The sequence below is a fragment of the Oncorhynchus keta genome, chromosome 1, assembly GCF_023373465.1.
Source record: "Oncorhynchus keta strain PuntledgeMale-10-30-2019 chromosome 1, Oket_V2, whole genome shotgun sequence".
Classification (NCBI taxonomy): Eukaryota; Metazoa; Chordata; class Actinopteri; order Salmoniformes; family Salmonidae; genus Oncorhynchus; species Oncorhynchus keta.
This window is the reverse complement of record NC_068421.1, coordinates 63,483,228-63,734,568: the sequence shown is the minus strand read 5'-3', so window position 1 is coordinate 63,734,568 and position 251,341 is coordinate 63,483,228. Positions and strand designations below refer to the sequence as shown.

Below are 251,341 nucleotides of genomic sequence, written 5' to 3'. Positions count from 1 at the left end.
TAAAAATTAACAGTAAACATTACACATACAGAAGTTTCAAAACAATAGACATTACAAATGTGATATTATATATATACAGTGTTGCAACGATGTACAAATGGTTAAGGGTACACAAGGGGAAATAAATAAGCATAAATATGGGTTATATTTACTTTGGTGTTTGTTCTTCACTGGTTGCCCTTTTCTTGCGGCAACAGGTCACAAATCTTGCTGCTGTGATGGCAGACTGTGGAATTTCACCCAGTAGATATGGGAGTTTATCCAAATTGGATTAGTTCTCAAATTCTTTGTGGATCTGTGTAATCTGCGGGAAATATGTCTCTCTAATATGGTCATTGGGCAGGAGGTTAGGAAGTGCAGCTCAATTTCCACCTCATTTTGTGGGCAGTGAGCACATAGCCTGTCTTCTCTTGAGCGATGTCTGCCTACGGGACCTTTCTCAATAGCACATAGTCTACATAGTCAAAGCTTTCCTTAAGTTTGGGTCAGTCACAGTGGTCAGGTATTCTGCCACTGTGTACTCTCTGTTTAGGGCCAAATAGCATTCTAGTTTGCTCTGTTTTTTTTGTTAATTCTTTCCAATGTGTCAAGTAATTATCTTTATGTTTTTTCATGATTTGGTTGGGTCTAATTGTGCTGCTGTCCTGGGGCTCTGTGGGGTTTGTTTGTCTCTCTCTCTCTCTCTCTCTCTGACTGAGACGCATCAGTGGCTGATCAGCCCTATAGTCACATTTTTTTGCTTAATGGAGCAGAAGAGTCCATTCACAGAGCATATTTCACATGCATGGATGTATTATTTTATGCTAAATAACACCAAATGTTGCCTTTAAAGGGACTTGCTGCTGTGGTTTTGATGTGCGTAGGAGTGTTTTTGTCTTTTCTCAGCTTTTATTTAAAAAAATGTCTCATGAGAAAACAGATCCTTCGCCACAAGATGATAGTACTACTCATACTGAAAGTCGTAGTGGTTAAGTGCATTGCCACATTTAACAAGCACCTTTTGAGCCAAAAGCAAACTAAGACTCATTTCCCACATTCTGCTGTACATGGTGTTCTATTCCATCAAGCTGGTTCTGTGGTTGACCAATATTCTAATCTAACTCATGCACATCTCACACGTCATGTTCAATAAAAAGTTTGTTGCCAAGGACTGTTTGCATGTCAATGCAGAAACAAAATAATTATAGACTATTCACAACATATTACAGATGATAATCCAGAGCTATCCATAATAAATAGTCTGCTATCCCATTTGATTGCATTTATTTGTCAAGACAAGATCATGACGTGCTAGGGAGGACTGTTGAGGTAGGCTAATGACAGGAGTCATGACTGATTGGTTTGGAGCTGAATGGTGAGAATGTAAGAATCTACTCTAACCTGAAAACAATACAGTGCCACTCTACCAGTGGCGATTTTAGCATGTAAATCTTGGTGGGAAAAAATTAAATAAGTGGGATGCATGCCGGCAAAGCCACTACACAACACAACACTAAACAATACATTAATTGCACTATAACGGTGACAAACGGTGCCAACAAACCGTTAGGGCCTACATAAAGCTGTCCCAACAGCAGTCCCAACACCTTACCACTGCTACACCTGGTTTTCACCGGAGCCTTGTCTGTCAGCGAAACAGTTCATTCAGCTTAATTTACTGCCTTTATAAACAAATGTGGTTTCTAATGACAATTGAGATGTATAAACTATGGCATAAGGGAATGACATGCAGATAAGAGACAATCTGTAATTTTGATTAAGACATTAATGAGCGAGCTAGGACAGACGTAGTCAATATAACTATTTGTTTAGCACTTTTGAAATGTGCAGCGACACAATTCAGAACATGAGTCATTCTTATACTGTTCTCCCTGTACACCAAGTCAGAACTGTAGGATAAATAAAGGGGGTATATGAGCAGACAATGAAAGCTCTTACAATATTTTATGATTACATTTCTCTAAAACAGGTTATAGGCTATATGTGCACCACCAAGTCAGAACAGTAGGCAAAATTAAGAGGGGTAAATAGACCAAATTATTAGGGTGAGGCACATGGGCTAGCAACATCTTACTACACAACATACTTGGTATTACTTTCTTAGCAACAGTATACATGTCATGTATTGTCATGTATTGTCATGTCTTGTCCCTGTGCTTTCTCTTCTCTTCGTTTCCCCCTGCTGGTCGTATTAGGTTACTTTCTCTCTCTCTCTCTCTCTCTCTCTCTCTCTATCGTTCCGTTCCTGCTCCCAGCTGTTCCTCATTCTCCTAACGACCTCGTTTACTCTCTCACACCTGTCCCCTCTTTTGCCCTCTGATTAAGTCTCTATTTCTCTCTCTGTTTCTGCTTCTGTCCTTGTCGGATTCTTGTTTGCTTTGCCCTTGTTCCGTCCTGTCGTATTCTGCCTCTTCATCAGATACTGCGTGTGAGCAGGTGTCTCTATCCTCTACGACCCGCGCCTACCCGAAGGGACCTGCAGTCTGTTGCCGCTAGCCCTGCAATTCTCCTCTACTACTAGAAGGGGGACTCTCCTGTAAAGATAGAGGATTTATGTTTTCCTGTTTGGACATCTCCTGTAAAGATTGAGGATTTATGTTTTCCCTGTTTGGACATTAAAAGACTCTGTTTCTGTTAAATCGCTTTTGGGTCCTCACTCACCTGCATAACAGAAGAATCCGACCAAGAATGGACCCAGCGACTTCGGATCCTCGCTACTCAGCCGTCGAGATCCAGGGAGCGATGCTAGGCAGACACGAGCAGGAATTGTCTGCTGCTCGACATGCCGTTGAGACCCTGGCCGCCCAAGTCTCCGACCTCTCAAAACATATTCACAATCTCCGCCTCGATCCACCAGCTACTTCCAGGGCTTCCGAGTCTCCGGAGCCCAGAATTAATAACCCACCGTGTTACTCTGGGCAGCCCACTGAATGCCGCTCTTTCCTCACCCAGTGTGATATTGTGTTCTCTCTCCAGCCCAACACGTACTCCAGGGGTACAGCTCGTATCGCCTACGTCATATCTCTCCTTACTGGACGGGCTCGTGAGTGGGGCACGGCAATCTGGGAGGCAAGGGCTGAGTGTACTAACCAGTATCAGAACTTTAAGGAGGAGATGATACGGGTTTTTGATCGTTCAGTTTTTGGGAAAGAAGCTTCCAGGGCCCTGTCTTCCCTATGTCAAGGTAATCGATCCATAACGGATTACTCTATAGAGTTTCGCACTCTTGCTGCCTCCAGTGACTGGAACGAGCCGGCGTTGCTCGCTCGTTTTCTGGAGGGTCTCCACGCGGAGGTAAAGGATGAGATTCTCTCCCGGGAGGTTCCTTCCAGCGTGGATTCTTTGATTGAACTCGCTATTCGCATAGAACGACGGGTAGATCTTCGTCACCGAGCTCGTGGAAGAGAGCTCGCGTTATCCGTTTCCCCCCTCTCCGCATCACTACCATCTTCCTCCACTGGCTCAGGTGCTGAGCCCATGCAGCTGGGGGGTATTCGCATCTCGACTAAGGAGAGGGAACGGAGAGTCACCAACCGCCTCTGTCTCTATTGCGGTTCCGCTGGTCATTTTGTCATTTCATGTCCAGTAAAAGCCAGAGCTCATCAGTAAGCGGAGGGCTACTGGTGAGCGCTACTACTCAGGTCTCTCCGTCAAGATCCTGTACTACCTTGTCGGTCCATCTACGCTGGACCGGTTCGGCAGCTTCCTGCAGTGCCTTGATAGACTCTGGGGCGGAGGGCTGTTTTATGGACGAAGCCTGGGCTCGGGAACATGACATTCCTCTCAGACAGTTAGGGGAGCCCACGGCCATGTTCGCCTTGGATGGTAGTCCTCTCCCCAGGATTCAGTGTGAAACGCTACCTTTAACCCTCACTGTCTCTGGTAATCATAGCGAAACCATTTCTTTTTTGATTTTTCGTTCACCTTTTACACCTGTTGGTTTGGGTCATCCCTGGCTAGTGTGTCATAATCCTTCTATTAATTGGTCTAGTAATTCTATCCTCTCCTGGAACGTTTCTTGTCATGTGAAATGTTTAATGTCTGCTATCCCTCCTGTTTCTTCTGCCCCCTCTTCACAGGAGGAGCCTGGTGATTTGACAGGGGTGCCGGAGGAATATCATGATCTGCGCACGGTCTTCAGTCGGTCCAGGGCCACCTCCCTTCCTCCTCACCGGTCGTATGATTGTAGTATTGATCTCCTTCCGGGTACCACTCCCCCCCGGGGTAGACTATACTCTCTGTCGGCTCCCGAACGTAAGGCTCTCGAAGATTATTTGTCTGTTGCTCTCGACGCCGGTACCGTAGTTCCTTCCTCCTCTCCCGCCGGAGTGGGGTTTTTTTTTTGTTAAGAAAAAGGACGGGACCCTGCGCCCCTGTGTGGATTATCGAGGGCTGAATGACATAACGGTTAAGAATCGTTATCCGCTTCCCCTTATGTCATCAGCCTTCAAGATCCTGCAGGGAGCCAGGTTTTTCACTAAGTTGGACCTTCGTAACGCTTACCATCTCGTGCGCAACAGGGAGGGGGACGAGTGGAAAACGGCGTTTAACACTCCGTTAGGGCACTTTGAATACCGGGTTCTGCCGTTCGGTCTCGCTAACGCTCCAGCTGTCTTTCAGGCATTAGTGAATGATGTACTGAGAGACATGCTGAACATCTTTGTTTTCGTTTACCTTGACGATATCCTGATTTTTTTTCACCGTCACTCCAGATTCATGTTCAGCATGTTCAACGTGTTCTCCAGCGCCTTTTAGAGAATTGTCTTTATGTGAAGGCTGAGAAGTGCGCTTTTCATGTCTCCTCCGTCACATTTCTCGGTTCTGTTATTTCCGCTGAAGGCATTCAGATGGATCCCGCTAAGGTCCAAGCTGTCAGCGATTGGCCCGTCCCTAAGTCACGTGTCGAGCTGCAGTGCTTTCTCGGTTTCGCGAATTTCTATCGTTGTTTCATTCGTAATTTCGGTCAGGTGGCAGCTCCTCTCACAGCCCTTACTTCTGTCAAGACGTGCTTTAAGTGGTCCGTTTCCGCCCAGGGAGCTTTTGATCTCCTCAAGAAGCGTTTTACATCCGCTCCTATCCTTGTTACACCTGACGTCACTAGACAGTTCATTGTCGAGGTTGACGCGTCAGAGGTGGGCGTGGGAGCCATTCTGTCCCAGCGCTCCCATTCTGACGATAAGGTCCACCCTTGCGCGTATTTTTCTCATCGCCTGTCGCCGTCGGAACGTAACTATGATGTGGGAAACCGCGAACTGCTCGCCATCCGCTTAGCCCTAGGCGAATGGCGACAGTGGTTGGAGGGGGCGACCGTTCCTTTTGTCGTTTGGACTGACCATAAGAACCTTGAGTACATCCGTTCTGCCAAACGACTCAATGCGCGTCAGGCTCGTTGGGCGCTGTTTTTCGCTCGTTTCGAGTTCGTTATTTCTTATCGTCCGGGTTCTAAGAACACCAAGCCTGATGCTTTATCCCGTCTCTTCAGTTCTTCTGTAGCCTCCACCGACCCCGAGCGGATTCTCCCTGAGGGGCGTGTTGTCGGGTTGACTGTCTGGGGAATTGAGAGGCAGGTAAAGCAAGCACTCACTCACACTCCGTCGCCGCGCGCTTGTCCTAGGAACCTTCTTTTCGTTCCCGTTTCTACTCGTCTGGCCGTTCTTCAGTGGGCTCACTCTGCCAAGTTAGCCGGCCACCCCGGCGTTCGGGGTACGCTTGCTTCTATTCGCCAGCGTTTTTGGTGGCCCACTCAGGAGCGTGACACGCGTCGTTTCGTGGCTGCTTGTTCGGACTGCGCGCAGACTAAGTCCGGTAACTCTCCTCCTGCCGGCCGTCTCAGACCGCTTTCCATTCCCTCTCGACCGTGGTCTCACATCGCCTTAGACTTTATTACCGGTCTGCCTTCGTCAGCGGGGAAGACTGTTATTCTAACGGTTGTCGATAGGTTCTCTAAGGCGGCTCATTTTATTCCCCTCGCTAAGCTTCCTTCTGCTAAAGAGACGGCACAAATCATCGTTGAGAATGTTTTCAGAATTCATGGCCTTCCGTCAGACGCCGTTTCGGACAGGGGTCCGCAATTCACGTCTCAATTTTGGAGGGAGTTTTGCCGTTTGATTGGGGCTTCCGTCAGTCTCTCTTCCGGTTTTCACCCCCAGTCTAACGGTCAAGCAGAACGGGCCAATCAGACTATTGGTCGCATCTTACGCAGTATTTACTTTCGAAACCCTGCGTCTTGGGCAGAACAGCTCCCCTGGGCAGAATACGCTCACAACTCGCTTCCTTCGTCTGCGACCGGGCTATCTCCTTTTCAGAGTAGCCTCGGGTACCAGCCTCCTCTGTTCTCGTCCCAGCTCGCCGAGTCCAGCGTCCCCTCCGCTCAGGCTTTTGTCCAACGTTGTGAGCGCACCTGGAAGAGGGTCAGGTCTGCACTTTGCCGTTATAGGGCGCAGACTGTGAGAGCCGCTAATAAGCGTAGGACTAAGAGTCCTAGGTATTGTTGCGGTCAGAGAGTATGGCTCTCCACTCGTAACCTTCCCCTTATGACAGCTTCTCGCAAATTGACCCCGTGGTTCATTGGTCCGTTCCGTATTTCTCAGGTCGTTAATCCTGTCGCAGTGCGACTTCTTCTTCCGTGACATCTTCGTCGCGTCCACCCGGTCTTCCATGTCTCCTGTGTCAAGCCTTTTCTTCGCGCCCCCGTTCGTCCCCCCCCGTCCTTGTCGAGGGCGCACCTATCTACAGGGTCCGGAAGATTATGGACATGCGTCCTCGGGGCCGTGGTCATCAGTACCTAGTCGATTGGGAGGGGTACGGTCCTGAGGAAAGGAGTTGGGTTCCATCTCGGGACGTGCTGGACCGTTCGCTGATCGATGATTTCCTCCGTTGCCGCCAGGTTTCCTCCTCGAGTGCGCCAGGAGGCGCTCGGTGAGTGGGGGGGTACTGTCATGTATTGTCATGTATTGTCATGTCTTGTCCCTGTGCTTTCTCTTCTCTTCGTTTCCCCCTGCTGGTCGTATTAGGTTACTTTCTCTCTCTCTCTCTCTCTCTCTCTCTATCGTTCCGTTCCTGCTCCCAGCTGTTCCTCATTCTCCTAACGACCTCGTTTACTCTCTCACACCTGTCCCCTCTTTTGCCCTCTGATTAAGTCTCTATTTCTCTCTCTGTTTCTGCTTCTGTCCTTGTCGGATTCTTGTTTGCTTTGCCCTTGTTCCGTCCTGTCGTATTCTGCCTCTTCATCAGATACTGCGTGTGAGCAGGTGTCTCTATCCTCTACGACCCGCGCCTACCCGAAGGGACCTGCAGTCTGTTGCCGCTAGCCCTGCAATTCTCCTCTACTACTAGAAGGGGGACTCTCCTGTAAAGATAGAGGATTTATGTTTTCCCTGTTTGGACATCTCCTGTAAAGATTGAGGATTTATGTTTTCCCTGTTTGGACATTAAAAGACTCTGTTTCTGTTAAATCGCTTTTGGGTCCTCACTCACCTGCATAACAATACATATATCCCTGGCATATTACATCATTTATGCAGCAGCATACAATACATTTTTTGGACTCACTTTGTTGTGCTGTGCTCATTTGAACAGGAAGTTGGCACGGCGGTCCTTTGTGGGAAACTTTTGTCATCAAAGTCTGGCATTCTTTCGATCTATGGTGCTTTCAAAACAACTGGGAACTCTGAAAAGGTTGAATCATGATGACGTCATTGATCTTCAGGTTGTAGCTCTAGAAAGAGGCTGGATTTACAATTTCGAGTTGGATGACCGTTCAAACCGTATTTTCCCAGTCGGAGCTCGTTTATTTCCGACTTCCCAGTTGTCTTGAACTCACTGAATCAAGTTTTCGCAGTTCCGAGTTAACAGTTGTTTTGAGTGCGGCACAAATCATGCTTCATTGACAGCATTGCCAATGTTGAATGTTTATCATTTTAAACTTGGAAAAGAGTGTGGTCAGATTCGGAACCACATAGCCACTCCACTGAATTGCAGGCTAGTGATTTGTTTGCCATGCTTGCAGTTATTCACTGTCACTGATTCCTTCCAAATCAATCATTGTTGAAATTGCGATTTCCTACTTATTGTGTAATGTTTATGTCCAATGGCCGATGAGCACCGATTGTAATGGCCAGGGTGTAGCAGGTGCAGAGGAGTCAGGCGCAGGACAGCAGAGATGAGTAATAAAAGTAACTTTACTCAAAATTACCAAATACATGTAGTAATACCAAGCCCACACAAATAGGACTGAAATACATAAAGCAAACACACACAAAAGCCATGGGGAAAACAAAGGGTTAAATAATGAACATGTAATTGGGGAATTGAAACCAGGTGCGTAAAACAATTGTAAAATGAAAAGTGGATCGGCGATGGCTAGAATGCCGGTCACCTCGACCGCCGAATGCCGCCCGAACAAAGGAGAGGGACCGACTTCGGCGGAAGTCATGACAGTACCAGCACGTTGACACCGACCTCGGGAACGACCCGGAGGACGAGGCTCAGGGCGATCCGGATGGAGATGGTGGAACTCCTGCAGCAACGAAGGGTCCAAAACGTCCTCCACCGGCACCCAGCATCTCTCCTCCGGACCGTACCCCTCCCACTCCACGAGGTACTGAAGGACCCACGCCCGACGCCTCGAGTCCAGTATGGCTCAAAGAGCATACACCGGGGCCCCCTCGATGACCAGAGGAGGCGGAGGAACCTCCCGCACCTCAGACTCCTGGAGCGGACCAGCCACCACTGGCCTGAGGAGAGACACATGGAACGAGGGGTTAATACAGTAATCTGGGGGAAGCTGTAACCTGTAGAACACCTCGTTCAGTCTCCTCAGGACTTTGAATGGCCCCACAAACCACGGGCCCAGCTTCCGGCAGGGCAGGCAGAGGGCAGGCAGAGGGGCAGGCTTCGGTTCGAGAGCCAGACCTGGTCTGAACACCGGGGCCTCACTGCGGTAGCGATCGGTGCTCGCCTTCTGATGCCTCACGGGCCGTTGCAGGTGCACATGAGCGGCGTCCCAGGTCTCCTCCGAGTGCTTACACCATTCGTCCACCGCAGGAGCCTCGTAGGTGCCAGAACCGGCTGATACCCCAGTACGCACTGGAAGGGAGAGAGGTTAATGGAGAAGTGGCAGAGCGAGTTTTGGGCCATGTCTTCCCAGGGGATGAACACCGCCCACTCCCCCGGCCGGTCCTGGCAATAAGACCGTAGAAACCTACCCACATCCTGGTTTACTCTCTCCACCTGTCCGTTACTCTCGGGGTGAAAACCCGAGGTAAGGCTGACCGAGACCCCCAGACATTCCATGAACGCCCTCCAGAGCCTTGACGTGAACTGAGGACCTCGATCAGACACTATATCCTCAGGCACCCTGTAGTGCCGGAAGATGTGTGTAAACATGGCCTCTGAAGTCTGTAGGGCCGTAGGGAGACCGGGCAAAGGAAGGCGGCAGGACTTAGAGAACCGATCCACAACAACCAGGATCGTGGTGTTACCCAGTGAGGGAGGAAGATCCGTGAGGAAATCCACCGATAGGTGCAACCACGGCCGTTGTGGAATGGGTAAGGGCTGTAACTTAGCTCTGGGCAGGAGGAAACATAAACCCTCACGTCCTTGGCCAAGGTGGACCACCAGTACTTCCCACTAAGACAACGCCCAATAGATCAAATGGTTGCGGACAGCAGACGGAACGTACAGACGCCCAGCTGGACACTGGGGAGGAGTGGGCTCTGTACTGAATGCCCGCTCGATGTCCTCGTCCAGCTCCCACACCACCCGTGCCACCAGGCAAGAGGCCGGAAGTATGTGAGTTTGATCCATGGACCGCTCCACTGTGTCATACATCCGGGACAGTGCATCTGCCTTAGCGTTCTGGGAACCTGGTCTGTAGGACAGGGTGAAAACAAAACGGGTAAAGAACACGGCCCACCTTGCCTGGCGAGGGTTCAGTCTCCTCGCCACCCGGATGTACTCCAGATTGCGGTGGTCAGTCCAGATGTGAAAAGGGTGCTTATCCCCCTCAAGCTCATGTCTCCACGCCTTCAGAGCCTTGACGACAGCCAATAGCTCCCGGTCCCCCACATCATAGTTTCTCTCCGCCGGGCTGAGCTTCTTTGAAAAGAAAGCACATGGGCGGAGCATTGGTGGCGTACCGGAGCGCTGAGAGAGCACGGCTCCTATCCCAGCCTCGGACGTGTCCACCTCCACTATGAACGCAAAAGATGAGCTGAGCCAGCACGGAAGCCGAGGCAAACAGAGCCTTCAGGTGACCAAAAGCCCTGTCCACCTCAGCCAACCACTGCAGTCGCACCGGTCCCCCCTTCAGCAGTGAGGTATGGGAGCCGCTACCTGGCCAAAGCCCCGGATAAAACTCTGGTAGTAGTTTGCAAACCCTAGAAATCGCTGCACTTCCTTTACCGTGGTGGGAGTCGGCCAATTACGCACGGCTGAAATGCGGTCACTCTCCATCTCCACCCCTGAAGTGGAAATGTGGTACCCTAGGAAGGAGACTGTTGGAAGAACAGACATTTTTTAGCCTTGATGTACAGGTCATGCTCCAAAAGTCGACCAAGCACCCTGCGCACCAGGGACACATGCTTGGCGCGTGTAGCGGAGTATATCAGAATGTCGTCGATATACACCACTACACCCTGCCCGTGCAGGTCCCGGGAAAATCTCTTCTACAAATGCCTAGAAGACTGATGGACCATTCATCAACCCATACGGCGTGACGAGGTACTCATAGTGCCCAGAGGTGGTACTAAATGCCGCCTTCCACTCGTCCCCGTCCTGGATACGCACCAGGTTGAAAGCACTCCTGAGATCCAATTTTGTGAAGAAGCGCGCCCCGCGCATTGACTCTATCGCACTGGCTATGAGAGGCAGCGGGTAGCTGTACCTCAGTGATTTGGTTGATACCTCGATAGTCAATGCACGGGCACAGACCTCCATCCTTCTTCTTCACAAAAAAGAAACTCGAAGAGGCAGGTGAAGTGGCGGGCCGAATGTACCCCTGCCCCAGGGATTCGACGAGCACTTTCGTGACCATCCCTTGAGAGCCCTCTGTTGCCACGAAATAGTGGGGTCATGACAGGCCAACCAGGGTATGCCCAGCACCACGGGAAACGCAGGAGAATCAATAAGGAAAAGACATTCTCTCCTCATGACCCTCCTGCGTAACCATGCCCAGTGGAGCGGTGGCCTCCCTAATTAGCCCTGACCCTAATGGTCGACTCTCTAGAGCGTGCACAGGGAAAGGGCACATCCACAGGAAAAATGGGGATCCCTAAACTATGAGCAAATGCTCCGTCAATAAAATTCCTAGCTGCGCCTGAATCTACGAGCGCCTTATGCTGGGAATGCGGAGAAAACTCAGGAAAATGTATCAACATTGACATGTGAGCAACAGGGGGCTCTGCGTGAGCCTGGTGCCGACTCACCTGGGGTGACACGAGAGTTCCCTGCCTGCTGTCTCGACTTCCAGAGGAACCTCCCCAGCACCGACCAGCAGTGTGCCCTCTGCGGCCACAGATGGTACAGGGAACGGCCCCTCCACCTGTCGCCCTAAGCGCAGCACCTCCCAGCTCCATGGGCGTCGGAGTGGTGGTGCTGGGGGATGGAACTGACAGGCCCCAATCCAGACGTCCACGGGTGATCAGCAGGTTATCCAGCCGGATGGACAGGTCCACCAGCTGGTCAAACGTCAGAGTGGTATCCCTGCAGGCCAAATCCCGACAGACATCCTCGTGCAGACTGCACCGGTAGTGATCGATCAGGGCCCTGTCGTTCCATCCCGTGCTGGCGGCCAGGTCCAGAAGTCCAATGTGAACTCCTGTGCGCTCCTCGTCCCCTGCCTCAAGTGTAACAGAAGTTCACCCGCCGCACTACCCTCAGGCGGTGGTCTCAGAGCATTTCGTATTATTCTGTACGTAAATCCAATACACTCCATTTAGTGTGGGAGAACGGGGACGAAAGTAATACTTTTAGTTTTTTTTCCTAATTACTCAGATATTTTTATTTTATTTTACCTTTATTTATACAGGTTTTTCTCATTGAAATAACATCTCTTTTCCAAGAGAGACCTGGTCCAATAGCAGCAGAGGGACAACATTTCAGACAAAACAACTTACATACACTAACACAACATTAAACAAACTTTAAACACACATACAGAACAACAAAATAATTTTACGTAAAAAACAATAAAGTCTTGACTAAAAACAGCTGTCCTAAAGACAATTACACTCTTCTATGATATATACATCGATCAAGTGTTTAAACTCCACCAACGAAACTAGATCATCAGTAACTAAAAGTAACTAAGTAACTAAAACTATTTCTACCATGACCTGTTCTAATTTTTGGTACTTTTAGAAGCAAATGAGAATGGGACCGTAATTGATATTTATTTACCAACCTGACTAAAAAATAACAGAGATAAAATTGCATTTTACCCAATATTGTCACGACTGTCGTAAGAACGGGACAGAGTGGATGTTGAGTTCCACATATTTAATTCAAAGAGAAACTTAAACAAAACTAAATATATCAATAAACGAACAACTAAACGTGACTACGTGGTGCACATGCACATACACAAAACAATATCCCACAAATGCAGGTGGGGAAAAAGCCTACCTAAATATGATCCCCAATTAGAGGCAACAATTACCAGCTGCCTCTAATTGGGAACCACACAAACCACCAACCTAGAAATCTATAAACTAGATTAACCCCCTTCCCAGCCACGCTCTGACCTAAACCGGCCATGGAGCTGGGTTGGACGCCGCACCTGGACTGGGCACCGGCGCCGAGGAAGGCTCTGGCCATGGAGCTGTGTTGGCCGCCATGCCTGGACTGGGCATTGGAGCAGAGGAAGGCTCCTGCCATGGAGTGGGACTGGACGCCGTGCCTGGACTTGGCACAGGCGCAGAGGAAGGCTCCTGCCATGGAGCGGGACTGGACGCCGTGCCTGGACTTGGCACCGGCGCAGAGGAAGGCTCCTGCCATGGAGCGGGACTGGACGCCGTGCCTGGACGCCGTGCCTGGACGCCATGCCTGGACGCCGTGCCTGGACTTGGCACCGGCGCAGAGGAAGGCTCCGGCCTTGGAGCGGGACTGGACGACATGCCTGGACTGGGCACCGGCCATGGAGCTGGACTGGACCGTGGACTGTCGCCGGAGGTTCCGGACCGGGAACCGTCACCGGAAGCTCTGGACCGGGAACCGTCGCCGGAAGCTCTGGACTGTGAATGCGCACTGAAGGCCTAGTGCGAGGAGCAGGCACAGGACATACCGGACTGGGAAGGCGCACTAGAGGCCTGTTGCGTGGAGTCGGCACAGGTGGCACCGGACTGGTGACACGCACTTCAGGGCAAGTGCGAGGAGCAGGCACAGGACGTACCGCACTGGGGAGGCGCACTGGAGGCCAGATGAGTGAAACCGGTGCAGATGGCACCGGACTGGTTTTCACGCTCTTCAGCATGCCTGTACGGCAGCATTCTCTTCGCTACCACCTCACTCCGGAATCTTTCATAAAATTCCTCCTCCGACTCCCAAACAGGCTCTGGCACTCTCTTCTGCTCGACCGCCAGGTCCATGTGCACCCCCCCAAAACATCTTGGGGTTTCTGTGGCCGTGGTCCCCGATGTCATCGCTGTCCTTCCATGCTCCTTGGCGACTCCCGCCAAGGAAGGGTCTCGTAACCTCTCATGTCCTCCCAAGTCTAAAACTTCCTTACCTCATTTTCACGCTGCTTGGTCCTTTGTTGGTGGGATATTCTGTCACGACTGTCGTAAGAACCGGACCAGGGTGCAGCGGATGTTGAGTTCCACATATTTAATTCAAAGAGAAACTTAAACAAAACAAAATATATCAATAAACGAACAACTAAACGTGACTACACAAAACACAAAACAATATTCCACAAATGCAGGTGGGGAAAAAGCCTACCTAAATATGATCCCCAATTAGAGGCAACGATTACCAGCTGCCTCTCATTGGGAACCACACAAACCACCAACCTAGAAATCTATAAACTAGATATCCCCCCCAGTCACGCTCTGACCTAAACACCATAGAGAACCGAGGGCTCTCTATGGTCAGGGCGTGACAAATATGGCCTTAGAAATCAGTGTATACCAGTGTTTAAGCCTACGCAAGGTCAATGACGACCAGCCAACGGCGCGGATTCAGTGAATTGAGATGCATCCAATGCACACAAAAAAACTGATATCTCTAGCTTAGTGGTTAGAGCGTTGGGCCAGTAACTGAAAGGTTGCTGGATCGACTTCCCGAGCTGACAAGGTAAAAATCTCTCATTCTGCCCCTGAGCAAGGCAGTTAACCCACTGTTCCCTGGGCTCTGTGGATGTTGGGCATCCCCCCGCACCTCTCTGATTCAGAGGGGTTGGGTTCATTACAGAAGACACATTTCAGTTGAATGCATTCAGTTGTACAACTGACTAGGTTTCCCCCTTTCCTTGAACCGCCAGAATATTTATTTTATGCTAATTCGATTTCAGCAGGGGCACGGACATCAACTCTAGCTGGGTATCCCTTTGGAGCCCAACATTACGTTGCTGAAAAATATGCCTACATTGGGCATGCCTATACATTTGGCAATTGAAGGCATCTAGGGCTTATGCTAACTTTGATTGTGTTCGATGAAAACGATAGGCCTTTGTATACGTTGTATGCAACATTATCGGCAAGTGACTTGATTGATACCTACTGTGCCAAAGCGATTTATAGTTGTTAATCTGAATATACATTGAAATCACCTGATGTAGGTAATTAAATAATTGAATAAATAATAAGAAAAACATGTTTATTTATTAGCCGAGTGGTTATAAGTATTTAGCCATGTCATGTGAAATAAGCCTCGTGAAATAATAAAAAGTGCAAGAGATAAAGCCTCCTGTTGCATGTAGGTTTAGATTATTTATGGATTGATCCTATCAAAACAGAAATATCAAAACATTATTTTAACAACTCCAAAGCAATTGCATGTGGCGCAGGAACCACTGACTCGCTGCATTAAAAAAAAAAAATCAACACCTGTTGGTAGCAGGTGGCAGGCAGGTAGCCAACGGATAAGAGAATTGGGCCAGAAACTGAAAGGTCGCCTGGTTCGAATTCCCAAGCAGACTACGTAAAATAAAAAATATATAATTCTGTTGATGTGCCCTTGACCAAGGTACTTAACCCTAATTGCTCCAGTAAGTCACTCTGGATAAGAGTGTCTGCTAAATTACTAAAATGCTAAATGAAAGAAATACTGGTAACTCTCAACTGGTTAGGACAGCTGATGAGGTGCCCATTTTGTATATGCTAGGAATTAAAATTCGTATTAGATTTATGTTACAAATTGGGAAAACGTATGATATGTTAAACATTTTCTAAACGTGTGATACAGTATGTTACAAATTTTAGCTAGGTGGCTAATGTTAGCTAGCTCGCTAATTTTAGCTAGGCTAAGGGTTAGCTAACATGCTAAGTAGTTGCAAAGTATCTAAAAAAATAGTAAGTAGTTGAAAATATGCTAATTAGCCCAAATAGTCTGTGATTTTATACGAACTCGCAGCCTTTAGGTTGCTAGCCGTTCACGTTATACGTCAACCCATCCACCCCGATCAAGCACTCTACTTTCGTTGTTGCCTTAAGTAACCATCTGTCTTATGTAACCATACGAAACGTAACATATCACACTAAATGCTCCAAGACCAGATTGGAATCCCAGAAGTCTAGGAGATCTCCAACAAAGCCCTATGCCCTCCTTACCGTTTCTCTGTGACAGATGACCTCTCATGCTCTACTGTCCCCCAGGGCAGGCTGCTAATCTCAGTCCATCCCCTCAGCCCGTCATTGCTAAAACACGGAATTAACAACACACATTTGATGGATGAACACCAATTGAACTGAATGAACAGGTTAACTGTGAGGCTTAACTCACTACGTACACATGCACAACCCACACACGTATCCCATGTTTAAGACTCCACAGGGATGAAAGAGTGGGAAATAGAACGATGGTCAAAAATAGACATGGGTTCAACACATCTACATGTGCTGTATTGGCTATGTGTTTATGTGTGTGTCTGTGGCCCTGTGTGTGTGGTGCATTCCTGCAGCGTGGTGATGACAGTCTTGGGGCTGGAGGACAGGGCTTAGGTCAGAGGGGGCTGGGCTCAGCTGAGGAGTAGAGGGGACTGGGTGGTAGAGGTGGCTACAGCTCTCTGGGTCTGGCTCCTTGGATGGTGCTCTGCTCTGCCTCTGTCTGGATTGTGAGAGGTCCTGGAATAGCTCTGTGCTCTGCTGTGGGCTGCTGGCCTGGCAGAGAGAAGCAGCTGGTCGTCTAGCTCCGTTGATCCCTGCCTCTCCCTGACTGGAGGAATCCCTGCTATTAATGGAACATTATTACAAAGCACTATGTGACTATAGCAGCATTACAAAGGGTAACCCCGTCATTGGCCAAGCTAAATCCTATTCAATCTTTGTGATAGAAAACTGAATTCAATAGACTAATGGAGTTGAGCCAAAATGATGTGGCCTGGCCTGGCCTGGCCTGGCCAAGCTCCAGCCACAGTGTCACAGACGCTCTGGCACTTTGTTCATCTACTGTATGTAGAAATCTGATGTTAGGTTAACCTCTTGAGATGAAGCGTTGGAATAAATCAATTCACTATTTTTCTGCCTTTGTGTGTTTTTTATTAAACCGTTTGTACGTCTGATTGGATTCCACCTTTAACCTTTGTAGCGTTTGGTGAATTTGATCAAGTCGGGTACCTTGTAGACTTGTCAGAACACGTTCAGTTGCACTTAGACATAGTGGAAGTTTGTGAAACCAGCACTCTGTCTCTCTCTCCTTGTGGTTGTGGGCTCTGCCTCACAGGTTACTTGATATTCAGTGAGAGATGTATTTATTATCCAGCAGGGCCTGTAGGGCACTGGTAGTGATTGGAACCAGTTAGTGGGGTTTGGCAGCAGCCCTTGCCAATCCAATCACTGTAATCCAGTGAAGGGCCAGAGGGCAATGAGCAGTGGCAGCCAGCACAGTCTAGCCCTGCGTAGCCTAGCCTGGCTTAGCTCAAGAGGCACAGAGTGGCAGAAACAACATGGGCATGCACTGTTTGGCAAAGCCATGCAGAATCCCCAGCACAGATCTGGAAATATACTGTAGAAAATCCTTGTTTGAGAAGCAAATCTAACCCAATACAATATTCAACTTCCTTTATTAGTATTCATATCAACACTGCAAGCACACTGTCTCATAGCAGATGAGAAAAGAATGTTCACAGCTTGACGGTTTGGCTATGCATGACTGGACCTGAAATAAAACATGTCCTTACCACACTAACAGTTTTCTCAGGAACAGCTTGGCTAAGTGCCTCGACAAACACTTTGAACAGTTGAGGAAAACAAATCAGACTTTCATGCAAACTCACACAATCTCAGTCAGAGAATGCAAAGAGAAAAATGAGGAAAGACAAGTGTGTCAGGCACATCATGGTCAGGTTGACTGTTATATGTTTATTAAAATGCCAATGCGAGTCTACAAAGTCTCCATCCGTTTCAGATAAAGGGCCAGTCTAATATATCAGTCCTGTCATCACTCACCTGGCGTATGAACATTTCTGGCCTTTTAAAGGGGTTGCAAAGAAAGATTAGCCTCACAAGCCACCTGGCTTGCGAGTTTACATGAATGGTTCACTACCACGGAATCAGCGCAGAGGTAATCAGTCTGGTACTGTAATTACGAGGCTAAAGCAAGATCTCATATCCAAAGGTCTGATTGGTCAATTAACATTGACATTCAAAGGAGTGGAGCGGCAATGATGAGGTACATTACTGGACCTGGCATTCAGAACTAACAGGTGAGGCATAGGGTGCATTGCTATCCAGTATAGCAGAATATTGGACCTGTCACTCACTCTGTCTCCTGACAACAGCTCAAAGCCACCTGGATAGACATGGAGTTCATGGGGGGTCTTTATTGAGCTGAAGGCTCTTTATATGCAGCTATTGTTTCCTTGCTAGGTAAAACACACTTGGTTAATTTAAACCTGGAACTTCATGCAGAACGGAGGTGTTTGCAGCATCCCTTTAAAGATGGAATCTTCAGTAGGGGAAACAGCACCACTGACCACCCCACGTCCGTTGTTATTGTTTTTCGTTTGTTGACGAAGCGGAGGTGAGGAGCGTTGGGTAACCTGGTATAAAAAAATATCCAGTACTATTCTGCTGCATTGATGTCTGAGGGAAAAAAACTGTTGATTGTTTGCGATATTACAACAACAAAGAAGTTACTGCAAACAGACGTGCCAGTTTCACTATTCAGGATTCCAGCTTTAAAAAGTTAGCCATTTCTGTACTAAGAAAATGTAACATTTAAAACCAAAGATGAACATTTTGTGTGACTTCAGATATATACATTTATACACTTGCCATTATAATAGAGGTGATCTTTGTGCAATGGATGCATGTTAACTAGGATGTCAGTGTGTGGGAACATATGTTGAGGGTCAGGCTTGGTGCCCATCAAAACATACGGGCAAAATAATTTGGTGAAGTTTATATAAAGGTATCCAAAAAACTATTATTCCTCTATTTCCACAGCAACAACTCCAATCAAGCCCTTGTTATCCTACCCTTATACAGTACAAACTGTATATTTACATAAATGTGTATTTACATTTGTCCAATAGATCAGTTCTAGTACTGTACAAGCCATTATATGTTGTTACAGTAGATGATGTGGTAAAGAAACCCACATGTAGACATAAGTATAGGTAAATAAAGGCACACAAACAAACAAGGACACAATCAAAGTCCCACATGGGACAATATAAAACATGTACAGTGTGCTCGATGACAAACGCAAACTAAGTAACAAATAGAGAGAGCCCAGAGAGCATGGCAGTTGGCTTTGGGTGTGGACAGGTGATGAGAGATGTCTGTGTTGGGCCTGATTACATTCTTAAGTTCAGCACTGTTTCTGAACTTTACTGTTCATGACCTAAACCTAGGGACCACAGGAGAACCAAGCGAGTAGTGGGACATATAGCTGACCACATCTGACGGTCAACTGACTAGGCAGTTCAGTGAACCAGAGAGGAGGAGGCAGTGAGGACAAAGCAGAGGTAAAGGCAGCAAGGGAGAGAGAGAGAAATGCAGACATCCTACATCGCACAAACACAGCCATGCAGTCCAGCTCCCGCCAACTAACAGAGAGCTGCTGAGGAAAAGCCGCAGGTTGGCTGGCGAGCACCTCTTCTTGTCCTCCTTCTCATCCTCCTCTTCCTGCTTTTCCTTCTTGTGAATGCTCCCCACCTCTCTCCAGTGCTCAGTGGCATCATCAGCGGAGGGGAAGGGGATCTCAGAGTTGGTGTCATGGTAACCCCAAGGCAAACAGAAGGGTGATGAGGGTGATGGTGATAGCTGGGTGGTGTGTTGGGGTGTGGCCCGCAGCTTTCACAGCTACCTGTGGAGGGGGTTGAATGGTAGGGACCTGGTGTGGGGGCTCCCTGGCTCCTGGGCTCTTCCCCAGTGGAACACCAGCAGTGGCCACGTCCACTCTCTCATTCTCATCTGGGGAGGGAAACAGAGAGAGATACCAGATAGAGCTATTACTGTCACATCAAAGAGGTAGAAGGGGAAAGATAGAGAGGACAGAACGATTAAGACAGAGAGAGTGAGGTATCCTAACACAGACACACACAAACCTGTTCCAGGAGATCTACAAAACCTTAGATCAGTTGAAACTCGCTACTGACAGAATACACTCACAAAACAAGGAGACAAAAATTAATGTTTACAGTAAATTTGTGAGAACAACTCTGTCAAAGATGAACCCTACTTGGTTTCATGAGTTTCGCAGGGTTTTCACCCTCCGCAGCTTTGAATCAAGGGTGAGCTGTGGTGAGTAAATCACTGAGACAGTAACAGGACTAATAGTGGTATATAGTGAATGTAATGACAGTTAACATGAACCTGACAGCAGTTACAGCTAAAGCCAGTTAATGATCCACAGACATACAAGCTCCTGTGTGTGTATGTATAGTATGCAAGAACACACACAAAGTATTTAGATATGTATTTGCATAGGCCTATTGCTTTTAGTCAGATGGCCATCCACAAATACACATAATGTACCAAAGGTTTGGACATGCCAATGCAAGTGTTTTTCTTTATTTGTATTATTTTCTACATTGTGTAATAATAGTGAAGACACAAACTATGAAATGACACATATGGAATCATGTAGTAACCAAAGTGTTAAATCAAAATATACTGTATTTTATATTTGAGATTCTTCAAAGTAGTCACCCTTTTCCTTGATGACAGCTTTGCACACTCACCAGCAAAGCACCCCCACACCATCACACCTCCTCCATGCTTCACGGGGGGAACCACAACATGTGGATATCATGTGTTCACCTACTCTGCGTCTCTCAAAGACACGGCGGTTGGAAACAAAAATCTCAAAGTTGGACTCATCAGACCAAAAGATAGATTTCCACCAGTCTAAATGTCCATTGCTTGTGTTTCTTGGCCCAAGCAAGTCTCTTCTTATTGTTGTCCTTTAGTAGTGGTTTCTTTGCAGCAATCCGACCATGAAGGCCTGATTCATGCAGTCTCCTCTGGACAGTTGATGTTGAGATGTCTGTTACTTGAACTCTGTGAAACATTTACTTTGGCTGCAATTTCTGAGGCTGGTAACTAATGAACGTATCCTCTGCAGCAGAAGTAACTCTGGGTCTTCCTTTCCTGTGGCGGTCCTCATGAGAGCCAGTTTCATCATAGCGCTTGATGTTTTTTGCGACTGCACTTGAAATTTTCCGCATTGACTCACCTTCCTGTCTTAAAGTAATGGTGGACTGTCATTTGTCTTTGCTTATTTGAGCTGTTCTTGTCATAATATGGACTTGGTATTTTACCGAATAGCCCTGTCTTCTGTATACCACTCCTACCTTGTCACAAAACAACTGATTGGCTCAAACGCATCAAGGAGGAAATAAATTCCACAAATTAACAAGGCACACCTGTTAATTGAAATGCAAATCCAGGTGACTACCTCATGAAGCTGGTTGAGAGAATGCCAAGAGTGTGCAAAGCGGTCATCAAGGCAAAGAGTTGCTATTTGAAGAATCCCAAATATAAAATATATTTTGGTTTATTTTGCACTTTTTTGGTTACTATATGATTCCAGCGTAGCCTAGTGGTTAGAGTGTTGGACTAGTAACCAGAAGGTTGTGAGTTCAAACCACTGAGCTGACAAGGTACAAATCTGTCGTTCTGCCCCTGAACAGGCAGTAAACCCACTGTTCCCAGGCTGTCATTTAAAATAAGAATGTGTTCTTAACTGACTTGCCTGGTTAAATAAAGGTTACAAAAATATATTAAAAAATTCATAGTTTTGATGTCTTCACTATTATTTTACAATGTAAAAATAGTACCCTTGAACCCTTGAATGAGTAGGCGTGTCCAAACTTTTGACGGGTACTGTACATATACACAGGTGTGTGCGAGTGTGAGGTAAGTTTTAATCAATCAGTGTGTCTCCCTGCCCAGGCAGGCTGGAGGCTTGGTTTGTCCTCAAAGAGAGTTGTTATTTCAGCAGATACACAACATATGTCTGGAGAACACACTCCAGGTGCCCCTCTTCTGCTCAACGGCACTATGTGTGTGTGTATACGTGTGGTGACGTACTGGTGTCGGCTGGCATGCATTTCACTCCCTGACAAAACCTCTTCCTGCTCCCAGGAGTGTTGGCTGAGCTAAATGAGTGGATTAAGACAGTAAAGGCATCACGGACAGCCAAGGGGAGAAACAGAGCACAACAGACACGTCCTCTCACAATGGCCATTGTACTCTCACTACAATAGACAAAGGAGCTCTTTATCTCCCATTGCAATGAGGTGAGCTGTATATGATCATTACAAAATCATTATCGGAGATGAACAAACAGCCCCCATAGGCCTATTGACTTTAGCAATTGTATTGGCAGGATGTGCACATCCCAATGTGTTTGCCTGAATGTTTACAGACGTCTTGGTGAATATAAATCTGTGCATGAGAAAATCAGTGTGGGTCCTCAACAGATGATTTAATAGCGCCAGAATGTTTAGTCACTCTGCGTCCTAGATTTCATGCCATCTCAGTCACTGGCTGTGAGGAAACTTATATTCTCTGGAGAGTCAGGCTCATTCTCATTCAATCTGCACTGGGACAAGCAGCACAAACATACAACTCTGTATGTGTGTTTGTGTGTCCACGTGCATATGTAGAGGTGTGTGGGTGTATGCTTGCATGTGTGTGTGTGTTTAGAGGTCAGGGGTAATTGAGACAGTTTAGGGAGGAGGACATGACAGTGGATAGTGGTAGAGCAGTAGAGCTGATGGTAATGGGGCACTAAGCCTCGTGTCTACCCGTCTACATGCCCTACAGCACTGCTGTCTCCTAGCAACGCAGGTTGACGTTTATTGTCATGAGTTTTGCCCTGGAGGCAGAACTGAGTGGTTTCCGCTAGATGGGCCAGCTACAAAGTACAAAATTGTCTGTATCGTAAAATTGAATGAAAACAAAAATTTGCTTAAGGTTTAAGGTTAGCGTTAGGCATTACAGTTAGCAGTGTGGTTAAGGTTAAATTGTATTGTATGACTTTGTGGCTGTGCCAGCTAGTGACCACTCTGCAGAGCCACCTCCATCAGTACATGAGTCATCTTAATAAATGCCATACTGCCCTAGCAGCCCCAGAACATGTCACTGGGGATAGAGTGGAGACACACAGCCAGTTGGTGAGTGATGAGCAATGCCCAGAGTCCCAATGCTAATAAGCCCATTTGACCTTTCCAAAGAAGAGGTTAATGTGTGCGTGTGTGTGTTTGTGTGTATGTGTATGACGTTGACATTTCCAGAAATCTTCAGTGACGAGGTCCATAGGGATAATATCAGGAATTGCTCTCAAAAAAAGTCTGCATACAGTATGTGCCCACGCCTGTGTCTATGTCCATGTATACAGTGAATATGAGATGTGAACGTAACGGTGTTGACGATTTCATCTTAAATCTTCCCATAAATCCCATTGTGACAGGAGAAATGGAAGCTTTTAGTGTGCAACAGGGAGTGGCAATTGAATGAAAGCTTCACAAATGTTGCATTATTGTTAAAACATTTTAGACTGTTTATCTATGGGTAACAGGGTTGACGCGTTATATACTCGACCCGCTCAGTTGTCCACCACAAAACCAGAAAATGATGTCAAAATGCTGAATCTTGGCACTTTAGCAAGTCTTTATTAATGTAAAAAAATCTGGATTTATTGAATTCTCAATGTGATCTATATTAAAAGGGCACTTCATTGAATACAACATTCAATATTGGCCTACAATTTCTACTTTAATATTTTAAGGAAAACAAAAAGCAATCATTTCTTGGAAAAACCCTGCTATGAATATGATTTTTTTATGGTAATGTGTGAAATTTGAGGGTGTACTGTATTGGAATGAATATGTCCCAGTTACTATGAAAAGGCTGTTACACAGTGTGATGGGTTAGTAGTGAGACACTGCCAGGTTTGATGTATGCATCCTGAATTGTGGCCAGACTATGTGTCTGATACAGACGTCAGCTCCTACAGATCTGGGCTGGGGAAAGAGTCCCTCAGCTCTGTCTGCTTTCAGCTTGGGCGTCGTGGGGGTTGGCATATGCAAGGGGTTTGCAATGGGCGACAGCAGGGGCTCTCGAGCATGATGAGGGGAAATAAATCACCCAGCCGGGAGACATCGCCGTGACAACCCAGAGGAATTCGCCCAGCGAGCGGAGCCAGACAGGGTGAAATATGGAGGAGATCTCAGACCCAGCTGCAGATGCTTGCCTCCCTGCCTCTGCCTGGCTTCCTCTCTCACACTGACATGTTCATGAGAGGAGGAACACCATGCTCCATCAGGATTTCTGTTTGTCACAATCTTCTCTTGAGTGATGAGCTCATTTTATACCTACAGGCCATTCCTCATGGTCTTTGGCTGAATGGAAAGATGTACTCTAATCAGCCAGTTTCACCTGGACTGCCCTTGTTTTGGATACAGTAACAGTTGTGTAACAATCAGCTTTTTGACAAAGCAGGAATCACAAATATGGCAAATGGCCAAAAAACAAGGGCTTTGGCAGAGCAGGAATGTCATTAAAACAAAGTACGGACATGTGGTGTGTGTGCCACTCCTAACCATCTGAGCGAGAGCGTGGCGCTTCAGTGTCACACTATAACAAGGCAACAGCCACCATGGCGGTCGGAACACGTGACAATGTCCCGTCGGTAGGTGGGTCGGGACGTTGTGAGATCAGACATGGGGAATTGAGACATAACCCCCCCAAGGCCAGAGGCATCAGGCCAGTCAGTCATTAGCCTGCTCCAACCCAGGGGAGGAGCAGCAGTCAAGCCCCACTGTCAACACCCACACAGGAGGAGAGGGGTGGACGCCCCATTTTCTCACCTTCAGTGACAGCTAGTGGGGGAATTCCCCCAGTACTGTGCTGTGTGACTGTATGCTGGACAGGTGTGTCTTGGAGATGCCCCGTGACAACAAACAGGAGATGCAGCATGTCAGGGCTAGAACACAGGCAGGATTCAGATTGGCTGAGGTGAGGTCACCTTAATTATAGTTTACCATGCTGATGCAGTCTGGCGGCCCTTTATGTGGAAAACACCAGTCTTATAATTATCCATACGCACATACACATACCAGGACATAAGATACGGGCTGGGGTTTCACTGTGTGACACATGCAAACAGTGGTATGAGCTCCTGCCAGAGACCTGTGTGGTACCGGTAAGGGAGCATCCTTTGTGCCATGTCTGTGACAGCTGATGGATATGAGGGAGGATTGAGGTGTGGACTGTGAAGGGATGAAAGATAGTGTGAGAGAAGCAAGGCGTTAACAATAGACTTGTTAGACATAGACAGACATAACTCAACCACTCAACACATGGAATATTCAGATATGGCATTCCTGAGATTCTTAGAAGCGGTACTAACACTCAGATTGCACATAGTGTACAGTCCTAGAGATTCTCTCATTACATCGACTATTACCATCTACATAGTTGAGGCTGTACCAGATATACAGACAGTAGAAGAGAAAACACACACACACATTTACCCATTGATGTGATGTGACCTTGAGTGGGGTTGGAGGGGGGCAGGGGGGTAAAGGTATCCCTGTATTTCCAGCTGAATCAGTAATGAGCATTTCATTACCATGGCCAATATCCCTTAGAGAGGACTGGCTGCACACAAAAAGACCTGAGGCAGAGACTATACTGATTGTACACAATTGGACTAGACTGGCAGACACTACAGAACTGCTTCTCTCTCAGCCTTTCAGTACAGTATCTTTCTCTCTCTATCTGAAACCGTATATCTCTCTGGTGATCACACGACTGTCTCACCAGGAAAACTACCGTGGAGGAGTTTGGGAGGCTATTTAAGATGGAAAAAGATTGTGCTAAAGCGTACATTTGTATGATAGCACATGAACTTGTTTGAGTGCTCATGTATACTGTCGATGACATAGGCTAAGTATGGGTTGCTGCTGGGAAAGTAGTCTGTGGCTGAGAGGCATCTCCACTGGCCAATCTTAAAACCTACAGTACTACAGCAGTGCTTTTCCTGTTAATGATGATGATGATGATCCACAGACAGAGACAGAGAAACTCAGGGAACAGGAAATCCATATTAGCCCACGGCTAAATAAACCTAGCAATTTAACTGTAACTGACACACATTCCTCTTCACAGTCCAGGTGTAAGCACACACACACAATGCTGATGTAAAAACGACGTGGCAGAATTAAATAATGTAACATTTTGTAGAGGTACATGCAAATACAGAAAAAGAGTGGGCATGTTCATCACTGTCACTGTGTTAAACGTAGAGGCAGACAGTACATTACCCATCTTCCCTGACTGTCCTGTCAGTAGGGTTATAAATATTGTCAGCAACAATGTGATGGAGCTTTGGCACAGAGTCCGACCTCTAGTACATCAATCAATATCAATTACAATCTCTATCACACCTTTACTTCAACACCGATAACCAGACAAACATATATCAAAACAAGGCTGCCAGGTGAGGTGAGGTGTGTATATCCTCCCTCCTCACTAGGTGAACACAGAAAGGTGTTTGACCATAAAATGAGCCAATTTCCCTTTCCGTGTCTGCCTGTGCTTAGGTTTAATTGGCTGTAAAACAATGAAATAGAGCCACACAAACAGACAAAGGAAAATTGAAGCCACTTAGCCTACAACCACACTCATCCATACATACATACTGTATGGACCCAAACGTACATTGCATGGTCAGGATCAACCTGTTTCGCTCTCCATCTTTCTCTCACTCCACATCTGACACATGCACAGACACGCACACACACACACACTGGCAGTGCAGGGAAGGGTTGTGTTACACTGAGCTGCAGATTTCACCCTCCGCAACTATTTATCAGGCTCCAGAGCTGAACAATCGCATAGAGTTACAGATTGAGTACGGAGTCAGAGAAAGGAGCCAGACTCATTATAGGCCTTATTATTCTAGCCTCTAACCACAGCATCTCTTTATCAACAAATTATATTAATTTCTCTCCTGATGATTCACCTTCATCAAGGTGATACACTGGCCACTGGCTTAATTTATATAATCCTCACTAGCTGTTGTATAAACACCTTCAGTGCTCTATTCACCATACCATAATGGGAAAACTGAACTACTACAGTATACAATTATCAGAAGAGGCTGGTGGGAGGAGCTTTAGGAGGACTGTCTCATTGTAATGACTGGAATGGAATTAATGGAACGGAGTTAAACCTGCTGTTTCCGCCTCCCGAGAGGCGCAGCGGTCTAGGCACTGCATCGCAGCACTTGAGACGTCAATACAGACCCGGGTTCGATCCCAGGCTGTCGCAGCTGGCCATGACCGGGAGACCCATGAGGCGGCGCACAATTGGCCCAGCGTCATCCGGGTTAGGGGAGGATTTGGCCGGGTGGGATTTCCTTGTCCCATCGCATCCTAGCAACTCCTTGTGACATGCCGGGTGCCTGCAAGCTGACTTCGGTATCCACATTGGTGCGGCTGGCCTCCGGGTTAAGCGAGCAGTGTGTCAAGAAGCAGTGCGGCTTGGCGGGGACGTATTTCGGAGACTGCATGGCTCTCGACCTTCACCTCTCCTGAGTCCGTATGGGAGTTGCAGCGATGGGACAAGACTAACTAACAATTGGATATCATTAAATTGGGGAGAAAAAGGTAAGTATGCTTTCCATATACTGTATGTTTGATATGTTTGATGGTTTACAATGAGCACGTCCTACTATAGCGCCTTCCATCAGCCTCCTCTGATTAAGATCATTCCCAATTAAGAAAGGCCACATTGACCCACTCTTGCATCACTAAAAACTTCAACATGAATCTCAGCTAAAATCCTCACCGCCAATCCATCTTCCACTCATATGTTGCACAAACAAATTTGTACAATTGATAGAAATCCTTTTGAAATGTCTGTGTCAGTATATCTTAAATATGGTTTGGATCATATGCATCTATCCAGTGTGTGGGCAGAAGGATCCATTCTAGACGAGTAGTAACAGTGAGAGAGCACAGTGAATCTCTCATTCTTTAATGAGGGTTATTTCCCACCCCTGGGATGCCATAGACAATGCATTACTGACTCTGCACTCAATTAGACACTACACCTAGCACATTCAACCCAGCGACAAGCTGTTTACCACCACACACACACACACACACACACACACACACACACACACACACACACACACACACACACACACACACACACACACACACACACACACACACACACACACACAATTACTTTTAATTACAATCTCATGAACTTATTACTATCCAAAGACTTGTGAAAAAGCATCATATTGTCAGTCATCCGTCAGAAAGAGATACTGTATATGGTATATTGCCATACTGTAGCATAATTACTACGGTACAAGTCATATTGTAATCTGTCACTTGTACATGACATGTGGAACATTTTCACGATCAACTTCAAATAACTGCAAACCGGATTGTTTTGTTGGAACAAGGTTTGGGGTTTAGGCCGCATTTCGCTTTAGGCATGAATGTCAAAGCCTCACCCAGGGATGAAGGAAAGCTCCTAGCTCATCTACTGTAGGCTACGTCCTATGTATGTCAGGAGCCCAATGCCATAGTTACTGAGAGATAAACGTATACCAGGCAGTGCCAAAGGAAGACCCTAAAAATGATCAAAGACCCCATTGCCACCCAAGTCATAGATTGTTCTCTCTACTACCGCATGGCAAGTGGTACCAATACACCAAGTCTGGAACAAACAGGACCCTGAACATCTTCTACCCCCCAAGCTATAAGACTGTTAAATAGGTAGCTAAATAGTTCACCAATAGCTACCCGGAATATCTGCATTGACCCTTCTTGAGCTAACTGTTCACTGCTGTTACTATTAATCCTGTTGCCTAGTCACTTTACCCCAACCTATATGTACACATCTACCTCAATTACCTCGTACCCCTGCACATCGACTCAGTACTGGTACACCTGTATATAGACAAGTTATCATTACTCATTGTGGATTTATTTCTATTTATTCCTTGTGTTATTATTTTTAAAATATACAATCTTTTCCACTATTTCCCTTTTTTTTCTCTGCATTGTTGGGAGTAAACATTAGTACATATTTCACTGTTAGTCTACACCTGTTGTTTACGAATCATGTGACAAATAAACATTTGATTTGACTTGTAATGAGATCGTGTAGTCATGGCATAGGGATCAATCTAATACAAGGAAATGCCCTGTTCTGTCACCGTGCCACATAAACAATGATCAGCCCATAGGGAATAGAGGGAGAGAGGAAGTTTTAAGGAAGGACTGATTGAATTATACAACAAGCTTGTTCACAATACATACATATCATTAAATCCAATCACAGTGAAGCTTTAGGGGCTCTTAGATCACAGTAACAATCATATTATAAGTACTCTCATAAACACTGAAATCCAATGCAGATTTCACTGGAAGGCAACAGAACCAGAGCTGCAGCCACTGTCCAGCCAGTACATTTACACTGTGTTAAAACAGAACTAAAGGAGCCAGAGGAACACTGGTGTTGGCAGTGACAAACAGACCCAGCCCCACTTACCCTGAATGTGAACAGTGTACACACAGCACTGGGCCAGGGGTCTGCTATGTTCTACTCTGCCTACCTCAGCTGCTCTCCATCTCTCCCCTGGGGCCAACACTGCCACGGATATTATCAGCTAAGCACTTTAATTTCCCCTGGCCTTCCCTTTTATCCAGGGGATCTGCCTGGAAGACCATAGGGAGCACAAAATGGCTGCTGCTGCACTCCGTAGCAGATGTATGCATGGCACCACACAGAGAAAGAGAAACTGGCTTTCTAAACCAGAACACACCCTTCAGTTGGACATGAGATACTGTTGCTGTTTATTCTAAACTACGATTGATCTGCTTTGCCAAATGTGCAGACAGTGCGCTGCTCACCAGAAAATTAATTGTGCAAAATGGGCGTTGTTACTGGGAACCTCAGCTCTATGTACTGTATTTATGAGGAAGGGGTTAAAATATGTCAACGACCATGCTTTGCGAACAAGGTGAGGCTTATGTCTGACTGCTCTGATGTGTTTAGTCAAGCAGAGTTCCTATGTTCCTCCTCCCATTGTAATAACCGGGGTTACAGTATGTGTATTTTATTCCATGCATAGTAAATCCTCATTCTTTCTGTGAATGGTGGCAAATAACGGCCAATCAAAACGGGGATACACATCAGCATCTTTTGCGTGGCGAAGAATCTCATTTGTCAGGAATTTACATTTGCATTTTACGGCCGCCACAACGCAACGGACCAGCCTCAGCCTCACGTCACCGTGGAAGACTAATAGGCCATGCAATGCGTTCATTTCCTCAGCTGCCTTCATAAGCAGACATTTCCATCTCAATTTAAACTTTGAGAGAGGGAGTTGCATGAAAGGGATCCGAGACAACAACATTAGAAACACACGCACATTAAATATGAAAGACCAGACCGAAAGCGCTCGTCTAGAGTGTGGTATCCTGACCTTGCATTATTCTATCAAGGAGAGAGAGTGACAGTAGAGGATAGACGAAGGTAATGTAAAATATATCGACATATTTTTAGACTAAAATAAACATTTTGCCTGCTAATCAATCGGACATCAATCATTTCTCAATCAATCAAAACTCTGTTTGTGTTCTCTTTGTAGCGTCGTCCTTGAACGAGACCCTGGAGACCACGGACCACCTTGTATCCATAGCAACAGAGATTGTCCCAGGAAAATCCCAGATCATTCCTCTCCCGGAGCAGTGCATTTTGGGAATTCTGGAGGGGAGGATATGTTCCATTTCTCTGGGATGGTCATAATCATAGAAGGTGGATAAATTAATACGTCCTACCATTGAAAAAAAATAGTAAGTTCCGGTCTGCTTAACAGAGGCATCAAAGCATTAACAGCTGGGTCTGGTCTGTTTAGTTCATTGACTGTATATGAACCAAAAAAAATTAGGGAGTGGGAAGTTTCAATTCCTCTTCCGTCTCTGGTCCTAATTACATTTCCATTATTGACATTGCAAAAGGGCGGACCTGTCTCAGCAAAGGAACTCTTGTTTATTTGAGATGAGAAAATCAATTTAGAATCCTAAAAGATTCCAGAAGAAAAAGAGAAAGATTTGATCCCGGCCTCGGTGTGAAAACCTCATCCAAACAGACCAGGGGCTGGCAATCCATCTTGACTCCAATCATTTTCTAAGTAAAGAAAACATTCCTTTGATATTGAGAAACACATTATTAAAGCAGAGTGGAATCCAACAGCAGAGTGGAACCACATTGTCATCAAACAACAGCCAAACACCACTGCAGATTCACCACGACCAAGCAATAACTCATCATAGCACAACTATCATGACATCATGGGAGGACCAGGCCAATCTGACCAGGGTATCATTGTAGGATTAGGAGAAAACTTAATAGCTCAGAAAACAAAGATGGATACACTGTAGTGAGAGGAGAGAGAGAGAAATAAAGAGAAAGATCTGTGATTCAATATTATCTAACATCCTGACACAGTAGAGCGTAGCTTTTCTGAATATCTCTCTTTGGGGATCATAGAAAGTAACTCCGTGACATAGGCATAGTGCACTATGGAAGCTTTACTGTGGAATAATCAACATATCCCCTTTTCCATTCTGTTACGGAGTTATGATGTAGCTTCACGTATACATACATACATAGAATCATACATACAATCAGACATACAGTACATACCTATGCTGGGGTAGAATTAGCTCAAAACAGGATGGATGCAAACCTCAGTCGAAACCTCTCCTCTCAGTCTACCCTTTGTATCCCCCACACCACCATATTGGACTACTATTCTAGTCATACCTGTACATCTACTGTACTACCCTGTTCTCTCTGTCCAACTATTAGTCTCTACTCTAGCTGACCTGTATAGCCTCCCATCCTCAGCCACCCCCAGTGTTATCTCACAGTGCCTCTCCCCTGTTCAGCTTCCATGTGATCCCACCGCACAATCTGCTTCCCTCAGCAGACGGAGAGATGGAGAGAGAGAGAGAGAGAGAGAGGAGAGGCAAATGGGTAAATCCTCCTCAGCTCTCTCAGGATGCCCCTTCTGGCTCCATTTCGTGTGTGTGTGTATGTGTGTGTGTGTGTGTGTGTGTGTGTGTGTGTGTGTGTGTGTGTGTGTGTGTGTGTGTGTGTGTGTGTGTGTGTGTGAAATGAGAGCACAGAGAGGATGGCCTGCATTAAGCTTCTGTATGTGAACTTTAGGAGTGCTGACAGTATGGGGAAGAATGGACCCATTCTATCAATGCAAGTCCCAGTCCCAGTCTCACACGAGTACAGAAATACACTCACCTTTACATGCTCACACACACATTCAGAGTGTGACAACAATTTATGAGAATCTGTCAACAGCCCGTACCAGCTGTATCCAAATCTAACCTTTGGCTTTGACGGAGTGCAGAAGAGTAAAGTAGTGAAACCAGGGTCTTGCTTCCCAGCAGTCACACTTCACTGAGCTACAACTCATTATGAAATTCAGCTTCTAGGGACTTCGCTATGGGTAATGAGCGGGATCAGTGCTCGCTGTGTGTTGTACGAGTTACATTAAGCCACAAACCATACTCATGAATACTCATTTAATTGTCATCGTCACAGCTAATCTCATTTAAAGGTGCAACCTTTACCCTGCTTGTTCACTGCTTTCCCTATTGAAGGGATTTGTAACCACTTGCAAAGATAACCATGTCCACTCATCATTACTCCCACTAGGTGTGTAGCATGCTGCAAACTCACTTGTCCTTCAAATGACTTTGAACAGATTTTGTCTTCACCAGAAGGTAACAGTCACTATAATAGAAGATTATACTTCATATAGAAATATTCTAGTTCTCTCCCATCTTTCCTGCGCTGTCGCTCTTCTTGCACTTTAAATGCGCCCTGGTTGAGCTGTGTTGTGGAGGACTTGAGAAAAAGCTTTCACCTTCCTCTTCTGAAGAGCTCAGGCAGACGGCTGGAGCACAGCAATTACTAGCAGACAGACAAGTGTCATTTACCTACTCCACAGATCTTAGAGGCACAGACTGAACCAGGGATCAGTGCTTATCTCTCCTCTCTCACCTCTCGCTCTCCCCTTGTTCTCTCGCACACTCTTTCTAATGATCTGAATAGAAGAGACTGGATGAACGAACAATCTGCAATCAGATTCAAACCTTTCCACCTTTTGACACCTCTATTTTGGTGAAGTTGCTTTCACAAAGCCAGCTTTTACAAAGAGAAAGTGAGTGTGTTTATGAGTCTGTGTACACAATAATTCATCCTTTGTATTGCAGTAGTGCTGGTATACAGCCATGAGCCAGTTCTACCACAAATAATATAATAACAATTCAACTTGAAGTAATTGGGAAAAAAATGCTGTCCACAAATCAAATCAATCAGTATCCTACACTGAGGATAAACCCACACAAGACACTGGTACTTGTTTTATTGATGTGTTATTTCACTGACAGCTGTTGTCAGCCTGTTCTTCTGACCATTTGCATATAGCAGAAGATAACATCATAAGGGGAAAGTATAGATATGGATTAGTCAGAGAGGAAAAGGCAGCTAACGCAACAGCAACATACTGTATTGTAGTAGACTTGAGACACAGACAGGTTTCAATACTAGTCTCTGACATCTGACACAAGCAGCAGTCTCATCTACAGGGAGTCTAGTTGGCTGAGGTAGGAGAGAGTATGGGGAGGGAGAGGAGGATCAATAGGCAGATGAGGAAAAGGAGGGGTGAGGGAATAAAAATGAATTAAAGAGGGGGGTTCTGACTCACCAGTAAAGTCTTCCTCTCCAGATCCCTGACATCCGTCCTCATCGTCACATTCTCCACTGGCCTCTCCTCTCGTCCCACTGCCCGTCTCCACCCACGCCCCCCATTCTGTCGCCCAGCCCATCTGACCCTGCATCTCCTGTAACACACACACACACAAACATAAGTCAGAGGTCAATTGGGGTAATCCGGTCTGAAAATAAGCCACATCAAATTCTGTACTGTTCCACTGTTCAAAACAAAACATGTTTTAAATGGACAGACGAATGCTAGAGCACACAATACATACTGATCTGCTTACAAATCAAATGTTATTTGACACATGTGCCGAATACAACAGGTACCTTACAGTGACAGTTAATATGGACATAACCCATGTGCATATACATCAGTAATAAAACTGCCCCTCCCCCAAAAAATGATGTGAAATCAAAAACGGCAATTATAAAATTTCAGCAAACTGGTAGACAGAGCTATGAGTTCAGCTTAGATGTTCTTCCCTTTCCAGCATTATTACATCTGACTGCAGGCAATGTTGATGAGCCAGTCTTCTGCAACAGAACATTGTGCTTGTCTGCATAAAGTGATCTTGCGAACAATGCATTTGACACAAATTAATAAAGTATGAAAAATACACTTGTCCTCTGAATGGCAATATTCGCTTTTGCAGGCAGCACAGATCAACGTTCCGAAAACAAAATGAGGGGTTTCGTGTTGAACAAAATGTGATGATATCCAACTAGAGCCTAGTATGCACTGTTCAAAATGTTGGTTCATCTGAGAGGTGGGTAACATTTTACTTGACACCCAGTGTCATAACATGTCATGACACGGTCATAACCCTGTCAAAACCGATATATTTACACCTGTTGTGACATATTGCATTTTTTTTATGGCTGGTTATGACACCTAGATAGTGTCAAAACCAACATTTATTCAAATGAGTTTTCCCTGTCAAGAACTCTCCTTTCATTTAAAAGTGTGTTTCTTAAATCCTTTACAGTCATTTTTATATCATATTTTAAATAACTTGGAGAACACACACTTTATGACACTGCTAAGAAGCATTCTGACCATTCTGTGTCACTTTACTTGGACTAAGGAAATATACTTTGAGACTGTCAAGAAGCATGATGACCATCATAATCATATCAGTCAGATAGGCCTATCACGTACCTATCACAGCAATGTTTTGGGTTAGGGTGTGTCAAGTGTCAGTTGTGCAGAGGTGAGGACCGCGCAGGAGTCAGGCGCAGGACACAGAACTGAGTAAAATAACATACTTTACTCTGAAAAATAATCAGCCAATAAATCCATGCAGGGATAACAAACCCTAACACAGAAGACTAACACACAAACAACAATCACACACAAAACATAATGAGAACCAGAGGGTTAACTTCTCTAGGGTAGGGGGCAGCATTCGGAATTTTGGATGAAAAGCGCGCCCAAATTAAACTTCCTGCTACTCAGGCCCAGAAGATAGAATATGCATATATTTGGTAGATTTTAATAGAAAACACTAAGGTTTCCAAAACTGTTAAAATAGTGTCTGTGAGTATAACAGAACTGATTTGGCAGGCTAAAACCTGAGAAAAATCCATCCAGGAAGTAGGATTTTTTTTTTGTGTGTAGTTTTCTATTCAATGCTATACAGTATCCATTGACTTAGGACTCAAATTGCAGTTCCTACGCCTTCCACTAGATGTCAACAGTCTTTAGAAATAGTTTCAATTTCTTGTAATTGCTTGTATTCTGAAAAATGAGGGAGTAAGAGCAGTCTGAATGAGTGGACCCTGCAGTGTCACAGAGCTTTTTCATGTGCGCGTCCAAGAGAGTGCCTTTCTTGTTTACCTTTAATATTGACAACGTTATTGTCAGGTTGAAATATTATCGATTATTTAGGCTAAAACAAGGATTTAATATAAACATCATTTGACATGTTTCTATGAACTTTACGGATAAAATTAGGATTTTTTTGTCTGCCTGTTGTGACTGCATTTGAGCCTGTGGATTGCTGAAGAAAAGTTTTTTGGATATAAAGAGAGACTTTATCGAACAAAACAAACATTTATTGAGTAAATGAATGTCTTCTGAGTGAAACCAAAGGTAAGTGATTAAATGTGTCTCTATTTCTGACTTGTGTAACTCTTCTACTTGGCTGGTTACTGTTTGTAATGATTTGTATGCTGGGCGATGTTCTCAAATAATCGTAAGGTATGCTTTCGCTGTAAAGCATTTTAAAAATCTGACACCGTGTTTGGATTCACAAGAAGTTCATCTTTAAACCTATGTAAAACACTTATGTTTTCTGAATTTTTATAATTAATATTTCAGTATTTTAATTTGGCACTCTGCAATTTCACTGGATGTTGGCCAGGTGGGACGCTAGCGTCGCCCGAACAAGGAGAGGGATGCTAGCACCGCCCGAACAAGGAGAGGCACCAACTTCGGCGGAAGTCGTGACAGTACCCCCCCCCCCAACCCGGAGGACGAGGCGCAGGGCGATCTGGGTGGAGACGGTGAAATTCCTGCAGTAAGGAAGGGTCCAGTTTGTCCTCCACCGGCACCCAGCATCTCTCCACCGGAACGTATCCATCCCTCTCCACGAGAGGTACGAACTGAAGGCCCCTCGCCCGACGCCTTGAGTCCATGATGGCTCGCACAGTATACGCCGGGGCCCCCTCGATGTCCAGAGGGGGCGGAGGGGGAGGAGGAACCTCCCGCACCTCAGACTGCTGGAGTGGACCAGCCACCACCGGTCTGAGGAGAGACACATGGACCGAGGGGTTAATACGATAATCAGGAGGAAGCTGTAACCTATAACATACCTCGTTCAGTCTCTTCAGGACATTAAATGGCCCCACAAACCATGGACCCAGCTTCCGGCAGGGCAGGCGAAGGGCCAGGTTTCGGGTCGAGAGCCAGACCCGGTCTCCCGGTGCATGCCTTCTGTCGCCTGATGGACAATTGCAGGCGTACAAGGGCAGCGTCCCAGGTTTCCTCCGAGCGCCGAAACCATTCATCCACCGCAGGTGCCTCAATCTGGCTCTGATGCCACGGTGCCAGAACCGGCTGATAAACTACTACACACTGAAACGGAGACAGGTTAGTGGAGGAGTGGCGGAGGGAGTTTTGGGCCATCTCTGCCCAGGGGATGAAAGACGACCACTCCCCCGGCCGGTCCTGGCAATAAGACCGCAGAAACCTACCCACATCCTGGTTCTCTCTCCACCTGCCCATTACTTTCTGGGTGAAACCCTGAGGTCAGGCTGACCGAGACCCCCAGACGTTCCATGAGTGCCCTCCAGACCCTTGATGTAAACTGGGAACCCCGATCAGACACTATATCCTCAGGTACCCCGTAGTCCCAGAAGACGTGTGTAAACAGGGTCTCTGCAGTCTGTAGGGTCGTAGGGAGATCGGGCAAAGGAATGAGACGGCAGGTCTTAGAAAACCGATCCACATCAACCAGAATCGTGGTGTATCCTTGTAGCGGAGGGAGATCCGTCACGAAATCCACCGATAGGTGTGACCACGGCCGTTGTGGAATTTTCCTCTGGGCAGGTGTCTAGGTGCCTTTCACTGGGCGCACACCGAGCAGGAGGAAACATACACCCTCACTTCCTTAGCTAAAGTGGGCCACCAGCACTTCCCACTAAGACAGTGCACTGTCCAACCGATGCCAGGATGACCAGAGGAAGGTGATGTACGAGCCCAACAGATCGATTGATCACGAACATCAGACGGGACGTACTTACGTCCAACTGGACACTGGGTGGGAGTGAGCTCCGCACGTAACGCCCGCTCGATGTCCGCGTCAACCTCCCATACCACCGGTGCCACCAGGCAAGAAGCCGGAAGTATGGGAGTGGGATCCATGGGCCGCTCCTCTGTGTCATACATCTGAGACAGTGTGTCTGCCTTAGTGTTCTGGGAACCTGGTCTGTAGGATAGAGTGAACACAAATCGGGGGAAAAACATGGCCGACTTTGCCTGGCAAGGATTCATTCTCCTCCCCGCCCGGATGTACTCCAGATTGCGGTCGTCAGTCCAAATGAGAAAAGGGTGTTTAGCCCCTCAAGCCAATGCCTCCACGCTTTCAGAACCCCGACAACAGCCAACAGCTCCCGGTCCCCCACATCATAGTTTCGCTCCGCCGGACTGAGCTTCTTTGAAAAGAACGCAGAGGGGCGGAGTTTTGGTGGCGTCCCCGAGCGCTGAGACAGCACAGCTCCTATCCCAGCCTCGGACGCGTCCATCTCTACTATGAACGCTAAGGAGGGATCAGGTTGAGCCAACACGGGAGCAGAGGTAAACAGAGCCTTCAGGTGACCAAAAGCCCTGTCCGCCCAGCTGACCAGTGCAGTCGCACCGGTCCCCCCTTCAGCAGTGAGGTAATGGGAGCCGCTACCTGACCAAAGCCCTGGATAAACCTCCGGTAGTAGTTGGCAAACCCTAAGAACCGCTGTACCTCCTTTACTGTGGTTGGAGTCGGCCAATTACGCATGGCTGAAATGCGGTCATTCTCCATCTCCACCCCTGACTCGGACAGGTGGTACCCTAGGAAGGAGACGGACTGTTGGAAGAACAGACATTCCTCAGCCTTAACGTACAGATCAGGCTCCAACAGTCGACCAAGCACCTTGCACACCAGAGACACATGCTCGGCGCGTGTATATTAGAATGTCATCTATATACACCACTACACCCTGTCCGTGCAGGTCCCTGAAAATCTCATCTACAAAAGGTGCCCAGAGGTGGTACTAAATTCCGTCTTCCACTCATCCCCCTCCCGGATACGCACCAGGTTATAAGCACTCCTGGGATCCAATTTGGTTAAGAAGCGCACCCCGTGCAATGACTCGGTCACACTGGCTATGAGAGGAAGAGGGTAACTATAATTCACTGTGATCTGATTTAAACCTCTATAGTCAATGCACGGGCAATGCACGGTGACATATGTTCCCATAGCCGCCGTCTCCTCCTGTGACAGAGGATACATGTGACTCCTGGGAAGTGCTGCGTCTACCAGGAGATTTATCGCACAATCCCCCCGTCGATAGGGTAGTAGTTCAGTTGCCTTCTTTTCAGAAGGCGAGAGACAAATCAGCATATTCAGGGGGGATGTGCATGGTGGAGACCTGGTTTGGACTCTCCACCATAGTTGCACCTATGGAAACACCTCCCTGAACACTGACGTGACCATCCCTTGAGAGCCCTCTGTTGCCACAAAATAGTGGGGTCATGATGGGCCAACCAGGGAAACCCCAACATCACAGGAAATTCAGGAGAATCGATCAGGAAGAGACTAATTCTCTCCTCATGACCCTCCTGCGTTATCATACATAGTGGAGCTGTGACCTACCTAATCAGACCCGACCCTAAAGGACGACCATCTAAGGAATGTACAGGGAAGGGCACATCAACAGGAACTATCTACGAGCAAACGAACGGTCAATAAAGTTCCCAGCTGCGCCTGAATCTACTAGCGCCTTATGCTGAGAATGCAGGGAAATTCTATAGCTATATACATGTGCGCAACAGGAAGCTCTGGGTGAGTTGGATGCATACTCACCTGGGATGATCCACCAGTGCCCTGCCTGCTGCCTCGACTTCCTGGGGAACCTCTCTAGCACCGACCAGCAGTGTGTCCTCTGCGGCCACAGGTAGTGCAGGAAACAGCCCCCCCTCCGGTCACCCACCCTCCGGTGGCCAACAGGTTGTCCAGCCGGATGGATAAATCCACCAGGTGGTCGAGGGTAAGGGCGGTGTCCCTGCAGGCCAGCTCCCAACGAAAGTCCTCACGAAGAATACATTGGTAATGGTTGATCAGGGCCCTCTCATTCCATCCCGCGCTGGCAGCCAGGGTCCTGATGTCCAGTGTCAATTCCTATGCGCTCCTCATCCCCTGTCTGAGATGGAACAAGCGTTCCCCCTGCCGCTCTCCCCTCAGGTGGATGATCGAAGACCGCCCAGAAGCGGCGGGTGAAATCCTCATAGCGGACCGACGCTGCGTCTATACTTCCCCATTCAGCGTTGGCCCACTCAAGCTCCTTCCCAAACAGACAGGAGATGAGGGCGGACACGCTCTCGTATACCGAGGGAGCCGAGTGGACGGTCCCCAGGTAGAGCTCCAACTGAAGCAGGAACCCCTGGCACCCGGAAGCCGTCCCATCAAATGCGCTCGGGAGCGAGAGCCAAATCCCACTAGGTCCAGGTGACAGAGGGGTGGACAGTGGTGTAGGTTGTGGTGTTGGTGGTGGTGGTGTTGGTTGGAGTGAAGTTGATGGGGTTGTGGGAAAACCCCCTCTTTCCCATCGCTCCATGGTGAGCAGCACGCGATCCATGGCTGTGCTAAGATGTTGGAGCATCGCGTCCATCGTGCTGCTGGACGTGTTCCTCCACTGGTACCGGAGGACTGGGTGCACCTGCTGACTCCATTAACCTCTAGTGACTCCCCATCCCGCATGAGGGAGCGTAATCATCGACTGACACTAATTAGCATAACGCAACGGACATAAATATTCCTAGAAAATATTCCTATTCATGAAAATCACAAGTGAAATATATTGAGACACAGCTTAGCCTTTTGTTAATCACCCTGTCATCTCAGATTTTCAAAATATGCTTTACAGCCAAAGCTAGACAAGCATTTGTGTAAGTTTATCGATAGCCTAGCATAGCATTTTGTCCAGCTAGCAGCAGGTAACTTGGTCACGGAAATTAGAAAAGCAATCAAATTAAATCGTTTACCTTTGATGAGCTTCGGATGTTTTCACTCACGAGACTCCCAGTTAGCCTGTTAAGCCGACCCACACCGCATGCGGTCGCGTAATCATAGCCTCAAGCTCATTACCATAACGCAACGTTAGCGATTTCTAAAAATCGCAAATGAAATGAAATAAATATGCCTGCTCTCAAGCTTATCCTTTTCTTAACAATCCTGTCGTCTCAGATTTTCAAAATATGCTTTAGAACCAGAGAAAATCAATAATTTGTGTAAGAGTGGTGATAGCTAGCTTAGCATTTAGCGTTAGCATTTAGCACGCAACATATTCACAAAAACCAGCAAAGGGATCAAATAAAATAATTTACCTTTGAAGAACTTCAGATGTTTCAATGAGGAGACTCTCAGTTACATAGCAGATGTCCAGTTTTTCCTGAAAGATGCTTGTGTAGGACACAACGTTCCGTTTTGTTACTATGCATTTGGCTACCGAAACTGACCGAAAATTCAGTCACCTAAACGTCAAACTTTTTCCGAATTAACTCCATAATATCGACTGAAACATGGAAAACGTTGTTTGAATCCATCCTCAAGGTGTTTTGTCATATATCTCTTCATTGAAATGCCGTCCCTGGAAGCGTGCATTCTTCTCTGATTCGGATGGAAAAATACTGGTAGCTGACTTTTGCGCACCAATTTCCACGCAGACACCGTGCGGGACACTTGGCAATTGTAGTCTCTTATGGTCAATCTTCCAATGATATGCCTACAAATATGTCACAATGCTGCAGACACCTGGGGGAAACGATAGGAAGTGTCCGTTCATTCCTGTCGCATTCACAGCCATATAAGGCGATCATGGAAAACGTGCCGTCAGAAATCCTGTTGATTTCCTGGTCACTCAAACATCTTGGTTTTGCCTGTAGATTTTGTTCTATGGCACTCACAGTGAAAATGTCTTCTTTCCAAAACTATCAATTCCAAGCATAGTCGAGCATCTTTTCGTGACAAAATATTGCGCTAAAAACGGGCACGTCTTTTTATCCAAAAATGAAATACTGCCCCTATAGGTCTAACAGGTTAGATGTTCCTTTTTTCCAAAAATATTATTTTTGTAGGTGAAATAGCTCCGTTTGTTCTTCACGTTTGGCTGAGAAATCGCCCGGATATTGCAGTCACGAAAACCCCGAAAAATATTCAAAATTAGCTCCATAATATCGACAGAAACATGGCAAACGTTGTTTATAATCAATCCTCAATGTGTTTTTCAAATATCTATTCGATAATATATCCACCAGGACAATTGTTTTTTCAGTAGGACCGATTGGAATAATGGCTACCTCTGTATTTTACGCGAGAATCACTCTGGGAGCCATCAGGTGACCAGTTGCGCAATGTAGCCGCTTATGGGTATTCTTCAACATAAATGCGTAAAACTACGTCACAATGCTGTAGACACCTTGGGGAATACGGAGAAAAAGTAATCTGGTTGATAGCCCATTCACTGCTCAATAAGGATGCATTGGAACGCAGCGCTTTCAAAACATGAAGCATTTCCGTATTGGATCTTTCTCAGGCTTTCGCCTGCAACATCAGTTCTGTTATACTCACAGACAATATTTTTACAGTTTTGGAAACGTTAGAGTGTTTTCTATCCTAAGCTGTCAATTATATGCATATTTTAGCATCTTGTCCTGACAAAATATCCCGTTTACTACGGGAACGTTATTTTTCCAAAAATGAAAATACTGCCCCCTAGTCACAAAGGGTCCATTAAAAAGGTGCGTGATTCTGTTTTTGTGCGTGATTCAGTTGTGCAGAGGATGGAGTCAGGCGCAGGACACAGAACTGAGTAAAATAACGTACTTTACTCTGAAAAATAATCAGCCAATAAATCCATGCAGGGATAACAAACCCTAGCACAAAAGACTAACACAAAACCAGGAACAATCACGCACAAAACATAATGAGAACCAGAGGGTTAAATAGGGTAATAATAATAACGTAATGGAACCAGGTGTGTACAATCAAGACATAACAGATGGAAAAAGAAACGTGGATTGGTGGCAGCTAGAAAGCCGGTGACGACGACGACCGCCGCCGAACACCGCCCGAACAAGGAGAGGCACCAACTTCGGCGAAGGTCGTGACAGGGTGAAAACACAATGATTATTGGATCTTCCATACCAACATGCAAGAATGTATTGGTTGAAGAAGCATCAATAGTACTATACTGAACAAAAATATAAAATGCAACATGTAAAGTTTTGGTCCCATGTTTCATCTCATAAATGTTCCATATGCACAAAAAGCTTATTTCTCTCAAATTTTGGGCACAAACTTGTTTACATCCCTGTTAGTGAGCCTTTCTCCTTTGCCAAGATAATCCATCCGCCTGACAGGTGTGGCATAGCAAGAAACAGCATGATCATTACACAGGTTCACCTTTTTGCTGGGGACAATAAAAGGCCACTTTAAAATGTGCTTTGTTGTCACACAACACAACGCCACAGATGTCTAATGTTTTGAGCGAGCGTGCAATTGGCATGCTGACTGCAGGAATGTTCACCAGAGCTGTTGCCAGGGAATGTAATGTGTATGCCTCTACCATAAGCTGCCTTATGGTAGATAAATAGTTTTAGAGAATTTAGCAGTACGTCCAACCAGCCGCACATGTAACCAAGCCAGCCCAGGACCTCCACAACAGGCTTCTTCACCTGCAGGATCGTCTGAGGGGGGTGGGGGTACTGAGGAGTATTTCTGTCTTTGGGTAAAAACTCATTCTAAATTGTTGAGCCTGGCTCCCCAGTGGGTGCACCCCTATCAAGTCATGTGAAATCCATAGATTAGGACTTTATTTATTTTAAATGACTGATTTACTTTTATGAACTGTAACTCAGTAAAATCTTTGAAAATGTTGCATGTTGCATTTATATTTTTGTTCACTATATATCCTATAGTAAGAAGGGCTCACTATTGATGTGGCTGCCCTTGGGGCTGTTACTATAGCAGAAGAGCAGATGATTTTGCTGCCCTTGGGGCTGTTACTATAGCAGAAGAGCAGATGATATTGCTGCCTGCCCTTTTGGGCTGTTACTATAGCAGAAGAGCAGATGATATTGCTGCCTGCCCTTTTGGGCTGTTACTACAGCAGAAGAGCAGATGATTTTGCTTTCCCTTGGGGCTGTTACTACAGCAGAAGAGCAGATCATTTTGCTGCCCTTGGGGCTGTTACTACAGCAGAAGAGCAGATGATTTTGCCGCCCTTGGGGCTGTTACTATAGCAGAAGAGCAGATGATTTTGCCGCCCTTGGGGCTGTTACTATAGCAGAAGAGCAGATGATTTTGCTGCCCTTGGGGCTGTTACTACAGCAGAAGAGCAGATGATTTTGCTGCCCTTGGGGCTGTTACTATAGCAGAAGAGCAGATGATATTGCTGCCTGCCCTTTTGGGCTGTTACTATAGCAGAAGAGCAGATGATTTTGCTGCCCTTGGGGCTGTTACTACAGCAGAAGAGCAGATGATTTTGCTGCCCTTGGGGCTGTTACTATAGCAGAAGAGCAGATGATTTTGCCGCCCTTGGGGCTGTTACTATAGCAGAAGAGCAGATGATTTTGCTGCCCTTGGGGCTGTTACTACAGCAGAAGAGCAGATGATTTTGCTGCCCTTGGGGCTGTTACTATAGCAGAAGAGCAGATGATATTGCTGCCCTTGGGGCTGTTATTACAGCAGAAGAGCAGATGATTTTGCTGCCTGCCCTTTTGGGCTGTTACTATAGCAGAAGAGCAGATGATTTTGCTGCCCTTGGGGCTGTTACTATAGCAGAAGAGCAGATGATTTTGTTGCCCTTGGGGCTGTTACTATAGCAGAAGAGCATATGATTTTGCTGCCTGGCCGTTTGGGCTGTTACTATAGCAGAAGAGCAGATGATTTTGCTGCCCTTGGGGCTGTTACTATAGCAGAAGAGCAGATGATTTTGTTGCCCTTGGGGCTGTTACTATAGCAGAAGAGCAGATGATATTGCTGCCTGTCCTTTTGGGCTGTTACTATAGCAGAAGAGCATACGATATTGCCGCCTGCCCTTTTGGGCTGTTACTATAGCAGAAGAGCAGATGATTTTGCTGCCCTTGGGGCTGTTACTATAGCAGAAGAGCATATGATTTTGCTGCCTGCCCTTTTGGGCTGTTACTATAGCAGAAGAGCAGATGATATTGCTGCCTGCCCTTTTGGGCTGTTACTACAGCAGAAGAGCAGATGATATTGCTGCCTGCCCTTTTGGGCTGTTACTATAGCAGAAGAGCAGATGATATTGCTGCCTGCCCTTTTGGGCTGTTACTACAGCAGAAGAGCAGATGATATTGCTGCCTGCCCTTTTGGGCTGTTACTACAGCAGAAGAGCAGATGATATTGCTGCCTGCCCTTTTGGGCTGTTACTACAGCAGAAGAGCAGATGATATTGCTGCCTGCCCTTTTGGGCTGTTACTATAGCAGAAGAGCATATGATTTTGTTGCCCTTGGGGAGACGACACAACACCTTTTTGCACTGGCCAAATGTCACCAACAGACTAGGGATTCCAATCTGATATGCTTTAAAACTAAAAACTAATGCTGTTGGTTCAATAGAAATAATAGTTTGGAATCACATACTGTACAGTAGGCTGATTTCATAAGAGTGCTTTGCATTTCCCATTTCCCATGGTCTACAGTCCACTAACTCAGGGTTTCCCCCTCGGTCCTGGGGCCCCTCCTGGGTGCACTTTTCTTTCTTTCTAGCACTACACAGCTGATTCAAATAATCAAAGCTTGATGATGCGGTGTAGTTATTTGGTAAAAATGGTGCACCCAGGGGTGGCCCCAGGATAGGGTTTGGGAAACCCTGTACTAACTCAAGGTCCAATCTTACTGATTGATGATTACATCACACGTGTAAGTGATTAGGGACCAATTCATGTATCTCAAAGTATTCAAGTAGATGTAATTATTTGTCCTTCATTGTGTACCAAATTAAACCCTGGTCCTCCCTTTTGTTCAGAGGAGAAACCAAACAGCCACGAGTGATTTATCGTCGAATAGATATGTGAAAAACACCTTGAGGATTGATTCTAAACAATGTTTGCCATGTTTCTGTCGATATTATGGAGTTAATTTGGAAAAAAGTTTGCCGTTGTAATGACTGAATTTTCTGTTTTTTTTCTTAGCCAAATGTGATGAACAAAACAGAGCGATTTCTCCTACACAAATAATATTTTTGGAAAAACTGAACATTTGCTATCTAACTGAGAGTCTCCGCATTGAAAACATCCGAAGTTCTTCAAAGGTAAATTATTTTATTTGAATGCTTTTCTTGTTTTTGTGAAAATGTTGCCTGCTGAATACTAGGCTTAATGCTATGCTAGCTATCAATACTCTTACACAAATGCTTGTGTAGCTATGGTTGAAAAGCATTTTTTGAAAATCTGAGATGACAGTGTTGTTAACAAAAGGCTAAGCTTGTGAGCCAATATATTTATTTTATTTAATTTGCGATTTTCATGAATAGTTAACGTTGCGTTATGGTAATGAGCTTGAGGCTATAATTACGCTCCCGGATACAGGATTGCTCGTCGCAACAGGTTAACGTTGTATGGAGAGTTAACGTTGTATGGAGAGTTAACGTTGTAGTTAACGTTGTATGGAGAGTTAACGTTGTAGTTAACGTTGTATGGAGAGTTAACGTTGTAGTTAACGTTGTATGGAGAGTTAACGTTGTAGTTAACAGGGCTCTGTTCTAGGCCCTCTCCTATTCTCGCTATACACCAAGTCACTTGGCTCTGTCATAACCTCACATGGTCTCTCCTATCATTGCTATGCAGACGACACACAATTAATCTTCTCCTTTCCCCCTTCTGATGACCAGGTGGCGAATCGCATCTCTGCATGTCTGGCAGACATATCAGTGTGGATGACGGATCACCACCTCAAGCTGAACCTCGGCAAGACGGAGCTGCTCTTCCTCCCGGGGAAGGACTGCCCGTTCCATGATCTCGCCATCACGGTTGACAACTCCATTGTGTCCTCCTCCCAGAGCGCTAAGAACCTTGGCGTGATCCTGGACAACACCCTGTCGTTCTCAACTAACATCAAGGCGGTGGCCCGTTCCTGTAGGTTCATGCTCTACAACATCCGCAGAGTACGACCCTGCCTCACACAGGAAGCGGCGCAGGTCCTAATCCAGGCACTTGTCATCTCCCGTCTGGATTACTGCAACTCGCTGTTGGCTGGGCTCCCTGCCTGTGCCATTAAACCCCTACAACTCATCCAGAACGCCGCAGCCCGTCTGGTGTTCAACCTTCCCAAGTTCTCTCACGTCACCCCGCTCCTCCGCTCTCTCCACTGGCTTCCAGTTGAAGCTCGCATCCGCTACAAGACCATGGTGCTTGCCTACGGAGCTGTGAGGGGAACGGCACCTCAGTACCTCCAGGCTCTGATCAGGCCCTACACCCAAACAATGGCACTGCGTTCATCCACCTCTGGCCTGCTCGCCTCCCTACCACTGAGGAAGTACAGTTCCCGCTCAGCCCAGTCAAAACTGTTCGCTGCTCTGGCTCCCCAATGGTGGAACACACTCCCTCACGACGCCAGGACAGCGGAGTCAATCACCACCTTCCGGAGACACCTGAAACCCCACCTCTTTAAGGAATACCTAGGATAGGATAAAGTAATCCTTCTCACCCCCCTTAAAAGATTTAGATGCACTATTGTAAAGTGGCTGTTCCACTGGATGTCATAAGGTGAATGCACCAATTTGTAAGTCGCTCTGGATAAGAGCGTCTGCTAAATGACTTAAATGTAATGTAAATGTAGTTAACGTTGTATGGAGAGAGCTAGTTTGCGGATCATAAGGGCAAGAAGTGAAGAGTTGAAAAAATAAAATAAATAATAAATTAAAATGTCCCCGGCTGTGACGTTGGCCTAATCAACTCCTATTATCAATGGCATTAAACCAATTACATTTTGAGAGGAACCATGGCAACGTAGCTGCGACTAATTGGCCTCTACCTATGTGGCTACATGCATTTTTTCCACTGACTGACATGTTCCAGGTGATTGTCTTTTTTGAACAGTACATTTAATTACAATGCTCTGTTAGAAATCACACAGAAAATCTCAAATGTGAGCATATTGTACTTTCTTATAGAGTCCTTGAAAGGGTCTGGGAAACACAAAAGACTTGGATTAAAAGCAAAATGGGAAAAAAACACTGGATCTCTTCAGGCAGTCTAAACATCTATTCAACGAGCCACACAGTAACCCAGAGACAATGAAAAATATATACCAGCATGGCAACCGCTCAGATAACCCTTTTCAAATAGTAGCCCACATCAGATACTTGATTTGTTCTATACTATTGTCCCACCACCTCCCACTGACTGACAAAGTCTTGTGTCATTGCAATAGGCCTTAAAATTCCTTATCCAATCACACCTAGCTTTACCTATTTATTCTTCACTTTTTATTACATGTATATTTCTCTTTGTCCCTTCATTTGTGCTCTCTTCTCCAAATCTACCTCTCTCCAGATCCTCCTCTTCTGGTTGTATTCTAATGTTTAATTATTTTGTTTATTATTTTACCCCGTTTTCTCCCCAATTGGTAACAGTCTTGTCCCATCGCTGCAACTCCCGTACGGACGAGAGGCGAAGGTCGAGAGCCGTGCGTCCTCCGAAACACGACCCAACCAAGCCGCACTGCTTCTTGACACAATGCCCGCTTAACCCGGTAGCCAGCCACACCAATGTGTCGGAGGAAACACCGTACACCTGGCGACCGTGTCAGCGTGCATGTGCCCAGCCCACCACAGGAGTCACTAGAGCACGATGGGACAAGGACATCCCTGTCGGCCAAACCCTCCCCTAACCCGGACGACGCTGGGCCAATTGTGCGCCGCCGCATGGGTCTCCTAGTCGCGGCCAGCTGTGACAGAGCCTGGACTCGAACCAGGATCTCTAGTGGCACAGCTAACACTGTGATGCAGTGCCTTAGACCTGTGCCACTTGGGGGGGCCCACATTGTATTCTAATGTTTCATGTTTAATTGCATGACAGCATCCCAATCCCACTCTCCTCACCCTTAATTGCCCTCGTTGTGTATGTATGGTAAGTGTGTGTGTGTGTGTGTGTGTGTGTGTGTGTGTGTGTGTGTGTGTGTGTGTGTGTGTGTGTGTGTGTGTGTGTGTGTGTGTGTGTGTGTGTCTATCCTAGTAGGTACCGGAAACCCCTGAAAGTGTGTGTGTGTGTGTGTGTGTGTGTATGTGTGTATGTGTGTGTGTGTGTGTGTGTGTGTGTGTGTGTGTGTGTGTGTGTGTGTGTGTGTGTGTGTGTGTGTGTGTGTGTGTGAGCCTGCGTGTGATCATTCACATCTGTGTATGTGTGTCAGGAGAACATTAAGCCTTTACAGTGCCATGAATTGACGTCCTGTGTCTGTGATTGCTTCTTAATGAGCTTTTTTGCAGGATTGATGCTATTCATAAAAAACAGTGTTAGCTCATTGAAACCTTTGTTAGTCTTTTCATGAAGAATGACAGAAAAAGCTGTTTTTACAACCATCCTAGAGGGACTCAACAAACCTAGCGGTGGGGGATGTTCTTATACCTTAATGTACTTGTGAGCGTATGTGGTGGCCGGTTCTCCTATGGTGCTAGTCAAGGCTCATGGGTATTTAAGTAACATTTCAAAACAGGCAAAACATGACATATTGTCATGCCCAGAAATAAATCCTCAATAAATCTTAACATTACTAAAATCTGATTTATAAATAATTTATTATGAGAAAACCTACAGGGCACTGGCAGCATGCACACTACTCAATCGTGGAAGATAAATCTTGTGCATAAATTATCATAGAAAAAAATAGTATTGAGCCTCAACCTCATTTTGCTGAGGATGCTTTTCCATGATGCTATTTGCATATGATTAAATGATTTGCTAAGCTCTCTCCTCTTTCTTTCACTCTCTCTCTCTCTCTCTCTCTACATGTTGTCATCTCAGGATCTTACACTGTACTGTGATAGACACATTGCTAGGCCAACATAATATTTTAAGACTGATGTTGCGAAAACCTATAGTGTATTTCCTGTAATAGTCAGAACGTTCTGGTTCAGACTGGGTCAAACGGAAACCAAAGCAATGTCAGCCAGATAGGGCCTCAGCCTCAACCTCACCAGAGCAGCTATCGCAGCAAATAAAGCCAGGCTTTCTGAAATCCAGTGAGGATTTTCTATTATTTCACAGTGGAGGAAATTTGAAATAAACTCAGGAAATCAAATGAAATTATTCTTTGTGGTTGAAGATTCCTCCCTTTCAAATGAACATTGGTACAAAATCACACACGGGGATAAATCTAACAACCTAAATCTTATCTCTTACGTGTGAGATGTTCGTTATAGAGGTGAGCAGGGTCCCAGTCGTGGGTTAGAAAAACAAGCACACTGACAATATGGCTGTGAACGTTGTGAACATTCTTTCTCCCCTTAGGTAGAGTGGCCATAAAACACATGTAATCCTGTAAATCCCTGTTCTTTCTCACATTGAGCTCTTAGCCACCCCAACGTGCTTACATTGACTCCTCAGGTTTCTACTCCCCTCCCCACCTCTCTGATAGACTTTCCCAGCCTCTGGCTGCTTTGAACCGACAGGCTGCTCTGTTCGGGCCAGGCCCACAGAAACTAACCCAGCCACGTCTGCTTTTAATGGAGTAATAAGAGACAGAAGTGAAATGGCTCCCAGAGGGCCAGATGAGCTGTGTGCCTCTCCTCTCTCTCTCCTCGATCCCCTACCAGAAACAGCTGCAACAATGGTTTGGCCACCAAGAATACCTTTTTTAGCACCCCGGCTATCGTCCCGCTAACAGCCGATATGATCACTTATTGCATTAGGCTGGGGTGATAACAGGGGAAATTCTCACTCTCACACCAAGCATGGAAGACAGTCTGATCTGATGGCTTTACAGGGCATACTCTGCTTCAAACTGGCTCCAGATAACATATATAAACAATGGTCTCAACCAGAAAATTGTAATTATAAGACTGAATAAAGTTGGCTAAAAATTAAAATATGAATCTGTATAACACTGACCCATTTTAGATTAAGATAAGTTATTTTGGGCACACACACTGTTAGGACACTTCTAGCAAAGCAAGAAAACACCAGAACTCTGTGTGAAAAACCAGACAACAGCTAAAGAGAGAAAGAAAAACTGACAGAGTAGACAGAGAAATATAGTAGCAGAGAGTGAGAGTGACAGAGAGAGACAGTGGGTGGAGTGTGGGGGTGAGACCACCACAGCACAACTGGACTCAGCGGGCCTAGTAGCCTTTCAGCTCCACAAAGGTCAGAACAGAGCTCTTAGCAGCCCAGCCAGGCAGGGAGGGACTGTTCCCTGAGCGTCTCTGCAGTCTGCACAAAGCCTCTCAGGAGAGTCTGAGGGGAAAATTAGCTTTGGCTTCTCGTTGAGGGAACGTTCAGGTTAAACAACATTTACATGACAAAAGTCTGACTTCAATGCGTCTCCTCTGAATCTGCTGACCTGTTGAATTGCGCCACCATTCCTGAGGTTGAAGACCTCAAAAAAGACTCACTGTTAGTCTGTAATTGTGTCTACCGGGTATGTGTGGAATGAGGCAGCAGATTGAAGGACCCACCTCCAGTTCTAAGCACACACCTGGCATCTTATCTAGGCCTAAAGTGCCAGTAGCTAACAAACATTATTTGAGCTCTTAGACTTGGAGGTGTAAGGAGTGACAGAAGGCGACGGCCTGAAAACGAATTATGGAACGACATACTGCAACTCCTAGGCAATGTCTGTCCTCCCATTGCCGGGGGCCAGATTTCCCCAGCTGTGAAATCGCTGGCACTTCCGTGGGCAGCCAGCCATTAAGAGCACTGGGTTCGCATCTATCAGAGGGACAGGGCTGTTGGCTCAAATCCTCCAAGACACCACCAATTACCACACACACATACATCAGGGGAGGAGGGGAGGAGGCTGGGACCAGACAGGATTAGTATATAAAACATACAGTACACTGTGTGACCCATCGTTCCTGCCTCGCTGACCCCGCAGGCTCCTCCTCCATGATGATTTGCATTGAGCTCCTTTATCTATGATGCATCAGTGGGTTATTGTATTCCATTCTCATAGTGAATGTCCCAGTGAATGCCTGAGCAGTAGAGGGGCTGATTTACTATCTAAGTATCTGTGATGGGTCCACCAGGACAATTTATTCCGATTTGTCTGGCATATCCACATGTCTGTGAGCTAGCTGGCTGGCTGATCCTAGCTCTCAGGCCTCCAGAGACCAATGTCTGAATCCACTCCAATGGCATGGTTTGTACCGAACGCCAAGCAACAAAACACACAAATCTCGGCCATTTACCACAACTGGTGGGAACAGCAACTAAGTGGAAAGGATGTGTCAGAATAGTATGTGACCGACATGTTGATGTCATCAGTGGTCATGTTTACGGTCAGATTTAAGTGAAGAAGGAACAGTGGCAGTGAGACGTACCTGTTTGAACTGTTCTAGTTTGTCTCTAGCTGCCACTAGGATGGGGTCAATGCTGCGGACCTTAATCTCTGGGTTGTTTTTCTGGGCCTGAAGGCCGTTTCCCACAACACGGCCCACATAACTGAGGAGGGGAGAGAGAGGAGAGAGAATGGAGAGTTTAGTACAAACAGTTTCTGTAGCACAATGACTTGTGAATATTGATATATTGTCTATGAAAGTAACACATGAAAGTATTTGTGTAAGGAGTGCACATGTAATGACAGAGTAAACCTTTTCAATTTCGTGTCTGAATAGCCTAGTTCCTTAGCCATTCATAACAATGGCAAATATTTATTCTCAGCACCATGGTCTGCATGTCATGAGATCAGTTCACCTCACCTCTGAACCTGCCTACACAGACAGACATTCCCCTAGCCCAGGGCTCTCCAACCCTGTTCCTGGAGAGCTACAGTCTTGTAGGTTTTCACTCCAACCCTAATTTAGCACACCTGATTCTAACAATCAGCTGGGTGATAAAGTGAGTCGGGATAGTTACAACTGGGGTTGGTAGTGCTCCAGGAACAGAGTTGGAGAGCCCTGCCCTAGCCTGATATAAGGTGATTAACTATGCCCTTTTTAACATCCATTTTTCTTTCATCATAAGAATTGCGGGGCATTTGAGCTGTGTGATTCCGCCTCAGAGCCCAGCTCTTCCTTGAAGCTGGCCTGGAGTGGTGAGTTGTGCTGTCTGACCCAGCCAGGCCGCCACTGGGATCAATGGAGTTTAGACGGCCTTCCTCACTGACATAAATGATTCATTAGGAAGTCAAACAGCTGGAGCGGATTGGTGAAAATAGGAGGCATGACTGCAAATCCAGATATTGAGCGACCTCACAGCCAGAAATGGGAGAGGAGAGGAAAGGGCAGATGGCTGTTTATCAGGAATAATGAGAGGAGAGGAGGATAGGAGGAGACCAGTAGCCTCCTCATTTACAGCCCAGTGTCAGGGTAAACACGTCAGATGCAGACACACCGCAGGACTCAGTAATGATGCATTTGCATTTTTGTGATTCCACTAATTACGAGGAGGAGGGCGTGAGATGAGACACAACAAAGGACACAGTGTCAACCATAGTGATCGAAGTGTCTGGGATGCATCTCTCTCTCTCGCTCCCTCTCTCCATCTCTTATCCATTTCTCTCTTTCATGTATATTTTCTGTGCCACCTCTTCATCTCTGTAGAGGGACAATGGTTGAGTTAATCAGAAGGTTTTGTGAGCAGTAGTTAGAGTAAAATACTTTATCTGCTTGCCTCAGCACTTCAGTTGATCAATAGGTGACGTTAAAGATGAAATGTTAAATTGGTTAAGACACTGAATTAGATTGACCCTAGATGACCTATTGGAGTCCTATTGAAGGCCATCTGGGGTCAATCTCAAATCTATTGAAAAGCTTAAACATAGCTTTCAAAACCACAAGATAGAAAGACTGACAGTGAGGGAGAGACTGACTAAGGTCCAGGGCAGACTGTGAAAGTCTAATGCACCACAGAACAGGCTTTTTCCACAGAACAGATTAGGGCCTCTGTAGAGGGAGAGGTGGATGGATGGATAAGTAGGGCGAAGCAGCTCTGACAGAGCAGACCCTTGTCCCTAACTCCCTGAGCTACCCCAGGAAGTTTGGGGAAGAACACAGTCATCACCACAATCTCAAATTCCAAAATATAGAACACATAGTACACACACAAAATACACTCATACACAATCATGTGGGTACACACCCACCCACGCATGCATGCACTCACACACTGGCGAGAGAGCGAGCCTGGAGCCACACATGGGATTTCCTTACTGGAGAGAACTCTGGGGCGAGGAGGTAACAGAGATTCCTCCTGCAGCACTCCTGTAGATGTCAAAGCGCAGGTGTTTCACGGCTAACGAATCCAGCCAAGAGCATCATGGAGCTCCAGAGGCCACACCTACATGCCCTCTGCTGCAGCTGCAGCCCCCAGACTACAACAATGATGTATAACATAAACCCTGAACCTGACATGATACAGACACATGGACATTCCAGAGAGATGATCCATTGGATTGTTGATCATCTAATGTGAGTGTGTTCCATGAGAACCACTATTGTGAGGTCAATTCACCTCAACCACTGTGGAAAACAAATCGATTGCAGGGTTAACATTACAAGTGTGTTGCCAAGAAAGTTAAGGCATATTTTTCAAAAACATGTATTTTCAATTGTGATGTTCAGTATATAAAATATTGCTGTCACAACAGTGTTATCAGTGGATGGTCTGAAGATATGTGTATATACATCTGCTATCCCTCAGGTCATCCAGCCTAGCCTCGGAGAATGACAATGAGAGAAACACAGGCAAAGCACTCCAACATCATAATAACATCGGCAGTTCTGCATTATCACTGTCCCTGCAACCAGTTTAATGGTGCATGTTTGTGTGAGGTAGATCAAACTGTGGGTAATCAGAAAGCGCCACAGGAGTGACGTGCTGCATGTGACTGTAAATAAATGAATCCAATCTGAACGAGCCTCTGCGCAGTGTCGAGGATGAACTCTGACCCCTGGCTCACTGGGTCTATCTGCCTAGCTACTGCTGGAGAATTCATTATAGTAGGCCTATCTGCTGCTTCAATAACAAGCTAGTACAGGCAGCCACAGATAGCAGGTAGAACCAGTGGTGCGTATTCATGGAAGCCAAGGGAAGCCAGGCTTCTCCAAAAATGTACAAAAAATACATATATAATAATAATTTTATCTTTTGTCTATCCTTGTTTCATAATGTTCCTTCAATTTGCAAGAGGCTGAATGTAACTCACTGGAGAAAGCATCCAAGCGAGGGAAACAGCCTCCCTCTGTATGTGTAGGCCATCTATCTGATGCTCTCTGGTCAAAGAGAGTTTGACATTGTTGCCGACCCTATCGTTGAATACAAGGGAAGCCAGTGAGCATTTGTCCTAACTTGATAAAAAAGTATAAAATAATAGCCAATCAGCTTTGCGCTACACTGAGTGAGCTCAACTGTGAATCGTCCTGGCGCACCCAAAAAAAAAGTGTCAAAGGAAGCCAGTTTGGATTTGGCTTCCCTGTTGTATCTCGTTACGTTGTTGTTCTCCTGTGACTAGCTAGCTAGCTAGCAAAAATGGTCCCTTTAGCCATGGATGGAGATAGGGATTTGGACTTGTGGTTTTACTTAATTCTCTGTACTGGCCAATGATTATAACAGCGGTGCTGATTCAACAATAAATTCATACATTGTGCCCCTGGACTGAGAGGGTGGAAGTTCAATATGTAGCTAGCCAGGCCTAATCGCCCGTCAGTGCCCAACCTCACTAATGCTCTTGCGGCTGAAAAGCCTTCCCAGAAGCATGGAGGCTGTTATAATAGCAAAGGGGAGACCAGCTCCATATTGATTTTGGAATGAGATGTTCAACGGGCTGTTGTCCACATACTTTTATGTGCCATATAGTGTAAGTTGTAATATGGCATTTTGGGAGGCTTGGCTTCCCCAGTGATTTTACCCATGCACCTCTACTTGGTAGGACTACCACTGTTCATTTTCTTTGGGGACATAATGAATTCTATATCCAAGGCAATATGACGACACACGCATGCACGCACACACACACACTCACACACACATAGCAGCTAAACCATGCATCATAGCCTGACCTAGAACCCAGTTAATGAGGATTTATTCCTGTCACTGCTCAACATGGCCACAATACTTAACATAAAGTTGAACCATTACACTGTATTTTTCTCTGGTCTCTATTTATCTTTAGGGGGCTGTGAATATTCATAGTCATTATGAGGGATTCTTCAAATGCTCAATCAACTACAAAGACGACCACAACGGGCCTCCATTAACTAGTTTCCAAAGCCAGGGGAGGTTGATGGGAAGATGTTCTCTGTTGTGGTTGCTGTGGGTGGTTGGGTGCTGACGGCGGACCCATAGGTCTGTGGATGGGTGCCAACTACACTGGGAGCCCATTAGGGGCACATGTGACTTTAATCAGGCTATCTGATTGGTTCAACTCTATTCTAGCACATCCTGCCAATTGTTCTCATGCACACCATAGTCATTTATAGGATCTCTGTGTGATGCACACTCACTGAATCACATTGGGAGAATCCTGAATATTATGCATGTACCTGGACATGTACTCAATAAAAAACAACCGCACATTGTGAGTAAATATGATCATGATTATGATTGTGTGCTCATTATAGCGACTATACTGAAGTATTGACCCACTGCACTAAAATCCAATACCATACACAGAGTACAATGACTATGACTACATTACATTTACATTTACATTTAAGTCATTTAGCAGACGCTCTTATCCAGAGCGACTTGGTGCATTCACCTTATGACATCCACAATATGACTATGCACAATGACTACGGTAAACACATATAGTATGCTGTAGTGAAAATGAGAATACTGAACAAAGCTTAGAGAGAGAGAGAGAGGCTGTTTTCTCACAGTAATTAGTGACCAAGTCAATTAGCCAGGATCTGTTTGCATCTGGGTTGTTAACCATTCAAATGAATCAGCCCATAAAGAGACACAGAGACAAATGTTTACCCTAAAAAGCCAATGGCTCCCCAAGACCAGCTTATGTTCCCACACATCTCTTCTCTCTCCTCTGAAAACTACACACATACATTGTGGTATAGGTCCAGCTGAAATGTATAATATATATTCTATTCCTAGATTACACACTAGGCACACTGCTATCCACTCACTAGGCAAACCTGGCTTTTACTCAAGGTCCAAACAACTTGATTCGACTGATTATTCCAACTCCTGAACTGGAGACAGAGAACAAATCAGTTCAGTCCAGATCAGAGGTATTATCAGCTGATGCCTCCCTGTATGGGATGGATATGAAAAGAGAGTGACACTGTGACCACTTGGCTATGTGTTGCATAGAGTCTTACTCCAGCCTCTCTCCTGTTGGGCAAGGCCTTAAACTCAGTGACCCTCCAGTTCATCTGAACCTCTAGGCTATGAAGTAGAACAGAGTGCTTGCTCAGTGAGTCAGCCTGGGTGACAGAGAGAGAGAGAGAGAGAGAGAGCTGTATGTCTGCTCAGCTGAGGAAACACATAACCTAATAGAGCCATAATGGAGGACTGGGCAGACACAGACCACAAAAAAACGGAGGCTGTCATACCGTGGCAGTTCAAAACGACTCATGCCCTAAAAAACAAGACATTATTGTTCAAAGCTATGCGGAGCAAACCGTACGGCTAAGAGGGACTGGGTGGAAATGATTAGCCTATACACCACATAGCATGTCAAATTATACCGTTGCACATTCTAGGGTGTATGTGACTCAGCACTCAGTGCTGGCCACACAGTTCTGCTCCAGCTCCACAGCCTGGAGCCTCCACTCTGGTCTGGTCTTGTAGCCCAGCTGATGTGGCCTGGCCCTGGTCTGGCACAGAGTTGTGGTCAGAAGTGGGCTGACAGATAGAGACTTAGCTCGTGCTCTTTAGGTACATTCCTCTGATGTGAAACGCATTTGAAATGCAAACCAGCAACCCCAAAACCACAGTGTGCCCAGCACTATGGAAGTCCACTGTGTGCTCGCCCAAAACACAAACAAATAGACTGTGGCCACGGTAACGGGACACATCCCAAAAGCCCCTCCACCGCCGAGGATCATGGGAGCCAAAGAGGGAGGCTTGGCTGAGTGCACTGCTGTGATGTGTGACGGTCCACACCACTCTCCCTCCCCTATGACGACTACCAGTAGTAATGTATGCCTTCTATCTTGATTTAGGACAGTCCAATTTGCAATAACATAAACAGTCACAGACAGAAACATTGGGTCCTAATTCAGAGATAATCTGAGATGCAAAATATAATATATTTGAAAGGTCTACGGACAGCTGTGTCTGAGAACACACTTCTATTGTTGCTTCCTAAGTGGATTTTTTATGCTTTCCCCTGAAGGCCACCAATCCACAGACCATATTACTTTTATCCTGTTTCATTATCTGCTCCAGGCTCTTAGTGATGACACACAAATACATTGTACTGAATCTCTCTCAACCCAACAGACGATAATTATCTCCCATTAAAAACTCTATTATTACAGACAGCAATCAGATTTTTTTTAAATGCCTGCCAATGTGCAATTATGAACCATGCCGCTCACAGTCCTAAATCCAGCTGGAATCCAGCAGTGTAATTAACATACTTTTCTGTCTCACTCAGGAGGATTCTTTTCCCAAACATATGAGAGAACAACAAGAGTCCATAACAGGGGTGCAGCCGGTCTGCTACATTGAGCAGTAAAACCAAGCCAAAGACGGATAGCTTAAGAGCATTTAACCTTTCAGAGGTTATTTTTTTCTGTCAAAACATTAAACATTTTATTTTAGAGCGTCGCCCTCTTGGGGTGTTTGTGACAGGGAGTTTGTGGCAACGCAGGGATGATGCAGCATGGGGAAAAAAGGAGATTAACTAGCACAGCTATGAGATCTGTGTTGTCTGTGTTGGCTCTGGCCTGTGAGGCTTTCTGTGTTGCTGTTGTTGCTGTGTTCATGAAGTGCTTTGGTTCAGTGTTTAGTCTTGTTTTTCAATAGCTTGCATCTCATAGCGATAGTGTCTGTAACCTCTAGTGCTAAGAGACAAATCAGCTCTGTTCTGCTGAACTCCAGGATCCAGTTTCCCTGCCAGGAATGAGCAGCAGAGACAGGGCATGGGGCCTCCCGAGTGGCGCATGCACGCTGACTTCGGTCGCCAGCTGTACGGTATTTCCTCCGACACATTGGTGCAACTGCCTTCCGGGTTAAGTGAGCTTTGTGTCAAGAAGCAGTGTGGTTTGGCAGGGTTGTGTTTCGGAGGACGCATGGCTCTCGACCTTCGCCTCTCCCTAGTCCGTACGGGAGTTGCAGCGATGGGACAAGACTGTAACTACCAATTGGATACCACAAAATTGGGGAGAAAAAGGGGTAAAAGGACAAAAAAAAGGTTTTATCATTGATTTAAAAAAGACACAGGGGAAGGCGTGGTGCTACATTGTATACCCACTGGCTTCACCTGGCTAGCGTTCTAGTCGACGGAAATGATCTGTGCTGAGAAACATCACTCAGGACACCAGTGGTTTTTACTTCCATAGCGCTGGACTGGACAGCATCACAATAATTGTAACCGCCAGCCAACGACTTCCCACTTAAAACCAGGGCCATGATGAATCTGACAATAACCTGGGTCTAGACCTCAGTCCAGTGAGGCAACCAGGCACATGGCACATGTGGCCAGCTGCAGCTTCTGATTGGCCATGTGACCAGCAGCTGCCTTGTGGGAGGTCATTGGAGACCACTTTTAAGAGGAGGGAATCACCAGGAAGTGTCATGCCCCTTAACAAGATATCCATCAGTGGAATACACAGCATAGCACAGACACATTATATGCCGCTTAGGTCCTGATTGGAGGTGACAGATCCCGCCATGTAATCACTAGCTATCTGAAAACGCTAAACTCCAAGAGCCCCTGAGGTTCCCCCGTTTTAATGCTACTCCTACTCTTTATGGTCAAAGAGGAGAGTTAGATGAAAAAGCCACCGCTGAATTACTCCTGTGATTCCTGTTTTATGAGGTTGTTAGGTAACAGAAGACACTGCGTGCCAGAGGTGCCTGGGGCCATGGGGGGACCTGGAGGGTCAGAGTTCACCTCTTTACCTGACATCCCTGATGACAGGCGGCAGGCAGGCAGGAAACCTGCATGTGCAGCGGGGAGGCCCTGGCATTTACCATGTTCAAAATGCACCAACTCGACTCTGTCCATCAATCAGGAAAACTGCTTGTTCCTGAGGGGGTGAATGTGTATGTGTGTGGTATGTATTTCTGTGAGTGGGAAGAAAGGGGGGTTAACACTTTCACTTTAGCTTCTCTGACTAACGGTGTCCTCTTTAACACCACTCATGGCTACCACCACCATGCTTCACCGTAGGAATGGTGCCAGGTTTCCTCCAGTTCAATCTTGGTTTCATCAGACCAGAGAATCTTGTTTCTCAGGGTCTGAGAGTCCTTTAGGTGCCTTTTGGCACTCTAAGCAGGTTGTCATGTACTGAGGATTGGCTTCCGTCTGGCCACTCTACCATAAAGACCTGATTGGTGGAGTGCTACAGAGATGATTGTCCTTCTGGAAGATTCTCCCATCTCCACAGAGGTACTCTGGAGCTCTTTCAGAGTGACGATCGGGTTCTTGGTCACCTCCCTGACCGAGGCCCATCTGCTCCAATTGCTCAGTTTGACCGAGCAGCCAGTTCTAGGAAGAGTCTTGGTGGTTCCAAACTTCTTCCATTTAAGAATGATGGAGGCACTGTGTTCTTGGGGACCTTCAATGCTACAGACATTTTTTGGTAACCTTCCCCAGATCTGTGCCTCAACACAATCCTGTCTGGGAGATCTACAGGACAATTCCTTCGACCTCATGGCTTGGTTTTTGCTCTGACATGCACTATCAACTGAGGGACCTTATATAGACAGGTGTGTGCCTTTCCAAATCATGTCCAATCAATTGAATTTACCACAGGTGGACTCCAATCAAGTTGTAGAAACAGATCAATGATGATCAATGAAACAGGATGCACCTTAGCTCAATTTTGAGTCTCATAGCAAAGGTTCTAAATACTTATGTAAATAAGGTATTTCTGTTTTTTTGTATATATACATTTGCAAAAATGTCTAAACATCTGTTTTCACTTCGTCATTATGGAGTATTGTGTGTAGATTGATGAGGACTTTTGATATTTAATCCATTTTAGAATAAGGCTGTAATGTAACAAAATGTGGAAAAAGTCAAGGGTTCTGAATACTTTCCGAATGCACTGTAATAAAGTGGGTTAGGTCTACTCTATATCAATTAGCATACCACTTGAGTTTCTTCCCTGTTTCACACCTGGTAGTTTGATGGATGGGACTACCAGCTCTCTGTAACCTAGAGGGCAACCAGTGGGTCTGTCTCCTCTATACCATGTTTCTTGTAGGATGACAATGTCTGTAATTCAAATTTCTTTGATGAAGTCCTGGTTCCAGCTCTTTAGGCCAAATCAGATGACCTTAGGCCTTGTATTGTATATTCCAGGATGAGATAGTAAAAGCTTTATGTTCGTGTCTAATGTTGTTTTCTCTCTCTCTCTCTCTCTCTCTCTCTCTCTCTCTCTCTCTCTCTCTCTCTCTCTCTCTCTCTCTCTCTCTCTCTCTCTCTCTCTCTCTCTCTCAATTTAAGAGCTTTATTTGCATGGGAAACATACAGTGGGGAGAACAAGTATTTGATACACTGCCGATTTTGCAGGTTTGCCTACTTACAAAGCATGTAGAGGTCTGTAATTTTTTTTATCATAGGTACACTTCAACTGTGAGAGACGGAATCTAAAACAAAAATCCAGAAAATCACATTGTATGATTTTTTAAGTAATTAATTTGCATTGTATTGCATGACAGAAGTATTTGATACATCAGAATAGCAGAACTTAATATTTGGTACAGAAACCTTTGTTTGCAATTACAGAGATCACACGTTTCCTGTAGTTCTTGACCAGGATTGGACACACTGCAGCAGGGATTTTGGCCCACTCCTCCATACAGACCTTCTCCAGATCCTTCAGGTTTCGGGGCTGTCGCTGGGCAATACCCAGCAACAGCCCCAAAACATCACTGCTCTAGAGGAGATCTGCATGGAGGAATTGGCCAAAATACCAGCAACAGTGTGTGAAAACCTTGTGGAGACTTACAGAAAACGTTTGACCTCTGTCATTGACAACAAAGGGTATATAACAAAGTATTGAGATAAACTTTGGTTATTGACCAAAAACTTATTTTCCACCATAATTTACAAATAAATTCATGAAAAATCCTACAATGTGATTTTCTGGATTTTCTTTCTCATTTTGTCTGTCTTAGTTGAAGTGTACCTATGATGAAAATGACAGGCCTCTCTCATCTTTTTAAGTGGGAGAACTTGTACAATTGGTGACTGACTAAATACTTTTTTGCCCCACTGTATAAAGTCTACAACCCCCCGATGTTTTTTTTTACATTTTATTTTGTTAATTGTATGTCAATGATCTACACAAAATACTATGTAAGTAGAAGAAAAATACATTGGACTAGTAACCAAAAGGTTGCAAGATTGAAAAAAAAATCTGTCGTTCTGCCCCTGAACAAGGCAGTTAACCCACCGTTCCTAGGCCTTCCTTGAAAATAAGAATTTGTTCTTAACTGACTTGCCTATTTAAATAAAGGTACAATATAAATAAATATATATATCTGGACCTGCTGTCTTGACCTCGGAATGCTCGGTTATGAAAATGAACATTTGAACATCTTGAATAACGATCTGGCCTTAATGACCAAGTACACTTAAAATATTCACCCGGCTTAGCCAGGAGAGGACACCCCTTGGAGCCTGATTCCCCTCCAGGTTTCTTTCTAGGTTCTTGCCTTCCAAATGAGTTTTTCCTAGCCACCTTGCTTCAGCATCTACATTGCTTGTTCTTTGAGGGTTTTAGCCTGGATATATGTAAAGCACTTTGTGACAACTACTGATGTATAAATGGATTTATAAAATAAATGTGATTACTTACTTACAGGTGCTAGCAAAAGTCTACACACCCCATGCACATTCTTCACATTTTGCTGCCTTAAAATTAAATCTCAAAACTGAATAAATTAGATTTCTTCCCCTACCAATCTACATAACCTACTCCACATCTATAAACTGAAAGAAAAATTATAGAGCATTTTCCACAATTATTTTTTGTCTCAATTGCCAATGTCCAGTGGCAAGCATACCCATAACATGATTCTGCCACCACAATACTTAAAAATACAGAGGGTTTCACACTACAGTATGTTGTGTTGTATTGGATTTGACCCAAGTCTGTAGGATTTTGTCAGGATCAAAAGAAATATGAATGAAGCAAAGCCAGGATAAAAAGTTGGAGGAAACCCTGGGATAGAAATGTATTTTTCAGAGGGACAATTACACACATTTTTATGCCAAAGACATACCAGAATGGCTTTGCAATAGGTGTTGAGTATTCCTGAATGGTCCAGCCTCATTCCTGACTTAAATTTGCTTGAAAATCAGACACAAGGTTTGAATATTGTTGTCCATCAATGAATCCCAACCAAATTTACAGAGCTTGAGCAATTTTGACAAAAACAATGGATAAATGTTGCCGTAAGAGTTGTGCAAAGTTGGTAGATTCTTATTCAAAATTATTCACAGCTGAAATGGCTGCCAAAGTCATTTCCACCAAGTCTTAACTGTGGGGTGTGAAGACATATGTAATCAAGACATCTTTGATTTTCATTTTTTATTCATTTAGAAAATGTTCTATAATTTTTCTTTTACCTTGGACATGTGGAGTAGGTTGTGTACATTGTCAGGAAACAAATGCAATTTCATCCATTTTTAGATTTAATTTGAATTAACATCAGCAAAATGTGAAGACTGTGTAAGGGGGTGTGTAGACTTTCACTTGGCACTGTAAGAGCATACTCTAACATTTATGTCAGTTAAGACCAGTGTCGAACTGCAGACTAATTCATGCATGTGAGATGACTCTAACACTGCATAGCATCATATGTCAAGAGGGTACAGAGAGGGGAAACCACTCTGAAACCCGAGACAGTACAGAGAGGGGAAACAACTCTGAAACCCGAGACAGTACAGAGAGGGGAAACGACTCTGAAACCCGAGACAGTACAGAGAGGGGAAACGACTCTGAAACCCGAGACAGTGCAGAGAGGGGAAACGACTCTGAAACCAGAGACAGTATAGAGAGGGGAAACGACTCTGAAACCCGAGACAGTACAGAGAGGGAAAAGACTCTGAAACCCGAGACAGTACAGAGAGGGAAAAGACTCTGAAACCCGAGACAGTACAGAGAGTGGAAACGACTCTGACACCCGAGACAGTACAGAGAGGGGAAACTACTCTGAAACCCGAGACAGTACAGAGAGGGTAAACGACTCTGAAACAGGAGACAGTACAGAGAGGGTAAACGACTCTGAAACCCGAGACAGTACAGAGAGGGTAAACGACTCTGAAACCCGAGACAGTACAGAGAGGGGAAACGACTCTGAAACCCGAGACAGTACAGAGAGGGGAAACGACTCTGAAACCCGAGACAGTACAGAGAGGGGAAACGACTCTGAAACCCGAGACAGTACAGAGAGGGGAAACGACTCTGAAACCCGAGACAGTACAGAGAGGGGAAACGACTCTGAAACCCGAGACAGTACAGAGAGGGGAAACGACTCTGAAACCCGAGACAGACAGACAGAGGGGAAACGACTCTGAAACCCGAGACAGTACAGAGAGGGTAAACGACTCTGAAACCCGAGACAGTACAGAGAGGGGAAACGACTCTGAAACCCGAGACAGTACAGAGGGGAAACGACTCTGAAACCCGAGACAGTACAGAGAGGGGAAACGACTCTGAAACCCGAGACAGTACAGAGAGGGGAAACGACTCTGAAACCCGAGACAGTACAGAGAGGGGAAACGACTCTGAAACCCGAGACAGTACAGAGAGGGGAAACGACTCTGAAACCCGAGACAGTACAGAGAGGGGAAACGACTCTGAAACCCGAGACAGTACAGAGAGGGGAAACGACTCTGAAACCCGAGACAGTACAGAGAGGGACAGTACAGAGAGGGGAAACGACTCTGAAACGACTCTGAAACCCTAGACAGTACAGAGAGGGGAAACGACTCTGAAACCCGAGACAGTACAGAGAGGGTAAACGACTCTGAAACCCGAGACAGTACAGAGAGGGGAAACGACTCTGAAACCCGAGACAGTGCAGAGAGGGGAAACGACTCTGAAACCCGAGACAGTATAGAGAGGGGAAACGACTCTGAAACCTGAGACAAATACCTGTCTTTTGTCAGACTTTGGTGACTGGGAGAACTTCGCTTCCATGGTGGCCTCACTAGGTTACTACTGTTTACCCTCTTGTGCTCCCCAAGCCTCTGTTATTCCAGCTTTTATGCTAGGGTGCTGCTCTGTAGGCTGAATAAGGGAGAAGGAAACAGACAGGAAACTGATCCTAACATCCACATTTCATCCCCATGATCAAGGTCAAAGGTGACGGCCATGAACCTGATGAGAGTAAATACAGAAGGTGAGGAGGTGAGGGACAGGGTTTCAGTGGAAGTATGAGCATGTGGGCACGCAAACGATTTCACAATTACCATTAACTTGGAATTTGACCAATGACCTGTGTGGTCTAGAATTATGCATGTATGTAAGAGACCATGTACAGAGCTATGAAGCTCTCAGTTGATTACAGTTATGCCCCTCTGTGTGCTTTCATCCCCCCAAACCAAACACACTAATACAGACACACAATGCAAGAGGACTCAGCCATGAGGACCATGTGAAGACCATTTGATTACAGTCAGCAGCCAGTAATGCAGCAAGGATGGCATCATCAACAACAAAAACAACAACCATAGAGGCAGTGAGCAGTAAGTCACCTCATCCCTGACTCTGTCAGGACCCACCCTGGCCCCAGCCTCCCTGTGGGAACACAACCAGTGGTGATTGAGGACTCAATTACTGTGGAATGTCTGCCACAGCACACAATATGACAACGGAGAGCCGGGAAGCAAATCATTCAATACATCGTCACAACAGCAACCTCATTCACTGGCCAAACCTCGCTATTTCCTTTTGGGTTCATCAGACAAAAACATTTCCCTGTTAAACCCATACGGAGACACTTGACCCCATTGGACATTCTTAAACCATTTTGCTGGTGTCATCCTATCTGCCTGGCTGGCTGGGACAATAACACAGAGGTGGAAAAAGTACCCAACTGTCATACTTGAGTAAAAGTAAATGACTCAAGTCACCCAGTAAAATATTACTTGAGTAAAAGTCTAAAAGTATTTGGTTTTAAATATACTTAAGTATCAAAAGTAAATGTCATTGCTAAACATACTTAAGTATGAAAAGTAAGAGTACATCATTTCACATTCCTTATATTAAGCAAACCATTTTGTTGTTATTTAAATTCATGGATAGCCAGGGGCACACTCCTTTGGTGTTTAGTGAGTCCGCCAGATCAGGCAGTAGGGATGACTATGGATGTTCTCTTGACAAGTGCGTGAATTGGACCATTTTCCTGTACCGCTAAGCATTCAAAATGGAAATAGTACTTTTAGGTGTCAGGGAAAATGTATGGAGTAAAAAGTACAATATTTTCTTTAGGAACGTAGTGGAGTAAAAGTAAAAGTTATTATTATTTTTTTTTTTAAATAGGAAAGAAAAGTCCAGATACCCCCAAAAAACGACTTAACTAGTACTTTCAAGTATTTTTACATAATTAATTGCTTTACACCACTGCAATAACATAGGACCCGTTCAGCCTTGGCTGCTACAACACTGCTCTCCAGTGGTCCCTAAAGGAGTATGGATAATGGTAGATACAGACTACTAGTCAGCCGTGTTCATTGTTGTTGAATGTAGAGTGGATTTAAATGCAGTACTAACAAACATTATTACTAACACTGTTTATAATGCAAATATAAAATATTTAGACACCACACGACAAAATAAAGCAGGGAAGCGATGCCTCATCCTCAGGTAATATGTGAGGAAGACCTCTTAAAGCAGATACCTGTGGATGCTTACAATGTTGCTGTGGTTTTACAATGTTGCTATTGTTTTATAATGTTGCTATGGTTTTATAATGTCGCTATGGTTTTACAGTGTTGCTATGGTTTTATAATGTTGCTATGGTTTTATAATGTTGCTATGGTTTTATAATGTTGCTATCGTTTCATCCATACTGCAAAGTGAAACTGTGTAAAAATATGGGGGAAACTATTTTTTGGGAGTAATGGGTGTTGTCACCTTTGGTGAACTGAAGGAATGTTTGGGTACAAGACACTTCCTCTAGGTGGCAGTGGTTCTCCATAATGTGAGATGGGTAGCAGATATAGCACTAGTACAGTATGAGGAGAGGTTCTTCACATGTGCAAACTCACTTATACCCTCTGTGTGAGGTGATATGGGATGCCTGTGTACCAAGAGCGGGTTAGACCAACCTATAAGAACAGCTAATACAGAGACAAAAGCCCTCACACAAGCTAAGGCATTTGTCAGTAAGTGAATTGGGTCAAATGGCGGAGGGGGGTGGCGCGCGGAGGGAGTGGGAGTGGGGGGTGTCAGTGAATTGAAACTGTAACGAGGTCAGCAGAGTGGCTGTGCCTCAGTGTCTCGGTGCCCTCCTCTCCCCAGTGCTTGGCTGGGCTCCAGGCTGCAGCCCCAGGGCCAGAGAACAGACCCTTCTCTCAGTGGCCCCCGGGGGGGGCAGAAGGTACAGTAGGAGGAAGGAGGAGGCCGCCTCAGCTCTTCTGTACGGTTTACAGAGCCTGAATGGCCACCAGGCCTGGGGCTTTTGATAGTGCCACACAGAGGGCCCACAGGAGCCACAATGAACCCCCTCCGTCTCTCCCTAGCCCACAACAAAACAAGCACAGCAGCACTCAGATGGACACACATCTATAATGACCCACTGTCATAGAAACATAAGAATCCCTTATTAATGGTTCTTCTGCCTCATGGACATTGGGGCTTGGTTCAGATAAGATCTAGAGCTTAAATTCAACCATTCTATCAAAATATATCCCCCATTCTATTCCACTATGAGCAAGAGCAAATTCCATGTACATCCAAATAAACATACATCCATGTACATCCATGTACATCCAATCAACATGTCTCTTGATACAGTATTAGTTATAGACAACCACTAAACAAACTAATAAGCACACAAAATATTGGAGAGGATTGAATGCTTCTGTCGTACAAAACATGGCTTCCACGGTTCCTATTTAGGGGAGCCCCCACCAACCCCCACCAGCACCCCCTAGCCCAAAGTGATTCAAGCACACTCTCCACTGGGTCCAACACTCTTTCACAGCCAGTGAATTCAACTGGGATAGAACAAATCCCAGTTGAATTGTTTGAAAAAGGGGACAAAACAGAGGCATAAATGGGATAGTGGGGGAGCCCCAGCCCAGGAGTCCTAGGTGAATAGGGTCTCTCTGCCTACTGCACAGCAGAGGGGGGAAAGCTGTTCTGCACCAGGGCCAGAGGGGGGGACCAGGCCCAGAACACTCAGGAGCCACTGGAGAGAGAGCTGGTTAGAATGGGAGGTCAGATAAGTACACTTAACACCAAGCTGTTTACACAGAGGTCCATGCTGTATGGGGTTCTATCTCGCACAACAGTAACCAGGATGACCAACGTTATTATAGGATAGAGCGGCAGGTTACGGGAGAGAGAGCGGCAAATATATGAAAGTGTTTCTCTGAAGTTTCCAATGTCATTTGCATAAGAATGGCCTCTAGAACTTCCTAACGAACCCGCTATACTCTAAAGGTCCAGGGCCATGCTCCCAAAATCCATGGCAACCAAATGTCTACAGAAATGTCCCCTGGTTTGAAAACCTCTGCCTTTTAATGGGCAACAAGTCCTGTAAAGAGAATGTAACAAAAGTGTGATGGACACAGATATAGAACAATAGAAAGAGTTCATTTCTACCTCTCCACCACGTCCTCCCCACTCCAGCATGTGAAGTCCTCCCCCACCATCTCACTCTCACACAGTGTCTCCGGCAGGGCAGAGAAGAAGGACCTGTAGCGCTGAATATAGCCCATAAACTCTCTGAGGGAGAGAGAGAGAACGCGAGAGAGGGAGAGAGAGAGAGAACGCGAGAGAGAGAGGAGAAAGAGAGAGGGTGTTGATCATAACCACAATATCATACGTATATTTATATATGTTGAGGTGATTAAATAAAGTGTCGCTGGTGTTCTACCCCTGTACTCCGTCCCAGATGGACACAATAATGTGAGAGGGGGAGATACTGGGCTCCATGCTTACCTAGAGATCTTTTTCAGACTTCGAGGCTTATCAATCTTGGATGGTTTCAGAGGTAAGGACCTGGGACGACGTGATCACGGTCAAGGAGAGAGGAAGGAGAGAGAAGGAGGTGGTGTGGGAATAGCAGGGGTCCAATGCAAATCAAACACAAGTCAGAGCGAAGGAGAGGGAAGAGAGAGCAAACTTCAAAAGGTAAATAAATAATAATGATAAAGAGAGCTTGCTTGACAACAAAATATATATGGCAAAAGTGTGCTTGTATAATAAAAAATAAAAAAATAAAAATAAAAATATATTGCAACTTGTAAAGACATGTTGGGGACAGGAACACAGCATGCCAACCAGCTACAACACCAACCACTCTAAGGCAGTGGACCAGACACTATGGCCTCCTCTCTCGCTCACCTCCTGGTATGCGACAAGCGGCCCAGTGTGACCTCGGCTGGGGAGGGCGTTGAGGCCACCGAGGTCGGGGAGTTGGTCACGGAGGTCATGACCTCCAGGGTGGGACGTATACTTGTCACTGACGGAGTGTCTGTGAGAGGCCCACATACTTTATCAACCTAAGAGAGAGGGATGTGAGAGAAGGGTCAGAGAGACAGAGAGAATAGAGAGGGGAGAGGGGGGGGGTACAGAAAGAGGTAGAGAGGGGTGGAGAGAGGGGTGGGTAGAGAAGCCCATGAGTCTGTGTGAAAAAAGACGGCGCTCATTACATCCCTAACAGTGAATGCTCTACAGTTTGTGAGAACACATTGATAAGTAGCTTTTACAGATGTGTTGTAGATGTGTTGCAGGGATTATGCTGTGGAAATCATCAGGGACACAATGGAGATTATTCTTGTCTAAAATCAGGCATATACAGAACTATGATACTGCACAGAGAGGAATTATCCATTCACTACACTCTCAGAAAAAAAAGGTGCTATCTAGAACCTAAAGTGTTTTTTCTGCTGTCCCTATAGGAGAATCCTTTGAGGAACCCTTTTTGGTTCCAGGTAGAACACTTTTGGTGCAGGGTAGAACCTTGTTGGGTTCCATGTAAAACCTTTTCCACTAGGGCCAGGACAATATCAGTATCGTGATCAAATCAAATCAAATGTATTTATATAGCCCTTCGTACATCAGCTGATATCTCAAAGTGCTGTACAGAAAGTCAGCCTAAAACCCCAAACAGTAAGCAATGCAGGTGTAGAAGCACGAGGAATGATACTCGTTAGTATCGTGGCAAGGAAACATTGGAAACAAATATTGGAAAATATTGGAAACACACATTATGTTGTCACCCAGAGTCACATGTATTTATTTTCCAAGCTATAGCAACAATATTTGACATACAGGAGATTTTGAAACAACCAAAGAAGGTCTGCTTCATGTTTTCATTTTTGCCATGGATAAAAATATGGTGATACTGGTATCGTCTCAGGCCCTACTTTCCACAGAGGGTTCTAAGTACATGGAACCCAAAAGAGTTCTACCTGAAGTTCTACCAGTCGAAGAACCCTTTTGGAACCTTTCTTTCTGAGAGTGTAGACAACTGATATTAACAGAGAGCCAGCGGATATGATATCAACAGAGGGCCAATGGATATGATATCAACAGAGGGCCAGCGGATATGATAACAACAGAGGGCCAATGGATATGATATCAACAGAGGGCCAGCGGATATGATAACAACAGAGGGCCAATGGATATGATATCAACAGAGGGCCAGCGGATATGATATCAACAGAGGGCCATTGGATATGATATCAACAGAGGGCCAGTGGATATGATATCAACAGAGGGCCAGTGGATATGATATCAACAGAGGGCCAATGGATATGATATCAACAGAGGGCCAGTGGATATGATATCAACAGAGGGCCAGCGGATATGATAACAACAGAGGGCCAGTGGATATGATAACAACAGAGGGCCAGTGGATATGATAACAACAGAGGGCCAGTAGATATGATAACAACAGAGGGCCAGTGGATATGATATCAACAGAGGGCCAGCGGATATGATAACAACAGAGGGCCAATGGATATGATATCAACAGAGGGCCAGCGGATATGATAACAACAGAGGGCCAGTGGATATGATAACAACAGAGGGCCAGTGGATATGATAACAACAGAGGGCCAGTAGATATGATAACAACAGAGGGCCAGTGGATATGATATCAACAGAGGGCCAGCGGATATGATAACAACAGAGGGCCAGTGGATATGATAACAACAGAGGGCCAATGGATATGATATCAACAGAGGGCCAGCGGATATGATAACAACAGAGGGCCAGTAGATATGATAACAACAGAGGGCCAGTAGATATGATAACAACAGAGGGCCAGTAGATATGATAACAACAGAGGTCCAGCGGATATGATAACAACAGAGGGCCAGTAGATATGATAACAACAGAGGGCCAGTAGATATGATAACAACAGAGGGCCAGTGGATATGATAACAAAGGAGGGCCAGTGGATATGATAACAACAGAGGGCCAGTGGATATGATATCAGCAGATGACCAGTGGATATGATAACAACAGAGGGCCAGTGGATATGATAACAACAGAGGGCCAGTAGATATGATAACAACAGAGGGCCAGTGGATATGATAACAACAGAGGGCCAGTAGATATGATAACAACAGAGGGCCAGTAGATATGATAACAACAGAGGGCCAGCGGATATGATAACAACAGAGGGCCAGTAGATATGATATCAACAGAGGGCCAATGGATATGATAACAACAGAGGGCCAGCGGATATGATAACAACAGAGGGCCAGTAGATATGATAACAACAGAGGGCCAGCGGATATGATAACAACAGAGGGCCAGCGGATATGATAACAACAGAGGGCCAGTAGATATGATAACAACAGAGGGCCAGTAGATATGATAACAACAGAGGGCCAGTGGATATGATAACAACAGAGGGCCAGTAGATATGATAACAACAGAGGGCCAGTGGATATGATAACAAAGGAGGGCCAGTGGATATGATATCAACAGAGGGCCAGTAGATATGATAACAACAGAGGGCCAGTAGATATGATAACAACAGAGGGCCAGTGGATATGATAACAAAGGAGGGTCAGTGGATATGATATCAACAGAGGGCCAGTAGATATGATAACAACAGAGGGCCAGTAGATATGATAGCAAAAGAGGGCCAGTGGATATGATAACAAAGGAGGGCCAGTGGATATGATATCAACAGAGGGCCAGTAGATATGATAACAACAGAGGGCCAGTAGATATGATAACAACAGAGGGCCAGTGGATATGATAACAAAGGAGGGCCAGTGGATATGATATCAACAGAGGGCCAGTGGATATGATAACAACAGAGGGCCAGTAGATATGATAACAAAGGAGGGCCAGTAGATATGATATCAACAGAGGGCCAGTGGATATGATAACAACAGAGGGCCAGTAGATATGATAACAACAGAGGGCCAGTGGATATGATAACAAAGGAGGGCCAGTGGATATGATATCAACAGAGGGCCAGTAGATATGATAACAACAGAGGGCCAGTAGGTATGATAACAACAGAGGGCCAGTGGATATGATAACAAAGGAGGGCCAGTGGATATGATATCAACAGAGGGCCAGTAGATATGATAACAACAGAGGGCCAGCGGATATGATAACAACAGAGGGCCAGTAGATATGATAACAACAGAGGGCCAGTAGATATGATAACAACAGAGGGCCAGTGGATATGATATCAACAGAGGGCCAGTAGATATGATAACAACAGAGGGCCAGTAGATATGATAACAACAGAGGGCAAGTGGATATGATAACAACAGAGGGCCAGTAGATATGATAACAACAGAGGGCCAGTAGATATGATAACAACAGAGGGCCAATGGATATGATATCAACAGAGGGCCAGCGGATATGATAACAACAGAGGGCCAGTGGATATGATATCAACAGAGGGCCAGTGGATATGATATCAACAGAGGGCCAATGGATATGATATCAACAGAGGGCCAGTGGATATGATATCAACAGAGGGCCAGTAGATATGATAACAACAGAGGGCCAGTAGATATGATAACAACAGAGGGCCAATGGATATGATATCAACAGAGGGCCAGTGGATATGATATCAACAGAGGGCCAGTGGATATGATATCAACAGAGGGCCAGTGGATATGATATCAACAGAGGGCCAATGGATATGATATCAACAGAGGGCCAGTGGATATGATATCAACAGAGGGCCAGCGGATATGATAACAACAGAGGGCCAGTGGATATGATAACAACAGAGGGCCAGTGGATATGATAACAACAGAGGGCCAGTAGATATGATAACAACAGAGGGCCAGTGGATATGATATCAACAGAGGGCCAGCGGATATGATAACAACAGAGGGCCAATGGATATGATATCAACAGAGGGCCAGCGGATATGATAACAACAGAGGGCCAGTGGATATGATAACAACAGAGGGCCAGTGGATATGATAACAACAGAGGGCCAGTGATATGATAACAACAGAGGGCCAGTGGATATGATATCAACAGAGGGCCAGCGGATATGATAACAACAGAGGGCCAGTGGATATGATAACAACAGAGGGCCAATGGATATGATATCAACAGAGGGCCAGCGGATATGATAACAACAGAGGGCCAGTAGATATGATAACAACAGAGGGCCAGTAGATATGATAACAACAGAGGGCCAGTAGATATGATAACAACAGAGGTCCAGCGGATATGATAACAACAGAGGGCCAGTAGATATGATAACAACAGAGGGCCAGTAGATATGATAACAACAGAGGGCCAGTGGATATGATAACAAAGGAGGGCCAGTGGATATGATAACAACAGAGGGCCAGTGGATATGATATCAGCAGATGACCAGTGGATATGATAACAACAGAGGGCCAGTGGATATGATAACAACAGAGGGCCAGTAGATATGATAACAACAGAGGGCCAGTGGATATGATAACAACAGAGGGCCAGTAGATATGATAACAACAGAGGGCCAGTGGATATGATAACAACAGAGGGCCAGTAGATATGATATCAACAGAGGGCCAATGGATATGATAACAACAGAGGGCCAGCGGATATGATAACAACAGAGGGCCAGAAGATATGATAACAACAGAGGGCCAGTAGATATGATAACAACAGAGGGCCAGTGGATATGATAACAACAGAGGGCCAGTAGATATGATAACAACAGAGGGCCAGTGGATATGATAACAACAGAGGGCCAGTAGATATGATAACAACAGAGGGCCAGTGGATATGATAACAACAGAGGGCCAGTAGATATGATAACATCAGAGGGCCAGCGGATATGATAACAACAGAGGGCCAGTAGATATGATATCAACATAGGGCCAATGGATATGATAACAACAGAGGGCCAGCGGATATGATAACAACAGAGGGCCAGTAGATATGATAACAACAGAGGGCCAGCGGATATGATAACAACAGAGGGCCAGCGGATATGATAACAACAGAGGGCCAGTAGATATGATAACAACAGAGGGCCAGTAGATATGATAACAACAGAGGGCCAGTGGATATGATAACAACAGAGGGCCAGTAGATATGATAACAACAGAGGGCCAGTGGATATGATAACAAAGGAGGGCCAGTGGATATGATATCAACAGAGGGCCAGTAGATATGATAACAACAGAGGGCCAGTAGATATGATAACAACAGAGGGCCAGTGGATATGATAACAAAGGAGGGTCAGTGGATATGATATCAACAGAGGGCCAGTAGATATGATAACAACAGAGGGCCAGTAGATATGATAGCAAAAGAGGGCCAGTGGATATGATAACAAAGGAGGGCCAGTGGATATGATATCAACAGAGGGCCAGTAGATATGATAACAACAGAGGGCCAGTAGATATGATAACAACAGAGGGCCAGTGGATATGATAACAAAGGAGGGCCAGTGGATATGATATCAACAGAGGGCCAGTGGATATGATAACAACAGAGGGCCAGTAGATATGATAACAACAGAGGGCCAGTGGATATGATATCAACAGAGGGCCAGTAGATATGATAACAACAGAGGGCCAGTAGATATGATAACAACAGAGGGCCAGTGGATATGATAACAAAGGAGGGCCAGTGGATATGATATCAACAGAGGGCCAGCGGATATGATAACAACAGAGGGCCAGTAGATATGATAACAACAAGAGGGCCAGTGGATATGATAACAACAGAGGGCCAGCGGATATGATAACAACAGAGGGCCAGCGGATATGATAACAACAGAGGGCCAGTGGATATGATAACAACAGAGGGCCAGTAGATATGATAACAACAAGAGGACCAGTGGATATGATAACAACAGAGGGCCAGTAGATATGATAACAACAAGAGGGCCAGTAGATATGATAACAACAAGAGGGCCAGTGAATATGATATCAACAGAGGGCCAGTGGATATGATATCAACAGAGGACCAGTGGATATGATATCAACAGAGGACCAGTGAATATGATATCAACAGAGGACCAGTGAATATGATATCAACAGAGGACCAGTGGATATGATATCAACAGAGGACCAGTGGATATGATATCAACAGAGGACCAGTGGATATGATATCAACAGAGGACCAGTGGATATGATATCAACAGAGGACCAGTGAATATGATATCAACAGAGGACCAGTGGATATGATAACAACAGAGGGCCAGTGGATATGATAACAACAGAGGGCCAGTAGATATGATAACAACAGAGGGCCAGTAGATATGATAACAACAGAGGGCCAGTGGATATGATAACAAAGGAGGGCCAGTGGATATGATATCAACAGAGGGCCAGTAGATATGATAACAACAGAGGGCCAGTAGATATGATAACAACAGAGGGCCAGTGGATATGATAACAAAGGAGGGCCAGTGGATATGATAACAGAGGGCCAGTAGATATGATAACAACAGAGGGCCAGTGGATATGATATCAACAGAGGGCCAGTAGATATGATAACAACAGAGGGCCAGTAGATATGATAACAACAGAGGGCCAGTGGATATGATAACAACAGAGGGCCAGTGGATATGATAACAACAGAGGACCAGTGAATATGATAACAAAGGAGGGCCAGTGGATATGATATCAACAGAGGGCCAGTGGATATGATAACAACAGAGGGCCAGTAGATATGATAACAAAGGAGGGCCAGTAGATATGATTTCAACAGAGGGCCAGTGGATATGATAACAACAGAGGGCCAGTAGATATGATAACAACAGAGGGCCAGTGGATATGATAACAAAGGAGGGCCAGTGGATATGATATCAACAGAGGGCCAGTAGATATGATAACAACAGAGGGCCAGTGAATATGATAACAAAGGAGGGCCAGTGGATATGATATCAACAGAGGGCCAGTAGATATGATAACAACAGAGGACCAGTGAATATGATAACAAAGGAGGGCCAGTGGATATGATATCAACAGAGGGCCAGTGGATATGATAACAACAGAGGGCCAGTAGATATGATAACAAAGGAGGGCCAGTAGATATGATATCAACAGAGGGCCAGTGGATATGATAACAACAGAGGGCCAGTAGATATGATAACAACAGAGGGCCAGTGGATATGATAACAAAGGAGGGCCAGTGGATATGATATCAACAGAGGGCCAGTAGATATGATAACAACAGAGGGCCAGTAGATATGATAACAACAGAGGGCCAGTGGATATGATAACAAAGGAGGGCCAGTGGATATGATATCAACAGAGGGCAAGTAGATATGATAACAACAGAGGGCCAGCGGATATGATAACAACAGAGGGCCAGTAGATATGATAACAACAGAGGGCCAGTAGATATGATAACAACAGAGGGCCAGTGGATATGATATCAACAGAGGGCCAGTAGATATGATAACAACAGAGGGCCAGTGAATATGATAACAAAGGAGGGCAAGTGGATATGATAACAACAGAGGGCCAGTAGATATGATAACAACAGAGGGCCAGTAGATATGATAACAACAGAGGGCCAGTGGATATGATAACAAAGGAGGGCCAGTGGATATGATATCAACAGAGGGCCAATGGATATGATAACAACAGAGGGCCAGCGGATATGATAACAACAGAGGGCCAGTAGATATGATAACAACAGAGGGCCAGTAGATATGATAACAACAGAGGGCCAGTAGATATGATAACAACAGAGGGCCAGTAGATATGATAACAACAGAGGGCCAGTGGATATGATAACAACAGAGGGCCAGCGGATATGATAACAACAGAGGGCCAGTAGATATGATAACAACAGAGGGCCAGTGGATATGATAACAAAGGAGGGCCAGCGGACATGATAACAACAGAGGGCCAGTGGATATGATAACAACAGAGGGCCAGTAGATATGATAACAACAAGAGGGCCAGTGAATATGATAACAAAGGAGGGCCAGTGGATATGATATCAACAGAGGGCCAGTAGATATGATAACAACAGAGGACCAGTGAATATGATAACAAAGGAGGGCCAGTGGATATGATATCAACAGAGGGCCAGTGGATATGATAACAACAGAGGGCCAGTAGATATGATAACAAAGGAGGGCCAGTAGATATGATATCAACAGAGGGCCAGTGGATATGATAACAACAGAGGGCCAGTAGATATGATAACAACAGAGGGCCAGTGGATATGATAACAAAGGAGGGCCAGTGGATATGATATCAACAGAGGGCCAGTAGATATGATAACAACAGAGGGCCAGTAGATATGATAACAACAGAGGGCCAGTGGATATGATAACAAAGGAGGGCCAGTGGATATGATATCAACAGAGGGCAAGTAGATATGATAACAACAGAGGGCCAGCGGATATGATAACAACAGAGGGCCAGTAGATATGATAACAACAGAGGGCCAGTAGATATGATAACAACAGAGGGCCAGTGGATATGATATCAACAGAGGGCCAGTAGATATGATAACAACAGAGGGCCAGTGAATATGATAACAAAGGAGGGCAAGTGGATATGATAACAACAGAGGGCCAGTAGATATGATAACAACAGAGGGCCAGTAGATATGATAACAACAGAGGGCCAGTGGATATGATAACAAAGGAGGGCCAGTGGATATGATATCAACAGAGGGCCAATGGATATGATAACAACAGAGGGCCAGCGGATATGATAACAACAGAGGGCCAGTAGATATGATAACAACAGAGGGCCAGTAGATATGATAACAACAGAGGGCCAGTAGATATGATAACAACAGAGGGCCAGTAGATATGATAACAACAGAGGGCCAGTGGATATGATAACAACAGAGGGCCAGCTGATATGATAACAACAGAGGGCCAGTAGATATGATAACAACAGAGGGCCAGTGGATATGATAACAAAGGAGGGCCAGCGGACATGATAACAACAGAGGGCCAGTGGATATGATAACAACAGAGGGCCAGTAGATATGATAACAACAAGAGGGCCAGTGGATATGATAACAACAGAGGGCCAGTAGATATGATAACAACAAGAGGGCCAGTAATAATAATAATATATGCCATTTAGCAGACGCTTTTATCCAAAGCGACTTACAGTCATGTGTGCATACATTCTACGTATGGGTGGTCCCGGGGATCGAACCCACTACCCTGGCGTTACAAGCGCCATGCTCTACCAACTGAGCTACAGAAGGACCATGATAACAACAAGAGGGCCAGTAGATATGATAACAACAAGAGGGCCAGTAGATATGATAACAACAAGAGGGCCAGTGGATATGATATCAACAGAGGACCAGTGGATATGATATCAACAGAGGACCAGTGAATATGATATCAACAGAGGACCAGTGAATATGATATCAACAGAGGACCAGTGGATATGATATCAACAGAGGACCAGTGGATATGATATCAACAGAGGACCAGTGGATATGATATCAACAGAGGACCAGTGGATATGATATCAACAGAGGACCAGTGAATATGATATCAACAGTGGACCAGTGGATATGATAACAACAGAGTTCCAGTGGATATGATAACAACAGAGGGCCAGTAGATATGATAACAACAGAGGGCCAGTAGATATGATAACAACAGAGGGCCAGTGGATATGATAACAACAGAGGGCCAGTAGATATGATAACAACAGAGGGCCAGTGGATATGATAACAAAGAAGGGCCAGTGGATATGATAACAACAGAGGGCCAGTGGATATGATAACAACAGAGGGCCAGTAGATATGATAACAACAGAGGGCCAGTGGATATGATAACAACAGAGGACCAGTGGATATGATAACAACAGAGGGCCAGTGGATATGATAACAACAGAGGGCCAGTAGATATGATAACAACAGAGGACCAGTAGATATGATAACAACAGAGGGCCAGTAGATATGATAACAACAGAGGGCCAGTGGATATGATAACAAAGAAGGGCCAGTGGATATGATAACAACAGAGGGCCAGTGGATATGATATCAGCAGATGACCAGTGGATATGATAACAACAGAGGGCCAGTGGATATGATAACAACAGAGGGCCAGTAGATATGATAACAACAGAGGGCCAGTAGATATGATAACAACAGAGAGCCAGTAGATATGATAACAACAGAGGACCAGTAGATATGATAACAACAGAGGGCCAGTGGATATGATAACAACAGAGGGCCAGTAGATATGATAACAACAGAGGGTCAGCGGATATGATAACAACAGAGGGCCAGTAGATATGATAACAACAAGAGGGCCAGTGGATATGATAACAACAGAGGGCCAGCGGATATGATAACAACAGAGGGCCAGCGGATATGATAACAACAGAGGGCCAGTGGATATGATAACAACAGAGGGCCAGTAGATATGATAACAACAAGAGGGCCAGTGGATATGATAACAACAGAGGGCCAGTAGATATGATAACAACAAGAGGGCCAGTAGATATGATAACAACAAGAGGGCCAGTAGATATGATAACAAAGGAGGGCCAGTAGATATGATATCAACAGAGGGCCAGTGGATATGATAACAACAGAGGGCCAGTAGATATGATAACAACAGAGGGCCAGTGGATATATGATAACAAAGGAGGGCCAGTGGATATGATATCAACAGAGGGCCAGTAGATATGATAACAACAGAGGGCCAGTAGATATGATAACAACAGAGGGCCAGTGGATATGATAACAAAGGAGGGCCAGTGGATATGATATCAACAGAGGGCCAGTAGATATGATAACAACAGAGGGCCAGCGGATATGATAACAACAGAGGGCCAGTAGATATGATAACAACAGAGGGCCAGTAGATATGATAACAACAGAGGGCCAGTAGATATGATAACAACAGAGGGCCAGTGGATATGATATCAACAGAGGGCCAGTAGATATGATAACAACAGAGGGCCAGTAGATATGATAACAACAGAGGGCCAGTGGATATGATAACAAAGGAGGGCCAGTGGATATGATATCAACAGAGGGCCAATGGATATGATAACATCAGAGGGCCAGCGGATATGATAACAACAGAGGGCCAGTAGATATGATAACAACAGAGGGCCAGTAGATATGATAACAACAGAGGGCCAGTGGATATGATAACAACAGAGGGCCAGTAGATATGATAACAACAAGAGGGCCAGTAGATATGATAACAACAAGAGGGCCAGTAGATATGATAACAACAGAGGGCCAGTGGATATGATAACAACAGAGGGCCAGTGGATATGATAACAACAGAGGGCCAGTGGATATGATAACAACAGAGGGCCAGTGGATATGATAACAAAGGAGGGCCAGTGGATATGATATCAACAGAGGACCAGTGAATATGATATCAACAGAGGGCCAGTGGATATGATATCAACAGAGGACCAGTGGATATGATAACAACAGAGGGCCAGTGGAAATGATATCAACAGAGGGCCAGTGGATATGATAACAACAGAGGGCCAGTGGAAATGATAACCACAGAGGGCCAGTGGATATGATATCAACAGAGGACCAGTGAATATGATATCAACAGAGGGCCAGTGGATATGATATCAACAGAGGACCAGTGGATATGATATCAACAGAGGACCAGTGAATATGATATCAACAGAGGACCAGTGAATATGATATCAACAGAGGACCAGTGGATATGATATCAACAGAGGACCAGTGGATATGATATCAACAGAGGACCAGTGGATATGATATCAACAGAGGACCAGTGGATATGATATCAACAGAGGACCAGTGAATATGATATCAACAGAGGACCAGTGGATATGATAACAACAGAGTTCCAGTGGATATGATAACAACAGAGGGCCAGTGGATATGATAACAACAGAGGGCCAGTAGATATGATATCAACAGAGGGCCAGTGGATATGATATCAACAGAGGGCCAGTAGATATGATAACAACAGAGGGCCAGTGGATATGATAACAACAGAGGACCAGTAGATATGATAACAACAGAGGGCCAGTAGATATGATAACAACAGAGGGCCAGTGGATATGATAACAAAGAAGGGCCAGTGGATATGATAACAACAGAGGGCCAGTGGATATGATATCAGCAGATGACCAGTGGATATGATAACAACAGAGGGCCAGTGGATATGATAACAACAGAGGGCCAGTAGATATGATAACAACAGAGGGCCAGTAGATATGATAACAACAGAGGGCCAGTAGATATGATAACAACAGAGGACCAGTAGATATGATAACAACAGAGGGCCAGTGGATATGATAACAACAGAGGGCCAGTAGATATGATAACAACAGAGGGCCAGCGGATATGATAACAACAGAGGGCCAGTAGATATGATAACAACAAGAGGGCCAGTGGATATGATAACAACAGAGGGCCAGCGGATATGATAACAACAGAGGGCCAGCAGATATGATAACAACAGAGGGCCAGTGGATATGATAACAACAGAGGGCCAGTAGATATGATAACAACAAGAGGGCCAGTGGATATGATAACAACAGAGGGCCAGTAGATATGATAACAACAAGAGGGCCAGTAGATATGATAACAACAAGAGGGCCAGTAGATATGATAACAACAGAGGGCCAGTGGATATGATAACAACAGAGGGCCAGTGGATATGATAACAAAGGAGGGCCAGTAGATATGATAACAACAGAGGGCCAGTGGATATGATATCAACAGAGGACCAGTGAATATGATATCAACAGAGGACCAGTGAATATGATATCAACAGAGGACCAGTGGATATGATATCAACAGAGGACCAGTGGATATGATATCAACAGAGGACCAGTGGATATGATATCAACAGAGGACCAGTGGATATGATATCAACAGAGGACCAGTGAATATGATATCAACAGAGGACCAGTGGATATGATAACAACAGAGTTATCTGTTATCTCTCTCTCTCTCTCTTCCTCCCTCCCTCTCTCTCTCCTCATGCTTTCGGTGGAGAGTAGCTGAGAGTGAGTTATAGAGCGGTGTGACAGGAATCCCATTTACCATTCCCACCCACACAGCAGTGAGCAGGCTTTAAAGGCTCTCTAATGGAATTAGCACAGTTGGTTCCTGGACAGTAAGTAGGGTGCTGTGAAACAGTGACATGTGGAAGTTTCAGAAAAGCTCTGCTTCCGACTTTTGAGTAATGCAGCAGGGCCATGTAAAGCTGGGACAGAACCACTGAGACCAACAAAGACACAAACTGCATTCCCCAGAGATTAGACCGCATTCCAGCTCACTGACATTAAGTGTGGGGGTGTATTCATCTGTATCTCTTGTTTTGCACATATTGAGAATGGGTTTGTATACATCTGGGGATGACAGTTGCAAGCAAATTGGGCTGCCCAAGAGCGAGGGAATCTGCTTGCAACTGTCACCCCTATTAGCAACTGTTATGTGTTATGTGTATGTGTGTGTGTGCGTGCGTGAATGCGTTTATGTGTGTGTGTGCGCGTGTGTGTGTTCCTATAGAGTTTTTTTGTCCAGAGATTAGCCACAGAAACTTTCTCATCACTCTGTCCCAGGCCCTGCACTGCAAAGCATTGTGGGAAGGGGTTGCCCAGCCAGCGCGAGGAGTCTTTGTCCAGAGTTGGATTTGCATTCAGGAGGGCAGGCCGCGGTCTCCCTACAGACACTCTCTGAGGGGATTCACTGGAGCCATAGATGACTGGAGAGGACCAGAGGAAACCTACTGAATGCCTGGCAGATCCTTTAGGAAGCCTCAAAACAGCTCAATGCCAGACCAGAACACAAATACACAGTTTAAAACCCACAAGTCTACAGGACAAAGAGTATGCTCATGCTAATGAAGTAGACTTTAACTCATCAAAAGACTGGCGGAGCTTGAGTGACATCACCAAAGTGCCCCTGCGTCCCGTCAATCAAGATCTCATCAGAGACTCTGCCACCCCGTGGCTCAGCTAAATTCTGTCTTAGCTCCTCCAAAGCTTTCAGTCTGGATTCTAAGGATTGATAAATCCTTTATAACTCGATGATATAATTAGCAGATGCAAATAAGCGTTGCTGAGCATTTTCACTTAAATTCAACTAGATGTATTCATTAGGATTCTAGGATTCTTAATTACCACTGTATCTCCCACGCTACAGCAATACCTGGGACAAGAGTTGTAAATAATGCTGAAATGTAAGAGAATGTAAGGCACCGTCTGTGTCGGGTGGGTTTTTCTGAAGTCTATCGTCATTCTAGTCTCTCTCATCACTGACTGTTCTGGACACCTCCTCTCCTCTCTACCTTGTTGTGTTCTGGCAGATAGGGAGTGGGAGGGGGGGAGCGGAGGGAGAGAGGGAGGGAGGGAGGAAAGGTTGGTGTGTCTGTCTGCTCTGCTCTGGCCTGCTGCTGCTTCTGCTGCTGCTTCTGCTGCTGCTTCTGCTGCTGCTTCTGCTGTGTCAGGCATCTGTGTCACATCTGCTCCTGCAACACCCTCTACTGCTCATCCTGTGTCTCCCTGACCTGCTGCTCCCCCAGTACTCTCTCCCTCTCTCTGTGTGTGTGTGTGTGATTGTGTGGGCGGAGACAGGTGTGCTGGAGTCAGAGCAGATCCCCACCAGCTGCAACCTGTTCCATAATCAAGACCTCTACAAATACTCAGCCCTGCCACTTCCATGCTGCCAGATGGTAATCTCTGCTCAGTCAGTCTACGGTTCTAGCCATTTGTTACTATTCAGATCCTGTTGTGCCTGTTTTTCTTGCCTGACGCTGTTTTCCTCTCCGCTACAGTTCTGCCTGCTCTGACTCTGGTCCCTGTCTCCAGTCCCACGTCTCGTCATCCTACTACTCTGTCCTGGACTCCCCAATCTACTACTCCCTTGGATTCCCCTCCGGACCTGCTTACCCTGTCTCAACCCCTCTCGCTCCAGCCTCAGCCTCCGCACATGGGTTCCAGCAACCCACCCGAGCTTCCCCTGACCTTCACTCCATCTCCCCCTGTGTGTCAATAAATACATTGGTTTCTTCATCCCAGTCTCCTTGTCGGGGTCTGCTCTTGGGTTCCCCTGTTCCACTCCGCATAACAATCTGCCTACACTTAACTATAGTAGATAGGCTAATGGACCATTTGTATGGATGTGCTGAGCAGGCAACTCTCCCCATGCCCCTGGCCAACTGGAAACCTGGCCCAACAAACCACGTTACAGGAGTAAGACAAGGAAAGGAGAGAGGGAAAAAAATAGGTAGTGAAGGGAATATGGAGGGGAATAGAGAGGTAATGGAGGGGAATAGAGAGGTAGTGAAGGGAATATGGAGGGGAATAGAGAGAGGTAGTGAAGGAAAAATGAGGGGGAAAGAGAGAGGTAGTGAAGGAAATATGGAGGGGAATAGAGAGAGGTAGTGAAGGGAATATGGAGGGGAATAGAGAGGTAATGGAGGGGAATAGAGAGAGGTAGTGAAGGGAATATGGAGGGGAATAGAGAGGTAATGGAGGGGAATAGAGAGAGGTAGTGAAGGGAATATGGAGGGGAATAGAGAGAGGTAGTGAAGGAAAAATGAGGGGGAAAGAGAGAGGTAGTGAAGGAAATATGGAGGGGAATAGAGAGAGGTAGTGAAGGGAATATGGAGGGGAATAGAGAGAGGTAGTGAAGGGAATATGGAGGGGAATAGAGAGAGGTAGTGAAGGAAATCTGGAGAGGAATAGACAGAGGTAGTGAAGAAAATATGGAGAGGAAAAGAGAGAGGTAGTGAAGAAAATATGGAGAGGAAAAGAGAGAGGTAGTGAAGGGAATATTGGGGGGGAAAGAGAGAGGTAGTGAAGGGAATATGGAGGGGAATAGAGAGAGGTAGTGAAGGGAATATGGAGGGGAATAGACAGAGGTAGTGAAGAAAATATGGAGAGGAAAAGAGAGAGGTAGTGAAGAAAATATGGAGAGGAAAAGAGAGAGGTAGTGAAGGGAATATTGGGGGAAAGAGAGAGGTAGTGAAGGGAATATGGAGGGGGGGAAAGAGAGAGGTAGTGAAGGGAATATTGGGGGGGAAAGAGAGAGGTAGTGAAGGGAATATGGAGGGGGGGAAAGAGAGAGGTAGTGAAGGGAATACGGGGGAAAGAGAGGTAGTCAATGGAATATTGGGGGAAAGAGAGAGGTAGTGACGGGAATATGGGGGGAAAGAGAGAGGTAGTCAAGGGAATATTGGGGGGGAAGAGAGAGGTAGTGACGGGAATATGGGGGAAAGAGAGAGGTAGTGAAGGGAATATGGAGGGGAAAGAGAGAGGTAGTGAAGGGAATATGGAGGGGAATAGAGAGAGGTAGTGAAGGGAATATTGGGGGGGAAAGAGAGAGGTAGTGAAGGGAATATGGAGGGGAATAGAGAGAGGTAGTGAAGGGAATATGGAGGGGTATAGAGAGAGGTAGTGAAGGGAATATGGAGGGGAATAGAGAGAGGTAGTGAAGGGAATATGGAGGGGAATAAAGAGAGGTAGTGAAGGAAATATGGAGGGGAATAGAGAGAGGTAGTGAAGGGAATATGGAGGGGAATAGAGAGAGGTAGTGAAGGGAATATGGAGGGGTATAGAGAGAGGTAGTGAAGGGAATATGGAGGGGAATAGAGAGAGGTAGTGAAGGGAATATGGAGGGGAATAAAGAGAGGTAGTGAAGGAAATATGGAGGGGAATAGAGAGAGGTAGTGAAGGGAATATGGAGGGGAATAGAGAGAGGTAGTGAAGGAAATCTGGAGAGGAATAGACAGAGGTAGTGAAGAAAATATGGAGAAGAAAAGAGAGAGGTAGTGAAGGGAATATGGAGGGGAATAGAGAGAGGTAGTGAAGGAAATATGGAGGGAAAGAGAGAGGTCGTGGAGGGGGAAAGAGAGAGGTCGTGGAGGGGGAAAGAGAGAGGTAGTGAAGGGAATATGGAGGGGAATAGAGAGAGGAAGTGAAGGGAATGTGGAGGGGAAAAGAGAGGGGCTATGTAGCAGTAGTCAGAAAGGCAGAAGAGGGGATGTTTTGTCAACGAACACATGATTTACTGTGGCTACATAGGCCCACATCGCCTCTATCTCTGGTAGTTTGGTATATGTTACTGTAGGGGGAGGTTTATCTCCACAGGAAAGACATGCTGCAGGACATCTAGAATGATAATCCCCCTACATTATAAAGGATTATAAACACGCATACAAAATGCACAGAGAGGAGAGGAGAGGGAAAGAAATGGAAAACAGTGGAAAAGGAGCAGGAGGAAGAGGAGGCAAAAAGCAAAAGGTGTGAAAGAGTGAACGTGCAGACGTTTGTGAAAGGTGCATGAGTCATAAAGGGGAGGGGGGGGAGTTCCCTTCCCGTCTCTGGGTCCAGACCTCAAATGCCGGCCCAGAGGGTAACCAGCCATCCTGGCTCTGCTGAACCTGGGGGTGGCAGGGAGACCGTAAAAACACTACTACAAATACTGTGCCAGTAGCAGAGAGGGGTGCTGATGGGATGGGGAGGGGTGCTGATGGCCCCCACGGACCCCCACTCCTGTCGCCCAAACACCTCCGTACAACATAAACAGGTATGTGTTATATAGTGTAATCCTTCATGTCTCATTACCATAAATACAATTATAATCATATTCATAATCACAATCTAAATCAGGCCCACAGGTGCAATCATTATCATTATAACTTAATATTGAAGCTTGTTAAACTAAGTCACTCAGCTAGAATGCACACAGGTATGTCTTTCTACATGACAGGTTCTCTTTAGTGTGAGCAAAGAGATCATGTCCTGTCTGTCTTTCTCTGGAAACAGTCTCTTGTTTGACTCACTGGGATACATTCAGCTTTGGTGGAATTAGACAAATTCTCCCTTCTCTCTTCTCTTGCTCCCTGCTTTACAAGTACCAAGAAATCTGCCAGCCTCGCATCTCCCAGCCTGTTGAGTCCACAGCCAAAAGAGAGGGTCCATGCCACCTCATGCCCCCCACTCCTAACAGGCAGCCAAGGATCTCCTTGCCACATCACTCCTTGCCCACCACAGTGTTACACAGAAGAGTCTTGAGAGGTTTTTTTGTGGGTGTCATTAATAGAGAACACAAAGACTTAAGAGAACAAGTTTTATATGACTGATGAGACCTACCATGATTTTCAATGACATGTGTTCTGTGAGGGGTGGTAATGTGCTCAAGATGTGTCCTCATGGGCCTTGGGAGGTGTGTCATATCAGTACAGTCCTAAAACAGGTGAAGTGTGAGTGATGGGTGAGGCGCTGACTCACGATGGCGCTGATGCGTGGCCCGTGCAGCTGTGCGTGCAGGATGGCGTCGTTGATGTGGTTCCTGATGCCCAGCAGGGCCAGCTCCAGATCGTGGCCCCCGGCCAGGGCCCCCGTCAGCTCCTGCAGCAGGGCCACATAGTGCCTCCAGGGCCCGTCTAGCTCCGAGAGCCCCACCAGGCAACCCCGCATTACGTTAAGACATAGTCCTCCACACGGTCGGATCAGGGTCAGGCCCCTGCAGTGGGGGCAGTACTGCATCCTCACCAGAGCCCGCCCACACTCCCTGGCCAGCCCTGCCCGCTCTGTGGCGTTCAGTACCTCTGCCCCCATCATCAGCGCCCGGCTCAGTGCCCGCCCTGTGCTCAGAGCCCGGGTCAGCACCTCGGCCAGGGCACGAGGGTGGGGCCCAAACGGGTTGACATCCTGGCGCGTCTTGCGCAGACACTCACTGTGCTCAGAGGAGGGCGGGGCCGAGGCCAGGCCAGGGTTGACAAGGCGCCGGTACACCAGTGGGAAGAGGTCGTCATAGAAGCGGTGCACGGAGTGCTCCATGGAGGTGTTGCCGTCTCCTCCCAGGAAGAGAGAGAGGACGGAGAAGAGGTCTGCCACCAGGGGGCGAGCGTCCTGGGAGAGGGGCTCATAGGCACTGTCAAACAGAGCACTGGTCAGGTTCAGAGTGAACGACAGAAGAGACTGGAACGTGTCTGCACAGCCAGAGAAAGAGAGAGGGGGAGAGAAAAAAAGACAGAAGAAGATGGAATGGTGAAAACACATTGTAAAAATGATCTTTCTTGTCTTTTATCTTACAATGAGTATAAGTGAGAGAAAGCTTTTCTTATTGTATGCATGTGCCTGTCTGCTCATGTGTGTGTGTGTGTGTGTGTGTGTGTGTGTGTGTGTGTGTGTGTGTGTGTGTGTGTGTGTGTGTGTGTGTGTGTGTGTGTGTGTGTGTACACAACAGGACTTTAGAGGGGTGGGGAGGTTCTGGGTCCAGTGGGACACCCCCCTGTTCTGATGTCAGTCTGATGGCATTCTGACAGATGGAAGAGAGACAGTAACTGGGACACTTCTACAGGACTAGACACACACACAAAACCCCTCTCATACAAGTCTAAAAAATTCCATTATATACTTAGAGTATACAAAACCCCCAACTCCCTCCCAACACAGTCACACAGAGTTCTCCCTAATGTCCCACGGGAGTAATATTACTCATCACAGCTGTTGTGTTTGAGATGCCTGCTATTGTTCCTGACTTATTGTCGGGAAGACATTCTGTGTGTTGGATGATGTGTTTTTTCTGTCTGTCTGTCTGTCTGTCTGTCTGTCTGTCTGTCTGTCTGTCTGTCTGTCTGTCTGTCTGTCTGTCTGTCTGTCTGTCTGTCTGTGTTAGTCCCTCTATGTGTCTGGCTATCTACAGATGGAGAGGTGAACACAGCAGTGAATGAGGACTTATAGCCCCCTACTGTACATACCGAACCATTAACCAATGATCTTGCCTTTGCTTTGTGATTATGGAAATTCAGTACAGTACACTGTCTAGCACAGGCTCTCCTGTCAATACAGACTGAGCTGTTTTAACTGGAGCATACATTAATACTGCAATTAGTACCTAGGCTTATTCAGTAGATACATGATTGAAGAAAAATACATAGCCTACACATATACATTTGATTTTAAACATGGAGAAACAAATCAAGCTAGGATATCGTAAAAACACTTGATCTCTCAAACAACATTATTTTACTACAGAAGGTGAGTCAGTAGAAGGCCAGTCCTACAATCACTGCAATCTAGCAGACTGTCCGGCTTTAATCCAAAACAGACAAAGAAATGAGAGAATTTCACAATTAACTCAATTAATGGAATCATTATTAGGGCTGTATAAGGAGATATGTGCTTAGGCAAACACCATATACTTCCACAGCTTAGAAGGAACCATCCCGGTTCAACGACAGGCAGGCAGCCCACAGCTGAAACAGAAACCTACTGACTGACTGACTGACTGGGTATTCTTGGCTGGAGGATCTGTCAGGGTTAAATTGAGAAAGCCTGGTACTATTCCTGCACCCTATGCTGAGCAATTGGTGTCTGTAATAACGCTCTGAAAATACCTTACCGTAAGTGTGTGATTTATTTTGTGTATTTTTTTATTTAACCTTCATTCAACATAATACGTTTAAAAAGATGGCACAACCCAGCTTTGAAAAATGTGGTTACGGTCATGGTGATTCATGACAAGTGACTAATGTCATTGAGGACACTCTCTCTCTCTCTCTCTCGTCTCTCTCTCGTCTCTCTCTCTCTCATCTCTCTCTCGTCTCTCTCTCTCTCTCTCTCTCGTCTCTCTCGTCTCTCTCTCATCTCTCTCTCGTCTCTCTCTCTTCTCTCTCTCTCTCGTCTCTCTCTCGTCTCTCTCTCGTCTCTCTCTCTCGTCTCTCTCTCCCTCCCTCTCTCTCTCTCTCTCTCTCCCTCTCTCTCTCTCTCTCTCTCTCTTCGTCTCTCTCGTCTCTCTCTCTCTCGTCTCTCTCTCGTCTCTCGTCTCTCTCTCGTCTCTCTCTCTCTCTCTCTCTCTCTCTCTCTCTCTCGTCTCTCTCTCGTCTCTCTCTCTCGTCTCTCTCTTCTCTCTCTCTCTCTCGTCTCTCTCTCCCTCCCTCTCTCTCTCTCTCTCTCTCGTCTCTCTCTCGTCTCTCTCTCTCTCTCTCGTCTCTCGTCTCTCTCTCTCTCGTCTCTCTCGTCTCTCTCTCGTCTCTCTCTCTCACTCTCTCTCTCTCTCGACATGGGATCAGGAGATCAGTGGAACCAGAGCTCCTCCAGTTTTTCTCAATTGATAAACACCATTTCTGAAACCTTGCTCCATTTCCTGAAAACATTAAAAACAAAACCTCATCTTCAAGCACTATTTACATAACCTCTGACTCCTCTTGCAAAATGAAACATTCCCCTCAAAACAGTTTTACCTGTGTTCAAAATCAAACACTGCTCTCAAATCATAAACAAAGTGATCAAAATCATATACACTCTCAAGCAGTCAGTAAACAATACACCGAAAAATAGAAAACACATTGTTCAAAACATACAGTTCTCAGGAACTGGCTTATAATGGTTGTGTCGCATCATTTGAAACAGGTTAAATCAATTTTGAGTGGTTGTGTTCAATCAATGACATATGTTCTTTATTTGTATTTGATTGTTGCCACTTGTGTTTACCAGTATGGATGACATGTGCATTAGAGTGCAGAATGTGTTTTACAGTTTTTTTGGATTGCTTACACACTAAAATTAAAAGTAGTACACTATTAGCAAAACCTTACACTCAAGAAGCAAAACATAAGCCCATATTTGCACAACTACAAGCACATTGTCAACCTCACACTTGTTGCAAAACTCTACACACAGTGATTTGCAAAACACTAAACACACTTAACATACATTACACACAAAAATCTATCATGAAGTTACGTCCTTGCAATACCAAAGCACTGACTGTCAAATTACCACACCGTCCAACCAATTGGTTCAACACAGTCATCAGGTGTGCAAACACTCATTTGCTTAATTGTAGACACACCAATCAGGTGTATAAGCACTATTAAAAGCAGCAGGTGAGTTCATCGGTCTTCAAACACAATGGAAAGAGTCAGAGAAAGAGTAAGACGAGGACGAGGAGGAGGAGGAGGACAAGGAGGAGGACGATGAGGAGAATGAGGAGGACGACGAGGAGACTGAGGAAGAGAACGAGGAAGACGAGGAGGAGGAGGAAGGGGAGGAAGAGGAATATAATAAGGTGCTCAAAGAGGACCAAATCTGACAAATGAAGATCCGCGCAACATTGGTTGACCACGTTGTCAACCACGGCCTGACGCTGAGGGAGGCTGGACTGCGAGTACAGCCAAATCTAAGCCGATATACAGTGGCAAGTGTGATGAGAACATTTAGACTGGAAAATAGGTATTGTAAAAATATCATCATATCAAAAACATCTGCACGGTTTCTGTGAAATTACTGTACTATTGTATACTGAGTTTTTCTCTACACAGGATTGAGGGTCAGGGACGAAAAGGGGGAAGACCTCCTATGTTCACAGAACAGCAAGAGAGGGAGATAGTAAACATGGTTTTGGCCAACAATGCTATAACACTCAAGCAGCTCCAAGCTAACATTGTCAATAACCACGCCATTTTCAACGACATCCATCAGGTCTCAACATCAACACTGGCACGCATCCTAAAAAAAAACGTATTCAAATGAAGCAAATTTATCGAGTGCCTTTCCAGCGCAATTCCGAAAGGGTGAAACGACTGCGGCATGATTATGCAGAGGTATGTATTCACTTTAGCAGTGTGATCTTGCAAACCGTCTCATAATCTTTTACTGTACTGTAATACACTGATTTTGCCTGACACTGTTTTTCAGAGTTTTATGAATGGATGGAGAGGAGATCCAGCATGAGTTCATTTACGTAGATGAGGCTGGGTTCAACCTGACGAGAACACGAAGGAGGGGAAGAAACCTCATTGGCCACAGGGCTATAGTCAATGTCCCAGGGCAACGTGGGGGTAATATAACACTGTGCAGCCATTACACAGAATGGGGTCCTCCAAAGCCATGCCCATATGGGCCCTTACAACACAGCACTCATACTTACATTCTTGGACCAATTGCACAACATAACAGCAGCAAATCAAATCGATCATATGCAATACATTGTTGTCTGGGACAACGTGTCTTTCCACCGCTCTGCTCTGGTTCAGAACTGGTTTCAGCAACATCCACATTTCACCCTCCTATATCTTCCACCATACTGTCCATTCCTCAACCCTATAGAATAGTTTCTCGGCATGGCGGTGGAAGGTATATGATCTCCGTCTCCAGGCTGAGGTACCCCTCATCCAAGCCATGGAGGAGGCCTGTGACCAGATGGAGGTAGCAGCAATGCAAGGATGGATTCGTCATTCAAGACGTTTCTTTCCAAGGTGTCTTGCTAATGACAACATTGCCTGCGATGTTGATGAAATTCTCTGGCCAGATCCAGCTAGGCAAAGAGACAATGTCTAGTTATTTATTTATTTTTTAAACTTACAATACGTAAAGTGACGTTTGGTTACAGTATTATGAAACTCCATGTCAACATTTTGGGCGTGTTGAGAAATAAATGAGTTTCTTCAGTCTGCAACATTGGTCTTGTGTAGTGTTTGGTGAATTTACATTATATTTGTACTTTGTTGATAGTAGCCTACTCTAATCATATGGAAGTAGAAGTGCTAAAAGTGTTTTAGGTTTATCACAGCAGAGTGTAACTCGTACAAACAGAGTAAAGTAATGTGAAACGTGTGTGTTTCATATGGTAACATAGTGTGGTTTTTAAAAAGAAGTGTATAGTTTTTACAAGAGTGTTTAATTTTGCAAAGGATCTGTAGTGTTTTGCTAATTGGGTGTGTGGTTGTGCTAATTGTGTGTAGTGTTTTGAAAACACGGGCCCTGTTTTGAAAATCGTACTAAAGCAATCAAAAAAAACTGTAAGAATGAGAATGTGTTTAGAGTTTTGCTGAAAAGTCTAAGTGAGATCTGCAAATTGTGTTTTACCATGTGAAATGGTTTAAGGTATTGACAACAGACTGCATTATTAGCTAAATGAGTCCAGGCAACTGAGAACTTTGTTTAGCCAACGGGTTTTTGTGTTTTAGCAATTGAGAAAAACTGTAATCCCTGTGTTTATCATTGAAGTGTGATGTTCCCAGGCCAGGTATGTCGTTAAAGAGACATGATCACAGATTATACAACCATTTTATGACCAGAGATGACAAACCATCTCCACCCCTAAGCCCCTCAGCACCCCTCTAATCAGGTCATCGGTCATTACATTTTCATAACCTTTTTTGACAACACTGATCAAAATGTAAAACGTCTGGCTGCATGTGTTCTTATCAGTCATACTGAAGCCCATTTTACATTTCCTACATTTCACCAAGTCACATTCTCACATTTACTGGCTTGACTGCAAACTCGACAGCAGCGCCCAAGCAAACCATTCTAGCACTGTGAAAAGGGTAACCTTCTTCTGTAAAGCATTTGACCCCAAACCCCTAATCCAGCTTCCCAGGATTTGGGGTTTAGAAAATGGAGGGTGGAGGGGATGAGGGGGTGGAGGAGGGAGACCAACAGGTGGAACTGCAAGAAGTGGGGGGCTTACGGAGAATGAATACTTGTCTGAATTAACAGATTGTACTGGCATGATGCCTAGGGCATTTAGATTTACACACACAGAAATGTTTGTTTGGTGTCATCTTCAGCTCTGTTATTTAACTACTTAGAATGCACAAGTATGTACTCAAAGTACTCAAGTTCAACAAATACAATTAAATAGATGAAGTACGCTTAAAAGCAAACATTGTCAATGCAATACATTACTACTAATGGAGTTAGTAAAACTGTCTTGTCAGGAATGGGACGACCACTTCGACAGCTGCTATAATGCTGCGTTTGCCAGAAATGTCCCATTGAGTAACGAGCAATTGGAATGCAGGTGGGAAGCCAGGGGAAATGGTTTCTAATGTGCAAAAACTCCACAGAGAATTACAGTCACTGATGGACTTTCACCCTCCCACACACATACTCATAGGAGAGAATGACACATTATACATACTCAGACATTAGGCACCTACACATCTCACACACTTATAGATATTTACAGTATGTGTCCCATCTATTAAACAAAGACACATCCACACACGCTCACACAACACACACACACACGTTGGTTTTTCCAACCTTGTGGGGACCAAACAATTTAACCTTACCCTTTACCCCAGGGGCACAACATTCACTGGGGACGGTGGGACATGACCCTCCCACATTCTGAAATTGCCTTTGTTTGGTCCCGTATCAACATAAGTAAATTCATTTGGCTCGTTTTTTGCCAGTTGATGTACCATTAAAGCAAGCCAAAAGTTGGCTAACATCAGATATTATTTTGCCCCAATCACAGTCAGTATAGCAACGTAACATTATTGATCTGTCAGTTTCCCGAGCAAATTCTCTACTTTTCACACTGACACGGTATAAACATATCTGCAGGCTTCACTGTCATGGTGCACAGTCAGTATACAACACTATGCTCATCATGTCTTAGCAGGACCAGATGGTGACAGATGTTGTAGTATATTATAACAATCAGTGAATGGATACAAAGTTCCATCTTGATTTGATAGGTAGGCCAGAGTCTGGGATCTGGGAATAATGTTAATTTCAATTATTCATTTCAATTATTGAACCATTTATTATTTATTATCACAGCAAGGTATTTCTTTGTCATGTGTTATCTGAACAGGTTTCCACTGCTCCAGAGACCAATGGCTGCGAGATTTACACCACTCCAGCCAACGCTTGGCATTGCGCATGGTGAACTTAGGCTTGTGTGCGGAAACCCATTTCATGAAGCTCCCGACGAACAGTTATTTCGCTGACGTTCGTTCCAGAGGCAGTTTGGAATTCGGTAGTGAGTGTTGCAACCGAGGACAGACGCACTTCAGCACTCAGCAGTTCCGTTCTGTGAGCTTGTGTGGCCTACCACTTCGCGGCTGAGCCGTTGTTGCTCCTAGACGTTTCCACTTCACAATAACAACACTTACAGTTGAAAGGGGCAGCTCTAGCAGGGCAGAAATTTGACGCACTAATTAGTTGGAAAGGTGGCATCCTATGACGGTGCCACGTTGAAAGTCATTAAGCTCTTCAGTAAGGCCACTCTACTGGCAATGTTTGTCTATGGAGATTGCATGGCTGTGTGCTCGATTTTATACACCTGTCAGCAATGGGTGTGGCTGAAATTTCCAAATCCACTCATTTGAAGGGGTGTCCACATACTTTTGTATTTATAGTGTATGTTTGAATGCCCAGTCATGTTCATATGATCTCAGGCATAAATTACTGCAGTTTAAGACTATCCACAGAATGTGCAATATGCCAGTAAAACTGAATATCATGGATATGTTATTCTCTTGTGAAGGCCGGCTGAATTCTGGAAAAGTGTATGTTGTTTTTTCTCTGCATGTCTACAGATTCCCCCTTCTCTCTGTTTATGTTTGCTTGGAAATGTGGATACTGGAGACTGTTTTCAGAAGAAACTGTGTAACCTAGCATTCATAGCGGCTAACAAATGCATTTCCATTCATTGGAAGGTTTATTTATTTATTTCACCTTTATTTAACCAGGTAGGCCAGTTGAGAACAAGTTCTCATTTACAACTGCGACCTGGCCAAGATAAAGCAAAGCAGTGCGACACAAACAACAACACAGAGTTCCACATGGATTAAACAAACATACAGTCAATAACACAATAGAAGAAAAACATCTATATACAGTGTGTGCAAATGAGGTAAGATTAGGGAAGTAAGGCAATAAATAGGCTGTAGTGGCGAAGTAATTACAATTCAGCAATTAAACACTGGAGTGATAGATGTGCAGAAGATGAATGCGCAAGTAGAGATACTGGGGTGCAAAGGAGCAAAGAAATACATAATAATAACAATATGGGGATGAGGTAGTTGGATGGGCTATTTACAGATGGGCTATGTACAGGTGCAGTGATCATCAGTGAGTTGCTCTGACAGCTGATGCTTAAAGTTTACCTAGCAAAGACTTATAGACGACCTGGAGCCAGTGGGCTGGCGACGAATATGAAGCGCGGGCCAGCCAACGAGAACATACAGGTCGCAGTGGTGGGTAGTATATGGAGCTTTGGTGACAAAACGGATTGCGCTGTGATAGACTGCATCCAATTTGCTGATTAGAGTGTTGGAGGCTATTTTATAAATGACATTGCCGAAGTCAAGAATCGGTAGGATAGTCAGTTTTACGAGGGTATGTTTGGCAGCATGAGTGAAGGATGCTTTGTTGGAAATAGGAAGCCGGTTCTAGATTTAATTTTGGAATGATTCATTAGGTTGGTTATCCTTCCACAATATCACAATGAATGGCAGAAATGTCAAGTCATCTATCACTAGATTTGATATATTACAAGATTACAGGTATACTGTGTAATTTTCATAAGGTCTAGATGGCTTACATGGAATACTGTATGACAAAAGGAGTCTATATTGAAAACATGCCCACGTCAGGGGAGATACCTATTGTGGGCAATCCCTACCTAGCTGCTCGGCTGCTCAGTCCTGGCCCTGGGGGTCTGCCATAATGTTGGCTGACACTCTGGCCTTGGCCTATCACACCTGAAACCAATCATGAATGTTTCACTAAGATCGTAAAGCTGAGTGGGGTGTGTTGGGTTGGGGCGCTGCAGTGCTGTGGACCCCTAGAGACAGGATGGGGTGGTCCAGCTATATTGTGTGCAAGTAAAAGGAGCTCTACAGTACTAGTAGGCCTATGATATGAATTACAGTGCCCTCTGTAATTATTGGGACAGTGAACCCTTTTTTACTTTTTGGGGCTTGGATTTGAAATCAAACAATGACTATGAAGTTCAAGTGCAGACTGTCAGCATTTTCCCCCTGGGTATTTTCATCCATATCAAGTGAACCGTTCAGCTGCATCTGAGTCTTCAATGACAGAACAGTGCCAATACCTCCTTCCTTAATGATGCACACAAGACAGTTGAGTGAGCAACACTAAGGAGTACCATGTCATGGGTTGGAAAAGATACAACTATTGCAGTTCAGTGGAATCAAATTTTCTACTGTCAATAAAACCAACTTGAGAAGACTTGCACCACCCTCCTACAATGTATAGGCAAATCCTCCATGCACAAAGCCAGCCACTGTCAGAGAATGTCCCACTCATGACCAGAATAGTCACAGTCTATGAGCATAGCCCAGGTTTAGTGGGCTGTGGTGTTTCCCAGGTTGATAGGAAGTATTTACTCAAACTGTGGGAAAAGGAAGAGCTGGAGAGCAGCTGCAGGCTGAGGACTAAGAGGAGACCCTAATGAAAACATCCTGTACATACAGAGGGAGACCAGTAGGGACACTAATTAGCCCTTTACCATTTACAGCTCATACACATACCCTGACTGACTACTGTACTATTCTATTGTACAATTGGCCATACTAAACCCAAACCCTGTTTTTGAAATTGATGGTTGTTTTTTTTTTCATTTCCAACATCTCAACAACCCAGCTTTGGATAATTTGGTTAAATGGGATGAGCCTAAAACTGAAATGGAGGTTCTGGAACATGGTACCAGGGTGTAGCAGGGGCACTGTCCTGCCCCCGGCAAGCCAGTCAAGCTGCTCTGGAGGGCCTCTCTCTCTAATATGTCTACTGCTGGCTCATATAACCTAGGAGCTGACTGGAATCAAAGGGACCCGGTAAGACACAGATGACTGGCATGCAGTCTACAGTTTCCAGGGCCAAATGTATCCCTGTGTGACCAGCTTGGACTCACGGCCATGGGTATACCCCATACTCTGACACCAGGGAACCTGGATATGTAGCAGACTGGAGACTGAGATGGAGACAGAGGATCAGAGGTGCTACTCATATCATCCTAACGTCAAGAAACAATCCACTGATCATCACAGACATATGAACGTTTAAAGGTTGTGAAATTGTGGTTGTTTTTGTCCCTGATTTACAGACACACAAAAACAGTATTTGAAATGTACTATGATAAATGATTTGACCATGCTATATCTGCATTCTTGAGTGTTTCCAACAAGAGGGCTGGTTCAGACATTCCCGTGTGTGGGACACAAACCATTTCCATGAGGTGCCTCTGGGTGCCCTTTACACAGACAGACGACAACCTACAACTGTAGTCTCATGTCAGGACGGACTCCTCCTCAGTCTTCTCAGTTTCACCCACATGCGTTTCCAATTATGTGTGCAAATCAGTTCCACAAGAGCCTGTCATGAAGGTTAAGCCACGCTGCAACTACCAATATAGAGTTACAGAGAGAGTGACAGGCTTCCAATGACACACCAATGCAGGAACATATGTATACTGTATATTCACACAAACACACACATACACACAGCGCAGCAAATCGGGTGTGGGAACGACCGAGCTGTAAATGTGATACTGGTTCGCACCTCCAGGTTCCTGGACGGAAGCAGGAGATCTTAAACCTATGTGGGCCACAGACAGAGGGCGGGGGGAGGGGCAGAGGTGAGCGGTGACGGGAAGGTGTGCGATCCATAAGTCTCACTTTTCAAAACCAGGTGCACTGAATCAGGGATCTCCAACTCTTTTCCCTATGTGGACGTATCCTATCCTAGCAACGGCGTCCAAAACACAGGGGCATCGAGTGACAGGGCAGGGATTACTTAGGGATCATGTGATGAGCCCATGCTCATCTGTGATAGGGTCAGACCAGCAGCCTGGACAGGAGGGCATGCAGGTCATCAAGCACCATAACTGACTACTGAGTCCCAAGACTGCTATCCTGACTCCTGTCCTGGCCATGTCGTCCATTCATGCTATAGGCTCCTTAATGGGACAGATTGAAGGGGATATCCTAGGTCTCTGCAGTGCTGACCCCATATGCCCTGCCTGGTCCCCTTTCCCACCCCCAACACCCACATTGGGCCAAGACACACCCTGGTCATAAGTTTGAGCTTGGCAGGTTCTAAATGGCAAGATCAGTGTCATGTCTCTGCACCGCCTGGCAGGGTTGTGTCAGTAAGTCTGTCCAACCTACTCTAACCTCTGAGGGTTTCGACAAGTAGTGCTTAGGTACTTGGGTAGTCTTTGGTGGTGGGCATGGAGTGTAGGGATACAGACCGGTATAGGCCCTGCAACAGCCTAAAGCCTAAATTAACTCAAGCTTATTTAGGCTGCTGAATGGTCATTGGGTGTTATGGCGCATTCTGAGCCTGGTCAAAATGAGGTTCAGATGTAACTCATGAATCACATTTGTAACCATTAGTGTCCATCACCTATTTCTCACAAGTAGATGGCAGGACCTTAGATCTTTTCCCAGAGACCAATTTGTGAGAGGCTTCAGATGAGAAGATGAAATGAAGCAGATGTCAGGGGGACCAGAGGGTAGCGTTTACAGAAGTACTCAGTAGAGAGGGAATACAGCAGTAAACAAAATGCTGCAAACATTATATACACATTAAGAAGTACAGCAAAAGGCTAATGATCACATCTGAAAGTGATACAGAATGACAGCAAAATATGCTAATATTAACATTTTCGAGTGTACTTCCTCTGAACTCCAACTGCATCAGGTTTGAGGCACTTAAACACATTGTACACACAGCATACATCCACAGAAACAGACACAAAACAAAAATACATGTAAACACATATAAACACATACATGTAAACTGCTACGATAATGCTTTGTGTGAAATGTTTGTTGTAATGAGATTCCTTATTCTAGAAGCCAATTAGATCAGGTTACCTCAGCAAACCCACTGCTGAAAGCCCAGTGAGCAGTGACCTGGCAGGCATCCTCAGAGGACACTGTTCACATCACTCACTGACATCATCTCTCTTTCAGCAGAGATAAAAGGCCTAGAAAGCCTCCCTTTCTGAGAAGCCAGGGACCAGACACCCAGCTTGCCTGACATCTCAAACTGAATTATTCCGCTGCTCTATCATTCGCTACATACTTCAGTCTGAGACTGCAATCATTGAAGTTGTTTGTGTTGACATCAAAATGAGGGATATTGTATAAAACTAAGTAATCAGCGATTGGATCTCTAACCAATCAGAGTATCAATTTTATAAACGTCTGGCCCACCCATCGGTTTCTGGGAGCAATCAAACGATCTAGAATGTATTGCCATTCTAGAAATAGTAGGGAAGGTACTCAGATCCAGACTCATTGCGGAGAAGAAACTAACGTCCGTGGGCGGGCATAGAGTTTGGCAGGAGCAAGGAGTTTGGGTAGCCAGGCAACCGCCCAGCAGCCCTCTCTGTGAAAAGCAGAGCAGGATAACCCCACTATTCTTCCCTCTCATTCAGGACAGCTCGTTAGAGAGACAGATTGATTCAAATGTTAACACATCTCCAGGGATACTCAGTGAATGTAAACATTTTTCCCTCCCTGTATTTCATTGGTTCAGAACAAGACCTGCTGTGTATTCTCTACTCTACATGGCTGAATAGAGAGAGAGAGAGAGAGAGAGAGGGAGAGAGAGCGAGAGAGAGAGAGAGTTAGAGTGAGAGAGAGAGAGAGAGAGAGAGAGAGAGAGAGAGTGTGTGTGACAGAGGCAGAGACAGACTCAGACATCTAGAAAGACAGAAAGCCATAGACAGATAGAGATACAGAGTGCAGTAGTCAAGTTATTAATTTCTCAATGTGAGGCCTGGCTAAATATTTGCTTTAAAAGCCAATATTGAACCGTACAAAACCAATATCAAATGCCACTGAAGTGGTTCTCAGTGAATCATGGCTCTCTTGGGATATCAGTGAATTCGTAACAACCTAACCATTAAGAGACTTCAATAGCAATTACATTTTTTGTTGAATATATTCTAACATCATCCCACTCCCCTCTCCTCGCCCTGTCCCACAGGCCCCCCATATCCTTACCCTGGAAGGCAGAGGAATGGCCCACAATGAGGTACTTGAGCTCAAAGCTGTAGGAACGGATGTTCTGGAGAGTCTCTCTGCGCACTGCTGCCTGGTAACTCTCCTCCATCTTGCGTGTGCAACATGACGGGCCTGGGTGCTTGCAGATCTGCAGCTCGCCATCTGGGAAAGAAGAGGAAACACATTATAACAACAAACCTGACTAGAGAGGCAGAAGCGAAGCGAGAGGTTTTACTCCGCCCAAAATCTGTCCATAAAAACAAGCCCACATAGTGAGGAATTTCTGTATAGAGGTCAAAGAGAGAGTGTTGAATTTGTTCAACAAAAAATGTAATTGCAATAGAAGTTTCTTAATGGTTAGGTTGTTACGAATTCACTGATATAAGTGGACGCAGGTGGCATTTCGGCAACTTTGAAAGAAATGTACTATATATCGAAGTTGTGATGTTGTCATAGAGATAGCATGGACATTGCCATTGAGGTCTTTCACCATTTTAAAGTAGTCAACTGGGTGGGGATTCCTATGAGTTGGGAACAATCAGCCAATGAAGAAGAAGAAAATGGACTACCTTAAAATGTAGATAACCTCAATTGCACTGCCCATGCTGTCACAGACGCTATAATGGCAATAAATACAAAGATGAGTCCTCTATCTATCTCTATGGTCTGTTGGTCACACGAGTATCTGCCCTCTCATTGGCTAGAATGGTCCCACCTGATCTCGGCTCCTCCCGTCTGCCTCTCATCTATGAGGCAATGTATTTCCATTGTTAGAGCTGTCACTTGACTATCTTGTCAATATAACAGACGATCTTTAACATGACACATCTCAACTGAGGTGTCAATATGAAATACATAGCTCAAGTGTGCTAGAAGCTTTGACCAAATGTGGTTAATAATACTTACTCAAATAGTTTAATAAATAAATAGTAAATAAATGGATCCAACACATTATTTCTCTACATTTATTTCTGATGGGCATCTACACTGAGTGTACAAAACATTAAGAACACCTACTCTTTCCATGACATAGACTGATCCAGGTGAAAGCTATGATCGCTTATTGATGTCACTTGTTAAATCTGCTTCAATCAGTGTAGATCACATATGTCAGAGTCAAGGCCCGCGGGCCACATCCGGCCCGCGAGAAGGTTTTTTACGGCCCCTGGGATGATCTTGATTTATTATTAGAACGGCCCGCAGACCGCAGCAAGCCGGCAGCCCGCAGATCTTTACACGCACCAATACTACATTTCCCACAATGCAACGGTGACGCACCGAGCAGTAGGCTGCTTCATTTCAATATTTATTGGCACAGCAGTTGTCAGCATCACAGTAAAATTAACTTTCAGATACCCATCAAAAATGGCAAAACGGAAGGTGGACACTGAGAACCGGGGGTTTCAAACAAGGTGGGAGTCGGAGTATTTGTTCACGGAGGTAGCTGGAAAACCTGTGTCTTCTGTGTGGAGAAAGTGTGGCGGTACTGAAAGAGTATAATCTGAGACGACATTATGAAACGAAACACGCGGACAAAAACAAGAATATGGACATGGAACAAAGGCTACAAAAGGCAGAGGAATTAAAACGAGGCCTCAAATCTCGACAGGCTCTGTTCAAAAAGCCAAATCACAAGGCCAGGCTGCTGTCAAGGCCAGTTTTATTTTGGCAGAAGAGATCGCTAAATCAGCCCGGCCATTTACGGAGGGGGATTTCATCAAAAACTGCATGATTAAAGTTTGTGACGAAGTTTGCCCAGAAAAAGGCAACTCTTTTTAAATGTGAGTCTGAGCAGAAACACCATTGCCGAGAGAGTAGACCAGTTGTCCATCAATCTAAAAGAGCAGCTTGTGAAAAAGGGAAAAGATTTCATTGCATATTCCTTGGCTGTGGATGAGAGCACCGACATTTCTGACATTGCCCAGTTGTCAATTTTCATCCGCGGAGTGGACTCCAGCCTAAGCGTGACAGAGGAGTTTTTGGCTTTACGTCCTATGCATGGCACAACTACGGGGCATGATTTGTATGAAGAGGTGTCAAGATGTGTAAATGAGATGGAGCTGCCTTGGGAAAAACTCGTGGGTTTGACAACCGACGGAGCACCTGCGATGTGTGGACACAGGAGCGGACTGGTGGCGAAGATACGGGAAAAGATGCAAGAGGAAAACGCGACAGGTGAGCTGACAGCTTATCATTGTATCATACACCAGGAAGCGTTGTGCGGTAAAGCCTTGAAAATGGAGCATGTAATGAGCATCATCACGCGCACAGTTAACTTTATCAGAGCCAAAGGTTTGAATCACCGCCAGTTCAAGGCATTTCTGACGGAGTTAGAAACGGAGCATGGTGATTTGCCTTATCACACAGAGGTGCGATGGCTAAGCCAGGGAAAGGTGCTTCAAAGATGTTTCGAGCTTCGTGAGGAGATTTGTCTGTTCTTGGACAGCAAAGGGAAAGACACAACACAACTCCGAGACGAAATGTTTCTGTGTGAAATGGCTTTTCTGTGTGACATTACGAGTCATCTGAATGCAATGAACTTGCAGCTGCAGGGTCGGGATCGTGTCATCTCTGATATGTACAGTACAGTGAAGGCATTTAAAACCAAACTGACTCTGTGGGAGACGCAGATGCGGAAAGAAAATTTGAGCCACTTTCCCAGCTGCCAGACCATGAAAGAGAAGCTCTCTACCAGTGCGTTCCCGAGCGCACAGTTGGCTGATAAAATAGGTATGCTTGCCGCTGACTTTCGACGCCGATTTGCTGACTTTGAAGCACAAAAAAGCAGGTTGGAACTGCTCGGTAACCCATTTGCTGTTGACGTGGAAAGCTCACCACCAAACCTCCAAATGGAGTTGATTGACCTCAATGCAATGATGCACTGAGGGCAAAATATGCGGCAGTGGGTGCTGCGGAGTTCGCCCGTTTCCTCCCGACACAATGCCCCAGCTGCGCATCCAGGCTGCTCAAACGTTGTCTATGTTTGGGAGCACATACCTGTGTGAACAACTGTTTTCTTTGATGAACTTGAACAAAACATCACACAGAAGTCGACTTACTGCTGAACACCTCCACTCAATTCTGAGGATTTCCTCAGCTCAGAGCCTTACCCCGAACATTGATGAACTTGTGGAAAAGATGGGACACCACCAAGTATCACCCTCAACCTCAAACAAGTGAACATTACTGTGCAATCACATATTTAGAGTTTTTACTCAGTTCAAGTTTAAAAGTTAAAGTTTAATATTTGTTTTCACTGCATGTTACTTCTCCTTAAACAAAGTGTTGTTTTTGATTAATAGATTTTTGCACTTTATTTTATTGTATTTCAATCCAATTATATTTTAAAAAATATTTCAGTTGAGTGGATGATAGAAAATTGCTATTATTGTTTTTTTCTTTGAAGTAAATTTAGCCCACTTTTGCTAAAATAGAAAATATAGGCTACTGATGGTGCCTTGAATACCGGTTTCTTTCATTTAATGTTCATGTTATGGGGATTTTTATATAAAGGAAATTTGTCTTTTGTGTCTGTTGAAAATTAAAGATTACTGACAGAGCCATAAGAAAATATTGCTTTATTTATCTGATCATATTGGAATATATTTGTTAGGTTTTCAGTAGGTTCAATTAGGTTCACTAGACTATATGCGTCATTTAAAAAATGTTCAATGAACATTCGAACAGTCCGGCCTCGGCTTGTAGCTAAATTTTTTATTTGGCCCTCCGTCCATTTGACTTTGACACCCCTGGTGTAGATGAAGGGGAGGAGAAAGTTTAAAGAAGGATTTTTAACCCTTGAGACAATTGAGACATGGATTGTGTATGTGTGCCATTCAGGGGGTGACTGGGCAAGGCAAACAGTTTAAGTGTCTTTGAACGGGGTATGGTAGTAGGTGCCTGGTGCACCGGTTTGAGTTTGTCATGAACTTCAACGCTGCTGGGTTTTTCACGCTCAACAGTTTCCCGTGTGTATCAAGAATGGTCCACCACCCAAAGGACACCCAACCAACTTGACACAACTGTGGGAAGCATTGGAGTCAACATTGGCCAGCATCCCTGTGGAATGCTTTCGACACCTTGTAGAGTCGATACCCTGACGAATTGAATCTCTTTGAAGGCAAAAAGACATGCAACTCAATGTTAGGAAGGTGTTCCTAATGTTTTGTACACTCAGTGTATACTGTTTTCAAGTTCCCTTTCAGTTAACAAAGAGTCCCCTAATACAATCTAATTTGGATGAGGTCCAGGGTGACCCTGGCACCCCTTAGCCACTCTAGCCGATGTCCTCGCTCACCTCCCCACTCCCCTCCACTCCCCTCCACCACCCCCCCACCCCCACCCCCATCCCCACCCCCCCAAGCTGGCTCACCATCAGCTTGATCTCCCATATGAAACTAATACACCAGCATGTGAAAGTGGAGCCAGGAACGAGAGAGAGAGAAAAAGAGCTTCAGAAATAGACTTTGGATATCTGGCCAGAACTGGCTGAATCAAAGTCCAGATACAAGAGCTCCAACAGGGCAGAGAGAGGAAGATGCAGAAGGAAACGATGCAGCTGAGTTTAGGCTCACCAGAGTTAACATGCTTAAAAACTCAACCAGGCCTAAATCATTGGACGTATCAATCATGACAGCATTGTGTGAACAAATCAATCATGTGACTGGTGACAGCTGATGTAGACTTACATGCACTGGATGTTCTGTTGTTCAAGTATCAAAATGTTATCACAGTTGTGTGAAATAGCTATGTCTGTCTGGTCCTCGCAAGTATGGCTTTTCTCAGGCTCAGAAGCCCCCAATACAACCGCTGCATGTTCATATGACTTAAAAGTAAGTCTTAAACAGTAAACAGTAAATCTCACATGTCTTTCATCCCACGTATGAGGACAGAATTGGAGGTAAACTGAGCGATGAGGAGGACAGGACACAGTGTCATACACATTCACAGCAAGCTCCTGAGAGGGGGTTAAGAGGCAGTGAAAGTGTGAGGATTCATGATTACCGTCCTCGTCTCCTGTGTGAGGAATCTGACATTGACAAGCTACTATAAACCAAGCTGAAGAACAGCTGATTGGGATCACGAGATGGGAAAAAGCAGGCCCCTTCCCAATCCCCACTACCACCACAACATGCCCTACACTACTGGGCCTCGGCAGCACAGTGGTGAAAAACATCTTCCACAACCCACCCGTACATCCACTCCTCGATGTGATCACCCTCTAAATGCATACGAGCATCTCATTCTATTTTCTGTGCTTCCTCTACCTGCTAAACTTTCTAACCAACTTATGCAAACAATGTGTGTGACAGTTAATAAGGATGAGGGCAAACAGCAGTGAAGGGAAAGGGGCTCAGGGTGCTAATAGACAAAGCCCAGTGTCTCCTCAGCTGTTGGAGTCAGCCCCCATTTGCCCCAGAATGCATTGCTGTGGCTGGATTCAGTGTCTGTGACACTTTCCCCCAAGGACAAGATGTTATGCATGCACTGTACATTAAAATACCACAGTGCAAGTGATAGACACTGCAGAGGGACACAGGAACAGGGGGCTTATTAAGACTGAAATAAATCAGTTAAACACTGGGGTACTTTCCAAAACGCACAGTGATCATACGATACCATACATGAATATACAGTGCATATACAGTGGGGCAAAAAAAGTATTTAGTCAGCCACCAATTATGCAAGTTCTCCCACTTAAAAAGATGAGAGAGGTCTGTAATTTTCATCATAGGTACACTTCAACTATGACAGACAAAATGAGAAAAAAAAACTGAAAATCCCATTGTAAGATTTTTAATGAATTTATTTGCAAATTATGGTGGAAAATAAGTATTTGGTCACCTACAAACGAGCAAGATTTCTGGCTCTCACAGACCTGTAACTTCTTAATTAAAAGGCTCCTTTGTCCTCCACTCGTTACCTGTATTAATGGCACCTGTTTGAACTTGTTATCAGTATAAAAGACAACCTCAAACAGTCACACTCCAAACTCCACTATGGCCAAGACCAAAGAGCTGTCAAAGGACACCAGAAACAAAATTGTAGACCTGCACCAGGCTGGGAAGACTGAATCTGCAATAGGTAAGAAGCTTGGTTTGAAGCAATCAACTGTGGGAGCAATTATTCGGAAATGGAAGACATACAAGACCACTGATAATCTCCCTCGATCTGGGGCTCCACGCAAGATCTCACCCCGTGGGGTCAAAATGATCACAAGAACGGTGAGAAAAATCCCAGAACCACATGGGGGGACCTAGTGAATGACCTGCAGAGAGCTGAGACCAAAGTAACAAAGCCTACCATCAGTAACACACTACGCCGCCAGGGACTCAAATCCTGCAGTGCCAGACGTGTCCCCCTGCTTAAGCCAGTACATGTCCAGGCCCGTCTGAAGTTTGCTAGAGAGCATTTGGATGATCGAGAAGAAGATTAGGAGAATGTCATATGGTCAGATGAAACCAAAATATAACTTTTTGGGAAAAACTCAACTCGTCGTGTTTGAAGGGCAAAGAATGCTGAGTTGCATCCAAAGAACACCATACCTACTGTGAAGCATGGGGGTGGAAACATCATGCTTTGGGGCTGTTTTTCTGCAAAGGGACCAGGACGACTGATCCGTGTAAAGGAAAGAATGAATGGGACCATGTATCGTGAGATTTAAGTGAAAACCTCCTTCCATCAGCAAGGGCATTGAAGATGAAACGTGGCTGGGTCTTTCAGCATGACAATGATCCCAAACACACCGGCTGGGCAGCGAAGGAGTGGCTTCGTAAGAAGCATTTCAAGGTCCTTGAGTGGCCTAGCCAGTCTCCAGATCTCAACCCCATAGAAAATCTTTGGAGGGAGTTGAAAGTCCATGTTGCTCAGCAACAGCCCCAAAACATCACTGCTCTAGAGGAGATCTGCATGGAGGAATGGGCCAAAATACCAGCAACAGTGTGTGAAAACCTTGTGAAGACTTACAGAAAACATTTGACCTCTGTCATTGCCAACAAAGGGTATATAACAAAGTATTGAGATAAACTTTTGTTATTGACCAAATACTTATTTTCCACCATAATTTGCAAATAAATTCATGAAAAATCCTACAATGTGATTTTCTGGATTTTTTTTCTCATTTTGTCTGTCTTAGTTGAAGAAAATGACAGGCCTCTCTCATCTTTTTAAGTGGGAGAACTTGTACAATTAGTGACTGACTAAATACTTCTTTGCCCCACTGTATAAAGTCTACAACCCCCCGATGTTTTTTTAAACATTTTATTTTGTTAATTGTATGTCAATGATCTACACAAAATACTATGTAAGTAGAAGAAAAATACATGAAAAATAAAACACAAATATACCTTGATTAGATAAGTATTCCCGCTCATGTGTAAATACATGTTAGAAACCCATTTGGCAGCAATTACAGCTGTGAGTCTTCTTGGGTAAGTCTTATAAGAGCTTTGCACATCTGTATTGTGCGATATTGGCTATTTATTATTTTTTTAATTATTCAACCTCTGTTAAAAGTGTTAGGGATCATGGCAAGACAACCATTTTCAAGTCTTGCCATAGATTTTCAAGCATATTTAAGTCAATAATGTAACTTGGCCCCTCAGGAACACTCTTCTTGGTAAGCAACTCCAGTGTAGATGTTGCTTTGTGTTGTAGGTCATTGTCCTGCTGAAAGGTGAATTCCTCTCCAGTCTCTGGTGTAAAGCAGACTGAAGCAGGTGCTTAGCTGAATTTTGCCTGTGCTTAGCTCCATCCTGTTTCTTTTCATCCTGAAAAACTCCCCATGCTTGAAAGTAAAGAGGCAGTTGCTCAGTGATGTGTTGTGTTAGAATTACCCCAAACATAAGGATTTGCATTTTGACCAAAAAGTATATTCCTTTGCATTGTTTTTTTGCAGTATTACTTTAGTGCCTTGCACATATTCTGTATATCTGTATTCTTCTTTTCACTCTGTCATTTAGGCCATTGAACTCTGTCGCTGTTTAAAATCACCAATGACCTCATGATGACACCTCTAATCAGTTTCCTTCCTGTCCTCAAGCTCAGTTCAGAAGGACGACTGCATCATTTTTGTGTCTGAGTGGTTTAATACATAATCCACAGTATAATTATTAACTTGACCCTGCTTAAAGATACATTTTTTTTTTTTTTTAATTAGGCAAGTCAGATAAGAACAAATTCTTATTTTCAATGACAGCCTGGTCAAACCCTACAACAGACAACACTGGGCCAATTGTGCGCTGCCCTATGGGACTCCCGAACACAGCCGGATGTAATACAGCCCAGGGTTGAACCAGGGTCTGTAGGGTCTCTAGCACTGAGATGCAGTGCCTTAGACCGTTGCACCACTCGGGAGCCCTAATATTCAATGTCTGATTTGCTATTGTTAACCATCTACCAATCACTGAGGCTTTTCGAAAAGCTCCCAGATTTTTGTATTTGAATCTGTGCTTGAAATTCAATACCTGACTGAAGGACCTTACAGATGTTGCATGTACGGGGGACAGAGGAAGGGGTAGTCATTAAAAAAATAATTACTTCACACAGACTGAATCCATATAACTTATTGTTAAGCCAAATTTAACTTCTGAACTAATTTAGGCTTGCCTAAACAAAGGGAGTGAATACTTGCGCAATTACTATATTTTTGTTATTCAATTTTTATTACTTCGTAAAAATGTGTAGAATTTTCTTTTCACTTTGACATCATGGAATATTTTGTGTATTTTGAATATTTATTTTTAATATTTTTTGGACATTATGGAATAAATCAATGACAAAATATTTCAATGAAATCTATTTAAATCCCACTTTGTAACACAACAAAACATTTTAAAAGTTCAAGGAGGTGTAGACTTTCTATTAGTGGTAGAAAAAGTACCCAATTGTCATACTTGAGTAAAAGTAAATATACCTTAATAGAAAAGGACTCAAGTAAAAGTGAAAGTCACCCAGCAAAATACTAAAAGTATTTGGTTTTAAATATACTTAAGTATCAAAATTATTTCAAATTCCTTATATTAAGCAAACCAGAGGGCCCAATTTAAAAAAACAATTTTTATCTACGTGTGCCATTGAGACAACATGAAATTGATATGCAAAACAACAAGTTTGTACCCCATAAAAGGCGAAGTATAAAGTATAGCCATGATGTTCAAGCAGGACAAGCAGTCTATTAAACCTAATGACCTGTATATGTACTGTAGATGATCACACACAACACGCAGCTCAGTTATTGTGGCCCCTGGGGCTCGGGTCTGACCAATATAGATGAGGAGAGAGAGACAGAGAGAGAGACAGAGAGAATATTTGTGTGCATTTGTGTATTTATTTGATTTTAAGGGGATATTTGATTATGATACTATCTCCAAACTAAATTGCAAAAATAATTTTGACTCACACTTCACTTTAAGGTATCCTTAAAAATATTTATGAAGGGGCTTCTAACTTTCAAGTTGTTTATAATCTGTTCAGTAGGTGTTTAGTTTATACAACTTTAATAAACAATTATTGAACATTGGTTGAAATTGTGTGAATGCTTTTTTGGTGTTTGCTGAATTATGAGCTGATATAACTGCAATGTTATTGATTATGACAGTTATGGCCATTGCATCCATATAATAAGCTCAGTATTTGAAAAGAAAAAAAAGAAAAGATTGGGACCCTTGGGACTCATATCCAGTTCTTGGAATTATGATTTATACACAAAGATAAAGCATTAACTATTAGGCCTACTTGCTAGGCAGTTTTGCTTGAATCTATTCGGATCAGGAGGATGACATGCATTAATGTGGAAAGGAAATATAATTTCAGTATCAGACAGAAAATTTGAGTAAGCTTGCAATGTATTTGTGCGAGTTTTGACAATGTGAACGATCCTATGAGCCCATTACTGCTGTCACTACCAATGAAGTAGCCTATACGTCATTGTTCACTATGTGTATTTGTCCTATTCACAGCACAGGGAACCATGTGTAAGCTTTTACATGAGTAAGAACTTCATTTTTTTTCTGAAAAATGAACAGGCTAAATGACACTTAACATTAATGTAAACAATTTGTACATTTCTATGATTTTGAGGTATCAATACCTTAAGGAAAATAATGGAAAAGAAACGGGTGCACAGCACGCACAGGTGCACAAGCGGCGGGAATCTGGCTCCTGGACACAACATGGGTTAGGACCTGCTAGATCAAGTGCGCACTAACCTGTTCCAGGTGCCTCGGGGACCCATTTCAACGAGCCGATCTGGCGCAATTGGAAAGCCGTTTTAACCTCATGGCAACTGTGCGCTCCTGCACCAGAAGCTCCACATAGTACAACTGTTACCCAAATCAACCAAAAGTCAACGCGTTGGAGTATCCTTCGGAACATTGCACCATTTCAATCAGATAGACTATGAAGGTATCCTGGCAGTGGTATGGGCGTTTGTAAAAGTAGCCTAATAGGCTATTAAAGTAGCCAAATACAATCCCGAAACAAATTCGCTGTCCTTATCAACTGCATCGGTCTGTTCAAATATCACATTCTTGGGTCTGTTCAATAGAGCGCACGACGTTTACACTCTTAAGTAGGCTATCACCTTAAAATCCATGTGCTTGAGAAAGTGCAACACCGTTCTTTGGTAGGTTACAGCTGCGCACTCTCTCGCTCGCTCTCTCTCTCTCTCTCTCTCTCTCTCTCTCTGAATATCACACACACGTACACGTACACACCGTGCAAACCAACATACACTATTGAAATGCTCGGTCTGAAACATCACACACAAGACAGCAAAAAAAAAACATATTAGTTTCTTCAGAAAGTATTCACACCCCTTGACTTTTCACACTTTTTGTTGTGTTCCAGCCTGAATTTAAAATGGATTAGATTTAGATTTTGTGTCACTGATCAACTCCCATAATGTCAAAGTGAATTGTTTTCAGAAATTGTTACAAATGAAAAACAAATAAAAAGCTGAAATCTCGAGTCAATAAGAATTCAACTCCTTTGTTATGGTAAGCCTAAATAGAGTTAGGAGTAAAAATGTGTTTAGCAAGTCACATGATAAATTGCATGGATTAACTCTGAGCGCAAAAATGGTGTCAACGTGATTTTTGAATGACTACCCCATCTCTGTACCCCACACGTACAATTAAATAAAGTTAAATACATATATATATTTTTTTTTTATCAAACAAAATATCTGTAAGGTCCCTCAGTTGAGCAGTGCATTTAAGCACAGATTCAACGACAAAAGACGAGAGAGGTTTTCCAATGCCTCGAAAGAAGTGCACCTATTGGTAGATGGGTTCAAATAAAAAAGCAGACATTGAATATCCCTTTGAGTATGGGGAAGTTATTAATTACAGTTTGTATGGTGTATCAATAATTCCAGTCACTACAAAGATACAAGAGTTCTTCCTAACCCAGTTAACGGAGAAGAAGGAAACCGCTCAGGGATTTCACCATGAAGCCAACGGTGATTTTAAAACAGTTACGGAGTTAAATGTCTGTGATAGAAGAAAACTGAGGATGCATCAATAACATTGTAGTTACTCCACAAATCTCCATTCTTCAATTATCCATTGGTTTTGTCTTGTTCCATTCACACCTGGTTTGCACTCCCCAATCACACTAATTGTATTTATTCCTCTGACCCCCCTCATGTCTTTGTGTGAAATTAGTTGTGTGTTAGGTGTTGTACGCACAAGGTTAAGCGTTTGTTATGTTCTGTGTGTTTTCACGAAGCGTATTTGTATTGCTAAACATTTATGTGTGACATTTGTGTGCTCTCTACACTTTGCCTTGTTGGCTGGAGGACGTTTTTGACGCAGCTGTGTCCATCTGTATATCTCTCCTACCGTAATAAAGTGTGCGCCTGTTCACAATTCTCTGCTCTCCTGCACCTGACTTCACCACCAGTATGCACACACCTGACACTCTTCATATTTTCAAGAATTGGTAGTGGCTGCATCATGTTATGGGTATGCTTGTCATCAGCAAGGACTATGGAGTTTTTTAGGATAAAAATAAAATGAATAAAGCTACGCACAGGCAAAGTCCTAGAGAAAAACCTGGTTCAGTCTGCTTTCTAACAGAAACTGGGAGACAAGTCCACCTTTCAGCAGGACAGTAACCTAAAACGTGATGCCAAATACACATTGGAGTTACTTACCAAGACCACATTGAATGTTCCTGAGGGGGCTAGTTACAGTTTAGACTTAAATAGGCTTGGCAATCTATGGCAAGACTTGAAAATGGCTGTCTAGCAATGATCAACAATCAATTTGATAGAGCTTGAAGAATTTGGAAATATTGTACAATCCAGGTTTGAAAAACTCTCAGAGATTTACCCAGAAAGACTCACAGCTGTAATCACTGTCAAAGGTGATTCAACTCAGGGGGTTAAATAACCTAATAAAAATATATTCGATTTTTATTTTCCATTAATGTAAAAAAGATTGTTGACAAAAAAATGACAATTAATTTGATTTTAATCCCATTTTGTAACACAACAAAATGTGGAAAAAGTCAAGGAGTGTGAATACTTTCTGAAGATACTGTAGGCCAATTGGGTTAATATAATAATATAATAATAATATATGCCATTTAGCTGACGCTTTTATCCAAAGCGACTTACAGTCATGTGTGCATACATTCTACGTATGGGTGGTCCCGGGAATCGAACCCACTACCCTGGCGTTACAAGCGCCATGCTCTACCAACTGAGCCACAGAAGGACCAGGTTCTCTGTTCTTAGGTTTTGGCAAATCATTGTGCGATCATTTAAAACAGTAACATGACATTTGGAGTTATCTATGGATTCATATGACTGGGCAGGGGCGCAGCCATGGGAGGTGCTGGGAGGGCATAGGCCCACCCAATTGGGGGCCAGGCCCACCCACTGGGGAGCCAGGTCCAGCTAATCAGAATGAGTTTTTCCCCCTCAAAAGGGCTTTATTACAGACAAAAATACTCTGTTTCATCAGCTGTCTGAGTAGCTGGTCTCAAACAATCCCACAGGTGAAGAAGCCAGATGTGGAGGTCCTGGGCTGGCGTTTACACGTGGTCTGCGATTGTGAGGCCAGCTAGATGTACTGCCAAATTTTCTAAAATTACGTTGGAGGCGGCTTATGGTAGAGAAAACATTAAATTATCTGGCAATAGCTCTGCTGAACATTCCTGCAGTCAGCATGCCAATTGCATGCTACCTCAAAACTTGAGAATTCGGTGGCATTGTGTTGTGTGGCAAAATTGCACATTTTAAAGCGGCCTTTTGTTGTCCCAAGCACAAGGTGCTCCTGTGTAATGATCATGCTGTTTAATCAGCTTCTTGATATGCTACACTTGTCAGGTATCTTGGCAAAGGAGATGCTCAATAACAGGGATGTAAACAAATGTGTGCTTTGAGAGAAATACTTTTTTAGAATTTTGGAAAATATATGTAATCTTTTATTTCAGCTCATGAAACATGGTACCAACACTTTACATTTATATTTTATTCAGTATACATTGCATTTGGAAAGTATTCAGACCCCTGGACATTAACACATTTTGTTACATTACAGCCTTATTCTAATATATATTAAATGTTTTTTTCCCCCTCGTCAATCTACACAATACCACATAGCACCACATAGCACCACATAGCACCAGGTTTTTAGACATTTGCGCAAATTTATTACAAATTAAAAATGGAAATATCACATTTACATAAGTATTTCAGACCCATAACCTAGTACTTTGTTGAAGCACCTTTTGCAGCAATTACAGCCTTGAGTCTTCTTGGGTATGACGCTACAAGCTTGGCACACCTGTATTTGGCGAGTTTCTCCCATTCTTCTCTGCAGATCCTCTCAAGCTCTGTCAGGTTGAATGGGGAGCGTCGCTGCACAGTTATTATCAGGTCTCTCCAGAGATGTTTGATCAAGTTCAAGTCCGGGTTCTGGCTGGGCCACTCAAGGGCATTCAGACACTTGTTCCGAAGCCTCCCCTGCATTGTCTTGGTTGTGTGCTTAGGGTCCATGTCTGTTGGCGAGTCGCATCTCTGCATGTCTGGCAGACATATCAGTGTGGATGACGGATCACCACCTCAAGCTGAACCTCGGCAAGACAGAGCTGCTCTTCCTCCCGGGGAAGGACTGCCCGTTCCATGATCTCGCCATCACGGTTGACAACTCCATTGTGTCCTCCTCCCAGAGCGCTAAGAACCTTGGCGTGATCCTGGACAACACCCTGTCGTTCTCAACTAACATCAAGGCGGTGGCCCGTTCCTTCCTGTTGGTTCATGCTCTACAACATCCGCAGAGTACGACCCTGCCTCACACAGGAAGCGGCGCAGGTCCTAATCCAGGCACTTGTCATCTCCCGTCTGGATTACTGCAACTCGCTGTTGGCTGGGCTCCCTGCCTGTGCCATTAAACCCCTACAACTCATCCAGAACGCCGCAGCCCGTCTGGTGTTCAACCTTCCTAAGTTCTCTCACGTCACCCCGCTCCTCCGCTCTCTCCACTGGCTTCCAGTTGAAGCTCGCATCCGCTACAAGACCATGGTGCTTGCCTACGGAGCTGTGAGGGGAACGGCACCTCAGTACCTCCAGGCTCTGATCAGGCCCTACACCCAAACAAGGGCACTGCGTTCATCCACCTCTGGCCTGCTCACCTCCCTACCACTGAGGAAGCACAGTTCCCGCTCAGCCCAGTCAAAACTGTTCGCTGCTCTGGCCCCCCAATGGTGGAACAAACTCCCTCACGACGCCAGGACAGCGGAGTCAATCACCACCTTCCGGAGACACCTGAAACCCCACCTCTTTAAGGAATACCTAGGATAGGATAAGTAATCCTTCTCACCCCCCCTTTTAAGATTTAGATGCACTATTGTAAAGTGACTGTTCCACTGGATGTCATAAGGTGAATGCACCAATTTGTAAGTCGCTCTGGATAAGAGCGTCTGCTAAATGACTTAAATGTAAATGTAAATGTAAACCTTTGTCCCAGTCTGAGGTCCTGAGTGTAGCAGGTTTTCATCAAGGATCTCTCTGTACTTTGCTCCGTTTATCTTTACCTCGATCCTGACTAGTCTCCCAGTCCCTGCCGCTGAAAAACATCCCCACAGCATGATGTTGCCACCACCATGCTTCACCATAGGGATGGTGCCAGGTTTCCTCCAGACGTGAAGCTTGGCATTCAGGCCAAAGAGTTCAATCTTGGTTTCATCAGACCAGATAATCTTTTTTCTCATGTTCTGAGAGACTTTAGGTGACTTTTGGCAAACTCCAAGCGGACTATCACATGTCTTTTACTGGGGAGTGGCTTCCATTAAGGCCCTTCTCCCCCGATTGCTCATTTTGGCTGGGTGGCCAGCTCTAGGAAGTCTTGGTGGTTCTAAACTTCTTCCATTTAAGAATGATGGAGGCCACTGTGTACTTTAGCCCTTTCAATGCTGCAGAAATTTGTTGGTACCCTTCCCCACATCTGTGCCACAAAATAAACCTGTCTCAGAGCTCTAAGGACAATTTCTGGCTTGGTTTTTGCTCTGACTTGCACTGTCAACTGTGGGACCTTATATAGAGAGGTGTGTGCCTTTCCAAATCATGTCCATCAATTGCCTCCTCTGTCAACACAGAATTTCGCCGCATTGACAAGTTTGCAACGGGTGCCCCTGGTGCAAGGGATCTCATCACTGACACCTGGATCATGAAGGTCACTACCTATTATGTACATATCTACCACAGGTAGACTCCAATGAAGTTGTAGAAACATCTCAAGGATGATTAATGGAAATAGGATGCACCTGTTATTTTATTATATTTTTTGCAAGAAATTCTAAAAACCTGTTCTTGCTTTGTCAATATGGGGTATTGTGTGTAGGGAAAAAGGGAAAAAAATATTTAATCAATTTTTAAATAAATCTGAATAGTTTCTGAATGCACTGTATATATTCATGTCCAGCCTGCAGGGGTTTATCTAATATGGATTCCGTAACTTCAAGGACTGATATCTTCATCATCGACGTATTAACTGTGTTTGCATTCATAGGTAAATTGACATCTTAAATAAAGCCAGTTGCAGGGCTATGCAAAACATCTGCCCCGTGTGAGGCTCGAACTCACGACCTTCAGATTATGAGACTGACGCGCTGCCTACTGCGCCAACGAGGCTCAAACATGCAACGTCCAAGGTGGATAAATCAGTCATTTTGAGTTTGTTTTTGCCAACTTTGACTTTTACTTCACCACATTCTTAAAGAAGATAATGTACTTTTTACTCCATACATTTTCCCTGGCACCCAAAAGTACTGATTACATTTTGACAGGAAAATGGTCAAATTCACACACTTATCAAGAGAACATCTCTGGTCATCCTTACTGCCTCTGATCTGGAGGACTCACTAAACACAAATGTTTCATTTGTAAACGGTGTCTGAGTGTTGCAGTGTGTCCCTGGCTATCCGTAAATTTAAAAAACACGTGCCTTCTGGTTTGCTTAATATAAGGAATTTGAAATGGTTTATACTTATACTTTTACTGTTGATACTTAAGTACATTATAGCAATTCCATTTACTTTTAATACTTAAGTACATTTAAAACCAAATACCTTTAGACCTTCACTCAAGTAGTAATTTACTGGGTGGCTATCATTTTTACTTGAGTCATTTTCTATTACAGTATCTTTACTTTTACTGTGACAATTAGGCACTTATTCCACCCCTGGTTCCCAGATAGCACGGACCTTAACAGTGCCCTTATATTACAATGCAATTATTCCTGTAAGTACAGGGTTAGACAAGGGTTAAGGAGGATTAGACTGAACAGTATGAAAAAATATGAAAATGTATGCACTTACTATATTGTAAGTCGCTCTGGATAGGAGTGTCTACATTGGTCTGCTAAATTACTAAAATGTTAAATGAACATAGATTGACACATAGCAGAATAAATAGCTAAATAAATAAGATTCAATAAATATACTTCTTTATGGAATAGCTAAGCCAATGTCATGTGAGAATGCCGCTTCAGTGGTCCAAGAATACAAAGTAAGCTTACTGATACTGTACATTCATCAGTCAACCAATACACAGTCTCTACTAAATGTTCCATGTTCCTATTTAGTTGCCTAGAGTCTGGGCCTGAGAGTAATACACATAGATAAGAAGAGGAGAACTGAATCAAAGTAAGGTATATACTTTAGTGGAATCAGACCAGGTAACAATACTTTTTTTCTTGGTGTCAATAAACTATATATTTGGTTTAAGTTAAAGTAGTCCTTTGCCCTTATCAATGGGGCAAAGCCACTTCCCTGACCTTGAGAAGGGAAGTGTGTATTTTGGCAGGTGGTGTGGGATGAAAAGCTGGTGTTTCTGTGATAAGAAAAACGCTTCTCCATGTGCCACGTTGTCACAATCACACAGACAGCAAACTGAGCAACAAGTCATACATTGTGTGAGCAGAACCAGCAAGGTGTAGTATCATTGGTGAACCTAACTATGTCTGGACTCAATGTCTCCCTTGCTTACTTTCTCGCTGTTGTGGTGTTTGGTGCAGCCTTTAGACGCCTTTTCAGAAAATGGCCTCGTTTGAGTGTTGCAGCAGAGTTTCCGGCCTCGTATGTGCTGGTGGCATGCTGGCTGGAGGTGCAGACAATTAAAGAGGTGGGCGAGTGGGCAGGAGGACTGGGTCCGGACGTGACTCTAACCATACTGTTTTTAGTGCTGCTTACCCATGGTGTGATCTGTGCCGGAGCCACTGGAAACCCCTCCCTGACTCTGATGAATTTCCTGCTGCTGGAGACCCCTACTCTGCACACTCTGCTGGCTCTGGCTGCTCAGTTCCTGGGGGCACACCTGGCTCTGCTTGGGGCTGGCTACTACTGGGCCCTGGAGCTTAACGACATGCACATGATCAAGAACCTGATGTCAAGGGAGTGCAGCACAGCCCTGCGTGTCTCCCTGGTGCAGGGGGTCTTTTCTGAGTGTGTGTGTGCATTCATCTTTTATCTGATATACCTCAGCCTGAAACGTCGCTCTGCGCTGATTCGGGTTCCTCTTGTTGCAGCTGTGCTCACCTTCTTCTCCCATTCAGGTAAGTAGCCCATCATGACAATCATGGCGCTAACTTAGATTTCAGTAAAGAGATCATCATTAAAGTTGCATAGGCCTATATGCTGTTTTCTTTATGTTATATCTGTGGGTCAGAAAAAAAATCTGTTTTTGTAGATGATCGCTGCATTAATAAGTTCATGATCGGAGAACTCATCTTCTTTGTATTTCAGCCAGTGATTATACCATGGCTTTCCTGAACCCCTCCCTGGCCTATGGCCTTACCTTCTACTGTCCCGGGTTCACCTTTACAGAGTACTCAGTGGTCTACTGGCTTGGGCCCATTTTTGGTAAGTCAAACAACGTTTTTGTTACATACAAACACCTGATAAAAAGGCTTTATCCTTGACAATGAGGCATAATTGCTTATCAAGCTGGTAATACAGATATCCTCTTTTCAGGAATGACGCTTGCCCTTCTCCTGTACATGGGCCACATTCCCAGGATTTTTACCAAGAACCTGCTGTATTCCCAGAAAACCCACTTCCGGGTGCCAAAGGGGGAGGGAGATAAAAAAAAGTGAAAGAATATAAAAATCCTCTACCTCAGCTGATGCAATAACGGACCTAGAGTGCATTAGGAATGCAATGCTCAATTTTGTTCTTATTGGGATGTTTCATTATGCAGTGAGCACTATATTCAACAGCTGATTCTCTCCTTAGGTTAAACTGACAAAAAGGGGTGGGCTATATAGAATAATAAGATCTGTACATGTATGATACAATTTTATATCTCATGTACAACCTGTGTTCTTTCAGAAGTAATACATCAATTGAAAATAACTATTTAAAATAAACATGTGTATTAAACATTTAACATTGGTTGTCGTTCCTGAACTTACTGTACATTGTGAACAAGTTGAGGTATACACAAAACTCAATCCATACATTTTCTTTTGCCTTTTTACCAACCTCAACCAATTACAACTATAATCCATTACCGAAATACCACTGATGTAATGCTAATAGGTTGTCACCAGCAAAAAAACACAGCAAAAAAATAAAATGTGCTCATATAAAAAAATAAAAAAATGAAATTGTTGAAAATATGTGTCAATACCACACAAAGAGGCGATGTCCAGTTGTGACTAGGCTACCGAGGCCACAGGGCTCAGGTTTAGGGCTTTGATGGAGAGACCTGGTGCTGGGTAGAGGAAGGCCCTGTAGAGGATTTCTGAGATACGGGTCCATCAGCTTTCTCCTTCTGCAACTCTTTAGTGGAGTGACCTTGTTCTGCAAAACAGACAGGACAAATGTTAAACAGCATGGCCTTCCTCTGAGATGGATGAAAAGTGGCATAAAGAAAAAGCTAACTTTTGAGATGAAAATGTAACAAATGTGAAGCTGAATTTTAATACACCTGCGTTGGAAATAATAAATATATTATCTTTCCCCACATAGCCAACATGCAATTTATACCGGTGTCGTGCGTACAAGACTATCTGCGGAAATCAAAGAAGGCATCTGACACGCAGTCTGACTACTCAAACTCTTAATTCACCTATGCATGACGGTCCTTAGTTGTCCTGCGCCTAACTAATATGAACCATAACTGTAATGTAGTAGAGTTGTCTCAGGGTAACCTCACCTGGCTGTGATTGGTTCTCCAGCTGGGCCTCAGACTGGTCCACCCACAGGCGATGCTTCGGATTGTTAAGGAACCTCTTGCTCTGTCCACAGCTGAGACACTGCAGCACAGTCATGCGGTTTCTATACTTAATCCCTGAAGAGAATAAAGCATGGGTTACATGTAATGACATTGGACTCTCACTCAGTACTTCAAAAATCTCATGAGATATAAATGTCTCCTACTGCTAGGTACAACCATAACTCTGTTTTCATCCGTGTTTGTATTGAGAAGGACTAGAATGACAAATAGCTTGCAACAATGTGTTGGCTTTGATTAGGTGGCTGATGAGCCATCTATTTAGTTATATACTTACTTCTCTGTCTGGCTGTGGCAGTTACTCCTGGGACCAGCAAAGAGCAGCACTTCTTACATAATGTTCTTTTCACTGAGGGGTCTCTATAAAGATGTCAATAACATTCTAGTCATGCCCTAGTTGTCATCATTTTAGCAGACATGTTTCAAACTGACAATTTCTGTCATGTATTCTTAACGTGACATGAAAGTTGCAACCTTTATTGATGGAAATGTAAGCACATATTTTTTCTTACAAGAGTTTTTACGATATTGTTATAGTCTACTCACTGTCTCAGCACCAAACGTTTTGCAATGGTCTTCTGAGTGAAGCAGTAAAAACGAGCCAATTCCACATTCTCAGGGGTTTGAGACAAAACACAGTGTGCAGCCTTCAAGAAATCAATATCACATGAAACCACGATCTGTGCAAATCAGTTAGCAAAATATAAAGTACTAGAAATCAATAAAACGTACCTGATATAGAAAGTTTAGTCTTTGATAGGCTTCCTTGTCTTTCAAGTTTGCTGCCATTACATAGATGTGGATTGCTATGCTAAATTAGCCTGCTAACTTCTATGTAGGCTAGCTAGCTAGTTATATGTATCCCCAGAATGGTAAGTAGCTACCTAACAGGCAACAGGAAAATATGTAGCCTCAAATTCAGCTAGCTTCACAAGCTTCTAGTTCGTTAGCTAGATAGCTAGATAAACCCTCTGGTAACTGATCTACCTCTGAACCAGGGAGCCAGGGTGTTTTTACTGTCTTGTGGATTTTATATGGGAGTTGACAACCAACTTTATGGTGCATTACCGCCACCAACTGGACTGGAGTGTGCACCAGAAACAGGGAAGGACTAAATCCTACCTAATATTCTCGTCTCCCTAAGGAAACAAAATACATAATTAAATACTACATCTCCTGAAGATTTCCCCAGCAGTTCACTTAACATTGGCTCTTCAACCCCATTACACCTTAAATATAATAACATTCTCTCCCTTTCCCTCCCATATTGCTGCCACTGAAATATAACATGTTCCACTGTCTCCATCTCCTCTTGAAAATGATCACACCTCCCAGTATGATGTTTTCCTACCAATTCCAATGTACTATGGAGTCTTGTGACCCAGTCTCAGCCTTGTGATTATACTTTTGCCCCTTCTATCTCAACCTGAGGACCTCAGTGCCCACCACCTTTCCCGAGTCTTATACATGTGTCTTCCCTTTCCACAACTCTTGCCCTTATTTTTTAAACACTGTTTTTATTAACCACTTGGCTTCTGCTTTACTGATTGACAATTCCATCTCAACATCAGGATGTTTAAAATCCTGCTTGGCGAGAACATCCATTTCTTCATTGCCCTCTACTCCCACATGAGCTGGTACGTAGAAGAACATGACAAATACCCCCATGTCTCACCCTATAAAACCCTCATACAATAGATACTGTTTTCTATGACACACATTAATTTAAGCTCATCAGTGCTGCACAAGAGTCAGAGCAGATAACTACCCTGTCTGGCCTCACCTCCTCCACCCACTCTACAGTCAAGAGTATGCCCAGCAACACCCTTGTGTAAACCGATAAATTATCCGTTGCTCTTTTTGTCACTGCCACCTTAAACTAAGGAACGCTAAAAGCTGCACCTGTCCTCGCTGTTTAAGGGTCCTTAGATCCACCAGTGAATATATTCAAAAAAGCATAGTACTGTGTTCTTAAATGTTCACAACTGAACTGAATATACTTCTTCCTCAACAGTTCTTACCCTCTCAAGCATCCCTAAAACTATACTAAATATATTACGTCACCAATTAATTGATTAAAACACACAGTTTTGCAATGAAGGTATATTATAGCTTCAAAAGCGCTCTGGTGCGGCACCGGAGGACAACTGGTTTCCTTCCTCCTCTGGGTATATTGACTTCAATCCAAAACCGAGGAGGCTTCCAGAGGACGTCCTCCAACCTATCAGACCTTTCAGAGCTCTTGCAGCATGAACTGATTCCACCCAATCAAAAGATCAGAGAATGAATCTAGTACTGAAAGCATAAGCTACAGCTAGCGAGCACAGCAGTGCATAAAATGTGGTGAGTAGTTGACTCAAAGAGAGAGAATGACAATAGTTTAACTTTCTTTTTTCAAGTTCAGGAGAAGCAAGAAAGAGCTAGCTATATTTAGTATATTTTTTTTCCACTTTCACTTAGCGAATGCAACTAGCTAGTTTAACCTACTCAAACACCCGGCTCAAATAGAGGAATGCTATGTTAGCTAGTGTAACAGCCATTGGTGAGGACCAAGATGCACCGTGGTAAGTGTTCATCATTATTTTAATAAACTGAACACTAAAGAAACAACTCCATCATTTGCAAACCACACTAAACAGAAAATAACTACCCACACCACACAGGTGGGAAAAGGCTACCTAAGTATGGTTCTCAATCAGAGACAATGATAGACCGCTGCCTCTAATTGAGAACCACACCCGCCAAACAACACAGAAATCAAAAACATAGAAAGTGAACATAGAATGCCCACCCTAGTCACACCCTGGCCTAACCAAAATAGAGAATAAAAACCTCTCTATGGCCAGGGCGTGACAGCTAGCTGCTTATGGCTATCCAACACTGGAACTCTTCCAAGTTAAGGTAAGCTTTTGGTTAAATTAATTTATTGTCACCTGTCTATTTATGGAAAAATTGCCCTGATTAACTCCTTAGTCATATCTCAGTTTACTCACTTTTTATGGTGCTGCCTACTCCTGATGATTCGTTTTTCAAATTATATGAGCCAAAAATATTTAGCTTTATCTGGGATACTAAACCAGACAAAATAAAACAAGCCTATCTATATAATGAATATGAATTGGGTGGGTTGAGATTATTAAATATAAAAGCACTAAACCTCTCTCTAAAAGCGAAACTCATTCAAAAGTTTTATTTGAACCCTAAATGGTTCTCAAGTAGATTAATAAAAAAAGCTCATTCATTGTTTAAAAATGGCAATCTGCAGGAAGGCAAAAAGGCCATGTCTCATTTTCGATTAATTGAAGATGATACTTTTTTCAAAGTATCTGTCTTTTTCAAACAAGCATTGCAGAGCTGGCTACAATTTCAATTTCACCCCCCTGAAAAGATAGAACAAATATTATGGCTGAACTCAAATGTGCTGGTTGATAAAATACCTGTATTTCTGGGAAAGATGTTCGAAAAGTGTATTTTGTTCTTAAATTACATTGTAACTCTACCATTACAATTTATGTCCTTCATGGAGTTATCAGATTTGTACGGGAAGGTCTGCTCAATCCAAGGGTACAACCAATCGATTACAGCATTGCCCCAAAAATAGAGGCGGGTGGCAGTGGGAGGATGTAGGGAAATGGTCTGTCTGCCCAATATAAAGGATCAAAACTGGAGGAGGCGGGTGGCAGCGGGAGGATGTAGGGAAATGGTCTGTCTGCCCAATATAAAGGTTCAAAACTGGCGGAGAAATAAAAATCGCATAATTAGGAAAATATACCAGTTTCAATTGAGGACCAGGATGTTGACAACTGTGCCATACAGATTGCAAAGGAGTTGGGAAGAGATGTTTTATGTACCGATTCCATGATGCAGGCTGTATGAGTTGATATATAAAACACAAGATTCAACTTAATGCTTTTCAGCTAAAATTATTATATAGACTTCTTGCCACCAACAAATGTTTAATATTTGGGGCATAAAATCATTGAAGCTCTACAGATTTTGTTGTGAGGATACAGAATCAATAGACCATTTATTTTGGTATTGCCCTCAGGTAGCCTGTTTCTGGTCTCACGTTCAGGAATGGCTGAAAATGCATAGCATTGATCTAAAATTTACTCTAGAAATAGTACTGTTAGGAGATCTGGAGAGACCGGGTCACTCAATTACTAATATACTAATACTCTTAGCAAAAGTATTTATCTTCAACACGCAATCTGTAGATTCTATTCGATTAGATAGATTGAAATTGTATGTTAAACATCATAGCATAGTTGAAAGATATGTGTTGCGTAGAAACACAAAGTGGGTGGCCAACAGAGATAGATGGGATGGGCTGAGGTAAGCTGAGGGTTGGTCTGTGGAATTGGAGACAAGTGGGAGTGGAGTTGCTGTGTGAGGGAGAGAATGATGGTCAAAAGATAAAGGGGGAAAAAAAGTCAAAAAACATAATATAAGTACATTTGAATGACACTAAGTGGCAGTGTTTTTACAACTAATGTCGGTTTGCATGAGGCTGATGCTGTGTGGGTGTTTGTAAACATGCATATACATACACTCATTCAAATGAACACCTACAAGAACACACACATACATGTAATAGTGCCAGACATGCACACAAACATATACAGTTGGCATTGCTGTTATGATTTCAGTTGTCCTTGATGTCCTTTGTTTTAAATGTATTATTATTATTATTTGTTTGCATTGTTGTTTGCTGTTTTCTTCTGTCTTTTCCTTTTTTCTCTTTAGTTCATTCTCTTGGTTGTTGGTGCATTGGGGGGTTCTTGGGGGTGGGGAATGGAATTAATTGTATTTAAAAATGTTAAAATCCCAGGGGGCTGTGGGAGGGGTCTCAAATGGTTGAGGGACAGCTATTGGGGAACCGTGGGGGATCTTGGAGGGTTCGGGTTTCACAAGATTGTGATCATGAAAAAGGAAACTATGATATATTTTATATCACTATCATGCACATGCACCCTCACACATAAGGATGGCTCTGTTGCGGAAAGACTGATACATGTATGATAGTGTCTTGATGCTGTGTTTGTCCTTCATGTCCTATAATTTAATGTTACCCCTTCCTTGTGTTTTTTGTAAATAAAAAATAAAAAATGTATTGCCACCGGAGCCCGCCAGTGTAAATAAAGGTGAAATAAAAAATAAATCAAATAAATAGCTTGACACATTCAAGCTATAGGCCGTTAGCATTGACATCTCATGTATGGAAACATATGGAAAGGATGATAACAGAAAGGCTGACTTACTTTCTTGAGAGGAGAGGACTAATGTCACCAGATCAAAGTGGGTTCAGGAAAGGCAGGGGAATGATGGATCCTGCACTGTGCCTTGAGTCAGTAATATGGAAGGCACAGGCAAATAAAGAGGTGGTGGTAGCTGTTTTTTGTAGGGAAGTGTAGTGAAGGCCTAGTTGTCAATGGGAAGACAATATTGAATGTGATGTGTTGCCTGTCAGGAATGGAGTGGGGGGCAGATAGAAGGGTGTTAAAAATGCTATATATAGAGCTGTCAACGTCATCACTGGATTATGGAAGTGTAGCGTCTCTACCAGCAGCTCAGACATCTTTTAAAAAAAGTTGGATGTAATCCAGTCCCAGGCCCTAAGAATGTGTTGTGGAGCACTTAGGACCTCCCCGGTGGCAGTGAGGCATGTAGAGTTGGGAAAGATGCCGTTGAAGTTAAGATGACAACAGCTAACCATGACATACATATTGGGTAAATCTACAAGGACATAAGGTTACACATCCTACAAAAAATGTACCCCTAAAGCAGTGGCAGTCTGTGACCTGATTTGTTTTAGGAGCATGGCCTTAATTCTATAACAGCATATTGGATGACTGTCATTCATACCCAGCTCAAAGTAACATTGAAAGGTTTAGGCTACCTCATGATACCCAAATTGTCCCCATACCCATCATGAGGTTGCTACAACCTAGCCTATGAATGAAAGTTTACAACATACTATAGGAGTGTAACAGTATAACTTTAGTCTGTCTCCTTGCCCATACCCGGGCTCAAACCAGGGACCCTCTGCACACATCAACAGTCACCCTCGAAGCATCGTTACCCATCGCTCCACAAAAGCCACTGCTCTTGCAGAGCAAAGGGAACCACTACTTCAAGGTGTCAGAGCGAGTGACGTCACCGATTGAAACGCTATTAGCGCGCACCACCGCTAACTAGCTAGCCATTTCACATCGTTTACAGGAGCACAGGTCGAGAGAGACATTTGAGTACTCAAGGTAAAAGACGGTGATACATTCAATACTGCCTTACACACTCTTTCATACGTCTAGCTGATCTAGGGTGTAATCATTAGTCCAACAGTTGCAAACAAGAGTTTCTATTGGACAAAATTCAGGTATGTTTATCCCAGTTTCAAGTTTTAATATCACATGCACAAGTACAGTGAAATGCCTTTCTTGCAAACTCCAAAACCAACAATGCAATAATCAATAACAATGTATTACTATATAAAAACATGAGGCACGACACTTCCAGGTCCTCCCTGTAGGCTGACTCATCGTCACCGGTGATCAGGCCTACCACCGTCCTGTCCTCAGCAAACTTGATGTTGGTGTTGGAGTCGTACGTGGCCACGCAGTCGTGGGTAAACAGGGAGAATAGGATGAGACTAAGCACACACCCCTGTGGGTCAGCGTGGCGGAGGTGATGCTGTCTATCCTCACCACCAGGGGTTGGCCCTTCAGGAAGTCCAGGATCCAGTTGCAGAGGGAGGTGTTCAGCCCCAGAGTCCTAAGCGTGGTGATGTTTAAGAAACATTTTTCAACCGAATTGGCAGAATGAATACACCCCTGATCACACTCAAACACAGTTCACTTCCATAGCAGCCATATACAAACATGATAATTTTGCTCATTGTAGAATTCCTTCTCGCATCTACGTGCTCTCCTCCTCTCCGACCTTTCCCAGTACACAACACATCAGCTGTATGTGACCAGGCAAAAAAACCTTTCCAAGCCAAACCTTCATATCATAATCTCTAACTACTACACACAGCCTACCTACATCGTCGTAGCAAGACGAAGTAACACGTTAGTAAACCCGCTACAATCATGACAGCTAAGCCAACTGCTTAGGAATCCTTGTGAATGCTTGTGAATAAGTTCCCACTTGTTGTTTGCCTACTGAAATTGAACTTCAGTTCATGAAAATAAATAGCTAGCCAGCTACTATAAATCGCAGATGGCATAGCAGTCAGGGGTCTTTTTCTTCGTCTTTTTGTGTCCCGTGTATATATCTTATTTCTTTGCATATATTTTTTTATATTTTTCTTAACCTCAACTTCAACATACTCTCCTACAATCCGCCTCACCCAATGTGAAGGTAAAGAAAATAGCAGATCCATACCACACAAGGATTCCTAAATCATTGCTAAGAATAATGAAAATGACTGCAGTTTCTACTAGAGGTCGACCGATTATTATTTTTCAACGCCGATACCGATACCGATTATTGGAGGACCAAAAAAGGCCAGTACCGATTAATCTGACTATTTATTTATTTATTTGTAACAATGACAACAATACTGAATGAACACTTATTTTAACTGAATATAATACATCAATAAAATCCAATTATCCTCAAATAAATAATGAAACATGTTCAATTTGGTTTAAATAATGCAAAAACAAAGTGTTTGAGAAGAAAGTAAAAGTGCAATATGTGCCATGTAAGAAAGCTAACGTTTAAGTTTCTTGCTCAGAACATGAGAACATATGAAAGCTGGTGGTTCCTTTTAACATGAGTCTTCAATATTCCCAGGTAAGAAGTTTAAGGTTGCAATTATTATTGGAACTACAGGACTATTTCTCTCTATACCATTTGTATTTCATATACTTTTGATTATTGGATGTTCTTATAGGCACTTTAGTATTGCCAGTGTAACAGTATAGCTTCTGTCCCTCTCCTCACTCCTACCTGGGCTCGAAGCAGGAACACATCGACAACAGCCACCCTCGAAGCAGCGTTACCCATCGCTCCACAAAAGCCGCGGCGCTTGCAGAGCAACTACTCCAAGTCTCAGAGCGAGTGACGTTTGAAACGCTATTAGCGCGCACCCCGCTAACTAGCTAGCCATTTCACATCGGTTACACCAGCCTAATCTCATGAGTTGATGGGCTTGAAGTCATAAACAGCTCAATGCCTGAAGCACAGCAAAGAGCTGCTGGTAAATTGCACGAAAGTGCTGTTTGAATGAATGCTTACGAGCCTGCTGGTGCCTACCATCGCTCAGTCAGACTGCTCTAGCAAATATAGACGTAATTATAACATAATAAAACACAGAAATATAAGCCTTAGGTCATTAATATGGCCAAATCCAGAAACTATCATCTCGAAAACAAGACGTTTATTCTTTCAGTGAAATACGGAACCGTTCCGTATTTTAGTTAACGGGTGGCATCCATAAATCTAAATATTCCTGTTACATTGCACAACCTTCAATGTTATGTCATAATTTCATAAAATTCTGGCAAATTAGGCGGCCCAAACTGTTGCATATACCATGACTCTGCGGCAATGAACGCAAGAGAAGTGACACAATTTCACCTGGTTAATATTGCCTGCTAACCTGGATTTCTTTTAGCTAAATATGCAGGTTTAAAAATATATACTTCTGTGTATTGATTTTAAGAAAGGCATTGATGTTTATGGTTAGATACACATTGGAGCAAGGACAGTTATTTTTCGCGAATAAGCGCCGCATAGATTATATGCAACGCAGGACACGCTAGATAAACTAGTAATATCATCAACCATGTGTCGTTAACTAGTGATTATGATAGGTTTAATGCTAGCTATCAACTTACCTTGGCTTCTTACTGCATTCGCGTAACAGGCAGGCTCCTCGTGGAGTGCAATGAGAGGCAGGTGGTTAGAGCGTTGAACTAGTTAACTGTAAGGTTGCAAGATTGAATCCCAGAGCTGACAAGTTAAAGAGCTAACGAGGTAAAAATCTGTCGTTCTGCCTCCGTTCCACCGTTCCTAGGCCGTCATTGAAAATAAGAACGTGTTCTTAACTGACTTGCCTAGTTAAATAAAGATGAAATTAAGGTGTAAATATATATATATATATCGATTTTCCATTCCGATTAATTGGTCGACCTCTAGCTTCTCTTCTACTGGTCATTGTTTTCAGGCTGGTTGTATTGGTGCTAGCTATATCAGTTTATAACCCTCTAGTGGTGTGGGGGCTGTGCTCTGACAAAGTGGTTGGGGTTACATCCTGCCTGTTTGGCCCTGTCTGGGGGTATTGTCGGACAGGGCCACAGTGTCTCCCGACCCCCGTCTCAGCCTCCAGTATATACAGTGCCTTGCGAAAGTATTCGCCCCCCTTGAACTTTGCGACCTTTTGCCACATTTCAGGCTTCAAACATAAAGATATAAAACTGTATTTTTTTGTGAAGAATCAACAACAAGTAGGACACAATCATGAAGTGGAACGACTCTTATTGGATATTTCAAAACATTTTAACAAATCAAAAACAGAAATTGGGCGTGCAAAATTATTCACCCCCTTAAGTTAATACTTTGTAGAAGTTGCTGCGATTACAGCTGTAAGTCGCTTGGGGTATGTCTCTATCAGTTTTGCACATCGAGAGACTACATTTTTTTCCCATTCCTCCTTGCAAAACAGCTCAAGCTCAGTGAGGTTGGATGGTGAGCATTTGTGAACAGCAGTTTTCAGTTCTTTCCACAGATTCTCGATTGGATTCAGGTCTGGACTTTGACTTGGCCCTTCTAACACCTGGATATGTTTATTTTTGAACCATTCCATTGTAGATTTTGCTTTATGTTTTGGATCGTCTTGTTGGAAGACAAATCTCCGTCCCAGTCTCAGGTCTTTTGCAGACTCCATCAGGTTTTCTTCCAGAATGGTCCTGTATTTGGCTCCATCCATCTTCCCATCAATTTTAACCGTCTTCCCTGTCCCTGCTGAAGAAAAGCAGGCCCAAACCATGATGCTGCCACCACCATGTTTGACAGTGGGGATGGTGTGTTCAGGGTGATGAGCTGTGTTGCTTTTACGCCAAACATAACGTTTTGCATTGTTGCCAAACAGTTCAATTTTGGTTTCATCTGACCAGAGCACCTTCTTCCACATGTTTGGTGTGTCTCCCACGTGGCTTGTGGCAAACTTTAAACAACACTTTTTATGGATATCTTTAAGAAATGGCTTTCTTCTTGCCACTCTTCCATAAAGGCCAGATTTGTGCAATATACGACTGATTGTTGTCCTATGGACAGAGTCTCCCACCTCAGCTGTAGATCTCTGCAGTTCATCCAGAGTGATCATGGGCCTCTTGGCTGCATCTCTGATCAGTCTTCTCCTTGTATGAGCTGAAAGTTTAGAGTGACGGCCAGGTCTTGGTAGATTTGCAGTGGTCTGATACTCCTTCCATTTCAATATTATCGCAGTGCTCTTTGGGATGTTTAAAGCTTGGGAAATCTTTTTTTTATCCAAATCCGGCTTTAAACTTCTTCACAACAGTATCTCGGACCTGCCTGGTGTGTTCCTTGTTCTTCATGATGCTCTCTGCACTTTTAACGGACCTCTGAGACTATCACAGTGCAGGTGCATTTATACAGAGACTTGATTACACACAGGTGGATTGTATTTATCATCATTAGTCATTTAGGTCAACATTGGATCATTCAGAGATCCTCACTGAACTTCTGGAGAGAGTTTGCTGCACTGAAAGTAAAGGGGCGGAATAATTTTGCACGCCCAATTTTTCAGTTTTTGATTTGTTAAAAAAGTTTGAAATATCCGATAAATGTCGTTCCACTTCATGATTGTGTCCCACTTGTTGTTGATTCTTCACAAAAAAATACAGTTTTATATCTTTATGTTTGAAGCCTGAAATGTGGCAAAAGGTCGCAAAGTTCAAGGGGGCCGAATACTTTCGCAAGGCACTGTATGCTGCAATAGTCTATGTGCCGTGGGGTGCTAAGGTCAGTCTGTCCTATCTGGTGAAATTCACCTGTCTTATCTGGTGTCCTGTGTGAACTTAAGTATGCCCCCTCTCATTCTACCATCCTTCTCTCTCTCTTGGCCTCCACAATCACCTGACTTCAACCCAATTGAGATGGTTTGGGATAAGTTGGACTGCAGAGTGAAGAAAAAGGAGCCAACAGGTGCTCAGCATATGTGGGAACTCCAAGACTGTTGGAAAAGCATTCCAGGTGAAGCTGGTTGAGAGAATGCCAAGAGTGGGCAGAGCTGTCAAGGCAAAGGGTGGCTACTTTGAAGAATCTCAAATACAAAATATATTTTCATTTGTTTAACACTTTTTTGGTGATTCCATATGTCTTATTTCATAGTTTTGATGTATTCACTTATTCTACAATGTAGAAAATAGTAAAAATAAAGAAACACCCTTGAATGAGTAGGTGTGTGCAAACTTTTGACTGGTACTGTGTATCTTAATTGACCGCGTTTTCATGAATTTGATGATATAATCTTGAAAGCCATTCAAAAGACCATGGACATGAACATGGAAGTATGACGTAGGAAAGCATCATCTGCACAGGGTATTCATATTCAAAACCAGAGACAACATCCTGGTAATTTGCCAGCTAGGAAAGATAGAAGAGAACGCATAGAAACAAACGCTCTCTGTGGTTAACAGAAGCTATCGGTACGAACGGAGTGGTTTCTGAAGCCAATGTGGCATGTTGAATTCATTTTCTTAATACATTTGGCTTTAGCATTTGAACTGTTTTGGCTATATGCTTTTATGACCCCATTCCAAAAGTTAAGACTCCGGAGCATGTACGTGCCTTCTGTACATGGTAGCATTAACCATTATTAGCTAGCAAAGATCGTAAAAATACCTAACTAACGTTAGCTAGCAAAAAGCTGGTGATCTCCCTCAATCTTAGCTAGCTGGCTAACGTTATACTGCATCTTAAGTCGATTTGACATCACTATTTTCCCTCAAGCCACTATAATGCACTTTTGACTCTAAATCTTCATCAGCGCCAATTGACAATGCAAAAGAATGTTATAAAATGTACAACCCATTACGAATGTAACATATTAATTTGACGGTTTATTGTCAAATAATAGTCATAGCCTACGCAACTATTTACTTTTTGAAAATGTGTTTCCGCCCGGTCTCGAACCGGGGACCTTTCGCGTGTTAGGCGAACGTGATAACCACTACACTACGGAAACTGAAGGTAAGACACTGCCTTTGGGTGTCATGTTGCCTGAAATTCTGTTAGCGGGGTGCTGTTCTGTCTAAATTTGAATGTTCGCCTTTGATATCTCGGTGGCACTTTGAGTGCAGGTGTCAATTTAGGTCTCTTCTAGAGACCCAGGATGTAGTTGAGGAGAGATTGTGGGATGGGATGAAAAGAGAGAAAGCAAATGTACCTATGGTAGGTGTAAATAAAGAGAAAAAGGAAATAAATACAATACATCCGAGTTTTACAACAAGTTAACAAAAATATCTACATACAAGGGACAGATTGGTGCACCCAGGCATCAGTAATTGTCCAACTCAAGGTGTAGAATAAAAATGCAACCCCCTCCCAATGTAAAAAATATTTTCACATGACCCTCCCCTTGTACTGTAAAATAAATGGAACACCCTCATAGAATTAACTCAGAATAATGTTTATTGCTGCCATTGACTGGAACGAACTACAAAAATCTCTGAAACTTGAAACACTTATCTCCCTCACTAGCTTTAAGCACCAGCTGTCAGAGCAGATTACTGCACCTGTACATAGCCCATCTATAATTTAGCCCAAACAACTACCTCTTCTCCTACTGTATTTATTTATTTTGTTCCTTTGCACCCCATTATTTGTATTTCTACTTTGCACATTCTTCCACTGCAAATCTACCATTCCAGTGTTTTACTTGCTATATTGTATTTACTTTGCCACCATGGCCTTTTTTTTGCCTTTACCTCCCTCATGTGGTACCCTTCCTGCAGGCTCATCCTGACATGACCCTCCAGCATGACAATGCCACCAGCCACACTGTGCGTGATTTCCTGCAAGACAGGAATGTCAGTGTTCTGCCATGGCCAGTGAAGAGCCCGGATCTCAATCCCTGTTAGCAGTGTAAGTCCCATGTTTCATGAGTTGATATAAAGGATCCTCACAATTCTCACAAAAAGCTTATTTCTCTCAAATGTTGTGCAAAAAAATGTGTTTTACATTCCTGTTAGTGAGCATTTCTCCTTTACCAAGATAATCCATCCACCTGACAGGTGTGGCATAACAAGAAACTGATTAAACAGCATGATCATTACACAGCATCTTGTGCTGGGGACAATAAAAGGATACTAAAATGTGAAGTTTGTCACCCAACAAAATGCCACAGATGTCTCAAGTTTTGAGCGAGCATACAATTGGCATTCTGACTGCACGAATGTCCACCAGAGATGTTGCCAGATAATTTAATGTTAATTTCTCTATCATAACCTGCCTCCAACAATGTTTTAGAGAATTTGGCAGTAGGTCTGTGTGTTTTGGACATTGAAACTTAATGTGTAGCTAGTCTTGTCCATTTGTTCAGTTCCAATGCCATGTTGATCATGTTCGATCCGCTGTCGGTAGTCCTACATACTTGACACGAATCTTTCAAGCCCCAGGATGAAAGTGCCACCCTCAGCCCAACTGCAATTATTTCTCCGGTGTGATCATATGAGAAATAAGAGGTCTGAAGGCCTTTGCTTTGCAGATACCAGTTGTTGTCAATGTAATGAATTGTGAGGCTAATGTATGGCCCTGTGGTCCGACTTGACGGAAGTGGTAGAGAAGAATGCAGCGTTACGGATTTCATTGGCAACTCTATCCCGACATTCTGTGTAGAGTACTGGCCGACATAATTTGCGGTATTTACGGCTCGGGATCTCGTATCTTGGGTCTAGAGTTCGAATCAACTTTCTGAAACCATCTTTCTCCACGGTTTGAATTGGTTCCATGTCTTTTGCTATGTGATATGTAATTGCACTCGTTATCTCATTCCATGTCCTGCTCTTCTTGTTTATATGGAGTACCACTAACGAATGATGCCTTGAGTGATAGCTGAGTGCTGGTCTGGCTTGAAGATGTCTTTGGGACTTGCTCCACTGCTCCGGGGGTTTGTTGCACACATTCTGGTAGATTCTTCATATTCATGCACATGCAGGGTTTCCACCTTAGGCAAGCACAATGTGTCGACACAACCTACACAGTACTGTTTGTTGGTCGAGTTCGGATATCTTAAAGCCCAACCAGTCCCAAAGGACAGAGGAAGCAGCTTTTTTTCGAACCTGGCCTTCGTCGTCCTGCAAATCAACCTCAATAGCGTTATTTCCTTGTCTTCAGTAATCCTCAGCGCAGAAGAGTAAGCAAGCATTATGTTTTTAGTAAAATAAACCATTTGAACAAGCCCACTAGGCTGTATCATCCGACAGATTTTTTTACGAAACAAAAGCGCCTTATTTCATACATTTATTAATTTACCATGATATGGCAAAATCCATATCATGGCACAATATACCGGTATTCACGTTCGTACCGGTATTCCGCCCACCCCTACTTCTTCAATATAAATAGGTCCTGCCTCTCGCTAAATAGTATAAAACAGATAATTCAGTTCACGTTACTATGGTCCAATATCATCTCTGTAAACACAGCTGCCACTTCATTATTACCGTAAGATGCAGTTTATCATTGCGCACTGCGCTTTATTATGAGTGACAATTTTCTACTTCACTGTAATTCTCTACCAGAAAGTTGATTGGCCCACTTTGATGTCACGTAGGGTTGATACATTGCTAGGTTTTCATTTATAAAGCCCTTGTACAAAAAGTCCCACTGTACCTAACATGATTACTAAACTTTAGACATACGAGTTACCACACACAGTCTCAGGGATGGCTAGCTCTGGAAATTCCTTTGGTGTCTACGGAGTTAGGTAAGTCAGGTTTTAGTTTCTTTGCACCTTATTTGTGGAACAATTTTGAAATAGTTCCTACATTTAAAAAAAAAAGTTTTTATTTATTTCACCTTTATTTAACCAGGTAGGCTAGTTGAGAACAAGTTCTCATTTGCAACTGTGACCTGGCCAAGATATAGCATAGCAGTGTGAACAGACAACACAGAGTTACACATGGAGTAAACAATTAACAAGTCAATAACACAGTAGAAAAAAAGGGGAGTCTATATACATTGTGTGCAAAAGGCATGAGGAGGTAGGCGAATAATTACAATTTTGCAGATTAACACTGGAGTGATAAATGATCAGATGGTCATGTACAGGTAGAGATATTGGTGTGCAAAAGAGCAGAAAAGTAAATAAATAAAAACAGTATGGGGATGAGGTAGGTGAAAATGGGTGGGCTATTTACCAATAGACTATGTACAGCTGCAGCGATCGGTTAGCTACTCAGATAGCAGATGTTTGAAGTTGGTGAGGGAGATAAAAGTATCCAACTTCAGCGATTTTTGCAATTTGTTCCAGTCACAGGCAGCAGAGAACTGGAACGAAAGGCGGCCAAATGAGGTGTTGGCTTTAGGGATGATCAGTGAGATACACCTGCTGGGGCGCGTGCTACGGATGGGTGTTGCCATCATGACCAGTGAACTGAGATAAGGCGGAGCTTTACCTAGCATGGACTTGTAGATGACCTGGAGCCAGTGGGTCTGGCGACGAATATGTAGCGAGGGCCAGCCAACTAGAGCATACAAGTCGCAGTGGTGGGTGGTATAAGGTGCTTTAGTGACAAAACGGATGGCACTGTGATAAACTGCATCCAGTTTGCTGAGTAGAGTGTTGGAAGCAATTTTGTAGATGACATCGCCATTTGATATGAGTCTGGAAGGAGAGTTTACAGTCGAGCCAGACACCTAGGTACTTATAGATGTCCACATATTCAAGGTCGGAACCATCCAGGGTGGTGATGCTGGTCAGGCGTGCAGGTGCAGGCAGCGAACGGTTGAAAAGCATGCATTTGTTTTTTTCTAGCGTTTAAGAGCAGTTCGAGGCCACGGAAGGAGTGTTGTATGGCATTGAAGCTCGTTTGGAGGTTAGATAGCACAGTGTCCAAGGACGGGCCGGAAGTATATAGAATGGTGTCGTCTGCGTAGAGGTGGATCAGGGAATCACCCGCAGCAAGAGCAACATCATTGATATATACAGAAAAAAGAGTCGGCCCGAGAATTGAACCCTGTGGCACCCCCATAGAGACTGCCAGAGGACCGGACAGCATGCCCTCCGATTTGACACACTGAACTCTGTCTGCAAAGTAATTGGTGAACCAGGCAAGGCAGTCATCCGAAAAACCGAGGCTACTGAGTCTGCCGATAAGAATATGGTGATTGACAGAGTCGAAAGCCTTGGCAAGGTCGATGAAGACGGCTGCACAGTACTGTCTTTTATCGATGGCGGTTATGATATCGTTTAGTACCTTGAGCGTGGCTGAGGTGCACCCGTGACCGGCTCGGAAACCAGATTGCACAGCGGAGAAGGTACGGTGGGATTCGAGATGGTCAGTGACCTGTTTGTTGACTTGGCTTTCGAAGACCTTAGATAGGCAGGGCAGGATCGATATAGGTCTGTAACCGTTTGGGTCCAGGGTGTCTCCCCCTTTGAAGAGGGGGATGACTGCGGCAGCTTTCCAATCCTTGGGGATCTCAGACGATATGAAAGAGAGGTTGAACAGGCTGGTAATAGGGGTTGCGACAATGGCGGCGGATAGTTTCAGAAATAGAGGGTCCAGATTGTCAAGCCCAACTGATTTGTACGGGTCCAGGTTTTGCAGCTCTTTCAGAACATCTGCTATCTGGATTTGGGTAAAGGAGAACCTGGAGAGGCTTGGGCGAGTAGCTGCGGGGGGGGGGTGGAGCTGTTGGCCGTGGTTGGAGTAGCCAGGCGGAAGGCATGGCCAGCCGTTGAGAAATGCTTGTTGAAGTTTTCTATAATCATGGATTTATAGGTGGTGACCGTGTTACCTAGCCTCAGTGCAGTGGGCAGCTGGGAGGAGGTGCTCTTGTTCTCCATGGACTTCAGTGTCCCAGAACTTTTGGAGTTGGAGCTACAGGATACAAATTTCTGCCTGAAGAAGCTGGCCTTAGCTTTCCTGACTGACTGCGTGTATTGGTTCCTGACTTCCCTGAACAGTTGCATATCGATGCTATTGCAGTCCGCCACAGGATGTTTTTGTGCTGGTCGAGGGCAGTCAGGTCTGGAGTGAACCAAGGGTTGTATCTGTTCTTAGTTCTGCATTTTTTGAACGGAGCATGCTTATCTAAAATGGTGAGGAAGTTACTTTTAAAGAATGACCAGGCATCCTCAACTGACGGGATGAGGTCAATGTCCTTCCAGGATACCCGGGCCAGGTCGATTAGAAAGGCCTGCTCACAGAAGTGTTTTAGGGAGCGTTTGACAGTGATGAGGGGTGGTCGTTTGACGGCGGCTCCGTAGCGGATACAGGCAATGAGGCAGTGATCGCTGAGATCCTGTTTGAAGACAGCGGAGGTGTATTTGGAGGGCCAGTTGGTCAGGATGAAGTCTATGAGGGTGCCCTTGTTTACAGATTTGGGGTTGTACCTGGTGAGTTCCTTGATGATTTCTGTGAGATTGAGGGCATCTAGCTTAGATTGTAGGACTGCCAGGGTGTTAAGCATATCCCAGTTTAGGTCACCTAACAGAACAAACTCTGAAGCTAGATGGGGGCGATCAATTCACAAATGGTGTCCAGGGCACAGCTGGGAGCTGAGGGGGTCGGTAGCAGGCGGCAACAGTGAGAGACTTATTTCTGGAGAGAGTCATTTTCAAAATTAGTAGTTCGAACTGTTTGGGTATGGACCTGGAAAGTATGACATTACTTTGCAGGCTATCTCTGCAGTAGACTGCAACTCCTCCCCTTTGGCAGTTCTATCTTGACGGAAGATGTTATAGTTGGGTATGGAAATCTCCAAATTTTTGGTGGCCTTCCTGAGCCAGGATTCAGACACGGCAAGGACATCAAGGTTAGCAGAGTGTGCTAAAGCAGTGAGTAAAACAAACTTAGGGAGGAGGCTTCTGATGTTGACATGCATGAAACCAAGGCTTTTTCGATCACAGAAGTCAACAAATGAGGGTGCCTGGGGACATGCAGGGCCTGGGTTTACCTCCACATCACCCGCGGAACAGAGAAGGAGTAGTATGAGGGTGCGGCTAAAGGCTATCAAAACTGGTCGCCTAGAGCGTTGGGGACAGAGAATAAGAGGAGCAGGTTTCTGGGCATGGTAGAATATATTCAGGGCATAATGCGCAGACAGGGGTATGGTGGGGTGCGGGTACAGCGGAGGTAAGCCCAGGCACTGGGTGATGATGAGAGAGATTGTATCTCTGGACATGCTGGTTGTAATGGGTGAGGTCACCGCATGTGTGGGAGGTGGGACAAAGGAGGTATCAGGGGTATGAAGAGTGGAACTAGGGTCTCCATTGTAAACTAAAACAATGATAACTAACCTGAACAACAGTATACAAGGCATATTGACATTTGAGAGAGACATACAGCGAGGCATACAGTAATCACAGGTGTTGAATTGGGAGAGCTAGCTAAAACAGTAGGTGAGACAACAACAGCTAAACAGCTAGCACAACAACAGCAGGTAAAATGGCGCTAACTAGGCAGAGGGAGGGACGGATTAACTACACACAGAGCCTGAGTGCGGCTGGGGCCGACAGATAAAACATAAACAAGCAGAATGGAGTACCGTGATTAATGGACAGTCCAGCATGCATCAGCTATGTAGCCAAGTGATCAGTGTCCAGGGGGCAGCGGTGGATGGGGCAGGGAAGCTGGACTGGCGAGTGTTATCCAGGTTAAAAACGAACAATGACTAAATAGCTTGTAGCTTGTAGCTAGTTTAGCTGGTTAGCTTCTGGAGGTTCTTGAGTGTGTTCTAAAAATGAAAAATAATAGCGATTCCATATCACATTTGATGTTTTGGTGCCTCGATGCCACTTCAGAAGCTGATTGATGAACTTTTTACTGATGAATGTGTTTGTTTTTTATGACCGTGTTTTTCTTTCTGTTTGCAGTTAGTATTTATTTTTTGATGTGTGCATTTTCTGTAATAGTTTTTAAACCCAAGGGCCAAATGGGCCAATACTTCCAGGAACGCCTATATGAAAAGCAGTTTCTAGGCATCTTCATACTAAACAATCTTCGGTAGAACTTTCAGTCAAGCACCAGACCTCAAGAGAAACTTCATAACAATATTGTGACACAACGTGCAACACATGAACACTGGCCTGGAAATACAATGACATTGCTAAAGTATGCAAAAAGATTAGTAGGAAACGACTTTGCCATCATTGCGATGTTGTCAACTTTACTGTGGACAGATGGCAATTCCATAACAAAGTTTGTAAAAAAAAAAATACCTAGCAAAAAGATCAGGTGCTCTCCCCTCACTCTTAGCTAGCTGGCTAACGTTATAATGCATCTTCAAGTCAATCTGACGACACCACAATGAAGACAAAAGGTTTTTCCTCGCAATTTATTGCCTCCTTTAGAAATGTAATTGTATTTCCAAGCTACTATAATGCACTTTTGACTAAATCTTTATCAACGCCAGTTGACAATGCATTGAGTATAGTGCTCAGTCGGGAGTCCAGTGTCCTAAAGAATGTGCAATACATGAATACTGTATTTATTTGTTTGTTTAATTTTAGACAAAAGCTTTGGCCAAACACTTCGTTTTTTTGTTTTTAAAAAAGTGTTTCCGCCCGGTCTCGAACCGGGGACCTTTCGCGTGTTAGGCGAACGTGATAACCACTACACTACGGAAACTGAGCATGACAGACAGAAGTACTCCAAATACACCTACTGCGCATTAAGTTAGCGTATACACTGCAGTAGCTTCTATAAAGCAGGGTCTCATTTCCATATAAATGTAGGTTGCTTTAAGAAATGCTGAAGACCGTTTTATGTATATATAAAATATATACATTTTATATTTTATTTGTTTACCTTTTTAAAAACAGGGATTCACCGTTAAGACCAGTGTCTTTTTCGCAATGGAGCCATGCACATACAATTCATACACAAAATCAAATACAAACTAAAATAAAGCACAACAATCAAGAAAAACAGAAACATTCCTCAGCAAAGTTCCCCAATCAATATTTTAAAATTGTCCGAGCGGCATCAGAGCGTCCACTTGCAGTGTCTTGTGCGGTTGTTTCCAGCAATGAGGTGCATTAAAACTAAAAGCGGATTTACCTAATTCAGCGGAGGCCCAACCCTGTAAGTGGTTTTGGTACCTCATGGTTTTTTAAATACTTTTTTTATACTTTAACAACAAAGTTAAGTGAATTGTAAGCTTGTGTAGTATATAATGCATGTATACTGTTCTTCTCATGAAGTTTAATGATCATATCCGACATTATGTCTTGCCAATTACTGAAGCGCTAAACGAACACAAATGTCCATCCACGTAAAGGTGACGTAAAGGTGATCGATTACAAATCAACACTGAAAAAGAGACTATAGAGACTGCCAGAGGACCGGACAGCATGCCCTCCGATTTGACACACTGAACTCTGTCTGCAAAGTAATTGGTGAACCAGGCAAGGCAGTCATCCGAAAACCGAGGCTACTGAGTCTGCCGATAAGAATATGGTGATTGACAGAGTCGAAAGCCTTGGCAAGGTCGATGAAGACGGCTGCACAGTACTGTCTTTTATCGATGGCGGTTATGATATCGTTTAGTACCTTGAGCGTGGCTGAGGTGCACCCGTGACCGGCTCGGAAACCAGATTGCACAGCGGAGAAGGTACGGTGGGATTCGAGATGGTCAGTGACCTGTTTGTTGACTTGGCTTTCGAAGACCTTAGATAGGCAGGGCAGGATCGATATAGGTCTGTAACCGTTTGGGTCCAGGGTGTCTCCCCCTTTGAAGAGGGGATGACTGCGGCAGCTTTCAATCCTTGGGGATCTCAGACGATATGAAAGAGAGGTTGAACAGGCTGGTAATAGGGGTTGCGACAATGGCGGCGGATAGTTTCAGAAATAGAGGGTCCAGATTGTCAAGCCCAACTGATTTGTACGGGTCCAGGTTTTGCAGCTCTTTCAGAACATCTGCTATCTGGATTTGGGTAAAGGAGAACCTGGAGAGGCTTGGGCGAGTAGCTGCGGGGGGGGGGTGGAGCTGTTGGCCGTGGTTGGAGTAGCCAGGCGGAAGGCATGGCCAGCCGTTGAGAAATGCTTGTTGAAGTTTTCCATAATCATGGATTTATAGGTGGTGACCGTGTTACCTAGCCTCAGTGCAGTGGGCAGCTGGGAGGAGGTGCTCTTGTTCTCCATGGACTTCAGTGTCCCAGAACTTTTGGAGTTGGAGCTACAGGATACAAATTTCTGCCTGAAGAAGCTGGCCTTAGCTTTCCTGACTGACTGCGTGTATTGGTTCCTGACTTCCCTGAACAGTTGCATATCGATGCTATTGCAGTCCGCCACAGGATGTTTTTGTGCTGGTCGAGGGCAGTCAGGTCTGGAGTGAACCAAGGGTTGTATCTGTTCTTAGTTCTGCATTTTTTGAACGGAGCATGCTTATCTAAAATGGTGAGGAAGTTACTTTTAAAGAATGACCAGGCATCCTCAACTGACGGGATGAGGTCAATGTCCTTCCAGGATACCCGGGCCAGGTCGATTAGAAAGGCCTGCTCACAGAAGTGTTTTAGGGAGCGTTTGACAGTGATGAGGGGTGGTCGTTTGACGGCGGCTCCGTAGCGGATACAGGCAATGAGGCAGTGATCGCTGAGATCCTGTTTGAAGACAGCGGAGGTGTATTTGGAGGGCCAGTTGGTCAGGATGAAGTCTATGAGGGTGCCCTTGTTTACAGATTTGGGGTTGTACCTGGTGAGTTCCTTGATGATTTCTGTGAGATTGAGGGCATCTAGCTTAGATTGTAGGACTGCCAGGGTGTTAAGCATATCCCAGTTTAGGTCACCTAACAGAACAAACTCTGAAGCTAGATGGGGGGCGATCAATTCACAAATGGTGTCCAGGGCACAGCTGGGAGCTGAGGGGGGTCGGTAGCAGGCGGCAACAGTGAGAGACTTATTTCTGGAGAGAGTCATTTTCAAAATTAGTAGTTCGAACTGTTTGGGTATGGACCTGGAAAGTATGACATTACTTTGCAGGCTATCTCTGCAGTAGACTGCAACTCCTCCCCCTTTGGCAGTTCTATCTTGACGGAAGATGTTATAGTTGGGTATGGAAATCTCCAAATTTTTGGTGGCCTTCCTGAGCCAGGATTCAGACACGGCAAGGACATCAAGGTTAGCAGAGTGTGCTAAAGCAGTGAGTAAAACAAACTTAGGGAGGAGGCTTCTGATGTTGACATGCATGAAACCAAGGCTTTTTCGATCACAGAAGTCAACAAATGAGGGTGCCTGGGGACATGCAGGGCCTGGGTTTACCTCCACATCACCCGCGGAACAGAGAAGGAGTAGTATGAGGGTGCGGCTAAAGGCTATCAAAACTGGTCGCCTAGAGCGTTGGGGACAGAGAATAAGAGGAGCAGGTTTCTGGGCATGGTAGAATATATTCAGGGCATAATGCGCAGACAGGGGTATGGTGGGGTGCGGGTACAGCGGAGGTAAGCCCAGGCACTGGGTGATGATGAGAGAGATTGTATCTCTGGACATGCTGGTTGTAATGGGTGAGGTCACCGCATGTGTGGGAGGTGGGACAAAGGAGGTATCAGGGGTATGAAGAGTGGAACTAGGGTCTCCATTGTAAACTAAAACAATGATAACTAACCTGAACAACAGTATACAAGGCATATTGACATTTGAGAGAGACATACAGCGAGGCATACAGTAATCACAGGTGTTGAATTGGGAGAGCTAGCTAAAACAGTAGGTGAGACAACAACAGCTAAACAGCTAGCACAACAACAGCAGGTAAAATGGCGCTAACTAGGCAGAGGGAGGGACGGATTAACTACACACAGAGCCTGAGTGCGGCTGGGGCCGACAGATAAAACATAAACAAGCAGAATGGAGTACCGTGATTAATGGACAGTCCAGCATGCATCAGCTATGTAGCCAAGTGATCAGTGTCCAGGGGGCAGCGGTGGATGGGGCAGGGAAGCTGGACTGGCGAGTGTTATCCAGGTTAAAAAAACGAACAATGACTAAATAGCTTGTAGCTTGTAGCTAGTTTAGCTGGTTAGCTTCTGGAGGTTCTTGAGTGTGTTCTAAAAATGAAAAATAATAGCGATTCCATATCACATTTGATGTTTTGGTGCCTCGATGCCACTTCAGAAGCTGATTGATGAACTTTTTACTGATGAATGTGTTTGTTTTTTATGACCGTGTTTTTCTTTCTGTTTGCAGTTAGTATTTATTTTTTGATGTGTGCATTTTCTGTAATAGTTTTTAAACCCAAGGGCCAAATGGGCCAATACTTCCAGGAACGCCTATATGAAAAGCAGTTTCTAGGCATCTTCATACTAAACAATCTTCGGTAGAACTTTCAGTCAAGCACCAGACCTCAAGAGAAACTTCATAACAATATTGTGACACAACGTGCAACACATGAACACTGGCCTGGAAATACAATGACATTGCTAAAGTATGCAAAAAGATTAGTAGGAAACGACTTTGCCATCATTGCGATGTTGTCAACTTTACTGTGGACAGATGGCAATTCCATAACAAAGTTTGTAAAAAAAAAAAAAAAATACCTAGCAAAAAGATCAGGTGCTCTCCCCTCACTCTTAGCTAGCTGGCTAACGTTATAATGCATCTTCAAGTCAATCTGACGACACCACAATGAAGACAAAAGGTTTTTCCTCGCAATTTATTGCCTCCTTTAGAAATGTAATTGTATTTCCAAGCTACTATAATGCACTTTTGACTAAATCTTTATCAACGCCAGTTGACAATGCATTGAGTATAGTGCTCAGTCGGGAGTCCAGTGTCCTAAAGAATGTGCAATACATGAATACTGTATTTATTTGTTTGTTTAATTTTAGACAAAAGCTTTGGCCAAACACTTCGTTTTTTTTGTTTTTAAAAAAAGTGTTTCCGCCCGGTCTCGAACCGGGGACCTTTCGCGTGTTAGGCGAACGTGATAACCACTACACTACGGAAACTGAGCATGACAGACAGAAGTACTCCAAATACACCTACTGCGCATTAAGTTAGCGTATACACTGCAGTAGCTTCTATAAAGCAGGGTCTCATTTCCATATAAATGTAGGTTGCTTTAAGAAATGCTGAAGACCGTTTTATGTATATATAAAATATATACATTTTATATTTTATTTGTTTACCTTTTTTAAAAACAGGGATTCACCGTTAAGACCAGTGTCTTTTCGCAATGGAGCCATGCACATACAATTCATACACAAAATCAAATACAAACTAAAATAAAGCACAACAATCAAGAAAAACAGAAACATTCCTCAGCAAAGTTCCCCAATCAATATTTTAAAATTGTCCGAGCGGCATCAGAGCGTCCACTTGCAGTGTCTTGTGCGGTTGTTTCCAGCAATGAGGTGCATTAAAACTAAAAGCGGATTTACCTAATTCAGCGGAGGCCCAACCCTGTAAGTGGTTTTGGTACCTCATGGTTTTTTAAATACTTTTTTTATACTTTAACAACAAAGTTAAGTGAATTGTAAGCTTGTGTAGTATATAATGCATGTATACTGTTCTTCTCATGAAGTTTAATGATCATATCCGACATTATGTCTTGCCAATTACTGAAGCGCTAAACGAACACAAATGTCCATCCACGTAAAGGTGACGTAAAGGTGATCGATTACAAATCAACACTGAAAAAGAGACTATAGAGACTGCCAGAGGACCGGACAGCATGCCCTCCGATTTGACACACTGAACTCTGTCTGCAAAGTAATTGGTGAACCAGGCAAGGCAGTCATCCGAAAAACCGAGGCTACTGAGTCTGCCGATAAGAATATGGTGATTGACAGAGTCGAAAGCCTTGGCAAGGTCGATGAAGACGGCTGCACAGTACTGTCTTTTATCGATGGCGGTTATGATATCGTTTAGTACCTTGAGCGTGGCTGAGGTGCACCCGTGACCGGCTCGGAAACCAGATTGCACAGCGGAGAAGGTACGGTGGGATTCGAGATGGTCAGTGACCTGTTTGTTGACTTGGCTTTCGAAGACCTTAGATAGGCAGGGCAGGATCGATATAGGTCTGTAACCGTTTGGGTCCAGGGTGTCTCCCCCTTTGAAGAGGGGATGACTGTGGCAGCTTTCAATCCTTGGGGATCTCAGACGATATGAAAGAGAGGTTGAACAGGCTGGTAATAGGGGTTGCGACAATGGCGGCGGATAGTTTCAGAAATAGAGGGTCCAGATTGTCAAGCCCAACTGATTTGTACGGGTCCAGGTTTTGCAGCTCTTTCAGAACATCTGCTATCTGGATTTGGGTAAAGGAGAACCTGGAGAGGCTTGGGCGAGTAGCTGCGGGGGGGTGGAGCTGTTGGCCGTGGTTGGAGTAGCCAGGCGGAAGGCATGGCCAGCCGTTGAGAAATGCTTGTTGAAGTTTTCTATAATCATGGATTTATAGGTGGTGACCGTGTTACCTAGCCTCAGTGCAGTGGGCAGCTGGGAGGAGGTGCTCTTGTTCTCCATGGACTTCAGTGTCCCAGAACTTTTGGAGTTGGAGCTACAGGATACAAATTTCTGCCTGAAGAAGCTGGCCTTAGCTTTCCTGACTGACTGCGTGTATTGGTTCCTGACTTCCCTGAACAGTTGCATATCGATGCTATTGCAGTCCGCCACGGGATGTTTTTGTGCTGGTCGAGGGCAGTCAGGTCTGGAGTGAACCAAGGGTTGTATCTGTTCTTAGTTCTGCATTTTTTGAACGGAGCATGCTTATCTAAAATGGTGAGGAAGTTACTTTTAAAGAATGACCAGGCATCCTCAACTGACGGGATGAGGTCAATGTCCTTCCAGGATACCCGGGCCAGGTCGATTAGAAAGGCCTGCTCACAGAAGTGTTTTAGGGAGCGTTTGACAGTGATGAGGGGTGGTCGTTTGACGGCGGCTCCGTAGCGGATACAGGCAATGAGGCAGTGATCGCTGAGATCCTGTTTGAAGACAGCGGAGGTGTATTTGGAGGGCCAGTTGGTCAGGATGAAGTCTATGAGGGTGCCCTTGTTTACAGATTTGGGGTTGTACCTGGTGAGTTCCTTGATGATTTCTGTGAGATTGAGGGCATCTAGCTTAGATTGTAGGACTGCCAGGGTGTTAAGCATATCCCAGTTTAGGTCACCTAACAGAACAAACTCTGAAGCTAGATGGGGGGCGATCAATTCACAAATGGTGTCCAGGGCACAGCTGGGAGCTGAGGGGGGTCGGTAGCAGGCGGCAACAGTGAGAGACTTATTTCTGGAGAGAGTCATTTTCAAAATTAGTAGTTCGAACTGTTTGGGTATGGACCTGGAAAGTATGACATTACTTTGCAGGCTATCTCTGCAGTAGACTGCAACTCCTCCCCCTTTGGCAGTTCTATCTTGACGGAAGATGTTATAGTTGGGTATGGAAATCTCCAAATTTTTGGTGGCCTTCCTGAGCCAGGATTCAGACACGGCAAGGACATCAAGGTTAGCAGAGTGTGCTAAAGCAGTGAGTAAAACAAACTTAGGGAGGAGGCTTCTGATGTTGACATGCATGAAACCAAGGCTTTTCGATCACAGAAGTCAACAAATGAGGGTGCCTGGGGACATGCAGGGCCTGGGTTTACCTCCACATCACCCGCGGAACAGAGAAGGAGTAGTATGAGGGTGCGGCTAAAGGCTATCAAAACTGGTCGCCTAGAGCGTTGGGGACAGAGAATAAGAGGAGCAGGTTTCTGGGCATGGTAGAATATATTCAGGGCATAATGCGCAGACAGGGGTATGGTGGGGTGCGGGTACAGCGGAGGTAAGCCCAGGCACTGGGTGATGATGAGAGAGATTGTATCTCTGGACATGCTGGTTGTAATGGGTGAGGTCACCGCATGTGTGGGAGGTGGGACAAAGGAGGTATCAGGGGTATGAAGAGTGGAACTAGGGTCTCCATTGTAAACTAAAACAATGATAACTAACCTGAACAACAGTATACAAGGCATATTGACATTTGAGAGAGACATACAGCGAGGCATACAGTAATCACAGGTGTTGAATTGGGAGAGCTAGCTAAAACAGTAGGTGAGACAACAACAGCTAAACAGCTAGCACAACAACAGCAGGTAAAATGGCGCTAACTAGGCAGAGGGAGGGACGGATTAACTACACACAGAGCCTGAGTGCGGCTGGGGCCGACAGATAAAACATAAACAAGCAGAATGGAGTACCGTGATTAATGGACAGTCCAGCATGCATCAGCTATGTAGCCAAGTGATCAGTGTCCAGGGGGCAGCGGTGGATGGGGCAGGGAAGCTGGACTGGCGAGTGTTATCCAGGTTAAAAAAACGAACAATGACTAAATAGCTTGTAGCTTGTAGCTAGTTTAGCTGGTTAGCTTCTGGAGGTTCTTGAGTGTGTTCTAAAAATGAAAAATAATAGCGATTCCATATCACATTTGATGTTTTGGTGCCTCGATGCCACTTCAGAAGCTGATTGATGAACTTTTTACTGATGAATGTGTTTGTTTTTTATGACCGTGTTTTTCTTTCTGTTTGCAGTTAGTATTTATTTTTTGATGTGTGCATTTTCTGTAATAGTTTTTAAACCCAAGGGCCAAATGGGCCAATACTTCCAGGAACGCCTATATGAAAAGCAGTTTCTAGGCATCTTCATACTAAACAATCTTCGGTAGAACTTTCAGTCAAGCACCAGACCTCAAGAGAAACTTCATAACAATATTGTGACACAACGTGCAACACATGAACACTGGCCTGGAAATACAATGACATTGCTAAAGTATGCAAAAAGATTAGTAGGAAACGACTTTGCCATCATTGCGATGTTGTCAACTTTACTGTGGACAGATGGCAATTCCATAACAAAGTTTGTAAAAAAAAAATACCTAGCAAAAAGATCAGGTGCTCTCCCCTCACTCTTAGCTAGCTGGCTAACGTTATAATGCATCTTCAAGTCAATCTGACGACACCACAATGAAGACAAAAGGTTTTCCTCGCAATTTATTGCCTCCTTTAGAAATGTAATTGTATTTCCAAGCTACTATAATGCACTTTTGACTAAATCTTTATCAACGCCAGTTGACAATGCATTGAGTATAGTGCTCAGTCGGGAGTCCAGTGTCCTAAAGAATGTGCAATACATGAATACTGTATTTATTTGTTTGTTTAATTTTAGACAAAAGCTTTGGCCAAACACTTCGTTTTTTGTTTTTAAAAAAGTGTTTCCGCCCGGTCTCGAACCGGGGACCTTTCGCGTGTTAGGCGAACGTGATAACCACTACACTACGGAAACTGAGCATGACAGACAGAAGTACTCCAAATACACCTACTGCGCATTAAGTTAGCGTATACACTGCAGTAGCTTCTATAAAGCAGGGTCTCATTTCCATATAAATGTAGGTTGCTTTAAGAAATGCTGAAGACCGTTTTATGTATATATAAAATATATACATTTTATATTTTATTTGTTTACCTTTTTTAAAAACAGGGATTCACCGTTAAGACCAGTGTCTTTTTCGCAATGGAGCCATGCACATACAATTCATACACAAAATCAAATACAAACTAAAATAAAGCACAACAATCAAGAAAAACAGAAACATTCCTCAGCAAAGTTCCCCAATCAATATTTTAAAATTGTCCGAGCGGCATCAGAGCGTCCACTTTGCAGTGTCTTGTGCGGTTGTTTCCAGCAATGAGGTGCATTAAAACTAAAAGCGGATTTACCTAATTCAGCGGAGGCCCAACCCTGTAAGTGGTTTTGGTACCTCATGGTTTTTTAAATACTTTTTTATACTTTAACAACAAAGTTAAGTGAATTGTAAGCTTGTGTAGTATATAATGCATGTATACTGTTCTTCTCATGAAGTTTAATGATCATATCCGACATTATGTCTTGCCAATTACTGAAGCGCTAAACGAACACAAATGTCCATCCACGTAAAGGTGACGTAAAGGTGATCGATTACAAATCAACACTGAAAAAGAGACTATAGAGACTGCCAGAGGACCGGACAGCATGCCCTCCGATTTGACACACTGAACTCTGTCTGCAAAGTAATTGGTGAACCAGGCAAGGCAGTCATCCGAAAAACCGAGGCTACTGAGTCTGCCGATAAGAATATGGTGATTGACAGAGTCGAAAGCCTTGGCAAGGTCGATGAAGACGGCTGCACAGTACTGTCTTTTATCGATGGCGGTTATGATATCGTTTAGTACCTTGAGCGTGGCTGAGGTGCACCCGTGACCGGCTCGGAAACCAGATTGCACAGCGGAGAAGGTACGGTGGGATTCGAGATGGTCAGTGACCTGTTTGTTGACTTGGCTTTCGAAGACCTTAGATAGGCAGGGCAGGATCGATATAGGTCTGTAACCGTTTGGGTCCAGGGTGTCTCCCCCTTTGAAGAGGGGGATGACTGCGGCAGCTTTCCAATCCTTGGGGATCTCAGACGATATGAAAGAGAGGTTGAACAGGCTGGTAATAGGGGTTGCGACAATGGCGGCGGATAGTTTCAGAAATAGAGGGTCCAGATTGTCAAGCCCAACTGATTTGTACGGGTCCAGGTTTTGCAGCTCTTTCAGAACATCTGCTATCTGGATTTGGGTAAAGGAGAACCTGGAGAGGCTTGGGCGAGTAGCTGCGGGGGGGGGGTGGAGCTGTTGGCCGTGGTTGGAGTAGCCAGGCGGAAGGCATGGCCAGCCGTTGAGAAATGCTTGTTGAAGTTTTCCATAATCATGGATTTATAGGTGGTGACCGTGTTACCTAGCCTCAGTGCAGTGGGCAGCTGGGAGGAGGTGCTCTTGTTCTCCATGGACTTCAGTGTCCCAGAACTTTTTGGAGTTGGAGCTACAGGATACAAATTTCTGCCTGAAGAAGCTGGCCTTAGCTTTCCTGACTGACTGCGTGTATTGGTTCCTGACTTCCCTGAACAGTTGCATATCGATGCTATTGCAGTCCGCCACAGGATGTTTTTGTGCTGGTCGAGGGCAGTCAGGTCTGGAGTGAACCAAGGGTTGTATCTGTTCTTAGTTCTGCATTTTTGAACGGAGCATGCTTATCTAAAATGGTGAGGAAGTTACTTTTAAAGAATGACCAGGCATCCTCAACTGACGGGATGAGGTCAATGTCCTTCCAGGATACCCGGGCCAGGTCGATTAGAAAGGCCTGCTCACAGAAGTGTTTTAGGGAGCGTTTGACAGTGATGAGGGGTGGTCGTTTGACGGCGGCTCCGTAGCGGATACAGGCAATGAGGCAGTGATCGCTGAGATCCTGTTTGAAGACAGCGGAGGTGTATTTGGAGGGCCAGTTGGTCAGGATGAAGTCTATGAGGGTGCCCTTGTTTACAGATTTGGGGTTGTACCTGGTGAGTTCCTTGATGATTTCTGTGAGATTGAGGGCATCTAGCTTAGATTGTAGGACTGCCAGGGTGTTAAGCATATCCCAGTTTAGGTCACCTAACAGAACAAACTCTGAAGCTAGATGGGGGGCGATCAATTCACAAATGGTGTCCAGGGCACAGCTGGGAGCTGAGGGGGGTCGGTAGCAGGCGGCAACAGTGAGAGACTTATTTCTGGAGAGAGTCATTTTCAAAATTAGTAGTTCGAACTGTTTGGGTATGGACCTGGAAAGTATGACATTACTTTGCAGGCTATCTCTGCAGTAGACTGCAACTCCTCCCCCTTTGGCAGTTCTATCTTGACGGAAGATGTTATAGTTGGGTATGGAAATCTCCAAATTTTTGGTGGCCTTCCTGAGCCAGGATTCAGACACGGCAAGGACATCAAGGTTAGCAGAGTGTGCTAAAGCAGTGAGTAAAACAAACTTAGGGAGGAGGCTTCTGATGTTGACATGCATGAAACCAAGGCTTTTTCGATCACAGAAGTCAACAAATGAGGGTGCCTGGGGACATGCAGGGCCTGGGTTTACCTCCACATCACCCGCGGAACAGAGAAGGAGTAGTATGAGGGTGCGGCTAAAGGCTATCAAAACTGGTCGCCTAGAGCGTTGGGGACAGAGAATAAGAGGAGCAGGTTTCTGGGCATGGTAGAATATATTCAGGGCATAATGCGCAGACAGGGGTATGGTGGGGTGCGGGTACAGCGGAGGTAAGCCCAGGCACTGGGTGATGATGAGAGAGATTGTATCTCTGGACATGCTGGTTGTAATGGGTGAGGTCACCGCATGTGTGGGAGGTGGGACAAAGGAGGTATCAGGGGTATGAAGAGTGGAACTAGGGTCTCCATTGTAAACTAAAACAATGATAACTAACCTGAACAACAGTATACAAGGCATATTGACATTTGAGAGAGACATACAGCGAGGCATACAGTAATCACAGGTGTTGAATTGGGAGAGCTAGCTAAAACAGTAGGTGAGACAACAACAGCTAAACAGCTAGCACAACAACAGCAGGTAAAATGGCGCTAACTAGGCAGAGGGAGGGACGGATTAACTACACACAGAGCCTGAGTGCGGCTGGGGCCGACAGATAAAACATAAACAAGCAGAATGGAGTACCGTGATTAATGGACAGTCCAGCATGCATCAGCTATGTAGCCAAGTGATCAGTGTCCAGGGGGCAGCGGTGGATGGGGCAGGGAAGCTGGACTGGCGAGTGTTATCCAGGTTAAAAAACGAACAATGACTAAATAGCTTGTAGCTTGTAGCTAGTTTAGCTGGTTAGCTTCTGGAGGTTCTTGAGTGTGTTCTAAAAATGAAAAATAATAGCGATTCCATATCACATTTGATGTTTTGGTGCCTCGATGCCACTTCAGAAGCTGATTGATGAACTTTTACTGATGAATGTGTTTGTTTTTTATGACCGTGTTTTTCTTTCTGTTTGCAGTTAGTATTTATTTTTTGATGTGTGCATTTTCTGTAATAGTTTTTAAACCCAAGGGCCAAATGGGCCAATACTTCCAGGAACGCCTATATGAAAAGCAGTTTCTAGGCATCTTCATACTAAACAATCTTCGGTAGAACTTTCAGTCAAGCACCAGACCTCAAGAGAAACTTCATAACAATATTGTGACACAACGTGCAACACATGAACACTGGCCTGGAAATACAATGACATTGCTAAAGTATGCAAAAAGATTAGTAGGAAACGACTTTGCCATCATTGCGATGTTGTCAACTTTACTGTGGACAGATGGCAATTCCATAACAAAGTTTGTAAAAAAAAAAATACCTAGCAAAAAGATCAGGTGCTCTCCCCTCACTCTTAGCTAGCTGGCTAACGTTATAATGCATCTTCAAGTCAATCTGACGACACCACAATGAAGACAAAAGGTTTTTCCTCGCAATTTATTGCCTCCTTTAGAAATGTAATTGTATTTCCAAGCTACTATAATGCACTTTTGACTAAATCTTTATCAACGCCAGTTGACAATGCATTGAGTATAGTGCTCAGTCGGGAGTCCAGTGTCCTAAAGAATGTGCAATACATGAATACTGTATTTATTTGTTTGTTTAATTTTAGACAAAAGCTTTGGCCAAACACTTCGTTTTTTTGTTTTTAAAAAAGTGTTTCCGCCCGGTCTCGAACCGGGGACCTTTCGCGTGTTAGGCGAACGTGATAACCACTACACTACGGAAACTGAGCATGACAGACAGAAGTACTCCAAATACACCTACTGCGCATTAAGTTAGCGTATACACTGCAGTAGCTTCTATAAAGCAGGGTCTCATTTCCATATAAATGTAGGTTGCTTTAAGAAATGCTGAAGACCGTTTTATGTATATATAAAATATATACATTTTATATTTTATTTGTTTACCTTTTTTAAAAACAGGGATTCACCGTTAAGACCAGTGTCTTTTTCGCAATGGAGCCATGCACATACAATTCATACACAAAATCAAATACAAACTAAAATAAAGCACAACAATCAAGAAAAACAGAAACATTCCTCAGCAAAGTTCCCCAATCAATATTTTAAAATTGTCCGAGCGGCATCAGAGCGTCCACTTTGCAGTGTCTTGTGCGGTTGTTTCCAGCAATGAGGTGCATTAAAACTAAAAGCGGATTTACCTAATTCAGCGGAGGCCCAACCCTGTAAGTGGTTTTGGTACCTCATGGTTTTTTAAATACTTTTTTATACTTTAACAACAAAGTTAAGTGAATTGTAAGCTTGTGTAGTATATAATGCATGTATACTGTTCTTCTCATGAAGTTTAATGATCATATCCGACATTATGTCTTGCCAATTACTGAAGCGCTAAACGAACACAAATGTCCATCCACGTAAAGGTGACGTAAAGGTGATCGATTACAAATCAACACTGAAAAAGAGACTATAGAGACTGCCAGAGGACCGGACAGCATGCCCTCCGATTTGACACACTGAACTCTGTCTGCAAAGTAATTGGTGAACCAGGCAAGGCAGTCATCCGAAAAACCGAGGCTACTGAGTCTGCCGATAAGAATATGGTGATTGACAGAGTCGAAAGCCTTGGCAAGGTCGATGAAGACGGCTGCACAGTACTGTCTTTTATCGATGGCGGTTATGATATCGTTTAGTACCTTGAGCGTGGCTGAGGTGCACCCGTGACCGGCTCGGAAACCAGATTGCACAGCGGAGAAGGTACGGTGGGATTCGAGATGGTCAGTGACCTGTTTGTTGACTTGGCTTTCGAAGACCTTAGATAGGCAGGGCAGGATCGATATAGGTCTGTAACCGTTTGGGTCCAGGGTGTCTCCCCCTTTGAAGAGGGGATGACTGCGGCAGCTTTCCAATCCTTGGGGATCTCAGACGATATGAAAGAGAGGTTGAACAGGCTGGTAATAGGGGTTGCGACAATGGCGGCGGATAGTTTCAGAAATAGAGGGTCCAGATTGTCAAGCCCAACTGATTTGTACGGGTCCAGGTTTTGCAGCTCTTTCAGAACATCTGCTATCTGGATTTGGGTAAAGGAGAACCTGGAGAGGCTTGGGCGAGTAGCTGCGGGGGGTGGAGCTGTTGGCCGTGGTTGGAGTAGCCAGGCGGAAGGCATGGCCAGCCGTTGAGAAATGCTTGTTGAAGTTTTCTATAATCATGGATTTATAGGTGGTGACCGTGTTACCTAGCCTCAGTGCAGTGGGCAGCTGGGAGGAGGTGCTCTTGTTCTCCATGGACTTCAGTGTCCCAGAACTTTTGGAGTTGGAGCTACAGGATACAAATTTCTGCCTGAAGAAGCTGGCCTTAGCTTTCCTGACTGACTGCGTGTATTGGTTCCTGACTTCCCTGAACAGTTGCATATCGATGCTATTGCAGTCCGCCACAGGATGTTTTTGTGCTGGTCGAGGGCAGTCAGGTCTGGAGTGAACCAAGGGTTGTATCTGTTCTTAGTTCTGCATTTTTTGAACGGAGCATGCTTATCTAAAATGCGCTAAACGAACACAAATGTCCATCCACGTAAAGGTGACGTAAAGGTGATCGATTACAAATCAACATTGAAAAAGCCTTAAACAAAAAAAATTCCCTCCCCGTCGGGGAATTGAACCCCGGTCTCCCGCGTGACAGGCGGGGATACTGACCACTATACTAACGAGGAATACATGTACAACTCACAATGGTTTTTATAATATTGATCACCTAATTATCATTTTTGCATTTTATTTTTTCATTACCTTTATTTAAGTAGGCAAGTCAGTTATTAAGAACAAATTCTTATTTACAATGACGACCTATACACGCCAAAACCCGGACGAAGCTGGGCCAATTTGAGAACCATCTAAGCTCGTAAATGCAAGTGTATTTTCAAACAACTTTTTGAACCTATTAAAAATCATAAAACGTGTTTTCTTTGCATATTTTACATGTCAACAATCTTAGCCAACCTTGTCTGTTTTGCCCCATAGTTGCGCACGTGTCGGTTTTGTTGCTCACCAATCAATTCTCCTATAAACCAAAATAACATGGGTGACCAAAGCAAAACATGTCAATGCATTGGCCGGGAATCGAACCCGGGCCTCCCGCGTGGCAGGCGAGAATTCTACCACTGAACCACCAATGCTTACTTCTGTTTAAAAATCTAGTTGTATAAATAGTTTTATACAACAGTCATTTATGCATGGCAGCAGTTCTTTTTGGTAAGAATACATGAGATACGGTACTCATCATTTCCATCTCAATAAAAACGGGGTGGCGCTCTAGCTCGGAGATGTAGCCTAAACCTGGGAGGCCAAAATAACTTCTCCACAAAACTGTTGCCACCACATCCATGACATGGAGATTGCGCTACAGAGATGCAGCTTTCCAATCATGCAATTTCGAAAAAAATGTGTCTCCATAAAATGCTCAATCAAAACAACAGATAGATACAAAGTGACTGGGCTAATCGCAAGTGTATCCAATGGTTTAAATAAAACAACCTAATTATCGTTTTTGCATGTGATGGCTCTGTACGAGCCTTCAGAAAGTATTCACACCCAATTGACTACATTCTGTTGTGTTACAGCAATTGGGTGAAAGTAAGCTCATACTGTCCAATATGGTGTCCCCGAAATAAAGTAGGGTGTTGCGTTCCCTCCTCCAAGAAGCGTGCGTAACAATTGGAGACAAAATATAGTTTACATGTCAATAATCTTAGCCAACCTTGTCTGTTTCGCCCCATAGTTGCGCACGTGTCGGACCTACAAATAACATTGGTAACCGAAGCAAAACATGTTGATGCATTGGCCGGGAATCGAACCCGGGCCTCCCGCGTGGCAGGCGAGAATTCTACCACTGAACCACCAATGCTTATGCCTACACAGAAATCCAGGTTAGTAAATAGGTCTATAAAACAGTAATTTAACCAAATTGTCGTTTTTACATGTGATGGGTTGTAATTATACACGGAGGTACAGAGCCTTCAGAAAGCCTTCACACCCAATTGACTACATTCTGTTGTGTTTACAGCCCTGGGGTGAAAGTAGGCTCATATGGTCCAGTAAATAGTGGGGGTATGCCATACTGGTAAAACATGAGCCAATCACAATAATTAAAACTAAAATGTCAATAAAACTGTAGGCTATTACACCACTTATTATCATCACCGCATGTCAGGCATGAAAAATGAGCAAATCATCACCGAGTGTCAGGCATAAAAAAGGAGCGAATGGTCTTGAAAAAAATTGAAATATCAAGTGTTCATTTTTTATATGCAGTAAAAAAGATAACAAAAAATCTATGAAAATCAAGCAATTTCATTTTTCCATTAAAAAAAGAAGCTGTTTTCATGTTGCTGATTCCGGGTGGTATAAGTGACCTGGAGGGCAGGTAGTTTGCCCCCGGTGAAGCGTTGTGCAGACCTCACTACCCCCTGGAGAGCCTTACAGTTGTGGGTGGAGCAGTTGCCGTAACAGGCGGTGATACAGCCTGACAGGATGCTCCCGATTGTGCATCTGTAAAAGTTTGTGAGTGTTTTTGGTGACAAGCCAAATTTCTTCAGCCTCCTGAGGTTGAAGAGGCGCTGCTGCGCCTTCTTCACCACGCTGTCTGTGTGGGTGGACCATTTCAGTTTGTCCGTGATGTGTACGCCGAGGAACTTCAAACTTTCCACCCTCTCCACTACTGTCCCGTCATGTGGATAGGGGGCTGCTCCCTCTGCTGTTTCCTGAAGTCCAGGATCATCTCCTTTGTTTTGTTGACATTTAGTGTGAGGTTATTTTCCTGACACCACACTCCGAGGGCCCTCACCTCCTCCCTGTAGGCCGTCTCATCGTTGTTGGTAATCAAGCCTACCACTGTAGTGTCGTCTGCAAACTTGATTATTGAGTTGGAGACGTGCATGGCCACGCAGTCATGGGTGAACAGGGAGTACAGGAGAGGGCTGAGAACGCACCCTTGTGGGGCCCCAGTGTTGAGGATCAGCGGATTGGAGATGTTGGTACCTACCCATAACCACCTGGGGGCGGCCCGTCAGGAAGTCCAGGACTCAGTTGCACAGGGTGGGGTCGAGACCCAGGGTAGACCTATAGGGGCGGTAAGAAAATTGGAGTGGGTCTAGGGTGTCAGGTAGGGTGGAGGTAATATGGTCCTTGACTAGTTTCTCAAAGCACTTCATGATGACGGAAGTGAGTGCCACGGGGCGTAGTCATTTAGCTCAGTTACCTTAGCTTTCTTTTGAACAGGAACAATGGTGGCCCTCTTGAAGCATGTGGGAAGAGCAGACTGGGATAAGGATTGATTGAATATGTCCGTAAACACACCAGCCAGCTGGTGACATCACAATGACAAAAGGTTTTCCTACCATTTCTTTGCCTGCTAATTGTATTTCCAAGCTACTATAATGCACTTTTGACTAAATATTTTAACAATTTTAACTTTTAACTTTTAATCAATTTTTTGATAAATGCATTGAGTATAACGTTCAGTCAGTGTCCCAAACAATGTTCAAAACAATATTTATTTGTTTATTTTCAGACATTCGCCATAGATTAACACTAGAATGTACTTCTTGAAAATGTGTTTCCGCCCGGTCTCGAACCGGGGACCTTTCGCGTGTTAGGCGAACGTGATAACCACTACACTACGGAAACTGAACACATCTAGCAGAAGTACTCAAAATAAACCAACTGCATATTAACTTAACCTTTAGCATACAGTAACTTCTACTTTTAAACGTCACCATTAAGACCAGGGTGTCTCGCAAGGGAGCCCCCCTGCACGTTCAATTCATACACCAAATCAAATACAAACAAAGATAAAGCACAACAATCAAGAAAAACAAAAACATTTCTCAGCAAATAGTTTCCCAATCAAGATTTTAACAGAGCGTCAAATTGCACTGCATTTTGCAGTTGGTTCCAGCAATAAGGTGCATTTAAACTAAAAGCGGAATAGCCTAATTCAAAATCAACATGAAAAAGCCTCAAAATATAAAAATTGATCCTCCCCGTCGGGGAATTGAACCCCGGTCTCCCGCGTGACAGGCGGGGATACTGACCACTATACTAACGAGGACTATACATACATGATCACAGTGGTGATTATAAAACCATTATCATTTTCGCATGTGATGCGTTGTGAAGATGGACAGTGCCTTCAGAAAGCATTCACACTCCATTTTATTGTGTTACAACCAGGGGCGAGAGTAAGCTCATTATGGTCCAGTACGGTGTCCAAAATAAATAGCGGTGGTATGCAGTACCAATAAAACATGAGCCTATCACAATAATTATAGCTAAATGTCAAGAAAACTGCAGGCTATTACATCACTTTTTTATCATTACCGCATGTCAGGCATGAAAAACGAACGAATTGACATGAAAATGGGTGGAACCTATGCTCCAAAATGCAATGTGGTTAGATGAAAATACTGCAATTATTTGCCAACACAGAGATACGCAGACAACAGTGGACGAAAAAAATTCTGGCCCGATGACAATCGCAAAATGTCATTACACTTTTTGACGTTTTGGTAACAGATGTCTCTTTCCATTCACCATCCACAGGGAGGTGATAAGTCCCAGGGTGGGCACTATGGTGTTGAATGCTGAGCTGTAGTCAATGAAAAGCATTCTCACATAGGTGTTCCTTTTGTCCAGGTGAGAAAGGGCAGTGTGGAGTGAGATTGAGGTTGCGTCATCTGTGGATCTGTTGGGGCGGTATGCGAATTGGAGTGGGTCTAGGTTTTCCGCAATTATGGTGTTGATGTGAGCCATGACCAGCCTTTCAAAGCACTTCATGGCTACCGACATGAGTGCTTACGGGGCGGTAATAATTTAGGCAGGTTACCTTCGCTTTCTTGGGCACAGGGACTATGGTGGTTTGTTTGAAACATGTAGGTATTACAGACTGGGTCAGGGAGAGGTTGAAAATGTCAGTGAAGACACTTTCCAGTTGGTCTGCGCATGCTTTGAGTACACGTCCTGGTAATCCGTCTGGCCCCGCATTTTTTTTCATGTTGACCTGTTTAACCTCTCTAGGGTATGTGGGACGCTCCCCACCTGGCCAACATCCAGTGAGATTGCAGAGCACCAAATTCATATACAGAAATAGTCATTATAAAAATTCAGAAAAGATAAAAGTATTTTACATAGGTTTAAAGATGAACTTCTTGTGAATCCAACCACGGTGTCAGATTTTTAAAATGCTTTACAGCGAAAGCATACCTTACAATTATTTGAGAACATAGCCCAGCAGACAAATCATTACAAACAGTAACCAGCCAAGTAGAAGACACAAGTCAGAAATAGAGATAAAATTAATCACTTACCTTTGATGATCTTCATATGGGTGCACTCAGAAGACATTCATTTATTCAATAAATGTTTCTTTTGTTCGATAAAGTCTCTCTTTATATCCGAAAACCTCCGTTTTGTTCGCGCGTTTTCTTCAGTAATCCACAGGCTCAAACGCATTCACAACAGGCAGACAAAAAATTCAAATTGTATCCGTAAAGTTCATAGAAACATGTCAAACGATTTATATATTCAGTCCTCTGGTTGTTTTTAACCTAAATAATCAATAATATTTCACCAGGACAATAACGTTGTCAATAGAAAAGGTAAACAAGAAAGACAATCTCTCTATCACGCACATGAAAAAAAAGAAGCTCTGTGACACTGCTCATTGTGCAAATGTATTTGTTTCATTAAACATTGGAGACAAAATATAGTTTACATAGTTTACATGTCAACAACCTAAGCTAAACTTGTCTGTTGTGCCCCACAGTTACGCACGTGTCGGTTTTGTTGGTCAACAATCCCTAACCCTTCTACCAAAATAACATGGGTGACCAAAGCAAAACATTTTAATGCATTGGCCGGGAATCGAACCCGGGCCTCCCGCGTGGCAGGCGAGAATTCTACCACTGAACCACCAATGCTTGGTAAAAGATCAATTTCACCTTTATTTAGCCAAGTAGGCAATTTTAGAACAAGTTGAGAACAAGCTCTCGTTTACAATTGCAACCTGGACAAGGTAAAGCAAAGCAATTTGACACACACAACAACACAGAGTTACACATTGAGTAAAACAAACAAACAAAAACAAGTCAATAATACAGTTGAAAAATAAGTCTATATACAATGTGAACAAGTGAGGTGAGATAAGGGAGGTAAAGGTAAAAAAGGCTATGGTGGCGAAGTAAATACAATATAGCAAGTAAAACACTGGAATGGTTAATTTGCAGTGGAAGAATGTGCAAAGTAGAGATAAAATAACGGGGTGCAAAGGAGCTAAAATAAATACAGTAGGGAAAGAGGACACATAAGGACACATATCCCACAGTATGGCATGAAGCCAAATAGTCCTACATTAGATTGCTTGATCCTTGTCAAACCCCATTCAAACGGGTCGGTTTCTAGACTGTATGATGTGCTACAGGCCCACATAGAGGTATCCACAGACACAAATAAAAGGGCTTGGGAACAAGAACTTGGGTCAGAAATCTCAGATGAGGACTGGGTAGAAGCTCTCAGGAATATAAATCACAGTTCAGTGAATGTCAGACACAATCTTGTACAGTTTAAGGTGATACACAGGTTACATTACTCAAAAGTAAAACTGCATAAAATATTCCCGGACACCTCACCACTGTGTGAGAGGTGCAAGCAGGATGAGGGGACGTTGACCCACTTATTCTGGGCATGTCATAAATTACATGTTTTCTGGGCTCTCATTTTTGATTACTTATCTAGAGCCTTTCATAGAGTTCTAGCCCCAGACCCATTGACCGCTCTGTTTGGTACAGTTGATGGGAATAACCACGAAGGGAAAGCTGTCTCTCTTTGTACTCTATTAGCCAAAAGGCTCATATTGCAATTTTGGAAACTGGAGACTGTACCTACCTTTGAAATGTGGTTACGGGATTTAGGGAATGTAATACATATGGATAAGATTCGATACAGGGGTGTGAATTACAGGTGTGAACATTTAAATTAAAAATATATATAAATTAAAATCAAATCAAATGTATTTATATAGCCCTTTGTACATCAGTTGATATCTCAAAGTGCTGTACAGAAACCCAGCCTAAAACCCCAAACAGCAAGCAATGCAGGTGTAGAAGCATGGTGGCTAGGTAAAACTCCCTAGAAAGGCCAAGTATAGCCCACAAAGATCTCCGCCACGTCATAACCCAAGGGGGGGCGCCAACCCAGACAGGAAGATCACGTCAGTGACTCAACCCACTCAAGTGACGCACCCCTCCTAGGGACGGCATCAAAGAGCACCAGTAAGCCAGTGATTCAGCCCCTGTAATAGGGTTAGAGGCAGAGAATCCCAGTAGAGAGAGGGGAACCGGACAGGCAGAGACAGCAAGGGCGATTCGTTGCTCCAGAGCCTTTCCGTTCACCTTCACACTCCTGGGCCAGACTACACTCAATCATATGACCCACTGAAGAGATGAATCTTCAGTAAAGACTTAAAGGTTGAGACCGAGTCTGCGTCTCTCACATGGGTAGGCAGACCATTACATAAAAATGGAGCTCTGTAGGAGAAAGCACTGCCTCCAGCTGTTTGCTTAGAAATTCTAGGGACAATTAGGAGGCCTGCGTCTTGTGACCGTAGAGTACGTTTAGGTATGTACGCCAGGACAAAATCAGAAAGATAGGTAGGAGTTATCACAAAACTACCACTATCAGACCTTGATCATCAACTTAAACTGACTTGTTTTAATGAAATATATACCTAATGAAACAATGCTGTAAAGTAGGAGATCTGCATCTTTCAAATTAATTTGCCACAGATATAAAGCGATCCGCACATCATCGTCGTTAACAGTTGGAAAAATGGCAGATAGTGAAAAAGGGAAGTGACAGCAGCGAATCTGTGTATGGCAATAGGCTACTTACTTTGAGAAGTTATTTGAGGTGATGAAATGCAAACTTTACATGGTATGTTGGAATTGAGCTACAGTGGCAGTACAGGTGCACCCCTTGAAATGATTGGGAATGGCTGCAAATCAACTGCAATGGTAAATTATGTTGGTTTAAGTACCCTAATGGCATATCTAGATTTTAATTAATTAAATTAACTAGGCAAGTCAGTTAAGAACAAATTCTTATTTACATTGACCGCCTAGCCCGGCCAAACCCTAACCCGACGACACTGGGCCAATTGTGCGCCGCCCTTGTACCAAGGTCGTAGTGACACCTCTAGCACTGAGATGCAGTGCCTTTGACCCCTGCGCCAATCTAGAATCAGACTTGCTGGATGTCTATAAACACACTTTCATACATCACTGTAGGTTATCCACTAGTTACCACAGCCACAAAGTCAAATGGTCTATATTGGTACATCGAACTGCATTTCCCCCTAGCGGTCATATGCAGAACCACATCTGAATTGTGAAAATTGCAGTTAAAATTTTAAGAGAAAATCCTCGTGTGAATAGTTATGTAAATGAGATCTGTATTTCATTTGCAATAATTTAGCTAAAATGTCTAAAAACATGTTTTCACTGTCATTATTGTAGGGTGTAAATTGTTGTGAGAGAAAAATCAATTTAATCCATTTTGAATTCAGGCTGTAACAACAAAACTTGGATATAGTCAAGGGGTTTGAATACTTTTTGAACATATATGGCCAATATACCACAGCTAAGGGTTGTGTCCAGGCACTCCGCATCGCATCTTGCCAAAGAGCAGCCCTTAGCCGTGCTATATTGGCTATATACCACACTTCCTCGGGCCTTATTGCTTAAAAACCATAGGTGACCGAAGCAAAACATGTCAATGCATTGGCCGGGAATCGAACCCGGGCCTCCCGCGTGGCAGGCGAGAATTCTACCACTGAACCACCAATGCTTATTGATACATGGAAATCTAGGTTTAGCTAATAATACACGCAGGAATGGATGCAAACGGCCCGATAATGTGACGGCTTTTTTTGCACTGCTCAGGGGAAATGCAGGTTTTAACTAATTAAACAACAAAGAATATGATCTACAGTCTCGGTGTGTAAAAATAAAGTGGTTAATGTGAACCTAACTCACAGCAAAAAAATGTAAAGGAAGCAATCCAAAGTTATTTGTAACCTAGACTTCACTGCAAATGACACAAGTATTAAGAAGAAAAAAAACAATAAACTAATATTGCAGTTAGCCATGACAACCTTTATAATAGAACACTTGTGACCACACACATCTAAATATTGTACTTAAGAAAAAAAAAATCTTAAATTGAAATACAATGAAACAAACAGGCATTCTATTTTTGCTCTATTATAGTATAGGCTACATGTGTGCAAAATTAATGTTCACTGAGTAAAAACTAATAATCCCCCCTCACTCACACACACGTGTTACTATCAAGTTCAACACAACTAAAGCAAAATCTTTGGGCTACACTGCACATTATGACATTGTACACTTTCTGCCTGGGGACATCGGTTCTACAATGTGCCAGCAGAGCATGATAGATACCCTTTTTTGGCATAATTGATCTCTTTCAGGCAGAGAGTACACCTGGCATACCCCTTTTTATCCATTGTATTGAAAAAGTGAGAAAGAGAGAAAGCGTGTGGTGTTCTTTTCACCTCTACAGTGGCATCCAGCTTAAGCAAGGTGTAACCGAAGTGAAATGGCTAGCTAGTTAGCGCACGCTAATAGCATTTCAAACGTCACTCTCTCTGAGCCTGTGGTTGTTTCCCTTGCTCTGCATGGGTAACGTTGCTCCGTATGGGAGTTGTAGGATGAGACAAGATGGTAGCTACTAAAAAAAACAATTGGATACCACGAAATTGGGGAGAAAAAGCGGTCAAAATTCAAAACAAAAAAAGTGTTAATTCAGTATTGTTGTAATTGTCATTATTACATTTTTTTTTTAATCGGCCGATTAATCGGCATCGGCTTTTTTGGTCCTCCGATAATCGGTATTGGTGTTGAAAAATCATAATCTGTACCTTTCTAAATCATGCAACATTTAAATATATAAAATGCTCAATCCAAACAAAACAACAGATAGATACTTGCGACTAGCCCCAGTAACTTTGCATCCATTCAGTGTCACTGTCAAAAGCGATTGTTGATTTTGATATTGGTGAAGCCAAGTTTTTCTTCACACTCCACACAATGACTGATGTTTTAGTCTCGATAAGATTTACACAATCTTTAGTCCAGTTTGTATTGGGAACGTTTGTGTAGCGTTTGTGTAGGCGGTCATTATTTGATATGCAAAATACATTTTAATCCTCGAATCAGCTCTGCACACGTTGGCCTTCTGTGCCCTAGGGCGAGATTGTGCGCCAGCTAGGTTTACATTCAGATTATAATTTATTATTTTACTTTACTGTATAATAAATGTTCATCCTTTGATTTCTAACTCGTTGACTAATCCAATATTGGTGTCCAATTTCTCAAAAAACTGTTGCCACCCCATCCATGACATGCACAGACTCGTTCCAGAGAACAGCCTTTGCATTGAGAAACTGTGTAGGAAACTGTGTAGGCATTATTAATGTTTATTTCTAGTTTTATTTTATATGCAAGACAGATTCTAATAATGGTATCAGGTCTGCACGTTTTGGCCTTCTATGCGCACATGAGCGTGTGCGCCTGGCCTTCTATGTGCACGTGAGGCTGAAGCGACTGCTTTGTAGGCTCACATTTGGACTAATATAATGTATAGTTAAAATAAATTATGAATCAATTGATATCTAAATGACCTAATCCATTATCTGAGACCAAGCGTAAATCATTATAAAACACACATAAGCATCATGAATCAATGTGCCTGTCTAGCTCAGGCCAAGCATGCATATGGCCTCAGAACATCAGGCAAATCCAGTCAATTATAGACGTTTTCAAAAACCTAACTTTTCAAAATCTTACATGGACTTTGCTTGGAGTAAAGTGGTCATTCTTGTATCAATTATAGATTTAATGTATTTCCAATTCACCATGGATGAAATGATGGCAATCCATACTTCTGGTGAAGGTGCATGTGCCAAAATAAAAAAATCCTCTCACTGTCAGCTGCGTTAATTTTCAGCAAAATTAACGTGTAAATAGTTGTATGAACATAACAAGATTCAACAACTGAGACATAAACTGAACAAGTTCCACAGACATGTGACTAACAGAAATTGAATAATGTGTCCCTGAACAAAGGGGGGTCAAAATCAAAAGTAACATTCAGTATATGGTGTGGCCACCAGCTGCATTAAGTACTGCAGTGCATCTCTTCCTCATGGACTGCAACAGATTTGCCAGTTCTTGCTGTGAGATGATACCCCATTCTTCCACTAAGGCACCTGCAAGTTCACGGTCATTTCTGGGGGGAATGGCTCTAGCTCTCACCCTCCGATCCCAGACGTGCTCAATGGGATTGAGATCCGGGCTCTTCGCTGGCCATGGCAGAACACTGACATTCCTGTCTTGCAGGAAATCACGCACAGAACGAGCAGTATGGCTGGTGGCATTGTCATGCTGGAGGGTCATGTCAGGATGAGCCTGCAGGAAGGGTACCACATGAGGGAGGAGGATGTCGCCCTGTAACACACAGCAATGAGATTGCCTGCAATGGCAACAAGCTCAGTCCGATGATGCTGTGATACACCGCCCCAGACCATGACGGACCCTCCACCTCCAAATTGATCCCGCTCCAGAGTACAGGCCTCGGTGTAACACTCATTCCTTCAACGATAAACGCGAATCCAACCATCACCCCTGAGGAGACAAAACCCGACTCATCAGTGAAGAGCACTTTTTGCCAGTCCTGTCTGTCCAGCGACGGTGGGTTTGTGCCCATAGGCGACGTTGTTGCCGGGGATGTCTGGTGAGGACCTGCCTTACAACAGGCCTACAAGCCCTCAGTCCAGACTTCTCACAGCCTATTGCGGACAGTCTGAGCACTGATGGAGGGATTGTGCGTTCCTGGTGTAACTAAGGAAGTTGTTGTTGTCATCCTGTACCTGTCCCACAGGTGTGATGTTCAGATGTACCGATCCTGTGCAGGTGTTGTTACATGTGGTCTGCCACTGCAGATCAGCTGTCAGTCCTGTCTCCCTGTAGTGCTGTTTTAGGCGTCTCACAGTACAGGCATTGCAATTTATTGCCCTGGCCACATCTTGCAGTCCTCATGCCTCCTTGCAGCATGCCTAAGGCATGTTCACGCAGATGAGCAGGGATCGTGGGCATTTTTCTTTTGGTGTTTTTCAGAGTCAGTAGAAAGGCCTCTTTTAGTGTCCTAAGATTTCACAACTCTGACCTTAATGGCCTACTGTATGTAAGCTGTTAGTGTCTTAATGACTGTTCCACAAGTGCATGTTCATTAATTGTTTATGGTTTATTGAACAAGCATGGGAAACAATGTTAAAACCCTTTACAATGAAGATCTGTGAAGTTATTTGGATTTTTACAAATTATCTTTGAAAAGACAGGGTCCTGAAAAAGGGACATGTCTTTTTTTTGCTGAGTTTAGATCAAGAATGTGTGTATCAGATTCTGGCACAACTTACCCTCTCAGTCCAGGTCCTGTACCTGTGCCAGGTTTTTGCTAGTAAAATGGGTCTGCCTGGACATACTCCCATCTACAGTAGCGGGAGTTACCCAGGTTTATCTACACCCACATTCATTTTGTAACATTTTCAATTCATGAAACAACCCTAGACTTTGAACAATCTGACTTATTATACATGCATACATAAGAGAAAAGACAAACAAAATCACGAGGACGTTCGTTTTTCTTGGCCTACTTTAACAAAATGTAATAGCTCCAAATCTTGCTTAAAAATAATCCTCTCTTGGAGTGTCATTCCTTCAGCCCACTCTTTGATGGTCTCCATTCAAGTTAGAGTCATAGTATACAGAAATAATCATTCTTAAATCAACAATAAGGACAAACAGCTGCATTTATTTGAATTTGCAGGCAATTGTCAGATTGTTAGTAATCCAAATAGAAAAAAATAAAACAGTAAATATACATGGCCTTTTCTAGCCTATAAAAAAGGTACCCGGCCTGATATCCACTGTTTTCTGTCTAGTTAGGTACACAATATACACATGAAAAAGCACATTTTCAAGCTACAGTCCTAAATACACAAAAAGTACAGAATTTGACATATACAATATAGCAAAACATTTTTATGAGAACAAAGAATGTTGGCCCAAGCAAGAATAAACCCTGTCATTCTTCCATTGAATTTGCCCATAAGGGTGCACATCTACTACCAAGGGACTAATGACGCAGGAGGGAATGATGGTAGCACTGGCAAATGAGGCAACCCTATATCGTCATCCATATCACCATATTCACTGTAATAATGGGAATGTTTTGAAATGTCTGTCCTATAACAATTGAGAAAAGACCAAAGATTAAATGTGGCACCAGGTGGGAATAACAGTTTCATTAAGTGAGAGGCCCTTAACGTTATCACAGTGGGGACACAAATGAAATTCAAGTATCAAAATGCCTAAGAGGACACTAACAAGCTGGATTGGAAAAATTACAAAGAAAAAACTATTATGGGAAAATAATTTGACACAATCAACAATATATTAGGCAATGTTTGCATTTGTTTAAGGCAGTAATATTTCTTCCAAAAAGTAAGAACTAGATATCTTAATTCCATGTTAAATAAAAATTTAGCCCCCAATTTTTTTCTTCTTGTACAAAATAACTAAGCCTGGATCTGAAGATAAGCACTTTCATTTGACTTGTCTTCAAACGTTTGAGTGAGAATCAAAGAGTTCATATGGTCAGCGATGGGTTGTGCTCTGGATGTTTTTGGTCTTCTTCACAGTGAGGATTGTCAGGGCTTATCAGGCTGGAGCATATAGAGTTGGGTTGTCACTCAGTCTATTGTCTGGCACAAAACCTCAAATCTGGCACAGCATGGGAAGGCATGGTTGTTTGTTCGGTTAATGGTTGCCTTTCATGGCCTCCTTAGCAGCCAAGATGAGAGGTGTAAGACTGGAGAGGGGCTTTGCCAGCTTCAGGAAGGGATGCTAGACAAACAGGAAAGAGGGAGGAAAAAGAGAGTACGGTTAACATTGGAGCTCATCTCTATTGTAGTACATGCAGATGGTGTAATAATGGAGGCATATACAGCCACATCCAACCAATCAAGTTGACACAAGAGTAGAAGAGCAAATCACATGGGAAGCCATAGATAAAATGGGGCATCACCTGCAGCAGCTCTTTTCCCCCGCCTCTCTTCTCCACATCCATTTCTAGGCAGTGATTAAGGAAGTCTCTGAAGATGGGGGACAGCTTTTCTGGGTTCTGCAGCTCTGGAGTGCCATTGGTAGCAATCAGGTACAGTGCCTTGGGGAGGAGAGGAGAGAGTGCAGAGGGGAAGACTAGAACTGTGAGATACCTTACAAATGTGCTGGAAAAGTCTGCCTGTTACATCCATGTCAGTCTTGTATCACTATGGAACTAGCTTTTGATGCACTATGATACAGTAAAACAAAGTAATTTCATTTTAGAAGGGTGCTACTCTACGGTTCACTTACTCTTAGCGGGTTCTCATTGAGGTATGGAGGCTCCCCCTCAACCATCTCAATGGCCATGATGCCCAGGGACCAGATATCAACCTTTGGCCCATAGGCCTTCCGGGTCACCACTTCAGGTGCCATCCAGTAAGGCGTGCCCACCATGGTGCTGCGCTTGCTCTGCTCTGGTGTGATCTGGGCGCAGAAACCAAAATCGGCTGCACAAAGAGAAGGGAGGTGGGACAACTCAGAGAGAGATGGAGACTGAATGTTAGCACTACAAACAGCAGCACTAGCATAATAGTCATTTGTTAACTATCCTTGCCAAAATGGTACTTCTCTTTCATAGGATGTAGATTAATGGTTTGATATGTCAGCTGTTTGTTCACCCTCCTGCAATTGCTAATAACCCATCCTCAACTGCCCGACTATATGTGATAAAGTGGAAATCTGAGGCCCGCACCCGACCCGCTATTATAGAAAAGGTGCTGTAGGCTACAGTCAAAGAAGGATTTTTTGACAGAGGGTGCAGGATATTTTTTGTGTGCCCGATTTAGATATGTTTCTGCTTATACTTTCCAACATTTTGGTAGGCTATTTGTAAATCAAGTGTCTATAATTATATACATGTGGCTTCTCTTTTGTCATTATATGGTGCCCTAGAAGACTAAATAAACTCTTACTCAACAGAAAATGTAATAGATCAATGGAATCAATGCTTCAATCTAGTTGACATCGGTAAAGTTCTCTCTATCATCTCTGCTTATTTTGCGGAGCAAAGACGTTTAGGGACCTGGGAGAAAATGCAGCAACAAATAAATAAATGGGAAAGATTTTCTGTGTAAAATTTCCAAATGACATCAGCTTGGATTTTATGTGGTTGAAATACAATCAGCATTTTAATTCTAATTATTAATGACATTCTGGGGTACAAGGGTTTATTTAGTCTTCTATGGCAACCTATAATGACAGAAGAGAAGCTTGACTACCAAAATGTTGGATATTATAAGCAGAAACATGTCTAAATCAGGCCAAACAAATCCTGCACCCCTTGTCAAAAAATCAATCTGCCGTCTCTGACTATAGGTAGCCTACAGCGCATTTTCTATATTAGGGGGTTAGGGTCGGGCCTCAGATTTTCACTTTATCACATATAGTCGAGCAGTTAAGGATGGGTTATTAGCAATTGTGGGCATGTGCTGGTGAACAAACAGCTGACTCACACACCACTACCACGGTCAATAAGGTAAATATCTACCCCCAACTATTAGTACTTTTACTTCCTCTACAACTCCACATAGACCATGACCAGCCTGGGGTTGTTTAGGGGGTAGAGGGAGACTCACTGAGCTTGACAGAGCCATCCATCCCCAGTAGCACGTTGTCACTCTTGATGTCACGATGGATGACCTGGTTCGCATGAAGGAACTCCAGTGCTTGTAAACACTTTAGATGGGGAAACCAATGAGAGGGAGAGAGACACAGAGAGGGATGGTTATGAAGGAAAAAACAGTCAACAAACACACACAAGTTTCTCACCCAGCCAGTGTTAAAGGGTAAATATGTCAAGGTTAACGCTGTGTTCCGCATAAGAGCTGGTCACCTCTCTGCAGACAGCAGCTATCTGAGCCTCGTCCATGCAGGTCTCTGTCACCACATCAGTCAGCGAGCCACCAGCCAAGTACTCCATCACCACATAGAGCTCCTCTCCCACCAGGAAACTGACATAAACACACAGACACCAAAGCCAGAGAGGTCGTTAGGATATATTGTATTGTATAAAATGGTACACCCAATGTGTTCCAGGACCTCTAGTCTCACCATCACCAGGAGGTTAGGTTTGGTACATCGAACTGACACCGAAGTTAGTGATGTTAAGGTTAATTATATATTTGACCATTCTATTACCTGTCTACGAAGTTGACAATATTTGGGTTCTTTAACTCTTTCATCACCATAATTTCATTTATGATCAGCTCCTTCTTGGGCTGCTTCTGTAGGTTGATCTGTTTAATGGCCACCTGTGAAAAACACCCAGAAAGAAGGAAATGTTCAACATGAGCCTCTAAAATTGGTGAGTGATTAGTTATCCTGCTATTTCTAATCTGCTGCCAGGCTAACAGTTCTCAAACTCTTTCCCCATTCCTGACTCTCTTGTCGTCATTCCTCTACTCTTTCAATATTTCCTTCCTTTCACTTATTCTCCTCTATGCATCAATCCCCGGTCAGTCGACCAATGACAACCCTTAATTCCCCTTTACCTCTTGTCCTGTGGCGACATCAATGGCTGTGTACACTGTCCCCGAAGCCCTGTGTGTGGACAATGTTTACATATTTTTTTATAACTCGGACACACACACACCTCTGTCACACACACTCTTCCCATGCACAAATAAGACCCCATACACACTGCACTCAAATACACTCCAATTACCACCTTCAAATAAACGTACACTTACCCCTGTCCAATTTTTTCATATCTCGTGTACTTCTTTTTGGGATCTCCAATGCTGACTATAGTTCCTGAGGGCAAATATATGATTATACAGACCAGACCAATACTGATTTCCCCTGACAAACGGGTCTTAATAGCTACCTGTAACATTGCTTTTGTGAAATATATAGTTTGTTTACTTAGTTTGTCCATGATCTCCTCGTCTGACATCTTTCCCTTCTTCTTCTGTCTGTCTACAGCCTTGGAGGCCGAGTCTCCATCTGGGCATGTGGCTGGAGCTGGGATGGGGTCAATGACGGAGCGAGTGTACACCTGCAGGCCAACACACAAGGCACACATAATAAATAAGTCGAAAGAGAGCAAGAGCGAAAGAGAAGTGGAGGTTGTGAGCTCCATTCAAAATGACTCACACTCTTAGTGTATTCTGGACGTGGTGCCACAATGGGTGGGGGAGCTTCATCATCATCATCATCAATGTCCTTGATATTGGTCGATGAGGGTTCCATGACATTTTTGACCGGCTAATGCAAAATAGAAGATATAACAAACATTTCATACATAAACCCACACAAATTTCTTTCACATATTTTCTAGGCTGCCATGAGTGAGGTCAAGGAACAAGAAATTGCAGCACCATATTATTCAGGTAGCTAGTAAGTCATCACTAGAACAAATTTAGTACTTACAGACTGGGGTCCTGTGGGGAAACCATCCTTTTCTAAAAATGAAATTACATTTTTTTTTTTTGCAATCTTTAAAAAGTCTGTAACAAACAGAAAACAGTCAAGTCTAATCCATATGAAAGTTCACCAGAGGAGGAGAAACTGAGGTATTTCTGGCGGCCGTTGCCCGTAGAGTCATAGAATTTGAGCACGTCGAGAACAGCCTGTGGGTTCTTCTTCTGCTCGGACTTGGTGATGTTTGATGTCTGGAGAAGTCGTGCCCATTGCTCTGGCATGCCCTATCAGCGAGGAGGATACAAGGGGGGGTCAATCAACTAAGAAAACTAGCAGTACTACATCCATCCAGGCTGAGATTTGAGTATACCTGGAGTAAGAGATGAAGAGTTGGAGGAAAGTGTGGCTACTCACAGTGAACTCCCCAGTGACAGCATCAAAGCCAACGTGGATGGTGTGTTCAAAGTCTGAAGGAGGAGAGATCTCTGGTCTTTCTTTGTCCCGGTCTTTCTTTCTACCACCTGAAAGTCAATCAATAAACCATCATTACATTCTCTGTTAATAAATGGGCTGAAACGTAATCAGATCCAACAATGGATAGACAAATTGAAAGACCAAAAAACTTCAACTGCCTCTGGATAGTCTGATGCACACAGATGGAAACTAATATAAAGATGGATTGGTTCTGAACTAAGATGCACTGAATGAAATGTAGCCTCTACTGGAAATGCACCTTTACCACCAGAACCACTAAAGCAGTCATTTGGACTGCTCACGAATCTCTTTTTGATTTATTACTGTGACATTTTTAAAGTCATGCCCCTCTCTGTCCTTGAGACTTTTCCTAAATAAGTCTATTTAACACACTGTAGTTGTTAGAATCTTTCTTGACATTTTGATTAAGAGGAAGGGGGGGGTACTTTAGCACAGACCAGTAGAGGAAGCCAACGGACAGGAATTCCCTTTTACGTGGAGACAGCTTCCACCCTACAGTGCATTCGGAAAGTATTCAGATCCCTTGACTTTGTCTACATTTTGTTGCGTTACAGCCTCATTCTAAAATTGATTAAATAAAAAATGTTCCTCATCAATCTACACACCATACCACATAATGACAAAGTGAAAACAGGTTTTTAGACATTATTGCAAATGTAGTAAAAATTAAAAACATAACTTTTTTTCTCTCCAATCAAAACAAAACTTTACTGTGTTTAAACATCTCAATACACTTTACATGAATATACAGTAGACACACTGAATGGCACACTGTTCGGCTGTCACGTTCTGACCTTTATTTCCTTTGTTTTGTCTTTATTTAGTATGGTCAGGGCGTGAGTTGGGGTGTGCAGTCTGTGTTTTTTAATGTTTTTCCATTTCTATGTTTGGCCTGATATGGTTCTCAATCAGAGGCAGCTGTTTATCGTTTTCCCTGATTGAGAATCATACTTAAGTAGCCTGGGTTTCACGGTTGGTTTGTGGGTGTTTGTTTCCATATCTGTCACCACACGGGACTGTTTCGGTTTGGTTTTCGTTCATGTTCACATTTATTGTTTTGTAGTTCTTAGTGTTCAGTTTATGTTTTATAATAAACGATATGGACACTTACCACGCTGCGTTTTGGTCCAATCCTTGTTACACCTATTCAGACGAAGAGGAGGAAATCTGCCGTTACATCGGCCATGTAAGTGACCAGGAGCTAGCTGGACTGACAGACAGCTGTCGTCATTATGTGGTGCTTGCCCTGCAGAGTACAGTTGATCTAACCTCAGGCCAGACCATGGTAAATCCCACCAGTCTCTGAGAGAATTCAACCCCTGACCTCTGACCCCTGGGATGTGTCTTTGGGAAGTGCAGTTTGTTTATCTGGATATGTCTTCAGGGGATGTACAGTAGTAGCTAGTTTCTCTGGAGACCTCACTTCTTCACTGTAGGAATACATGTGTAAACCAAGAGACCCTGGAAACTGGGAGCTGGGGCTGAGGGCTGGGGAAGGGAAGAGAGGCCCTCTACTGTACATGTTTTGTGTACTGTAGAGGACAACGGTGGGAACTTGTAAGTGGGTTGAAAATGCAGTTCTCAGCCAAAAACAGAGATAGAGGGCCACATCAGATGTAATGCAACACATACAAATCCCCCTTAAGAATCAATCAGATCATCAGACAGTCTTAAAGTTCTGTGACATAAGCCTCCACCTGACCTTGGGATTTGATCCAGCTCAGAGCAACAAGCACGTCTTTTACTACCTACTTGGACATCTTTATAACCGTACAACAAACTACAATTACAACATCTTAGAGTTATAGTGGAAGGAATCCAATGGGCTAGAAGAACATTTCTAATACATTTCAATACATATTGAAAGTTCCAAGCCCAGCCTTTGCTTCAACCAGTGACCTGTATTCAAATCCCCAGGGGTTGTTATTCAAAATCCGGTTCAGAGATGAAGGTTGTATTTTTAATGTTCCCTGCTTGCTAGAAATACTGTTTTTACATAAGTATTCAGACACTTTGCTCTGCGACTTGAAACTGAGCTCAGGTGCATCCTGTTTACGTTGATCATCCTTGAGATATTTTTACAACTTGGAGTCCACCTGTGGTAAATTCTATTTATTTGACATGATTTGGAAGGGCACACACCTTTATATATAAGGTCCCACATTTGACAGTGCATGTCAGAGCTAAAACCAACCCATGAGGTTGAAGGAATTGACGGTAGAGCTCAGAGACAGGATTGTGTTGAGGCACAGATCTGGGGAAGGGTACCAAAAAATGTCTGCAGCATTGAAGGTCCCCAAGAACTCAATGGCCTCCATTATTCTTAAATGGAAGAAGTTTGGAGCCACCAAGACTCTTCCTAGAGTTAGATGCCTGGCCAAACTGAGCAATTGGGGGAGAAGGGCCTTGGTCTGGGAAGTGACCAAGTACCCGATGGTCACTCTGACAGAGCTCCAGAGTTCATCTGTGGATATGGGAGAACCTTCCAGAAGGACAACCATCTCTGCAGCACTCCACCAATCAGGCATTTTTGGTACCAGACGGCAGTGGTGGAAAATGTACTCAATTGTCATACTTGAATAAAAGTAAAGATACCTTAATAGAAAAAGACTCAAGCAACAGTGAAAGCCACCCAGTAAAATACTACTGGAGTAAAAGTCTAAAAGTATAAATCATTTCAACTTCCTTATATCAATTTTCATTTGATCTTTTTATTGACGAATAGCCAAAAGCACACTCCAACACTCAGAAATTATTTACAAACAAAGCATGTGTTTCGTGAGTCCGCCAGATCAGAGGCAGGGACTTTATCTTGACAACTGTGTGAAATGGGACCATTTTCCTGTCAAAACATAAGGAGCACTATTGAGTGTCAGATTGACATTCTCTCCCTGACCATGTCTGTAATACATGTTTCAAGCAAACCACAAGTCTCTGTGATCAAGAAAGTGAAGGTAACCTGCCTAAATGATTACCACCCCGTAGCACTCAAGTCGGTAGCCATGAAGTGCTTTGAAAGACTGGTCATGGCTCACATCAACACCATCATCCCGGAAACCCTAGACTTACTACGGAATTGTGTTTGGCCACACAGTCAACACCATCATTAAGTTTGCTGACGACACAACAGTGGTAGGCCTCACTGACAATGGTGAGACAGCCTCAAGTTCCTTGGTGTCCACATTACCAATGGACTATCATGGTCCAAACACAAAATGTGGAAAAGGTCAAGGGGTCTGAATACTTTCCGAATGCACTGTACACCCTAAAAAAGTGCCTCCCCATCAGCTAATAGGGGAAAGGGGTATACCTACTGAATGCATTCAACTAAATGTGCCTTCCGCATTTAACATTTACATTTAACCGAACCCTTCTGAATCAGAGAGGTGCGTGGAGCTGCCAAGTCTTCGGTGCCCAGGGAACAGTGGGTTAGCTGCCTTGGTCAGGGGCAGAACAACAGATTTTTACTTTGCCAGCTCGGGGATTTGATCCAGCAACCTTTTGGTTACCTGGCCCAACGCGCTAACCACTAGGCTACCTGCTGCCCCAATACAGTTGCATACGCAGGATTTGTATTACACAGAGGGACTATGACAACCAAGCCGACTATCTGGATGAGCTTTTCAGGCAGCGGGGTTACCCAGAGGAATGGCTGCATGACGCAAGGGATCGTTATAAAACTATGACCCAGGTTGACAGCCTCAGGCCCAAACCACCCCGCCCTCCTGACCAATGCGTTCAGTGCTTCCTTCAGTACTCCCCACATGGTAAACAGTTCAACCACATCATTAAAAAACACTGGTACATCTTGAGCACTGATCCACAACTGGAAAAGACGTTCAAACAACCCCTGCGGGTCGTCTTCAAACGCGCCTCTAACATTAATCAAATGGTGGTGATATCGGATCTTCCACCAGTGTCACGTAGTACTTTCCTAGACAATGTGCCGAATGGCAATTACAGATGTGGCCGATGTAACCAGTGTAGCTTTAAGAAAAAATGCACAATGTTCAATCACCCTATTACGGGCAAGGTCATTAAGATTAAGGGCATCATTACGTGTTCCACAAAAAATGCAATATACCTGATCAAGTGTGTGGTCTATGCTATGTAGGAAAAACAAAACTATCTCTGAAAACAAGGAGTAATGGAGGCTCGTCACAACATTAGCTCTCAGATACACATCGGTATCGAACATGTTAAGACTCCTGGGGGGGTACTGATAATCTTCTCAATAATATTGTATTGTATTGGATTCACCATGTGTACCATGTCTCCTAAAAGGTCTGAACCAAGAGTTTGACATCAGACCATTACCACCATGTAAGAACATGAATATGTCACTTTGATTTGTCTTGCCTTCCAGGTCTCCTACTTGGTCATTTTGTAAATATAGGTCATTTTTTTGTAACTACCACATGTGCCAATCTCATTGATATCAAATTATTAGTGATACACATAGTTTTTACACCCACCACATAGTTTTTACACCCACAATGGTCATGCGAGGTGAAATATGTATATTTTGGGATGTAAAGCACTCAGTTTTTTTTTAATTTGACTTGAAAAATATCCGTTAGATAGAAACATTGTCAACAAAGCCGTGAATTGTGAGCTTTAACAGTTTGCAGGCCTTCTTGTTCTTTACTAGAATGTTAATATCACAAAATAAACTGGAGTTATAACCAGTTTTAGGAGGGCATGTCATTTTCTGAATGGTTTTCCCCCGCTGCCCCTCTTCCGACAGTAGGGCTAGATCCCCTCCTTCTCCCGGAAGTTGGAGGTGCCGTGCCCAGTTGATAATCACCCCAATAATTGCCTCGAAACTGAACCTAAGCTAAACTATACAGAGACTAACGTCACACAACAAATTACAACAAATCTCACCCAAATGATGAGTGAGAAAGTGTCAGTTGATTACTGAGGGGAAGCTAACAATGCCAAATTTTGTAAATCACCAATTGTGAATGAAGAACAAGGCAGGCCATTCCATTGCATTGATCTATCTCATTTCAAAATGGTATGTACCCTCTATCAGCCCATTGAATCCAAGCAGTCTTATCAGTCTACTCTGGCCTACTTGGGAGTGTGTGCGTCATTTACAATGGCAAGAAGACCAAGATGATTGGATGCACATTCTGCATCAGCGTTGCTACAAAATCTGAATGCAAACAGTTCAGATCGTGGGGAAGAAATTAATCATCTCTGATGATTCTTCTTCTTATTCTCCTGAACATACACCTCTGAGGTCTAAGTAAAAACATGTTTTAAATGAATGGTGCAATGAGCAGGTGCCCGCGCCACCACCAAATGGAACGGCGAGACAGGAGAGAGGAAGGACAATGCTACGGGCCAATTATCAGCACAAAATGTCACCACTGAGAGAGAGGACCCTACATCAAGCAAAGACATCAGCAACACACTCAGCAGTTTGTTGTTTATGTGACATGAGGTCATTGCGTTTAGACGCACGCCATGTAAGCACAAGCTGGTCATATTTGACTGCTGTCAAACACATTCATTATAATACCATCATTGCTATTTTGATGATTTACACTATTTATTAAGCACACGTGGCGCTTATAATGATGTTTAGGCTACTGATGTTTTCATGCTGACCTGAACGTGCATCTTGATGGTTGGGGTATTTTTTGTTGTTGTTTTTGTTGTTATAAAAATAAGCTGTTACCACATTTCAACACACAGCCTATGTTTCATAGTTGTCACAATTCCACTAATAGTTTAATTTATTTCACCTTTATTTAACTAGGCAAGTCAGTTAAAAACAAATGAGAATTTACAACGCTGGGCCAATTGTGCGTTGCCCTATGGGACTCCCAATCACGGCCGGATGTGATAAAGCCTGGATTTGAACCAGGTACTGCAGCGACGCCTCTTGTACTGAGATGCAGTGTCTTAGACCACTGCTCCAGTCGGGAATAAAATGTATTGAACACTTGAATGTGTTTTTACATACAGCCTACAGGAGCAGAAACAAATGAAAGTGCTATTGTGTTATTTGAAATATATATATTTCATGTTCTAATGTTATCGAAGACATTCATAAACACAACCAAATTATTATTTTTGTGATAGCATATATAGCTAGGTTTCCATCCAATTTGTGACAGATTTCTGAATGCGAATATTCTAAAATCTGCATAAAAATGATATGCGCATTTTCCCACCGGAGCTGTTTGCATCAAAGTGCCTTGTTGCAGATAAAAGGCTGTGCGTTAAATTCCCCATGTACCGAATAAAAAATACAAGTTAAATGGGTTTCCATCGCATTTTCAACTAAGTGTAATGCACATTTTAAAAATGTATTTGCATTACATAGCGAGTGTGCCCACTCTGTTATTGGCACGTGCGCTCTAGCCAACAGCTGGCAGATACAGTGCGGGTATAGCATACATGATGAGACTATTATGGACAAAAGAGAGATATTATTTGTATTTGTCAAACGGCAGCCAAGCCTCGATGATAATTTCACCAGAATAAGACCCTTGATATTTATTGGAACTGAGCATCAAGCTCATCACCGTGCACTTTCACCACCCTGTGAAGTTCATCATAACTTATTTCATCTGTAATAAACTGCATGCTTTCCCGAGTTGTAGTGGGAGGTCTACTTCGACATGATGGTTATTATATGAATATTTGCGCATAAAACCACTTCTACCGACATTTCTTGCATAATTAATTTTACGAAATAAAAAGATCTCACCTTGTCTAGCGTGTTTTGTAGACTTTTCTCGCATAAAAAGGTTGGATGGAAACCTGGTTCATGAAATGTATTAATTACACTGCTAGAATGTTACACCTAGAATGTTACACCCAGAATGACAACTCATTAGCTTGGGGGGGGGGGGTCCCTCGAGGCCCAGTGGTTCCCTAGTGTTAAAAAAACAAGATAGGACAGCCGACCCACGCTTTAGAGCCCCTCCCAGTGCCCCACCTCTATGGACTCGTCTGACCTTTCTCTGCGCCTGAGAAAATGGAGATGATCTTGTTGCGGGGTTTCCTCTCCTCTGGAACCGAGGGCAGGGGCTTAGAGCTATGATTGGCTGAGAGTGGGTCCTTGCTGGAGCCTGTGCTGAAGATGGTGCTGCTCATCCGGACCGGGGGGGCAGGGGGCTTGTCCTCGGGATCACCGTTATCACACATGGCCACACGGAGGGGGGAGGACAGAAAGGGTAACAGAAAGAGACAGACAGAGACTGAGAGTGCACGGAATAGACAGGTGTGTGCAGAGAGATCAGGAATGGGAATCAGAATAGAAGGAGAGCGCAGAGTGATATCTGCAAGAAAAACAGAGACATAATCAGCTTGACCACACAAATGACAGGTGAACAAGAGCACATGCACATTACATTACATAACATAATAGGTGGTTTTGCTTTTGGAGGCCAGTTCAGTTTTGTCGACACCATAGACATGTGTAGATATTGCAACGTTGTATCTGTCCCATTATGGCACCTGTGAGAGCAGGGGCAGCGCCATTGAGGCCATCTCCATTTTGAAGTCGTACAATTTCTTCTTCTAGTACATCTACGAGTGTGTTGATTGAACAGGTATAAAGCCAAGGTTGGCAATTTACTGCCAGCTGCACTGGTAGAATGTGTGTTCACAAGGATAATTAGTTGGCTGATCCCTCCTGGTGACCTAGATGAAATTGTAATCCTTCTCACCCAGTTGAGTACTTCAAAATGGTGAAAGTATTAAATGGTATTGCCCATGTTAAAATGGGCTTTGGGCACTACAGTACATATCTGTAGGTGACACTGACTTTACACAGTAGATGAGCACATTTATGTAGACAGGAAACTCTGTCCTGCAGAGGTCATTTTCTCCCTGGCATGTTTTCAGCATTCCACTGAGATTATGGAGAGATTTGAGCATAGACCATATTTCCTATATTATCATCATCGCATACTCATTCACACTCTAAAGATAATTCTATGTCAATGGAAGGAGGGGGCAGGGGACAACAACAACACTGAATAAGTTGTGGTGCAGAGGTGATAGGTAGGGACTTGACAAGATCAGTAGGGTCTAGAATAGATATGCTGCAATCAGTCATTTATCTGAAAGGTGTGGGATACAGAGCCAAGGAAAGCACTGCCAGTGCAGACTGTGGTGGGTTTTTAGAGGTTTAATAATTGATGTAGTAGAGATCAACAATAGGGAGGGAATACCTTGAGTAAAGAAGCAGCATCACCAGTGTGGCACTGTCTCCCTTTCATTTGTATCCTTTGCTATCTCCATCTAATTATGAGAGAAGTGGCAAGGGGGAAGCCAATTAATTGGAGGACATCCGATTCCACTATTGTTCTCACATCTATCCATCTTCTCAGATCAGTGCAGATGATAGAGACTAAATGAAGAGAGGAAACCATGTCAGACTATTGAGAAACACAATAAATGGACTGTGTATGAAGACCATCATAATCAACTTTCAAGATCAGTAACATTAGCTAGTTAGAAAAGAGAGAAGATAGAGGCATACCTATAAATGCTCTCACTCCACACATTCAATAGCATTTACCTAACATTAGGCCAAGGTTTCTGAAATATGCAACATAGTAACGTTAGCTAGTTCTACATTCCAGATCACCCCGACATCCAACACAGAGGTAAAGACAGATTCGGGTTGGATAATACACGGATATTCACCTGTAGTTTTCCTTATGTCCACCAACAGCAGTTAGGGACCATCAACATAGTGACAAATCAACATTTTCAAATTTCAATAGATCTTTAACCATTACTCCTAAAACTTTAAAAACTGGTTCTAGCTAACCCGGTGGCATAGACACAAATTGCACACACCTTTTTTTTGTTGGTTTACATCTCACACTATTTTTAAATTATTTATTTGAATTTTTGAAATTCAATAGTGCCTTGGTCATGTGACTAACACCTCAAAGGTTCATAATGTACACTCAGTGGGCCTACTGCACACTCTTGTGTCAATTTGCATCTCATGAGATTTTACAATTTAAAAAATATAAAAAACGTCAATAGCTCTCTGGTCATGTGACCTACAACCCTCAAACTGCTATCAGAATATCCACAGAATATCCACTGAGTAGCCTTACATGTAGCACAAACTTTTGTTCATCCATTTTAATCTCATGCGATTTTATATTAATTTTCAATGTTTCTAATTTCAATAGCTCCTTGGTCATGTGACCTACTGACCTCAACCAAGGTTCAGAATGTCCCTTCTATATGGCACACCCTTTTGTTTGTCCCTTTTCATCTCAGGTGATTTTACATAAATATTTTTTAAATGTTACATTTCAATAGCTCCGTGGTCATGTGAACTAGTGACCTCATACAAGATTCAGAACGTACTCAGTGGGCCTACACATTGCACACTCTTTAGTTTGTCCATTCTCACCTCACACGTTTTTAGATACAGTGGGGCAAAAAAGTATTTAGTCAGCCACCAATTGTGCAAGTTCTCCCACTTAAAAAGATGAGAGGCCTGTAATTTTCATCATAGGGACATCATATGTCCCAATTGAGGGACATAGGCTCTATTGTCTGTGCATCTGCCTTCTCTGGTTGCTTGTACAGATTTGTGTAATATGATTCAAATGCATTCTGTATTTCATCTCATTTGCATGTGATCTTTTTTGTTTTGGGGTTTTATTTTGAAAATGGTATTCTGTGCTTGTTTCCTGAGTCTCCATGCAAGTAATTTGGTTGCCTTTGAGTCTGCTTCATAATATCGTTATTTCTCTACTTCTTATCTATAAATCTGGTCAATCTCCTGTTTTACCTTTTGAATCTCTCGTAATATAAGAGGGTCTTTGTATTGACTACAAGATCGTTCTAAGTTTCTTAGGGTTTCCTGTAATTTCAGCAGTTTCTGTGCTTTAATCTTTTTCTTGAGAGATGTGGCTATGATCTTCCCTCTAATAACCTCCTTAGCTGCATCCCACAATATAGCAGGAGATACTTCCCCATTATCATTATTCTCCAGATAGATGTTCAATTCTGTCTTTATTGATTCCTTGAATGCTGGATCATTCAGCATGCTTGTATTAAGATGCACTATTGTAAAGTGGCTGTTCCACTGGATGTCATAAGGTGTATGCACCAATTTGTAAGTCGCTCTGGACAAGAGCGTCTGCTAAATGACTTAAATGTAATGTAATGTCTCCATATACACTGCTCAAAAAAATAAAGGGAACATTTAAACAACACAATGTAACTCCAAGTCAATCATACTTCTGTGAAATCAAACTGTCCACTTAGGAATCAACACTGATTGACAATACATTTCACATTTTAGGCAATTAGCAAGACACCCCCAATAAAGGAGTGGTTCTGCATGTGGTGACCACAGACCACTTCTCCGTTCCTATGCTTCCTGGCTGATGTTTTGGTCACTTTTGAATGCTGGCGGTGATTTCCCTCTAGTGGTAGCATGAGACGGAGTCTACAACCCACACAAGTGGCTCAGGTAGTGCAGCTCATCCAGGATGGCACATCAATGCGAGCTGTGGCAAGAAGGTTTGCTGTGTCTGTCAGCGTAGTGTCCAGAGCATGGAGGCGCTACCAGGAGACAGGCCAGTACATCAGGAGACGTGGAGGAGGCCATAGAAGGGCAACAACCCAGCAGCAGGACTGCTATCTCCGCCTTTGCGCCTTTTGCCCTGAAAAATGACCTCCAGCAGGCCACAAATGTGCATGTGTCTGCTCAAACGGTCAGAAACAGACTCCATGAGGGTGGTATGAGGGCCCAACGTCCACAGGTGGGGGTTGTGCTTACAGCCCAACACCGTGCAAGACGTTTGGCATTTGCCAGAGAACACCAAGATTGGCAAATTCGCCACTGGCGCCATGTGCTCTTCACAGATGAAAGCAGGTTCACACTGAGCACGTGACAGACGTGACAGAGTCTGGAGACGCAGTGGAGAACGTTCTGCTGCCTGCAACATCCTCCAGCATGACCGGTTTGGAGGTGGGTCAGTCATGGTGTGGGGTGGCATTTCTTTGGGGGGCCGCACAGCCCTCCATGTGCTCGCCAGAGGTAGCCTGACTGACATTCGGTATGAGATGAGATCCTCAGACCCCTTGTGAGACCATATGCTGGTGCGATTGGCCCTGGGTTCCTCCTAATGCAAGACAATGCTAGACCTCATGTGGCTGGAGTGTGTCAGCAGTTCCTGCAAGAGGAAGGCATTGATGCTATAGACTGGCCCGCCCGTTCCCCAGACCTGAATCCAATTGAGCACATCTGGGACATCATGTCTCGCTCCATCCACCAACGGCACGTTGCACCACAGACTGTCCAGGAGTTGGCGGATGCTTTAGTCCAGGTCTGGGAGGAGATCCCTCAGGAGACCATCCGCCACCTCATCAGGAGCATGCCCAGGCGTTGTAGGGAGGTCATACAGGCACGTGGAGGCCACACACACTACTGAGCCTCATTTTGACTTGTTTTAAGGACATTACATCAAAGTTGGATCAGCATGTAGTGTGGTTTTCCACTTTAATTGAGTGTGACTCCAAATCCAGACCGCCATGGGTTGATAAATTTGATACACTCCTTCTGTAGCTCAGTTGGTAGAGCATGGCGCTTGTAACGCCAGGGTAGTGGGTTCGATCCCCGGGACCACCCATACGTAGAATGTATGCACACATGACTGTAAGTCGCTTTGGATAAAAGCGTCTGCTAAATGGCATATATTATATCCATTGATAATTTTTGTGATTTTGTTGTCAGCACATTCAACTATGTAAAGAAAAAAGTATTTAATAAGAATATTTCATTCATTCAGATCTAGGATGTGTTATTTTAGTGTTCCCTTTGTTTTTTGAGCAGTGTAGTATTTCTTGGTTTTCTATCAAGGTATAGAGTTAGGTAAAGTCCATTATGATCTGATAAGTCGCTCTGTCCGATCCTACAATCCTTAAGCCTGTGTCTATCTGCTCTGTACATAAAAAAGTAGACTAACCTGGAGTATTCAGTGTGGCGGGCTGAGCAAAAAGTATATTCCTTATCGGTCTTGTGGGTGTCAACACCATACATTGAGCAGTCCTAGATCCAGCAGTATCCTATTGATCTATTTGGCAACTCGGCTAATTTTCCTATTTTGGTTTGTGCTGTCCAATTTTGAGTTTAGAATTGTGTTAAAGTCCCCTCCACAGATAAGAGTGCCAGAGGTTTCTGTGGCAATTAAATCAAACACCTTCCCCTGGAAGACCATGTCACTCCATGGGGGTGCGTATACATTAAATAATCTAACTTCCTTGTTATCCAGTTTACATTTAACAAGTTTAAATCTACACTCCTTGTCTTTTATTTCTGACAAACTCAAAATTAACTGAATTTGGGATAAAGATTGCAACTCCCCTTCTACCCATTTTGTAAGAAGGAAATAAAGTGTTCCTATATCCCATTTTGAGTTTCTCGTGTTCAGGTGTGGATAAGTGAGTTTCCTGACAGAATAGTATGTCAACTCTCTCCCGTTTCATCTTTGCTATTACCTTACTTCTCTTGATGGCACTCGCCAGTCTGTTTACATTGAGACTGATGGATCTTAAATTCCCCATGATGCATCAATATAAATAAAAAACCCTGTGCACAATATCTGTCTGCTTATCATGAACCTAAAAATGAACAAAAAAATCAAGAACAATAATAAAGTAAACCAAAGTGGGAAAATACTTTGGTATTTGGACTCCCATGTCAGAGGACTGTCTCTTGCCTCTGGGGTTCGAGGGGATGAGCCTGTCCGCAGGATGGGCCCCTCGCTCAGATATGAAAATGTGTGACGTAGTCACAAACAAGACCTGGTGGAACCAAAAATAATCAGGGCACCTAATTTCGTCGCTTATACACATCGGTTAATTACAAGTGAAAACTATATCGGTCATGCTTGCATATCATGAATCCTCCCCTCGATATGCCCTTCTGTCGCCCCGTTGTCAATGTGTCATTAATCCTTAGCTAATATATGTTATTAACGTGACGCTACTTAGTGTGTTCGTAAAGAACACGTGCTTTTGGCTACTCACCCTTCTTCAGCATTGGGAGAAAATAGGGGATATATTTTACCTATTGTAATGTCAACCGTAACAACCCAACGTCTTAAAAGCTCACGGTAACTATTAATTCTGTTAAATCCGATTCAGCGTCTTCCATCTTCCCGTTGGAAATGCCTGAGTCTCTCTCGGATGTGAACGTCCTCTCGTCGAGATGGTTTCCCTCTTTCTCCATGACCCTGCTTGTCAACAACGATCCACGGGAGAGCTTGCTTGAGTCTTACCGCTGGTGATGTTGCCTTTCTCCTGGCGGTATATACTCCACTGGGAAGCCCCTTGACTTCAGGTCCTCAGCCGCCTCGTCTGCATGCTCGTATGTAACCGGGCCATTTTCCAGAAATACCCGCATTTTTGCCAGGTATGGTGTTTGGAAGTGAATACCCTTCTCTTTAAGTGCTTTCTTAATGGAGGTGTATTCTTTCCTTCTTTTCGGTATCTCTCCCGCGTAGTCATGATCAAAGAACACTCGTTGGCCTTGGAAGTTAACAGGCTTTTTCCAGGTTGCATGTAAGACTTCTCTTTGACTGAGAATTTGAGGAACCGTACTACTATGGATCTTGGTGGGGCGCCGCTGGGGGGTTTTGAGGCCAGAGCTCGGTGTGCTCTCTCGATTCCCAGGTCAGTGTCGTCTTCAAGTATGCCCTTGAATAGACCCTCCATGAAGTTGGGCATAGAGTATTTTTCTGCGCCCTCTACTAAGTTATAAAGTATAATGTTGTTTCGACGTGAGAAACCTTCGAGTTCTGTCACTTTTACCTGTAGTGCATGTTGGCTTTTCAGTGACTGTTCAAGTATTTTCTTGACTGCAGAGTTCCATGTGTCCGTTTCCCCCAATGTGCTGTTCTGCGTCCCCAATTCTTGTAGATATGCTGTGAAGTTCTAATTAGTTTTCTTCCAGTTTCTGGTTAATGTCCCTCTTGAACTCATTTGGTTCTTTTCTTACATCTTCTCGAAGTTCCTCTCGTAAGCCTGTGAGCGCATCGCGCAATTCCTCCTTATCACCTCACGACCCGCTCTTTTGCTGCTGCTATCTTATTTGCGCTAGCATTAGCCATTTCGGGTTCATCGACGATTTTATCTTCTGCTGTCTTGTTACGGGCAGTTGTAGCTCCACGGCCTTTTCCTATTTTCCCCTTTTGCGTAAGTTATTATAATGCTCAGAGTAAATACTTGAATTTGGGGGGGGGGAAATACCCAACCGATGTCCAGTACGAAAAACTAGGCAGCCATTTCCTAAGTTGCGTCACCGGAAGCCGTGCTTGGGTGATTTGAGTGCGACCGCGACAGGTGGGTATGCTCCTTTGAATTTCATCAAGTTGACATTCAGTGATGAGTGCCCAGTGGGAACCTGTCCGTTGTATGGGTCCACAGCAAATCAATGGGCGTGGATGGTACTACCCACATCAGATGTAGGCCTCCCTCCCAAGACGAGCTGGAGATACCTCTCCCCACTTCGTAGGGCATGAGCCAGATCCATGCGGGCCAATGGGTTTGGTCTCCACCTCGAGTCTAGTGAGCGTAGAGACCTCCAATGTGTGGTGTCCCGCAATGAGGCAAGCCTGAGGCTTGGTAGTGTCAACTAATGGTAAGGCACATGCCATCTCCACTACATGCTCCAAGGAGCATGGAGGAGAGCTCCCACATAGAATGTGTAGAGTCCCGCACCCAGGCAGACCTGAGACCTGGCAGTGTCCATAACCGCTAAGCACATTCCAGCTCCATTTAGTACTCCACCGTTAGCGGATCCAGCCAAAGCCAGCATTCGATTCAAACCTTTGCGGTTTAGAGCTAGCTAAGTATACTGGGGACGTGTGTTTAAACGTTTCACAACAGCCGCTCTGTGATCAGACTGATGCCAGTAGTACACTTTCATCAGCCATCTCCCTGGACTTAACTACCCCTCCCAGCCAAAGCCAGGTATGCGTTCGAGCCATCATTCTCTGATTGACAGGAAGCCAAAGTCAGGATTCGTTTACAAGAGCCCAGCAGCAAAACATTGAGTCTGGTGGAACCGCCCTTACATTGTCATGCTTGACCGAAAGCCCCATAGTCCAGGACTGACTGCCACCTTCCGTTAACAATCATCAGCCATAACCATCTGCAGGACTCTCTTCGCGTAGGGACTAGTACCGAGGTAACTCCCGCTTGGTTTGCATCATTAGCGACACTAGAAAACAGGTGACATACAGGGAGGGATTAGAAGAGCACTGCTATAGGCATACCTCATTATCTACCTTACTAAGGCTAAGCACTCCTTAAGAGAGTCATTGTTCCTCCCGCAGTTTACCTGTGCTTCAATGAATTTATTCACTTTGACATTCAGAGCACTGGGCAGAAATCACATCAACACCCACCTCGGGCCTTCGCGATGTTTATTTTACTTAAAGCAGACGGATTCCCCTGGTCCGCACCGGCTCTAAATCAGCTGCTCGGCGCCGGAGACTCGCCGGAGACCCAGGGACCGGCGCGCGTCCAGAGTTGCCGCCACCAACTGCCTGACCCAACCCCCATCTGTCCAGCCTTCGGCCCCCAACCCCCGCATGCAGCCCTTCTCTGCACAAAAGACTGCACAACAAACTTCCAATGGTGGTGAAAGAAGGGCAACGGAGCGACTGCTCCGGATTTTCAAGGGCCAGCGAGAGCTCAATGGATGCCGCCTGAACCGCAACGCTTTCCAGGACTTGGGCCCCTCTCTTGGGGAGAACCCATTCCAGGGCGCCCTGCCCTGCAAAGAAAACTCTCCCCGGGGCTCCCACCAGCTTCTCAGGGATCGGTCACGTTACCACACTGGGCGCCGCTCCACCAGTCCGTGGTACATTCTGAAAGTAGTTTGAGGTCAGTAAGTCACATGACCAAGGAGCTATTGAAATGTAACATTTTTCAAAATGTATGTAAAATCATGTGAGATGAAGATGTTCAATATAGAAGGGTAGTCAGTGGGCATTCTCAACCTTGTTTGAGTCAAGTAGGTCACATGACCAAGGAGCTATTGAAATCAGAAAGTTTGAAAAATTCATATAAAAAATGTGAGAATGGACAAACTAAAGGGTGTGCATTGTGTAGGCCCACTGAGTGTACATTCTGAACCTTGAAGTCAGTAGGTCACATGGAGCTATTGAAATTCAAATGTGTGGCGCAGTGGTCTAAGCTGTAGCTGTGCTCCTAGAGATTCTGGGTTCGAGTCCAGGCGCTGTCACAGCCGGCCACGATCGGGAGACCCATGGGGCGGCGTACAATCGGCCCAGTGTCGTCCGGGTTTGGCTGGCAGGGATGTCCTTGTCCCATCGTGCACTAGTGACTCCTGTGCCATGCTGACACGGTCAGAGGCGTTTCCTCCGACAAATTGGTGCGGCTGGCTACCGGGTTAAGTGGGCATTGTGTCAAGAAGCAGTGCGACTTAGGTTGGGTTGTGATTCGGAGGACACACAGCTCTCGACCTTTGCCTCTCGAGTCCCTACAGGAGTTGCAGCGATAACACGAAATTGGGAAGAAAAAAAGTAGTTTGTACTTTGTTTACACTCCCTAACAAATTCAACTAGGAATACAAAATGCTGCTCACGTTTATGAGCTTTGGAAAGCGAATTAATGTCCAAATCTTGAAAATAAGACCTGTGCAATGTTGTGCGCAATTTTTCCAACATCAAGAAACTTATTTGGATTATGTGGCTCAAGTGGTTATAAAGAGCGAATATCAAATCTGAAACGGTCTTTACCTAAGTACTTCCAACTGTGTATTAGAAAGTCAGTGAAAGATCAGATGCTCTGTCGTCTTGCAAGTGACGTTAGGCCTAACTATTTAGCGGATTCCACGATTATATTAGTGCTAATTATTTTAGCTATTCAACTCAGCCTAGCTAACCTGCTTTACTTAGCTAACAGTTACCAGAGTTTTTTTTCTTCCAGTTAGATAGTTAGCTATGTGTAATTAGAGTTCTAACGTTAGCTAACACTGCTAGAAAAGCAGAAATGTGCATGAGTGAATTAGCTAGCAAGCTTGTCCTCCAAGTGCAGTAGCGCGAATGTCAGACAATAACGAACCATGCTTGATAATACACATGTTAATTTGGTAAGCAACATAAATGCATTGATTAGCTAGATAGTGGTTGTCCTCGGTACCGACAATCGCTAACTTATTTGATGATGACGTTCTGCGACTCGCAACTTACCAGAAAGACTCCACAGGAAACATTAATATAATTTGGGTCCAATCCGTAGACGCAATGAAAACGTTTGTACATACGTAAGAGTTATGATATTACTGTGGCGCTTGCATAAATTACACAGCGTAATCCATTGTGTTTTCAATAGTTCAGTTCCCTACATAATTTTTTCCTCAATCTTTTCGTCCCGGGAATAATTCCACTATGGCGAAGGGGAGGCGGAACTACCGCCCCAGCGACGGGTGTTACAACTATATTAAACGGTACCAACTACATATTGACAAGATCCGTCTGGTAATTTATTTGTTTCTGTGTGTACTTTCCTGGTGATAAAAATTAGAACCTGTCTGCAGTACAGTTATTAGTGAAGATACCCAGGTTCAAACAGCATTTTGGTTGAGGTTGTTCAACTAACTCTACATGTCTATAGGCCTACAGTACCCTATAGCATAGTCAATGTATGGTACATTACTTTCAAGGATCCAATCAACGGTTCTTTGACACAAAAACATATGGAAGCAGTGTGCCAATTATTTAATGTTTTAAAAAGTCATTGGGGAAAAAAGCTAAATAGTCTAGTTGCAAATTAATCCCTGGGGATTTCTTACTGTACAGTACATTATTAAATCAGTATAACATTGTCTAAAAAACACCATGCATCCAGATACTTCTTGAAAGGATGACACAGCACAGCAGCGTGACAAGCAGAGTTCCAGCACACACAGGCTCCACCAGAGACCCATCACCAAGTGGTATCTCCAAACGCACAGGATCCTGCTCCTAAAAATAAATAAACATTTGGATAAGGTGATTCAAGTCATTTTCATATTCACAGTTGGTACGTTTTGAAACATTGTTATTGAAAATAAACAAGTTAGTTACTAAGTATGATAGTAATGACACATTCAATACTACATTGAATGTACACATCCGGCCGTGATTGGGAGTCCCATAGGGTGGCGCACAATTGGCCCAGCGTCGTCCGGGTTTGGCCGGGGTAGGCCGTCATTGTAAATAAGAATTTGTTCTTAACTGACTTACCTAGTAAAAAAAATGTGGACTCCAAACATAATTTAGTGTTACCAAAACACACACACAAATGTATGCGGACAGCCCTTAAAATGAGTGGATTCGGCTATTTGCCGTTGCTGACTGGTGTATAAAATCGTGCACACAGCCATGGAATCTCCATAGGAAACATTGGCAGTAGTGGCCTTACTGAGGGAGCTCAGTAATTTTCAGCGTGGCACCGTCATAGGATGCCAATTTTTCAACAAGTCAGTTCGTCAAATTTCTGCCCTGCCAGAACTGCCCCGGTGAACTGTAAGTGCTGTTATTGTTATGTGGCAACGTCTAGGAGCAACAACTGTTCAGCCACGAAGTGGTAGGCCACACAAGCTCACAGAACGGACCAACGTTCTGTGAGCCGTACAAATAGTGTGTCCTCGGTTGCAACAATTATTACCGGGTAACAATACCTCTGGAAGCAATGTCAGCACAATAATGAAAAGGGTTTCCATGGCCGCACACAAGCCTAATGTCACCATGTGCAATGCCAAGCAAAGGCTGGATTGGTGTAAAGCTCGTCACCATTGGACTCTGGGGCAGTGGAAACACGTTCTCTGGAGTGATGAATCACGCTTGACCAGCTGGCTGTCTGGACAAACTAATTGAGGTTTGGCGGATTACAGGAGAATGCTACCTACCCGAATCCATAATGCCAACTGTAAAGTTTGGTGGAGCAGGAATAATGGTCTGGGGCGGTTTTTCATGGTTTGGTCTAGGCCCCTTAGTTCCAGTGAAGGGAAATATTACCGCTACAGCATACAATGTCATTCAAGACGATTCTGTGCTTCCGACTTTGTGGCAACAGTTTGGGGAAGGCCCTTTCCGGTTTCAGTATGACAATGCACCCATGCACAAAGCGAGGTCCATCCAGAAATGGTTTGTCGAGATCAGTGTGGAAGAACTTGACTGGCCTGCACAGAGCCCTGACCTCAAACCCCATTGAACACCTTTGGGATGAATTGGAACACAGGTGATTAGGCCTGGCTCGCAGTCAAACATCAGTGCAAAACCTCTAATGCTCTTGTGGCTGAATGGAAGCAAGTCCCCGCATCAATGTTCCAATATCTAGTGGAAAGCCTTCCCAGAAGAGTGGAGGCTGTTATAGCAGCAACTGGGGGGACCAACCCCATATTAATGCCCATGATTTTGGAATGAGATGTTTGGTCATGTAGTGTATGCGACAATGTCATTGGCTGATAGATTTACCTGTAGATGTTGGATCTCAAGCCATTGGCATATGCTTAAGTTGTGGACAGTGCAGGGTGCGTCCACAATTTTGTAAGGAGGGAAGGAAATGAGCTGTGTACCTTAAAACAAAATAAAAACTAGTTATAATGGTAAAAACAAGCATATTTGCAATAAAAGAAGTTGGTCCACTTCCAATAACCAAAGGTTAATGCTATTTACAGACATGGCATGAAGGAAATTGGGAAGTATGGTTATGCGTAAAAGGTATAAACACGATAACTCACATGTTTCTGTCCTGAGTATTAGCTTTGGAAGTTTAATTTCAACAAGTTCAAATCTCTTCCCTGCAAGAGAGGGCTTGTGATAACGGCCATGGATAGGGAGTGTTGCTTTGAGAATTCCTTGGTCCAGAGCAGGATACACAAGAACAAGGAATTCCTCAGATGTGTGTGCTGGAGCCTCCAAGTCAACCGCTGAACCCAAAAGCACCTAACAGGAAAATATCATCAAATGTGTTACTTAGCATAGCATGTATTAGGTTTGGCCGAACATAGATCTCAGAATTGGCAGATGGAGTTGGGTATAATAATTTGATCCTGTACTTTTCTGTACTGTGGTTGTATAATGCTACGGTCATTGTCATTTTTTTACCTGTAAACCAGTGTCCTCTTTCAGAGATGCAAGTTGGTATTGATCAATGTAGATCCCACTGGGTAGTCTGTGAACCAGCAGAGCCTCGAGGCCATCTGGAAAACCAGGACCGAAGTCAACTGTGGTGACCAGGTCTCTAAAAACACAGAGGGACCATACTTCCTAACATTAGAAACAGCTTCTCAAGTCTCAAATGTGCGTCACTCAATTACAATGATCAATTTACTTGCATGTGATAGGACCAGTGTTAGTGTTGCGTAAATTCGAATCTGGTATCAGGATAAATATAACAATGAGTCTAACACCAGGTACAATGTTGTTGGTCCTATCAGATAAACTGGCATACGTTAGCCCTATGCTAACCTCACCAGATAACTGCTTACTCTGCATCAGCCTATCAAATATCTTACACTTTATATCCACCAACCAATGGCATTTCTTAAAATAGGTCAACCTTGGTAACCAGTGAGATATTTTAAACCTACAAATTCTGGTTTACTTTTGTTCCATTGGTCTGTGTCAAAATGTTGTGTGACAATATTGCATTGATGCATCCTTAAATAGACTACAAGCTACTAGTACGAACAGACAACATTTTTGAATACATTACAAAATCCCAGGCTTCTGCCTGTCTATTTCACACGTGTGCTTTCACAGCAATACAGATTTAGGAAGAATCGGAAACCCAGCTGCGAGCTGCCCAGTGATGCAAGCCTAGCAGACGGGCCACATGCCTTTCATGCTCACGTTGAGGCAAGCAACACTGAACCATGCATGAGAGCACCGGCTGTTCCGGATGACTGATCACTCTCTCCATAGCCGATGAGAGTAAGACCTTTCAACAGGTCAACATTCAAAAGGCTGAGGTGCCAGATGGATTACCAGGACGTGTACTCAAAGTATGCGCGGACAAACTGGCAAGTGTCTTCATTGATGTTTTCAACCTCTCCCTGACCGAGTCTAACACCTACATGTTTCAAATAGACCACCATAGTCCATGTCCAAGAACACCAAGGTAACCTGCCTAAATGACTACTGCCCCGTAACACTCACATCTATAGCCATGAAGTGCTTTGAAAGGCTGGTAATGGCTCACAGCACCATCATCCCAGAAACCCTACAACAATTTGCATACCGCCCCAACAGATACACAGATGACGCAATCTTAATCGCATTCCACACTGCCCTTTCCTACCTGGACAAAAGGAACACCTATGTGAGAATGCTGTTAATTGACTACATCTCAGCATTTAACACCATAGTGCCAACAAAGTTCATCACTAAGCTAAGGACCCTGGGACTAAACACCTCACTCTGCACCTGGATCCCTGACGGGCTGCCCCCAGGTGGTAAAGGTAGGTGACAACATCTGCCACACTGATCCTCAACACAGGGGTGCATGCTTAGTCCCCTCCTGTACTCCCTGTTCACCCGCAACTGCGTGGCCTCTCACGACTCCAACACCATTACTACATTTGCCGACTACACAACAGTGGTAGGCCTGATCACCGACAGCGATGAGACAGCCTACAGGGAGGTGGTCAGAGACCTGGCAGTGTGTGTCAGGACAACAACCTCTCCCTCAACATGAGCAAGACAAAGGAGCTGATCGTGGACTACAGGAAAAGGAGGGCCGAGCACACCCCTAATCTCATCGAGGGGGCTGTAGTAAGCGGGTTGAGAGCTTCAAGTTCCTTGGTGTCCACAGCACCAACAAATCTAACATAGTCCAAACACACCAAGACAGTCGTGAAGAGGGCACGACAACACCTTTTCCCCCCTCAGGAGACTGAAAAGATTTGGCATGGATCCCCAGATCCTCAAAAAGTTCTACAGCTGCACCAGAGATCATCTTGACCGGTTGCATCACCGCCTGGTATGGCAACTGCTTGGCATCCAACCATTAGGTGCTACAGAGGGTAGTGCGTACGGCCCAGTACATCACTGGGGCCAAGCTTTCTGCCATCCAGGATCTCTATACTATGCGGTGTCAGAGGAAGGCCCAAAGAAATTCTCAAAAGACACCAGCCACCAAAAACAGACTTCTCTCTGCTACCACACGGCAGGCGTTACCAGAGCTTCAAGTCCAGGTCCAAAAGGCTCCTTGACAACTTCTACCACCAAGCCATAAGACTACTAAACAATTACTTCAACTAACCTGTACCCCCGCACATTGACCCCTACCAACATGTACATCTTACCTCCATTACCTCGACTAACATGTACCCCCGCACATTGACTCGGTACCGGTACCCCCTGTATATAGCCTCGTTATTGTGTTACTCATTTTACTTTAGTTTATTTTGTCAATATTTTCTTGACTCTCATTTTTACCAACAATGCAGTTACTGTTGTAATCGGCGCATGTGACAAATAACATTTGATTATACAACATGTAAGTTTATATTCGTACACTCATGGTCTTGTCAAATACCAGTCATTTACCCTTACTGCTATGACTAAAGTCTTGTTCACACTGCAGACCTTAAATGCTCAAATACTGTGTACGTTTTGGATTACTGACTGTCCAAACAGCAAGTTGCAAGTGACCAAATCAGATTGGTTGTCATTTGCAGACATGACTACGCTAGCAGTCATAGTAATGATGGGTGTGTGAGCAGTGGTGGAGGCTGATTGGTGGTGGTGCTTGTGCCTCCTATCACTTGCTTGCTAGTTGCTACATAACTTCTAAGGTGATCATGCCGGCCATGGATGTTTCCCAGTTGCTTTGAGTGTTCAAAATCAGTGTATGAACACTTAAAGCCTCAAAGGATAAGATCCAACTTATAAAACACGTCCTTTTCAGCTAACCACAGCAGTCAACTAGCTAGCTGTTAAACTTTCGAGTACGTTCACCATTTTTTTTGTAAACAACTAACAAGCTAGTTAGCTACCACATGTTTTTGTCAAAATAACAGTATGCCAAATAAATCTGATTTGACTGTTCAAGACATGTCGCATGGCCAGGAATCAATGGTGGTTTGAAATATCTGATTCCATGTGCTTTTTGGCTGTTCTGAATGCAGAAAAAAAAATCTAAATGTAGGATCACATAGGATTCAAATCCAAAATAGGATGAGTCAAACTGCCAGTGTGAATAAGGCTTAAATTAGTGGTGTGATCCACTAAGACGGTAAGCCCAGAGACAGCAAGGTACGACAGCCTTGAGTTTGAATCCCCCTCGGGGCCAGGTTTTTATTTGAGAGAAAGAAAATACAAGTTGTCAGACACCGTCTCAACTGCGTGATTGTTGTCCTCACCTGACTGCAGTTTGGCTTCGCAACAGACTTCAGTGGGCAAACGCTCACCGTCGATGGCCACTGGCACGCTGGAAAAGTCTGCTCTTCACAGATGAATTAATGGAGTGGGACACCATTCCACAGGCCAATCAACAGCCTGTTCAGCTATATGCTAAGGAGGGGTCGCCCTGTATGAGGCAAATTGTTGTCATTTTAGATATTAACTGGTTTTCTGATCCATGCCCCTACATTTTTAGGTATCTGTGACCAACAGATGCATATCGCCATTCCCAGTCAGCCAAAGATTATGGATATACTGGCACGATACAGGTCTTTCCGCCCTAAAAATGGGAGTCGTTGTCAACAAAGCGGTACGGTAGGCTGTACATCTACTAGAGGTCGACCGATTAATCGGAATGGCAGTTTAATAGGGCCAATTTCAAATTTTCATAACAATCGGAAATCGGTATTTTTGGGCGACCATTTAAAAAAATATATATTAAAAAAAGTATTTATTTAACTAGGCAAATTAGTTAACACATTCTTACTTTCAATGACGGCCTAGGAACGGTGGGATAACTGCCTTGTTCAGGGGCAGAATGACAGATTTCACCTTGTCAGTTCGGGGGATCCAATCTTGAAACCTTACAGTTAACCAGTCCAACGCAATAATGACCTGCTTCTCTAGTTGCACTCCACAAGGAGTCTGCCTGTTACGCAAATGCAGTAAGCCAAAGGTAAGTTGCTAGCTATCATTAAACTTATCTTATAAAAACAATCAATCATAATCACTAGTTCACTACACATGGCTTATGATATTACTAGATATTATCTAGCGTGTCCTGCGTTGCATATAATCTGACTGAGCATACAAGTATCTGACTGAGCGGTGGTAGGCAGAAGCAGGCGCGTAAACATTCATTCAAACGGCACTTTCGTGCGTTTTGCCAGCAGCTCTTCGTTGTGCATCAAGCATTGCGCTGTTTATGACTTCAAGCCTATCAACTCCCGAGATGAGGCTGGTGTAACCGAAGTGAAATGGCTAGCTAGTTAGCGCGCGCTAACTAGAGGGATGGAAGCTATACTGTTACACTGGCAATACTAAAGTGCCTATAAGAACATCCAATAGTCAAAGGTTAATGAAATACTAATGGTAGAGGGAAATAGTCATATAACTACAACCTAAAACTTCTTAACTGGGAATATTGAAGACTCATGTTAAAAGGAACCACCAGCTTTCATATGTTCTCAGCAACTGAAACGTTAGCTTTCTTACATAGCACATATTGGAGTTTTACTTTCTTCTCCAACACTTTGTTTTTGCATTATTTACTTGAGGCTAAATGTATTTTTATTGATGTATTATATTAAGTTAAAATAAGTGTTCATTCGGTATTGTTATAATTGTCATTATTACAAATTAAGTTAAGTTTATTTTTTTTATAAATCGGCCGATTGATCGGTATCGGCTTTTTTGGTCCTCCAATAATCGGTATAGGCATTGAAAAACCAGAATCGGTCAACCTCTAATATCTACCGCCTATCCTGTCTTTGGTTTGGTGGATACATTGATTATTGTATTATTTTTTGAATATTCAATGAGGGTTGTTGATGTCAACCGCCTGTCTTCGATGGAGATGCTATGCTACTAGCCTTGTGCCATGAATTTGCATCGAGGCAACGGCAATATAAAGTGTTTTTTCTCAAAGTTGCCGGGATGTCACGTGTCCTACTTATCGGTACACTCGTAACAACTCAATAAGCATTAGGAAACTTCCTTTAATATTTTTAATTCAACACTCATTGACCTCCATACAAAAATTCCCTGCTTGGTGGGCGAAACACAGAAATGATACAAGACTAGTGAAGACCCAGTGCACTACCTCTGAGGAAAAAAATCTAATATATTTAAATTAATATTACATTTTAAATTATATTTCAGGGGGTGCTGCAGCACCCTCAGCACCTCTACTTCCCATGGATATGGTTTGCATAGGTCTAACGTGTGACAGACTATCCAATGGAACCAGTTACAATGTTGACCATTTTAATTGTCTGATGCACATTGAGACTGAGAAACTGTTTAAATGTAACTCTTTCTAATGTTCACAAGTATGGCCCCAGAGTAACCAAAGATTAGGAGTCAAAATCAGATGTCATCATCTTTCAATTGCATTTATTAGCTATGCTCTTGGTAACCTTGCAGATGTTTATTCGCCAGATGGTCATCTTACAGTTAGTTACCTGTGAAAACCATTTTTGCTGACATCCATCGTTACTGATACAGTCTCCAGCCATGTCATGGACAAACCACAGCTGTTCTCGTCTGCAAAAAAAAGGTCAGAGGCTTTGTACATCACATGAAAAACTAGCAGCCATCTAAAAGCATAGGGTCAGTGACTGTCTGTGTGGACATTGTTGGTTGACAATTTGTCAATCCAGTGTGGCTCTGCTGTTTGCACCTAACTTCATACATTGAAGATTAGCTACTGTGCATAGCTACCTGTGAAAAAGATTGGCTGAACGAATGGCATGACAAATTTGATGTGTAACGTTAACTAGCTGGGAAACAATTTTCAGGTCACTTCGATACCTTTACTTTTTTGTAGCAGGATAGGATACTGAGGTCAATGTTAGCGAAATGCTATCCTAGCTAAATTACCTGCTTCGCAAAAGCACTTTGTATCGAAGTGGCGCTAGCTAACGTTACGTTAAATACCTAACGTTACTAGCCATCACCCTTCAATCACCCTCAATGAACATTGTCGGATTTATTCAAAATGACTTTCTTTGATGTGTTATCATTTACCTGCTTGCGTTGATCCAAAAAGAACCAAGTAAACATAACATGTGCTGAAAAATACAAACATGAATATATTGTCTTCCGAAAACCCTTGGCGATTCTAGAAATGTCAGCCAGCCACGTCATGTGTTTACGGAAACAAACTGAAATTAAGGACCCATTCCAATATGCAGTTCATTATGACAGACAAATATATTATTCTCATATTCAAATTAATTGCGATAACTACATAGAAAATCTTAAAACAGTGAAGACATTTTTAACCTACTGTGAACAAAAGTAGAAGCCATCTTCACCCCATAAGCGCACAGGCAATTGGAGCGTAGCCCAAGATTTGGACGAGGGTTGAGAAACTAGCTGGGTCGATTCGTTTGATTTTTTTTTTTTGCGTGCCTGCCTTTCAGTATTTTGTTTATTTTCAAAACTCAAGATAGTATGCATGTCAAACATGTTTTCGAGCTAATTACCTTGCGAGGTACTTTGATAAATCTACATAAAACGTTCGTATAAGTAAAATAAAATACTCAACGATGCCTTTTGTGGCTAAACGATGCGGTGTTCAATTCAGCCCACCATCAATCGTTTTAATTTATGAAAGTAATGTTCAGGATACAAACAAGATCCGAAAAAGAATCATACCTGTGAGGAACTTCTCGAACTGTTCAGGTAGGAAAACTACATAGTACAATGCTGATCACAGAAAGGATGTGCATCCTAGTCCAGCATTTTCCAAACTCTGACCTGGGGACCCCAAGGGGTGTTTGGTTTCTGCCCTTGCACTACACAGCAGATTCAAATAATAAAAAAGCTTAATGATTAACGTTAGTTGATTATTTGAATCAGTTATGTAGTACTAGGGCAATAACCAGGACCGCGTTTGGGAAACGCTACCGTGGTCACCCTTGTTATGGAGAGCTTTCAGATGGCATAGTGATCTCCCGAATTATTTTAGTGTCAGATCAATACATATGGCAACACATTGCTATACTTATTAACTTGTCCAATGCAACAACTGAAATTCTAGATGGACAACCCACAAGGCAAAAAGATCATAGAAAATACTTTCCCAACTAGTATTTGAGAGCTGCAGAGTACAGGTTTCATTACAAGCCCAGCACTCTTGAGGATTTATGGTTGGTGACCACCACTAAAAAGGTGTTTTACCCAAATAGATACTTGAAACATGAGGTAATCTAATTCTATTTCACCCACAGACTGCTGCATGGCTGCGGAGAGAATGAAGCACCATATTCGGCATAGGGCATACCTGGAGAGTGTTTCATTGGGGCAACTGGAGAGGCTTCATATAGTGCTGCGGGATCACATGCAGGGCCACAGCCTGGAGCACACTCTAGCCTCCCTCCGCCTGGACCCCGAGGAGGACCTCAACAAGCTGGATGATGAGGAGCTTGCGCGCAAGAAGGTCCAAATGGACAAACTCTTTGAGCGTAACCGAAGGCGGAAAGATGACCCTGACTTTGTCTATGACCTGGAGGTGGAATTTAAAGGGGAGGTTGCTCGGGAACCATGCAGCTGGGATGAAGAGGAGTCTGATGATGGGTTTTAAAAGAACACAGATCAGACTGGGAGTGTTTCAGTTTGTCAACAAAGCACCCTACCTGATCTTTAGTGACTGAATAATACTCATTCCTTTGCACAGGGCAGTTGTTATTCAAGCCCTTTGCTCAATTAAGCGATCAACAACAACCATATCCAACTGGACATGGATAAAAATACACATTTAAACTAATATCCTTACAGATGCTATTGAAATATTGAGTAGTTGTACATGTTTATTGATATGAAACTTACATTTACAAAATCCAAATACTTTGTCTCCTTGACCCTCTGTTTCAACAGCATTATACTTGTACAAGATTGATATATTCACAGTTAACTAAAGACAAGTTTATGCTAAACCCCTAAGAATCCCAAACAATTATCTAAAGTAACAATCTTTGGAAAGTAATATTCTTGTCACATGTCGTTGTCAACATTGTAGCCTATATCAAGTACAATAGTATTGTGTAAGGTTTGTGTAAAAAGTAGCACATACAACTCTCTACATTTAAAAGTTTAGGTCAACAAAATATTCAAAAGCAATAGCAGTGGTTTTTACAGTGGATAATAGCTCAGAATCATTTATGTTCAATTTCTTCAAATAACCAGGTTTCTATCCAGCCATTTCATGGAGATTAATCACCTGACGCATTTTTTTTTTTTTTAAACTCACGACAGGCCTCATGGAAACAGTACATTTTCCAATGTCGCCAAAACAAAATACGCAAGACAAAGTGGGATATTGCCACAACTGCGGTGATAAGGTTTTTACACGCAAATATTGCCATATAAAAACCGCAGTAAGCTTGAAGTCATGCAATGAATGATATGTTTCGTTGTTCTACTAACACGAAGTGAAAAAGCATGCAGAGTTTATCGGCAGTTAAGTTAAAGTTCGTCATAATTTATTTCACAAACTTCATAACTTATGGTGGTTAAGTAGTCGGCAGGTAGCCTAGCAGTTAAGAGCATTGGGCCAGTAACCACAAAAAAATCCAAGAATCCAAAAAAGGTGAAAAATCTGATGTGCCCTTGAGCAAGGCACTTATCCAGTGACTTACAGGAGCCATTTGGGTTAAGAGCATATGGTGATGAGCTTCATGCAAATTTCCACTAAATATCAAAGGCTATAATTTGAAAGATGCTTGGCTGTTTATTATCAACTAAAAGTGATCTGGCTTTTCTATATCTCATCATATAACCTACCCTGTCCGAACTGTCTATAGACCATTATCACAACAGTTTTTGTGATAACCATCGGAAGTTTGATGGAAAATGCCGTTCGTATGCAGATTTTAGAATATATGCATGAAAATCCGTCGCAAATTGGATGGAAACCTAGCTACTGCTGGTCTTTCTTTCATACTTTATAGCAGTTTGAATAAGATATCTTTGGAACACCATTCCCCAGAATTTTTTCTTTTGTATCTAGGCATTGTTAATAATTAGTGGTGAGCAGTTGATTTTAATTCAAAGTCCTTTAATGCTCGCTGGTTATGAAGGAAAATAAATCCCAGTGGCTTCCTAAATGTCTGACCATTATCACCATCCTACATTCAAGAGCGGGCAACTGCTTTTGACAGTCGATATAAAAATATAGTACACCTTTTACCAGATAGCTTATTAGTCCAAAAATGGACGGAGTGAACATTTTTGTTTGCTTGGTTTAAGATTTTTTGGCAGGATTCAAGATTGTTGTATAGATATTTTCTGCATGTGTGTGCTTGATCCCAAGAGGTAGCTAGGTAACTAAAATGCAGGCACAAATGAGATCGTAACACTTGAGCGAGGACAGAATTTAAAAAAATAACTAAACCATGAAGAAAATGTATTATCAACAGCAGTTAAATGTGTTTGTCAAATACTAAAACCTTTATAAATTTCAAGTACTTTGAATAAAAGCTTTGTATTTAGACCATCATATTTATGCACAGCCATAATAGAAAGGGAAATATTTTTGTAAATATATTACACTATTTTACTACAGACAAAAAAACACACATTTATAGAAAAGTACTTAAGAAATATCATTTTTTCTTCTTATCCTGGGTGCATCGTGGACAAAACCTGAAAGAGAATAGACTAAATACAAGATGTACAAAAACGTAATGAGTGTAATCACCAACTTTGTAAAAGATTCACCTACCATTTTCCCTTTGGCTTCGTAGCAAGATCAACACAAGCAAAGTGAAACCACTCAATTGGGCACTGTTTGAATAAGTGAAAACATTGGTAAGAAGACATTCAGATTACAGTAATCTTTCAATTAACTTCTTGGATCTACATAAAAATGCCACTAATTTCAAAGCATTCTTTGGAATAAAAGGACAACCAATAAAAACTTACATCAGGGTTATCACATCCAATCATCTCTCCATATGACACTTGATGGCACAAGCAGTATGTTGGCTCATTTGGATCAACTGGCATGTCCAAAACATCTGACGGTTGCATTGGCAGGAGAGCGTCACTCAATTCTGGGCTACAGATATTAATGGGTAAAATGACATTGAGTAAAAACCAGGCAGACATAGATAGTATTTTGTTTATACAATCTTTTCTATACCTGTTTTTAAGCTTTTTCTTCCTGGGAGAATCCTCATCCGATGATTTCCTGCCTCTCCCCTTGGGCCCACGCTTCTCCCTCAGTCCCCGACCTTCACCCTCTGAAGCAGATATTCACAGATGTAACTAACTTCCATGTGCACATGTCATAAATGTGCTGTAAATGTGCTTTCCCACAGACAGTCTCCCTGCTTACTCTTTAACCCTCTTCCTTCTGGACTGTCATAGCCACTCACTTCCAGCTTCTCCTTCAGCTCATTCTCAAATCGGGCCAGGTCTGCATCCAGCCTGCGGATATGCTTGTCCACCTATGACATGCAAACAATTAGATTGGTCAATAGATAATGCAAAACCAATAGTGACAGTATGACACTAGTTTGTACTCAAATGACAGGTTTGGCGCACTATACAACCAATAGTGAAAGTATTGACATCTTTATGTACTCATGACAGTGTTGGAGCACTGACCATTTCATATGTCTGCATGGCAAGCTGCACTTTGTCATCGCTGAACTCTTTGCACTTGCAGTAAGCACTCTGGATCTTCTGCAGGTGCACAACCCTCTGTTCCGTAGCAAAGTTCCTTACACTTGAGATGTACTCCTCTGCCAGCTTGTCGATCTCTCCTTTTTTCTCTACACATTTGCAGGACAATTTAAATACTGGAAAAGGAATTATGCTGAACAATATAATAGTGATGGGCATGAAACCATGTAGTAAACCATTTGTAATGTATTTTTTGTGTAGCTTAACTGATGTCAACCTCGTGTTTTGTACCTTCAGTTCTATTGTCCAGGTCCCGCATCAGTGAAAAGTTCCTCTGTAGTTCACAGGGCAGATTCTCAATACCTAGAGGAATACATCATGATTGTTAAACGCAGTCATCAGTAACTACAATATTTCATCCTCAGAACAAGATAGGACTCGATGGTAACACACAGCTGACAGCTCATGGTTCATGTTCACTTTTCTACAATGAATACACTGCAGTCTGATGCCGATACTAGATAACAGGTGGCCACATCCAAAATGGATCATGTTAGCCAGGTAGCTGGATCACAACAGCTGTACTAGCAAAATAACTTCAACCTAAATGTTTTCCCCCATGGAAAACAAGGTTGTCACTAGTAACCACAGACGCACAAAAAAATTATATATATATATATATATATATATATATATATATAAAAAAAATTGGCTACATCGTAACAATGAATGAAAACATTAGTCTTTATTTAAGGTTAGGATTAGGCATGTTAAAAGTGTGGTTAAGGTTCATTTTAAAATCAGAAGAGAAATAGGCAGGGTTTAGCCATAATTATTATGACTGTAGTAACTCGTCACTCTTGTTTTCTGGTAGAGGATAGCTTCATATCATCTTCCACTCCCTTAAGAAATTTGGCTTCGGGGATTTTTTCTGTAAGACTCTATACGAATGGTAACAGCTCTATCAAACTGAAACATGACACCTCACCTAGCTTTGATTTAGAGAGCGAAATAAGGTGAGGTTGTCCTATCTCACTGTATCTATTTTTATTAATCACCCAACTTCTTACAAATTCTTTAAATAATAGTCCTGTACAAGGCATTTCCATAGCTGGTAAACAAATTATTATAAGCCAGCTGGCTGACGATACTACAATTTTTCCTGAAAGACGCTAGTTAGATTCCCATATCGATAAATGTGATAGAATCCTTTTCCAAAGCATCTGGTCTATATCTTAACATTAATACATGTGAACTCATGGCTGTCAAAGATTGTGTGACACCCTCATATTATGGTATTCCAGTGAAAGAAGAATTTACATATTTAGGCATAACTAAGGATCAGAACTTACTAAATTGTAACCCTCAAATTATTATTATTTTTAACTAGAAGCTAAATCAATGGCTACATAGGGACTTATCATTAAAAGGAAGAGTCCTAATAACCAAGGCTGAAGGTCTAGATTAACATATGCCGCTCTATCTTTATATCTTTACGGTAAAATAAGCAAAGAGATAGAAAGTTGAAAAGCATTTGGTCTGTGGAGAAACCGTACCCATTCCATCGCATCAGTTTTTTCCTAATGTAACACTTGTGTATGGTGGGCTGAATTTTAAAGAATACTTTTAAGATCAATTGGATAAAACAATTCCTAAGAAGACCCACTTCTATGTGGAACTTCACTCATCATGTCTTCTCTACTTTTGGTGGCCTTAATGTTGGTTTGCAATAATAATATTGACAAAGTTCCAGTGAAACTCTGCTTTTCATCAGGTTCTCGTCATAGTACTTAATTTATCAGCATAATTTCTCTCCACAGATATTATATGGAATAGTCGGGACATACGGTATAAAAATACTTCTTTGTTATAAGAATATTGGTTCCGAAATATCCTATTGGTGAGTCAACTTGTTAATGAAGAGGGTCTTTTACTTAATTCTAAGGAATTTGTATCACTTTACAAGATCCCTGTAACACCGAAAGATTTTGCAATTGTTTTAGAAGCCATTCCCTCAGGTGTTGCTTTATTATTCTGGAACGTGTCAAGACCCTCAGAACATACCTACAATTAACCCGATTGACTCATTAGTAGGAAAGATTTGTTTTTCTTTTAGTCCATTCAACAACAATAGAGCTATACGAGCCTTGTGGCAACAGGATGTTGCATCTATACATTATTGGATTGGTTTTACTGATAATGTCTGTTGGGAAAAAGTTTAGATGTTGCCACACATGTAAAAAGTATTCATAAAAATTATTGCCGACCACTATATTAAGATGTTTTAAAAAATCCTAACTTTTGTAATGACCACCCAGAAACAGTGCTGCATCTTGTTTGACATTGTATTCATGTAAATGGATCTGTGGCAAGACATCAGTATATTTATATTTGAACACATTTATGAAGATGTTACACTATTATGGAGAGAGATGCTGCTTTGATTCTTTACTTATGATAGAAATAAGATGAAACAATTAAATTAATTTCATTATTCTTTAGACCAACTTATATTTCAAATGTACAAAAAAAAAAAAAATGTACCTTGAAAAAAGAAATGTAACTATATTTTAAGACTGTCAACAAAAAAATGTTATAATTATTCATGTGTATATTCCCCTTAAGGTCCTTGTGTAATGTGATATTGTACCCCCTAGCCCAAATGTCCATTAATATTATATACACACACACACACACGTGTGTTTTCCATGTACTTTTTGTATTGATTTGTTATTTAAACATTTTTATAAATACGATTATTTTGGCGGATGTGGAACTGGAATTTGGTTATACTTTGTGCTCGTGACGCACTTTGAAATCAAACATTCCGCCCATTGTACACCTGACTCGCCGTAGAAAACGAGGTTGCGTTCCCCGCCAACTTGCTAAAGTTACATTGAGGAAAGTGCTCCCTGTTCAGGGAAGTTGTCAATCATTATTCGGAACGTGGCTATAACAAACGAACTAGTACTATCAACCGCATTTTATGATACTGGCATGCACCACAGATTAATGTACAGGTTGCCGTTTAGGTTAGTAACTAGCCAGAACATAATCTGTTACTGGTTTACTGCTACAAAATAAGCCAAGACAGCGGAAAAATATACCCTCAGTGCGCTAGCTAACATCAGTTCTCTAAAGATAGATGAAATGCTATAAATTGAACGTACAGTTTCAATAACATAGTTACTAGAAAACAAACAATAACAGTAAATTAACGAACTAGTTAGTAATGCCGAGAATTTGTAATCTCGCTAACGAGACAACATGTTTCTTGCTTGCTAGCTCGCCAAGCTATCTAACGTTAGTTTAGAAGTTCGAGACTGAAAAACAAACACTGTTGGAAATGTAGCCAATTAACACAACTGTTCACATTAAATTAGCTAGATACTCACTGTCGAGGTAATGTTCCAGGTATATTGCCGTCGCCATCTTTTCAATTGTATTTTACCGGACAAGCTAGTAAACTTTTTTTGCCAACTAGCTTAGCCGAACGCTTGATACGTTTCTAATTCATGACGTCCTCAATTTTCATTGGCTTAAAATACAGGTTTGAATATGTTATTCTGATTGGATAACTTTAAGGTGTGGCTCCTTCATATTTTAATACGCTTCACACAGTGAAGATCATACCCACATTATTATTGTAACTATATAATATCACCATTTGTCTTAGATAAAAGTAATTTTGCTTTTCACAAGCTCAGAACGCCGTGAGGAGTACATTTTGTAAATATATATATTTTTTATCGACTTAAAAAAAAATGTATACATGTCTGGTTTGATCACAAATATGGTGGTCGTCAAAGTTACACGAGATGTTAAATCAGTTTGTTTGTCTTGTGCTAGCTAATGTGTTTGCGTTTAAATAATGCAGCTAGGGTTGCCATGTCCGCGGTTTTCCCGAAATTGGGCTACTTTGAAAACATTGTTGCACTGCGCCCGCCATGGCATTTCTCTTAAAAAATATACATCTATTTCACTGTGACATGCTGTTGCCGAGTGAGTAGTGGGGTGAGCGTTAAGAACACTGCAGGAGGCAATTTAGTCCAGCATTGCCTGAGTCAGGTGAATGAGGGAGACAGATCATCAGCACGTCGTGACAGCTCTTTACCACAGATATTTCATCGAATGTATAAATGTGAAGCATCCGCTTGGCGTTTCCACTGGCCGGGAGCAAATTGATCAGTGTGCACGAGCTAGCGAGATTCTATTGGCGCGGTCTAGCATTATTTGCATATTTTTGTTAAAGAACGCCTCTACTCTGCGTGGGCAATAACTCAATTTGCGCTTGCGCTCATTCTACACAATACAATATTTTTTAACTTTCGAAAACTGGTATAGTCTACAAACCTTACAGTTCACTATGTTCATAATATATTTTAGTTTTCGGAACAGAAATCAAATATTAAATCGATGAGAACATTTGCACAATGTCGGCCAAAACCCATCTCGTTCCATCTTCTCCCACTGCCACGCAAGGAAGCCACGCTTTTTAAAACTACAATTCCCATCATTCCAATTAAGGACCGGTCCATTTATTGATTATGCAACCACCATATAAAAACCACAGAAGAAGAATGATATTGATTATGACATTCAAAACGAGGCAGTTAGCTAACTTTGTCGTCTCAGGGCTTTGAAAACAGCGTTCCACAATTAGTATTTTAGATACAAGTATCAACGTTTCTATTTAAGCGTTGATCGTCATGGTAATGTAAAACTATTCCTGTTTTACAATCGCTCTCCACCAGGTGTAGCACTTCTCTCATCGTTTAAAAACAAGAAATGGACAGTAAAGGGTCACTCTCAAAGTCGCTGTTTACTTCTAAGATCACTTTAGCACCGCCCTAAAAACCCGATTCAAATTCGACACAAACCTTCAAATAGGTATGTAATGACACATTATATAAACTCTTTATATTGTTTTATTTACATTTTAGAGGCGATAAGGTGATAAGTTGGACAGATCGAGTGAAAAAAGGCGTTTTCCCACACATCTCCTCTCCTCACAACCACACATTAGTTTCGCTCCCCCACCCGCCATTTTTAAAAAGACCCGAAGGAGCTCATTGCCTTCTTCAATCATGCAGTACCGGGCAGCGTGGAGGTCTCGGCATAAATTCTTTTTGAAAGGGGAGAAATTGTGCTTTACTTCGGTATTGACATTACAGTTGATCTGGAAGTATTACATTTTTGGGGCGCTAAAATAAGGTCAATTGTACGGACCACGGCGATGTACAAAAGTGAGTGAGTTTACGTTAGTCATATTATATTCTCCAGAAATATTGTGAGCACAAACTTCAAAGTAACGTAATAGTTTTAATGACCAAAGGGTCAAATGCCAACGTAAATAGGTCCGCTAGCTAGGTAACGTTACAGACAGTACAAATTTAGCTATTTAGCATACCCGACACTGTCAACAATGAGTTTAGATAAATATAGTAAACTTCCTCTCTGGTGTAGGCGGTGTGTGTTGTGATTAAGCAATAAGGCACATGGGGATGTGGTATATACTCCGCGTTGCGTCGTGCATAAGAACAGCTCTTAGCTGTGGTATATTGGCGATATACCACAAATCCCCGAGGTGCCTTATTGCTATTATAAACTGGTTACCAACATAATTAGAGCAGTACAAACACATGTTTTGTCATACCTGTGGTATACGGTTTGATATACCACGGCTGTCAGCCAATCAGTATTCAAGGCTCGACCCACCCAGTTTATAATCGTAGATATAGAACTGATATAAACTACAATTCCCATCATTCTAATTAAGGACCAGTCGATTTATTGATTAAATCAGCTACAGTAGCTAACTAGATAGGGATCAGTGATGGTTTAGGAAGGCCAATTTAGTTAAATGGATTTCGCTATATGCAGTAAACATTTTTTTCTATGTATTCTATTTTCAGTGTGACCTAAGGATGTCGATTGTGAAAAGTGGCTTCCTTCATCGGCAGAGTAAGTGGAGCTGTACAGCACACACATGTCAGAAACCTGTTAGCCATGCATCGTGCTTGTCATGTTTCCAACTACCAATGTAACAGGTACAGGGTGTGGTCAAGAATAAGTTTGATTTCTATACGTTTCTTCCTGATACTTCACTGAATTTCCTCATGGAGATTTTCCATATCACGATGACCTCATTGCTCTTTGACTTTGGGGCTTAAGACCTGTGTTTGCACTAAGTGCTACAATATTTTAATACAATTGATGCAGGCACTATTCTGCGGCGGTGGAAGAGAAACTGGTTTGACCTGTGGTCTGATGGGTGGCTGGTATTCTTTGATGACCAGCACCGGCGAGATATGGAGGATGGGATCCACATGAGTGGACAGCATTAACATTCGCAGTGCAACTGCATGTCAAGGTACTTGACTACATCTGTTATACTTTTCTATCCTATCCTCTCAACTAGACCTAGGATAGTTTATTTGCACCAACCCATCAATCACTTGTTCCATTCACATTTTCATTGTCAATAGATCTGAACCCACCAGAGGGCAGGAGTCAAAATGCCCTGCTCCAGATAGTCTGCAGAGACGGACGGGTCATCAGCATTTGTGGAGACAGTGCAGATGATGTTTTGTAAGACAGCTTTCCCATTGTAATCAATATTACTGTGGTTAGTTGTGTCTATATTGGATAGCCTGCTGATAAGTCATGTCAATTCTTGTTTTCCCATTGTTGTTTCAGTGCATGGACCATGGTTCTCCAGGATGCCAGAGTCAGCTCTGTGAGTTTCTACTGATCTGCCAAGACCCTCAGCCTTCATATCCCAGTCTTCTTATTGACCGTGTTAGATTAGTTAATAGGTTAGTATATTTTTTAAATTCACATTCAAAACATTCCATAGAGATTATCTATATTTTAGGTGGTCGCTCATCCTCAGATTGACTTTGCGCAGAAGATTGTTGCTTCTGCCTCTCCTCTGTATTCTGAATAAGTACATTTACATTTACATTTAAGTCATTTAGCAGACGCTCTTATCCAGAGCGACTTACAAATTGGTGCATTCACCTTATGACATCCAGTGGAACAGCCACTTTACAATAGTGCATCTAAATATTTTAAGGGGGGAGAAGGATTACTTTATCCTATCCTAGGTATTCCTTAAAGAGGTGGGGTTTCAGGTGTCTCCGGAAGGTGGTGATTGACTCCGCTGTCCTGGCGTCGTGAGGGAGTGTGTTCCACCATTGGGGAGCCAGAGCAGCGAACAGTTTTGACTGGGCTGAGCGGGAACTGTACTTCCTCAGTGGTAGGGAGGCGAGCAGGCCAGAGGTGGATGAACGCAGTGCCCTTGTTTGGGTGTAGGGCCTGATCAGAGCCTGGAGGTACTGAGGTGCCGTTCCCCTCACAGCTCCGTAGGCAAGCACCATGGTCTTGTAGCGGATGCGAGCTTCAACTGGAAGCCAGTGGAGAGAGCGGAGGAGCGGGGTGACGTGAGAGAACTTGGGAAGGTTGAACACCAGACGGGCTGCGGCGTTCTGGATGAGTTGTAGGGGTTTAATGGCACAGGCAGGGAGCCCAGCCAACAGCGAGTTGCAGTAATCCAGACGGGAGATGACAAGTGCCTGGATTAGGACCTGCGCCGCTTCCTGTGTGAGGCAGGGTCGTACTCTGCGGATGTTGTAGAGCATGAACCTACAGGAACGGGCCACCGCCTTGATGTTAGTTGAGAATGACAGGGTGTTGTCCAGGATCACGCCAAGGTTCTTAGCGCTCTGGGAGGAGGACACAATGGAGTTGTCAACCGTGATGGCGAGATCATGGAACGGGCAGTCCTTCCCCGGGAGGAAGAGCAGCTCCGTCTTGCCGAGGTTCAGCTTGAGGTGGTGATCCGTCATCCACACTGATATGTCTACCAGACATGCAGAGATGCGATTCGCCACCTGGTCATCAGAAGGGGGATAAGTACATGTGAGCCTGCTGCCTATCCTTTACATTTGTGAATATACTGTGAGCAGTCAGTGTGGCACAGTGTCTTATGCTATTTCTCTTGGAATTCTGTCTTTACATTTACACTGAACAAAAATATGAACGCAACATGCAACAATTTCAAAGATTTTACTGAGTTACAGTTAATATAAGGAAATTTGTCAATTGAAATACATTCATTAGGCCCTAATCTATAGATTTCACATGACTGGGAATACAGATATGCATCTGTTGGTCACAGATACCTTTAAAAATGTAGGGCCGTGGATCAGAAAACCAGTCAGTATCTCGTGGGATCACCATTTGCCTCATTCAGCGTGACACATCTCCTTAGCATAAAGTTGATCAGGCTGTTGATTGGCCTGTGGAATGTTGTCCTACTCTTAATGGCTGTGCAAAGTTCCTGGATATTGGCGGGAACTGAAACACGCTGTCGTACATGTCGATCCAGAGCATCCTAAACATGCTCAATGGATGACATGTCTGGTGAATGTATATAGGCCATGGAAGAACTAGGGCATTTTCAGCTTCCAGAAATTGTATACAGATCCTTGTGACATGGGGCCATGCATTATGCTGAAACATGAGGTGATGACGGCAGATGAAAGGCACGACAATGGGCCTCAGGATCTCTTCACGTTATCTCTGTGCATTGAAATGGCCATCGATGAAATTAAATTGTGGTGTTTATCCATAGCTTATGCCTGTCCATACCATAACCCCACCACCACCATGGGGCTCTCTGTTCACATCAGCAAACCGTTCGCCCACATGACGCCATAGATGCTATCTGCCATCTGCCCGGTACAGTTGAAACCGGGGTAAATCCATGGAGAGCACACTTCTCCAGCGTGCCAGTGGCCATTGACGGTGAGCATTTTCCCACTGAAATCGGTTACGACGCCAAACTGCAGTCAGGTCAAGATCCTGGTGAGGACGACAATCACGCAGATGAGCTTTCCTGAGATGGTTTCTGCTAGTTTGTGCAGGAATTCTTCGGTTGTGCAAACCCACAGTTTCATCAACTGTCTGGGGGACTGGTCTCCGATGATCCCGCAGGTGAAGAAGCCGGATGTGGAGGTCCTGGGGTTGTGTGGTTACACATGGTCTGGGGTTGTTGGACGTTTTGCCAAATTTTCTAAAACGACATGCAAGAAAAATTAACATTAAATACTCTGGTGGACATTCCTGCAGTCAGCATGCCAATTGCACGCTCCCCCAACTTCAGACATCTGTTGCATTGTGTTGTGTGACTCAACTGCACATTTTAGAGTGGCCTTTTGTCCCCAGCACAGGGTGCACCTGTGTAATGACCATGCTGTTTAATCAGCCTCTTAATATGCTACACCTGTCAGGTTATCTTGGCAAAGGAGAAATGCTCACTAACGGGGATGTAAACACATTTCTGCTCAATTTAGAAAATTTCTGGGTTCATTTATTTCTGCTCATGAAACAGGACAAACACTTGTTGCGTTTAAAAAAAATTGTTCAGTGTACTTACATTGATTTAGTGAAACCATTGTAAAGCCTTAGTTTATAATACATCTATATAACATGGTGTTTGTTATATATTGTGCTTTAGGATACATGCTCTCTAGTTACGGTGGTGGTGGTGGTGGTGGTGGTGGTGGTGGTGGTGGTGGTGGTGGTGGTACTCCCATAGTGACAGGTAATTTCTGCCTTTCCAATAGGTTTATGTCCCGGACACTTATGGAGGCTATGCCCCAGCTCCTCCTCATGGCACACAGATCATTTATTCAGCAGATGGGCAGCCTAATGCGGTTGTATACCCCTATCAGTACCAAGGTACGCACTGGGTGAATGCCCACTTTTAAGTCTGCAAGGTTACATTGATAATTACATTGATTTAAATGTTTCTTCATTCTTTTAATGGATGTTATCTTTCAGTTACTATTTTAGCAATATAGAAGTTTTCACCATTCTAACCGCAGTTCATATTTCCCACCATGGTTTGTAGGAGCATATCCTATGAGGGATCCACAAGGAATGGACCAGGTTATTGTTCACGAGCGTCAACGTGATGATGGAGGAGACGTGGCTCTCAGTATGCTCGCTGGAGCTGTGACTCTGGATTGGATATTGGGTCTCCGTTTGTCTTCTAGTGTCTTCATTGGAACAGTTTACAACGATACCTATCCCTAACTGACACGCACCATTCCCACATTTTTGCAGCACTGCAGCTGCATTTCTGTAGCCATGTGACTGAGATGGAGGAGTTACATGTATATGATGGTTGGGCTATGTTCACCTATGAGGTTTGATTGTGATGTGCCAGTAAATTACTCCTTTTGTGCCCTTACCAAAGCTTTTGATGTATATTAACGCTGTAGCGCTTTCTATTAGGCACAGTAGCTATTTTGCAGCTTGCCTTTTTTTGTTTGAAGAAACACAAATTATGTGATATTTTATGCACATCTGAAGAGAAGGTTTTGATATATTTAAACTTATTTTTATCCTTTTCAGGTCTCGCAAATGTAAATTATTCTAACTGATGCCTTATATAGAAGAGTGGTCATTAAGAGTGGGACTAGAGTTTTATTGGAACATGCCTGAGCTTGTAAAATCCTGATTCTTCACTTTACACATCTGTCTTAAATCCAATGTCCTTTTGAGGCTTTTCACTCATTTTTAATCTACTTTGCATTTGAGATTTCACTTGCCTTTATTTGGTTATTGTCATTCCTTGAACATAGAAGGATATTGGATATTTTTGGAAGTGAATCTAGGATTTATGCTCTAGGATTATTGCTTGGTTTTCATATTATTTCATTGTCAACTGTTGAACCATGTCTTTTGTTTTATCTCACCTCATGTGAGAGGTGAGGAGGAGATGCATGTGTAAACTAGAGTATGCACAAACATCCAGGCTAATCTTACATTTAAAGCTGCTACAACAGAGAACTGAATGATACTCCTTGACATTTCAATTGTTTTGACTTTACGCCACTCCTAAAATCATTTTTAAATATGTCTATTTTTTATGTTAATGATATTTATTGAGTCATTACATTATGTGCTCTTTGTTTAACTGGATATGTTAATTAGGTAACATGTGAGTGGCCTCTATTTGTCGCTGAACACATCAGCCACTGGTTTTTCACCTTTTATATTCAATTTCAAAGTCTTATTTAACTCTTACACCACCTTGTACAGACATTTGGAATACTAGATTGTGTTTCCTTTTTAGACATGAACATTGTATACAATAATTGATAACAGATTATATTTATTTGATATCAAAAGAAGTAGAGCTTTATGGGGCAAACTGCTTTCATGTAATCACAAAACCATTATACCTTACATTTCAAATGGAAAATATTTTGTTATGCAGAATTAATGCAGTGTTTATTGCTCTTTAGCGGTTGTATGACATTTTAACAATTTACTTATTAAATTATTAAATCCACATGAATTCACTATGGAAACTATTTGTGAATCCTAGCAACGTCTGAGTTTCACCTTGGCTCAAGGGGAGCCGCTTGATGTCACATGGTGTTTGAAAAAGGAATCACTTTTAACCATGATATGCTCTTAACATAGTCCAGAGCAAATTAATAACAGTGCCAGTTAGTATGAAATGTAGACTACTTCATACACACATTCCATAGATTATTTACACATTTTGGCATGACAGTGCCTTGTATGTTGGGTCTCTGGGCAAACCGCTTGTCTCAACACCGTTCCCTGGTATTTCGCACCACTGTTAATATCAGAATATTACTCTCTTATGCGTTGTGGTCACATCCCAGTGTTTTGTGAATGACTCGCTATATCAGGGGTGTCAAATCAGGGTGGGACACATTGTCTCCAATGACGTCCGGAGGTACGCATTGAAAAGTGATGTATTTCCTTGCAAATAAATGGTCATCTTGCCATAATTTTCACATATTCAATGCTCTCTGTCTAGCTTTCATTTTGGTGATTAGAAGGCCAGCATCCCGGAGTTGCCTCTTCACTGTTGACATTGGTGTTTTGCGGGTACTATTTAATGAAGCTGCCAGTTGAAGACTTGTGAGGCATCTGTTTCTCAAACTTGACACTAATGTACTTGTCCTCTTGCTCAGTTGTGCGTCGGGGCCTCCCACTCCTCTTTCTATTCTGGTTAGAGCCAGTTTGCACTGTTCTGTGAAGGGAGTAGTACACAGAGTTGTACGAGATCTTCAGTTTCTTGGCAATTTCTTGCATGGAATAGCCTTCATTTCTCAGAACATGAATAGACTGACGAGTTTCAGAAGAAAGTTATTTGTTTCTGGCCATTGTGAGCCTGTAATTGAACCCACAAATGCTGATGCTTCAGATACTCAACTAGTCTAAAGGCCAGTTTTATTGCTTCTTTAATCAGACAACAGTTTTCAGCTGTGCTAACATAATTGCAAAAGGGTTTTCTAATGATCAATTAGCCTTTTAAAATTATAAACTTGGAATAGCTAACACAACGTGCCATTGGAACACAGGAGTGATGGTTGGTATTCCATTTTATGGAATGCTATGTAGGTATTCCATTTTAAAAATCTGCCGTTTCCAGCTACAATAGTCATTTACAACATTAACAATGTCTACACTGTATTTCTGATCAATTTGATGTTATTTTAAATGGACAAAAAGTGCTTTTCTTTCAAAAACAAGAAAATTGAAAAGTGACCCTAAACTTTTGAACGGTAGTGTATTGAAATATACAGCCATCCAAAGATGTGTAAAGTAAAACCAAACATCAGTAATTTCAATAAGTAATATTTTTATTTACATATACACCAAGATTAGAACAACTGGATACCTCTGGAACATCCCAGAAAAAAACCTGAATATATATTTCAAGGAAACCCCACAGCCATAGATGTTAACAGTATTTTCAAAAGAAAACATAATGACCATTCTTCTTTTATGAAGAAAAACCCCTCCCTTCTCAGCATTGTTCAACACTAGACTAATCTCATCCCAGTGACCAGACAATATTTGTGAACAGCTCAAATGAGAATGAATGACTATACTGTACATTGAGATTTATAGCATTTGTGTTTTTTAAGTCAGAGGTTATAGAAAGAACTGTATACAATCATAAGTAAGTAACTGTCTGAATATGTGTCTCTTTCATAGGGTGTCTGAAGTTTCATCGGCTTTAGTAGTAAGTGAGAGAGGATATACATTGATTCTCTTTCAAGGCACAACTTGTACAAAACATTTGAAGTGGGCAAAAATGTATTAAGTACAATTGAAGGGGTACAGGTTAAAAAAATGACCAAACATTATTGCACACTCAATTACCGATTCATCTTTCAGATCAATCATTGGGTTTTATTTAATTATAACATAGCCCCACCCACCCATCCCAAAGTACTTTTACTTGCTGTTGAACAGCAAGGAACTCAAACTAACGCCTTCTTTCAAAAACAGCCTACAGCAAAATAATATGAATATTGTACAAAAAAGACAATGAAAGGAAGTTGAAATCAAATTAAAGTTGCTGATATTTAATCATGATATGGTCCGCTTCAATGAGTGCTACTCCACCAACAGAGTGAACGTTACAGACTTAGGCCTTCTTGGATACAACATGAATAAATAAATAAAAACTTAACTCGGTCCTAGTTAAAGTTCAAGTTTAACTAGGTCCTAGTCAAGTAAACTAACTAGGTCCTAACACCATACAGTACAACAAAACCTGCAATCCTCATCTATCTTGTTAAGTCTTAAATGTACTTCAAGGAGTAAAGGCCTTTTGGAGGAGTTGCTGTAATGCACCATGACATGCATTGTTAGTTTGATGCCATCAAGGCAAAAACAGACAGCATAAACTATGAATACATTGCTTGAATCCATATTCTTTGAGACCATCACCATCTTAAACATTAGTCAATCTTATCTGGCTTCGTAAAAAAAAGAAAAAAGTAATGTACTATGCGTATGTATTAGCAGAATAAGCAAACAAGTCAACATACATGAAACCCCTTTGTAACTTGGAGAGAAAGTAGAGTAGTAAATACAAGCCTGAGAACCAGTGGAGGAAAAGGACAAGAGAAAGGAAAGTTGGGTTTGCATTCTCTGGTTGAGTGTTAGCCTTCCTGACCAAAGTCCTCTGTGAACTTCTTGAGTTTATCCAAGTCCTGCTCGTTCACGGTTGGCTTGGTGTTGTGCAGTGACCTCAGCATATCAGCCTGTAAACAGCACATCACAAAGGTCAATTAGTAGGGCTGGGACGATACCAGTATCTCTATATTTTTGCAAAAATGAAAATGCGAAGCAGATCAAACAATCTTTGTTTGGATATTAAAAACCTGGTGTATGTACAATATAGTGTGATATAGCTTGGAACATAACTAAAATGTGACTCTGGATGACAACATAATGATGTTTGTTCCCAACATTAGGGCTGTTTCCCCCCAAAAAAAGTTACATCCGCTTCATGTTTTGTTTCCTTGCCACGATACTAACGAGAATCGCAACACAGGTATCATCCCAGTCCAATCAGTTAGCATCACATACTTGTTCCCTTATATTCAAAAAAATATATGTTTTTGGGGTTCTTCTCACCATGCAAACAACAGGCTCCATGAGTTTCTCCCCATTAACATCCATCCAGGTCATCTCTATGGCGTCTGGATCTCCTGGTGAGCATGGGGTCAGGAGGTCGTCTACCACGAGGTTGGGATGGTTCCATGACGATCCTTGGACCTGGGTGTATGCAGGAGAAGACATGGACGGAACTGGATTTGTGATTACTGACGTTTCATTGACAGAGCATTCAATGCTTCCTTCAAAACTATTAGATGCTGAAAATTAAATCAATTAAGATTTGCTGCACTTAGTTGAGCCCCGCCTCTGTTGAATGTCACTTACCCGTTTGAAGTGAGTGGCCGACTGCACTTTCCTGACTGGCTGCATGAGGGCGTCCCTCACGATGACGCTGATGTCAGCTCCAGAGTAGCCTTCCGTCTTCTTACCAAGGGTCACATAGTCTGATTCAATGAGCTCACTGGGGGTGGAGCCTAGATGTAGCTTGAACATGAAGGAGCGGGCGTGCTCCTCAGGCAGAGGGATGTAGATCCGCTTCTCAAACCTGAGGCACAGAAACACGACAGCTGTGATATCTGATACGGGAATGACATATGGTGATGCAGCAAGTGACAGGAGGGAATCTCATTCTTTAGTTCTAATCTTTAACAATCTGTCTAACAAGAGTCAATGGGTAAATATCCAAGGAATAATACATCTTTACAATAAGATAAAGGACTTGAGATCATCAAAAGATACATATACACAGACCTTCTCCTAATAGCAGAGTCCAATGTCCAGGGGATGTTTGTGGCTCCTAGAACCAGGACTCCATCATTGTCATTTCCAACACCTGGGAGAAGAGAGAGAAAACACTTTAAAATAGACAGCTGGTCCAGTCAAATGGAAAGCCAAAAAATGTGTAGTTTAGTTGTTTTGGTGATACCTTAGAAAGAAAAAGGTTCAATGCTAAACAACACAGTGGACGAAGCAGTTGTGTCACTACTCAAGGTTCAAGGTAAAAAGGATCTGAGGCCAAGCTTTGCGTAAACTCTCACCCTGCATCTGGACCAGGAACTCAGTCTTGATGCGGCGGGCTGCTTCACTCTCGTTCTCACTCCTGGAGCCACACAGAGAGTCTATCTCATCGATGAAGATGATGGAGGGCTTGTTCTCCCTGGCTAGGCTAAACAGATTCTTCACCAACCTGATGACAGAAAGAGTGGCGGCAAGTAAATAGGAGACCAATGGATGGTGAAGAATGAAGAGGATAGAGATGGGTATGTATGAGCAATATCCTTCAAATACTATTTTGATTTGATTGCATAGCCCATCCTCTTTGCCCCATCACTCACTTTTCACTTTCCCCCAGCCACTTTGACACCAGGTCAGATGAGGAGATAGAGAAGAAGGTGGAGTTGTTGGCTTCTGTGGCCACAGCCTTGGCCAGGTAAGACTTTCCTGTACCAGGAGGGCCAAAGAGCAAGATCCCTCTCCATGGAGTCCGCTTTCCTGGACACCAAAGACAAACATACTCATGTATTCTTTAATTACATGACTTCTATAGTTAATACTATCCAAGACTAAAACAATTTACTCTTCAGATGCATTGCTGCAAGTCACAATACATGCGTTATTATCTAGAATGTTATGTGTTGATTGAATTACATAATCCATACCTGTGAAGAGGTGAGGAAATTTGATGGGCAAGATGACAGCTTCTTTAAGGGCCTCTTTTGCACCCTCAAGCCCAGCTACGTCACTCCACTTGATGTTTGGCTTTTCCATGACAATGGCACCTGTAAGACATATAGTAGATAGATAGAAGTGGGTGAAATGTAGTATGACATTTTTCATACAAATCAAATGCAGATTCAGTGTCAAAAGGCAACATCAAAGCTTGTATGAGCCTCACAAAAAATGCTGAAAAGGGAAGTAGCTGATGCTATAACTCACCCGAGAGTTGATTTTGGAACTTTTTTTTCTCTGGGTCACCTTCACCTTCATCACTCTCATTCCTGCAAAAGAAAAAGCAAAGTCGTTTTGACCTCACTGTACTGATAAGGAGGCAACACAAAAATTATATAAACAGTCCAAAAGACTAAAGAATCAGAACCAAACGAAGGATTGGTGAGGATTATAACGCATCTCAGGATTCATTATGCTCACTTAGGGCTGTTGTGGTGACCATAGTACCGCCACATTGGCAATCATGAGTCATGACCGCAGTAAATCTCCTTTTATGACTGCACATTTTATGGTAGTACTCAACATGCTAACTACACCGTATATACAACATTAGTGGATTTGGCTATTTGGACCACACCCGTTGCTGACAGGTATATAAAATCGAGCACACCGCCATGCAATCTCCATAGACAAACATTGGCAGTAGAATGGCCTTACTGGAGAGCTCAATGACTTTCAACGTGGCACCGTCATAGGATGCCACCTTTCCAACAAGCTAGTTTGTCAATTTCTGCCCTGCTAGAGCTGCCCCGCTCAACTGTAAGTGCTGTTATTGTGAAGTGGAAACGTCTAAGACCAACAACGCCTCAGCCGCGAAGTGGTAGGCCACACAAGCTCATACAATGGGAACGCCGAGTGATGAAGCGTTTAACTCGTAAAAATCGCATGTCCTCGGTTGCAACACTCACTACTGAGTTCCAAACTGTCTCTGGAAAAAAAACATCAGCACAATAACTGTTCGTCAGGAGCTTCATGAAGTGGGCTTCCATGGCCACACACAAGCCTATGACCACCATGCGCAATGCCAAGTGTCGGCTGGAGTGGTGTAAAGCTCGCCGCCATTGGACTCTGGAGCAGTGGAAACGCATTCTCTGGAGTGATGAATCATGCTTCACCATCTGGCAGTTCGACAGATGAATCTCGGTTTGGCAGACGCCAAGAGAACACTACCTGCCCCAATACTTAATGCCAACTTTAAAGTTTGGTGTAGGAGGAATAATGGTCTGGGGTTGTTTTTCATGGTTCGGGCTAGGTCCCTTAGTTCCAGTTGAGGGAAATCTTAATGCTACAGTATACAATGACATTCTAGATGATTCTGTGCTTCCAACTTTGTGGCAACAGTTTGGGGAAGGCCCTTTCCTGTTTCAGCATGACAATGCTTCCGTGCACAAAGCAAGGTCCATACAGAAATGGTTTGTCAAAATCAGTGTGGAAGAACTTGACTGGCCTGCAGAGCCCTGACCTCAACCCCATCGAACACCTTCGAGATGAATTGGTACACCGACTGCGCGCCAGGCCTAATCACCCAACATTAGTGCCCGACCTGGTTGAATGGAAGCAAGTCCCCGCAGCAATTTTCCAACATCTAGTAGAAACCCTTCCCAGAAGAGGAGAGGCTGTTATAGTAGCAAACGAATGCCCATGATTTTGGAATGAGATGTTCGACAAGCAGGTGTCCACATACTTCCAACAGGGGTTGATGCGTGGAGTGAAATAAGTGTTCTCTTATTTCCCAGCTGCTCATATCAAGCACATGCTCGATATTAAAACCAAAGTAGCCTACAAAATGAACCGTTGGGAAAGCGTGCGGCCTATGTTCGCCATGTCTTTTTTCCCCTTTTTCTGCCCATTTGAAAATGTGCCATTCTAAATCAAAACTAGTTTTACATATTAGTAAAGACAAGATTACATTGTAGGCCAGTAGACCAACTCATATTCTGTTCTTCTGAAATACATTTACTTCATATGATATTGTTTCTTTAAACCTGACTAAAATAAATAATGGATTTATTGTATATTAAGTTGATGTATTATACTTTAAAAAAAAATGTTTAAGTAGATGTTACAAAAGCACACATCTGTGGCTTGTATGCAATGGAGGCCTGGAAATGCTAATCCTATGTTAATTAACGGCCAATTACCGTGAGACCGGCAGACTTTTGCACGACAATAACCGGCTGACATAATTTCATGACCACCACAGCCCTATTCACCCTTTGTCATCAGACCCAGACTCTTTGACAGGCTTGGCTGGAGGAGCCTTCTCCTTCTTCTTAAGGTATTCCTTCAGCTTCTCTGCTCGGTCCAGGTACTCTGCACACTTTGCCCTGATGCTTTGCTTGGCCTTGTCTCCCTGGGCCTCATCTATAGGAAAAGGAAATGGACCACAGGTTGTCACATCACATTATGCCCTAAGTCACCTCACACGGCATTTAATGTGAAAGTGAATTTTTTTTTTAAAACAGTTTCTTTAATAAATGATTTATGTTTACCCAGAGGTCCTCCTGTGGTCATTCCAATTTCATTCCAAACTTTAAGATCACTTTAAGATCAAAGGTGAACACATACACTCACCGGCCAGTTTATTAGGTTCACCACCCCATTCACAAAAATGGTTTGCTCCTACAGACAGTGATTGTCGTGGCTTTCTATATAAAGCAGGCAGACACACATTGAGGCATTCAGTTAGTTTGATTGAACGTAAGAATGGGCAAAACTGGGCCTCCTGGGTGGCACAGTGCTAGCTGTGCCACCAAAGACTCTGGGTTCGCGCCCAGGCTCTGTCACAGCTGGCCGCGACCGGGAGGTCCGTGGGGCGACGCACAATTGGCCTAGCATCGTCCGGGTTAGGGAGGGTTTGGCCGGTAGGGATATCCTTATCTCATCACGCACTAGCGACTCCTGTGGTGGGCCGTGCGCAGTGCACGCTAACCAGGTCGCCAGGTGCTTCCTCCGACACATTGGTGCGGCTGGCTTCCGGGTTAGATGCGCGCTGTGTTAATAAGCAGTGCGGCTTGGTTGGGTTGTGTTTCGGAGGACGCATGGCTTTCGATCTTCGTCTCTCCCGAGCCTGTACGGGAGTTGTAGCGATGAGACAAGATCGTAACTACTAACAATTGGATACCACGAAATCGGGGAGAAAAAGGGGGTAAAATTAAAATAAAAAGAATGGGCAAAACTAGTGATCTAAGGAACTTTCAGCGTGGTGTTATTGGTGTATGATCATCGGTGTCAGGCATGCCGGACCCAGCATTTCAGAAGCGACCGCCCTGCTGGGCTTTTCACGCACGACAGTGCAGGTTAACCGAGAATAGTGCGACAAACAAAAAACATCCAGTGGCAGTCCTGTGGACTAAAACCGCTTGTTGATGAGAGACGTTGAAGGAGAATGGCAAGAATTGTGCAAGCTAACAGGAGGGCCACAAACAGACAAATAACAGCGCAGTGCAAAAGTGGTGTGCAGTCTCTGGTGGCATCTCGGAACACACAACTCGTCAATCTTTGTCACGGATGGGCCATTGCAGCAGACCACCACAGAGGGTTCCACTCCTACCAGCTAAAAACAAGAAGAAGCGTATCCAGTGGGCACGTGATCACCAACACGACAATTGAGTAGTGGAAAAACACTGCTTGAAACATGACATCACGTTCAGTTTACTTGAGTGGCCTGCACAGTCCCCAGACGTCAACCCAATAGAGCATCTTTGAGATTAGATGGAATGGGCTGTTCGCAGCATGAATGTACCCATCTAGACCGAGTCGGACACTCCTTTGCCTCCAGAACAGCCTGAATTATTTGGGGAATTCTACAAGGTGTCGGAAATGTTCCACAGGGATGTTAGTCCATGGTGACGCAAAGTCCAATCTGCAGCAACTGCATGATGCCATCGCGTCAGCATGGATCAACATTCTTGTGGAACATTTCCAACACCTTGTAGAATTCCCTGAATAATTCAGGCTGTTCTGAAGGCAAAGGGGGGTCCGAACCAATACTAGATGGGTGTACCTAATAAACTGGCATGTGTGTATATTACCAAATTAAAGTGAATAGAATAACAATGTATGTGTATGTTCTGTGTTTGCAGTGTATTTCTCAAATTAAGACTTGTAAACAGCAAGTGGAGATATAAGACAACTCACACTTCACAACATGAAGGAAGTACTGAATAGAATGTTGGTACAACCGGAGAGCTTCCTCATAGTTTTTAGCTTTGTCCTCCTCTGCAGCCTTGCTTGCAAGATCTATGGCTTTCTGTAACACAATGCATGGGCAATGTTATAGAAGAGCCATAACAAAAGAGGGAAGGGCATTAGCATGACATCTTGTTCTGCCAGATATCATCACAATGTCACAATGAAATGAGTAAATAATTAAACATTTCTCACACACGCGTCAAGAGACATATTTACTAGACAAATCTAAGCATTAACGCCATCCGAAACAGTAGACTTGAATACAGTGTTAGCTAGCAAGCCTAGCTAGCCGGCTAATTTCGTTTGTTGTTGTCCCTGGCTGGACACTCACTCACCTGTAAATTGTTATTAGCCATGGTTGCTGGATACGTACAATTGCCAAATTTTTTTTACTCTAGTCTCAATAGATCAACGTACAATAGCTACAACACGACGTTATTAGCTCTGGTTAGTGTTTTGTTATCATTTTGGTGAAATCTTCAATTGTTCTGAATCTCTTCCGCATCAAGATGTCGAGTGTCACTTCCGCCTATGGATGTACACGTGACAGCAACAGAAAGGAGACGAGAAAAGCTTTTTCTGACCCTTTACTGTCAATTTCATAGCCTATTTTTATCTGTACTTTGAAATTCTGATTAACAAACCATAAACATGTATGTGCATTGTATATGCTAGAAATAAGGTTACCAAGATCAGACAGATTTGCAAGGATTCTGTTTCTTGGTGAGTACAGTAAATCGAATCAAATTTTATTGGCCACATACACATGTTTAGCAATGTCATTGCGGGTGTAATGAAATTCTTGTGTTTCTAGCTTCAACCATGCAGTAATATCTAACAATTTCACAACACACACAAATCAAAGTAAAGGAATTGAGAATATATGAAAGAGCACTGTCAGAGCAGCATAGACTAAAATACAGTATAATATAATACAGTATATGCAAATGAGATGGGTATTGCAAAATATGTTAACATTATTAAAGTGGCTAGTGTTCTATTTATTAAAGTGGCCAGTGATTTCAAGTCTGTATATAGGCAGCAGCCTCTAATGTGCTAGTGATGGCTATTTAACAGTCTGATGATTTTGAGATAGCTTGGATCGAGAGACTGAAAAACATCTGTGATGCACCTGTACAGACCTCGCCTTCTGGATGATAGCAGGGTGAATAGGCAATGACTCGGGTGGTTGTTGTTATTGAGCTTTTTGGCCTTCCTGTGACATCGGGTGCTGCAGGTGTCCTGGAGGGCAGGTAGTTTGCCCGCGGTGATGCGTTGGGCAGACTGCACCAAACCCCTGGAGAACCCTGTGGTTGCGGGCGGTACAGTTACCGTACCAGGCCGTGATACAGCCCGACAAGATGCTCTCAATTGTGCATCTGTAAAAGTTTGAGGGTTATAGGTGCCAAGCCAAATTTCTTCAGCCTCCTGAGGTTGTGTGGGTGGATCATTTCAGTTTGTCAGTGATGTGTACGCCGAGGAACTTGAAGCTTTCTACCTTCTCTGCTGCGATCTCGTCAATGTGGATAGGGGGATGCTCCCTCTGCAGTTTCCTGAAGTCCACGATCATCTCCTTTGTTTTGTTGGCGTTGAGTAAGAGGTTCTTTTCCTGGCACCAGAAGAAAATGGCACAGAGGGCAGCCGTGCTTCTAGCCCCTAGGCCCTCGTTTTTTTGGTGTTATTTCTTACATTATTAGGCCAGAAAATGTTGTTTTATTACATACAGCTGGGAATAACTTTTTGATATCAGAGCGGCAGTAACTCACCAGCATTACGACCAGGAATACAGCTTTCCCGAAACGGATCCTTTGTTCGTACCCCCCAGGGCAATTGAACTGATTCCAAAGGCTGACCCAAAACATCACACATGTTATTGACTGAGTCACAGGACAAAATATGACAGTTAATTCACATTCATATTTTATTTAACACATTAACAGTTTACTTTTATTAATATGGAAGAAAAAAAAGGCTAAATATTTAGAAATATTACAGCACCAGGGATAAAACGTTTTAGAAACAGAAACTATACAGCAAAGTTATAACACCTCAAAGATAAGGGCACACATGGCAAAATAACTATTGCCACAAACTGATGCATTTTTATAGTAGGCTACATATATAACCATCCTTTTAGCTATATCCAGTTATGGTAACTCCAAATAACATTGTCTGAAGCTGCAATTGAAAACAAGCACCATATTAATATTATTGTTGTGCGACTGAATCCTAATAGTTGGTTTGTTCTGTTGTTCGGAGCCCTCAGTGCATTTCTCTGCATAAAACAACCATAGTCTAAGGTTTGCGGTCATGGTCTAACCATGGACAACTAGGGTTGTCATCAACTACTTCCATTTAAGATGTGAGGTCGCAGAGCCCTCAGGATGCGATTGCTCTTTGTAAGATCTGCTGGCAGTTCATTGTTCTGCAAAGAAAACATAACATAAAATGATCAACCTGAAAGACGTCCTGAAATGCATCCTCCTCCTCTGCTTTCCTTCTTATTCCTAGCGCACACTACAGTGATGTACCTTGTTGGGTAGTGTGGGGTCTGCGTTGGCCCCCAGCAGAAGGTTTACACTTTTATGATTGTCACCCATGACAGCAGCGTGGAGGGCTGTGGAACCATTCTGGAAAAATGAAACAGTTAAGACACTTGTAACTAACAGTGGTTTCTTATCACTAAAATACTGCAAATGTTTAACAATACTATGTACTTCTGAATAAAAACTACTCATGGCAAGTCAGGAGATGCCAAAGCGCAAATCTAAGCATTAACGCCATCCGAAACAGTAGCTTTATCTTGATATCTATCCTACCTTGAGAAGGCCCAATGAAGGGGAGAACTTGAGGAGCTCCTCAATGACAGTGTTGTGTCCTTTGAAAGCTGCCTTGAATAGTGCAGTTGAACCGTCCTTCAATGAGATCAAAAGAAACAAGATACATTAACATTTCAAAACTTACAAAGAAAGTCATTTAAATAAATGACTTGATTTAATATATTAATGTATTTTTTTTGTATTTTCCACAAGTAAACCCTGAAAGAGGATTTGAAAGATAAAGCAACCACATGGAGGAATATGATCTTGTCTTTGTCAACCCACTGGGCACCGACTGGGTTGCTAAAGGACTACATACTTTTCTGTCAGCATCCCGATCTGCACCACGCAGAAGTAAAACCTTCACTACTTCACTGTGTCCCATCTGGGCTGCCATCCACAGGGGGACTGTGCTATCCTGGAGGGGGTAGGGGGAGGAGTGAGGAGAAACAGAAGGGGAGAAAAGTTACATGGAGATAAAATAAAAGGAGGAAGAGGGTGAGACGAGAGATGAAGATGTCAGTCCCTCTATTGAGGTCCTCTATTATTGTATGGGAGTGTGGCCTCACTTCCCTAGGGTGGTTAACTTTGGCTCCAGATGACAGAAGTTGACGTATGACAGTCACATGACCCTCCTGGGAAGCAAGGAAGAGTGGAGTGGCACCATCCTAAAACATGATATTAGAAATATGTCACATCAGAAGAGTAAATGACAAAGCGATGCACTGTATGGCTTGTCCTATGTATAGTAACAGACCCTACAGTGCTTTCGGGAAAGTATTCAGATCCCTTGACTTTTTCCACATTTGGTTATGTTACAGCCTTATTCTAAAATTGATTAAATAGTGTTTTTTCCTCATCAATAAAAAAACGTAAATATCTCATTTACATAAGTATTCAGACTCTTTACTCAGTACTTTGTTGAAGCACCTTTGGCAGTGATTACAGCCTCAAGTCTTCTTGGGTATGATGCTACAAGCTTGGCACACCTGTATTTGGGGAGTTTTTCCCCCATTATTCTCTGCAGATCATCTCAAGCTCTGTCAGATTGGATGGGGAGTGTCACTGCAGAGTTATTTTCAGGTCTCTCCAGAGATGTTAAATCGGGTTCAAGTCCAGAATCTGTCTGGGCCATTCAGAGACATGTCCAAAAGCCACTCCTGCGTTGTCTTGACTGTGTGCTTAGGGTAGTTGTCCTGTTGGAAGTGGAACCTCCGCAGACCAAATACTTATTTTCCACCATAATTTGCAAATAAATTCATTAAAAATCCTACAATGTGATTTTCTGGATTTTTTTTCTTCTCATTTTGTCTGTCATAGTTGAAGTGTACCTATGATGAAAATTGCAGGCCTCATCTTTTTAAGTGGTATAACTTACACAATTGGTGGCTGACTAAATACTTTTTTGCCCCACTGTATCTCAATACTTATGTAAATAAGGTATTTCTGTGTTTTATTTTTTTATACATTTACAAACATTTATAAAAACCTGTTTTCTCTTTGTCATTGTGGGGTATTGTGTGTAGATTGAGGAAAACGTTTAATTTAATCCATTAGGCTGTAGAGTAACAACATGTAAAAAAAGTCAAGGGGACTGAATACTTTCCGAATGCCCCGTATGACTATAAATTGTGCCTTCCTGTATTATACTTATGCTAAAATGTTTATATTCTACTGCCATTTACTTTATGTTGGTATTATTATATTTTATTTCTTATTGTTAGCTTGCTAAATGTAAACTCAAATACCATCAACCATTTTGAAAATATTGTAACGTGATATTTTGACCATATCACCCAGCCCTAACAGTGCATAAAACAAAATGGAGCTCATGTCTGACTCAGCAGTAACATGAGTGTGTGTGATTTTGTTGTTTTGTGGACTACAGCAGTGGACACTGTCAGTGGGGTTCTGCAGGGAAAAGGAGTGGTAGAAAAGAACAGTGTGTGAGAGGTGTTAGGGATGCTCACATGCAGCTGATCATGGACATTGGCGCCGTTCTTCAGCAGAGTGTCCACCACCTTAGAGTGGCCATACTGGCAGGCTGCAGAGAGGGCTGTGCCACCGTCCTGCCAAACCATGAGAATACAGATTAGCCACATATCCTGGAGTGACTGGCCCATGGAATATGACTTAACACAGCAGGCATCAAACACTCTGGATCACTGCTGTCAGTATATTCTGTCCGTCTCCCCCTGATGTCCTCTGACTCTCTCTCACTGTAATCTCTGTCTCCAAGTAGGTGACACAGCATACCTTTGTCTGGAATTCAGTTGAGCCACCAAATTCAAAGAGCAGCTTCACTACTTCATTGTGTCCCTGCTGGGAGGCAAAGAAGAGGGCAGTGGAGCCTGTCTGAGGGTAGAAACATGCATTCAATGTCAGAAAGACCTGAAACGGACATACCTGTTCACATTTTCTCAATGATTCAAAACATCTTTACTGCTTATTGATTTCTACTTTGACCACATTAGTCTCAAAGCAACATCAATAATGCACCGACCGTTTCAACCACGGTCTATGGAAAAGTGGAAGGTTGCAGTTTATCAACGAGCAACACTAAAACCGAGGTAAGTCTTATAATGACAGCAAAGTGCACTAAAGTGGTCATCTACCGTACCTCTCTCTGCAGGTTAATGTCAGTTCCCTGCATGATCAGCTCCCTGGCACAGTCATAGTGGCCACTGTAGGACGCCACCATCAGGGCTGTGGTGCCAAACTGGAAAGAGATCGAGGCATCACAATCAATCAACACCTCAGTCCTTAAGTCCAGTCAGATCCTTGTTTACACGTCATTAAAACTGCACAGGAAAGAAACATGGTGCACATGTTTTTTTTTAATTTTGCAAGTGTTTTGGTTCTCCTCAAGACAATCTAATTACACACACACCCCTCCAAAATAACACTCCTTGCCTGACACTCTTTCCAATCATTCACATGCCATAATCTCAAGAGAAAGTTGCTGAAACATAGTTGAACTTGTCAGCAGAGACTCGACAAAGCATTATATTTCAGATACCAGGCAACAATAAACAATTAGATGTGACACACATGAAAACAGCAAGCACATAAGTGGACTTACAACACATTATTAAGACATGTATACATCCACACACACACACAGAGACAGACAGAAGGGTTGAAGCTCTCTCTTTCTCTCCTACCACAGGTGGTTTATGGGTAAAGCGTGCAGCTGAGCCACCAGGGCATGCAGTGTCCGTACACTGTCTCTGCAGTCGGCATCCACACGACCACTGTTGAGCAGTAATTGAAGCAGGGCCAAGTTCCCCTTACGAGCTGCCCAAAACACGGCGTTAGCAAGGGGAGTCTCCTTCTGCAGGACAAACACACATGATACAACATCTACTAGACATTGGTGTCAGAAAACAGACCTGTAATCAGAATAAAAGGTAACAGATCTACAGTATCATCTCAGAATTCCAAATTTGGCATGCAATTTCTTTAGTATTGATCAGACAATGGCGGTTATAGACATAACCATTTCAAATGAGTTGCAGTCAGGCAATTCCTGTTCACAATCTATATGAATCAATATGGACAGAGGCTCTTTGCACATGCACACACATTGATTATGCTCTTGCATTGTGTATGGTGTAGTTGTATGGTCTCTGGTCTGGTTGTGTGGTCTCTAACAGTCTAGCTCCCACCCACCAACATTGGTCCAAATATATCTGTGTAAACCTAACACAGACAAGACAAAATAATACATTTTATCATGTGTCAATCAAATAATGACCAAGTCCAGTTAAATGGTTTGAAAGATAAGTATGGAATACTCTACTGCAATAATGAGGCCTCTTTATGGAAACAGTAAGTTTGACTGTAATTCAATGGGGCCAAACAGTTCAAAATGTCAAAGTTAATAGAAATTGGGATTTACTCATTTTTAGTGGATATTTCCAAATACTGCATGTGGGTGGGGCATGGTCTGCAATGGTAGGCTGCTCATGGCCAGATGATGATCAACTACCTCAACACCTGTCACTTTACTCTAGTGACATGACAACCTAATCTTAGCCAGGTCAAAAGGGCAGGACTCTGACTGAAGGTCGAGCAGCAGATCTAATTTCCATAAATACATAATTATTGCGCGCAAGCCGCCAGCAGATTACACGCGCATACTCTTCATCATAGACCTTCATAACACACATTATGAGCGATGGCCGCAAAGAAAGTTAACATTCGTAGTGAGTTGATTATGCTACTCTCTTTTCATTTCAAGCTTGGTTAGAGTAGCCTATGCAGAACATCAGGAAAATGTGGAGATTACCTTGAACGACATCCTGAAGACCTCATTCGTGACTCATCTTTCTTGCGTATGCTACAAATTGCGATGCCCTTATATTACAATAATAACTGTATTAAACGTATTTGTTTGGACTATTTGTTGTGGCTTCTCCCGGGGTGTTGGCGCGCAGAAGGAAAAACAACACGCAGCCTGTGTATATTCTCTGCAGTGCCGCTCCAGCCACACAGACTGGCGCGCTGTCTGCTCACTGACTCAATTCCGTGTGGCGCTCTGTCTGCTCACTGACTCAATTCCGTGTGGCGCTCTGTCTGCTCACTGACTCAATTCCGTGTGGCGCTCTGTCTGCTCAATGACTCAATTCCGTATGGCGCTCTGTCTGCTCACTGACTCAATTCCGTGTGGCGCTCTGTCTGCTCACTGAATCAATTCCGTGTGGCTCTCTGTCTGCTCACTGAATCAATTCATTGAAGTCGTTTGTTTAAACAAATGCATCGAGTTTGATTCTGTTACAATTTCATTTTGTGGGTAGTAGTCATATACATTAACACCAAGATAGTAGTAGTTGGCTTGCACTGAGGCAACATAGGCTATTGTTTTATATATGACACAAGGTTTTGTTCTATTCAAGGTAAAGTTAGTGTAGGATTATTTTCCTGACTAATTATTTAATATAGGCTATAATGGGCGGTAGGTAGCCTAGTGGTTAAAGCGTTGGAACTAAATCAAATCAAAATGCTTACTTATAGGCTCTAACCAATAGTGCAAAAAAAGGTATTATGTGAACAATAGGTAGGTAAAGAAATAAAACAACAGTAAAAAGACAGGCTATAAAGGTAGCGAAGCTACATACAGACACCGGTTATTCAGGCTGATTTAGGTAGTATGTACATGTAGATATGGTTAAAGTGACTACACATATATGATGATCAGAGAGTAGCAGTAGAGTAAATGAAGGGTTGGCGGGTGGTTGGTGGGACACAATGCAGATAGCCCGGTTGGCCAATGTGCGGGAGCACTGGTTTGTCGGCCCAATTGAGGTAGTATGTACATGAATGTATGGTTAAAGTGACTGTGCATATAAGATAAACCGAAAGTAGCAGCAGCTAAAAAGAGGGGTTGGGGAGGCACACAATGCAAATAGTCCGGGTAGCCATTTGATTATCTGTTCAGGAGTCTTGTGGCTTGGGTGTAAAAACTGTTGAGAAGCCTTTTTTCCTAGACTTGGCACTCCGGTACCGCTTGCCATGCGGTAGTAGAGAGAACAGTCTATGGTTGGGGTGGCTGGGGTCTTTGACAATTTTTAGGGCCTTTCTCTGACACCGCCTGGTGTAGAGGTCCTGGATGGCAGGCAACTTAGCCCCAGTGATGTACTGGGCCGTACGCACTACCCTCTGTAGTGCCTTGTGGTCAGAGGCCGAGCAATTGCCGTACCAGGCAGTGATGCAACCAGTCTCTAGATGTTGCAGCTGTAGAACTTTTTGAGGATCTCAGGACCCATGCCAAATCTTTTTAGTTTCCTGAGGGGGAATAGGCTTTGTCGTGCCCTCTTCACGACTGTCTTGGTGTGTATTCACCATTCTAGTTTGTTGTTGATGTGGACACCAAGGAACTAGAAGCTCTCAACCTGCTTCACTACAGCCCCGTCGATGAGAATGGGGGCGTGCTTGGTCCTCCTTTTCCTGTAGTCCACAATCATCTCCTTAGTCTTGGTTACGTTGAGGGATAGGTTGTTATTCTGACACCACCCGGCCAGGTCTCTGACCTCCTCCCTATAGGCTCCTCCCTCTCGTCGTTGTCGATGATCAGGCCTACCACTGTTGTGTCGTCTGCAAACTTAATGATGGTGTTGGAGTCATGCCTGGCCATGCAGTCGTGGGTGAACAGGGAGTACAGGAGGGGACTGAGCACGCACCCCTGGGAGCTCCAGTGTTGAGGATCAGCGTGGCAGATGTGTTGCTAGTAACCGAAAGGTTGCAAGATCGAATCCCCGAGCCGACAAGTTAAAAATCTGTTGTTCTGCCCCTGAACAAGGCACTGTTCCTAGGTCGTAACTGATTTGCCTAGTTAAATAAATATAAAACATAAGGCATTTACAAGCAGAATCTGTGTTTGAGGAAAGAACTGTGTTTACTTAATTATTTACCTAACTAATTAGCTATCTGTTTTCTTAATGGCTAATCCATTCATTGCATTGAATAAACTTATTTGACTCCATCCAGTCCTCAGCCATATACCTGTACTCGGATCTTACAATAGTGTCTGTACTGTGACCCATGCTACCCTGCATGCCTGCATGTAAAGCAGCTTTTGCTGCCACAACTGTTTCAAAGGTATTCGTTTGTGACGAATTTTGGGAGAAGAAACATGACTGTTTTCACAGGCTACGCTAGTCATTCAGAAGATAAGCACAAGCTTCAAAGATGCAATGGGTGCCTGGGCCTACACAAAAGCACAGCCTGACACCAAAATATCAGGGTGCATAATGTTTTAGTATTTATTAGTATCCCCATTAGCTGCTCGCCTGCTACCAAGGCAGCAGCTATCATTCCTGGTGTCCAAACAGGATAAAAACTATTACAATGTCCAATATTCCAATGTGTGTAAAGTGTGTGTTAGAGTATGTTTGCGTGTGTGTTTGTGTGTGTCTCTCTTCACAGTTCACGTTGTGCCGTGAGGTGTTGTTGTATCTGTTTAATTGTAGGTAATTGGCAGGTTTTTAGAGATGGGCTGTATTTCGAGTAGACCAGCATATTTTCTTGGCACCGCTAAGCTATTGTTGTGAGGAGTGTCAAAAAACTCTGTAGGCTACTTTGAATAGTGACATACTGTGTTTACACTCTGTGACCTGGGATTGTCTAATAAGGGTTGTTTTCTCCCCTGTTGGCATGTCCCTCTTGTGTGTAGGTGATGGGGATTCAGACAGGCCCGTGGGGAGCACACCCTTCATCACAGGCAATGAAAGAGGTGGTGATGACCGGTCACAGTCAGAGTGTGGAATTAGTCTCAGAACATGAACACAAGACAGCCCAACTTTCCAGCAGGTGATGCCAGGTTATTGACATTCATTTAGTCTAACTTGATTGCATTGATTTTATAACATTACATTCAAAATCTCAGAGCATTTATATTGTGTCCATAGAATTCTCTCTCCAGAATGGTATAAATTGCAGTAAAGTAATTTACGACAGAACACATTTGGTGAAATACTATACTCTGATCATTCATCCCTCCAGTTCAATGGGCCAGCCTCATGGGGAGAGCTGTGCTGCTCTCTATACTGCTGTCTGATCCTCTCCACGTGGCGTCAGACTCGGATGAGGAGGTCCAGGGGCCATCAGAGTGGCAAACATGGAAGAGGAGCAACGATGTGTCGTACGACAAGAAGGTTATATGTTATTTTATACACGTACTCATAGACACAGCCTGCATTCACAAACACGTCTCAATAGTTACTGTTGGATTAGGCTACTCAACTTCATATAGGCCTACATGAAGACGCATTGTAAACATTCAATAATTAATTCTCGCCCTCCCAGACACACACCTTCACAATAATCAACTATTTGTTTGTTCATTCTGAAGCGGATGACATTGAGAGGAAGGCCATTTGGGAGGAGAACATGAGGGTGATTGATCAGAGGGACAAGGATGTTGTTATGAGAATTTCATTATCAATGTTCATAAACTTCAATTAATCTACTCAGTCTGCAACACAGAGTTTGTAAAGTTCTGGTTGAATGAAACATACAAGAGTTCCCAGCTTACAATAGTCAAAATGTTTATTCACAAGAGCACTCTGAAGTCCATTATACAAAGACATCCATTTTACACTTGCTCCCTACTTACGCACATACTTCCACACAAACAGTAGGTATCCTACGCACATACATACACACAAACAGTAGGTGAGTTGTGTCCTCCAGAGTTCTCACCACTGTGTATCACTACCCAGCCGACAGTTCCATTCCCCGAGATTAGGGAGACCTTGAGAAGTACTCCCTGTCCTATCATCAAGTTTCTCATAGCAAAATAAAGAGAAAAGGGAAGAATGCATCAGCTCGAAAGCTCTGTGCCAGTGCTCGGAAGTTAAAGGCTGTTACCGTTGACTACAGAGCCATGGGCTATGTCACTGAGGTGAAAGATCAGGTGAGGCTTTTCTTAAAAAACTTCTGGAAGTTTGAGTTCAGTTGATTTCTCCTCACAGGGCGACTGTGGCTCCTGCTGGGCGTTTAGCACTACGGGGGCCATTGAAGGACAAATGTTCAAGAGGACAGGTCAGCTGGTGTCCTTGAGTGAGCAAAACCTTGTGGACTGCTCCAAGCGCTATTGCACCAATGGCTGCAGTGGAGCCTGGATGGCTAATGTCTATGATTATGTGCTTCAGAATGGGCTTCAGTCCACAGACACCTACCCCTACACATCAGTGGTAAGAGTCTGACTGGGGACATCCCTGTCCGTGTAGACCAACGTTACATAATGTTAATAGAAACATATGATTTAAGAAGTACAAGGGTTGAGACACCTTTCTGTATTTCTAGGATTCCCAGCCCTGTTTCTATGAAAGCAGTCAGTCAGTTGTCAGGATTATTGATTAGAGGTTCATACCCACTGGAGATGAGCAGGCCCTGACTGATGCTGTGGCAACCATTGGCCCAATCACCATTGCTGTGGATGCAGATCACCCAAGCTTCATGTTCTACAGTTCAGGTTGGTCTTCATACCTTGAAGCTTGACAACTAAAGGTAGTGTTTTTTTTCGTTACTGTACATAATATTAACTTTGATAGTCCAGGTAAACGTTTTTTTGATTCCATAAAAAAAAAATCCCTATCTGAGCTTGCCTCATTGTAACCAGTGCTATTATTGGTCAAACAGGAATATATGAGGAGCCAAGCTGTAACCCCAACAACCTCAGTCATGCAATGCTGCAGGTTGGCTATGTCTCTGAAGAGGGACAAGCATATTGGATCATCAAAACGGTCGGTGAATCACAGGTGGGAGTAACATGGTTTACATTCTCACAAAATATCATAATGGGGTTACTTTTTCATGTACAGTACCAGTCAAAAGTTTGGACACACCTACTCATTCAAGGGTTTTCTTTATTTTTAATATTTTCTACATTGTAGAATAATAGTGAAGACATCAAAACTATGAAATAACACATATGGAATCATGTAGTAACCAAAAATAAATGTTATATTTGAGATTCTTCAAAGTAGCCACCCCTTTGCCTTGATGACAGCTTTGCACACTCTTGGCATTCTCTCAACCAACTTCATGAGGAATGCTTTTCCAACAGTCTTGAAGGAGTTCCCACATATGCTGAGCACTTGTTGGCTGCTTTTCCTTCACTCTGTGATCAAACTCATCTCAAACCATCTCAATTGGGTTGAGGTCGGGCGATTGTGGAGGCCAGGTAATCTGATGCAGCACTCCATCACTCTCTTTCTTGGTCAAATAGCCCTTACACAGCCTGGAGGTGTGTTTAGGGTCATTGTCTTGTTGAAAAACAAATGACAGTCCCACTAAGCGCAAACCAGATGGGATGGAATATATCGCTGCAGAATGCTGTGCTATCCATGCTGGTTAAGTGTGCCTTGAATTCTAAATAAATGACAGACAGTGTCATCAGCAAAGCATCATCACATCTCCTCCTCCATGCTTCACGGTGGGAACCACACATGTTGATAATCCGTTCCCCTACTCTGCGTCTCACAAATACGCGGTGGTTTGAAACAAAAATCTCAAAGTTGGATTCCTCAGACCAAAGGACATATTTCCACTGGTCTCATGTTTCTTGGCCCAAGCAAGTCCCTTCTTATTATTGTTGTCCTTTAGTAGTGGTTTCTTTGCAGCAATTCGACCATGAAGGCCTAATTCACGCAGTCTCCTCTGAACAGTTGACGTTGAGATGTGTCGTTTACTTGAACTCTGTGAAGTATTTATTTGGGCTGCAATTTCTGAGGTGCAGTTAACTGTAATGAACTTATCCTCTGCAGCAGAGGTAACTCTGGGTCTGACTGACCTTCATGTCTTAAAGTAATGATGGGCTGTCGTTTCTCTTTGCTTATTTGAGCTGTTCTTTCCATAATATGGACTTGGTCTTTCACCAAATAGACCTATCTTCTGTATACCACCCCTACCTTGTCACAACACAACAGATTGGCTCAAACGCATTCAAAAGGAAAACAATTCCACAAATGAACTTTTAACAAGGCACACCTGTTAAAACCTTTTTGGGATAGGGGGCAGCATTTTCACTTTTGGATGAATAGCGTGCCCAGAGTGAACTGCCTCCTACTCTGTCCCAGATGCTAATATATGCATATTATTATTAGTATTGGATAGAAAACAGTTTCTAAAACTGTTTGAATGATGATTGTGAGTATAACAGAACTCATATGGCAGGCGAAAACCTGAGAAAAATCCAACCAGGAAATGGGACATCTAGGTTTGTAGTTTTTCAAAGCTTGGCCTACCGAGTACACATTGAGATATGGATGAGGTTGCACTTCCTAGGGCTTCCACTAGATGTCAACTTGAATGAGGATTCTACTATAAAGGAGGGGCTCTCAGAGTTACCTCTCGTTCCAGTGCCTTTCTGAAGACTATGGAATTCTTCGGTTGGAACATTATTGATGTTTTATGTTAACTCTTGGAACTCCCTCTCCCGATTCCGGGGGAATTGTCATCAACTGACACTAATTAGCATAATGCAACGGACAAAAAATATTACTAGAAAATATTAATATTAATGAAATCACAAGTGAAATATATTGAAACACAGCTTAGCCTTTTGTTAATCACCCTGTCATCTCAGATTTTGAAATAATGCTTTACAGCCAAAGCGAGACAAGCATTTGTGTAAGTTTATCGATAGCCTAGCATAGCATTATGCCTAGCTAGCAGCAGGCAGCTTGGTCACGAAAATCAGAAAAGCAATCAAAATAAATTGTTTACCTTTTAGGAGCTTCGGATGTTTTCACTCACGAAACTCCCAGTTAGACAGCAAATGTTCATTTTGTCCCATAAATATTCATTTTATAGCCGAAACACCTCCGTTTGTACTTCACGTTTGGTTGAGAAATCCACCGGAAACTGCGGTCACGCCAACGCCGAAAAATATTCCAAATTAGATCCATAATATCGACAGAAACATGACAAACGTTTTTTATAATCAATCCTCAAGGTGTTTTTCAAATATCTATTCGATAATATATCAACCGGGACAGGTGGCTTCTTAGTAGGAAAGAGAGAAACAATGGCTGCATTTGTCTTTTACGCACAAAACACTCTGAGAGCCTCCAGCTGACCACTGACGCAATGTTGTCGTTCAGGCTCATTTTTCAAAATAAAAGCCTGAAACTATGTATTGCGACACTAGACACCTTAGGGAAGCCATAGAAAAAGAAATCTGGTTGATATCTCATTCACTGCTCAATAGGGACGCATAGGAACGCAGCGCTTTCTAAATAAGAGTCCCTTCCTGATTGGATTTTTCTCAGGCTTTCGCCTGCAATATCAGTTCTGTTATACTCACAGACAATATTTTTACAGTTTTGGAAACTTTAGAGTGTTTCCTATCCTAAGCTGTCAATTATATGCATATTCTAGCATCTTGTCCTGACAAAATAGCCTGTTTACTTTGGGAACGTTATTTTTCAAAAAATTAAAATAATGTCACCTAGTTTCAAGAGGTTTTAAAAAAACATCCTAACGATTGATTCCATACATCGTTTGACATGTTTCTAAAGGACTCTAACGGAACTTTCGAGTTTTTGTCTGGATGAAATGCTCGCGCTTCATGAAGATGGATTACTGGGCTGGACATAAATGATGGAACTTTATGGAACAAATCAGTCATTTATTGTCGAACTGGGATTCCTAGGAGTGCCTTCTGATGAAGATCATCAAACGTAAGTGAATATTTATGGTATTGTTTCTAACTTTGTTGATCCCAAAATGGCGGCTATTCCTCTGGCTGTTTTGGGTTCTGAGCGCCGTTCTCAGATTATGCTTTTTCTGTAAAGTTTTTTAAAAATCTGACACAGCGGTTGCATTAACCTGTTAAGTCAACCCTCTACTTTTTCTAACATTCTGTTAAAAATCGCACAACATTTCAGCGCCCTGCTACTCAGGCCAGGAATATAGTATATGCATATGATTAGTATGTGTGGATAGAAAACACTCAGACATTTATAAAACTGGTTAAATCACGGCTGTGACTATAACAGAACGTGCGTTTCATCGAAAAGTGCAGGAATATCTGATCACTGAAAATGGAAATAAATATCCATCCGCGACTTCAAGGAATTGTTCAAAGTGAATCGAATTAAATGAGGCCGAGGTTGCAGTGCCTACAGCTTCCACACGTTGTCTAGAGTCTTGTCATTTGATTCGCAATTGATTCTTGGTCTAACCGAATCAAGGGAATCGATTCCCTCCGGTCTCCGACCGGATGTTTTGGTCGAGCTCTCTCCAAGACATTTTTTCGAAACAGACACCTATAGAATTGACATCGCCTCCTGATGAATTGTATTGCTTATTAACGTGTTCTAATACCTAAAGTTGCATTACAAAAGTATTTTGAAGTGTTTTGTGAAAGTTTATCGTCGACTTTTTGAATTTTAAAAAATGACGTTACGTTATGAAACGCTATTTTTTCAGTTTATCACACAGTCTTCATAGATCGATATCTAGGCTATATATGGACCGATCAATAATCGGGAAAAAAGACCCAATAGTGATTATGGGACATCTAGGAGTGCCAACAAAGAAGATGGTCAAAGGTAATGAATGTTTTATATTTTATTTGTGCGGTTTGTGTAGCGACGACTATGCTAATTATTTTGTTTACGTCCCCTGCGGGTCTTTTGGGGTGTTACATGCTATCAGATAATAGCTTCTCATGCTTTCGCCGAAAAGCATTTTAAAAATCTGACTTGTTGCCTGGATTCACAACGAGTGTAGCTTTAATTCAATACCCTGCATGTGTATTTTAATGAACGTTTGAGTTTTAACTAATACTATTAGCATTTAGCGTAGCGCATTTGCATTTCCAGAGCTCTAGATGGGACGCCTGCGTGCCAGGTAGGACCAAGCGGTTAAGGAGAAGTCTATCTTTAATTCTATGAATAACATTAGTATCTTTTATCAATGTTTATTATTAGTATTTCTGCTAAATCACTGGATGTTTTGGAATCAAAACATTACTGCACGTAAGGCGCCAATGTAAACTGAGATTTTTGGATTATCGAACAAAACATACATGTATTGTGTAACATGATGTCCTATGAGTGTCATCTGATGAAGATCATCAAAGGTTAGTGATTAATTTGATCTATATTTCTGCTTTTTGTGACTCCTATCCTTGACTGGAAAAATGGCTGTGAGTTTTTTCGATTTGGCGGTGATCTAACATAATAATATGTTATGCTTTAGCTGTGAAGCTTTTTTTGAAATCGGACACGATGGGTAGATTAACAAGATGTTTGTCTTGCATTTGTTGTATTGGACTTGTTAATGTGTGAAAGTTACTTACATATTTCTAAAAAATATTTTTGAATTTCGCACGCTGCCTTTTCAGCGGAATGTTGTCGAGGTGTTCCACTAGCGCTAGAAAGGTTCATTGAAATGCATTCCAGGTGACTACCTCATGAAGCTGGAGAGAATGCCAAGAGTGTGCAAAACTGTCATCAAGGCAAAGGGTGGCTACTTTAAAGAATCTCAAATATAAAATATATTTAGATTTGTTTAACACTTTTTTGGATACTACATGATTCCATATGTGTTATTACATAGTTTTGATGTCTTCACTATTATTCTACAATGGAGAAAATAGTACAAATAAAGAAAAACCCTGGAATGAGAAGGTGTGTCCAAACGTTTGACTGGTACTGTATATTAAGGAGATTTTTTTGTATATAAATCTGTGCCTGTTTTCCTTTTCTTCCCAGTTGGAGTACTGGATAGGGTGGCTACATGAGAATGATCCGGAATGGCAGTAACACGTGTGGTATCGCAAGCTATGCGCTCTACCCTATTTTAAGAACCATATAGTTGATAAAGTATCAGAGACAGAACACATCATCTTGGTAGATAGGTGTTCAGAGGTTAATAAAAAGTATTGTATTCTGTCTTTTATACTGTACCACTCTGAGTAATGCTATGGCTGTATTGCATTGTGATGGAGAATAAAGCTCAATTGGATTGACATTTGACTGCAATTGTTTTTCTATTTCGGCCGACTGTGGCAGGTTCGTCTAGAATGTTGATGTTAGTATTGGATGTTTTGTATATAACGTTAAATACAGGACTGGGTATAGCTATAGATACTCTGCATCAAGGTATCTGATTGCTTTGAAGCTATTTCTTTGCACAGTGAGGCCTCTTGAAAAATCCCTTTCAATCTGCAAGAATGTCAAACAAGGGGACGTAGGATTGGGAACATAATCAGTGTGTAAGCAACGCTATACTTTGGGTTGTATTTTATTTCCTTCTATTATATTGTTATTTAATTCACCTGGTTCATAGGTTTACACCTTACATAGTTTCACAACGGTGAAACGTGACCTGTGGTACATACTACAAATAGTATCTATGCCATGCCAACTTACTGCTCCACAAACACCTCTGAGAAAAAGCAAGTGGTACCCAGGTGATCTTTAACAACCTCCAAACTAAGCATACTGATATGCTCAGTCTTCCTGTAGGTATACCAGTCAATTTGTATACAGACATTCTATTTGGCCCTAGTTTTACAGGGGGTGGAGCTCCTAGTTATTTACTCCTCATAGTTCCCACAGCCAAGCTCCTCTACAGTGCGGGAGGTAGATTTGCTGTCTTGCAGACGTATGAAAATGAGGCAAGGGAGTTTTTCCTGGATTGGAGGAGTATGAGGATTAGTGTTGCGGTGTGCTTTATTTGGCCCCTACACAAAGGGCCAGAGAGGACCACAGAGACATCCAAACTGTGGGTATAACTATCTGGCACAGAGCCACCAGAGCAGTAAGGATCTCTGGCTCCAAAGGATGTACTGTGACCCCTCATTCAACAGCCAGTCAGCTGGAGCCATCACCCAGGTATTTCTGTACTAGATTACAGATCTAGTGTTTAAGGTTGTTGAGTAACTGATTTGTTAATAGTTGTCAGGGGCTTCTGTCTGAGATTAATTTTCACTGTAGATATGCAAAACATTTAGTCCACCATTTTGAAAAAGCCTGCTAATTACAAATATTAATGGAGTATGTCCACAAACTACATGTAGATGTTTAAGTAAGAAAATGTTGAACAACACAAATATATCTATTCATTTGTTACACACAGGGTACACAAACAAAGACAGATTAGCCTTAAACATTTGAAAAATATTTCTTGATTCCTCTCTAAAGGGACCAAATGGTCCAAACGACAGAACTTTTGATACTTTCATCTTCAGGTGGTGTGTCCTCAAATCAATCAATCAAATCTATTTCTGAAGCCCTTTTTACATCAATTGATGTCACAATGATCCCCATTGTTCTTTGGTCACGTGTTGATTTAGTCGTGCAATATACCACACCTTGATTTACCACTCAAACAAGCAATGGTTTTGAATTGAAACCTCTGGAATTTTCACAACAAAATTGTCTCTGAGTGACTTACATAAAATGGGTTGCTTGGCAAGTCCATATTTACATTAAATAATGATTTTGAATAGCAGGACAATAGAGATAAACAGTGCATGTCCTTCTAACTAGGGTCGTGTTTTACCTTTCTTTCCGCCCGTCCAAGCTTTCTTCAATTAAATAATGTGCTGCGTAAAGTTCAGGACGGGCCGAAAACACGTAGGACTATAGTCCTGATAGTCCTTGCTTTCCACTCACAGCCCCTGTCATCCTGTATAAACACCTACATTGAAACATGCTATACATAAAATCAGAGCTCAGTTTCTCAACTTCACAATGCTGTCTGGGTAGTCACTGACAGCCGTTATCAACATGAGCACAACAAGATGCCCCCATCCCTCCCACTAATTGGGCTACTTTTGAACATTTGTTGTTGTCTGAATGAGGGAAATGCTGTAAATCAAGAAGAGACGAAAGATGAGACGTTTAGGATTATAATAAATACCACTTTGATGTCATACAAATAAACCACAAACCCATGAGTCCAAAAACTGATCTGTATTTTCTATTGGAACTTTATAGAGTAAACACTTTTGCATTCAAAAAGCTGCCTTAACTCATCAGACTTTTCCCCTCCATACAGAGGTGTGGCCCTAGATACTACAGAGAGGACAAGGCCTCCTAGGGGCCAGTGTGTACCCTGCAACTGTAACGGCCTGTCCAATGAATGTGACGAACAAACAGGGAGATGTCTGGTGGGTTTCTCTCTCTCTCTCCATCTATCAATCTATCCCTCTATCACTCTCTCCCACACACACGCACACATACAGTGGCTTGAAAAAGTATTCACCCCCTTGGCATTTTTCCTATTTTGTTGCCTTACAACCTGGAATAAAATAGATTTTTGGGGGTTGTATAATTTGATTTGCACAACATGCCTACCAAAATATTTTATATTGTGAAACAAACAAGAAATAACACATAAAAACAGAAAACTTGAGCGTGCATAACTATTCACCCCCAAAGTCAATACCTTGTAGAGCCATCTTTTTCAGCCATTACAAGCTGCAAGTCTCTTGGGATATGTCTCTATAAGCTTGGCACATCTAGCCACTGGGATGTTTGCCCATTCTTCAAGACAAAACTGCTCCAGCTCCTTCAAGTGGAATGGATTCCGCTGGTGTACAGCAATCTTTAAGTCATACCACAGATTCTCAATTGGATTGACGTCTGGGCTTTGACTAGGCCATTCCAAGACATTTAAATGTTTCCCCTTAAACCACTCAAGTGTTGCTTTAGCAGTATGCTTAGGGTCTTTGTCCTGCTGGAAGGTCTGTCCCAGTCTCAAATCTCTGGAAGACTAAAACAGTTTTCCCTCAAGATGTTCCCTGTATTAAGCGCCATCCATCATTCCTTCAATTCTGACCAGTTTCCCAGTCCCTGCCGATGAACAACATCCCCACAGCATGATGCTGCCACCACCATGCTGAGTTTTGGTGGGCGGCCCTCTCTTAGCAGGTTTGTTGTGGTGCCATATTCTTTCAATTTTTTTATAATGGATTTAATGGTGCTCATTGGGAGGTTCAAAGTTTCAGATATCTTTTTATAACCCAACCCAGATCTGTACTTCAACCACAGCTTTGTACCTGACCTGTTTGGAGAGCTCCTTGGTCTTCATGGTGCCACTTGCTTGGTGGTGCTCCTTGCTTAGTGGTGTTGCAAACTCTGGGGCCTTTCAGAACAGGTGTATATATACTGAGATCATGTGACACTTGGATTCCACACAAGCGGACTTTATTTAAAAACTTCTTAGGGCTAGGCCCGTTTTTTCGCAATTTCCGCCTGAATGACGTTCCCAAAGTAAACTGCCTGTTGCTCAGGCCCTGAAGCCGGGATGTGCATATAATTGGTACCATTGGAAAGAAAACTATTTGAAGTTGGTAGAAATTTTAAAATAATATAGGAGAATATAACACAATAGATATGGTAGGAGAAAATCCAAAGAAAAACCAACCAGAATTAATTGTTTTGAGAGAGACCATCCTCTTACAATGGCAAGTATAAGGGCATACTGAAAATAGCTCCCAGGGTGCAATTCGTATGGCTTCCACAGGGTGTCAGCAGTCGATGTTCAAGGTTTCAGGCTTGTAACTTTCAAAACGAATAAGAAATAGCAGTTTTAGTACAGGGACACAGTCTTGGAAATGTGTGTCTGCACGCACCATGAAGACAGGATGCACCTGCTAAAATCGGTATCCTATTGAACATACTTCTTTCAGTAAGTAATATTATAGTTTGATTACATTTCAGGGTATCTCAGGAATACATAGAAATGTATTTTGACTTGTTGAAACAAAGTTTAAGGGTAGATTTTCGGATTCCTTTCTCTGCATGTTGAACGAGTGGATTACTCAAATCGATGGCGCTGACTTTTTGGGATATAAAGAAGGATTTAAAAAATGACACTACATGTTATAGCTGGAACCCTTTGGATGACAAATCAGAGGAAGATTTTCAAAAGGTCAGTGAATATTTAATCGCTATTTGTGAATTTATGAAACCTGTGCCTGTGGAAAAATATTTTGAAATGGGGCGCCGTCCTCAAACAATCACATGGCATGTTTTCGCTGTAGTAGCTACTGTAATCGGACAGTGCAGTTAGATTAACAAAAATATAAGCTTTCAACCGATATAAGACACTTATATGTACCTAAATGTTTAATATCCATATATTTTTTTTATTATTTATTTGAATTGCGCCGCCCTCCAGTTTCACCGGAAGTTGTCCCGCTAGCGTAGGCTTATGTGACTTCTGAAGGTAATTGGTTGCACCAGATCTTATTTAGGGGCTTCATAGCAAAGGGGGTGAACACGTGTACGCACTACTTTTCAGTTTTTTAATTTTTAATGTATTTTTTGAAACAAGTTATTTTTTAATTTCACTTCACCAATTTCAACTATTTTGTGTGTGTTCATCACATGAAATCCAATAAAAATCCATTTAAATTACAGGTTGTAATGCAACAAAATAGGAAAAACGCCAAGGGGGATGAATACTTTTGCAAGGCACTACACACACAGCAGGATAGATCATTTCTGACTCACCAGTAAGGTAAACATACTGTATGGCTTAGTTCTGCTTTTTACAAAACCTGCTGATCCAGATGGATATCAGTCATATCCACAGATTAGCATTCATGCCAGACTACATTACCTCTCACATCATGAACCATACCACCAACATTCCACAAGCCTGCTTCATTGATAAACAGAGAGAACACTTTATTTTCCAGAACTGTCAGTACAATACTGATGGGCATCGATGTGAGCGCTACAAAGTGGGTAACTACGGCAATGCTGCCCAGAGGACCTGTCGTGGGTGTCTTATCCCTGAAGCTCTATCTCTTAATGCATATAGAAGGTAAACTATAACTCAAAGTATTTCAATATGATAATATATACATCATTGTCATGATAATCCCCACCTCTTTTCTTGCACTCTCAGATCTCCTTCATCACCTGAGGGAGGCGAAATCTAGTATACCCAACATAAATGTGGCAGTGGAGGAGGTGGCCAGGATGATGAAGGAGGTGCAGCGCATGGTGCAGGAGATGAGAGAACTTGGCTGCAGTAACCAGACAAGGAGGCTGCCAGGGAGCAAGAGGAGGCTCACAAATGTGAGATCTGGGCTTTTTGGATTAGACTAAAGTCACTTACAGTACAGGGCAGCACATTATTTAGCATTCTTTTGAATGAGACATTCCATACATCAATGTGACACAAGTTCTTGATAGATATGACTCAAGGTGCAAAGGGTAATACATGTGTTCCTCTCAGTATTGGACTTCATCAGGAACAATAGGACAACTCCATTGGATGACAACCTGGCTGTAGCCAATGAGGCGGCAGAGTCCCTGATGACGTGGGGCTCTGCGTTGATGAATCTGGCAGAGGCTGTGGCACAAGCAGAGGATATGGTAAACAGGACATGGAGCCTCAACTCCAGCAGTACTGACTTCCTAAGAGACCTGATGGTAATGTCAAATACTGAAGAATAACATCTAGCAATTAAAAGATGAGCTGGAGAGGAAACGTGATTCAATCCAATCAATATGACCAAAGATAAATTGAGGAATATCACAAACCTTTTGGAAATGATGAAGGAGCACAACAAGGTATGAAGCAGATGAATTCAAATAGTTTCCAGTGGATATTATTATTTATCTCGTAATGAAGGAGGCATTAAAAATGTCATTTAAATCTTTCAGGAATATGAGCACCTTGCAGCCGAGATAGATCAAATCAAATTTATTTATAAAGCCCTTCTTACATCATCACAGTGCTGTACAGAAACCGCAGGTGTAGAAGCACAGTGGCTAGGAAAAACTCCTTAGAAAGGCCAGAACCTAGGAAGAAACCTAGAGAGGAACCAGGCTATGAGGGGTTTCCAGTCCTCTTCTGGCTGTGCCGGGTGGAGATTATAACAGAACATGGCCAAGATGTTTAAATGTTCATAGATGACCAGCAGGGTAAAATAATAATAATCACAGTGGATTTCGAGGGTGCAACAGGTCAGCAACACAGGAGTAAATGTCAGTTGGCTTTTCATAGCCGATCATGCAGAGTATCTCTACCGCTCCCGCTGTATCTAGAGAGTTGAAAACAGCAGGTCTGGGACAGGTAGCACATTCGGTGAACAGGTCAGGATTCCATAGCCACATGCAGAACAGTTGAAACTGGAACAGCAGCAGCACGACCAGGTGGACTGGGGACAGCAAGGAGTCATCCGGCCAGGTAGTCCTGAGGCATGGTCCTAGAGCCAAGGTCCTCTGAGAGAGAGAAAGAAAGAAAGAAAGGAAGAGAGAGAGAAAGAGAGAAAGAGAGAATTAGAGCGAGCATACTTAAATTCACACAGGACTCCGGATAAGACAGGAGAAAAACTCCAGATATAACAGACTGACTCTAGCCCCCCCGACACATAAACTACTGCAGCATAAATACTGGAGGCGGAGACAGGAGGGGTTGGGAGACACTGTGGCCCCATCCAACAATACCCCTGGACAGGGCCAAACAGGCAGGATATAACCCCACCCACTTTGCCAAAGCACAGCCCCACACCACTAGAGGGATACCTTCAACCACCAACTTATCATCTTGAGACAAGGCTGAGTATAGCCCACAAAGATCTCCGCCACGGCACAACCCAAAGGGGGGCCGGGACCCAGACAGGAAGATCACGTCAGTGACTCAACCCACTCAAGTGATGCACCCCTCCTAGGGACGGCATGGAAGAGCACCAATAAACCAGTGACTCAGCCCCTGTAATAGGGTTAGAGGGAGCCAAGCCCAATCTCACTGAGACACTGAATGATATCGCTAAAGCAAAGCAGGAGGGCATCGTTGTCATGGCAGAGGAGCATGACGAGGAGCTAAACAGACTGGCAATGGAACTACAAATGTAGGTAGACAAAGAGGTGGTTAGGTTGTTCTTAGGTGGGGGCCTACTTCTTCATACCCCACAGATGTTTCCTATGTCGGGACCTTTGTGTGGACTGTATGGACTGTCACGCCCTGATCTGTTTCACCTGTCACCTGGGATTGTCTCCACCCCCTCCAGGTGTCGCTTATTTTCCCCAGTGTATTTATCCCTGTGTTTTCTGTCTCTCTATGACAGTTCGTCTTGTATGTTTAGTCAAGATCAGGCAGGCGGGAAAGTAGTCCAGAGTAAGGCAGTGGTCAAAACCGGGAGGACTAGCAAAAGAGAATAGAAAAGGAGTTCTCTTTTGCTAGTCCTCCCGGTTTTGACCACTGCCTTACTCTGGACTACTTTCCCGCCTGCCTGATCATCCTGCCTGCCAAGACCTTGAATCTGCCTGCCCTTCGGTACCTATTGGACCTGGTTTTGACCTTTTACCTGTACACGACTATTCTCTTGCCTACCCCTTTTGGGATTAATAAACATTGTACGACTCCAACCATCTGCCTCCTTTGTCTGCATCTGAACCTCGCCTTGTGCCTTGATAATGGACCACTGTGAGCGTTGTATTCCTTGTTATTGCAGGGCAGTACACAATGCCACCAACAGCTCAGACATGCAGCATGCTGCTGAAAGTGTGAGATCCTACAGCAGAATAATAAAAGCCATTGAAGAGGCAGAGATTGCGGCCAACATATCCAAAGAGGCAGCCGAAAAAGCTCTGAAGGTGATTATTCTGGTCCACAGCCACCATGAACTTAAATTCACAATGACATGGAAAATAGTTAAAATACCATGCAAAATTATTTCACATATCTCTTAACTTTGATATGTTTCAGGATGTGGAGGAGAAAGGTCTGACCAACAGGTCCGAAGAGCTAAATAATAATGCAAGAAGCTTATTGACAGAGGCCATGAATGCCGAGAAGGACCATAAAGTACACACCGGAAATTCAAGGTATTGCAGTTGAACATGAATAGATTATATCCTAATTGAGAATTTATGGTTTTGTCTGTAGTGTAAATGTCGTCATGAATGTTGTATTTCATAGGATTCGTATACTAACGTTATTGTGCTGCAGGGAAGGCCAGACAACTAAGTCCTCAAAGTCAAGAGTACTGGGAAAGTTTCATTCATTGTAAATTAGTAACACAGATTTGCAGTGCACAGTTCACCCAGAAAGGCTTGCTCTCTCTAATTCTCTCTTTCTCTCTTTCTCTCTCTCTTTCTTTCTTTCTTTCTCTCGGAGGACCTGAGCCCTAGGGCCATGCCTCAGGACTACCTGGCATGATGACTCCTTGTTGTCCCCAGTCCACCTGGCCGTGCTGCTGCTCCAGCAGCACTGTAGAAACTATTACACTCAACTGAACGACTTGATTAGTGTAGTGTTAGCTAGCTACATAGTTGTCTTTGCTGTCTTCGTATCCAAGATAATTGTGTAGTTTAGAGTGTGTAGTCTTAGAGTGATTATCTTAATTTACCGAGGTTAGCTAGCCAGCTATTTGTCGTCCTTAACGTAGGAGACACTGCTAGCTAGCCAACAGCTAGCCAACGTCTACCGAATAGAACTTCTGCACTCAACAACCCGGTCGCATTCCGCTTCGCTCCACAGGTAGTATCACATTTTCATTTAATTTCATTACAGCACAACGGTTTGATTTGTTTGATCGTAGCTAGCTACATAGCTAGCTACATAGCCGTCTTTGTATCAAAGATAATTGTGTAGTCTAGAGCAATTTTCTAGGTTAGCTAGCCAGCTATTGTCGTTCTTTTAACGCAACGTAACGTAATCAACACTGCTAGCTAGCCAGCTAGCCCCGAATAGCAGCACTGTAGAAACTATTACACTCAACGTAACGACTTGATTAGTGTAGTGTCAACAACGCAGCCACTGCCAGCTAGCCTACAAAGTCAACAACGCAGCCACTGCCAGCTCGCCTACTTCAGCAGTACTGTATCATTTTAATCATTTTAGTCAATAAGATTCTTGCTACGTAAGCTTAACTTTCTGAACATTCGAGACGTGTAGTCCACTTGTCATTCCAATCTCCTTGCATTAGCGTAGCCTCTTCTGTAGCCTGTCAACTATGTGTCTGTCTATCCCTGTTCTCTCCTCTCTGCACAGACCATACAAACGCTCCACACCGCGTGGCCGCGTACCCTAATCTGGTGGTCCCAGCGCGCACGACCCACGTGGAGTTCCAGGTCTCCGGTAGCCTCTGGAACTGCCGATCTGCGGCCAACAAGGCAGAGTTCATCTCAGCCTATGCCTCCCTCCAGTCCCTCGACTTCTTGGCACTGACAGAAACATGGATCACCACAGATAACACTGCTACTCCTACTGCTCTCTCTTCGTCCGCCCACGTGTTCTCGCACACCCCGAGAGCTTCTGGTCAGCGGGGTGGTGGCACCGGGATCCTCATCTCTCCCAAGTGGTCATTCTCTCTTTCTCCCTTACCCATCTGTCTATCGCCTCCTTTGAATTCCATGCTGTCACAGTTACCAGCCCTTTCAAGCTTAACATCCTTATCATTTATCGCCCTCCAGGTCCCCTCGGAGAGTTCATCAATGAGCTTGATGCCTTGATAAGCTCCTTTCCTGAGGACGGCTCACCTCTCACAGTTCTGGGCGACTTCAACCTCCCCACGTCTACCTTTGACTCATTCCTCTCTGCCTCCTTCTTTCCACTCCTCTCCTCTTTTGACCTCACCCTCTCACCTTCCCCCTACTCACAAGGCAGGCTATACGCTCGAGCTCATCTTTACGAGATGCTGTTCTTCCACTAACCTCATTGCAACTCCCCTCCAAGTCTCCGACCACTACCTTGTATCCTTTTCCCTCTCGCTCTCATCCAACACTTCCCACACTGCCCCTACTCGGATGGTATCGCGCCGTCCCAACCTTCGCTCTCTCTCCCCCGCTACTCTCTCCTCTTCCATCCTATCATCTCTTCCCTCTGCTCAAACCTTCTCCAACCTATCTCCTGATTCTGCCTCCTCAACCCTCCTCTCCTCCCTTTCTGCATCCTTTGACTCTCTATGTCCCCTATCCTCCAGGCCGGCTCGGTCCTCCCCTCCCGCTCCGTGGCTCGACGACTCATTGCGAGCTCACAGAACAGGGCTCCGGGCAGCCGAGCGGAAATGGAGGAAAACTCGCCTCCCTGCGGACCTGGCATCCTTTCACTCCCTCCTCTCTACATTTTCCTCCTCTGTCTCTGCTGCTAAAGCCACTTTCTACCACTCTAAATTCCAAGCATCTGCCTCTAACCCTAGGAAG

The 251,341-nt window shown here is 43.5% G+C and overlaps 9 protein-coding genes, 13 non-coding genes and 1 pseudogene across 31 annotated transcripts; 3 read left to right on the top strand and 20 right to left on the bottom strand.

Moving 5' to 3' along the window:
- Positions 1-17,201: 17,201 nt before the first annotated feature.
- Positions 17,202-111,501, bottom strand: gpc5b (glypican 5b). Its single transcript, XM_035781451.2, has 9 exons — positions 111,051-111,501; positions 100,843-101,004; positions 87,344-88,047; positions 69,048-69,205; positions 68,643-68,702; positions 68,304-68,426; positions 51,705-51,825; positions 33,436-33,571; positions 17,202-19,574 (listed from the first exon to the last, which is right to left on the bottom strand). The coding sequence occupies exons 1-9, from the start codon at positions 111,214-111,216 to the stop codon at positions 19,375-19,377; spliced, it is 1,830 nt and encodes a 609-aa protein (XP_035637344.1). The 5' UTR covers positions 111,217-111,501; the 3' UTR covers positions 17,202-19,374.
- Positions 111,502-116,910: 5,409 nt separating this feature from the next.
- Positions 116,911-116,983, bottom strand: trnam-cau (transfer RNA methionine (anticodon CAU)). The gene has a single exon. It is a non-coding gene; the product is annotated as a tRNA-Met (tRNA).
- A 1,163-nt stretch (positions 116,984-118,146) lies between these two features.
- aqp12 (aquaporin 12) lies at positions 118,147-119,737 on the top strand. Its single transcript, XM_035781434.2, has 3 exons — positions 118,147-118,904; positions 119,095-119,211; positions 119,323-119,737. Exons 1-3 carry the CDS (start codon positions 118,310-118,312, stop codon positions 119,442-119,444), a joined length of 834 nt encoding a protein of 277 aa, XP_035637327.1. The 5' UTR covers positions 118,147-118,309; the 3' UTR covers positions 119,445-119,737.
- On the bottom strand, positions 119,634-121,608 carry rpp21 (ribonuclease P 21 subunit). The gene is made up of 5 exons (XM_035781443.2): positions 121,319-121,608; positions 121,133-121,233; positions 120,864-120,946; positions 120,509-120,643; positions 119,634-120,153 (listed from the first exon to the last, which is right to left on the bottom strand). Exons 1-5 carry the CDS (start codon positions 121,373-121,375, stop codon positions 120,038-120,040), a joined length of 492 nt encoding a protein of 163 aa, XP_035637336.1. The 5' UTR covers positions 121,376-121,608; the 3' UTR covers positions 119,634-120,037.
- An 11,122-nt stretch (positions 121,609-132,730) lies between these two features.
- Positions 132,731-132,803, bottom strand: trnav-aac (transfer RNA valine (anticodon AAC)). Its single transcript has one exon. It is a non-coding gene; the product is annotated as a tRNA-Val (tRNA).
- Positions 132,804-140,342: 7,539 nt separating this feature from the next.
- Positions 140,343-140,415, bottom strand: trnav-aac (transfer RNA valine (anticodon AAC)). The gene has a single exon. It is a non-coding gene; the product is annotated as a tRNA-Val (tRNA).
- A 4,239-nt stretch (positions 140,416-144,654) lies between these two features.
- On the bottom strand, positions 144,655-144,727 carry trnav-aac (transfer RNA valine (anticodon AAC)). The gene has a single exon. It is a non-coding gene; the product is annotated as a tRNA-Val (tRNA).
- Positions 144,728-148,953: 4,226 nt separating this feature from the next.
- trnav-aac (transfer RNA valine (anticodon AAC)) lies at positions 148,954-149,026 on the bottom strand. Its single transcript has one exon. It is a non-coding gene; the product is annotated as a tRNA-Val (tRNA).
- A 4,234-nt stretch (positions 149,027-153,260) lies between these two features.
- On the bottom strand, positions 153,261-153,333 carry trnav-aac (transfer RNA valine (anticodon AAC)). The gene has a single exon. It is a non-coding gene; the product is annotated as a tRNA-Val (tRNA).
- A 1,864-nt stretch (positions 153,334-155,197) lies between these two features.
- trnad-guc (transfer RNA aspartic acid (anticodon GUC)) lies at positions 155,198-155,269 on the bottom strand. The gene has a single exon. It is a non-coding gene; the product is annotated as a tRNA-Asp (tRNA).
- A 391-nt stretch (positions 155,270-155,660) lies between these two features.
- Positions 155,661-155,731, bottom strand: trnag-gcc (transfer RNA glycine (anticodon GCC)). The gene has a single exon. It is a non-coding gene; the product is annotated as a tRNA-Gly (tRNA).
- Positions 155,732-156,388: 657 nt separating this feature from the next.
- trnag-gcc (transfer RNA glycine (anticodon GCC)) lies at positions 156,389-156,459 on the bottom strand. Its single transcript has one exon. It is a non-coding gene; the product is annotated as a tRNA-Gly (tRNA).
- A 1,708-nt stretch (positions 156,460-158,167) lies between these two features.
- trnav-aac (transfer RNA valine (anticodon AAC)) lies at positions 158,168-158,240 on the bottom strand. The gene has a single exon. It is a non-coding gene; the product is annotated as a tRNA-Val (tRNA).
- Positions 158,241-158,592: 352 nt separating this feature from the next.
- Positions 158,593-158,664, bottom strand: trnad-guc (transfer RNA aspartic acid (anticodon GUC)). The gene has a single exon. It is a non-coding gene; the product is annotated as a tRNA-Asp (tRNA).
- Positions 158,665-160,460: 1,796 nt separating this feature from the next.
- trnag-gcc (transfer RNA glycine (anticodon GCC)) lies at positions 160,461-160,531 on the bottom strand. Its single transcript has one exon. It is a non-coding gene; the product is annotated as a tRNA-Gly (tRNA).
- Positions 160,532-163,383: 2,852 nt separating this feature from the next.
- On the bottom strand, positions 163,384-163,454 carry trnag-gcc (transfer RNA glycine (anticodon GCC)). Its single transcript has one exon. It is a non-coding gene; the product is annotated as a tRNA-Gly (tRNA).
- Positions 163,455-167,481: 4,027 nt separating this feature from the next.
- On the bottom strand, positions 167,482-190,172 carry pak2b (p21 protein (Cdc42/Rac)-activated kinase 2b). 6 transcript variants are annotated; one of them, XM_035781332.2, is made up of 16 exons: positions 189,943-190,172; positions 180,910-181,088; positions 179,689-180,012; positions 172,631-172,737; positions 172,350-172,500; positions 172,226-172,257; positions 171,950-172,060; positions 171,719-171,851; positions 171,544-171,607; positions 171,346-171,394; positions 170,993-171,105; positions 170,688-170,805; positions 170,431-170,530; positions 169,106-169,302; positions 168,777-168,914; positions 167,482-168,595 (listed from the first exon to the last, which is right to left on the bottom strand). In XM_035781332.2, the coding sequence occupies exons 3-16, from the start codon at positions 179,876-179,878 to the stop codon at positions 168,509-168,511; spliced, it is 1,590 nt and encodes a 529-aa protein (XP_035637225.1). In that variant the 5' UTR covers positions 179,879-180,012; positions 180,910-181,088; positions 189,943-190,172; the 3' UTR covers positions 167,482-168,508. The 6 variants fall into 6 exon arrangements, with proteins under 6 accessions (XP_035637225.1, XP_035637243.1, XP_035637234.1 ...); XM_035781350.2 differs by having other exon boundaries at positions 180,910-180,979; XM_035781341.2 differs by lacking the exon at positions 180,910-181,088 and having other exon boundaries at positions 189,943-190,171.
- Positions 190,173-190,455: 283 nt separating this feature from the next.
- Positions 190,456-199,675, bottom strand: pigx (phosphatidylinositol glycan anchor biosynthesis, class X). Of its 3 annotated transcripts, none has more exons than XM_035781408.2 (6): positions 199,525-199,675; positions 198,327-198,408; positions 192,844-192,979; positions 192,477-192,681; positions 192,211-192,311; positions 190,456-190,716 (listed from the first exon to the last, which is right to left on the bottom strand). In XM_035781408.2, the coding sequence occupies exons 2-6, from the start codon at positions 198,383-198,385 to the stop codon at positions 190,579-190,581; spliced, it is 639 nt and encodes a 212-aa protein (XP_035637301.1). In that variant the 5' UTR covers positions 198,386-198,408; positions 199,525-199,675; the 3' UTR covers positions 190,456-190,578. The 3 variants fall into 3 exon arrangements, with proteins under 3 accessions (XP_035637301.1, XP_035637292.1, XP_035637285.1); XM_035781399.2 differs by lacking the exon at positions 199,525-199,675 and adding an exon at positions 199,154-199,303; XM_035781392.2 differs by lacking the exon at positions 199,525-199,675 and adding an exon at positions 198,892-199,052.
- Positions 199,408-200,729, top strand: cep19 (centrosomal protein 19). The gene is made up of 2 exons (XM_035781426.2): positions 199,408-199,551; positions 200,100-200,729. Exons 1-2 carry the CDS (start codon positions 199,416-199,418, stop codon positions 200,450-200,452), a joined length of 489 nt encoding a protein of 162 aa, XP_035637319.1. The 5' UTR covers positions 199,408-199,415; the 3' UTR covers positions 200,453-200,729.
- On the bottom strand, positions 200,661-207,958 carry LOC118390651 (inhibitor of growth protein 5-like). Of its 2 annotated transcripts, none has more exons than XM_035781386.2 (8): positions 207,850-207,958; positions 203,788-203,859; positions 203,479-203,645; positions 203,207-203,318; positions 203,012-203,111; positions 202,792-202,927; positions 202,592-202,653; positions 200,661-202,512 (listed from the first exon to the last, which is right to left on the bottom strand). In XM_035781386.2, exons 2-8 carry the CDS (start codon positions 203,813-203,815, stop codon positions 202,473-202,475), a joined length of 645 nt encoding a protein of 214 aa, XP_035637279.1. In that variant the 5' UTR covers positions 203,816-203,859; positions 207,850-207,958; the 3' UTR covers positions 200,661-202,472. The 2 variants fall into 2 exon arrangements, with proteins under 2 accessions (XP_035637279.1, XP_035637273.1); XM_035781380.2 differs by lacking the exon at positions 207,850-207,958 and adding an exon at positions 206,892-207,056.
- Positions 207,959-208,066: 108 nt separating this feature from the next.
- Positions 208,067-214,861, top strand: LOC118390689 (pleckstrin homology domain-containing family B member 2-like; annotated as a pseudogene).
- A 1,315-nt stretch (positions 214,862-216,176) lies between these two features.
- Positions 216,177-224,438, bottom strand: LOC118390606 (vacuolar protein sorting-associated protein 4B-like). The gene is made up of 11 exons (XM_035781321.2): positions 224,226-224,438; positions 223,837-223,948; positions 221,910-222,060; positions 219,904-219,965; positions 219,627-219,746; positions 219,303-219,459; positions 219,006-219,154; positions 218,719-218,800; positions 218,293-218,512; positions 217,987-218,127; positions 216,177-217,610 (listed from the first exon to the last, which is right to left on the bottom strand). The coding sequence occupies exons 1-11, from the start codon at positions 224,244-224,246 to the stop codon at positions 217,509-217,511; spliced, it is 1,317 nt and encodes a 438-aa protein (XP_035637214.1). The 5' UTR covers positions 224,247-224,438; the 3' UTR covers positions 216,177-217,508.
- Positions 224,439-225,787: 1,349 nt separating this feature from the next.
- On the bottom strand, positions 225,788-231,340 carry LOC118390595 (ankyrin repeat domain-containing protein 29). Of its 2 annotated transcripts, none has more exons than XM_035781307.2 (10): positions 231,001-231,340; positions 229,874-230,043; positions 229,330-229,428; positions 228,966-229,064; positions 228,680-228,778; positions 227,279-227,377; positions 227,029-227,127; positions 226,710-226,805; positions 226,422-226,520; positions 225,788-226,315 (listed from the first exon to the last, which is right to left on the bottom strand). In XM_035781307.2, the coding sequence occupies exons 3-10, from the start codon at positions 229,408-229,410 to the stop codon at positions 226,232-226,234; spliced, it is 756 nt and encodes a 251-aa protein (XP_035637200.1). In that variant the 5' UTR covers positions 229,411-229,428; positions 229,874-230,043; positions 231,001-231,340; the 3' UTR covers positions 225,788-226,231. The 2 variants fall into 2 exon arrangements, with proteins under 2 accessions (XP_035637200.1, XP_035637192.1); XM_035781299.2 differs by having other exon boundaries at positions 229,933-230,043; positions 231,001-231,338.
- Between the last annotated feature and the right edge of the window lie 20,001 nt (positions 231,341-251,341).

Bases quoted from the DNA above. Each gene is read 5' to 3' on its own strand.
- gpc5b (XM_035781451.2), bottom strand. From the start codon at position 111,216: ATGTTCCGAAGGATACTCCAACGCGTTGACTTTTGGTTGATTTGGGTA. The intron at 68,703-69,047 runs GTGAGCGAGAGA...ACGTCGTCCCAG, and splicing joins CGCTTGTCGCATACCAGGAG to GTCCTTACCTCTGAAACCAT. The intron at 51,826-68,303 runs GTAGAAATGAAC...TCCCCTCCTCAG, and splicing joins GGGGAGGACGTGGTGGAGAG to TTATGTGGGCCGTGTTGTGG.
- aqp12 (XM_035781434.2), top strand. From the start codon at position 118,310: ATGTCTGGACTCAATGTCTCCCTTGCTTACTTTCTCGCTGTTGTGGTG. The intron at 118,905-119,094 runs GTAAGTAGCCCA...TTTGTATTTCAG, and splicing joins CACCTTCTTCTCCCATTCAG to CCAGTGATTATACCATGGCT. The intron at 119,212-119,322 runs GTAAGTCAAACA...TCCTCTTTTCAG, and splicing joins CTGGCTTGGGCCCATTTTTG to GAATGACGCTTGCCCTTCTC.
- rpp21 (XM_035781443.2), bottom strand. From the start codon at position 121,375: ATGGCAGCAAACTTGAAAGACAAGGAAGCCTATCAAAGACTAAACTTT. The intron at 120,947-121,132 runs GTGAGTAGACTA...ACATCTTTATAG, and splicing joins AAACGTTTGGTGCTGAGACA to AGACCCCTCAGTGAAAAGAA. The intron at 120,644-120,863 runs GTAAGTATATAA...TATTCTCTTCAG, and splicing joins TGCCACAGCCAGACAGAGAA to GGATTAAGTATAGAAACCGC.
- pak2b (XM_035781332.2), bottom strand. From the start codon at position 179,878: ATGTGTGATAACGGTGATCCCGAGGACAAGCCCCCTGCCCCCCCGGTC. The intron at 172,061-172,225 runs GTAAGTACTAAA...ATTTTGCATTAG, and splicing joins TCCCCACAGGACCCCAGTCT to CCGGTCAAAAATGTCATGGA. The intron at 169,303-170,430 runs GTGAGTCTCCCT...CTCTTTGTGCAG, and splicing joins GGATGGCTCTGTCAAGCTCA to CCGATTTTGGTTTCTGCGCC.
- pigx (XM_035781392.2), bottom strand. From the start codon at position 198,952: ATGTTTGTATTTTTCAGCACATGTTATGTTTACTTGGTTCTTTTTGGA. The intron at 192,980-198,326 runs GTAACTAACTGT...CTGTGTTTTTAG, and splicing joins AGCAAAAATGGTTTTCACAG to AGACCTGGTCACCACAGTTG. The intron at 192,312-192,476 runs GTGAGTTATCGT...TTTTGTTTTAAG, and splicing joins AATACTCAGGACAGAAACAT to GTACACAGCTCATTTCCTTC.
- cep19 (XM_035781426.2), top strand. From the start codon at position 199,416: ATGCCTTTTGTGGCTAAACGATGCGGTGTTCAATTCAGCCCACCATCA. The intron at 199,552-200,099 runs GTAGGAAAACTA...TTTCACCCACAG, and splicing joins GAACTTCTCGAACTGTTCAG to ACTGCTGCATGGCTGCGGAG.
- LOC118390651 (XM_035781380.2), bottom strand. From the start codon at position 206,928: ATGGCGACGGCAATATACCTGGAACATTACCTCGACA. The intron at 203,112-203,206 runs GTAAGCAGGGAG...TATCTGCTTCAG, and splicing joins AGAAGGAAGAGGGTTAAAGA to AGGGTGAAGGTCGGGGACTG. The intron at 202,513-202,591 runs GTAGGTGAATCT...ATTCTCTTTCAG, and splicing joins ACGAAGCCAAAGGGAAAATG to GTTTTGTCCACGATGCACCC.
- LOC118390606 (XM_035781321.2), bottom strand. From the start codon at position 224,246: ATGGCTAATAACAATTTACAG. The intron at 222,061-223,836 runs GTGAGTTGTCTT...CTTTTCCTATAG, and splicing joins CTTCCTTCATGTTGTGAAGT to ATGAGGCCCAGGGAGACAAG. The intron at 219,747-219,903 runs GTGAGTTATAGC...TATGTCTTACAG, and splicing joins GTTCCAAAATCAACTCTCGG to GTGCCATTGTCATGGAAAAG.
- LOC118390595 (XM_035781299.2), bottom strand. The intron at 228,779-228,965 runs GTATGCTGTGTC...ATGGTTTGGCAG, and splicing joins CAACTGAATTCCAGACAAAG to GACGGTGGCACAGCCCTCTC. The intron at 226,521-226,709 runs GTAGGATAGATA...TCATTTTTCCAG, and splicing joins CTTCATTGGGCCTTCTCAAG to AATGGTTCCACAGCCCTCCA.